At 40.3% G+C, this 288,358-nt stretch overlaps 3 protein-coding genes and 1 pseudogene across 3 annotated transcripts; 2 read left to right on the top strand and 2 right to left on the bottom strand.

The window, feature by feature from the left end:
* Window positions 1-91,813: 91,813 nt before the first annotated feature.
* Window positions 91,814-151,570, bottom strand: PANX1 (pannexin 1). Its single transcript, XM_001088479.5, has 5 exons — window positions 150,908-151,570; window positions 118,979-119,118; window positions 98,771-98,994; window positions 97,095-97,750; window positions 91,814-96,538 (listed from the first exon to the last, which is right to left on the bottom strand). Exons 1-5 carry the CDS (start codon window positions 151,086-151,088, stop codon window positions 96,459-96,461), a joined length of 1,281 nt encoding a protein of 426 aa, XP_001088479.1. The 5' UTR covers window positions 151,089-151,570; the 3' UTR covers window positions 91,814-96,458.
* On the top strand, window positions 98,914-173,384 carry LOC114672334 (uncharacterized). The gene is made up of 4 exons (XM_077964897.1): window positions 98,914-98,982; window positions 99,604-99,720; window positions 150,855-151,974; window positions 172,910-173,384. The coding sequence occupies exons 1-3, from the start codon at window positions 98,914-98,916 to the stop codon at window positions 151,602-151,604; spliced, it is 936 nt and encodes a 311-aa protein (XP_077821023.1). The 3' UTR covers window positions 151,605-151,974; window positions 172,910-173,384.
* Window positions 158,651-241,048, bottom strand: HEPHL1 (hephaestin like 1). The gene is made up of 20 exons (XM_001086917.5): window positions 239,246-241,048; window positions 221,835-222,079; window positions 202,443-202,655; window positions 201,654-201,833; window positions 198,442-198,696; window positions 195,542-195,710; window positions 193,190-193,329; window positions 192,916-193,047; window positions 190,967-191,178; window positions 183,559-183,709; window positions 179,936-180,148; window positions 177,151-177,364; window positions 174,800-174,939; window positions 172,102-172,242; window positions 170,437-170,543; window positions 168,388-168,610; window positions 167,010-167,149; window positions 161,769-161,931; window positions 161,229-161,297; window positions 158,651-161,142 (listed from the first exon to the last, which is right to left on the bottom strand). The coding sequence occupies exons 1-20, from the start codon at window positions 239,542-239,544 to the stop codon at window positions 160,940-160,942; spliced, it is 3,609 nt and encodes a 1,202-aa protein (XP_001086917.3). The 5' UTR covers window positions 239,545-241,048; the 3' UTR covers window positions 158,651-160,939.
* Window positions 210,426-211,490, top strand: LOC100423558 (prohibitin 1-like; annotated as a pseudogene).
* Window positions 241,049-288,358: the final 47,310 nt, after the last annotated feature.

Here is a 288,358-nt window from a genome sequence, read left to right as displayed (position 1 = left end):
AATAGCACCTGGCATATCATAAGCATTATATTAGCTCTTGTTGTTTTGTTTGTTTGTTTGTTTTTGTTTTGTTGTTTTGAGATGGGGCCTGGGTGACAGAGTGAGATCTTGTTATTTTTGTTGTTGTTACTTTGTAAATTGTTCATTTCTGTGACTTTAAAAAATTAGACTTTCATAGGTTTTATTTTACCTATTTATCTATCTGTATGTCTATCTATCATCCAGTGTTCTTCTATCTTTTGATTCTTTATTTTGTTTTAATGCATCTTGGTCACAAAGGTATCAATGTATCAAGTTCTGCCACTGAATAGAGAAAGCCAGCCAACTCTCAAGAGAGGAAAGATTTCTTTCTGGAGTAGAGTTTCTCTAGAGTTTATTTAAAGAACTCCTGCAGCAGAATCATCTGAGACATTTGTTAAAATAAAGATTTCTGGGCTCTATCCCTCAGATTCTGATTCAATAGACCTGGGGCAAGGCCCAGTAATATTCTTTCTTTCAGCACTTTAAATATGTCATCCCATTGCCTTCTGGCCTCCATGGTTTCTGATGAGAAATCAGTCCAAGAATCTTCATCTTTTAACATGCTCCCCCAGGTGATTCTTAGATTCATGAATGTTTAGAGGGTCACTTTTTTTTAAAGGAATTTCACTTCTTCTTGCCATTCAGATAACAGAAGTTGAATTCGTGAAGGCTTACTTTCGCTCCTATTCTCCCTTAATGAATTCTATTATTATTGGTTTGTGTTTGAATGAAATTCTTAATACTCTGGTATGATTCATTAATATATGTTCTCCCTCAGTGAAAATCCAGAAGTCCCCTTTCTTTTAATAATCTATCTTCATGGGTGTTGGTTTCTTAGTCTGTGAAGCAAGAGCATGGACTAGCAGTGGGTCTTCTTTTTTTTTTTCACTATCAGTCTCTATCCTCACCCTATGATTAATGCCTGTTGCTTTATCTGTCCACATGTTCCCCTGCTTTGGGAGCTGGTAATCCCCTTATTCAGGGGTCTGTTTCTCTCTCAACTTCCTTTATATGGAGGGGCTACTGTATCCTTTCAGGACCCTCCTACTGGCATAATTTTTTGGTTTATAGGGATAATGCCTGACCCAGGCTGTGCCAATAAGATATTTCCCTGGATTTTTCAACATGAGATTAAATATATCAGATTAGTCTCTGCTATGGAATGAACCTTCGTGTTCCCCCAAATTCATATGTTGAAGCCTAAATCCCCAGTGTGATGGTATTTGGATGTGGTATCTTTAGAAAGTATTTAGATCATGAGGGTGGAGCCCTCATAAATAGAAGCAGTGCCCTTATTAAAAAAAAAAAAAAAAAAAAAGACATGGCTGGGGCAGGAGAATCACTTGAACCTGGGAGGCAGAGGCTGCACTGAGCCAAGATTGTGCCACTGCACTCCAGCCTGGGTGATAGAGTGAGACTCCATCAAAAAAAAAAAAAAAAAAAAAAAAAAAAGAGACATGAGAGCTTGCTCTCTCTGTTCTGTTCTTTGAAATGTGATCACATGAGGAGATGGCCATCTGCAAATCAGGCCCTCATCAGGACCTGACCATGCTGGCACCCTGATCTTAGCCTTCCCAGCCTCTAGAACTGTGAGGAATAAATTTCTGTTGTTGGATCCCCCTCGTCTATGGTATTCTTTTACAGCAGCCCAAACTGACTGAGACAGTCTGTCTGCCATAGCTAAAACTATGCTCATATTTTCTGCCATGTAGAGAAATTCAATTTCTAATGAGGGAGAATGAAATGAGAAAGAGTAGAACTGATGTGCAGAAAAAAGGCACTGATATGAGATGGGAAGAAGAGGTTCTGACAGCATTTTGTTCCCTGGTTTTAGTCTTCCAAAACTAGAAGCACCCTTGATTTTCCCCACTCTTTCATGGGATACTCAATACAGTCAAATAGACTGTCTTTTTTACCCATTCTATTTCGAGTTGGATTTCTGCCATTTGCATGCAAAGAATTCTTAACATACAAACTTTCTTTGCTTTTAAAAAAATTTTCTAGTAGTATGATTGCCTCCTTTCATGAAATACGGAGTACAAGCTATCAATGGTAAGAATGAAATAAGAAATTGCTTTAAGTTGTATCATAAATGGCCCATCTTGAAGGTCACTTGGATATCTGAGTAGCAAGACTGCCGTTGGCCGAAACATTTTGTCTCTAGAACTAAGACATCAAGAAACTTCAAATGAAGAGAAAGAGATGGAGATCATCTGTGCTCAAAATATAATTTCTAGCTGGCATAAGATTGCATTTAGCAACAATTTATTAAGGATAGTATCATGAACTCTGTCCTGGAGAAAATCCCTGGCCATCCTTCTTACTCTGCAGCATTTTTTCATTTTTTGTTTTTGTATTTCAACTGCTTCCTTTTGACTTGGAGTCACACTTAAGGAAACAAGAATCTGTAATCCCAAAATGAATTAAAATAGTTTAAACTTTATGCAATATCTTGATGAAACAAATGTTTAGAAAAAAAGTTATAAACCTGCCTTTTCTCTCTAACCTGTATGGCATCTTCTCTTATACTTTCTCTCCTTCCTCATTCTGAAGTCTCCCAAACTCATAAACACAACCCGTGCAGGGTTGTTTTTTTCGGTTTTTGGTTTTTTTTGTTTTTGTTTTTGTTTTTTGGTTGTTGTTGTTTCTTTATGCCTTTCCCTATAATTCTCTACAAGTTCAGAGGTAAATACATTATGTCCATCCAGTTTCTCTGGTCATTCTCACTATTCACCATCCTAATCTGAATAATAATGTCCCTAATCTGAATAATAATAATAATGTCCCAGGGTCAACCAGCAGACAGAACTTTACCCAGTGGGTGGAGGTGTGGGAGAGGTGGCAAATACTCCATCACTGAAGCTCTTTCTGCATCACTTGCCACATAAGCTGGCCCAGGCAAGCTTATAAGCTGAATTCAGGTCTATTGGATAAGGGCATGGCTCTGTTTTTAAACAAATCTTGTTCATCAGCTTTATAAACTGGACTTCCTATACTGAATCAGGCAAAATTGCTTGACAGGGTAGCTTGTCAGAACCCCACAGACCTTGGGACCTCTTCTCCTGCCCAACCAGGTCTTTTTGGAATAAGAATGATGTAGGGTTGTTTCTCTCTGACCTAAAGAATTGCCTGCTAAATAACAAGCATGTTGTTTTCTTCTTATTACTGAAGAGCTATTACAGAAAAGTCAAGTGCTGCAGGGCCACTGTGCTGTGTCTTTCTTTGAGTGGCTGCCAAAGATTTTTGAGGCAAACATCCAGCATTTGCCAAGTTTCTTCTTCTCTCCCTCTGTCTAACTAGCCTCTCATGAGTTCTCACCTAACATTCCCTCTCTATCCAGAAGGGGGTAAAAGTTGAGGAAATGCTGATTTCAATTTTATTACGCATTTATTCATTCATTTTAAAATTTTAAAAATTTTATCCATGAGCCAAATATTATTGTAGGCACTGAAAGTAAAAGAGGGAATTAACAGGCAAAGTACCTGCTCCCATTGCATGTATATTCTAGTGGGAAGAGCCAGAAAATAAACAAGCAAATAAGTAAAAAGAAAAAAGATTATGATATGCTATGAGCATATAAAAGTATTGATGCCATAATTTTGGGGGTTGCAGCTACTTCCATTTGGGTGGCCAAGAAAGGCCTCTCTGGGGAGGTGATATTTGAGCTTAATGATGAGAGGAACCCTGTTCTGTGATAATCTGAGAGAAGACTGTTCTAGAATCTATTATGTACAAATCCCTGTGCTGGGAACATTAAGAGGCAGAGAGTTAGGTAAGAAGAAACCTGACACCCACAGATACCAACATAAGAATTGCTTGGGTTAGTAGAAGTTGTGAGATATCATTGTAAGCCAGTAGATTATGAGAAACCCTAAATTAAAAACCTAAACCCTAACTGAAAAAGAAAGGCATAAATACAGCACCTGGGTTAGGGGAGGGAAGGTGGCATGTACGCTGCTTATCTTCCTTAAGGAATGACATGTCCCATTCTCGGAAATGGCAAAGAACCACAAAAGCCTATGGAATCAGATATGTGAGTTTTGAAACAATCATTGTTCCATTTGCTTAAGATGGTCTAAAAATTGCAAATGTACTGTCTTTCTAGAAAGTAGCAGCAGAGAAAAGTGAACAGGACTTTGATAGGCTTCATTTGATGATGACATTGCTGTCATGCCATCTCTGCCTGGTGGTATTTATGGGGGAGAGCTTTCTCTCCCCTGGCTTCTCCTTGTGAGAAGCATCAGTCACACTTCCCCACCCTCGAATTCAAACTCCTTACGGGGAGGAGGAGTGATCTAAGTGGTGATTATGGGATAAGGGGCTGGCAAAGTGTGGTCAGTCCTGCCCTCTTCTTTTGCGCGGTCTGCTCATCATTCTGGTTTGCTCCTTCACACTGTAAGTTTTTCAGGGGCAGGCTGCAATCAGGAGGCCCGAAGTTGCTTAGCATTGCCTGTGGCTGGGCAGGTAAGCTCTGTTTGAGATTTAGGATTAGGAAGCCGTATTTTTCATTATTAACTTTATCAGTAATAAGGCTAGTATTTGAATGCCCATCTGCTTTTTCTTCTCTATTTCTCAGTGGTTCCAAACTCGGATGGGAAAAAAGTAACGCTATTTATTTGGCCTGTCTCAAAATCCCTACAGAATTTTCTTCATTTGCCAGCAGATATTGCTTGTCTATATTGGACTCAAGTCTTCCTGGTTTTCTATTAATTAATATTCCATTTATTAGCACCCTTATTTTAATATTTTAGCCACGGATGATGATGAATTATTTATTAAAAATGGTAATTATCTGAAAATGGTTTTAAAAGAGAAGTTTTACTCTCATTAGCAATACCTCACCGTCTAAGATTAGGATAAACAGTTACACCTTAGGGCAGAGTTTTCCAAACCATATGTCAAAACTCATTCAGCCATAATAACAGTTTAATGGGTCATGACAGCACTTTAAAACAAAAAAAATAGAATATAAACTATGAGACTATATCACACATAGAAAATTAATGACTTTTTGGCTCTAATTGTATTTGTGTTGAGTGTGTGTGTGTGTGTGTGTCTCAGAGGGGGGTATTTGGTAACAACACAAAAAATATTTTGTGGCAAAAACAAGCTAGTCATTTTCCAATGAGCACACAAATAAGCAACATCCCATTGCCTCTTTTGTTCTTAGGAATGGTTGTATGCCCGAGTTTTAATTAACAGCATACCAGTGACAGTTATGAATGTCCCTTCTAGATCTGGTTCATAAAAATCTGCCACACAGTTCTCTACTCTCCTTCTCTTTTGATATACCACCTGGAGTTTAAATACTGAGCCCAGAACAACTCTGGAAACTATATGTTGAAGATGGCAGTCTTCATCAATATGAATCTGAATGGTTGTGTGGAACAAACACCTTTACCACCTCCCCTCCTCACCCCCGGCACCAATGGAACCCTATGAGAATAAGAAAAGGCTTCTAATATGGTAAACTACTCAGATTTAGGGGTAGAGGGGATTACCTACTACAGCAGATAGTGTTACCTTAACAAATAAATCATTCTTAGTATTCTTGTAAAAGCCACTATGAGCGCTTTAATTATTCAGGACCCTGGACAGTGACACAATAGTACCCCCATCACCCACTCCCGTGAAATAGGACTATCAGGGTAAGCCTGCAAATTCTTGTAATGTATGGCAAGTCAGACTGATATCTCTCTTCACATGTCACCTTACTGACACCAAGGCCATCGTATTTGTTGAGTGGAAGGAATATAAGTACCTTTGGTTGGAGTTTTCACAGTCAGATGAAAAGTGAGAAGACCACATTAAGTTGGGAGCCAGCATAAACAAAAACGTGAGATCAAGGAAACTAAGTGCACTTGGTTACAGTCAGCCCATTCATATTACTGGAGCACAAAGTTTCCCTGCTGTATAAGGTAGCTATCACATTTCACAGATGAGGAAGCTAAAGCATGGAGAGGTCAAATCATTTACCTAAGATTTCACCAGGTTATGGCAGAGCCACAGTTGAACCTAGACAGCTTGAAGTTCTAGTCCTGGCTGCTAGCCATAATGCCCTAGATGGTCCATCTATTGTTAATGGCCTCAGCAGCATGCAGGATATTATAAACATTTGGCTGGGATTCAGACACTGGTATAAATTCCAACTTTATATTAATATATGTCTCTATTAAAGTTAACTAGTTCATAATGCATACTTAGGAGGGAGCATGGTATGGGGCAGGAGTAATAAACACTTTCTAGAAGAAAGCCCTCTTCTTCAAATGAAATCTCAGGCAAAAGCCTGATGTTCAACACAAACAGAAGCAGAGATGCCCTGGTTGGAGCAGGGATAGACAGCCTGGGACCCCACGCTGCCAGGCAGCCACTCATACTAACCCTCCTCATGTCACCCAATGCCTTTGTGGCACACAACTTAAAAACCACCAGTACAGAGGATAGAACATAAACATTTGGGTTAGACAAGCCTACCTGCTTGTTTGCTTGCTTGCTTCATCTTATTTAGTCATTCATGTATTCATTGCTCAATAAATATTTATTGAAGACCATGTGCTAGGTGCACTGATTTGAATCCTGGACCCACAGCTAATCAGCTGTATGATTTTAGCATCTTTCTTAGTCACATTGGGCTTTATTTGCTTTCTTTGAAAATATACCATACATCGTGATAACTGCCTCACAAACCTTCATGATCACAAGAGAGAGCAGTGGTATATGTGGTATTCAGGGAGCTCCTGGCCCTTAGTGAGTGGTCTCAGTGAATATTTGTTCCTTCTTCACTTCCTATGCTGATTTTCAAAGTATGATGTAATTCAGAGAAAAGTCATTTTAAATATATATCTAGTACACACACTCACACAAACACAGAAACATTTCTAAAACAGCTCTACATGTTCCCATTCCTTGTGATATACTTTGTTTCAAACCTGTATGAAACTTTGACAGTCTTCTTCTTTGTTCCGCTCTCACCCTCAGCTTAATACCATTTCTCAGTTCCTGTTCTCGGACACAGCAAGAAACCGCCCTTTCTACCAATCTTCTTTTCATTTTCTCAGTCTGAACTTCCCAAACTTATTTTCTCAGAATCTTCTCCAGATTAGGTGATCCCAGATTCCCTGTTAGCATCTGCTGAGCCACCCCTACTTAAAACAAACAAACAAAAAACAATTTCCAGAGATTGAAAAAAATTACTTTTCTTTCCAGAACAGCCAGAATCTTCCAGTTATCAGAGGATTTCACCCTCATTTCTTCTGGGTAAAATGTGTTTCTTCAATGCTGGTAGAAGACTAAACTTGGCCTGGCTTTGCAAATGGCCATTAATGATGGAGGTGAGTACTAAGCAGACTTTCAACAGTTTCCCAAAGAGCAGGAATTTTCAACTAGCAACCACTATCGAATTTTTAAACTTATATCATTCAAGTCAGCAAAGAAAACTACACATTTCAAATTTTCTCTAAGGCCAAACATTTCATTCATTAGACAGATCATGTAATGGCTATGAATGGAGGCTCTGGAGCTAGACTGCCTGCATCCAAATCCCAGCTCTCTCTCATATTAGCTGTGTGAAAAATGAGCATATTAACAGTGCCTGACTCGTCATACTCTTATAAAGTATAGTTACAATCATTTTAAATGGTTATTACATTGCTTCATGTACAAAAAACACTCAATATATGTTATCTATTATTGTCATTATCATTATTTTAAAATAGTGTTCTGAAGAGTGTTTTCAGAGCTCTGGTAGTGGATGAGTAAATCTCAGGCAAATTATAAGAAATAAAACATTTGCCAGGGTCTATGTAGGAGAGAGAAAAATGAAAAAGACAGACTCTTTACAGATTCCTTTAGCTCTCACCATGAAGCAGGAAGATTGTATTCACATCCTTGGATCTTTTTCTACCTTCTCTCTAGCGATATGGTAGGCATACAATCATGATTGTGGAATAAGTGAAAGAGAATGGATGGAGGAATGAATGAATAAATGAATGGGTGGGTAAGCAAATGAACAAACAAGCAGATCACTGGTAATGGAATAAACTAAGTCATGTTCTTTTCCATAGTCTTTGATGTTCAGCTTATCATACTTCACCCAAATACACAGGTCTGATGTGCTCCACTGTCTTTCAAATGAAGAATCCTGTTGTTCACTATATATTGTCCCTCATCTTCCACCCACACAAACCAAAAAGAGGGTTCTTGGCTTCCAGCTGTGCTCTCTGGGCTTCTTTGTGATTTTTCCTGGCATCCTCTTGGTCTGCTCCATCCTTGGCCTCGGTTTCCAGGAAGGCACAGCAGGAGCCCACATGTCTGATATAGAAAAAGACAGTCCTAGCACTGTCCTGGGAAGAAACAAAGACAGTACTGTGAGAAACACATATTCACCCATCTAAACCCAAAGAATGGACTCGGAGACACGAAGAATAGCCGAAGTGAGACTTTTAATGGCGGTCTTGCAAGATTGGGTGTCTGGTAGACAGATACACCCTGGGCAGTTACAGCAGGTAATTTACCTCCTGGCATGCAAGTCCCTCCCCCAGTTCCTCATTGGTCGAGTACTATGGGGTTACAATCTTCCCGGACATTGCCTAAGTTTCATCATCCCCCTTATAAGGTTATACCCTGGTCTCCTCCCCGCTTAAGCTTTGATTTCTCAGTAACGAAACTTTCTTCCCTTTTACGGGCTGACCCCTCCTCTACATTCTGTTTGCATATGGTGACCTTCTAGATGCATGAGCCGTGCTGTTTGTTACATCCGCAGGCTGGCTGACAGTACTTAGATTTATCATGCCTTGAAAATGAGCCATTTAAAATGTTTTCTCACAGTGCCTTGTGGTTCTGCTTTTCAGAAAGACTAGAGGACACTCATAGTCACAGGAAGACTAGGACATTCATGGGTAGCAGGCCTGAATTTTCTGGCAAGAAACCTTGGACTCAGGTTTCAAAAGGGAGAGAATTTCCATGTGAGGTTGCAGAGTGTTAGCATATCTGCTCGATACTTCTCTTGTGTATTGACTCAGCTAAGGTAAGCCCCATTTTTCTAACATGTCAGTGACATAATACACCACTTTCTAGTGGGATGAGACAGTGTACAGGATATATTTTCCGAAACCTATCAGAGTGACCTGATACAGGGACTTCCTTTAAGTTTTCCTAAAGCACTAGAGGTGGAAAGGGGCAATGCTTGCAATTTGGTCAGATAGAGGTAGATAGTAACAATGCAGTTGAGCATAGAACACAGTGAATTTAAATTGTAGCAATTGTAACACCCTATTGCTATACTTAAGCATCATTTCTTTCAGCTGCCAAAGAAGAAGTGATAACTTAGCACAAGGTGTGAAAAGGGGGAGGTGTCAATAACTATATATCAAAGTGGTATGTCAACTGTTGAGTGCTTCACTGTTGTGTTAGTTTAATGACTTTTATTTTTATTTATACAATTTTTAAATGATGAAAATCTAGTATGTAGAGTTACCTATATGACTGACAAGCCCAGTCAAAGTTACTTTGACACACTGACTCCCACAGCATAAGAGGGATCAATGTAAAGTTCTATCCTTAGATCCAAAGATCAGTTGCACAAATGAGGCTATAAATTACAGCTATTTGGAGAGCTGTCTTAGGCTTAGACAATCTGGATTTGAATCTCACTTCCACCACTTATAGTATTGAGCAAACTATTAGACCTCTATGAGCCTCAATTTCTTCATCTGTAACATTTGGTCAATTATACTATCCTTGAAGGATTATTTAAGGATTTTGTAAATTAACACTTATTAAGTGCCTGGAACTTTAGTACATGGTCAATTATTTATCATCTCTCTCTCTACCCTCCACTGGGCAGAGGATCCTCTAGGACATCCCAAGCAGAGGGCCTCCTGAGCTCCAAGAGAGGTCACACTCTTGTTTTTCAATCTCTATATCAAAGACAAGGTGAAGGGAAGCAGGAGCCTGTCTCATCTCCATTTCAGGATGTGTTTTGTTTCACTTCCCCCTAATAATTATCTGACTTAGGATTTTGATGCTTGGTCATTGTTCGGCCTATTCTCTATTTCCATTCTGATTCTTTACCTCTCCCTCCGCAATATTCTTCCTGATGTGTCCTTGGTATTTGCTGGGGACAATATTCTTCCCGATATGTCCTTGGTATTTGTCTCTCCTTGGGGAGAAAGTTGAGATAAGGTAATCAGCCCTTAGGACTGATGCTAATATTGCTTTAGTGATTCCTTGCAATAAGATTGTTAAGCTTGTTTTAATGTTACCTTTAATAACTTCCTCTCCTGTAGCAAAAAGAAGCACAAAATGATGATGGTGGCAGTGGTGAGGGGGTGACTTGTCAGGAAGAAAGAAAAAAAATAAAATAGAATCGTAGCATAGGTATAGTATATATGGAATTTTGTAATTTCTACGAGTGCAATTATAGAAAATACAGGTAATTTAAATCCACAAACAACTATAGCTTGAATTATATTTTTCTCTATGAAACTTTTACTCAGACCACATAAAAGGGTTCATGATAGCTATGTATTCCAAAGAATGCATGTAGTGAGGCAGTGTATGGCACAGGAGGAAGTATGGGGGATTGAAAATTGAAGACTTGGGTTCCAGCTGTGGCTTTGCCACTGACTATCTGTGTGACCTCAGATAATTTACTCTCTCTGGGCCTCAGACTTCTCGTCTGTAAACTGGCAATATTATTACCTGTCAGTGTGTGAGGATTAAACGAGAGAATGTGTACAAATTGTCTGGCACTGTGAACAGACCCTTTTATGGGTCCTAGCACCTTTATTAATAAATTCAGGATAACGCAACCTGCCTTGAGGACCTCAATGCTTCTGAAAATGAGGACATGCTTTGAAATAGCCCTACAAATGTAAAGTATTCTTGGATTTAACACAGGAAGGTCAGCTGACTCATAGCCCATACTCAGCAAATGTCTAATGAGAGTAATGATGAGATGGTAGAATCTGGGGAGCTTTTGAATTGGTATCCCTGAGAAGTGTGAGCTTTGTGAAGAGTTCCCTAGTACATTTGTTGATGTCTGCTTCATTTGAGTTTACATTCAGGTGATCTCAGAACCTCAAAATGAAGTCATGAGCTTGATAATAGTTTATTGTGCTATGCTTAACCAAGTTAAAAACCATCCTTTTGGTTTCTGATTTTGTGGAAAAAGAGGAAGCACCATGGATCTACAGGGGCTTGGGCCTGAGGCTCCAGCAGGGGAAACAAGGGCATAAATGGCATAGAAATTAAATTTTGAGGCCTGGGGATCCCATGATGTCAGGGAGAAGGCTAGACTTGTGCCTGTGCTTGCACCTGGCATAAAGTTGGTCCTGAATGAATATTTGTGCCATGAAAGAAAAAAAAGAAAGCAAAATCTGAGCTAATGAGGATGCAATACACTCTCTGATAAATCAGTAGAGCTGAGTTTCATGAATTTTATAATTTTATAAATACTGTATTTAAGAATAACTACACTAGAGAATGGCCAACCAGTTTGGCAATTTTATTTATAATAATGGCCACAGTTTATTAAACACTATGTAAAAGTCCAGCACTGTACTAAGGACTTTACACATATTATTAAATTTAATACTACAACCCTGTGTCAAACCAAACCCCTATTGGTTACCCACACTTTAGCCATAACCTACCTCTTACTTGGTAACAAAAGCCTGATTTTTTTTTCTGAGTTGCAATGTTCCCAACCCAGGATATGAATTCTGGTTGGTCTAAACCAATAATGATAACAATTCCCCAATTTCCCAGCTCCTTTCTATAAGAATTGTCATATGCCCTGTTTCTGGCTAACAGGAAATCTAGTACAGAGACCACAGAGAATCCTTCTATTTTCTTGATAAAAGGAAACATATGGTTTCTTTGAATATAAATGTGGTATCTGGAGCTAACATATGGTTTCTTTGAATATAAATGTGATATCTGGAGCTACATCAGCCATTTTGCAGTCATGAGGCAATAAGAATGAGGCAAAGGCCAAAAGAACTGGGAGACAGCATTGAGGTACTGATTCAACACAGTTAGCCACCTCTTGCAGAGCTCTTGTTAAGTGACAGAAACTATACTTCTTTCTGTTTAAGCCACTGAAGTCATATTGCTTTACCTGGAACCAAATGATGCAAACTCTGTGATATAGAATACTATCATTCTCATTTTTAGATAGAAAAATAGATTTAAGTAAGTAGCCCAACATTACACAAGTGCTAAATTGTGCTATTAAACTCAAGTCTAGCTTTATCCAAATTTAAAGCCTATCTTCTCAACCACTATGCTGTGTTTAAACTATCAGTATTGCTAATCTAATGTATGTTTTTGAACCCTGGGAATTCTAAAAGATAGAAAAACGTAGGGCAGAGGAAAAAGAGGAAAAAGCAAGTTCCCAACGACTTTGCTGTGGGGTTTGGACCTTTTCAAATCTGGGATGCTGATCTCCAGGAAGAGGCTGGAATGGTCCTGCAGACTTACTTGGTATCACATTTGGAAGTTTCTTCAGCAGCAGAAGGAGACAGGGGGTGCCCACATGGGGTGAGGTCAAAGAGTAGAGTCAGCAACTAGGATTGAAGTTTTGACGTGCAGGCTTTGCTGGCTTGGTGAGGAAATATGAAGCCATGCTGGAGAGCTAGCCACGGAGCTAAATAGAGACTCAGCCTTAATGCTGACTTAATGGGCATTGGCCATGTGCCTATGTCCCCTGCACAGGGTTAGGAAGCATGGCAACTCAGAAAAGATGCAACAGGAGCCAGGGAATGCGACTTGCTTGTAGCATGCTTATCATGTAAGCAGAAAGAAAGGAGGATCTGCCTGAAAAACGTACTCAAGGATGCATCTCTCTGGGAAAGACACTTTGGGTCTGCCTAATGGTATGGAAAACAACTGAATCTTGCACTTCCAGCATTTTCCAAAGAAGGGTAATGATACATTCATTCAACCCTATGTCTACCACACTGGAAGACAAAAATGAATAGGTTTCTGTACAATGTGCCAAATGTCGAATTGGACACTTTACGTATCTTATTTAATTTTTACTACAACCCAGGAAGGTAGTTGTGTTAATATTCTTGAGTTGTCAATTTATAAACAATTGAACTTCAGGGACATTAAGTAACTTTTCCAGGATGCACAGCTAGAAAATGATAGGGTTGGAATTCCAGCCTAAGTTTACCTGTTTATAAAGCCCAGGCTGCACTACACCAACTCCAAGGAAGCTCACGGTAGAAGGAAACAGACATGTTTCTTCTATACTACAGACAGAAGGCAATTAATATCTAATCTCAGCACTTTGGGAGGCTGAGGCAGGAGGATCACTTAAGGCCAGGAGTTTGAGACCAGCCTAAGCAACATAGCAAGATCCCATCTCTACAAAAAATTAAAAAAAATTAACTAGGCATAGTGATGTGAGCCTGTAGTCCCAGCTGAGATGAGATGATTGCTTGAGCCCAGGAGTTTGAGGCTGCAGTGAGCCATGATTGTGCCATTGACCTCCAGCTTGGGTGATAGAATGACACCCTTTTCAAATAAATAAATAAATAAGTCAGGAGCTCAGTTTGCAAATGTTGAGTTAGTGTTATCAGTAGGATATTCAGATAAAGGTATCCAAGAAACTCTTTGTTATAAGAATTGGGTATTGACCAGGAACCACTGGCTGAAATCCTAACATGGTTGTCATCAGTATAGAGACTTATTGATTCCAATGGGGTAACAGAGGTTTAAGGATGAGAATATCTATTGAGAGGAGAAGTGGGCTGTATTAATGAGTTCACTAACGTGAATGCTGTTATATTGGTCCCCAATGAATCACACTTCCCAGTATTCATACTCTTGTGAAGTTTTTCCCTTTGCACCTGGGCTGGCCCTGTGACCTGCTTTAAGCAATAAAATGCTGAGACTGTGATACTCTGAAAGTCTAGGGCTAACCCTTAAGAAGGGCCAGCAGCTCTACTTTGGTGCTCAGGCTCTGAGGGAAGCCAGCTGTTATTCAAGAAATCTGAACATCCTGTAAAAAGTCTAACCCAGTCATGTGAAAAGGCCACACAGAGAACCAAGGCTCTCCTTAGAAAGCCTAATATTAAGATAGACTAACATTCTATCTTTCAGTTCATATAATTCTTAGTTCTGCTGGCCAACAGCCGCAGCTGAGTTCCTAGTCAACAAACAGCAACAACTGCCTGCCATGTGAGTGAGAACGTCTTGGGATTTGATCTTCCAGGCCCATTGAGCCATGCCAGACAATGCAATCAATGTAGGGCAGAGATGGGTTCACTCCACTAAGCTCTGCTCAAATTTCAGAATCACGAGCAGATAACTAGAATGGTGATATTTTTTAAGCCATTAAGTTTCAGAGTTCATGATATAGCAATAAATACCCAAAACAAGTATGTACCTTGACTGATATGTATATGAGCCTGTTTATCTCCATAGATACATGCTTGCCTGGGGCTATTATTTTTTCCTTTTGAAGACTCTCTTAGAAACAGAACCAGAAGATAATTGGAGAGTCAGGAAGATGAAGCCTCTCAGAAGCTGTGATCAGTTTGTTTTATATTTTAAAATATAGCCTGTTATTTATAGGTCATGGTTTAGCATCCTGATGTTCTCTTTCAAAGTGCTAACATCTAAAAATATGTATTTTGTAGAAAAATGAAATTATATGTACCAGTTTCATTAATGTTAATATCCTTTAGTTTCCAGGGGAATTATGAATAATTTGTAAAAGAAGCAAAGAAATGAAAACAAAACAGGAATTTCAAAGGAGCAAGGGGCTTAACCTGCCTCCATTTACAAGATCTTTCACTGAACTTCTATGTGTGTGACTCACATTTTGTTATATTTGACTAACATTCTATCTTTCAGTTCCTATAATTCTTTCAGTTCACCTGGCAACTTGAAGTATTTATTATGTCTCATCGTATCAGTCATGTTTAATTATATAGCAGTATGGCCTCAGTGAAAAAAGATACACATGATAGAGCCTGACTTCCAATTCTGGTTTGACCTAATCTTCTTACCATGAAACTAAGAAAATGTTCTCTGAACCGCATTGCTGTTAGATGGGGAAAAACATTTTGTCAGGCTGCACGTGGTTGCCTGTGCCTGTAAGCTAAGATTGCACTACTGCACTTCAGCCTGAATGACACAGCAAGACCCAGTTTCTTAAAAGACAAGAAAGTATTGTCTAGAGATACATTTTCAAAACCATAGCCACTATCTATAGGCAGCACTGAGAATGTGAAATGTGACTGCTCTGAATTGAGATGCTCTGTAAGTACAAAATACACACTGATTTCAAAGATTTAGTATGAAAAAGATATAAAATATTTAACTAATAACTTATATTAATTATATGTTGATATAATTTGGATATATTAGATTAAGTGAAATATATTAGAATTAATTTCAGTGGGGCATGGTGGCTCCTGCCTGTAATCTCAGTGAGTTGGGAGGCTGAGACAGGAGGATCACTTGATCCCAGGAGTTTGAGGCTGCAGTGAGCTATGATCACACCACTGCACTCCAGCTTGGGCAGTAGAGCAAGACCCTATCTCTGAAACAAATACATAAATAAAATTAACTTTATCTTTTTCTTTTGCTTTTTTAATGTGGCTATTAGAAAATTAAAAATTACATATGTGGTTCACCTTTGTGGCTCACATTATATTCGTATTGGATAATACTAGTCTAGAGCACTAGGCTAAAGTTATAAATAGAGATGCAGAATTGTACATTCAGGCTGATACTACCACAAAAATATCAGGAGATTTCACATTAACTGACCCCCTTATCGTGGCCTGACAATCTTAGTGGCTTCAGTGGCTATACTACACAGTTCCATTCTGATTAAACTATTAACCCCACCAGTGGCTCCATCACCTTCCCCAAAGCACCTCTATTCCCACTATGAGGCAATTGAAAGCCAACAGAGAGGGACTTTATCAACTTCCACAAAAAACCTACAAATGTATTTTTAAAACATTGTTAAAAGATCATTAACTGTCTATGCAAAAATAATAATGCACTGAGGAGTTTGTAACATATGATGAAGTAAAATATGACAACAATAACACGGGGCTGGGAAGGGGAAAATGGAAGTATTCTCTTGGAAGATTCTTATACCATAATAATATTGCTTGAATACAGACATTGATGAGTTAAAGATGTATAGTACAACGGAGAAAGGGTAGTTTTATCACCAAATGGTGTTGAAACGACTGGATATACATATTGAAAAAAAAAAAAAAACTTTTGAACTTTATCTCACAACATACACAAAAATTACCTTGAAATGAATCAAACCAGACTATAAAAGCTCATGTTATAAAACTGTCAGGAAAATATAAGGAAAAATCTTTGCAACCTTGTGGTAGGCAAAAATTTCCTAGGTAGGCAAATCATAAAAGAAAAGGTTGATAAATTAACATTTATCAAAATAAAAATTTTGACTCTTTGAAAGATACCATTTAGAAAATATGTAAAGTAAGCCTACAGCCTAAGAAAAAATATTTGCAATACATATATCTCTGACAATTAACTTGTATACTAATTATGTAATTACTTTTTTATTTTTTTATTTCAATAGTTTTTTGGGGAACTGGTGGTGTTTGGTTGCATGGAAAAATTCTTTAGTGGTAATTTCTGAGATTTTGGTGCATTTGTCACCTAAGCAGTATACACAGTATCCAATGTGTAGTTTTTTTTTTTTATTTATTGTTATTATACTTTAAGTTCTAGGGTACATGTGCACAACGTGCAGGTTTGTTACATATATATACATGTGCCAAGCTGGTGTCCTGCATCCATTAACTCGTCATTTCCATTAGGTATATTTCCTAATGCTATCCCTTCCCCATACCCCCAACCCACGACAGGCCCTGGTGTGTGATGTTCCCCTTCCTGTGTCCAAGAGTTCTCATTGTTCAATTCCCACCTATGAGTGAGAACATGTGGTGTTTGGTTTTCTGTCCTTGTGATTGTTTGCTGAGAATGATGGTTTCCAGCTGCATCCATGTCCCTACAAAGGACATGAACTCATCCTTTTTCATGGCTGCATAGTATTCCATGGTGTATATGTGCTACATTTTCTTTATCCAGTCTATCATTGATAGAAATTTGGGTTGGTTCCAAGTCTTTGCTATTGTGAATAGTGCTGCAAAAAACATATGTGTGTATGTGTCTTTATAGCAGCATGATTTATAATCCTTTGGGTATATACCCAGTAATGGGATGGCTGGGTCAAATGGTATTTCTAGGTCTAGATCCTTGAGGAATTGCCACACTGTTTTCCATAATGGTTGAACTAGTTTACAGTCCCACCAACAGTGTAAAAGTGTTCCTATTTCTCCACATCCTCTCCAGCACCTGTTGTTTCCTGACTTTTTAACAATCGCCACTCTAACTGATGTGAGATGGTATCTCATTGTGGTTTTGATTTGCATTTCTCTGGTGGTCAGTGATGATGAGCATTTTTTCATGTGTCTGTTGGCTGCATAAATGTCTTCTTTTGAGAAGTGTCTGTTCATATCCTTCGTGTACTTTTTGATGGGGTTGTTTGTTTTTTTCTTGTAAATTTGTTTGAGTTCTTTGTAGATTCCGGATATTAACCCTTTGTCAGATGAGTAGATTGCAAAAATTTTCTCCCACTCTGTAGGTTTCCTGTTCACTCTGATGGTAGTTTCTTTTGCTGTGCAGAAGCTCTTTAGTTTAATTAGATCTCATTTGTCAATTTTGGCTTTTGTTGCCATTGCTTTTGGTGTTTTAGTCATGAAGCCTTTGCCCATGCGTATGTCCTGAATGGTATTAGCTAGGTTTTCTTCTAGGATTTTTATGGTTTTGGGTCTTATGTTTAAGTCTTTAATCCATCTTGAGTTAATTTTTGTATGAAGTGTAAGGAAGGGGTACAGTTTTCACAACATCATTTATTAAATGGGGAATTCTTTCCCTGTTGCTTGTTTTTGTCAGGTTTGTGAAAGATCAGATGGTTGTAGATGTGTGGCATTATTTCTGAGGCCTCTGCTCTGTTCCATTGGTCTATGTATCTGTTTTGGTCCCAGTACCATGCTATTTTGGTTACTGTGGCCTTGTAGTATAATTTGAAGTCAGGTAGCGTGATGCCTCCAGATTTGTTCTTTTTGCTTAGGATTGTCTTGCCTATGTGGGCTGTTTTTTGGTTCCATATGAAATTTAAAATAGTTTTTCTAATTCTGTGAAGAAAGTCAATGGTAGCTTGATGGGGATAGCATTGAATCTATAAATTACTTTAGGCAGCATGGCCATTTTCATAATACTGATTCTTCCTGTCTATCAACATGGAATGTTTTTCCATCTGTTTGTGTCCTCTCTTATTTCCTTGAGCAGTGGTTTGTTGTTCTCCTTGAAGTGGTCCTTCACATCCCTTGTAAGTTGGATTCCTAGGTATTTTATTATCTTTGTAGCAATTGTGAATGGGAGTTCACTCATGATTTGGCTCTCTGTTTGTCTATTATTCGTGTATAGGAATGCTTGTGATTTTGCACATTGATTTTGTATCCTGAGACTTTATTTTTTATTTTTAAATTATGGCCATTCTTTCAGGAGTAAGTTGGCATCTCATTGTGGTTTCGATTTGCATTTCCCTGATAATTAGTGATGTTGAGCAGTTTTTCATATGTTTGTTGGCCATTTGTATATCTCCTTTTGAGAATTGTCTATTTATGTCTTTTGCCCATTTTTTGATAGGATTATGTTTATGATTTTTTCTTTCTGATTTGTTTGCATTCTTTATTAGTCCTTTGTCAGATGCATAGTTTGTGAAATTTTTCTCCCACTCTGGATTGTCTGTTTACTCTGTTGATTATTTCCTTTACTGTGCAGTAAAGACTTTTAGTTTAATTAGGTCCCATCTATTTATTTATATATTATTATTATTATTTTATTTTTAGTTTTTTGCATTTGCTTTTGGGTTCTTGGTCATGAATTCTTTGCCTAAGCCAGTGTCTAGAAGAGTTTTTCCAATGTTATCTTCTAGAATTTTTTTGGTTTTTCATCTTAGATTTAAGTCTTTGATCCATCTTGAGTTGATTTTTGTATAGGGTGAGAGATAAATATCTTGCTTCATTCTCCAACATGTGTCTTGCTTCTGTTATGTGGGCTCTTTGTTGGTTCCATGTACATTTTAGGATCATTTTTTCTAGTTCTGTGAAGAATGATGATGGTACTTTGATGGGAATTGCATTAAATTTGTAGATTGCTTTTGGCAGTATGGGCATTTTCACAATATTGATTGTACCCCTCCATGAGCATGGGATGTGTTTCCATTTGTTTGTGTCATCTATGCTTTCTTTAAGCAGGGTTTGGTAGCTTTCCTTGTAGAGATCTTTCACCTCCTTGGTTAGGTATATTCCTAAGGTGGTTTTGTTTGTTTGTTGTTTGTTTTTTTTTCTTTTTTGGAGCTGTTGTAAAATGGGTTGAGATTTTGATTTGATTCTTAGCTTGGTCATTGTTGGTGTATAGCACTGCTACTGATTTGTGTACATTGGTTTTGTATCTTGAAACTTTACCAAATTCATTCATCAGACGGGAGCTTTTTGGATGAATCTTTAGTGTTTTCTAAGTATATGATCATTTCATTGGTGAACAGCAACAGTTTGACTTCCTCTTTACTGATTTGGATGTGCTTTATTTCTTTCTCTTGTCTGATTGTTACGGCTAGGATTTCCAGTATAATGTGGAATAGTAGCAGTGAAAGTGGACATCCTTGTCTTGTCCCAGTTCTCAGAGGGAATGCTTTCAACTTTTTTCCATTCAGTGTAATGTTGGCTGTGGGTTTGTCATAGATGGGTTTTATTACCTTGAGGCATGTCCATTCTATGCCAATTTTGCAGAAGGTTTTGATCATAAAACGATGCTGGATTTTGTCTAATGCTTTTTCTGCATCTATTGAGATTGTATGATTTTTGTTTTTAATTCTGTTTATGTGCTATATCACATTTATTCACTTGGGTATGTTAAACCATCCCTTCATCCCTGGTATGAAATTACTTGATTGTGGTGTATTCTCTTTTTGATATGCTGTTGGATTTCATTAGCTAGAATTTTGTTGAGGATTTTGTTCTAAAAAAATATTGAGCATCTGTGTTCATCACTGATATTGGTCTGTAATTTTCTATTTTTGTTATATCCTTTTCTGGTTTTCAAATTAGGATGATACTGGATTCATAGAATTATTTAAGGGGGATTTCCTCTTTTTCCGTCTTTTGAAATAGTTTCAGTAAGATTGGCACCAGTTCTTCTTTCAATGGCTGATAGAATTCAGCTATTAATCCATCTGGTCCTGGACATTTTTTATTGGCAATTATTTTATTACTGTTTCAATAGCTCTCCTTGCTATTGGTCTGTCCAGAGTTTCTATTTCTTCTTGATTTAATCTAGGAGGGTTTTATATTTCCAGGAATTTATCCATTTCCTCTAGATTTTCTAGTTTCTGTTTGAGTAATGGTGTTCGTAGTAGCCTTGAATGATCTTTTGTATTTCTGAGGTATCAGTTGTAATATTTCCCATTTCATTTCTAATTGAGCTTATTTAGATCTTCTCTCTTCTTTTCTTGGTTAATCTCACTAATAGTTTATCAATTTTGTTTATTTTTTCAAAGAACCAGCTTTTTGTTTCATTTGTCTTTTGTATTTTTTTCAATTTCAATTTCATATAATTCTGTTCTGATCTTTGTAATTTCTTTTCTTCTGGTGGGTTAGGGTTTGGTTTGTTCTTGTTTCTCTAGTTTCTTGATGTGTGACCTTAGATTGTCTATCTGTGTTCTTTCAGACTTTTTGATATAGGCATTTAATGCTATGAACTTTCTTCTTAGCACAGTTTTTGCTTTATTCCAGAGGTTTTGATAGGTTGTGTCACTATTATCATTTAGTTCAAATAATTTTTAAATTTCCATTTGATTTCATTGCTGACCCAAAGACTATCCAGGAGCAGATTATTTAATTTACATATATTTGTATAGTTTGGGGGGTTTCTTTTGGAGTTAATTTCGTTTCATTCCACTGTGGTCTGACAGGGTACTTGATATAATTTAGATTTTCTTCAATTTATTGAGACTTGTTTTGTGGCCTATCATATGATTTATCTTGGAGAATGTTCCGTGTGCTGATGAAAAGAACCTATATTTTGCAGTTGTTGGGTAGAATGTTCTGTAAGTATCTGTTAAGTCCATTTGCTATAGGGTATGATTTAAGTCAATTGTTTCTTTGTTTACTTTCTGTCTTGATGACCTCTCTAGTGCTGTCAGTGGAGTATTGAAGTCCCCATTATTATTATGTTGTCTATCTCATCTCTTAGGTCTAGCAGTAATTGTTTTATAAATTTGGGACCTCCAGTGTTGGGTGCATGTATATTTAGAATTATGGCATTTTCCTGTTGGACTGATTCTTTCATCATTATATAATGTCCCTCTTTGTCTTTTTAAATTGTTGTTGCTTTAAAGTCTGTTTTGTCTGATATAAGAATAGCTACTCCTGCTCACTTTTGGTTTTCATTTGCATGAAATATCTTTTCTCATCCATTCGCCTTAAATTTATGTGAGTTCTTATGTGTTAGGTGAGTTTCTTGATGATTTAATAAATAACACCATTTAGCTAAAGATAATATCAATCTATATCTCATACCCACAAAATAAACACTAGATAGATAAAAAACCTAAATATGGGGGACACGCCCAAGATGGCCCAATAGGAACAGCTCTATCCCCCAGCTCCCAGCATGAGTGACACAGAAGATGGGTGATTTCTGCATTTTCAACTGAAGTACCAGGTTCATCTCACTGGGGCATGTCGGACAGTTGGTGCTGATCCATGGGTGCAGCCCAACCAGCGAGAGCTGAAGCAGGGTGAGGCATCTTGGATATAACCAGGAGATTATATCCCACACCTGACTTGGAGGGTCCCACGCCCACAGAGCCTCCCTCATTGCTAGCACAGCAGTCTGAGATCCAACTGCAAGGTGGCAGGAAGACTGGGGGAGGGGCACCCGCCATTGCTGAGGCTTAAGTAGGTAAACAAAGCTGCCGGGAAGCTCAAATTGGGTGGAGACCACCACAGCTCAAGGAGGCCTGCCTGCCTCTGTAGACTCCACCTCTGGGGACAGGGCATAGCTAAACATAAAGCAGCAGAAACCTCGGCAGAGGTAAATGTCCCTGTCTGACAGCTGTGAAGAGGGCAGTGGATCTCCCAGCACAGAGCTTGAGATATGAGAATGGACAGTCTGCCTGCTCAAGTGGGGCCCTGACCCCTGACTAGCCTAACTGGGAGACATCCCCCACTACGTGCAGACTGACATCTCACACCTCACATGACAGGCTACACCCCTGAGACGAAGCTTCCAGAGCAAGAATCAGACAGCAACACTCACTGTTCAGCAATATTCTATCTTCTGCAGCCTCCACTGCTGATACCCAGGCAAACAGGGTCTGGAGTTGACCTCAAGCAAACTCCAACAGACCTGCAGCTGAGGGTCCTGACTATTAGAAGGCAAACTAACAAACAGAAAGGACACCCACACCAAAACCCCATCAGTATGTCACCATCATCAAAGACCAAAGGCAGATAAAACCACAAAGATGGGGAAAAAGCAATGCAGAAAAGCTGGAAATTCAAACAATCAGAGCGCATCTCCCCCTCCAAATGAACGCAGCTCATCACCAGCAACGTAACAAAGCTGGATGGAGAATGACTTTGACGAGTTGAGAGAAGAAGGCTTCAGTCGACCAAACTTCTCAGAGCTAAAGGAGGAACTACGTAACCAGTGCAAAGAAACTAAAAACCTTGAAAAAAGATTTGATGAATGGCTAACTAGAATAACGAATGTAGAGAAGTCCTTAAAAGAACTGATAGAGATGAAGACCATAACACGAGAACTACATGACAATTGCATGAGCTTCAGTAACCGACTCAATCAACTGGAAGAAAGAGTATCAGCGATTGAAGCTCAAATGAATGAAATGAAGCGAGAAGTGTAGAGAAAAAAGAGTGAAAAGAAATGAACAAAGCCTCCAAGAAATATGGGATTATGGGAAAAGACCAAATCTATGTCTGATTGGTGTGCCTGAAAGTGACAGGGAAAATGGAACCAAGTTGGAAAACACTCTGCAGAATAGCATCCAGGAGAACTTCCCCAACCTAGTAAGGCAGGCCAACATTCAAATTCAGGAAATACAGAAAACGCCACAAAGATACTCCTCGAGAAGAGCAACTCCAAGACACATAATTGTCAGATTCACCAAAATTGAAATGAAGGAAAAAAGGTTAAGGGCAGCCAGAGAGAAAGGTCGGGTTACCCACAAAGGGAAGCCCATCAGACTAACAGCAGATCTCTCGGCAGAAACTCTACAAGCCAGAAGAGAGTGGGGGCCAATATTCAACGTTCTTAAAGAAAAGAATTTTCAAGCCAGAATTTCATATCCAGCCAAACTAAGTTTCCTCAGTGAATGAGAAATAAAATCCTTTACAGACAAGCAAATGCTTAGAGATTTTGTCACCACCAGGCCTGCCCTACAAGAGATCCTGAAGGAAGCACTGAACATGGAAAGGAACAACAGGTACCAGCCATTGCAAAAACATGCCAAAATGTAAAGTCCATCAATGCTAGGAAGAAACTGCATCAACTATCGAGCAAAATGACCAACTAATATCATAATAACAGGATCAAGTTCACACATAACAATATTAACCTTAAATGAAAATAGACTAAATGGTTAATTAAAAGACACAGACTGGCAGATTGGATAAAGAGTCAAGACCCATCAGTTTGCTGTATTCGGGAGACCCATCTCACATGCAGAGACACACATAGGCTCAAAATAAAGGGATGGACGAAGATCTACCAAGCAAATGGAAAACAAAAAAAAGCAGGGGTTGCAATCCTAGTCTCTGATAAAACAGACATTAACCATCAAAGATCAAAAGAGACAAAGAAGGCCATTACATAATGGTAAAGGTATTAATTCATCAGGAAGAGCTAACTATCCTAAATATATGGGCACCCAATACAGAAGCACCCAGATTCACAAAGCATGTCCTTAGAGACTTACAAAGAGACTTAGACTCCCATACAATAATAATGGGAGATTTTAACACCCCACTGTCAACATTAGACAGATCAACGAGACAGAAAGTTAACAAGGATATCCAGGAATTGAACTCAACTCTGCACCAAGCAGACCTAATAGACATCTACAGAACTCTCCACCCCAAATCAACAGAATATACATTCTTCTCAGCACCACATCACACTTATTCCAAAATTGACCACATAGTTGGAAGTAAAGCACTCCTCAGCAAATGTACAAGAACAGAAATTATAACAAACTGTCTCTCAGACCACAGTGCAATCAAACTAGAACTCAGGACTAAGAAACTCAATCAAAACCACTCAACTACATGGAAACTGAACAACCGGCTCCTGAATGACTACTGGGTACATAACGAAATGAAGGCAAAAATAAAGATGTTCTTTGAAACCAATGAGAACAAAGATACAACATACCAGAATCTCTGGGATACATTTAAAGCAGTGTGTAGAGGGAAATTTATAGCACTAAATGCCCACAAGAGAAAGCAGGAGAGATCTAAAATTGACACCCTAACATCACAATTAAAAGAACTAGAGAAGCAAGAGAAAACACATTCAAAAGCTAGCAGAAGGCAGGAAATAACTAAGATCAGAGCAGAACTGAAGGAGACAGAGACACACAAAACTCTCTAAAAAAATCAATGAATCCAGGAGCTGGTTTTTTGAAAAGATCAACAAAATTGATAGACTGCTAGCAAGACTAATAAAGAAGAAAAGAGAGAATAATCAAATAGATGCAATAAAAAATGATAAAGGGGATATCACCACCAACCCCACAGAAATACAAACTACCATCAGAGAATACTATAAACACCTCTACACAAATAAACTAGAAAACCTAGAAGAAATGGATAATTTCCTGGACACTTACACTCTCCCAAGACTAAACCAGGAAGAAGTTGAATCCCTGAATAGACCAATAGCAGGCTCTGAAATTGAGGCCAATAGTTAATAGCCTACCAACCAAAAAAAGTCCGGGACTAGATGGATTCACAGCCAAATTCTACCAGAGGTACAAGGAGGAGTTAGTACCATTCCTTCTGAAACTATTCCAATCAACAGAAAAAGATGGAATCCTCCCTAACTCATTTTACGAGGCCAACATCATCCTGATACCAAAGCCTAGCAGAGATACAACAAAAAAAGAGAATTTTAGACCAATATCCCTGATGCACATCGATGCAAAAATCCTCAATAAAATACTGGGAAACTGAATCCAGCAGCACATCAAAAAGTTTATCCATCATGATCAAATGGGCTTCATCCCTGGGATGCAAGGCTGGTTCAACATACACAAATCAATAAACATAATCCAGCATATAAACAGAACCAAAGACAAAAACCACATGATTATCTCAATAGATGCAGAAAAGGCCTTTGACAAAATTCAACAGCCCTTCATGCTAAAAACTCTCAGTAAATTCGGTATTGATGGAACATATCTTAAAATAATAAGAGCTATTTATGACAAACCCACAGCCAACATCATACTGAATGGGCAAAAAGTGGAAGCATTCCCTTTGAAAACTGGTACAAGGCAGGGATGCCCTCTCTCACCACTCCTATTCAACATAGTGTTGGAAGTTCTGGCTAGGGCAATCAGGCAAGAGAAAAAAATAAAGGGTATTCAGTTAGGAAAAGAAGAAGTCAAATTGTCCCTGAAGGCAGATGACATGGTTGTATATTTAGAAAACCCCATTGTCTCAGCCCAAAATCTCCTTAAGCTGATAAGCAACTTCAGCAAAGTCTCAGGATACAAAATCAATGTGCAAAAATCACAAGCATTCTTATACACCAGTAACAGAGAAACAGAGAGCCAAATCATGAATGAACTCTCATTCACAATAGCTTCAAAGAGAATAAAATACCTAGGAATCCAACTTACAAGGGATTAAAGGACCTCTTCAAGGAGAACTACAAACCACTGCTCAGTGAAATAAAAGAGGACACAAACAAGTGGATGAACATTCCATGCTCATGGATGGGAAGAATCAATATTGTGAAAATGGCCATACTGCCCAAGGTAATTTATAGATTCAATGCCATCCCCATCAAGCTACCAATGACTTTCTTCACAGAATTGGAAAAAACTGCTTTAAAGTTCATATGGAACCAAAAAAGACCCTGCATTGCCAAGACAATCCTAAGCCAAAAGAACAAAGCTGGAGGCATCACGCTACCTGACTTCAAACTATACTACAAGGCTACAGTAACCAAAACAGCATGATACTGGTACCAAAACAGAGATTTAGACCAATGGAACAGAACAGAGCCCTCAGAAATAATACCACACATTTACAGCCATCTGATCTTTGACAAACCTGACAAAAACAAGAAATGGGGAAAGGATTCCCTATTTAATAAATGGTGCTGGGAGAATTGGCTAGCCATAAGTGGAAAGCTGAACTGGATCCTTTCCTTACTCCTTATATGAAAATTAATTCAAGATGGATTAGAGACTTAAATGTTAGACCTAAAACCATAAAAACCCTAGAAGAAAATCTAGGTAATACCATTCAGGACATAGGCATGGGCAAGGACTTCATGTCTAAAACACCAAAAGCAATGGCAACAAAAGCCAAAATTGACAAGTGAGATCTAATTAAACTAAAGAGCTTCTGCACAGCAAAAGAAACTACCATCAGAGTGAACAGGAAACCTATAGAATGGGAGAAAATTTTTGCAATCTACTCATCTGACAAAGGGCTAATATCCAGAACTTACAAAGAACTCAATCAAAGTTACAAGAAAAAAAACAAACGACCCCATCAAAAAGTATATGAAGGATATAAACAGACACTTCTCAAAAGAGGACATTCATACAGCCAACAGACATGTGAAAAAATGCTCATCACCACTGGCCATCAGAGAAAGCAAATCAAAACCACAATGAGATACCATCTCACACCAGTTAGAATGGCAATCATTAAAAAATCAGGAAATAACAGGTGCTGGAGAGGATGTGGAGAAATAGGAACACTTTTACACTGTTGGTGGGACTGTAAACTAGTTCAACCATTATGGAAAACAGTGTGGCAATTCCTCAAGGATCTAGAACTAGAAATGCCATTTGACCTAGCCATCCCATTACTGGGCATATACCCAAAGGAGTATAATCCATGCTGCTATAAAGACACATGCACACATATGTTTATTGCGTCACTATTCACAATAGCAAACATTTGGAATCAACCCAAATGTCCATCAGTGACAGACTGGATTAAGAAAATGTGGCACATATATACCATGGAATACTATGTAGCCATAAAAAAAGGATGAGTTTGTGTCCTTTGTGGGGACATGGATGCAGCTGGAAACCATCATTCTCAGCAAACTATTGCAAGAACAGAAAACCAAATACCGCATGTTCTCACTCATAGGTGGGAAATGAACAATGAGTTCACTTGAACACAGGAAGGGGAGCATCACACACCGGGTCCTATTGTGGGGAGGGAGTAGGGGGGCCGGATAGCATTAGTAGATACACCTAACGTAAATGATGAGTTAATGGGTGCAGCACACCAACATGGCACATGTATACATATGTAACAAACCAGCACGTTGTGCACAGGTACCCTTGAACTTAAAGTATAAGAATAATAATAATAATAATAATAAAAACTTAAATTTGAAAATCAAAGCTTTGAAGATTTTTAAAGAACACATAGTAGCCAAAACCAGACAAAGACACAGCAAGAAAAAAGAAAAACCCCACAGGCCAGTATTCCTGATGAATATTAAAGCAATAATACTAAACCTAACATTAGCAAACTGAATTCAACAGCTCATTGAAAGGATCATAAACCATGACTAAGTGGATTTATACCTGAAATGCAAGGATCGTTTAGTATACAAAAATCTATACATGTACTATACCTCATTAACAAAATAAAAGAAAAAAACTACGTGATCATCTCAATCAATACAGAAAAAGCATTTAACAAAACTCAACCCCCTTTCATGATAAACAACAACAACAGCAACAACAACACTCAACCAACAAGAAATAGAAAAAAAAATCTACCTCTGGACTAGTCATAGAGTCTCATGCATGTAATTCTGGCACTTTTGGAGGCTAAGGTGGGAGGAACACTTGAGGCCAGGAGTTCAAGACCAGTCTAAGCAAGACAGTGAGACACTGTCTCTCCAAAAAAATTTTTAGGTAGCCAGGCACAGGGTGCATGCCTGTAGTCTCAGTTACTAAGGAGGCTAAGGCAAGAGGACAACTTGAGCCCAGGAGTTGAAGGCTGCAGTGAGTTATTATTATGGTACTGCACTCCAGCCTGGATGACAAAGTGGGACCCTATTTCTTTAGGAAAAAAGAAGACCTTGACATAATAAAAGCCAGGTATAAAAATTCCACAGCTAACATGATACTCAATAGAGAAAGCTTTCCTCCTAGATAAGTAACAAGACAAAGATGTCCACTCTTGCCACTACTATTCAACATGGTACTGGATGTTCTAGTAGAACAACTCAACAAGAAAAAAAGGAATACAAATTGTGAAAGAAGACATAATGTTATATATAAAAAACCCTAAAGACTACACACACACACACTAGAACTAATAAATTTAGTAAAGTTGCAGAATACAAAATCAGCACTCAAAAATTAGTTGCATTTTTATGCACAAATAATGATCAATCTGAAAAGGAAATCAAGAAGACAATCCTATTTACTATAAATGAAAATTTTAAAAATAGGAATAAACTTAACTGAGGGGATGGAGAAAGACTTGTGCACTGAAAACTACAAAACGCTGCTGAAGGAAATTAAAGAAGACAAGTAAATGGGAAAGCATCCTATGTTCATGGACTAGAAGATTTAATATTGTTAAAATAGCCATACTACCCAAAACAATCTACAGAGTCAATGCAATCCCTTTCAAAATCCCAGTGGCATTTTCAGAAATAGAAAAAAGCCTACTCTTCATACCTAATTTCAAGGAACACTGAATAGCCAAAGCAAACTTGAAAAAGTAGGACAAAGTTGAATATTTCAAACTTCCTTATTTCAAAACATACTACAAAGCCAATAGTAATTAAGACAATGTGGTATTGGGATAAAGATAGATATATAAATAAATGAAGCAGAATAGGTAGCTCATAAATAAACCTCTGCTATAGGACCAAATGATTTTTGACCAGTGAGCCAAGACTACATAACAGATAAATAGCAGTCTCTTCAACAAATGTTGTTGGGAAAACTGAATATTCACACACAAAAGAATGTAGTCAAATCCTTATCTTACATCATATACAAAAAGTAACTATGAATGGATTAAGTATTTAAATTTAACACTTATTAAATTATTAAATTCCTACATGAAAAAAGATAAAAATTTTCAGGATGTTGGATTTGGCAATAATTTATTGGATGTAACATCAAAAGCATAGACAAGAAATTTTTAAAAAGAGATTATGCAAAACTTTAAACTTCTCAGTGTGAAAGGAAACAATCAACAGACTGAAACGCCAGTGGGAAAGTGAGAGAATGGAAGAACATAATTGCAAATCACATATCAGACAAGGTGTTAATATCCAAAATATTTAAGGAACATCTACAACTTAATACTGATAACAAAATGCCAAATAACCCAATTAAAATATGGCAAAGGACTTGGATAGACATTTCTCCAAAGAAGGTATACAAATGATCAATAAACACGTAAAAATTCTCAGCATCACTAATAATTAAGAAAATGCAAAGAAAAGCCACAGTGAGATATCACTTCAAACCCATCAAGATGGCTGCTATCAAAAGAAGAGAAATAACAACTTTTGATGAAGACGTGGAGAGATTGGAACCCATGTGAACTGTTAGTGGGAATGCAAAATGGTGCAGCTATTATGAAAAGCAGGATGGGGGTTCCTCAAAAATTGAAAACAGAATTATCACATGATCCAGCAATCCCATTTTTTAGTATATATCCGTAATAATTCAAAGCAGGATCTCAAAGAGATACTTGCACACCCATGTTCATTGTAGCATTATTTGCAAGAGCCAAGAGGTGCAAGGAATCCAAATATCCATTGTTGAATGCATAGATGAAGAAATTATGGTATATGTATCCAGTGGAATATTATGCAGCCTAAAAAATGAAGGAAATTCTATTACATACTACAACATGAGTGAACCTCTGGGGCATGCTAGGAGAAAGAAGCCAGTCACAAAATAACAAACACTGTATGGTTTCACTTATATGAAGTATATATAGTAGATAAAATCAGACGAGAGAGTGACATCAGCAAGATGACAAAGTAGAAGATCCTTCAGCATTGTTCTCCTACCAAAGTACAACTAAAAACTACTCAAAGGCAAGAATACTACCCTAAATTCGCCATGTATTGGGGAAGGGAGTGGAAAAACCACCTGGACACACAGAACCAAGAAATGCTTCAACTAGTAAGGGGAACAGTCATTTTAGACTGGACTAACCCCTACCCCAAGCTGGCACAATGTCACTCACAATTTTCCTAAACCCAAAGTTTCTGAGGTGGTAGGAGAAAATTGGAGGTGGGTGTTTAATATCCCTGCCAGTCTGGGAATCTTCTTGGGAAGCCCACTCCAGTCCCATCTCACAGAAAACACTGAGCGTACCAGGAAGGCTGAACCACCTGGGGTGAATTGGGGACAAAAAGTAGGGGCACTGATCACAGCAACTGGCATGCAAATCTTGGTGGCTTCTCTGAGCTTAAATCAATGAGGACGACATGTTGGGGAGACTGACTGCTGCCAGAGCATACTAGTATAAGGGAAACAATCCACAGGAAGATCCAAATCCCTGGCCAGATTCCCCACAAAGCCCAGGTGCTTTCATGAAGCCTTCTTCTGACCTGTAAACAATCAAGTTCTAGTGCTTATTTAAGTCTTCTTAAGACTAGAAAACTGGTAGGGCAGTGATGTAGTTCTGGTGCTTAAGTTCTGGTGCTTACTGGGAGTCTTCCCCAGACTAGACAAGCATGAGTTAGTTCCAATGCAGTGTTTTAGTTCCAGTGCTTATTATAAGTCCTTCCCAAAATGAGGAGCAGTAGCAGTCCAGCAATTAAGTTCCAATATTAAATTGTAAAGGTCTAACACCACCAGAGAACACCTGCAAAACTGGAAGTGGTGGCTGTCTCCTTAAGTGCATAGGCATCTCTGTAAAGATGCAAGAATCTGGAAAACTCAAGTAAATATGACACCACCAAAAGAAACCAACAAAGCTCTTATGATAGACGCAAAAGAACTGAAGAGCTATGAAGTGTCTAACAAAGATTTCAGAACATTGCTCTTAAAGAAGTTTAAGGACTCACAAGATAATATGAATAAAAAGCTAAACAAAATATGGAAAACAATCCAGGAAGAAAAATGACAAAAAAAATTTTGTTTTTTATAAACAGAAATCCTATAAATAAATAATTCAATAACTGAATTTTAAAACTAATTAAAAAGTTTTAACAGCAGACTGCTTCACACTGAGGAAAGAATCAGTGAGCCTGAAGACAGAACATGAAATTACCAATCAGAGAGGCAAAGAGAAAAAGAATAAAAAAGAGTGAAGAAGGCCCATGAGAATTATGGTACACCACCAAGTGAACCAACTTTTGCTTAACAGGAGTTCCGGAAAGAGACAATAGAGAAAAAGGCCTAGACAGCATATTTATAGAAATAATAGCTGAAAATTTCCCAAATTTGAAGAAAGACATTATTGAAGTACAGGAATCTCAGAGGTCATCAGTCAAATTCAATCCAAAAAGAAATTCTTTAAGGTACATCATAATCAAATTATCAAAAATCCGGGACAAAAAAAAAAAAAAAAAAAAGAAAGAAAACTGAAAGCAGCAAGAGAAAAGAAACATATCATTAAATGAAGCCCCAATATAGCTTTCAGCTGATTTCTCAGCAAAAACCCTGCAGGCTAGGAGAAAGTGGGATGATATATCTAAAGTGCTGCAGGGGGAAAAAAAAGCTGCCAGTCAAGAATACTGTATCCAGCAAAACTCTCTTTTAAACACAAATTAGAGATAAAGACTTTCCTGAACAACAACAAAAAAAAACTTGAGGGAATTCATCAACACCAAATCTGTCTTACAAGAAATGCTACAGAAAGTTCTTCAGTCTGAAAGAAAATAATGCTAATGTGCAAAAAGAAAACATTTGAAGGTATAAAAAACTCAGTGGTAAAAGTAAGAATATAGAAAAATTCAGAATACTCTGATACTGTAACTATGGTATGTAACCTACTTATATATTAAGTATGAAGACTATAAGACAAAACTATTAAAGAAAATAATAATAGCCATAACAATTTGTAAAGAGATAGGCAATACAAAAAGATGTAAATCAAAATATCAAAAAGTCAAAATTTGTATGTGGGGAAAATGGTGTTAAAGTATAGTTTATTTTTGTTAATTTTTTGTGATCTAAGTTAAGTTATCAGTTTAAAATAATCTGTTATAACTATAAGATGTTTTTAAATAAGCCTCATGGTACTCATAAAGCAAAACCCTGTAATAGATACAATAAAAAGAAATAGCATGAAATCAAAACATAATACTAAAGAAAAATCACTTAACCACAAAAGAAGATAATGAGAGAGGAAAAAAGAAAGAAAGGATCTACAAAACAACCAGAAAACAAGTAAGAAAATGCCAGTAGTAAACCTTTACCTTTCAGTAATAACCTTGAATGTCAATGGATTAAATTCTCCAAGTAAATATACATAACATACCAAAACCTATGGGACACAGCAAAAGCAATGCTAAGAGGGAGATTTATAGCAATAAACACCTACATCAAAAAAATAGAAATGTCTCAAATAATCTAATGTTACACTTCAAGGAATCAGAGAAACATGAATAAATGAAATCCACAATCAGTAGAAAGAAAGAAAGAACAAAGAGCAGAGCAGAAATAAGCAAAATAGAGATTTAAAGAACAATACAAAAGGTTAACAAGACAAAGAGTTGGTTTTTGAAAAGATTAAAAAATCAACAAACCTTTAGGAAGACTAAGAAAAAAAGAGAGAAGACTCAAATAAAATCAGAGATGAAATCAACAAACCTTTAGGAAGACTAAGAAAAAAAGAGAGAAGACTCAAATAAAATCAGAGATGAAAATGTAGATATTACAACAGAAACTACAGAAATGTGAAGGATCATAAGACTATGATGAACAACTATACACAAACAAATTGAAAAAATAGAGAAGATATGGATATATTCCTGGACACGTTTAACCTACTAAGTTTGAACCATGAAGAGATACAAAACATGAGTGCACCAGTAATGAGTAACAAGATTAGAGCAGTAATAAAGACTCCTTCATCAAAGAAAAGCCTAAGACCTGATGACTTCATGGCTGAATTCTACCAAACTTTTAAAAGAAGAATGAATACAAATTCTTCTCAAACTCTTTTTAAAAATGTAAGAGGAAGAAATACTTCCAAACTCATTATACAGGGCCAGCATTATCCTGAAACCAAAACCAGACAAAGACACCATGAAAAGGAAAACAACAGGCCAATATTCCTGATTAACATAAATGCAAATATGCTCAACAAAATTCTAGAAAACAAAATCCAACAACACATTAAAAAGATCATCATAATCAAGTGAGATTCATTCCAGGAATGCAAGGATGGTTCAACATATGCAAATCAATAAACATGGTACATCATATCAACAGAATGGACAAAAATTATATTGCCATTTCAACAGAGGCAGAAAAGAGTTCAACATCCCTTCATGATAAAAACTCTAACAAATTAGGTATAGAAATAACATATCTCAACACAATAAAGGTCATATATGACAAACCCACTGCTAGCATCATACTGAATGGTGAAAAATTGAAAGCTTTTCTCTAAGATCTGGAATAAGAATGCCCTGTTTTACCACTGTTATTCAACATAGTACCAGAAGTCCTAGCAAGAGCAATTAGAAAAGAGAAAGAAATAAAGGGCATCCAAATTGGGAAGGAGGAAATCAAATTGTTTCTTTTTGCAGATAAAATGATCACATATATAGAAAATCCCAAAGACTCCACCAAAAGACTATTATAACTACTAAATGAATTCAGTAAAGCTACAGGATACAAAATCAACATGTAATAATTAGCAGTCTTTCTACTGGCCAATAACAAACTTGAGGAAAAATAAATCAAGAAAGCAATCCCATTTACAAGAGCTACAAAAAACAAAATACCTAGAAATAAGTTTAACCAAAGAGGTGAAATACATCTTCAATGGAAACTACAAAATACTGATGAAAGAAATTGAAGGAGACACACAAAAATGGAAATATATCCCATGTTCATGAATTGGAATAATTAATATCATTAAAATGTCCATACTATACAAAACAATCTACAGACTCAATGCAATCCCTATCAAAATTCCAATGACATTCTTCACAGAAGTAGAAAAAATAATTCTAAAATTTATATGGAACCACAAAAGACCCAGAATGGCTAAAGCTATCCTGAGCAAAATAACAAAGTTGGCAGAAACAGATTATACTACAGAGCTATAGTAACTAAAATGGCAGGGTACTGGCATAAAACAGACAAATAGACCAATGGAATGTAAGAGAAAATCCAGAAATAAATCCACACATCTATAGGGAACTCATTTTTGACAAAGGTGCCAGGAACATACACTGGGGGAAAGGACAGTATCTTCAATAAATGGTGCTGAGGAAACTGGATAGCCCTATGCAGAAGAATGAAACTAGAACCCCATCTCTCACATATACGAAAATAAAAATGAATAAAAGACTTAAATATTAGACCCCAAATTATGAAACTACTATAAGAAAACATTTGGGAAACTCTCCAGGACATTGGTCTGAGCAAAGGTTTCTTGAATAATACCCTAAAAGCATAGGCAACCAAGGCAAAAATGGATGAATGGGATCACATAACTTCTGCACAGCAAAGGAAACAATCAACAGAGTGAAGAGACACATAGAAAATGGGAGAAAATATTTGCAAACTATGCACTGGACAATAAATTAATATCCACAATATATAAGGAACTCAACTCAATAGCAAAAAACAAAAACACATAATCTAATTTTTAAATGGGCAAAAGACCTGAATAAACATTTATCAAAAAAGACGTGCAGATATATAACAAGATGCTCAATATCACTAATCATCAAAGAAATGCAAATTAAAACCACAATGAGATCTGACCTCTCACCCCAGTTAGAATGGCTACAATCAAAAAGAAAAAAATTAACAAATGCTGGTAAGGATGCAAAGAAAGGGAACTCATACACTCTTGGTGGTAGTGTAGATTAGTTCAGCCATTATGAAAAACAGTATGTTCTTGTCTGATGGTACTATTTTATCTATTAAAAAAGAAAAGGAAAAAACAGTATGAAGATTCCTCAAAAAACTAGAAATAGAACTACCAAAAGACTCACCAATTCAACTACTGGGTATATAGCCAGAGGAATTAATTAAGTATATTAAAAAGATATCTGCATGCCTATGTTTATTTAAACACCATTCACAATAGCCAAGATATGAAGTCAACCTGTGTGTACATCAACAGATAAACAAATAAAGAAAATGTGGTATAAGTACACAATGGAATACTATTCAGCTATAAAAAGGAATGCAATCCTGTCATTTGTAGCAAAATCAATGAACCTGAAGGACACAATGTTAAGTAAAATAAGCCAGGTGCAGAAGGACAAATACTGCATGATCTCACTCATATGTGGAATCTAGAAAAGTTGAACTCATAGAAGTATAGAGCAGAATGGTAGTTATCAGAGACTGAGGAGGTGAGGGATAAGGGGAAGATAGGGAAACTCAGTCAATGAGTACAAAGTTATAGTCAGGTAGGAAGATAATTTTGGTGTTCCATTACATAGTAGGATGACTATAGTTAAGAACAATGTATTGTATATTTTAAGATAGCTAGGAAAAAGGATCTTGAAAGTTATCACCACGAAGAAATGATAAAGGTTTGAGGTGATGGGCATGCTAACTATCCTAATTTGACCATTATACAATGTATACATATATTGAAACATCACACTGTACCCCATAAACATATACAATTAGTGTATGTCAATTATAAACAAATTTTTTTAAAAAATAGAGTAGTCGAAATCACAGAACCAGAAAGTAGAAAGGTGGTTACCAAGGGATGGAGGGAGGAGGAATTAGAGTTTAGTGGGTATGCAATTTTAGTGTTGCAAGATGAAAAGCTTCCATAGATTTGTTGCCCAACAATAGAACTATGCTTAATACTAGTGAGCTGTGCATTTAAAAATGGTTAATAATAAGTTTAATGTTACATGTTTTTTTAACAATATTTTTACAAGTGATGTACAAGAAGGCAGTGTTAAATGTTTGACTAGAGAGAAGAAATGGTCTTTTAGAAGATGAGTGGATGGAGGAAGAGACTAAGGTATAATTGTCAGACAATATTATGGAACCGTGTAGTCAGTATTTAGGTTTACGAGGTTATCAGTTGTCATGATTTAGTTTTTCGTCAGCATTGGTCAGCTCTGCATGTGAAGATATCGTGGAAGCAAAACTTTTTATATAAGCAGATTTTGGTTTAGCTAAGGGAGTAAGAGACAGTGAGAAGTAAGAGGCTTAAGGATTTGTGCAAGGGACAGTGAATAGTAGTAGGATCGACAACATTTTCTGCCTTATAGCTATGCAAATAATGTTTTGCTATATTTAATAAAAATGGAATTTCAGAAACAGTAACAAAAACATATAGGAGAACATCTTTATCACACCAGAGTATGGATAGAGTTTTGATAAGACACAGAAGGTATACACCATAAAAGAAAGAATTGCTAAATCTGATGACATTAAAATTGAAATACCTGAGCTGGGCGCGGTGGCTCACCCCTGTAATCCCAGCACTTTGGGAGGCCGAGGCAGGTGGATCACGAGGTCAGGAGATCGAGTCTATCCTACGGTGAAACCCATCGCTACTGAAAATACAAAAAACTAGCCAGGCATGGTGGAGTGTGCCTGTGGTACCAGCTACTTGGGAGACTGAGGCAGGAGAATTGCTTGAACCCAGGAGGCGGAGGTAGCAGTGAGCTGAGATCACGCCACTGTACTCCAGCCTGGGCTACAGAGCAAGATTCTGTCTCAGAAAAAAAAAAAAAAAAAAAAAAAAAAAAGAAACACCTCTGTGGCAAAGAGTGCTACAAAGAAAAGGAAATTCAAAAACTGACCTAGTAATTGTTTTCAATACATTTACTGACAAACTCTTTCAAATAAATAATAATTTTTAAAAATTCAATAGAATAGAAAAGTGGGGAATTCACAAAGGAAAATCAAATGGCCATGTAAACATGAAAAGATGTTGATCCTCACTAGTTTATAATCAGAGAAATAAACTTTAAAACAACCATATGATATTTTCACCACTCCAATTGGTAAAAAATTTTCAGTTTGATGATTGCAGGGGACTGATCCTCATTCTTGAGGTTTCAATTCCGGGGACTTTAACCCTACAAACATTTCCCAAACTCCTTTGTCTCCATGTACTTCCCAGAGCAGAATTATTTCTTTGCTTTGTCCTTACTGTTAACACATATTGTTTTACTATGCTTTTGGTATATCTATCTCTTTAAGTCAGAGGCACATAGAAAGCACATGGCGCAAAGCACATGGAAGGTGTTTTGAATTAATTAAGAAAAGGTCCTATGTGGCAGAGGAAATTAAAATCATAACTTTGCTAATCTGTGTTTCTTCTGCCCCCACCCCTGGTACTGTTCATGGCATATAGTGGGCTCACAATGAAAGCTTGCTGCATTGAATGTAAGCCATCTTTTTTCTTCCAGAAAAGTACACAGGCCAGTCACCAACAAACTGTTCTGAGTTTATGTAGTTTGGGCTTATGACTTATAAAATATGGATGAGCCCAATCCAGAAATTTTTATGTCAAGGAACGCTGGGGAAGAAGCCGATGGTTAGGCATGGATGAGTGGAATGTTTCTGTCACTTATCTAGATTCTTTAACATTTATTCTCAAAAGTATTTTCTCCTGGTGAGAGAGGCTAACAAGAAAAGTGATATGAGAGGCTGCTTAGGCATCAGGGGACCTTTCCATTAGGCATTAATAATTTGAATCTTATTTGGAAATGCTTTTATCGTTTTAGCCAGTGGGTCCTGAGGCACTGATAGTCAATTTTTAAAAATATAAGATGCCAGTAAGGACTGGATTGTTTTGAATTAACTAAGAAAAGATTCTATGTGACAGAGGAAATTAAAATCATGGCTTTGCTAATCTGTCTTCCTTGTGAAATTGTTCTGTATATCTGATTTCATTTTTAATGCAGAAGTTTTGAGGAGAGAAGATGGAGAGACAGGACAATGGGGAGCTGGACATACTGTTTCTGATCAATTGTACCCTTCAGGGGAGAAGGCAGTAGGGGAGGGACTTCTGGACCTTGTGTGTGGGGTGTGGGGGTGGGGGGAATGTAGGTAGGGCAGTAGGGTAGTGCTAGGGTGAGTGATTTACTGTAACTAAATTACAGTAATTTAATTATATATTCAGCTCTGCCACTTATCAGCAATGTGGTCTTGGGCAAACATCTTGAATTCTCTCTGCCTCAGTTTCCTCCTCTATAAAATATGTATAATATTAACAGTGAGAATTTAGAAATGTAATAGATGGAAACATTTTATGTCCGTGACACACTGTAAGTACAGTCTGCATTCGTTTTTATTGTTATCTTAGGGTTTCACTATTCCTGTTGTAGTACAGTCATGACGTCATACTGAATGTTTCAGTCAATAATGGACTGCATATATGACAGTAGTCCCATAAGATTATAATGAAGCTGAAAAATTCCTGATGCCTAGTGACATCATAGCCATCTTGATGTCGTAGTGCAACCCATTACTTGCGTGTTTGTGGTGATGCTGGTGTAAACAAATCTGTGTGCTGTCAGTCATATAAAAGTACAGCACATAAAATTATGTACAGCACATAATACTTGATAATGATAAACAACTATATTACCGCTTTATGTATTTACTATATGTTACTGGTTTATGTATTAACTTTTAATTGTGATTTTAGAGTATACTCCTTCTACTTATATATATTTAAAAAGTTAACTGTAAATCTCAGGCAGGTCCTTCAGGGAATGTTCCCAGAAGAAGGCATTGTTATCATAGGAGATGACAACCCCATGCATGTTACTGCCTCTGAAGAACTTCCAGTGGGACAAGATGCGGAGGTGGAAGACAGTGATGTGTAGCCCTAGGCTAATGTGTGTGTTTGTGGGCTAGTTTTTTGTTTTTTTGTGTTTTTTTTTGAGACGGAGTCTCGCTCTGTCACCCAGGCTGGAGTGCAGTGGTGTGATCTCGGCTCACTGCAACCTCTGCCTCCCGGGTTCATGGCATTCTTCTGCCTCAGCCTCCTGAGTAGCTGGGATTATAGGCGCCTGCCACCATACCTGGCTAATTTTTTGTATTTTTAGTAGAGATGGGGTTTCACTGTGTTAGCCAGGATGGTCTCGATCTCCTGACCTCGTGATCCACCCGCCTCGGCCTCCCAAAGTGTTGGAATTACAGGCATGAGCCACTGCGCCTGGCCTGTGGGCTACTTTTTTTTAACAAAAAGGTTAAAAAAATAAAAACAAACAAGCGAAAGGCTTGAAATAGAAAACAGCGTATAGAATAAGGAAATAAAGAAAGAAAAAAATTTTTTTGAGACAGAGTCTTGCTCTGTTGCCCAGGCTGGAGTGCAGTGGCTCAATCTTGGCTCGCTGCGATCTCCACCTCCCAGGATCAAGTAATTCTTGAGCCTCAGCCTCTCAAGTAGCTGGGATTACAGGTGTGTGCCACCACACCTGGCTAGTTTTCTGTATTTTTAGTAGAGATGGGGTTTTACCATGTTAGCCAGGCTGGTCTTGAACTCCTGTCTCAAATTGATCCACCCACCTCAACCTCCCAAAGTGTTGGGATTACAGGCATGAGCCACCATGCTCAGCCAGAAAGAAAATATTTTTGTACAGCTATATTACATGTTTTGTTTTTAAGCTTAGTGTTATTATTAAAAAGTCAAAATGTTTAAAACAAATTTAAAATTTGTAATGAAGTTATAGTAAGTTAAGGTTAATCTGTTTTTAAAGAAAGAAAAATGTTTAAATAAATTTAGTGTAGCCTAAGTGTACCATGTTTATAAAGTCTACAGTAGTGTACAGTAATGTCTTGGCCTTCACATTCACTCTCTACTCACTCACTGACCCACTCAGAGCAACACCCAGTCACACAAGCTTCATTCATGGTAAGTGTTCTATAAACACAGCGGTGCCATTTTAAATCTTTTATACTGTATTTTTTACTTGACTTTTATACTGTATTTTTTATGATTACATGTGTTTAGATACACAAATATTTACCATTGTGTTACAATTGCCTACAGTATTCAGTACAGTGACATGCTGTACAGATTTGATAGCAATAGGCTATCCCAAATGCCTAGGAATACCTTACTTTTAATGGCAAAAACCGCAATTACTTTTGCACCAACCTAATAGTAGGCTCTACCATCTAGGTTTGGTAAGCACACTCTGTGATGTTCACATGATGACAAAGCCACCCAACAATGCATTTCTCAGAACATGTCCCCATCATTAAGCATGACTGTAGTTGTTATAGAGACTGAGCCCTGAGCTAGATTCTATTAATACAATAATAAATTCTGTACACCCTGTTCTTAATGAGGAATCTGGTGGTGGAGACAAGCAAGCAGGCTATTCCTTTAAAGTGGTCTGTGTTACCATGGAGACAAGTTCGGGGCACCCTTGGGACTGCAAAGGAGGAGTGCCATCCCAATTATGGGTGTCAGAAACTCCTTCCTGACACCCACAATTGGGTGCACATTCTTCCCTGCCATTTTTTCTTTTCTCCTACTGCGCTTTCACTGTATACTACTCATACAAGCCTCCCTGGGTTTCCTTAGCAGTCCTCAGGCCTAAAGAAGGTAGAACATCTGGGCTACTCACCCGTGCCCAGGCTGAGATGCCTTTGCCAGAGCTGGATAACGCAAGGCTTTGTCCAAGCTTTGAAAACTCCTAAGCCTTCCATCAGACCAACCTTGGAATTCAGTCTTACCCAGCCCTTCCTTGCCCTGGTTTCATTTTCTTTTGTCCAAACTGCCTTTGTGGTTTCCACAGAAATGAAAGCTTCTGGCTGGGACCATTCCCATGGAAACTTTAAGGTGATTAATAGGCACCATTGCCATATTCTATGTATTTCTCATTTGCTGGCTTGATTAAAAACTCACAATTCCAGCTCCTTACCTCCCTGGTGCAAGGGAGGGGGAATACATAACTTTGTTAGTAGGTTACATATGACATCCACGTTTGATTCGCAGGCCACTGCTCTGCAGTTGTGCGAACATCATATTTTCTGGCTTGGAGTAAAAAACATATGTATTTGCATAGATGCTGATGGCTGATGAAAATGACGGACTCTTAAGGTTCCCTTGTTAACTAATGGGATCTTGAAGAATAGGGCAGCACATTACCTTTGTTTCAATAGGTGTGGATGGTCGTGGTGGTTCTGAGCTGCCTGGATGCTATACTTGGTCATACCTAGCCCAGCCTCTGGGACTGAGTCTGTTTACCCGAAAGCAACAAGCCCCCCCAGGCAGGGAGGAGTTGGCAGACAGTCTTAGAGGCTGAGGAGGGAGGGTTATGGGAAAGACAAGCTTGGCTTATAAGACTCTCACTAACTCAGGGAGCTCAGAGTGTGACTAAGACCTTGACTACCTCAGCAAGCTCAGAGCTGTGACTAAGCTTGTACAGCCGTCTTGGTGAGCTAGACTGAGAGAATTATTGAGTCTGCACCTGTCACATCCATCCATTAATTTTAAAAGCAGGTTTATTGAGGTATAATTTACATACTGCAAAATTCGACCTTTTTAACGTATAGTTCTGTGATTTTTGTGCAAATACATACATTTCTGTAGCCATCACTGTAATCAAGATACAGAACAGTGCCATTGCCCTAAAAAATTATTTTGCGGCCTTTGTAGTCCACCCCTCTTCTCACCTCTCACTTCTGGCATCCACTGGTCTGTTTTCTGTTACTACAGTTTTGCCTTTTCCAGAATGTCATGTAATGTAGCCTTTTGCATCTGGCTTCTTTCCCTTAGTATAATGTATTTTAGACTCATCCATGTTGGTGCATGTCTCTAATTCTTACAATAACTCCTCAAGGTGAGAGTTCTCTTAATTTCATAGATGAGGTCCCCAAGAGCCTCAGAGAGGGTTCATGATCCACTAAAGGTCACCCAGCTCATAAAAGTGCACCTGAGATTTGAACCCAGGTCTGTGTGGTTCCAGAGTTCACATTCTCTGCGTTGTCCTTCCAGCAAAGGTGATGCTTGCCAAGGAGGCTGCATCTCTCTCTACCTTCACCAGCCGAGGGAGGTGGAGATGTGAGGGAGGGCTTGCAGGTAAAGATCAACCATCTGAGTGAGACCATCCATCCATCCAACAGAGCTTCCTCTCACCCCTCTCCATCCCAGGTGTCAGGATGTTTGAAATCCACTAGCAGCTCAGAACTAGGAGTGCTCCCATAAGAGAATGTGGAGAATCTCTCTTCCCATGCCTTGGAGAAGGTCTTCTATGAGTATGTCTGTATGCCCTAGTCATTGTGATATTGTAAAACTGCTATTCTGTAAGAAGGCTTTCCAGGGAAAGAATTGGGTGGGGTGACTGAGTTCCATTCAATGTTGTTGCAAATGGTCAGAGAAGATCTTCTGGGCAAGGAAAAGAACAGAAGCATATGCTACTAGGCAGTGTGCTTCACTTTCTTTTTAATGAGCATTACAAATTTTAAATACAGACCAGATTTCATTGGTGCATTAGTTATGTATTGCCTTAGAATAAATCACCCTAAAATGCAGTGACTTAGAGCAACAAATATTTATTATCTCTTAGTCTCTGTGGGTTGAGAATCCAGGCATAGCTTAACTGGTGACTCTGGCTCAGGGTCTCATTCAAGGCTACAATCAAAATACCAGGAGGGACTGTGGTTTCCTCTCAAGGCTCAGCTGGGGGAAGAGCTGTTTTCAAATTCACTCATGTAGCTGCTGCCAGGTCTCAAGTTCTTGCTGGCTGTTGGTCAGAGTAATCAATTCCTTGCCATGCAGGCCTCTTCATACAGCAGTTCACGATAGGGAGCAAGCGAGGTAAGAACAGCAAGAGATCACCTGAAAGCCACAGCCTTTTTGTAACCTCATCTCAGAAGTGACAATGCCTCACTTTTGCCGTATCTATTTGTTGAAAGGGAGTCGCTACGTCCAGTGCACAATCCAGGAGAGGGAATTCCACAAGAGTGTGAGTACCAGGAATCAGGGATCATCACAGAGGTTGCCTGCCACAAGGTGTAATTTATGTATCATAAAATGCATAGATCTGAAGTATTCAGATCAATGAGTTTTGACAACTGTATGTGTCATGTACCCATCACTCAATAAGATCTAGAACATTTCTGAACCTCTGGAAAGCTTCCTGATGATCTTTTCCAGTCAATTCAACCCATTCCTTTCTCACTCCCCACCATCTCTCCCCTCCATCACAGAGTCAATCACTTTCTTATTTCCACCAGCATAGACCTGTTGTGCCTGTTTGTGGACTTTATATAAATGGAATCCTTCAATCTGATTTTTTTTTGTGTGGGTACATATATTTTGTGTGGGTATATACATTTATAGGATACATGGAATATTTTGATACAGGCATACAATGTGTAATAATTACATCAGGGTAAGTGGGGTATCCATCACCTCAAGAATTTATCCTTTCTTTTATGTGACAAACCATCCAATTATACTCTTTTAGTTATTTTTAAATATACAATAAATTATTGTGGACTGTAACCACCCTGTTGTGCTATCAAATACTAGATCTTATTCATACTATCTAACTATATTTTTATACTCATTAACCATCCCCACTTCTCACCTCCCTGACTACCCTTCCCAGCCTCTGGTATCCATCATTCTACTCTCTATCTCCATGAGTTCAATCGTTTTAATTTTTTAGCTCTCACAAATAAATGAGAACATCCAAAGTTTGTCTTTCTGTGTCTGGCTTGTTTCACTTAATGTCTTCCAGTTCCATTCATGTTGTTGCAAATGACAGGATCTCATTCTTTTTATGGCTGAACAGCACTCCATTGTGTATATGTACTACATTTTCTTTAACCATTTGTCTGGTGATGGACACTTATCCACTTAAAAATGGCCATTGTCCATTTTTATATTCAGCTTTTTGGTTGCTTTTAAAGACATGAGGAAAAAGATCCTGGGTAACTCTGTCCTACTTAAAATTCAGTAGCATGCGAGGAACAGCAGGCAGGAATGGAGTCTGTATTCATTGGTAAAACCAACTTTAACAATCATCAAACATGCTGCAGGGAACCCAACAGGACAGAGGGAACATGGCCAATGCTGAAGGAAAAACTTCCAGGGCCTGGAATTAAAAGCCCTGGAATCAAAGCTGATGAGGCACCTAGAGACTAAAAGATGAATCTTTAGGACCAGCTTGAAATCTGCCTTCCTTATTTAATGGGGATACCCTAGGGTAGAGTGGGGTGGGGTGGGGCCAGGCCTTGGTCTGGAGAGATTAGGAGGGAGGCTCCACTGGGCCTGCAAATCCCACCAGCAGTAGCAGCCTTATTCCAGCTTGGATTTCCATGGTCCACAGCTTGCACAGCCATTCTGATCATTGAGGATAAATCCTCAAGGATGACTTGAGAAGGGAAAGTAGGAGCCTGGGCCTCCCATTTGTTTTCAGGAAAGTCAAAGAAATGAAGACCTGGAGAGAACACGCTGCCCTGAAGGGATCCTAAAGTGAAGGTGGCAGTCCAACAGAAGGAACGTCAGATGTGCCTTTTCAAGATTCTAAGCCCGGTGTGGTATGGTGGGGAGAAGGACCTCTGGGTTCTACTTCTCATTCTGCTAGGTGAGTGTAAATACCATAGAAGCTTGAAAAATTCTGACAAAGTACAAGAGAACATTCTGCCTCTGTGTTATCGTCCTCGGGCAGCACAGAAGGAATGAGCTTCCATCTTCCTAGGCTGATTCATCTAAATCTTTGTTTTCTCAGCCTGCCAGCACTTTGCTCAGGCCTGCCTTTGGGGTTGTTTTGTTTTGTTTTTCTTTTTCTCTCCCAAAATCTGCTTGGAATTTCAATTATATTTTCAATCCTTTTCATTGGCCCCCAAAAAAGAATTTGTCTCATAAACTCACCACTTAAAATATAGAGATGCTACTATTTTCTCCAGCAGTAGATTGCTTTAGAAGCCTAATTTTTTTTCCCTCTAAGCTGTTTCTTTTTTACTTTTTTCACAAGCAGATTTTGGGAGAGAAAAAGAAAAACAAAATGTTTTATCATGCCTCCTTCCTTACAGGGAAGCAGGATTTGATCTGGCAGACAGGATGTGGGGGCTCCAGCTCTTTGGCTCTATTGGTTTACAGCCCTCCTGTCCTGAGAGAAACTTTAGTCCTTCAAGGGCTCCCTGGAGTCCCACCTTTTCCAGAGAGCCTGCCCTTCTTAACTCCAGGGTTCTTTGATAGTTTCCTTCTCTGCAAAACACCTAAAAGAGTTACCAACAACTAGTGAGTGGAGAAGCACCTTTGAGACAATTCAGGAATGATAGATAAGGTGGTGTGGTGGTGTCTTTAAGGCAGTGGTATCTCAGTCTTGAATTCATTTTGGAATCTTCTGGGCAGCTCTGAAAAATCCCAATGCCAAGACCCAACCCCATTAAATCAGGCACACGAAATCAGAATCTTGAGGGATGAGGCTCAGGCATTCATATTTTTAAAAAATTTTCCTCAGCACCTTTTATGTCTTGCCAAGGTTAAGAATTACTGCTCTAAGGACAGTCCTGGTCCAGTTGCCAAACAGAATAAAAACAGGCTATCCTGAGCTTACTCCAAATATCCTGTCTCCCGTCTCCCAGACTAGTTTCAACTATGTCTTCCCATATACACCTCAAGGCTGGCTGTACTCCCACTTAGCTCCTGGTGTCTGTCCATCCTGAAGCCTGGTACCTGGCAATCCAGGCCTCTCAGGCTGGGTGTGACTCTCATTCCCACTCCCTCCAGCCGGGACACTCCATCTCCATCTAGCTTTGTATGCTATTGGGTGCAATTGCCAGATTACTTCAGGAAAGTCTCAGTCTCACTTCCTTAAGGAGATTTTAAACTCATCCAAGTCAGAGTCCTAATCTATTTCCGGGAGGGACTAGCATACTATTGAGCATATAGCAGACAGGGCCTCAATGTCTTTATCTGTAAAATGGAGATATCTGTAAAATTGCCTGTTAAATAGAAATATCTATAAAATGTATAGGCATGGAAATTTATATCTGATTCCAAAAGAGATGCTTGACGTGATGCATACAAAGGAAGATCTAAAACACAGCAAGGACCCCATAAGTGGTAGCTATTGTTGGATCCATTGAAACCCAGGCATTGTGATTTCTGGACCAGTGTTTCTTCTAGATCTCAAGTCAACATCACCTACCAGGAAATAACAGTATCTGAGTCATTCAGAGTACCAATGATGTGGCATGAGGAGCCCATCAGCCATATCAGCATGCCTGCGTACCTTATGCCAGGCCAATACTTAACTTACTCTATGAAAGATGCAACTGGCTGGCATTGGTCTTCCTTTTTCTCTTCATTCTGCCTGGATTTTCTGAGAAGACTGTGAGGACCTGCTGTTCTGGACAGTGTGTGGGATGGGCAGCTTGTTTTGCCACTCAGCAGGAGGAAAGACATATGCTTTCTGTTTTGTTGTCAAAGGAAACAACAACTCTCAGATGTTGCAGTGTTGCCAATACAGAGAGAACGAAGAACTGCCCAAATCCTGCCTCAGTTTATCTCTTCTTTTAAGAATCAATAGTTGTCAGATTGGAAAAAGCAGGGTCATACTAGCCAGACTCTATAGAGATCCAGGAGCAAAAAGACCATAAGAGAGTTCAGAATTTATCTAAGTGACCTTGAGGCTCCCCTGATAGAATAATTCTCACTGTGCTGGGAGAAGTTGCAGATGAAATTGCAGATCTCTTGTTAATACTTCGGGGAAGTAGTGGAAGAGAAGGTCAAGACAAGGGAGACCACTGTTACCCTGTTTTAGTTAAATGGCTCTAGCTGCTGTATGCTAAACCTTACAGTCTCTGTGACTTAGCACAATACAGGTACCTCTCCCTAGGACACAGTCTGGTGTGGTGGCATGGCCCAGCAGCCTTCAACATCAACATTCAGGGGCCCAGTCTCTTTCCAACTGTGGCTTGGCCTTCCTTATGGTGGTCAGAGTTTTTTCCATTCAACTGGTAAATGAAGAGAGAGACAAAGAAAAAGGTACACCCGCCTGCTTCTGCCCAGAAATGATACCTACAGCTTTTGGCCATGTTTCATTGGCCAGAGCTCAGTCATATGGCCACAATTAATTGCAAGAGACATGGAAAATGTGGTCTAGTTGTGTGCCCAGGAGGAAACAGAAATGGGCTGCATATGGCAAAGCAGCAAGCCAAAACATAAAGCTAACTGAAATACAAATGCATTAATATAAATTAAGTATTCAGAATTTTAATGATGTCCCAACTTATTTCAAGCTGGTAAAGACAATCCTTGAGTATATTGTTCCATTCAAGATGCTACACTTTAATAGAGACATTGAAATACTAGAGTGCATCAAAAAATGAGTGCCATGGTCCGAATATTTGTGTCCCCCCAAAATTCAAATATTGAAATCTAAATCCCAATGGCGTGACATTGGAGGTGAGGCCCTTAGGAGGTAATTAGATCATGAGAGTAGAGCTTTTATCAATGGGATTAGTGTCCTTATTAAAGAGACCCCAGAAAGCTAGCTAGTCCCTTCCACCATGTGAAGACACAGAAATAAGGCACCATCTATGAACCAGATAACAGTTCCTCACCAGTCTCTAAATCTGCCAGTGCCTTGATGTTGGACTTCCCAATATCCAGAATGGTAAAAAATAAATTTCGGTGGTTTATAAATTACCCAGCTCATTAGTCTGTTTTCAGACTGCCAATAAAGACATACCCAAGACTGGGCAATTTATAAAGGAAAGAGGTTTGACTCACAGTTCAGCATAGCTGGGGAGGTCTCAGGAAACTTACAATCATGGTGGAATGGGAAGCAAACACATCCTTCTTCACATGGCGGCAGCAAGAAGTGCAGAGTGAATTGGGGGGAAGTCCCTGATAAAACCATCAGATCTCTTGATAACTCACTCACTATCACACTAACAGCATGGAGGTAACCACTCCCATGATTCAATGACCTCCCACTGGGTCCCTCCCATGACATGTGGGGATTATTGGAACTACAGATGAAGATGAGATTTGGGTGGGGACACAGCCAAACTATATTACCCAGTTTATGATATTTTTGCAGCAGCCCACACAGCCTAAGATAATGAGAAACCAGGGTGGAGAGAAGACTTGACAATATAGCATATGAGGATCATCAGAGAGAACTGAGACTGTGTATGCTAAAAAGAAAAGACACTAAGGAACATAACCATTTTCAGAAGTGTGAAGAGTAGAGTGGAACAAAACTGTGCATCAGGTGAAGTTATTTTTTGTCTAGAAGATACCCCTTCCAAATTATCTGATTCTAGTCTGTCATCATCTTTGAGCTATTTTACAACTCTGTGAGTTGTAGGCAACTAAAAATGATGTGAAATGATTCTTATGGACATGTGAATTCTAGCCTGTACTGAAGAGGTTCAGTTAACTTCCCTCCTCCCTGTAGAAAAACCAGGTTTGCCTCCATTTGTATATTAATTTAACTACTTTGATCTATAAGTGTATCTGTTCTTCACATTATTATTTGAACCAGTTATAACATGAATAGAATAAAATATTTCACACATATTCTCATTTTTATATTTGTATGAGAGTCATGGTTTTTTTAAAATTATTTTTTAATAGTGATTGTATGTGGCAAAAATGGTTATAGATTATGATGATGAAACAAAAGGAAAAAAATGTAGTTTTGGCACAAAATAAGGAAAAGGGTATGAATTCAAAAGTTGGAAAAATCTAGGTTTAGTTCCTGGCTCTAGAAATCTATACAGTCTGATTTGGGCACATGTCTTTATCTCAGTTTCCTCAGCTATTGAATGGGAATAACAATGGTACCTACATCATAGGACTCTTGGAAAGAGCAGAGACAGTAATCTAAACAAAACGGTTCATGATATGTCTAGCATATAATGAATGTTAGCAGAGAGGAGTGATTGTTATTATTAACTTTATTGATTATTCTCCATGAAAATAAGAGGATCTGCTCAGAGGTAGCAAGTAGATGGTCTTGGAGGGTTCCAAGAAGAGACTGAGCAGCTGCAGTCGAGGTGCTGTACAAAGGATTTCTGCTTTAGGTGGGAGGAAGGATCCCTTGGTTATCCAAACACAAGGTTCCATGTGCCATGCCCTTTCATACTTCTGAGACTTGGTACATTTCCTCTATGTGAGAGTACAGGACTCTCCTCCACCTAAGCCTGTGGTAACCTCTTGCCTCAGAACGCAAATGTCCTCTCCTCTGTAAGCCTTCTCTGTGGCCCCCAAGTAGTCAGAAAATCCCATTCTCTGTATTGTTGTGTCCCTTGTTTGTATATATAAGAATCCAACTTCATTGCTCTTCTCTTGACTTGAGCCATGACGGCTCATGACCTGGGACCATATTATTTTCCCCTGAAATCTCCAGCAGCTAGAACAGAGTAGGCTCTTAATCACTGATTATTGAATAAAAGATTTCTGGCAGGGAATCATCTGAATGAATGACACAGCCATGGCTTCCCTGCCATGGAGATGTACCACAGTCTCTACATTCCAACCTGGTGAGAAGCTGATCAAATATGAATTTTGAGTGTAATTAATATAGAAAAAGAAAGAAAATGCCAAGTGTTGATGAACATGTGAAGGAACTGCAACTTTCATGGACTGCTGGTGTCCATATAAATTGGTACAACCTCTTTGGAAAACAGCTCAGCCATATCTCCTAAAGCTGAATGTATGTATGCCCTATGACCCAGCATTTTACTCCTAGGCATGTAGCCAATAAAAATGTATAAATCTACTCACCAAATAACATGTTCTGGAATGTTGAAAGCAATACTATTTATAATAGTCACAGACTGGGATGGGCACTGCCCAAAAGCCCATCAAGAGTAGAATGAACAAATAAATTATAGTATGATCTACAGCAATAAAAATGAACAAACCATGACTATACACAACCATGTGGATAGACCTCACAACTATAATGTTGAGTGAAACAAGTTAGACAGGAAAGTGTCTATATTGTTTTATCCTATTTATATAAACTACGAAACAGTCAAGTTGAAGTCAGAATAGTGACTCCCCTTGGTGAATAATGACCAAAATAGGATAAAAGAGCTTTCCTGAGTGCAGATAATGTTTCTTCATCTGACAGTTGGTTACAAGAATGTATTTGTTTGTGAAAATATAGTAAGTCAAAATTTTCACTTATGTTTCTTTTGCTGTGTGTACGTTACATTTTGATAAGAAATTGTTTTTAATATTAGTATCCTCAAACCACGAAAGTCTCAAAGACCTTGAGGCTTCACTGTGCCTAGATAGGCCTTGCATATGGTAAGTTCCAGGAAAAAATAATTTGGAAAATATTTTATTTAGCCATTATTATGTTTAAGACCCAAGCAATCCAAAGATGAATAGGACAAAATCCCTGACCTCAAGCAATTGATAATATTGTTAGGAATAAAGCAAGATCTCTAATTATAACATGGCTACACTACTGTCAGTGGGATATGGGAAAGGGTGATAACAGCTAGCACAAAGTACACAGGTACTATGTGCTTTATGCATATTAATATTTCATTTTCATAATGGACCTAAATATAGATACTACTATTATTTCCATTATATATATGAAGATATTGGGGCATGGAGAGATTGAGTGCTTTGCATCATCTTCTCTGTTCCTCCCTATCTTACTATCCTTTAATATTCAAGCTCCTCTTTGCTCTGTTTTCATCACAGTAGTCTCAGTTTCTCTAAGTTGGTCCCCTACCTCCTGCTCAGGACTTTGCAGACACTGTTTCCTCTGCTGGAACCATTCTCCTTCTCCTTCCTCTAAGCCCTGTTATCGCCCATTCATTTATTAGCTCTCTACAAAAACATCACTTCCCCAGGGACTTCCAGATAGGTACAATCTGACTGTTATAGATTCTCAAACACCATATACTTCCTACCTTCACAGAATTTGTCTCAGCTGAAAATTTACATATTTTTGATGAGATGATTTTATTAAGACTTTCTTTATTCCTAGACTATAAGCCTCATGAGGGCAGGAACCATGTCTGTTTACCACTGTTGTCTCAGTAGGTAGCGTAGTAGATACATAATAAATATGTGCTGAGTAAATGAGTTAAGTATCTACCATGCCCAATTACTATATTTTTAAGTGATACAAAATTTAGAGCAAGAATTAAATAGAAATGACATGATATCATCTAGTACAATTTTCATTAATTAAGTGTAATCACTGTTTATTTTTCAAAGCCAAGCTGAACATGTTCTTCTAACTTACTCTGGGCCTTTTTATTAGAAAAATAAATTTTTAGAAATGTTTAGAAACACATTCAGAGGTCTGTCTTCAGCCTGTTTTCAACTTTCCTGTGGTTTTCTTTCTTGCTCTAGTAGGAAAGAGAGTCTTTGAGTTGCCTGCTTAAATGTTCTCAAGGGAAAAGCCTTAGTTGTCCTGCCAACCCCTTTGCTCTTTCCTCAAGGCAGAAGCAGAGTGATAAGACTGTGGGGAAAAAGATTGAAAGCACAGCATATGCCTATATATCAGCAGTGTGCATCCCAATAATTGTGTTTTTCCAGATATTGGTTTTCCCAAAAGTAGACTGGGCTAACATTCTAGAAACTTTTTCTCCCACAAGATGGCTTAAAATTCCCAGAGAAATAGTATCTTCAGTAAACTTTTGGGTTTCCAGAGGTTATAACTAGGTCTCTGACTCTGCTTTCTTGATTTTAAATGTAAGGTTTTTTGCTGCAATTAAACAGAATATAATAACATTCTCAAAGAGAGACAAAAAAGCAGTTGTCCACTGTAGCTCTGCCATGTTAGGAATTTTATCTGATCTAAGAGTCAAAGGCTATTCCTGGTGTCAACCAAATTGCCTTCTGCCATATCATCAATGCTTTTTATGATGGGTTTCAAGTTTGTAGGGTACTGATGCTACAAGTTCATCACATTTTCCTCATGTGAATACACCTTTCTGTAATCACCCAATCTTCCGGGGAAGCAAAAAATAAAAATAAATAAATAAATAAAAAATTCCATTAGAACCTTCCTTTGCCCTGTGCAGTACCTAAAATGTGAATTTCCACCTAGAAGCAAAAAGTTAAGATCTATAGTTTTATCCCAGCGTCCTTCCAAAGGGCTCAGTATTTGGGAGACCAACACCAAAAACAGTGCAAAGGTGCCACCAATCCAAGTGAGCATAAATGCTTCCCTAAGGGATTCTTGGAAGACCCTTCCAGATATCAAGGCTGTGCAGATAAGAGGCCCACCTCAGCCCCAGTGATCACTCAACTGTCTGCCTGGTGGGGGCTTAATACAAAATCTGTCCTCCAATTCCAAATGCCTGCTTCATAGGCAGGGGCCTGGGAGATTCAGCAGCTTTTGTAGGGGAGAACTTGAGGACAGATAATAATCGATATCCAGTCACCTTATAGGGAGCCAATATATTTTTGAGAGAGAAAAATGTAATAGTATCTTACTAGGGAACCTCCTGGTCCCTTCTTCTTAGCAATCATACTAGAACAGTAAAACAAGAACAAACAAACAAACAAACAAAAATTCCTAAGATTAAAACAAATCTCCCCAACTACTCCCAGAGAACAAACACTGACATTCATCCCAAGTGGGCCTTTTTTTGCCCTACTCTCTGAGAACATGATGGGATCTTTGAGTGGTGATTTCTTTCTTTGAGGAGAGTCCTCACTCACATAAATTGCTGTTAAGTGCTCTGCCAGTCTCTGAATCTGTGGCTTAGTATTAGGACAGGTGAAGAGAATCTAACACTTTTAGAATACTTGCTATCTGTCCAGTGTTCACATCTGCAGTTTTACTTGTATCTCACAACTATCTGAATTAGAATGGAAGCCGTGAGGCACATATTTCTGTCTAGTTTTTCCACTGCCATATATATCCCTGGCACCTACAACAATACCTGACATGTAGAAGATGCTCAATAGAAACATGAATAAATGCAAGCATATTATTATGGATACTATTATTCCTGATTTTCAGTTAAAAAACTGAATCTCAAAGAAATTATGAAACACATTCAAAGTCACAGGTTTTGTGAGTAGCAGAGGCCTTTCTGATGCCAACTTTTATGTTCTTTCAACTCTGCCTTTCAAGGCTCATTCTTCAATTTCCCGATCCAAGAAAGCCTCTTTTCTCAATGTTTGTCTTCCTTATCTTTCTCCTCCTTTTCCCCCTCCTTCCTACAAGCTACCCCACACTTATAGCCAGTTTATTCATTTCTTTCCCCTGTGCTTCTTCATCTGCACAAAGAGGGGAATAACCTCCACTCTTACGGAGAAAGAAACCTCCTTATGATAACAAGGAAGAGAGAGGTCTGAGCCGTAAAGGTGCTGTACCTACTGCTGAAAACATGGACTGCTCCTAAATGTGTGATTTGTGTGTTTGTGTGGTCACCCATTGAGAGAAACTCTTGTTAGACCTCAATGCCAGACCAAGGTTTCTCCTCTTGAACTACTGGTTTTGTTTCCTTTTGAAGATGGTCTGATTCTTCTTGCCGATTCTTTTTCTGTCATCATTTGCTCCCTACAAACCTCAACAGTGGAACTTTACAATGTGTGCTTCTCCTCACCAAAACTGGTAGCCTTTCCTTCAAAAGTCACATCCACTTGGATTCTCAGAATGTGACCTTACTAAGAAATAGGGTCTTTGCAAAATGTAATTAAGTTAAGAAGAGGTCATACATGATTAGAGTGGGCTCAATTCAATGGTCCTTATAAGAAGAAAAACAGAAACAGACAGAAATACAGGAAAGAAGGCTGTATGATGATAGAGGCAGAGACTGGGATGATGCAGCTGCAAGCCAAGGAATGCCTGGGATTGCCAGTAACCACCAGAAGTTAGGAAGAGGCATAGCAGGATTCTTCCCTAGAGCCTTCAGAGGAAACATGGCCTGCCTGGTACCTTGATTTTGGACTTCTAGCCTGCAGAACTGTGATAGAATGAATTTAAGTCACTCCATTTGTAGTACTTTGATATGGCAGTCCTATAAAATTAATACAGGGAGTCTGAAACATCTTGTTATGCCAGAAAGCAAGGAATGTATCAAAAACCAGTAGGACCTTTTCAAAAAAACTCAGGAACTACGTTGAGGAGCCTCGACTGGCCAAAAACGAAACAGCTTGAACAATAATAAGGATAAAAACTAAAATGAATTTAAACATGTTAAGTATGCTTTAAATCCATGATTTATAATAATACAGAATTGGACATTGATCATCTTTGGAGGGTGCTCTAAACCCTACATATTATTTGAAAGCTGGCAAATAAAAGGAAATAAGCTTATTTCCTTTTTTCTTTTGGGTAACAAATAGTCAATGAAATGAAGCTTCTCTATATAAAAACAAAGAAGGAAGGATAGAATAGCATTAACATTTGTAACCCCTAAGGAATTAACAGATCGAAGTCATGATTGGCAACAGCTGCTGGCATCACAGAGAGATGGTCGGAACTTACAGGCTTCCTGACGGAAATACTCACCACCACTTATGAAATAGTCTACACACACACACACACACACACACACATATACACGTGCTGATTAAGTCTCTAGATTTACCTACCTATTTGCTAAAAACATAGGGAACAGTGAAACATGTTCATCATGACAAATGAAAAATGGCATCATGAGGATGAGTCAGCAACATCAAGACTGGGAAATCCTATGGGAATAACAACCTGTTTTCTTCAACAAATAATTGCAAAGAGAGGAAAACAGATGAAGGGTGTATTACTAGATCAAAAAGACGTATTATTCATAGAAATAAAAAACAATGAATGGCTCTTAATTGAACCTGATTCAAACAAGCTCCATCTATCTATATCTATCTGTCTATCTGTCTATCTATCATCTATCAATCATCTATCTATCATATCTATCATCTATCATCTATCTATCTATCTATCATCTATCTATCACCTATCTATCTAAAGAGAAAATTGATGGACAGAATATTTTAAATTTAAAAATTATGATTAACATTTAGGTAAAATAAATTCATTATAGCTATTTTTATATTTCTTTTAGAAAGACATACTGAAATACCTATGGATGAAATTATGTCTGAAATTTTCTTCACAATAATCCATGGGGTGGGAGGCAGTATAAATGAAACAAGACTGGCCATGAGATGAGAATTGTTGAATCTGAGGAGTGGTTACATAGGGGTTCATCATACCATTCTCTCTGCTTCTCTACATGTTTTAAATTTTTGTAATAAACATTTAAAACTTATATACCTACAGCAGTCAGGATTGGCTTAGGAAAATAGCGTACAACAGAGGCTGCAGGAGGGTAGGCATTGGTGAGGTCAACTATGAGAAGTCGTGAGCCTGGAGAAAGAGCCAGACTGACATGGGAGCTGGGACTCAAGTATAGAACTTGCATCCCGGGGTCACTTGCCTAATCTTTTCCTCCTATGCTCACACATTTTTTCCTGCACATCCACTTGCCAAACCACCCTTACTCCCAAGCTTTATCTTCCCAAGCTATGTACCCAATAACCTTCTAGTGCCACTCATCAATCCCCCATTCACTACTCTGTTTCCTTCTCTTTCTCAATGTTTGAGTACAAAGACATGAGGCAGTGGGTAGGCCTATATCTGCTCAAGAATGAACAAGTGGTCTTTGTTGTGTTTAAATGCTGTTGAGTTTCTAGAAGTCAGTATATGTCTTACTGGCAAGTAGAGACTTCTAAATTCCCTCACAATTCCTATCCCAGCTATAAACATTCAGTTACTATTTCATCTATAATATTTTCAAATCTGACTTTCATAGTATGAAATAAATCTCTGGTACATTTAGAGAATTGATGTTTTCCAACTTGACGGCAAAACATTTCTGGTTGCTTCACTTTTTCCATCAAGTAAGGAGTAGCCCTTTTTGTTCTCTGCTTCATATGGACTATTTCCATAAATCCTCATACAAAAGGTACTATGGAATTCCAAGGCAATTTAATGTTGGTTTAATGCAAACCTGGAGACAAGAGTGAGGGAACTGAACTAATTGTGTTGTAATCCCATAGCTTGGCTCCTTTAAGTCACATACAGAGTCTAAACCATTATTTACAATAAATTTGCCTTAAGATAGCTTATTCAGAAATATTATAGAGGCAGAGGAAAGGAAAAGTCAGAATTAGCTCTTACTAAGCACTTTCAATGTGCCAGGCATGATGGTGTTTATCATTACTCATATGCATAATGTCATTTAGTACTACAAGGGTTTAAAGAAGAGTAAATGAGATGTAAAGCAATAAGCACAGAAGCTGGTTCACAGAAAATATCAAAAAATTAGCGCTCTAAAACAAATAAAATAAGAACAGTTTTTATTATTAACTCTGGAATAGTTATTGTTACCCTAAATTTGTAGATACGAAAGCAGGAGCTCAGAGCCATTCACTAGCTGTCCTAAGATCACACAGCTAGTAAGCAGTAGAGCCAGGGCTTGAACCAAGCATAAAGTATATACTTGAACCAAAGTATAAAGCTTGTGTGGGTCAGAGCTCAACCAAAGGGAGATAGATAGAGAGATGTTAATGAAAGCAATTGGGTTATGCAATTATGGGGACTGGTCAGACAAGCTGGAAATCTGTAGGTCAGGAATGAACTCCTGGGCACAGGCTGATGCTGCTATCCACAGGCAGAATGTCCTCTTCTTCAAGGAATCCTCAGCTCTGCTCTTAAGAATATTTAACTGAATCAGGTGCACCCAGGTTATCTAGGATAATCAACTGATTATGGATCTTAATCACATCTATACAATACCTTCACAGCAACACCTAGATTAGTGTTTGATGGAATAACTGGGACTGTAGACTAGCCAAGTTAACATATCAGAAAACCATCACAAAGTTCTTCCCACTTTGCCTTCTAAATATACATTTAGAGCAGGAAGTTACCTTAGGCCTTATCAACTCTAACTTCCACAGTTTAGAGGAGAGAGAAATGAGGCTCAGAGCAGTGGAATGGCTTGGCCAAGCTCACACATTTATCAGTGAGAGAGCTGGCACCAATGCCCAGGCCTCCTGGCCCTCAGCACAGTGCTCTTTCCATAATAGCAAATGCATGAGCTTACTCAAAAAGGATTTGCTGTGTCCATGTTGCACCTTGTGGGGCACAAGAGATATGATGTAGAGTATGATCAGTGCTGTAATAGGTGTGTGTAGTGCACAGTAGAGGCACAAAGCAGGTCAATTCTACCTTGCAGAGGAGTAGGGTCAGAAAGGGCCTCAGGATAGAAGAAAAGCTGAGATTTGGAAAATGTGCTGATATTGGCCAAGCAGTCAGCGAGCAGAAAGCCATCACTGAAAGAGGAAACAATGGGAGCAGAGACCTTAAAAAAGATTTGTTTGAGGTAAGAAGAGAAAGGTCTGGCCACAAGGAAAGCACAGACATTTTCACATTACAGTGTAAGGAATGAACCAGCTGAGGCTCACCCAGGCATGCTCCTCTGGGCCCTGCTGGGCCCTGACTTTATCTTGAGAACCGCTGCTATGCACTAACATATAAAAAAAAGAGGTAAACAGGTATCTCAGTTGTTAAATACAGAGGAAGACTGGGAACTCTGGCAACTCAGCTAGACTCACCCAGCTCTGAAGCAAAATCTCACCATTCTCCAGTGTTCATGATTAGGAAGAGCTGAACCTTCACCATAACAGGATGCATCAGCACCGTGTCTCTGGGGATTTTTCTCTGTCTCAGGCATTGTCTGGGCCTCTGGCTGGAGTGGTCTAAGGATTGAAGGATCACTGTTCTGTTCGATGGAATCCTTTTATCTGGTGGATAAGACGTCCTCTGTGATGTGGTGGAGTGACATTTACCACCCTCTGACAAAGGAGGACAGTGAAGGCAGTCCTGCTGCAGCCAAAATGTGTAGGGAACAGTTCTTTGAAGCAACTAAACATCTTGAATAAATTTAAGCTGGCTCTAGTACTGCTTCTACATAGAAGACTGGAGGGCAACAGGACCTTCGAGAGTTTGGAGAGGTGTACTCCCAGGAGTAGGACAAAGGGCGTGTGGGGTTCCTGCATGGGAAAGAACTCCACATTTAAGTTCATCATATACTAGCAGTGGGACCTCTCTGAGCCTGCAAGGAAAATGAAACACTACAAAACCCTGACTCACAGGGTTGCTGCAAGGGCATTGGGAGGTAACACAAGGACAAATGTCCAAATGGTATGTGGAAAATGTTTGTGGAATTTCAAAATCATGGAAAATCTATACTACACGTCAAACCCTAACTGTTGCGGGAAGTCAGGGACCTTGAACAGAGAGACCAGCTGAAGCCACGGCAGAAGAACATAAATTGTGAAGATTTCATGGACATTTATCACTTCCCCAATCAATACTCTTATAATTTCCTATGCCTGTCTTTACTTTAATCTCTTAATCCCATCATCTTCATAAACTGAGGATGCATGTCACCTCAGGACCCTGTGATGATTGCATTATCTGTGCAAATTGTTTGTAAAGCATGTGTGTTTGAACAATATGAAATCTGGGCACCTTGAAAAGAACAGGATAACAGCAATTTTCAGGTAACAAGGGAGACAACCATAAGGTCTGACTGCCTGCAGGGCTGGGCAGAACAGAATCATATTTCTCTTCTTACAGAAAGCAAATAGGAGAAATATGGCTGAATTCTATTTCTCAGCAAGGAATAGTCCTGGGAAAAGAATGCATTCCCAGGGGGAGGTCTTTAAAATGGCCACTCTGGGAGTGTCTGTCTTACACAGTTGAAGATAAGGGATGAAATATGCCCTGGTCTCCTGCAGCACCCTCAGGCTTGCTAGGATTAGGAAATTCCAGCCTGGCGAATTCTAGTCATACCGGTTGTCTGCTCTCAAACCCTGTTTCCTGTTAAGATGTTTATCAATGAAATGTGTGCCCAGCAGGACATGGACCTTCATCAGTAATTCTAGTTTCACCCTGGCCTTGTGATCTCGCTCTGCCTCTCTGCCCTTGTGATCTTTTATTGCCCTCTGAAGCATATGATCTTTGTGACCCACTCCCTATTTGTACCCCCTCCTCTTTTAAAATCTCTAATAAAAACTTGCTGGTTTTGCGGTTGAGGGGGCATCACAGAACCTGCTGACATGTGATGTCATCCCCAGAGACCCAGCTGTAAAATTCTCTCTTTTGTACTCTTTCTCTTTATTTCTCAGACCAGCTGACACTTAGGGAAAATAGAAAAGAACCTATGTTGATTGGGGGCTGGTTCCCCCGATACCTAACTCCCCACAGTTAAACATAGTTAGACATATAATAACAGAATGTTCAAAAGGGGATTAAAGCTACCAAAAGTCTTCCCTGAACTCACCCCTCATTTCCCATACCAAATTAATTAGTTTCTCCAGCTAGGTAATCCTGTAGCATCCCAGTACATCATCAACATAACACTGACCAGACTTTTAAATACTTGCTGGCTAATTGTTGGGCTTCCTTGATGGACTGTCAGTCCTATGACAGCAGGGTCCATATTTGTCTTATTCTCTACTGCATTCCCAGAGGCCAGGATAGGCTTAGCCCGTGGTAAGTGCTCAATATTTATCAAAGGAAAGATGGTAGGAGGGAGTGGGCACCCCCAGGTGCTTTGCCTTTGTCTTCTGCACCCTTGGCCTGGCTTCAAGTATAAGATTTGGGAAGAGCATCCAAGGGAGCCAAAATCAAGTTATGGAAGACCCAGACCCAGCTTTGCCTCCAAGTCACCCAATAAGACCTATGGTCTGGAGGGGTGGTCTGGAGTCTTTACATAAAAGCAAATGCATGAGCTCACTCAAAAAGGATTTGCTGTGTTCATGCTGCACCTTGTGGGGCACAAGAGATATGATGTAGAGTATTATCAGTACTGTAATAGGTGTGTGTAGTGCACCTATTGGGAGAATGACATCTATATGATCTGGTCATTTATGGTCTGACTGGGGCAGAGGGTAAGGAAGAGATGACTGGAACAGAGCTTCTCATGAGCAAATTATAAATGTGCAGTATATTGATTACCTAAGCCCATCAGGCAGAGCCTAGGATAACTGAAGCTCACAGGTTTCACATCCAGCCAGAAGTGGCATCAAGTATTTATCCCAGGAGGCCAGGTAAATATTCTTATGCACAACATAATATAGAGAAAAATAAGTTGGGAAGCACTGTACTGGATGAATACAGATATGGTGCCTTGCCTATAGCACTACTAGTCCTCACTTAGGAGGAACTAGGTATTAGGAGGCCAAAAAGGACTCTTCAACAGCAAAGCTAAACTGAGAAAACTGAGCTGCTCAGAAAAAAAAAACATTAGAGGAGAGGGCCCATGGGATCTGTCTGTGGTGCTGAATCAGCTCCCAGCAAGTTGAGCCCATCTCCTTTCTTACTTGGCCCTGACTTCTGCTATTTTGATCTTTTCTATTTTCACTAGTCTTGGAACAATGATGTTGACTTCATCTCATTAGGCCACTACACGCAATCATGGCAAATTCATATGTGACCCAACCCAAATATCTACTGTGCCAGTAACATTCATCACATCTGAGGTTCTCTCTACCCTCAGCCACTCAGGAATCTGCCCCTCCCCGGCTCTCCTCCTCTGGACTGTATCTCCTGCAGATCAATAGTTTAAAACTTGCTTACTAAAGATTCAAGAGAAAAACAGCCAAAGAGATTGCTGAATTGTGTGAGGGAAGATCAGTTGTGCATGGCAAAATATGCCTCTCTGAACACTAGTCCGAGATCTAAGGGAGAGAGACCCAGTGATGTATGGAGTCTGCCAGTATTATTTAGGGTAGGCTAGGTTATGCGGTGGCAACAAACAATCCCAAAATCTTCTTGGCTGACCACAGTGAAAGTTAAGTTCTTGCTTAAGCAAAGTCTTCTGCAGGACCAGATAGCTTCCCAGAGAAAATTTTCTCTGTATGTTGACTCATCATTCTAGGCTATTTTTGTCTTATAGCACCTCCATATCAAAAAGTGCTTCTGGAAGTTCTAGCCAGAGCAATCTGGCAAAAGAAAGAAATAAAAGGCATTCAAATAGCAAAACAATAAGTGAAACTATCTCTCTTCACTGATGATATGACTATATGCCTAGAAAATCCTAAAGACTCTGCCAAAAGGCTTTGGAACTGATAAAGGACTTCAGTAAAGTTTCAGGATACAAAGCCAATGTTCAAAACTCAGGAACATTTCTGTACACCAATAACATTTAAGCTGAGAGCCAAATCAAGAACACAATCCCATTTACAATAGCCACACAAAAAAATGAAATACCCAGGAATACCTCTAACCAAGGAAGTGAAAGATCTCTACAAGAAAAAACTATGAAACAATGCTGAAAGAAATCATAGATGACACAAGCAAAAGGAAAAACATTCCATGCTCATGCATTGGAAGAATTAATATCATTAATGTGGCCATACCACTCAAAGCAATCTACAGATTTAATGTTATTCCTATCAAACTACAAATGTCATTTTTCACAGAACTAGAAAAAAACTATTCTAAAATTCATAAGGACCCAAAATAGTGCCCAAATAACCAAAGCAATCCTAAGCAAGAGAACAAAGCCCTAGGCATCACATTATCCAACTTCAAACTAACTATAAGGCTACTGGTACAAAAACAGACACATAGACAACTGGAACAGAATAGAGAACCCAGAAATAAAGCTGTGTACTTACAGCCATCTGATGTTTGACAAAGTTGACAAAAATAGGCAATGGGGAAATGACTCCCTATTCAATAAATGGTTCTGTGATAGCTGTCTAGCCATATGCAGAAGAGTGAAGTTGGATCCCTACCTTTCACTTGTACAAAAGTTAACTCAGGATGAATTAAAGATTTAAGTGTTAGACTACAAACTGTAAGAATCCTAAAAGAAAACCCAGGAAACACAGATCTAGACTTTAGCCTTGAGAAATAATTTATGACTAAGTACTCAAAAGCAATTGCAACAACAAAAAATTGACAGGTGAGACCCAATTAAACAAAAGTGCTTCTGCACAGCAAAAGAAACTATTAACAGAGTAAACTGCGACCTATGGAATGGGAGAAAGTATTTGCAAACTATGCATCCAACAAAGGTCTAATATCCAGAATGTATAAGGAATTTAAACAATTGAACAAGCAAAAAACAAATTACCCCATTAAAAAATGGGCAAAACACATGACCAGACACTTCTCAAACAAGATATACAAGTGGCCAACAAACCTATGAAAAAAAGTTCATCATCACTAATCGTCAGAGAAATGCAAATCAAGACCACAGTGAGATACCATCTCACACAAGTCAGAATGATTATTATTTTTAAAATAAAAATAGCAGATGCTGTCAAGGCTGCAGAGAAAAGGGAATGCCTACACATTGTTGGTGGGAATGTAAATTAGTTCAGCCACTGTGGAGAGCAGGTTGGAGATTTCTCAAAGAACTGAAAACAGAACTACTATTTGACCCTGCAATCCCATACTGGGCATATACTCAAAGGAAAACAAAACATTCTACCAAAAATATACATGCACATGTATACTCATTGCAGCACTATTCCCAATAGCAAAGACATGGAATCAATCCTGGTGCCCACCAATGGTGGATTGGATAAAGAAAATGTGCTACATATACACCAAGGAATACTACACAGCCATAAAAGAGAATGAAATAATGCATTTTGCAACATGGATGCAGTTAGAGGCCATTATCCTTAGTGAATTAACGCAGGAACAGAAAACCAAATACCACATGTTCTCACTTATAAGTGGGAGCTAAATATTAGGTACTTATAGACATAAAGATGAAAACAACAGACACTGGGGACAACTAGAGGGGGAAGGGAAAGGGGAGGGAAGCAGTGAAAGACTAACTATTGGGTACTATGCTCAGTACTTGAGTGATGGGATTAATTGTACCCCAAACCCCAGCATCACACAACACAAACCTGCACAGGTACCACCAAATCTAAAATAGAAGTTGGATTTTTACAAAGTGCTTCCATGTGTTAAAAGCCGTAGCAAGGGAAGAGGGAAAACAGGTGAGTTGACCACAAAGGCTTAAGCGCTTGGTCCAAAAGCGACACACACCCCTTTTGTTCTCATTTTATTGGCTATATCTGGTAACACAAACATAGTCAACTTTAAGGGGGCAAGGAAACACAGTCTTGTTTATCTGGACATAGAGAAGAACCACATATTGGTACACACTGGCAGGGTCTACCACATTGGCATTGGGCCTTGGCGTGATGTATTTAAGTCAGATACACCCTGTTCAAGTCCCAGGTCTGCCACTTGCAGGGACAAATCACTCAATCTCTCTGAGTTATTTTTTCTCTTTGTGTAAAATGGAGATGACAACTGTTCCTGTTGAGATTCAAATGAGCTAACGTAATTGCAAGTGTTTTGAGAACTGTAAGCACTAGCTATTAGTTGTTAAGACTATCAGAGGCCCTTGCAAAATTTAATAGAAGAGGGAGCTGAGGTTTCTAAATAGAGAAATGACAAAGTACAAAAATACCCTCAGGGGAAACATTTCTATAGGTTAGGACTAGAGAAGTGATTAATTTTTCATTTGGTTCTTAGTCCTCACTGTTTTATATAGCTATTTTTTGTTCTTTTATTTATGAATTGTTGATTGACTCATCCTGTACATGTTTAAGGTTTCGTGGACAAAGAATTGCATCTCTCTTTTCTATCTAAGTTTGGAATCAATTGAAAAATTGAAGTCAAGCAGAGGGAAAATAAAATGTAAATTTTGTTAGTAATAAAGCTGCTATTGGAAAACATGGCATTAGTGTATGCAACAGTGGATTTCTTAACACTAAGTACTAGAATTAAACAGATAGATCCTCTCAAATCACTTCAATATAATGCAAGTATGTTCAAAGAAATGTGTGCAGAGAGCTATGGAAACAGGGCAAATTACTCCTCAGCTCTGTGGTGCCAACCATAAAATAAGGATGGATTAGAATGTCAACCCACCATCCATGGCTGTGCAATTGTGTACTGCACAACTCTAGAGGATGTTATAGCCTATGTGCTATTCCCCCTTCCCTCCAACTACAAGTTGAGTAAAACACAGCTTGAATGACTGCACATAGAATAACTGCATAAGAAGGATAGACAACCTTTAGAGTGTGTAAACCACTTTGAAGATCTAATGAAATACAAGGGTAATGCTATCTGTAGTAAAGATTCACATACTCAGTGTAGAATTTCACAAATAATTTCAAGGGTGACACAAACTGTCAAAAGCTTGTCTTTGAAGAGCCAATTAAGAATTGCTTCAGAAAATTATCTCCAAAACCCTTTAAAGCTCTGATAGTCCATAATTCTGGACTGCATGGTTTGCCTGACAACAATCTGGGGAAAATGTATGAATGATAAGGTTAAGAAAAAAAATAAACTTCAAAACAAAAATGCATCAGCACAGAGCACAAATGACCCAAGCCTAAAAAGCTCAGGCAAAAATCTACAGTAGTTACTAGGATAGGCTTTTGAAATTATGGATAGCTTCATTTCTCTCTCTCTTGACATTTAAAAATTGCTGGGTTATTTTTATAATGTTTTTAAAGAAAAAAGAAAGAGATAAACAACCCCTATGGTTTCTGTGCCATTGGCATTTCTTTGAGAGTAGACTTTGTTACTGCAGGGGAGGTAAGATTTCCATGACTTCCTGGCTTACCATTTCAGTTGACTCTCCAGAGGTCACGGTCAGTGAGACTCACCTCAGGGTCCTGGCCCCTGGCCTGGTTTTACTTCTGAAATCACATTCAGAAGAAAGTTAGACAAGCAGGGCTATGTGAGGAGCTGACTTCAAATGAGCTTTGAAATTTCCTTCCAAGATGTGGTGGACCCTGTAAAGACACAGTTGGGTGTATATTAAGCTTTTCAATTAATTTACTCTGTGAACGAAGGTGCCTCTTTCCTCTCCATTCCCCTCAGTTAACGTACCATGGGATGATCACACAATACCTCAAATCAGCCTTTTAAAAGACTTCACTTTTACTTTGAAGAACATTCTCATCTTTTCATGGGAAGCAACTACTTTTTATTTCCCACGGATGTAGGAACAACGAGGAGGTAGCACAGAGGGCACACAATCAGAGGCACGGGGAAATGGGAGGGATGAGAACATGGACAAGGAGACCGATATTCTCTCCTCTGAAGGACTTCACTCTTCTGAGAGCTTCCAAAAAGTGAGAAGGCAGGATAAAAGCCACAGTAACCTGCTGGGAGACCTCCCAAGGAAATTAGAGTCTTCCAATCCTTGTTAGACTAGGCTAAACAGACATGTTATATGTGTTTAATTGGTGCCTTCCATCATGGGAAATGGTTTAAATCCATTGTTCTTAGCGCAGTGTGGTGGCTCATGCCTATAATCCCAGCACTTCGGGAAGCTAAGGCAGGAGGATTGCTTGAGCCCAGGAGTTTGAGACCAGCCTGGGCAAAATAGTGAGACTCTACCTTCACAAGAAAAGTTAGCAAGACATAGTGGTGCATGTCTGTAGTCCTAGCTACTTGGGAGGCTTAGGTGGGAGGATTGCTTAAGCCCAGGAGTTGAGGCTGCAGTGAGTTGTGATCGGACCATTGCATGCCAGCCTGGGAGACAGAGCAAGCTCCTGCCCCTGCCCCCATCACACATAAAACTTCATTGTTCTCAAGCTTCAGGATCATCTGGATGATTAAAATAGTTGGTTAAGATAGTGGCCTCACCCCCAGAGTTTCTAATTCAGTAGATGTGGGATAAAGACCAAGGGTTTGCACTTCTCACAAGCTCCCAGGGAATGTTGTGGCTACTGTTCCATAGACTACACTTTGAGAACCACTGGTTTGATTGTTCGCATTTCCTATTTTCTATTTTCAGAATGAGAAAAACAGAATATGAACAGTGTGTTCAGGGCAGTAGAGGATGCTGGAGAGATAAGGAGAATCCAGTTTTCCTGGAATGTCAAGCAAAAAGTCTTTATTTACCCTAAAGTAATAAGAAGTTACTGAATGATGTTAAAAGAGTGAGTCACTTGGCCTAAATTAAAATTTAAGAGATTATTCAGGAGGCATTCATCTCCCCTCTTTCCTCAGAAAGACACCAGAAAGATATTAAGAGTTAGGCTTACTCCAGGAACTCCAGGTGAAAAATGGTTTGAAGATAATATACAGTCAAGGAAGGTGATGCCCATTAAGACATGGGGTAGAGGGCTGAGGTGGAGGAGGTAGTCAAAGCAGCAGCATGTTTCCAATATCTGTTTAAAGGTTGTAATGAGGATCCATTGTCTGGGCTATTGGGAATAGGCTATTGATTATATTCTGCATGCAGCATCACCAAACCTTCAAATTTAAATCTCTAGCTTTTTCTCCATATAATACTTATTATATATACATCACATAGAAGAAAATATAGATGTGAAGGAAAATACATAGCACATCACACAGATCATGGACATTGTAAAAATTGTACCACAATGCTTACCGTAAGAAAATTTTCTGGGCAGAAAGGAGAAGGAATTACAAAGAATGAAAGAGGAAGCTGTCCCATATGGGATGGGAGCTGGGGTTACGACATTTCAAGATGGAAGGCATGTAGTGGCCATATATATTTGTCAAGAAGTGAATGGATGAATGAATGCATAATTTAACAGCGTCAAATTAAAATCTATTGAAAAGATTTAGAGTGGAGCAAACCCAGTGGCTTTAAATGCGATGCCCTCAATGGTTTTCAGATCATGAGAATTAACTCCACTGGATCTTTGCCCTTTCATACTACAAATGGAGACTGTGCTCAATACATAACAGGACACTTTGAGCGGGCAGTCACATGTTTTTGTGAGCTGAGAGAAAGATAACGGCTCTAGGAAAATGGCTCTATGTGAGAAGTTGCCTGTGTCATCTTGTGTGGATGCTTGATTCTGATTGCCCTTGGAGAGCTTGGGTCCTCCTGATTATCTTATACATGTCTCATGCAGATTCTCAGCTTTCCCTCAACTTTCAAATGATAGTCACTTCTGGGTTGAAGTTGGCACTAGAGTACACAGAGTTCCCCTCCACCATCAGTCTCCACCTGCCCTGCTCCTGCCATGATGAAGCCTTGGACCTGCCCTAGGGCGACACAGTGATTTTGAGAACCAGGAAATTTCAAATGTCTTTGCTTGTTCAAACAATGCCCAGTTATTTTCCTTTGCCAATAATTCCCAACTTCTGGCAAGAATGTTTCTGGATATTATGTTCATTTTATGGCTACATATATCTTCAAAGTTGAGACATAACTTCCGACACAGTCTTCTCTGGCTCTGGTTCAGGACAGACTGAATTTTCTCTTCATCACATCCTTTTGATGGATCACATTTGGGTCACAAAAAGTGATTCCTATGGTCAGTTTGGGCTTTAGAGTCCTATAAAATTCTGGATGAAGCACAGAGGACCTTTGCACTAGATTTTAATGTTTCACTATTTGAATGGGCTCTGTTAACTGTGCACACGGGGTGCCTGGCTGCAATCCATGTCTCTTTCTGAAGCCAAGCAGTTCATTCAAATTAAACTGCTGGAATCTGCAATGAGCTTCGAGGCAAACACTTTGTCTTCCTAGTCGTTTCAACTGTATAGATAGAAAAAATTGTACATAGAGCTAACCACACACACAAAAATCTGGTTTTGGCCACTGGTTTGGGCACACTCAAATCCAAAGTTGGTTTCTTGTTTTCCTTAGCTTTGAGGTGTAGCTAACAAAAAAGTATACATTTGTTATGTAACAACATGTTTTGAAATACGTACATTGTGAAATGGCCACATTGAGCTAATTAACATATGCATTACCTCACCTACTTATAATTTTTGTGGTGAGAAAGAACATTAAAAATCTACTCTTAGTGATTTTCTGGTTTTCTTCCTTCAACTTTTATTTTAAGGTCTGGGGTACTTGTGCAAGATGTGCAGTTTTGTTACACAGGTAAACATGTGCCAGGGTGGTTTACTGCACAGATCATCATATCACATAGGTATTAAGCCCAGCAGCCCTTAGCTATTCTTCCTGACGCTCTTCCTCCTACTCACCCCTACCTCCCACAGGCCCCAATGTGTGTTGTTCCCCTGCCATGTGTCCATGTGTTCTCATCATTCAGCTCCCACTTATAAGTAAGAACATGCGGTGTTTGGTTTTCTGTTCCTGCATTAGTTTGCTGAGGATAATGGCTTCCAGCTCCATCCATGTTCCTGCAAAGGACATGATCTCATTCCTTATTATGGCTGCATAGTATTCCATGGTGTATATGTACCACATTTTCTTTATCCAGTCTATCATTGATGGGCATTTGGGTTGATTCCATGTTTTTGCTATTGTGAATAGTGCTGCAATGAACGTACACATGCATGTATTTTTATAACTAATTTATACTCCCACCAACAGTGTAAAAGCATTCCTTTTTCTCCACAGCCTCGCCAGCATCTGTTGTTTCTGGACTTTCTAATTATCACCATTCCGACTGGCATGAGATGATATCTCATTGTGGTTTTGATTTGCATTTCTCTAATGATCAGTGATGTTGAGCTCTTTTTCATATGTTTGTTGGCTGCGTGAATGTCTTCTTTTGAGAACTGTCTGTTCATGTCTTTGCCCACTTTTTAATGGGGTTTTTTGTTTTTTTCTTATAAATTTGTTTTAAGTTCCTTATAGACCCTGTATAGATCTTCGTCAGATGGGTAGATTACAAAAATGTTCTCCCGTTCTATATGTTGTCTGTTCACTCTGATGATAGTTTCTTTTGTTGTGCAGAACCTCTTCAGTTTAATTAGATCCCATTTGTCAATTTTAGCTTTTGTTCTAGCTGCTTTTGGCATTTCATCACAAAATCTTTATGCATGCCTATGTCCTGAATGGTATTGCTTACGTTTTCTTCTAGGGTTTTTATTGTTTGGGGTTTTACATTTAAGTCTTTAATCCATCTTGAGTTAATTTTTGTATAAGGTATAAGGAAGGGGTCCAGTTTTGATTTTCTGCATATGGCTAGCCAGTTCTCCCAGCACCATTTATTAAATAGAGAATCTTTTCCCCATTGCTTGTTTTTGTCAGTTTTGTCGAAGATCAGATGATTTGTAGGTGTGCAGTCTTATTTCTGAGTTCTCCATTCTATTCCACTGGTCTATGTGTTTGTTTTTGTACCATTACATAATGTTTTGGTTACTGTAGCCTGTAGTATAGTTTGAAGTTGGGCACCATGATGCCTCCAGTTTTGCTCTTTTTATTTAGGATTGTCTTGGCTATATGGGCTCGCTCTTGGTTCTGTACGAATTTTAAAGTAGTTTCTTCTAGTTCTGTGAAGAATGTCAAAGGCAGTTTAATGGGAATAGCATTGAATCTATAAATTACTTTTGATAGTATGGCCATTTTCACAATATTGATTCTTCCTATCCATGAGCATGGAACACTTTTCCATTTGTGTGTGTCCTCTCTGATTTCCTTGAGTAATTTTCAAGAATATAATACATTGTTATTAATTGTAGTCACCATATTTTACAATAGATTTCTGGAACTTATTCCTCCTATCTAACTGAAATTTTTCATCCTTTGATCAACATCTCCCCAACTCTCACCTGCTCTTAGCCCCACCATTCTATTTTCTGCTTCTCTAAGTATGTCTTTTAAAAATTATACATATAAGTGGGATCATATGGTATTTTTATTTCTGTACCTAGCTTATTTCACTTAGCAAATGTCTTCCAGGTTCACCCATATTGTAACAAATGTTAGGATTTCCTTATTTTTGTAAGGTTCAGTAGTATTCCATTGTGTATATATATATATATATATATATATATATATATATATATATATATAAAATTTTCTTTATTGATCCATTAAGGGACAATGGATTCCATATTTGTTAATTCCATACCTTGGCTATTGTGAATAATATTGCACTTAACATGAGTACAAATATCTCATTGACAAACTGATTTTATTTTTTTCATATATACCCAGTAGTAGGATTGCTGAATCATAGAGCAGTTCTATTTTTAATTTTTTCAGAAACTATCAGACTGTTTTCCATAATGGCAGTATTAATTTACATTACCACCAACAGTGTGCAAGTGTTCACACTGTTTTCTTCACATCCTCACCAACACTTGTTATCTTTTGTCTTTTTGATAATAGCCATTCTAACCGGTGTGAGGTAATATCTCACTGTGGTTTTAATTTGCATTTCCCTGATGATTAGTGATGCCCATTTTTCATATACCTGTCAGTCATTTGCATGTCTTCTTTCATGAAATGTGCATTCAGGTTGTTGGCTCATTTTAAAAATCAGGTTATTGGTTTTCTTGCTCTTGAGTTGAGTTCCTTATATATTCTGGATATTAGCCCCTTGTCAGATATATGGTTTGCAAATACTTTTTCCCATTCTGTATGTTGTCTCTTCATTCTGTTGATTTTTTTCCTTTGCTGTTCAGAAGCTTTTTAGTTTAATACCATCCTGTCTATTTTCACTTTTGTGCCCATGCTTTTGGAGTTATATCTGAAAAATAAGACAAATGTCATGGAACTTTCCTTTATGTTTTTCTCTAGTAGTTTTATAGTTACAAGTCTTATGTTTAAGTCTTTAATCCATTCTTATTGACTTTATGTGGTGTGAGATGAGGGTCTAATTTTCTTCTTCAGCATATGGATATCCAGTTTTACCAACACCATTTATTGAAGAGACTGTCTTTTCCCCATTGTGTGTTCTTGCACTTTTAGCAAAAATTAGCTGACCATAAATGCATAGGTTTATTTCTGGGCTTTCTACTCTGTTCCATTGGTCTGTGTGTCTGTCTTCACACCAGTACCACGCTGTGCTGATCACCATATGCTGATCACCATAACTTTGTAATATATTTTGAAGTCAGATAGTGTAATGCCTCCAGCTTTGTTCTTTTTAACTTGGCTATTCAGGGTCTTTTGTATTTCCATATGAATTTTAGGTGTATGTTTCCTATTTCTGTGAAAAATGTCATTGGAATTTTTGATAAGGATTATATTGAATCTATAAATTACTTTGGGTAGTAAGGACACTTGACAATATTCTTCTCATTCATGAACATGGGGTATCTTTCCATTTATTTGAGTCATCTTCAATTTCTTTAATCAATGTTTTGTAGTTTATAGGTCTCGCACTTCCTTGGTTAAATATATTCCTAAGTATTTCATTCTTTTTGATACTTTTAAAAATAGGATTGTTTTCTTAATTTCTTTTTTGAATAGTTTGTTGTTAGTATATAGAAACATAATTAATTTTTGTATGTTAATCTTGTAACCTGCAAGTATACTGAATATGCTTATTAGTTCTAACTGTGATTTTATAGAATCTTTAGTGTTTCTATTTATGATCATGTCATCTGCAAACAGACAATTTTACTTCTTAATTTATGTTTCGGATGCCTTTTATTTCTTTGTCTTGCCTAATTGCTCTGGCTAGGACTTCCAGTGCTATGCTAAATAGAAATGGCAAAATTGGGCATGCTTGTTTTGTTACTGATCTTGGATGAAAAGCTTTCAGCTTTTCACCATTGAGTATGATGTATGTTAACTGTGGAATTGTCATCTATGGCCTTTATTGTGTTGAAGTGCATTTCTTCCACATCTAATTTGTTGAGTTTTTTTTTTTTTAATCATAAAAGGACATTAAGGGCCAGGTGCAGTGGCTCATGCCTATAATCCCAGCACTTTGGGAGGCTGAGGCGGGTGGATCACCTGACATCAGGAGTTTGAGACCAGCCTGGCCAAAATGGCGAAACCCCATCTCTACTAAAAATACAAAAATAAGCTGGGTATCGTGGCGGGTGCCTGTAATCCCAGCTACTCTGGAAGCTGAGGCAGGAGAATCACTTGAACCTGGGAGGCAGAGGTTGCAATAAACCAAGTTCATGCCATTGCACTCCAGCCTGGGTGACAAGAGTGAAACTCCATCTCAAAAAAATAAAAACAAAAGGGCATTAAAAAAGGACACTGAATTTTGCCAAAGACCTTCTCTGTATCTATTGAGATGATTATATGGTTTAAATTCCTTATTCTGTTAATGTGGTATATCACATTTATTATTTGCATATGTTAATCATCCTTGCACCCTTGGGATGAATTCCACTTAATCATGGTGTACAGTCTTTTTAATGTGTGGTTGAATTTGGTTTGCTAGTATTTTGTTGAGAACTTTTGAATCTATGTTCATCAGAGATATTGGCCTATAATTTTGTTTTCTTGTCTGGTTTTGGTATTAGGGTAATGTTTGCCTTTGCAAAATGAGTTGGAAAGTGTTCCCTCTTCTTGAATTTTTTCGAAGAGTTTGAGAGTGATTTGTATTAGTTATTTAAATATTTGGTAGAATTCTGTAGTGAAGTCATCAGGTGCTGAACTTTTCTTTGATGGGAGACTTTTTATTACTTGTTCAATATCCTTACTCATTATTGGTCTGTTCAGATTTTGTCTTTCTTCGTGATTCAGTCTGGTAGATTGTATGTTTCAGGAACTTACTCATTTCTTCTAGGTTATCTAATTTTTTGGTATACAATTGTTAATAGTAGTCTCTTATGCTCCTTTGTATTTCTGTGGTATCAGTCGTAATGTCTCCTCTTTTTTTCTGATTTTGAGTCCTCTCTCTTTTCTTTTTTTTTTTTTTTTTTTTTTTTTTTTGAGACGGAGTCTTGCTCTGTCGCCCAGGCTGGAGTGCAGTGGCGCAATCTCAGCTCACTGCAACCTCCGCCTCCTGAGTTCACGCCATTCTCCTGCCTCAGCCTCCCAAGTAGCTGGGACTACAGGCGCTCGCCACTACACCCGGCTAATTTTTTGTATTCTTTAGTAGAGCCTGGGTTTCACTGTGTTAGCCAGGATGGTCTTGATCTCCTGACCTCATAATCTGCCCACCTCGGCTTCCTAAAATGCTGGGATTACAGGCCTAAGCCACTGCGCCTAGCCCTCTCTTTTCTTCTTAGTCCAGCTAAAAGGTTATCAATTTTGTTTATCATTTCAAAAATCCAAGTCTTAGTTTTGTTCATCTTTTCTTTTGTTTATCTAATCTCTTTTTATTTATTTCTGCTCTGATTTTCATTATTTTCTTTCTTCTATTAACTCTATTTTTCTGGTTCCTTGATGCTTAAAGTTAGGTTGTTTATGTGAGACTTATTTTAACTTCCTGTTGACATTTTACCACTATAAACTTCTCCAATAGAACTGCTTTTGCTGTATCCTATACAAATTATTACAGCTATTGCTATTTTTAATATTTTCATCTTTTAACCTTTATACTATACTTATAAGTGATTTACAAAGAACTACTACACTATTAGAGTATTCTGAATTTGACTTAGCTTTACCAGTGAGTTTCAGACTTTCAAACGTTTCCATGTTACTATCATCTTTTCATTTCAGCTTAAATATCACCCTTTATCATTTCTTGTAAGATAGGTCTAGTGGGAATGGACTCCATCAGCCTTTGTTTGTCTAGGAAAGCTTTTGTTTCTTCTTCATTTCTGAAGGACAGCTTTGATGGGGGAAGTATTATTGGCTGACAATTTTTTTCTTTCAGCACTTTGAATGTATCATCCCACTCTCTCCTGGCCTGTAAGGTTTCTGCCAAAAGTCTGCTTATAATGTTATAGAGATTACTTTGTATGTAACAAGACTCTTTTCTGTTGCTGATATCAAAATTCTCTTTAATTTTTGATAGTTCAGTTATAATGTGTTGTGAAGTCTTCTTTGAGTTGAACCTATCTGAGATCCTTTGAGTCTTGTGTACTGGATATCCACATATCTCCCTAGGTTGAGAAAATTTTCAGCCACTATTTCTTCAAATAAATTTTCTGCAACCTTTTCTCTCTCTTTTCCTTCTGATACTTTCATAACATGAATGTTAGCTCTCTCTTGATGGTACCCCATAAATCTTCTAGGCTTTCTTCTTCCTTTTTTATTCTTTTTTCCCTTTTCCTCCTCTGACTCAACATTTTCAAGTAACCTGTCTTTGATTTCATAGTTTCTTTCTTTTGTTTGACTAAATATGCTGTTAATTCTCTTTACTGCATTTTAAAATTTTATTCCTTATGTTCTGTATCTCTGGAGTTTTGTTTGGTTCTTTTTAAGTGACTCCTATCTCTTTTTGAACTTTTAGTTTAGTTCATGTATTGTTTTCTTGATATCATTTAGTTGTTTATATGAGTTATCTTGTAGCTTTCTGAGCTACAATGGTTAAAACAATTACTTTGAATTCTTTGTCAGGCAATTTGTAGATTACCATTTTTGGGCATCAGTTACTGAAATATTATTGTGTTATTTTGGTAGTGTCATGTTTCCTTAATTTTTTATGTTCCTCGAGGTCTTGTATTGCTGTCTGCACAGTTGAAAAAATGATTACTTTCTTCAGTCTTTACTGACTGACTTCAGGAAAGAAATGCCTATACCAGTTACCCTGGCTATGGATTCTGAGGCTCTCTCAAAACTTTTTTATGAATGTGCCTGTTTCATACTTCTTGTTCCCTTTTGGCAGGGAATTCTTCAGATTGTATGCCTCTCTCAATCCCACAAAACCAGGTGTTGAAAGCCTCTCATTTGTTTTCCACAGAGTAGCGCCCTGAAACACTCAACTTTGTATGCCTTCTCCTAATCCTGCAGAGTCAAGTCAGCTATCTGCATGGGATGCACTTACCATCCACGGGGATAGGCTTGAGGAGGAGCTGGCCTGGGGAGGGAAGATGAGGTGCACAGAGCATTTGGGATGATGGTGGATTGGGTGTGGAGGGGGTCCATAGATGACGTGTCCCAAACAGCTCATGGACAATCTTCCTGATGGAATTTACGGAGCAGTTAGTAGGGTAGTAGGGTACACAACATCTCTTCCTTTCTCCCAGACTCTCCCAATCTGTCAGCTCTGCTGATCACCTCAGTAATATGGGTGAGGTAATAAAGAGGTGGGCCTCTTTGGCAGCACCTTGCATGACTGGGAGAGCTGGATGGTCACTCACTATGCTCTTACTTTCCCCTATGGGAGAAGTTGGTCTGGGTGGTGGTGTCTCTTGGCACCGAGCCATGCCACCTTAGAGGAGAGGTGATGAGTGTAATGTGAAACTCTTTTTGTATATTTTATGTTTTAGAGACAGGGTCTTGCTCTGTCTCCCAGGCCGGAGTACAGTGGTGTGATCATAGCTCACTGCAACCTAGGACTCCTGGGCTCAAGTGATCCTCCTGCTCTAGCCTTCTGAGTAGCTGGGACTGTAGGCACATGCCACCATTCCTGGCTAAGTTTTTTTGTTTGTTTGTTTTTGTTTTTTAACATTTTTTGTAGAGACAGAGTTTCACTGTGTTGCCCAGGCTGGTCTCAAGCTCCTGAGACCTCAAGTGCTCCTCCCACCTCGGCCTTCCAAAGTGCTGGGATTATAGTCATGAGCCACAGCACCTGGCCAAAACTGTTCTTCTTACTCTTTTCATGCATCTATTCTCAGATTTTTTTCTCCAACAATGTGCTGGAACTTCTCCACTGGACTCCCAGACTCCCACTATTCATGAGTACTTGTCCAAACTGATGCCTCTGCAGAAGAATAACAGTAGAAAGCTTCTATTCTGCCAACTTGCTGACATCCCAAAGCTGGTTTATTAAGAATGTCATGCTTTGTATACAATATTGATAATAAAAATAATAATTTGTTTTGAGCACCCTCTGGCCTGATTATATGTTATCTTATTTAACTATGATGTTGGGAATAATAAAATTTGCCATATAGTGTGGATTTTCATAGGCTAGCCTCTGTGCTTTACGTAAATTATTCAATGGAGCTTATCACAAATTTACGTTGTTATCCGCATTTAACAGATGGGGAAATTCAGCACGCTCATATTAAGTGACTGACTCAGCATTTGGACTCAAATCTGTCCAGGACAAGGGCCATACTCTATCCACTAGGTCACTCTGGCTTCCTCACAAGGAAGAAGGTCATGGCCTATGCAGCTTAACCAAGCCCTAACAACCTCTCCCACCGCAACACACATAGGTGCCGCTGGTACATCCACATGCTTTCTGGCCCTATGACAGTCAGGGCTCTGATTAGCTGATACACACACAGAGAGAACACAAATCCCCCAGGAGTGTTTCATTAGACATTCATGTGGTCTGTTAATAGATATTGCTCTAGGCACATTCTATGGTACCAGTTTTTGCCCCTGACTTTTAATTTCCACAAAAACCCTCAGTGATGTATCATGGAAGCGGATCTGGAAAGCCAGACTGACAAGGTTAGGCTGAGAGCTAGTCCTAACTGCTTGTCTTTCTTGGGTTAGGTCAGAGCCTCATGATTCTCAAGCACCCTAGGTCATCTAGCAGAGTTCTAAGTAAAAGGCTGCTTCCCTGGCCCAGCAAATCCTGAGTTTCTTTGTCTGAAAAACAAGATGATTAGACTAGGGAAGTATTTTTCAAACTTGAAAGGTTTTGTTCATAAAAACAACCTAGACTTGGCATTGACATAAACATTTTTTGTTATATAATGCATTTTTCACATCTGTTTGCTTGTCTTTTTTCCCCCTTAGTCTGTTCATGTTGCCATAACGAAAATACCAGAGACTGGGTGGTTTAAACAACAAACTTATTTTCTCACAGTTCTGAAAAAGGCTGGGAAGTCCAAAATCAAGGCACGAGGAGGTCCAGAGCTTGGTGTCTGTTGGGGGGCCACTTCTTGGCTTGTAGAAAGCACTCTACTTTTTACCTTACTCACATCATTTCATTCATTTCTCCTAGCAACCTAAAGGCACAGGTATTGTTCCAATTTTACAATTGAGGACATAGAAAGTAAAAGGCTTAACTAAAGTTAAGCCTAATAAGTGAAATAACTGAGATTTGAACGCAGCTAGATTGAGCCTAAAGTACCAATACCCATAATCACTGCGTAGGCTGCTTCTAATGGAATTTTCCACATCACAGGTGCCCTCATCTCCTGCCCCCATTGCTTTTTTTCATCCAGATTTACCACCATTTCCACCTTTCTTTTGGAGCTTCTTGCTGTGCCTTCACAAGGAAGGGAAGATGGAGAGGAGAAAGAGAGAGATAAATACATTTTATGCATATCCATATTCCCAGCCTATTACACAGTACCTGGCACAGCGGACATTCAGACAATATTTGATGAATAAATGAATATATGTATAAATGAATAAAGGAATGGATGGAAGACTGGATGGATGGATGGATGGATGGATGGATGGATGGATGGAGAGTTGCTGAAGATGTGGGAATAACCCATGATGTGGTGGTAGACGACCTCTTATACCAAAGGACAATGAGAAGTGATAAAGAAATGGAATATGAAGACCTTATTCCATAAAAGCATAGATGTGGCAATGGCATGAAGCCATCAATGAATGTAGCAACATCTCAAACAGACCGCACTTAAAGTTTATTTGTTCAGCCAACACATATTAATAAGCATCCATTATGCATATATGAGTGCATGTTGGCACTGTGCTGGGAGCTCCAGAATCAGAAATGAGTAAGACACAGCTTGTACCCTTAAAAAATTCTTGGTTATGAGGACAGACACGCATATAAACAGAATTTTCACAATATAGTCAGTCTAAAACAGAATGTATCAATCAGTATAGGTCAGTTGATACTACGGTAACAACCCACAACTTTCAGTGTTTTTAATCAACAAAGCTTGTGCTACATGTCCATGGCCTCCACTCATAATTCTCACAATAGGGCTCAGGCTGACGTAGCAGCTGTTGCTGGTTGCTGTGGCAGAGGGAAAGGAACCCTAGCACGCTATGCATTAGCTCGTAAGGAGCATATCACTTTCACTCACGTTTGCTTCATCAAAGTCTTGTGGCCATATTTAACTCCGAAAGGGCTGGGAGGAATTTAACTCCAAGGGGACAAAGGGAACACTGGAAGCATCTGGTGATCATTAAACAGATGTATAAACAAACTGCATTTGGAGTACACACAAGGGCATTACTATGAGTAAGCAACCGGGGTCCTGTTCAAAGAGGAGCTGCCATTTGAACTGAGTCATGAAATGCATGCACTAGTCACACTGATGCACAGGGTCTAGGAGGTCAATCCGCAGGGAGATCAGTCACCTTCATGCTGTCTGGAGGTGCCCCAGGGGTCCCCATCATTGTGCAGTGTGCAGTGACAAAACTTCATCTGCAGTACATGTGGTGGTTTCAGCTTCACTGGAGACATTATGATGATGTTTAAAATTACTGTTTTTTCTTTTTTCTTCTTCTTCTTTTTCTTTTTTTTTTTTAGATGGAGTTTCGCTCTTGTTGACCAGGCTGGAGTGCAATGGCTTGATCTTGGCTCACTGCAACCTCTGCCTCTCAGGTTCAAGTGATTCTCCTACCTCAGCCTCCCAAGTAGCTAGGATTACAGGTGCCTGCCACCACGCCCAGCTAATTTTTTTGTATTTTTAGTAGAGACGGGTTTCACCATGTTGGCCAGGCTGGTCTCGAACTCCTGATGTCAGGTGATGCACCCACCTTAGCCCCACAAAGTGCTGGGATTACAGGTGTGAGCCATCACTAAATGAACACTTACTCTGTGTCCAGGGAGGTTTATTAAGGCAGAACGCTGGGCAGCTCATTCACAAAGGACCACCAGTTTCGACTATGATGTCATGTTCAAACAGTTTCTAAATAAAATCACAAAGATTTCCTGAGAAGATATTCATCATTCACACTTTGTGTCTAATTTCTAGACACAGAATCATGAGGACCCCTGAATTAATATTTTCTAGAATTCCTATAATCTTGCACTATATTTTTGTACTAAAAAAACTGTTTCATGAGGACCCCTGAATTAATATTTTCTAGAATTCCTATAATCTTGCACTATATTTTTGTACTAAAAAAACTGTTAATTCACAAAAATGTATACATAAAGCTCTTCCCCAATTTATGTAATATGTTGCTATTCATTTTCTATCTAAGAACCTTAAAAAATGGGAGGCCTGCATCCCTCTTGGCCTGGGCAAGGCCCCTGTAGGTACCAGGCACTCTGCTTTCTAATTTCCTTGTATCATTTCATAATTTCTCCAGGCAACCTAAAGGACAGCATTATCTCAATTTTAACAAATGAGGAAATGGAGGCTGAAAGGCTTAATTAAGCTTAAGCATAATAATTGGAGGAAGGGAGATTTGAACCCAGGTATAGCTTGATCTTAAAGCTCTGACACTTACAATCACTGTCTAGGCTGCTTCTGATGGAATTTTCCACATTTCAGGGCCACTCACCCTCCTTGTTGCTTTTTTTCACCTGGGTTTATCAACATTCCCACCTTTCTCTTGGAGCTTCTGCTTCCAGTTGCTCCTCCTGACCCAGATGGAGGTGGCAAGCTGGGAGAAGCAAGCCCAGAGTCAGCACTTTGTCAAGCATAAAGTCAGGAAGGAATCCCACTGTTGCACTAGAATCTGATGGCTTCCATAGCAACAGAATCAATCAATCAGTTAATCAACAATAACTTGTTGAGCATCATCCGTAAACTCAGTTCAGTGTTGCAACTGAGGGGCAAGGAAGAGGGAAGAGGGTGGGAGCAGAATTACGAAGATGAAGGAGACACAGGGCAAGCTGTGGGTGTGAGCGTGGGTATGGCTGGTTTCCTGCACCAAATCTGTGCAGAGAGGCCAGAAGTTGGCTGTGATTCAGAAAGGCAGACAGATACCATTCTGAGCTGCTGCTCAAAGCTCTAAACCCCAGAGCCACTGTTGGTTGATCCACTGCGTTCAGGTACTTTTACAGAAACCCTGGCAGCTCCTGAATGTCAATAGAGGAGGAATTAGGGGCAGCCATATAGTTGCTTGAGCATGGGCTAAAGGTTTTGTTGTGAAACTGCATTTATTTAGAAAGCATACTGACTTTTACTTAAATTTAAAAGTAAACTCAGTTCAGTGTTGCAACTGAGGGGCAAGGAAGAGGGAAGAGGGTGGGAGCACCCATGGGGGAGGTGGGCGGGTCTGATTAGGAGGAATTAAACTACCCCCTTCCTGTTCTTGACCAAAGTATTTCTTAAAGACCTCTTAAGCACATGTTACTTTGCCTTTTCAATGGGGATTTCAAAAGCAGAACAAAGACTGAGGATAATTAAACATACTCTAAGGAATGGTGAAGTTAGCACATTCATAACAAATATAAATTGTAAATATTGAAATCTACCAGCATAACTACGATGCAACTCTGATGGCATCTCCAGTTCCTTCTCACTAGGCAATGGGTAAAGTTCTCAGCAGAGAAGGCTAGGACCTGGTCTTCTGTTGCTCTCACTGGCCCACAGCACTTCTTGGTGGCCCTGTCACTTCCTTTGTTTACAGATGTCATGCTAGTCATGGAGGTAACTCTCTCCCTGTTAGTTTTAAGGGACAGAGCCTTTGCCAACTGTATTTCCAGAGTGCTGGCTACTTCTGCTCCCTGCTGCTGTGCAGATCCCTGCTTAAAGACTGGAAATGAGGAGGCAGGAGAGCCAATTCTCAAGCCCCAACACACATAGGAATCACCTTCAGAGCTTGTGAAGAATTCGTATTTTGGGGCCTAACTGCCAAGATTTACTGAGTAAGAGGAGGGGTCAGGAATCACTCTCCAAACACCCGACAAGATTCTGAAGCCTGCGGGACCACCTCTGGGAAACACTAGTGTGCATGGTGATCGGGAGAATGAATTCTATTAAGGGAAGTCTGTATTTTCACCTCTCATATCTTGTCCTCTCAATTGTAAAATGGGGAGAAGAGCACCTTCCCTTGGGAGGCCAAGTGCCACACCAAGCCCTGCAGCTAGTAAGTGGCAGAATAAGGCTTGTACTTGCTGGCCCTAAAGTTGCATTTAACCTTGATGCCAGAGTGGGTCTAAAAGCTGTGATATGACTCCTCCCCATGTCTCCAGCCACCGTAGGCCAAGTGGGGTGTCGTGTCCATGAGGATGATAAAGAACATATGAGCAGTGCTCGCCACAGAGGATGTCCTCAGAAAATGGGCCATGAATAGATGATCAGACGATAATTACAGTGGCATCACTTGTGGAGTCCCTTCTCTGGACTGGACCCTCCACTAGTGCTTCTGAGTCCTGCCCTGGAAGTGAGCCCCACAACGTGTCCATGTAGTGACCACTCATGTGACAGCTACCAGCTCTCCCCCTCCCTACCTCAGGACAAATTAGGGGACATGACACCCTTCATCTAGCTTCTTTCCCCCTCTACTCTACCTCTCTACCCTGTCTCAGAACTCATCTTCCTCATCTGTAAAGTGGGGATAATTGACCCTCTTTTTCCTGCTATCGGAGTACGAAAACGAGACGATGTCAGTGCTATGGACCAAATGTATGTGTCTCACCAAAATTTATATTTTGAAGCTGTAATCCCCAATGAGATAGTGTTTAGAGGTGGGACCTTTGGGGGATAATTAGATCATGAGGGTAGAGCCCTCATGAATGGGATGAGTGTCTTTTAAGCAGCAGCCAGGGAGTAAGCTAGCTCTCCCTCAATCATGCGAGGATACTGTGAGAAGGCATCCCTCCGCAAACCAGGAAGTGAGCCCTCACCAAGAACCAAATCAGCCAGCACTTTGATCTTAGACTTCCCAGTCTTCATACTGTGAGGAATACACTTCTGTTATTTAAGTCACCCAGTCTACGGTGTTCATGTTCTAGCAGCCCAAACTGTCTTAGACAACCAATATAAAGTGCCCCCTCCACCATAAAGGATGTTTCTGACCCCTCTGGCTCCCTCCCAACTAAGGATGGTATATTAGTCCGTTTTCCTGCTACCGATAAAGACATACCCAAGACTGAGAAGAAAAGGAGGTTTAATTTTACTTACAGTCCAACATAGCTAGGGAAGTCTCACCATCATGGCAGAGGGCAAAAAGGCACTTCTTACATGGCAGTGGCAAGAGACTATAAGGAAGAAGCAAAAGCAAAAACCCCTGATAAACCCATCGGTTCTCATGAGACTTACTCACTATCACGAGAACAGCACGGGAAAGACTGCCCCCATGATTCAATTACCTCTGCTGGGTCCCTCTCACAACACGTGGGAATTCTGGAAGATACAATTCAAATTCAGATTTGGGTAGGGACATAGCCAAACCCTATCAGAGGGCCAACCACATTGGCAGCACTTAGCCCCAGTTCAGGGTAGGCTACACTCATGGGGCTGGAGTGCACAGGGCCATCAGGGATGCCCAGCCCTTGAGTTAGGGTGGGCAGCCAAGATAGTCCAGTGGGCCACAGCTGGTGGTATCTCATTCCTTTTGTGGATGTATGTGCCCTCTCAGAACATTGTCTTTTCTTGGAACTGGTGAAAGGAGCTAGAAATGTGCGCAGGGCACCAGGCTTCTAGCATGTCCTATAGTGGGGGTGTCCTCAGGGACCCTCATCGTTCCTTTGGTTCCCAAAAGCTCCACTAGATCTTCCTAATAAACAGGTGTTGGCAGATTCTGATTCTCCTGGAACAACTTCCCATTCTCCTAGCTGTCTTCTGCTGGGTCCCCCAGTTCAGTGCACAGGCAGGCAGTATAGCACAGGGCAGGGATTCTCAGATGTTGGTATGTTTCAGAGTCACCAGGAAGGTGTGATAAATGCACATCCCCAGGCCCTGCCCCAGAGGTCCTGACTCAGTGGGTCTGTGGAGAGGCCCAGGAATCTGCCTTTTTAACAAGCATGTCCACATGTTCTGATGCAAGTAGTCCTCCAGCCACAGTTAGCACTGACATGACTTGGGTTTTGGAGTCAGGCTGGCCCAGGATTAGATCCTGGCAGTGTGGTTTGGGCAGGTCACAGAGGCTCCCAGGCTTCTGTTTACTCCTCTAGGGAGGGTGCCAACCTACTAATTATTACGTAGTAAGGGTAAACTAGTTCATTTAGACTGTGTGCTTTAGCAAAACACCTACCGCAGCAGGTGCTTAGTGAAGGAAACTCTTTTCCTAGGGCCAGGAGACTTCCCGCCTGCCCCCTAAGCCTGTGCACTGTCACCTGGGTGCATGTCTCTTCTGATGACATCATGGGGAGTTATCTGAGGGCAGGTTGGTTGCCGGCTTGTTCTGGGGGCTGCAGGAAGAAAGAGGGGACCCCAGGATGGAGGTGAGCTAAGAAGACATAAAGCTGGCCTAGCCTAGCCTTGGCCCTTGCTGCTCTTCACCAAGAGGCCTCTAACTCTTCCCTGACCCACAGGCCACATGCACTCATCTTGCACACCTGCCTAGAATGCCACCATTGTTTTGGCTTCTTAATCTGGTAAATTAGAAGCCATGTTTCTAGGCTAAACCCAAAGGTAACCACTTCTGTGAAGTTTCCCCTCTGTGCCCCTAAGTAGTATTCCAGTGATGTTTTGTATACCTCTTGAGAGCACTTAACAAGTTGTATTGCATTTCCCTTTTTATCCCCTTACTCCCAGGCCGGAGTTCAGAGTGCCTGTGGCCCTCAAGGGCAGGAACTGGGTCTGATTCATCCCCAGTGTTTGTTACAGTGCTGGCCACAGAGGCAAAGTACAACATGTCTGTTCAATAATTAAGTGAATGGATGCTACCAAGCTGATTCTGCTGCAAGAACCTCAGAGTCCTCACATTCCAAAGAAGAGAATCAGCCTGGCACGGCGGTTAAGAGCACAGGCTTTGGAATCCAAATTCTACTCTTCCCTTAAAAGCTGCTTGCTTTGGTCTGAATTAATCTCTATAAATTTCATTTTCCACATTTGTACAACTGGGGTTGACAGTATCTGTCTCACACAGTGGTTATGGATATCAATTAAGTCCATGTCCAAAAGTATTTGGCACAGTGCCTTACAATTAACAAAATTCCAACACCGTAACTCCTGTCAAATGGCCTGGTCAAGCCATACAGATGTCAGGCGATTTTTATTATTTGTGTGTACTCTCCAAATTCTCCCCTATGAGTGCATACTACTAGTCTAACCAGGAAAATGCACGTACCCGTTGCTAAGTCCTGCGCAATGGAACTGACTCTTATAGACTTGGATTCTGGATTATCACAACCCTAAGTTCAACAGGCTCATTTCAGAGACTGTCATCTGGATGGGCTCCTATTGTAAGGTGACCACTAAAAACATGAAAATAGGCCAGGCACGGTGGCTCACGCCTGTAGTCCCAGCACTTTGGGAGGCTGAGGCTGGTGGATCACCTGATGTCAGGAGTTTGAGACCAGCCTGGCCAACATGGTAAAACCCCGTCTCTACTAAAAATACAAAAATTAGCCTGGTGTGGTGGCGCACGCCTGTAATCTCGGGAGGCTGAGGCAGAAGAATCACTTGAACTTGTGAGGTGGGGGCTGCAGTGAGCCAAGATCACGCCACGGCACTTCAGCCTGGACGACAAGAGTGAAACTCCATCTCATAAATAAATAAATAAATAAATAAATAAATAAATAAATACAAACATGAAAATACGGTAAAAAAATTACTGAGAGTTCTACTGTAAGGCCAACAACAGACTCTAATAAAATAACCAGAACTAACATTAGGCTTCACCTGTGCCAGGCATTGTAGTTGTTGACATCTGTTCCCTCTTTTAACCCTCACAAGAGTCTTCTGAAGTAAGTGATATTATCACTATTTCTTGGTTGAATATTGTGTTGTTAGAAGATCGAGGAAGTTCTTTAAGTTGTGCTGCAAAATCGCATCTGCTGGCCTTCGGAGCCTCTTTAAATCCACTGAAAAAGAATTCCTCAAATCAGTGGCACTTGACCAAAATGTTACATGTTGATAGAAAAATATGCTTAAATATGTGTTAGAAAATTATGATGCTCTTTCCCTTCTGAAACAATTCAGTCCTAAAATCATTAAGCAGGTGAGCAAGGCAGCTTGGTGCAGATTATCAGACCTCAAGACAAGCGAGGAGGTGGACACTCTGGTGGTAACTGTGACTCTGCTGGGCAGCCCAGACTGGACTTGTGAAAGGCAGCAATGCATGGAGGACCCTCACTCCATAGACAGTCATGTATTGCATAGCGATGACATTTCGGTTGAGGACAGACTGCACATACAACATACCTTATTTTTACTGCACCTTTTCTATGTTTAGAGTTGATAGATACACACATACTTAACGCTGTGTTACAACTGCCTACAGAATTCAGTACAGTAACATGCTGTACAGGTGTGTAGCCCAGGAGCAATAGGCTGCATCATACGGTTATACTATCTAGGTTATAGGAGCTAGGTTTGGGTAAGTTCTCCATGATATTCACATGACAAAATTGCCTAAAGCAGCATTTCTTAGACTGTATCTATATTGTTAAGTGATGCATGACTATATTTCTATATTATCTGATTTTCTTTTGCAACAAATATATACTCATCAATAGCTTGCATCATCTTTAAAAATTAAAACTAAAACTAATAAATGACAAAAGAGAGAGGAGGAGTAGAAAATGAAAGGAGCCAGTGGTCTGTTTTGGGATTCACTTTCCGCCACCCCAGCCAGGCAGGGCAGGATGAGCTGGCAGCCCTGGCCCGGGGACAGGAGCGCTGAAGCAGGCAGAGCGTGTGTCTCTGGCAATGCCCACGTGGGTTTGCGCAATGGGCCTGGGGGCTGGGGTTCCCCGGGTAGCTTCTCCAGCCTCCGCTCCAAATGCTCAGGAGGTTCACACCCACAGGGTCCATCTGGCTGCTGCCCGTGCTGAGTCAAAGATGTTCTTGAGTCATTCCGAAAATGCCCAAGGTACCTTCACAACTCTGCCATCTTTGCTGCCACTCATGCGGGGCCCAGCAACAAAACCTGGGGGTTGCAGATAGGGTGTCTCGCTGCTCTTGGATGAGGTCGGGATTTTTTTTCTTAGCAATGGCCTTTCCAGTATCCTTTCCCAGCTGAATTTGCCTCCATTGGGTTCTGAGCAGCAGCTCAAAATGACGTCCTTTTCACTTAACTATTGTAAATGTTTCTATTCGAGGTAAGATAAATAGCTACTATTTGTTGAGCTCCTGTAGAGTGCCAGGTACATTATTCTCATTGAATCCTCACAACAACCCTGAGAGTAGACACTGGTACAGAGAAAACATTTTAAGTGACTCACTGAGTTACCTCTTGGAAGTATTAGAGCTAAGACTCTAAACCAGATTTTCTGATATCAAAACCCAAATTGAGCTTTCTCAATATGCTAAACCGCCTTTCTGTAGTGCTCCAATAGTTTGGGATTTTCTCATTTTTCAAACATGGCTTACAATGTGAATAAAGAAAATGCTGCTAGACTTAAAAAAGATTGAGAGATTGAGTGTTTATTATGTGCCAGCATTATGTTTACTGCCTTTGTTTAATCAACTTCAGCCCTCATCAAAACACATGACTTTCTGTCATAGAGGATGGAACCAAGGCCCAGAGAAGTCAAGAACTCAGGTCTCACACAGGTCACTGGGCAGTCTTAGGCCAGAACTCAGGCAGCTTGTCTTGAGAACCCATTCCCATAATGTCCCTCACCCCAAAACTAAAGGAATATCCTCACTGGATGGTGACGATTTAATGAGCTAATATGCATTGTTTAATGCCTGGCATGTAGGCACTCAACAAATACTAATTTCCTTCCTTCTTGCCATCTGGATTCCCAGGGATCTAGTGTGGGACACGATGAAAGAAGACAATCCCAGAGACACAGACCAATAGATTTTAGAGGTTGTTTAGTTCGAGCCCCTCACTGGGCAAATGGCTCAGAAAGGTGGAATTATAGATGGAAACAAAGCTTTAGGCTTTCTTGGTCTTCCTCTCTTTTGCCACCATCATTCCCAGAAAACTCCATGAGCCCAGAGGCTTGCTGGATTTTTCACCTTAATATGCCCAACACCAGATAGTAGGTGTTTGAAAACCCCTTTATTGAATGAATGAATGAATGAATGAATGAATGAATGAATGAAAATGAATACCAACTTCACTCTGCAACTGAGTTTGAAGTCATGAAGGCTATTTCCTCATGGGAGCTTCCTATCTAGGGAAAAGCCAACAACTCTTGGCTCCCTGCCCTAACCTGATCAATACTCAGGGATGACTCACTGGCTTGAATAGGAGCCCAGCTTCTCAGCTGAGGTACTGCACAAAGACCATCGTTGGGCCAAGTGGGAGATGGATCACCTGGCACAGACTGCAGGCTTGGAGGAAGGCATAGTATAGTGAAGGGGGCACTAGGTTGGGAGCAAATAGGGTATGAATTTTTCTCCACTTAGGCAGTGGGAGTCAATGACTTAGAAAGATCATCTGATGGGAAAACTTTTGGAGGGATTCTACCATGTGCGCTTATTACGTTGCTTTCTCCATGTTTAAAGAATGAGCACCTGCAGTTTGTTCCCAGAAGGGTGAAACACTGCATCACCCACACACTGACTTTCAGCTTCCATCCATCTCCCCTTAGCTTGCTGTGTGTGCTCAGCATGTGGCTAGACTGAGGTTCGGGTGGGGAGGTTGACAGATTATTTGCTCCTACTGTTAGGTGGAATTGGCCAGAATCTCCTTAACTTCTGATGGTTCCTCTTAGTAATTTTCCATCCACTGACCCCTACCCTGCTTCTTGGTTATAAATTTCCATGTTCCCATGCTGTATTCAAAGCTGAGCCCAACCTCTCCCACTGTGAAATCCCATTTCCCACAGTGAAAGTCCTGATACCTATTGTGATGCTCCTTAATAAAGTTTGCTGTCCTGTGCTTTAACAAGTGCATCAAATAATTTTTCTTTAACAAAGACTACTAAGAAGGCATGAAGATGCTTGAATGTAACAGACTTGTAGCCTTTATGAGAACAAGGACAAGCAGCAAAACAAAACAAAAAAAATAAACATCAATAATGACAATTAAGGCAAGATAGTGTGACTGTTGGGGAAGCAGCCCAGTTCTTACTAGTTTATTTCAGATTAAAAAGCTTCAAAGGGAGGAGGTAGTTTTGCATCACTATGAGCAGGTGAGAATATGCATCCAGTTAACCAATTCTGCTTAGAGGGCAACTTAATCTTGCAGAAAGGAGACAGACCTCAAGGGAAGAGAATCCCAGGTCAAAAGAAAGACATTGACAAGGACACAGGGACAGTGAAGAACACTTCATTAGGTGGGAACAGACTTGCATAAAACAGTCTGGTCAGCCTATTCTGTCCAATATGGTAGTCACTAGCTACATGCGACTATTGAGCTGTTTAAATAAGGCCAGTGTGAAATAAGATGTGCTCTAAGTAAAATACACACACTGAAATTTAAAAATGTAGAATAAAAAAAGTAAAATTTTATATTGATTACAAGTTGGAGTCTTTTGGATATATTAGGTTAAAATAACCATTAATTTCACTCACTTATGTGGCTATTAGAAAATTTAAAGTTACTTATACATGTCTCTCATATTCAACTGGACAGACTGTCTAGACCATCCTTTATTCTTATTTTTATTATTTTGAGACAGAGTCTTGCTCTGTCTCCCAGGCTGGAGTGCAGTGGCATGATCTCTGCTCACTGCAACCTCTGCCTCCTGGGTTCAAGCGATTCTCCTGCCTCAGCCTCCCGGGTAGCTGGGATTACAGGTGCGTGCCACTACACTTGGTTAATTTTTTTGTATTTTTAGTAGAGACGGGGTTTCACCATGTTAGCCAGGATGGTCTCAATCTCCTAACCTCGTGATCCACCCACCTCAGCCTCCCAAAGTGCTGGGATTACAGGCATGAGCCACCACACCTGACCCCTTATTCTTTTTTTAATGTTTACTCTTTTTTTTCTTTCTGCTTTCTTTGCCACAGCCATAGTTTTGGGTAATTTATTTCAAATGAAGCTTCCCTTATCTCCTGGGTTACTTAGAAATATCATAAGGAACTCCAAAGGCCTCTGTACTTAATGCTTCCTTTCTAACAGTTCCGATATTCAAAATGAACAAATGAGTCAAATCTCTTTGAGTCTCTTTACCTCTGAAATTACCATGAGAACATTTCCTTTTACATTCCTGAATCTTCCATGAAAGCTTGGGTTTTATTATTGGATTCTTTGCTTCCTGAGGTAATGTGAATTTCATTTCTGGGAATTTGGAAATGATTTTTTGGTAACACTTTAGTTGTTTCCATTTCCTTGTGTCTGAGAAAAGGCACATTGCAATAGTGGAACAGGGGTCTTGGGAAGATCTGTTTTGACTTTTCTTCATTCATGGGCTTGGCATGCTTCTCCTCCCCCTGTGGGGTCTCCACAGCCTCTGGTGTACCACAGAGGAGCATTTGGGCCTTTTCTTTCCACTCCCCTTTCAAAGAGGGGAATTCAGAACACTGGCATTATATGAGGGGAGAAGAGGTAGGATTTGATCAGCAAATTACCTCGTCTGCAGTTTAGTTACTGTAATTTGGTTTTTATCAAGGGGGACACAGGTCGGTAGCCTCCAGCCCGGCTTCTCTCCTTCCTCCTCTGCTCTTAGCACTGGGTGGTGGTAGGAGGGGGATGAAGGTTGGGGAAAACTTCATAAACATCTTCCTTGGGTGGACACAAATTATAAACAGAAAAGGCATCACTATTCTTACTACAATGGCATTAAGTATCTCAGATCAATAGCACACCCCAACTGCGGAGTTCAAATAAGGTGGTGAATGTTAGAACTCTTAGAAAAGTGAGGCTACTCAGATGTAAATTAGCATGGGTGCAGATGTGAGAAACCATCATCAAGAGAAGTTTCTTAGAAGTGCTTCAGAAAGCCTTCAAGTTAAGCCCTCAATCACCAAAATAGGAGAAGGAAATACAGGACGAGCTGTACTTGGCCACTTCAAATTGGGCAAAGTAGGAGGAGTCGTGATAGAGATGGATAAGGCTTGGGGGAAGAATTCACTTCTAACTTGATGCTGTCAACCACTCTGGACATGTTCAGAAGGCATTCATGGGGGCAGACAGGGGTCTAAATAATCCCTCAGCACATGGGCATCAGGCTGTGTGCCAGGTGCTGGGAGCACAGGGATGTGGAAGGCACCACCCTGCCTCAAGGGCCTCCAAGGTAGGGGGAGACAAACAAAGTCATCGAGGTAGTGCAGAATGCTAAGCACTGAGGCAAAGAGTAATGGCAAGCACAGAGGGCATCTAAGTCAGGACAATGGGAGGGACAGGTCAAGAGTACTTCCTGCTGGGGAGGCTGGAGCTGACTTCTGAATAGAAGGTATGAGGCGGGTGAGATCTGAGAAAGCAGAGAGACTTTTAAGAAACAGTGCAGGAGGCTGTGCCAGAGATGAGAGGGAGAGTAGTGGGTATGTGATGATCTTGAAGAGGTGGGGCCTTGTATGGTCTAAGAAACAAGGTTGTTCTTTGTCCTGAAATCCATACAGAGTCCTGAGGAATTTAAAACTGGTGATGGTGAAATGGTAGGGAACGTTTGCATAATCACAACTGCATTCTAGAAAGACCATAGACATGAAATGTGTTAGCTGGGTTAGATACAGTAAGACTATCAATCCACCACTGGGAACAGAGGCTGGCCTCAGAAGACTGTCAAGGGGGTAAAGCTACAAGTCTCTGAGACAGACAAGGTAGGATTTAGGTTATCTGTGCTGACAGAGTGTAAGGTGGCCCCATGACTCCGACTTAGAGTGTGGGCAGGACCTGTGACTTGATTCTAGCCAAGATAATATAGCCAAGGTGGAGGGTTTTAGCAAATGTGATTAAAGTCCCAAATCAGTTGATTCCAAGTTAGGCAAAATGAATCCTGCGAACAACCTGGGGCAGCTTTGAAGCAGCTCCTTCCCCAGTTGAGCTTCAGATGAGAACACAACCTTCCACAACTGGGTTGCAGCACTGTGAATCCCTGACCACAGGACTTAGCTGAGCTGTGTCCAGATTCCTGACCCAGGAAACTGCAAGATGATAAATGTGTACTGCTTTAAGCTGCTAAGTTTGCAGTAATTTGTTATGCAGCAAGAGAAAACGAATACAACATCCAAGGGTCCCGGGTTGCCACCCTGGGAACAGCCGGTGAGCAAGATAGTCAAAGCTAGCATTTAGAGAGAATTTACTATATTTGTGATATGCCAGGAATGGCACTAAAATTTCACATGGCTCTGATTACCCACAATAGCAAGCTGCACTAATTGACCATTGTACAAAGGAGTCCTCCTCTTGAGAGAGGTGAGCAGGAGAACCCATGTTTAGCAGCACATGGTTGCTGATCTTTTTTTCCCAAGCCCAGGCAAACAATCCTCAATCAGAAAGCAAGTGATTTGTGCTTTAGAAATTCCAGAATCTGTGGGCCCATAATCAAGGATTTTCTTCCTTTAGTTACCACCAGCTGGATTTTAGCAAGTAGCATGAAGCCTACTGAATTTTATGTTTCCAGCAGAGAGGAATGAGCCTCAAGACATTTTGGAATGCATCTCCCATTACATCTTCCATGAAATGACTCGCCCGAAAGGGAAGGCAAGAAATATTAAGACATTTTTCATTACTTACTCAGTTTTATTTAGGTGGACACAACAGTGAAGAACTCAAACATGGTTTGACCTTTATGTACAGACACAGCAGCCTGGATTTTCAGCCTTTCATTCTTCTTTAAATGAAAGTCAGCAGGCTCAAAATGCAGAGCTTGGCTAAGTGACTTCTGTGGAAATATGAAATATAATAGTGAAAACCACCAAGGGCTTTCAAGATTCTTGTGTTCTTCTAAGGATCCTTTCTTAACACCATGATTTGTTCTCATCTTTGTGGAAATGAAACCAAGATGGCCTTAATTTGTAAAGTCCTTCTTCATCTGTTGGCAGTCTTCTTACAAAGGATGCAGCAAAAAGAACACACACTTTTCTTTCAAAGTTTTGAAGAAATATAGTCATTAAAAAGAATTTAAATTATGCCTAGAGCACCATTTTACAGAATACCATTAAATTGTAATTACGTGCTTTTAAAAAGCCAGCTTGTTAAAGAGTAGCTGATGGTTTCAGTTTTTATAGGGAACACTTGTAACACTGCAGAATTCTACAAGGGCTTTCTCCTCTGGTGGGCAGGGAAAAAAAACCACTCAAGTCATAAGAAACTTTTATAGCTTTCAGGAACTTGAAGAACAATTGCTGATTAAATTTCATGCTTTAGTGACGAAGTATTTTTACAGCTAAAAGAGGAAACCCGAAACATAATACATTTCATTTAAAGCAGGCAGAAAAACCAACCACAAATTAATATCTATTGTATTCCACATGACACAATATCATTGTTGTCAATCGTTTTAAATGGTTTCACTTTATTTGTGAAAAATAAAGCCAAAATGCCAACAACTTCTCAGAAGGAACCATTTCATCATCTCCATCCCCTCAGATAAAACCTCAATTACTGGTAATTGTATATTTCCATCAACATCCCCTTTTAAGAGGTTTATTCTTTTAAAGCTTCAATTTCCCTAATCACTGAAAGGCAATCTTGAACTTGTATTGAATTTGGAAAGTGGTCAAGACTCACTCCATAATAAGAAGTTAAGGACCATCACTACTTAAGGTGGAAACCTATTCATTTGCAGAAATATTCCTCTCTCTACCAAGAGGCTAATGAGCCTCCCCTTCCCTTCTCCTTTCTAAAAATAAAATCACGTTTGCCTTCTAAAATCAAATCACAGTTGCCAACAAATTAGGATTTATCCTAAGAGTTTGTCCATTCATTTCAACAAACATTTACAGAATGCCTCATCTGGGCCAGTCTCTGTTTTAAGCACTTGTGATACAGCAGTGCATAAAAATTCTCACCCTTACAAACCTTTGATTGACCCAGGAGTGACAATAAGGAAAACAAACCAAACACGAGCACATTTTAGAAAGGTGTCTAAAAATCTGCCTCTGATAGCTGAGCTAATTCTCACAGGCACAAACTGCCCTGACCTGAGCTCTCTCTTGGACAAGCAGTTCCCACAAACGAAACATAAACATGCAAACCAGACCCACTGAACAGGTGGAAGTTTCCAGCTTTCTCACAGTACAACTGTAAGGTAGGACATAGCATGTTATAGTGTTATGTCCTTCCTCCCCACATTCCTGTGAGGCAGAACAGGAACAATTACTTGACCCTGGAGGAAGACAACGCCTTGTGGTCAGGGAGAGAACAGCAGTTCATGCCGGCTGCCTGGTCTTTCTAGGCCCGCTGCTGCCCAGGCTTCCACTGACCTTGTTAGGTCTGACTCTAGAAAATGAAGGCAGGTACTCAAAAGGTACAGTTCACCCAGAAGAATGTAAATGTGACTGAGCTAAGCAAACGTACAGCTGAGTCTTAGTGTTGGGGGAAGTAGCTTTCATGAAGGCAAAGGGAGCCCCATTGTCTGCTGTGTGGCTTGCTCCTCAGCCGTTGGAGCACAGCTTTTTCAGAGGCATGGACTACAATGACCTCCTAAAGTGCACTGAAAATGTTGGCTGTAGATCTGAGGAGAGGGTCCATAGCTATAAAAATATTTGCAAGGGTGTTGTAACCCCTCGAAGTTTAAGAATCGCTATGATGGAAGTATCTGCCTATCCCTTCGTAAAAGTGAAGATGTGTTGGAACGCTGCTTTCAGATTACTCTGTGTCCCTCCCAGCTGCAACACTTGTTTCCAGCCTGGTTCAGCAGCTTGCTGGTGGTTTACTAGGCAGACGTGAGCCAGAAACAAAATCAGCAACCCTGGAGTGGTCATTTAGGATCTGTTTGTCTCCTTTTACAAAGCAATGAGTGCTTTTATAAAAGCATTTCTCCTCAGGAAACTGACTCCTCAAAAGTCATTCTCCAAGCCAGTAGCTCACAGTAGATGGATGAGTTTACCTGTCCTAATAATACTTTTTTTTTCCAAGCTGAAAGGTATCCCCAGGCCTCCACACCAGCCTTCTGGGGCCCTGACAGTTGTTCAACAGTGGCTCCACATCCTCCACAGGCTTGTTCTCTCATCCCTGCGAGGGAAGGTTCAAAAGGCAACTGGATCCCTTACTATTCAAAATCACTGCGACTATTTTGCACAAATTTCAACCTAGAGGATTTGCAGCTAAAGAACCTTAAGGTGGTCATCTGCCTCTGGGAAAAATGATAACTATATTCTCAAAACCAGCAGGTACAGAAACTACAGGAGAGAAAACAAAAATAATGTGGCCTCTCCCAAGAACACAGAACATTTGCTAGGAGTTTTCTGGCACAGCCTTTACTGTGGCTACACTTTCTTCTCTTAGGCACCACCCCATGTCTCTGCTGCCTTTTACTGGACTCTGAAGTCCTCAAGGATGGGACCTGCCTATGCGTATCTGCACATCCAACCTGGTACTGGTGACTGGGACATCACAGACCCTACTAGAGCTCAGAGAGTGGGAATGGCTTGGAGACTTCCTGGTCTCCTAAAATATCAATTTTTACCATTTCAAAATACAAATTACGGATAGCCTACAGAAGATGAAGCTTTTTGTAAAAAAAAAAAATCATATCCTAGAAAATATCTCATAAATCTTTTTAAATTTTCAAAAGAAACCAGTGTAGAAATTTGTGATGGAACATCTCAGATATGGCAATATAATAATTTTGCAAATTCAATTATTTAGGTTACTGCCATTTCTAAGTCACAGCATAATTCAACAGTAATAAATATCATGTAACAGAATAACTTAAAGCACTGATTGCTGCTTTGATATTTATCATCAGCTTTCCATTTCAGAAAACATCATAGAACTACAAATAAAATCTGCTTTTCTGAATATTCTGAAAGGCAGACAGCAGCTTATATAACTTCCGTTCTTCAGAAAACAGTAATTAGATTATGTAAACAACTGTCTGTAAGAGCCAAAAGTAAACTTGGAGGTTCCTGAGGATTACTCAACTTATGCAACGTGCTAACTTTCTAAGACTAAAACTGGGAAGTTCCACAGATGTTAAAGATTTTTTTGTGTGTATGTGTAAAATGTGAACATAGGATTTACATAGTTGGAATTGGGAACAGTTTTGAACATTTTCTGAATCAGCTTTAAATGTTTATGAAATAAGCTTACATTTGTCTTATCCAACCATTTGTAATCTTTATTCTATAATTCTCCACCAGTGCTAGAATTTTCTTCCCAAATGGCCTCAATTCGGACACTGAATAAACGAAAATGAATTTTTTAAAGCTGTGCTTAAATACAAACAAAATAAACTGCTAAGTTTTTCTGGCTTCAAGCACGCCATATGAAGCACGCCAATGTCACTAACATGCCCTGATCACATTCAGGCCAAGTGTTCCTCACTTTAAATACTCCTGTGTTCCATTATTATTTAAGTAAAATCCTGTTTCAAATGCCTTTGATAACAGAGAAACATCCTGTAGACAAACTCTCCGAAAGTGACTGAATTAATGTCTTCTGTGATGTCAGATTTCCCCCCTGGGCTCTTTTGGAAGCATTCTTCCTGAATTGAAGTCACTGTGAATATCCTTTAGATTTCATCTTGTTAACTCAGTTTTCGGTCAGAGCAGCGCTTGGGCCTGCTGCACTTCAAGGCATAGTGCAACAAGTAGTGGTGACGGGACTTCCATCAACCTTACAAGGTTGACAACTAACAGTGTAAAGAGAGTTCGAATGTGGGCCAAGGCATCGGACCTTACACCTAACTTAGGACACAGGTCGATCTATGGATCATTAGCCAGTGAATGCTTTTCTTATCTAATGGTCTTTAAGGGCACATAAGAAACTCATGTTAAATTATATCCCGACATGTTATTATTCCATGAAAGCAAAACAAATCTCCCAACGTGCTTGTTTTCCAGTAGCTCTGGGTCTTGTCTCACCATGGGTACAGAAACGTATTGCTCCGAGGCTCTGACAGGGCTACTGCTCTTGACTAATCGTTTTTGTCTTTCTGCTTTTCATTTGATGAGGACTTACATATAGTTACTTGCTGCAGTTTACTTATCTCTCAGGTGCTTCCTATGGGAAGATCATAAACCATTCTTCCATAACCTTTTGTTGATCATCATTTCCATTAGGGACTCAGTAAGACATGCTCAATATCTTCACCAAGAACCATTTATTGCAAATCAGCTGTGAAACAATAGGGGTGCTTTAGCCAAATTAAATCCTATGTCACAGATGTCACAGATTTTCAGCTCAAGGAAAAAAATCATCAGCAAGAAGAATCCAGAAGTCTCTGTCGGGCATTCTTCTTTCCATTATTTGCTTTAATTTCACTGTCTATGTTCATATCTGTCAAAATTGAAAACAAATATTTATGACGGAAATATAGCAGGAATTATCAATACTAATCAATTTCTCTTCTGCCAAAAATTCCTCTCACAGTCTATACCATGTTTTGCTTCTTAGCCTAACTTCAGAGCACAGTGAAGTTAGGACAAGAAAATGAATCAATAAACTTTCAGTCTCCTTTGAAAGAGAAAGTCAGAGAGTAACAGAGGAGATCAGAGGTACAGAGAGGAAAACCAGTAAGATAAGACAAAAAGAAGCAAGAAAGATAAGGAAGGGTGCTGAGCAAGACAGAGTGTGAGACAGAGAGAGAAGAGGGAAACACCAGAAAAAGCACAGAAGTTATCCTTCTTTGGAAATGCAGAGGAGCACCAATTATTTTCCTCTCTCTCTCAATACTGAGGGGTTCCCACCGCCTCCCCCCAACCTTGGTATTAAGGTTTTTAATGCTTGGAAATGGTTTAAATGATTGGCAGGGTAAAGACTGTCAATATTCCCACAAGGCTGCTGCAAAAGCTCTCGGTGGGCTCCTGTAGCCTCTGCCAAAAGCAAACCCTACCTTTGAGCTCTGCCGTCTGGTTCCCCTGATCCTCTCTCGTCTCTGCAGACACGGGAGTTTTGCCATCAACAATATCCATCTTGATCATGCCAAGGTTTGTCAGGAGTAGCATTGGGTCGATCCCCTGACCACTGCTCTTAATATTCTCCAGTACCTTAAGACACTTGTATGACTTGACCTCACTTATATTTTCCTCCAAGAAGAGATTGTAGAGGCTCAAATCGTTGTACCCTTCAGATTTGAAATGCAGAACATCAAAAGTAGGGAGGATTTCGTACACTTTGAGAACATCTGTCTTCTGTCGGAATGGAACAAACAGCGTGTAGACAACCACGGGAGCCAGTAGGACATAAACCACAAGGTTAATGACACTGAGCAACTGGAAGACGCCCACGGCGATGAGTTTGCACTGAAACTGATCGGGCACGGTGCTGTCGTTTCTCAGGATCCCTGATTTGATGCTGCACACAAACTCGTCTGAGAGTGAGGAGAGACTGAAGTAATAGCCCAGGTAGATACACGCTAAAAGTATAATGATGAGTGTCAGCAGGCGGCAGCTAATGTACTTAATGATTAAATTATTAGAATTTTTCTTTGTCTTCAAGTACTGCTCCACAATTGGGTACTTGAAGTGGCTTTCAGATATCTCCCACAAACTAAAACATAAAGGAAACAAAAATATCGTAGGCACTCATCAAGACCATCAAATATTAAAGGCGGATACACATTCAACAATGTCACACTAAAAATTTCAAACACCCATACTTCTTTACCTACAACTTCAGTAGAGTGGTCAAAAATAAAATCCGTTTAAAAGAGGAGGAAGAAAAGGAATAATAAAATACTTTTCCCCTTAATATTTAATAGAAGGCCTAGTTAATTAAATGAGTTAATATTTGGAAATTTTTAGAATGATGCCTGGCATCTGGTAAATCCTAAATACGTGTAAACATACGCCTCTTACAGGCGAGGGGTGGGACAGCTCAGGGGGTGTGGGTACAAACTATGGGGTCTAAAGGGCATGGTTCAGTTACCAGCACTCTTACTTATAGCTACAGAAGAGTATTTTTATCCAGAATAAAAGTGGAGGGGGAGGTTAACGAATGCACTTAGTAATGGTGCTCTGAGGGTTAAAGGAGATAATGTACTTAAATAACTCAATACGGTGTGTGGGACATATTAAATATTCAAAAAATGATGGTTCTTAATATTATTATTCCAATTATTCAATAACAAGAACCAAAGGAAGAATGTGAAAAGGCAGGGCACAACCTACTCCTTCCCCATTTCTCTCTCATCGCTTGCTCAGCTGCCTTGAAATCCTCTGTGCATCTCCATTAAGGAGTTAAATAGATCAAAGCAAGCAAGCCTCATATAGTACCTAAATCTGTTACCCCTACAAGAACTGCATTTTTAAAATGAGATGGTAACGTTTCACTCATCAAGGGAAGGAGTCTTGACAGAAGGACAAACAAATGGGTGGGATGGGTCGGGGCGAGATTTGGGGAGAGTGGACATCCCTGGATCCTACAGGCTGTCACTAGGTGCATGACATCCCCCTGCCTCTGCTCCTGCCCCACCTCCTAGCAGTGAGAACTCTGGGCCCAGACTGGCAGTAGAAGGGCAGAGAATTTGTCCTACAAAACCCGATGAGCTGCCTGCTGGGGCTAAGTTACCTTTGCCCCAAGTTCTCGGCAGCACCTGGAACTGAGCAGGCTCCATCTCTCATGTCAAGGTCACACGCACTCTTTGCAGCCTTAATTGCACGGTTGTAAACTTTGTCAAGTTCTTCCATGATAAACTTCAAGTCTGAGCAAATATGAGGAGCAGCTGCGAAACGCCAGAACAGTGGGGGCAGGTACAGGAGGATCGCGAAGAGCAACAGGATGTAGGGGAAAAACTGAAAAACAAGAGAACAAATCATGGGCTTGACAGACCCCCCATGCAGTAACCTAATGGCACCAAGTGATGCTCTCATTTTCTCACATCTTGAGACCAATGTGCATTGTGGAAATTGGGCTCATTACCTAATAACTACTTCTTATGGCTAAATTCCCCTGTCCAGGTAATACCTGACACTGGTAACTACCTATTTTTTTTTTCTTCTATTGGTATTAATTTGAAGTAATCAGCAACTGCATGGTGACACATGGTGTGCACGTTCTAATCACAGAAGGAAAACAAAAAAATAAAATTACTCCCATTCCCTGAACAAAATCCCAGTTAAAAAACCTATAACTATCACAAAGGCTTCTGCTGGGTTTTTGTTGTTTAATTTTTGTGGTTTTAAGAAGCAACTAAGGCATACGGCTCCATTTTTGCCCTCCTCTGGAATCTGGGAAAATGCCAAAGAAACATATAACTTCCCCCAAAACAAATTAGAAAAGCTTTGACTTCAGTGATTCAGTAATCATCCCAATAAGACAGCTGAAATAAGCAGTTGAATTAACAGAATGCAGAATGAACGTGGAACAGACTTTGAAGGCAGTCCAACACCCTCATTGTATAGTTGGATAAACTGAGGCTCAGAAAGGCCAGCCACAACGGGCAAGGGAATCAAGAGGAGAGCGTCCAGATCAGGGTGCAGACACACACCAAACAAGATGGGATTCGCACGTCAGACAGGGTGAGGAGCACCCTAGTAACCAAGACCACCAGTTGGTCAGAGATGGCTTAGCCTCAGCAGAAGACTTAGGAAGACTGTAAATGGCAGTCAGCACAGATCTGAACTGAAGCTCAGCAATGTGACCTTGGGGAGTGAGGTTACCGAGTCTCTGACCCTCAGTTTCCTTATCTATGAAAAGGTCATGGAATAGAGGTGTCATGAAGATTAAAGGAGATAATTGATGGAAAATGCTTAGCAAAGGGCCTGGCATGGAATAGGCACTCAAACACTCCAGGTAACCACAAAAAGGTTAGCTAGGTGGACATGTTACACTCAATCTTCACAGCAACCCTGACAGGGACTCTATATATGGCTCCATTCTGCAAATGGGAAGAGAAAGCCGGGAGCAGTTTCTGGCCCCAGATCACAAAGCTGGTGAGAATCAGACTATGTTGCCAACCTCTCTGAACCCAGAGACATCTTCTTCCAATCGAACACACTCTCAAGTACTTTACTCCTCTGGAAAACTTCTCCTTACTTTTGGATGGGTCTATCTCCACCATTTCTCAGAGCGGTAACGGAAGAGGTCATGATGGCCTTAAGTTGACATGAAACCCTCCCCCGCAAACATTTCTGGAAGTGGACGGCAGACCCCACAACATGACCCTCACTGTAATTTCAGATGTACAGGGCATTCCCATCAGCCCCTCACTCAGTTTCCCCCATTGCTAATGACTCATATTTCTGTGATACATTTATCAAGACTAAGAAGCCAACATTGGCACGTGCCATTATCAGAAACTAAACTTCAGACTTCTATTTGTAAATACACTGGTTGTTTTTCCACTATTGTCCTCTTCCTGTCCCAAGATCGAATCCAGGGTACCCACTGCATTTAACTGCCATGTCTCCCTAGACTCCTTGGTTTTGTGACAGTTCTTCAATCTTTCCTTGTTTTTAAGTGCATAAAATAATATACATAGGTTCACAAAGGAAATAGAATATTGATATACAGTTATCAAAATATTAATATTTTGAATCCACTTCTTTATTCATACTTAAAATAGGATCTAGCAGATGATCTAACAGCTACTGACACTTTGAAGTTGTGAAGAGCAAACGATATTCCAGGATATCTGTGATTTTCTGTGGGTGACAAACTCACAGGTACTGCTAATATCACTATGGATTGTTGCCTACATAAAAACTTTTTTAAGCTAAATTTTATTGGAAGTGAATAAAAAATAAAGCTGTCATATATTTTCCTATCCTAGTTTGCAGGCCTCCTGTCACTATCACAGACCCACATAAGGAATCTCTGCCCCAGACGCAAGAGAGAAATAAGCACAAATGGCCCCAAAACTTTGCAAAGCCCTCTTACCAAGACAGCTGCTTTACTTTGGCATTCTGGCATGGGATGAGGTGTCTCAAAAGTATTAACCCAACTTGCAAAGGGCTGCTACACAATGACACACACAGCAGGTTGTGATTAGCTGAATTTTGGCTGCATAATTCATAGCTGGCTGTGGGGAGAAGGAATGTTCGTTTAATTCATGCCCAATCGGAAGGGTGCCCATTAGTTTAAAAACATAACTGTATGACACAGAATTTCTGCTGCTTCTATAACCATGAAAGCCAGGCATTCTATCTGGAAACCACAGGGAGAAAACTGTATCTAAAATGGGCTTGTGAAACATCTTATAAGTCACTTTTGTTTCAAAGCTATTTGAATAATGGCATTTCACCTCAAACTGTTCCCTTGAATTAATAAGTGACTATTTACAGTCTGTGGCATTTTTAAACATGCCCAGTGACACAATAATTTGGTACAATAAGTGGTATAATGAATAGCTCAGCACAGCTCATTGTAATTAGAAAAACAAATTACATATTAGGTATAAATTTCCCTAAAATATCCTTGTACCTTGATCACCACTATAGTAACGTCATTTAATGCCCCATATCTTGGTTGTCTCCACACTTAAATCTCTTTTTATTTATTTTTTCCCACCAAAAATAAAAAGGCAACTTCCAGTGAGTCTATAAAAATGTAGTAAAACAGGAAATAAGAATCCAAAAAAACCCATAAAATTAGTCTTTGAAATCCTTTTGACCAAGTAAGAAATATGGAAAAGCTGCAGGGCTTTGAGGGTGCATCTGCAGATGGAAACAGCTTTGTTCCTAAGCTGTGTCAACTCCACATTAGGCCTGGGATGCTCAGCATCTCTTGAAGCCATGATGGCACTATTTTGCGCGATGCTCGAGTGAGTATTGAGCTCTTCCAAGAATAGGGAAACTTCTCAAATCCTTGTGGAACCAAGCAGCTGTCCAACTACAATTTTCAATCTATCTGCCTTAAAAATGTGTGCTGTTTCTGGAAGGGGCGACAGTTAGAACAACAGAAACCTCCAGATGGAAGGAACCTAGAGGGTGAGCCAGTACAACTTCCCTCCACATTCAAATCCTCTCTACCTCATCGACGGCAAAGAACCATCCAGTTCGGACTGAACAACTCCTCCCCTAAAATGCATGTAACCTCATCTTACGAGATTCAGTGCTGATGGGTAAATTCACTCGAAAACATCTTCTGGGGACCTGCTATGTGCCAGGCAGTGGGCTGGATGCACGGCCCCCGCAGACTAGGCGCAGAGTCTACCCCAAGATCACACAGGACAGGTGGGAACACAAGCTGGTCATTAAATCATCAAAACATGTAGGTACTAAGTACTGAGGCAACAGAAAAGTCTCCGGGGAGGTGGTCAGGGAAGCTTCATAAAAGAGGTAACACCTGAAATATGTCTTAAAGTACAGTGCGGCAACAAAATAAAACAAAGCCTTCTGTTAAGACTCAGCGCAAATGTCACCTCTGTGACCCTTTGGAATCCTCTTTCCTCTGCTTGGAATCCTTTCCTCCTTGCTTGTCTGTTGAATTCTCACTCATCCAGAGCACCAGGGTAAATGAGCAAGCCTGTGAGTGAGGAAGTGGCCAGAGCAGAGGCCAGAAGGGCGTGCTGGGTTGAATACTGCCCCCCACCCCTAATTCATGACCACCGGGAACCTCAGAGTGTGATACTGTTTGGAAATAGGTCTTTGCAAATATAATTAGTTAAATTAAGATAAGGTCATGATAAATTAGGGTGGGCCCCGGTCCAGTGACTTGTATCCTTATCAGAAGGCCAAATGAAGACACAGAGACAAACAGGAAGAAGCCCTGTGGTAACAGAGGTAGAGACTGGAGTGATGCATCTACCATCCCAGGAACACAAGACTGCCAGCAGCCACCAGGAACTAGAAGAAAGCACGTCACAGATTCTCCCTGGATGCACCAAAAGGAGTCGAGTCAACTCTGGCAACAACTTGATTGTTCTGGTCTCCAAAACTAGGAGGAAATACATTTCTGTTGTGGTAATTTGTTACAGCAGATGTAGGAAACTCACAAAAAGAATAAGCAGAGACTGAATTAAGAAGGCCACAAATTCCCACACCATACACAATGGGGTACCACTGGTGGAGGGCATAATCAAATATATTCCAGAAAACCACTATAGAGGCAAAGAAGAAACACATGGGAAGGAGAGAAACCAGGCAGGAGGTCACTGTGGCAGAGAGGCAGAAAGAGAAGACAGATCTGAGAGCAACAGATGGGGAAGACACTTCAGTGTCCACACAGAAGAGGGAGGTGGAAAAGGAGAAGAACTGAGGATCACACTGGGTGTGCAGCTCATGCAAGGCCATGGGGGTTGGAACCATCAGGTGAAATAAATGAAGAGTCCCAGATTCAGAGCAGACGGGAGTGAGGTGGGAGGCAGACCTGAGAAGACGAGAAATTTTGAACATGAGATACCTGCAGTCAAAATGCCCTGGTGTGTAGTAGATAACTGAAAGTAAAGAAAAATAATCTAGCTGTACAATTCAGGATTTGGTAGCACATATGTGGTCAAAGCCAACTGTATGGTTAAGATAATCCAAGAAGAATGGGCAGAAGGAGAAGACCATGGACAGGCCTGAGACCCTATAACATTTAAGGGTCGGGCAAAAAGAGAATCTTGGAAGAAATGGACAAAAGTGGTCAGAAAGTAGGAAGTAGGTGAACCAAGAACGTCCTGCACTGGGGAAGTGGAGTAAAAAGATGCATGAAGGATGTCTGTTCTGGCTATATGCTGTTCAGGTAATATCGCACTTACAGACAATCCTAGAGAGCGGGAGTCATGAGTGAATGGCTACCCCTAAAAGCTAATGTGCACACCCTGAGAAGCTTACAGAAGGTAGAAAATACAGATGGCATGGCTTCTATTCTGCACCCCAGGTGCTGAGGTTTGCACTGGGTGACATTCTGAAGTGCAGTTGGAGGGAACCCATCATGGAGAGAGCCCTGGAGAAGACAGTGAGCAAAGTATCTGTTCACAGAAGGAGGAAAAGATGCCTACCAAGATAAGTAGAACCAAGTGACAAGGAACAGCCTTCCCACGGATCTATGAAATGCAATGAATTGTCCTATGAGGCAAGGAGCTCCCTTTCAAGGCAGTTTGTGATTATCTGGGAGAGCATGAGTATTCTAGATTAAGGATCCATAGAGTCTTCTTGTAAAGGACCAGAGAATAAATATGACAGGTTTGAGAGCCACATGGTCTCTGTTGCAGCTGCTCAGCTCTGCCATTATGGTGCAAAAGCAGCCACAGATAATGTGTGGACAAATGGGGCACAGTTGTGTTCCAATAAAATTTTATTTACAAAAACAGGTATGGACTGATTTGGCTCAAGCATGTGTGCCGTAGTTTGCCAACCCTGGCTCTGCGTTCTTGCTTCTCAAAGAGTGGTGTGGTCTGTAGACCACGAACCTCAGTTATCACCTGGGAGTCTGTTATAAGTGCAGAATTGCAGGTCCCCATCAGACCTGATGAATCAGAGCCTGAAGTTTAACAAAATCCGCAGGTGATCTGCATGCACAGAGGATTTGAGAAATGGTCTACATGGGTGGTGCCCACATTGTAAGGCAGGACGGGCCCACATCGGAATCTCCTAGGAAGCCGATAAAAACCACATTCCTGACCTTAACCATAGAAGCTCCAACCTAATGGCCTGGATGGCCTCGGGATCCTGAATTTTCACAAGGCCACTCTGGCAATGCTAAGGTTTGGAAGCCTCTGGTCCGGAAGCCTCAGAGGATTCCTCCAACCAAGTTTCTATGAGTCTACTTAAGAGAAATAAAGAGTTGCCCACTCTCTTAATTTTGTTCTTGTTTTTCTTATTGTGTTTTTTTTTTTTTTCAGTCAAAAACTGACTTTCCTGTTTCAGAGAGAAATCTTACTAATAGTTGCCTCCTACATTCTAAACTTGAACAAAGGGAACAGAACACTCAAAAGAAAAAAAAAAAAAGCCAGTTCTCAAGCAGTCTTAGAGCACCACCTACCGGCCCCCCTGACTGTACCTGCATCTCCAGCAAAGGCCTCACAGTCTGTCCTTAGAGGCCATCAGTAGTGCACGGAGTGGGAGAGGAAGGGAGGAGGAAGACAGGGAGAAATCAAAGTCAGTTAGGGAGAAATGACACCATTGATCATACCAGTGTCATACCAGTGCTGACTTAAACATTACACTAAATAACTTCTTTGGAGGAACTGAACTCTCCTAACTTCAGCATCAGAATTAAATTGAGAAGTGCTGAATCAACCCTGTGCCTCTAATCCCCCATCCTTTGTCAGGATGCTCCTGGAGAACCAAGTCTGGTTCTGAACAGGACACACAGCTACCTCACTGCCCTCCTCCCTTCCACATATACTCTTCAAGCACCCACTATGGACTACGCATTGTCTCAGGGGTACAGGGATAAACAAGACATGGTCATGGTCTCTGCCTGCATAAAGCTTACAGTCTGAAGAGATAAAGAATTAATTAAGCAGAATTATGGCAAGATATTTTCATGTGAAGTTTTCATTTTATTTGAAAGTGGTTGGGGAAGGCCTTGGAGGGTAGAAGGTAGAGATAGGGAGTGGGATGTCTGAAGTTAGTTTCAAGTGACAGCAAGTTCAGAATGAGGTGGCCACAGGAACTCATGATGGAAATGGAAAGGAGGTAAAAGTTCTTGCAGATGAGACAGAGACTGAGGCTAGATGTGCCATCTAGGAGGACACAGAAGTCACCCTGGAGTGGTGAAGGAGGATGAGCATGACTGAGTCCTGAATGAATGAGGGGTAACTGGGAGAAGGTGACAGCAATGAGGAGGGCATGAGGAAGGCATAGCCAGTATCCAAAACAGCTAAGGAACTGAGTTTTCTATGAAGAAACAGTAGCAAGGTAAGGAATACAGGCATGGGAAGAAATTACGCAAGTCCATGAGCATGGTGAACTGAGGACCTCCTGGGTCAACAGTGGGCTCCCCTGCTGGACAGCTCTTCTGCCAGAAAGACTCTCCTTGTGTTGACTGCAGCTTATCAGCAGGTAACCATCACCTACAGGCTACAGTCCACAGTTCTGAAGCCACAGAAGTTAGAACTGGACCTTTCCACATGGGAAACATGCCTGAAATTTGAAGGAGGCTGTGGGCTCACCTGCCATCTGGCTGTGGGACCTCGGAAAAGGCACTGACCACTCTGGCCCTCAGAGTCTGAATGAGAGGACCCTAACAGTTTAACAGTCCCAAGTCTGCTCAGTGTGGAGAAGCCACAAGAAAGCCTTTTTATCCTTGAAAGATAATCCAGCAATTCCACTTTGGGGTATGTATCCAAAAGAAACAAAGTGAGGACTCGAACAGATGTTCTCAGCAGCAATAGTCACAATAGGCAAGAAGTGCAAGCAACCAAGTGTCCGCTGACAAATGGATAAACAAAATCCCGTACAAACTTACAATGGAATGTTATTCAGTCTTAAAAAGGAAGGGGATTTTAATGTATGCTACCACATGAATGAACTCTGAAAACATTTTCTTAAGTGAGATAAGCCAGACACAAAAGGTCAAATATTGTATGGTTTCACTTATATAAGGTATCTAGAATAGGCAAATGCAGAGAGACAGAAAACAGAATGGAGGTTGCCAGGGGCTGCGGGGACGGGGAAATGGAAAATTACTGCTTAATAGGTGCAGGTCTCAGTTTAGGAAGATGAAAAATTCAGGAGATGGATAACGGCAATGGTTTCGCAACAATGTAAATGTACTTAATGCCACTGGGCTATATACCTACAAAGAGAAAGGTAAATTTTATGTTATATATATTTTATCAAAAAAGAAAAAGAAAAACTTGAAACAGAGATCAACGTAGAAATAAAGCAGGTGCGATTACTGAATGTGGCCTAAGAAAGCCACACACTAATATTCCTATCTAGTATAGGTTTTATTTCTCCAATTAGGCTGAATCTTCATTTCTCTCTAACTCCCAGAATTACCAACCAAATCCCACAAACTGTATGGCTTAAAACCACAGAAATTTGTTCTTTCATGGTTTTAGAGGTGAGGAGTTCAAAACCAAGGCACTAGCGGGACCATGCTCCCTCCCGAGTCTCCAGGGAAGGATCCTCCCAGCCTCTTCCAGCTTCCAGGCGCCCCAGCATTCCTTGGCTTCGCAGCGTAACTCCAATCCAGTCCCCTGTGGGCATGCGGCTGTTTTCTCCCTGAGTGTCTTCATGTTGTCTTCCCTCTGAGCACGTCTGTGTCCAACTTCCCCTCTTCGTATGAGGACAGCAGTCATACTGGGTTAAGGGCTTACCCTACTGCAGCAGGACCCCATCTTAACTAATTACATCTGCAATAATTGTATTTTCCAAATAAGGTGTCACAGTTTAGGGCACACTGGGTTAAAACTTCAACATATCTTTCAGGGGACACAATTCAACCCATGACACCACCCAAATGTAGAGTTAACTGAAGTCTCAGTCCTCACCTTACTCACCCTCTTGGCAGCATTTGACACAGGTTATTACATTGACACCATCTTTCTTTACAAGATACCCTGCGTTTCAAGCATACACACACTGTTAACACTTTCCTCATCACCCCACCTCTCTGTGTCTCCTCTGTTGACTGGTCCTACCCCACCCTCTCTCCATGTTGGAGCAGCCCTCAGACCTTGCCCCTGTCTACATATAATCACCCCCTAAGAAACCCCATCCACTCCTATAGCTTTAAACACTATTTTCTGACAATCTGCCATATCTATAGCTCTACTCTAGCCTGCAATCTCCAGATACCATATCTCACTGCCCACCTGACACATCCTCTGGACCATGGAGCATCTGATTCAATATGTTCAAGCAGAACTCTTTGATTTTCCTCCAAAATCTGCTTCTTCAAGTGTCATGAAGGTGTCATTCCATCCAGTGCCTGAAACCTTGGTCATGTCCTTCATCCTGATCTTTCTCTCATCTTCCCACGTCCAATCGGCACATCTTGTTACTTCCATATCTTAGAAAAGATGCCCCAAGCCTTAGAAAAGATGCGCTTCCCACCTCCTCTGCTGTCATCCTAGACCTCAACTGCTGTCACTCTAGACCAAGGATCAGCAAACTGCTGCCCCTGAGCCAAATCTGGCCACAAGCGATCATGTCTACTCTGCAGAACTGAGTAGCTGTGACAGTGACCGTGTGATCTGCAATGACAAAAAACTTTATGATCTGGCCCTCTGCAGAAAAGTTTGCTGACCCCTGGTCTAGGCCCTTGACATCACTTTTGACTATCCTTTTGCGTGATCTTCTAATCAGCAATAAGACACAGAGTATTGCTTTTTGTTTGTTCTTTGCCCTCTTAGACATAACTACTTCTTTTCCTTTCTGTTCCCTAATGAGAACCCTCACTCTGTGCTTACCAAGTGGCTCTCCCTGCCTCTATTCCCTCCTGCACACCGTCACTGAGGCTTAACTCTTGGAATTGCCAAGTTCACCCTGCTCAGGTACCTGCAATGGCTCCCGCTGTCCCCAGAATTTAGCCCATCTATCTGGTTAGTTTTCAAAGTCCCCTGTAACCTAACCTACCCTGCATAGTTAATCAACGGCCCACTGCTCCCCAGCAGGCCATGCCTTTCCCAGAAAGTGCTTCCCACCCTCCCAGGCAGTGCTTTTTTTGTGCTTGTTGGGCCTGTATTTTCCTTCCAGTTGTCAACCAGCTTGTTCCTCTCTCTTCTGGTTATCAGGAAGACAGAGTTTATGAAAAGGAAAAACAAATTGTGAAGAAATTGTCTAATCATCTTCATTTCCTTACCTCCCATTCACTCTTCACTACAGCCATCTGCCTCCCACTTCTCCACTAAAATCATTCCTGCTGGATCTCCAATGTTTTCATTAAATCCAGTAAGTTTTATTTCTCCCAGACTGCATTGGCTTCTCTGCAGCAGCATTTAACAGTTCACTGCTGTCTGAAACACTCTCCTTTTACCATTTAGCTGATTATTCCCTTTTGCTGCCTTCTTCCATGTTTATTTTTCCACTAAACAACGAGCTCCTTGATGAAGGGACCATGTCATCTGTGGCTCTCTGCCACTGCACATACATTCTAGCATATCAATCAACGTTAGCTGAAATCAACTGTGACTAAATGTTTTCAGCTAAAGAATTTCCATTTGATTCTTTTGGTGCAATTTGCAGTCAGTTCCCTGTAAAAATCTCCATATAATCATAATTCTTTGAATATATTATTAATGATTAGTTAAAATGCATGGTTGATCAATCTACTATCTGAATCTCCAACAGGTTTGTTTCCATTTCTGATTTTTCTCTTGGTTTTCTTGTACACCTAGTTATTTCCTAGTGAGTGCTGAATATCATATATGAAAAACCTGAGCAAGAATTTGAGAGCACATAAGAGGAGGCAGAGCAAGATGGCTGAATTGAACCCTCCAATGATTGACCCCCCTGTTAGGAGATAGACAATATAAAAAGATATAAAGTATCTAGGCAAGAAAGTACCTTCTTAAGAACCAAAAAATCAGATGAGCAATCACTGTACCTGGTTTTAACATAACATGGTAAGTGGCATTGAAGAGAGTAGGAAGGACGGTCTTGCATTGCTTACACTACCCCTTCCCTAAAACCAGGCAGTACAGTCTGGAGAAAGAATCTGTGTGCTTGAAGGAGGGAGAGCAAAGTGAGTATGGGACTTTGCATTGGAACTCAGTGCTATCTTGTCATAGCCACATACAACACCAGGCAGACTTCTGCCAGGTCCCACAAAGGAAGCATTTAGACCAGCCTGGGCCAGAGGGGAATCTTCTGCCCCAGTGGGAGAAACGTGACTCCTGCTGGCTTCACCACCAATTGACTAAAGTGACCTAGGGCCCCAAATAAATCTGAGTGCCAATCAGAACATCGTAACTGTAGGCCTTGGACAAGTCCTGGTGCTGCACTGGTCTTAGAAACAGTGGGCTTGGGATGTGACCCAATATGACACTAACTGTACCAGCCAGGGGAACACCTGCATCACTCCTCTCCCAACTCCAAGCAGTGCAGCTTGGGGAGAGATCTTTCAACTTGGTGAAAGGACAGGAAAGAGTACAGAGGATACTGTCTTGCAACTTAGATATCAGGCTCAGTCATAGTAAAATAAAGCACCAGGCAGAGATGTCTGATATAATATGCAGGTACAAGAAGGTTAAAGGACACAAAGAAGACTCAACCCAAATAAGACTACCTCAAGGAATATAATAATCCAACTCTCAAAGGTGAAGGACAAAGAAAGGATCCCAAAAACACCAGGTGAAAAGATACAAATTACATATAAAAGAGTTCCAAGACATCTGGCAGCAGACTTTTCAGTGGAAACCTTACAGACCAGGAGGAAGTGTGATGACATATTCAAAGCACCAAAGGAAAAAAGCTTCCGACCTAGAATATCATGACCAGCAAAGTTATCCTTCAAACATAAAGGTGAAATAAAGACTTTCCCAGACAAACAAAAGCTGAGGTATTTCATCAACACTAGACCTGTCTTACAAGACATGGTAAAGGGAGTTCTTCAGTCTGAAAGAAAAGGATGCTAATGAGCAACAAGAAATCATCTAAAATTACAGACTCACTGGTAAAAGTAAGTACGCAGACAAATACAGAATACTCTAACACTGTAATTGTGTAAACCACCCATACCTTAAAATGAAGACCCTAAAGTAAACCTATCAAAAATAATCGTAATTACAACAATTTGTTAGGAGATAGACAATATAAAAAGATATAAAGAGACAAGAACTTGAAAGGGAGGGGGGGAATGAAGTTAAAGTCCAGAATTTTTTAGTTTTCTCTTTGCTTGTTTTTTAATTTTCATTGTAATTGGATTAAGTTATCTTCAGTTTAAAATAAATGGTTAATAACATAACCAACAACAACAATAATAATAGTTATTATTATATTATTTGAAATGGAGTTTCACTCTTGTTGCCCAGGCTGGAGGGCAATGGTGCGATCTCAGCTCACTGCAACCTCTGCCTCCTGGTAAGTTTAAGCGATTCTTCTGCCTCAGCCTCCCGAATAGCTGGGATTACAGGCATGCACCACCATGCCCAGCTAATTTTGTATTTTTAGTAGGGGCAAGGTTTCTCCATGTTGGTCAGGCTAGTCTTGAATTCCTGGCCTCAGGTGATCTGCCCGTCTCGGCCTCGCAAAATGCTGGGATCACAGGCTTGAGCCACCACGCCCAACCGCATAACCAATTATTTTAAAATGAAGATAACTTAATTCCAATCACAGCCTCGTGTGTAGCCTCATGGCAAACAAAGTAAAAGCCTATGATAGATACACAAAAAATAAAAAGCAAGAAACTAAAACATACTACCAAAAAATCGCTTATACACAAGGGAAGACAGAGAAAAAGGAAAAAAAGAGAAATTTACAAAACAACCAGAAAACAAATAACAAAATTGCAGTAGTAAGCCCTTATTTATCAATAATAACACTGAATGTAAATGAACTAAATTCTTCAATCAAGAGAAAGAATGGCTCACTGGATTAAAAACCCAACCATATGCTGCTGACAAGAAACTCACTTCACCTATAAAGACACATATAGGCTGAAAATGAAGGGCTGAAAAATATATTCCATGCAAACAGAAACCAAAAAAGAACAGGAATAGCTATACATATATCAGATAAAATAAATCTCAAGGCAGAAACTGTAAAAAGATAAAAAGTAAGTCATTATATAATGATAATGGGATCAATTCAGTAAGAGGGTATAACAATTGTAAATATATAAGCACCCAATGCTGAGCACTCAGATATATAAAGAAAATATTATTAGAGCTAAAGAGGGATAAACCCCAATACAATAATAGTTGGGAACTTCACACCCGACTTTCAGTATTGAGCAGATCATCTAGACAGAAAATAAAGAAATATCAGGCTTAAGCTACACTGTAGGCCAAATAGACCCAACAGACATTTACAGAACATTTCATCCAATAGCTGCAGAACATTCTGCTCTTTAGCAAATGAAACATTCTCACAGATAAGCCATATGTTAGGCCACAAAACAAGTCTCAAATAATTCAAAATAATTGAAATCATAAAAGTATCTTTTCTGACCACAAGGTCAGAAATCAATGACAAGAGAAACTCTGGAAACTACACAAACACATGGAAATTAATATGCTCCTGAATGACCACTGGGTCAATGAAGAGATTAAGAATAACTTTAAAAATTTCTTGAAACAAATGAAAATGAGAACACAACATACCAAAACCTACTGGATATAGCAAAAGCAGTACTAACAGGGATGTTTAAAGCAATAAACACCTACATCAAAAAAGTAGAAAGACTTCAAATAAACAGCTTAATGATAGATCTTAAAGAACTAGAAAAGCAAGAGCAAACCAAACCCAAATTCAGTAGACTATTAAAGAGCAGAAATAAATAAAATTGAAACTTAAAAAAAATACAAAAATCAATAAAATTTAAAAGTTGGTTTTTTGAAAAGATAAACAAAATCAACAAAACTTTAGACAGACTAAAAAAAGAGAAAGACCAAATAAATAAAATTAGAGACAAAAAAGGAGACATCACTCATACCACAGAAATTCAAAGGATCACTAAAGACTATTACGAGCAACTATACGCCAATAAATTGCAAAACCTAAAAAAAAAAAAAAGATAAATTTCTAGACACATACAACCTAACAAGATTGGACCATGAAGAAATACAAAACCGGAATAGACCAATAGCAAGTAACAAGGGAGAGGCAGTAATCATAAGTCTCCCATCAAAGAAAAGCCCAGGACCTGATGGCTTCACTGCTAAATTCTACCAAACTTTTTAAAAAAGAACTAATACCAATCCTACTTAAAGTATTCAAAGACACTGAGGAGGGAATAATTCCAAACTGTCCTTTGAGGAGGGAATAATTTTATAAAGCCAGTCTTACCATGATACCAAAATCAGACAAAGACACAAGAAAATTATAAGCCAATACCTCTGATGAACATAGATATAAAAATCCTCAATTAAATGATTCAGCAAACTGATTCAGTAGCACATTAAAAAGATCATTCATCACAACCAAGTGGGATTTATCTTAGGGATGCAAGGATAGTTCAACATACGCAAATCAATACATTTGATATATCACATCAACAGAAGGAAGGTCAAAAACCATATGATCATTTCCATTGATGCCAAAAAAGCATTCAGTAACAGTCAACATTCCCTGATGATAAAAACCCTCAACAAACTGAGTACAGAAGGAACACACCTCAATATAATAAAGACCATTTATAACACAGCTAGTGTCACAAAGAATGGGGAAAAACTGAAATCGTTTCCTCTAAGATATGGAAGAAGACAAGGATGCCCACTTCTAACACTTTTATTCAACATAGTAGTGGAAGTCCTAGTCACAGTAATTCAACAAGAGAAAGAAAGGGCATCCAAATTGGAAAGGAAGAAATCAAATTATCCTTGCTTGCTGACAATATGATCTTATAGAGAGAGAAATCTAGACTTCACCAAGAAATTATTAGAACTGATAAATGAATCACTGAAGTTTCAGGATACAAAACCAACATACAAAAATCACAAGCATTTCTATATGCCAATAGCAAACAATCTGAAAAAGAAACCAAGAAAGTAAGTTCATTAACAATAGCTATAAATAAAATACCTAGGAATAAACCTCAACAGAGAAGTGAAAGATCTCTACAATAAAAACTATAAAACACTAATCAAAGAAATTGAAGAGGACATAAATGAATTAAAAGATATTCCATGTTCATGAATTGGAAGGATTAACATTGTTAAAATGTTCACACTACCCAAAGCAAGTTACTGATTCAATGCAAAATGTATCAAGATATCAATGACATTCTTCATAGAAAAAACAATCCTAAAATGTATATGGAAATACAAAAGACCCACAGTAGTCTGAGCAATTCTGAGCAAAAAGAACAAGGCTGGGGCATCACAATATCAAGTTATACCACAAAGCCATAGCAACCAAAATAGCATAGCAGTGGCATAAAAACAGACACACAGACCAAGGAAATAGAATAGAGAACCCAGATATAAATCTACTCATTTATAGTCAATTCATTTTAACAAAGGTGCCAAAAAGATACAATACAGAAATGACCGTCTCTTCAATAAATGGTGCTAGGAAAACTGAGTATCCATATGCAGAAGACTGAACTCAGATCCCTATTTCTCATCATATACAAAAATCTAACCAAAATAGATTAAAGACTTAAATATAAGACTTAAAACCATGAAACTACTAGAAGAAAACACTGGAGAAACACTCCAGGACGTGAGTCTGGATAAGCAATTTCTTGTGTAAGACCTCAGGAACACAAGCAACCACAGCAAAAATGGACAAGAAGGATCACTTCAAGCTAAAAAGCTTCTGTGCAGCACAGGAAACAATTAACATGATGAGACAATCCACAGAATGGGAGAAAATATTTGCCAACTATCCATCTGACAAGGGATTAATAACCAGAATATATAAGAAACTCAAACAACTCAGTATCAAAAAAAGAAAAACCTTAAAAATGGGCAAAAAATCTGAATAGACATTTTTCAGAAGATGAAATTCAAATGGCAAACAGGTATATGAAAAAAATGGTCAACATCATTGATCAGGGAAATGCAAATCAAAATCACAATGAGATATCACCTCACTCCAGGTAAAATGGCTTTTATCGAAAAGACAAAAAACAATGAATGCTGGTGAGGATGTGTAGAAAGGGGGACATTCTATACTCATGGTAGGAATGTAAACTAGTATAGCCACTATGGAAAAAGTATGGAGGTCCTCAAAAAACTAAAAACAGAGCTACTATACAATACAGTAATCCCACTGCTGGGTATACATCCAAAAGAAAGGAAATAGAATATCAAAGTTATTTGCACCCCCATGTTTATTGCAGAGCTATTCACAATAGCAAAGACATGGAAATTGACCTAAGTGTCCATCATCCAATGAATGAAGAAAATGTGGTACATATACACAATGGAATATTATTTAGCTATTAAAAAAACATGATATCCTGTTAAATTCAGCAACATGAATGGATCTGGACAATGTCATGTTAAGCAAAATAAGCCAGGCACAGATAAGTACTCCACGTTCACACTTACGTGAGAGCTTAAAAAAACTGATCTCATAAAGAATAGAGTGAAGGTTAACAGAAGCTGGGAAGCGTAGTGGAAAGGGAGAATGGTTAATGGGTGTAAGTATACAGCTAGTAAAAGGAATAAGATCTAGGTTTAGATAGCAAGCTGACTATAGTTCATAATTTACTGTATATTTCAAAAGAACTATATGAATGGAATCAGAATGTTACTAACATAAAGAAATGATAAATGTTTAAGGTGATGGGTATCCCAATTACCCCGATTTGCTCATTATACATTGTATGCTTATATCAAAATATCACATGCATTCCACAAATATATACAACTATTATGTAACCATAAAAATTAAAAATAACAATAAGCCAGGTGTGGTGGCTCACGCCTGTAATCCCAACACTCTGGAAGGCCAAGATGAGTGGATCTCTTGAGCTCAGGAGTTTGAGACCATTTCTACAAAAAATACAAAAATTAGCCAGGTGTGGTGGTGCATGCTTGTAGTCCCAGCTACTTGGGGGGCTGCGGCAGAAGAATCGCCTTACAACCAGGAGGTTGAGGCTGCAGTGAGCCATGTTTGTGCCACTGCACTCCGGCCTGGGTGACAAAGTGAGACCCTGTCTCAAAAAAAAAGAAGAGAAAAACAATTTAAAAAAAGAAAAAAAAAAGATGGATGATAATTACACCCAGAAAATCCTCCAGAAACGATTTATTTTTACTTCTGGCAGGCAAGTAGACCACACACTGGCAATCCCTAATCTCTGTCACTCAACTGCTATTGCAATGATTTAAATCAGGACTCTAGTCCCTATGGGAGCTAGATTAATTCTGGATTGCCCCTTGTTCTCAAAGAACAGCCTTTTAGAGTCCCAAGCAAATGCCAAGGAGTGCTAATAAGGGTCCTTCCAACGTGGCAGGTCCTGACTTCAATTTTGGTCCCCAGCCTTGTGAATCTGGCAAGAGCTCTGCTGAGAAACTCAGATGAACCTCCATTCAAACAAGCAGTCTTCCACTGCCAGAAAGAGGGCTTCTTAATCTCTCATCAGTACCAGGTAACTTAAGATTTGGCTACCCATACTGTTTCCACATTTCCCCTTCCTTGACTAGAAGAGCAACAGGCTAGCTGTCTGAAGATCTGAGCTCTGGTGTGTTAGTTAGCAACAAGTCCTATGACCTTTAGGCTAGATCCCTCAAAGTTCCCTTACCCTTAAATGTAAAAGGCATCTGGATAAAATATCTGTTAGTTTATTCTTGCTCTAAAATAATTACTAACACGCCTGCCAACTCTTACATTAGACAATTCTCCTGTGGATCCATCAAAGCCAGCCCAGTGACTCATTAAAACTCTTCATTTTCATGAGAACACTATAACAAATGAACTGAAACTACAGTAAAAATTTGGATTTACAAAGCAAGCTGTTAAACTTTAGAACTGTGGCGATTCACACTACAAGTCCTATTATATATTGCCTTGGCTACTAAACCATGCAAAGCTGACAAGAACCCACCTATGGCTGAAAATAAAGAGAAAAGCCCGGCCTAAATGAAGAAAAGAGTCACTACAGGGTACCACTATGCAAAATGGCAAGCAATACAGTTGACGCTTGAACAACATAAATTTGAACTACATGGGCCCACTTTTATGGGGCTTTTCTTCTGCCTCTACCACTCCTGATACAGCATGAACAACCTCTCCTCCTCCTCCTCCTCCTCTTCCTCCTCCTCCTCCTCCTCAGCTACTCAACATAAAGACAATGAGGATGAAGACCTTTATGATGTTCTACTTCCACTTAATAAATATTAGGTTGGAGCAAAAGTAATTGTGGGTTGCTATTCCTTTTATATATTTATTTAATTACTATTATTTTTTGGAGTCTCACTCTGTCTCCCATGCTGGAGTGATAGTGGTGTGATCTCTTCTCTCTTCAACCTCCACCTCCCGCATTCAAGTGATTCTCCTGCCTCGGCCTCCTGAGTAACTGGGACTATAGGCATGCACCACCATGCCTGGCTAATTTTTTTTTTTTTTTTTTTTCTGAGATAAGAGTTTCACTCTTGTTGCCCAAGCTGGAGTGCAACAGCATGATGCAGGCTCACTGCAACTTCCACTTCCCGGGCTCAAGTGATTCTCCTGCCTCAGCCTCCTGAGTAGCTGGGATTACAGGTGCCTGCTACCATGCCCAGCTAATTTTTGTATTTTTAGTAGAGACGGGGTTTCACCATGTTGGCCAGGCTGGTCTCGAATTCCTGACCTCCAGTGATCTGCTCGCCTCAGTCTCCCAAAGTGCTGGGATTACAGGCATGAGCCACCGTGCCCAGCCATGCCTATCTAAATTTTGCATTTTTAGTAGAGACGGGGTTTTACCATGTTGGCCAGGCTGGTCTCAAACTCCTGACTTCAGGTGATCCGCCCACCTCGCCCACCTTGCAATTACTTTTAATAGCAAAACCCATGATTACTTTTGCACCAACTGTAAATATATACAACTGTAAATATATACAATATTCTTAATAACATTTTCTTTTCTCTAGCTTACTTTATTGTAAGAATATAGTATATAATACACATAACATATTAAATATGTATTAATTGACTGTTTCTGTTATTAGTAAGGCTTCCAGTCAACAGTAGGCTATCAGTAGTTAAGTTGTGGGGGAGTCAAATGTTACACACAAATTTGTGACTTTGCAGAGAGCCAGTGCCCCTGACCCCTACGTTGTTCAAGGGTCAACTGTAAACAAACGAGAGGGAGAACAAGCCTGAGTCATAGCTCCCTTCAATCATTCCTTTTATGAAGAAGGATGCTGATGGTGTGTCTAGCAGCAGGTCAAAGCAGAAGAGAGTCAAACTTTGGCTTTTGGGTTTTCGAAAGCTAAAATTCTGTATTTTCTTCAGCAGAAAAGAACACCAGAAGATACACATTCTACTTGTTTTCACAATGGACAAAAGAAACAGTGGTTGAAATGAATGACAGGCTGAAACAAAGTCCTACTTTCATAAGCACTGAGAAGACCTAATGCAGTCACTTCATAACTCAGAACATTCTTCTGCACAAATTTGTCAACTGCTGCCTAAGGTCCTCGCCGCATCCCCTGCCACCTGCAAGCACAAACCACCACTTCCCTGACGACAGAGCGCCTGACTGACTGCCCTTCTCTATGGGAAGTGGAACCCAGACATTGGTGTCTCTTGTGTAGTAATCTCCCCTTCCCTGCAGTATCTGGATCTATCAAAAGCAAACAGATCCATTCCAAAAGCAGTGATACAGCCAATACCCCCATAGGGCCTCATCACTAGGTTTTTTGATGCTCCAGTAACATATCACCTAGAAGCAACTGAACTCTAGGTCAGTCCTTACTGTCTGCAAGAGACCCTGTGTGTGGTATAAAAGGCGCTAGCTGAGAAGCTATGCATGAATCCTAGCTCTGCCACTCAAAATGTACTAAGAACCTACTATGGGCCAGACATCCTGCTGGGCATTATGATATAAAGGAGACAAGACACAGAAGGTGCCTGCTGTTACAGAGCTAAAACCCAAAGAACACTTCCATTGCCCCATTGCGCTAAATGACGGTGCCTACACCAAGTCATCTCAGAGGTTCTTTTTGACTATAAGGTGCTACAGTTTTACATCGAGATACAGCCCTGGTTGGCTACAATATCTGTGTGGTCTTTGGCAGTCTCCCTGGGACTTAAGTTTCCTTATCTATAAAGCAAACGGTTTCTATGTGGAAATGTCTCCCTTTACCTTATGCAGCCACAGTGGGAGGTTTCCAGAATCGCTCTGCAGTGAGTTCTTCTGCTGAACAGCAGCCCAGCAATATGAATCCACAAAGGCAGCCTGACGCCAGGAGAAAGAACTTGGAGAGAAACAGCTTATCTGTGTACCTGAGAAGCAAAACAGATAGTTTCCAATGAATGAAGACACAGTTACCTGGACCCTTGTCCCCATCTCACGTGTTTTTAGTTTTTTACTTTTGTCTAAGTTAGGGAGCACCAGGACAGGAGGTGGAGACATTAGGACAGAACTAAAAATAAACACCCAAGTTCTTATTAAAACAAAAGATCGCAGACTGGTTTTGGCCAACACTGGTCATGACGGCAGCTTGGCCTCAGTTGGGGAAAAATTCTTAAAAGAAGTAGAACTACCATACAAAGAAAAAGGAAGCAGGAAAAGAACCAGACCTAAAATGCATGAGGCAAGCGTGCAGAGAGGCGGTTTAGTTTGGAGTAAGGATTGAGAAAAAGGAAAGGTTATGTGGGAGGGCCAGTGAGGCACCTGAATGCAGAAAATTGGACTAAAAAAAAAGTTCTTTTAGAACAAAGAAGCAAAGAACTATTAGCCTGAGGAAGAGAAAGCTGAAGGGAACATTTGGTAATAGAACACTGGATGGGAAATCAGTGGTTTTCTACCTCCTCTAACACTAAAGAAGAAACAGGCCTAAACTGCGGCCCAAGTGGTTTACATCAGGAAGGGAAATGCTCAAGACCGCAAACCTCCCAACAGCAGATGGGCGCTAGATGGGGAATGGGAAGACCTGGGTCCTGTCAGGGCTCTGCCGTTTACTCGCTCTTCTGAGAAGGGACTCTGAGACTTGGTTTTCTCCTCTGCAAACTGAAGACTATAGCTCTCTGTAGACGCTACTGTCACATCTGTAAAACCTACCATTTGGAAGACTCTTTGTGCTCCTGACACACACAGGCCGTGGAGGGAAACTGACCAATAGGATCGTAAGGCTCAGGCAGAGCCGTGTCCTCCCGTTCCCACCAGTAGTAGCACAGGGGCTGGCGCTAAGCCTTGCCTGGCCCAGCCCTGATCCCCTGTCCCCACCTGGCACATTCAAAGGTGTGTGTGTCGCAGGCATAGGGGTCAGAGCTAAGGCTCCACGACAGGCACACTCTCTTCCACATCCAACACAGCCTGGGAGTGTGCTCAGTGACTGGGCTCTGACGTGAGTCATATTTAAATTTGACTCTGCCACTCTCAGCAGGGTGAGTCACAGCTGGTAAGTCATTAACTTTCCAAAGCCTGGGATCTCTAAAATAGGAATGACATTAATAGTGTATCCACATTACAGATTTGTTGTGGTGACTACAAAAAAAAAAAAACTTGCTGCAGCACTTGCTAGGGTGTCTGGTTCCCAGAAGTTGCTGAATTAGTGTTACATTTTTCTAGATGAAGTAACAAGCGGATTCTCATATTGCCTTAAAGACTGGGATGTGCCTACCATTCTCCCTTCCCACCCTATGGAGCAGGGATAGGAACAGTGGAAAGATACCGAACTGGACTTCCCTAATCCCTGGCACATAAAAGGCCTCAACACTCATCTTTGCCTGGGAAGGGGGTGGCCTTTATGCTTATGGTACAAGACATAAGTGGTGGGGATGTTGTCAGGAGAGTGTATTCTTGTGGTAGGAGTGGTATGTGGCAAGGCCCTGAGCACTTCTTCCCCATCAGGGGCTTGTGCACCCACAGACATCAAGAAAGGACTTCTCAGCAAAAGCCTTTGTAGGAAATCATCATGAAAAGTCACAAACATCAGCAAGTGTTCTATAAAGGGGTAGTTCTTGCCATTCAAGAATGGCTTAAATATGAGTGGGGGACAGGTAAGATATCTCAAGGTCCCCTCTGACTCTCTTATCCCATTAAACTTAAGTTCTTAGATTTTATTTAAAAAAAAAAAAAAAAAGGAGTAGTCCGGACAGCACAGGACTTGGGGCTAAGCTCACACAGCTCCTGCATCAGTGTGAAACGCTTCCTAAGCCAACCACCTACCAAGGCTTATGAGGGCAACAGCAAATACCCGAGGGGACAGGCGGTCCTCAGGTTATAATCGGATGGTTTCTGGTAAGGTTGTTGATAAGCTGCTTGCTTGGGAACATCTGTCCGAGTACTTACTCATGAAAATGAATAATGCTGTTATGATTTCACAAAAGCCTGCCTGGCCCAGAATGTTCCTTAGGCAAAGTCCTCACAATGCAAGTATCCAACATTTATTAACATTCTTTCTATAGGAAAGAGTGCTTCAAGTTCTATATTGGGATCTCGAGGACCTCCCCCTCAAGGCAGCGGTAGAAACTCCTGGAGCAGAAATAACTACCCTTTTTTTTTTTTTTTTTTTTTTTTGAGATGGAGTCCCACTCTGTTGCCCAGGCTAGAGTGCAGTGGCACGATCCCGGCTCACTGCAAGATCCACCTCCCGGGTTCACAACATTCTCCTGCCTCAGCCTCCCGAGTAGCTGGGACTACAGGCGCCTGCCACCAGGCCCAGCTACTTTTTTGTATTTTTAGTAGAGACAGGGTTTCACCGTATTAGCCAGGATGGTCTTGATCTCCTGACCTCGTGATCCGCCCGCCTTGGCCTCCCAAAGTGCTGGGATGACAGGCGTGAGCCACCGTGCCCGGCCATAACTATACTTTTTATACCAAAGCTTTTGCAAAAGAGGAAGAAGGAGAAAATATAAGAGAGAGAGGAGGGCAGAAACATGTGAAGCTCTTAATAAAAGGTCTTCATCTGGAATGGAAAGTCAGAAGAAAAGGCAGTGGGCAACTCATATTCACTAGACACCAACTAGCCCTTTAAATCATTACCTCATTTAAGCCTCACAACCAAATGGAGACACAGATCATTACCTTCCTTTTCCCCTGGGGTAAACCAAAGCTCCAAGTAGTTCAGTAATCCCCTTCCCAAGCTAGTGAATGGTAGCAGCATTCATTTAAATCTGTATCCAACTCCCAGTTTCTCTCAGCACTCCTCTCTAAGCCAGTCACCACTGCAAGGCCACCCTGGAGGAGCTCCTGGGGACCAGGGCTTTGTTGGAATGGAGGTGATCTAAGTAGGTGGTTCCTCCAAGTGGCCGGGAAGGGGAGAGCTTCCTGGGAAGGGTCAAGGGCAGACCTAGAAAAAGAAACACACCAATCCCCAGGTATCGGGTATTCCCAGGCCAGAAATGGGAAACAAAGTCAAGGACATCAGGAGCCAGGCAGGGAGGGGCAGGCAACAAATGGGGAGAAAAGAGCAGGAGTGAAGAGGGGGGCAAAGCAGGAGGGTACAGGGGACCAGCACAGCCGGGCTCTGGGCCCACACCTTCACCCAGGCTGCCTAAAGGCACCTAAAGGCAGCAGGTTAGGGTGATCAGCTGCTGCCAAGGGGCCAGGAAGCTTGGGACAGGGACCATCGGGATGCATTTTTTCAAATGTACTTCCATATCCTCTATCTCATTTACTCTTCAAGATAATATTGGGAGGTAAACACATTAGATCTTCGTGTGTTTTCCACGTAGTCTCTGGGTCAGAAGGGCTTCCAGTCTCTCCCTTCTCCACCTGTTTAAATTGTTGCCAGGTTATTCACCCTAGAGCTCAGTTCTATCTTGCCACTCCTGGGGCTCAACATTTTTCAGTGGTTCCCCACTGTCTGGGTTACAAATCCAAATCAATGCTCCAATCCAACTCAATGAAGGCTGTGGCTTGTACAGGCCTGATATGCACTCAGATCTATGCCTGACGTGATCCCCTCTGCCCAGAGGTCCTGTCGCCAGTACCTGCTTGTTAAGTCAATGCCCCATACACACCACCTTCCTCAATGACTCATCTTTCAAAGCGCTGTTCAGGCATCACCCACTTCACAACCTTCCTCCCCACTGACTTTCCACAGTGCCTTTCTGCATATCTTTAAATCAGAGATGTGCAGATAATCACTTTGAACCATGTTGCATAGACATCCACATATGTCCCATCTCCTCTAGTACTAGCTCAAGGTTTTACAGGCAAGACATACTCTGTCTCTGAACGTCATGCACCATCGTGTACCAAGTAACATCTGTCTGATGCTTTGAAAGTTTCAAAGTACTATCATAAACACCATCTCAATTAATGTTAAAGTATCCCCCAAAGATATCACTGTTCAACTTGATAGCTGAGAAAAGAGAATCCCATGAGATTCCCAGCCACAGCCCCATGCTGTCTACCACGGTGTGTCAGCTTAACAAGTGTGTGCTACAATTTCTAGGGAACAGACTTTGCAAGATATGCACTGCCTTTTATTACTGTACAGGAAAGAAAGGAGTGTCAGGTTTATGCCAAGAACAACAAAGAATACTACTTCCACTTGGCTGAGAGTGCAGAGGCAGCTGTGGGCTTTACATTTATGTGCGTCTGGCCAAATATAATAAAAGATCACCAGGAGAAAACATGTGCTCACAAGGCCCAGAGGAAGTAGCCACAACATCCACTAAATAAGCAATCCATGCCACAGACATCTCCCCATCCACCCTCCTCCAGGTGCCTTGACCTGGAGCCTAGGGTGCTGGTCACACCTTCTGCCTGAGCAGCAGTGCAGGTGGCTCTTGGTGTAGCATAGACCTGTACCTATAGCTGATTAGAGAGTAACATAGCCTAAAGAGAAATAGGACTGGGGCTGGGGTAAGCAAGCCAGAGGTTTCTCAAAGACACCACAGCAGGATGCTTCCCCATTCTTGTTCCACTTCAGCAGAGGCCTCTGGCTTACTTTTGCTATGATCTATGCCCCCCTTTTTTTTTGGTTCCTCTCTTTTAATATGCTTTCTTTCATTCTCATGCATTACTAACATGGGGTTAGGTCCTGCACCTAGGCAGGAGAAGAGAACTAACCCTTGCTGTGTACTTTTACCCCCATTTTATTTTATTTTGTTTTGTTTTATTTTTTATTATACTTTAAGTTCTAGGGTACCTGTGCACAACATGCAGGTTTGTTACATATGTATACATGTACCATGTTGGTGTGCTGTACCCATTAACGCATCATTTACATTAGGTATATCTCCTAATGCTATCCCTCCCCCCAACCCCCACCCCACGACAGTCTCCAGTATGTGGTGTTCCCCACCCTGTGTCCAAATGTTCTCATTGTTCAGTTCCCACCTATGAGTGAGAACATGTGGTGTTTGGTTTTCTATCCTTGCAATAGTTTGCTCAGAATGATGGTTTCCAGCTTCATCCATGTCCCTACAAAGGACATGAACTCACCCTTTTTTATGGCTGCATAGTAAGTATTCCATGGTGTATATGTGCCACATTTTCTTAATCCAGTCTATAATCGATGGACATTTGGGTTGGTTTCAAGTCTTTGTTATTGTGAATAGTGCCGCAATAAACATAGGTGTGCATGTGTCTTTATAGTAGCATGATTTATAATCCTTTGGGTATATACCCAGTAATGAGATGGCTGGGTCAAATGGTATTTCTAGTTCTAGATCCTTGAGGAATCACCACACTGTCTTCCACAGTGGTTGAACTAGTTTATAGTCCCACCAACAGTGTAAAAGTGTTCCTATTTCTCCACATCCTCTCCAGCACCTGTTGTTTTTTGACTCTTTAATGCTCGCCATTCTAACTGGTGTGAGATGGTATCTCATTGTGGTTTTGATTTGCATTTCTCTGATGGCCAGTGATGTCGAGCATTTTTTCATGTGTCTGTTGGCTATATGAATGTCTTCTTTTGAGAAGTGTCTGTTCATATTCTTCACCCACATTTTGATGGGGTAGTTTGATTTTTTCTTGTCAATTTGTTTAAGTTCTTTGTAGATTCTGGATACTAGCCCTTTGTCAGACGAGTAGATTGCAAAAATTTTCTCCCATTCTGTAGGTTGCCTGTTCACTCTGATGGTAGTTTCTTTTGCTGTGCAGAAGCTCTTTAATTAGATCTCATTTCTCAAATTTGGCTTTTGTTGCCATTGCTTTTGGTGTTTTAGACATGAAGTCCTTGCCCATGCCTATGTCCTGAACGGTATTGGCTAGGTTTTCTTCTAGGGTTTTTATGGTTTTAGGTCTAACATTTAAGTCTTTAATCCATCTTGAATTAATTTTTGTATAAGGCGTAAGGAAGGGATCTAGCTTCAGCTTTCTACATATGACTAGCCAGTTTTCCCAGCACCATTTATTAAATAGGGAATCCTTTCCCCATTTCTTGTTTTTGTCAGGTTTGTCAAATATCAGATGGTTTTAGATGTGTGGTATTATTTCTGAGGGCTCTGTTCTGTTCCATTGGTCTAAATCTCTGTTTTGATACCAGTACCATGCTGTTTTGCTTACTGTACCCTTGTAGTATAGTTTGAGTCAGGTAGCATGATGCCTCCAGCTTTGTTCTTTTGGCTTAGGATTGTCTTGGCAATGCGGGCTCTTTTTTGGTTCCACATGAATTTTAAAGTAGTTTTTTCCAATTCTGTGAAGAAAGTCACTGGTAGCTTGATGGGGATGGCATTGAATCTATAAATTACCTAGGGCAGTATGGCCATTTTCATGATATTGATTCTTCCTATCCATGAGCATGGAATGTTCTTTCATTTGTTTGTGTACTCTTTTATTTCATTGAACAGTGGTTTGTAGTTCTCCTTGAAAAGGTCCTTTACATCCCTTGTAAGTTGGAATCCCAGGTATTTTATTCTCTTTGAAGCAACTGTGAATGGGAGTTCACTCATGATTTGGCTGTTTCTCTGTTATCGGTGTATAAGAACGCTTGTGATTTTTGCACATTGATTTTGTATCCTGAGACTTTGCTGAAGTTGCTTATCAGCTTAAGGAGATTTTGGGCTGAGACAATGGGGTTTTCTAAATATACAATCTTGTCATCTGCAAACAGGGACAATATGACTTCCTCTTTTCCTAATTGAATACCCTTTATTTATTTCTCCTGCCTGATTGCCCTGGCCAGAACTTCCAACACTATGTTGGATAGGAGTGGTGAGAGAGGGCATCCCTGTCTTGCATCAGTTTTCGAAGGGAATGCTTCCAGTTTTTGCCCGTTCAGTATGATATTGGCCGTGGGTTTGTCAAAAATAGCTCTTATTATTTTGAGATACATCCCATCAATATGTAGTTTATTGAGAGTTTTTAGCATGAAGGGCTGTTGAATTTTGTCAAAGGCCTTTTCTGCATCTATTGAAATAATCATGTGATTTTTGTCTGTGGTTCTGTTTATATGATGGATTATGTTTACTTATTTGCATATGTTGAACCAGCCTTGCATCCCAGGGATGAAGCCAACTTGATCTTGGTGGATAAGCTTTTTGATGTGCTGCTGGATTCGGTTTGCCAATATTTTACTGAGGATTTTTGCATCGATATTCATCAGGGATACTGGTCTAAAATTCTCTTTTTTTGTTGTGTCTCTGCCAGGCTTTGGTATCAGGATGATGTTGGCCTCATAAAATGAGTTAAGGAGGATTCCCTCTTTTTCTACTGATTGGAATAGTTTCTGAAGGAATGGTACTAGTTCCTCTTTGTAACTCTGGTAGAATTTGGCTGTGAATCTATCTGGTCCCGGACTTTTTTTGGTTGGTAGGCTCTTAATTATTGCCTCAATTTCAGAGACTGTTATTGGTCTATTCAAGGATTCAACTTCTTCATGGTTTAGTCTTGGGAGGGTGTATGTGTCCAGGAATATATCCATTTCTTCTAGATTTTCTAGTTTATTTGCATAGAGGTGTTTATAGTATTCTCTGATGGTAGTTTGTATCTCTGTGGGATCAGTGGTAATATCCCCTTTATCATTTTTTACTGCATCTATTTGATTTTTCTCTCTTTTCTTCTTTATTAGTCTTGCTAGTGTTCTATCAATTTTGTTGATCTTTTCAAAAAACCAGCTCCTGGATTCATTGCTTTATGAATCTGAGTGGTCTTGTATTGGGTGCATATATATTTAGGATAGTTAGCTCTTCTTGTTGAATTGATCCCTTTACCATTATGTAATGGCCTTCTTTGTCTCTTCTAATCTCTGTTGGTTTAAAGTCTGTTTTACAGAGACTAAGATTGCAACCCTGCTTTTGTTTTTTCCATTTGCTTGGTAGATCTTCGTCCATCCCTTTATTTTGAGCCTATGTGCGTCTCTGCACATGAGATGGGTCTCCTGAATACAGCACACTGATGGGTCTTGACTTTTTATCCAATTTGCCAGTCTGTGTCTTTTAATTGGAGCATTTAGCCCATTTACATTTAAAGTTAATATTGTTATGTGTGAATTTGATCCTGTCATTATGATGTTAGCTGGTTATTTTGCTCGTTAGTTGATGCAGTTTCTTCCCAGCATCAATGGTCTTTACATTTTGGCATGTTTTTGCAGTGGCTGGTACCAGTTGTTCCTTTCCATGTTTAGTGCTTCCTTCAGGAGCTCTTGTAAGGCACGCCTGGTGGTGACAAAATCTCTCATTTGCTTGTCTGTAAAGGATTTTATTTCTCCTTCACTTACGAAGCTCAGTTTGGCTGGATATGAAATTCTAGGTTGAAAATTCTTTCCTTTAAGAATGTTGAATATTGGCTCCCACTCTCTTCCGGCTTGTAGAGTTTCTGCCGAGAGATCTGCTGTTAGTCTGATGGGCTTCCCTTTGTGGGTAACCCGACCTTTCTCTCTGGCTGCCCTTAACCTTTTTTCCTTCATTTCAACTTTGGTGAATCTGACAATTATGTGTCTTGGAGTTGCTCTTCTCGAGGAACACCTTTTTGGCATTCTCTGTATTTCCCGAATTTGAATGCTGGCCTGCCTTGCTAGGTTGGGGAAGTTCTCCTGGATAATATCCTGAAGAGTGTTTTCCAACTTGGTTCCATTCTCCCTGTCCCTTTCAGGTACACCAATCGGACGTAGATTTGGTCTTTTCACATAGTCCCATATTTCTTGGAGGCTTTGTTCATTTCCTTTTACTCTTTCTTCTCTAAACTTCTCTTCTCACTTCATTTCATTCATTTGATCTTTAATCACTGATACCCTTTCTTCCAGTTGATCAAATCAGCTACTGAAGCTTTTGCATGTATCACGTAGTTCTCGTGCCATGGTTTTCAGCTCTATCAGGTCATCTAAGGTCTTCTCTATGCTGTTTATTCTAGTTAGCCATTTGTCCAATCTTTTTTCAAGGTTTTTAGCTTCTTTGCGATGGGTTTGAACATCCTCCTTTAGCTCAGAGAAGTTTGTTATTACCGATCTTCTGAAGCCTTCTTCTCTCAACTTGTCAAAGTCATTCTCTGTTCAGCTTTGTTCCGTTGCTGGCAAGGAGCTGTGTTCCTTTGGAGGAGAAGAGGCGCTCTGATTTTTAGAATTTTCAGCTTTTCTGCTCTGGTTTCTCCCCATCTTTGTGGTTTTATCTACCTTTGGTCTTTGATGATGGTGACATACAGATGCGGTTTTGGTGTGGATGTCCTTTCTGTTCGTTAGTTTTCCTTCTAACAGCCAGGACCCTCAGCTGTAAGTCTGTTGGAGTTTGCTGGAGGTCCACTCCAGACCCTTTTTGCCTGGGTATCACCAGCCGAAGCTGCAGAACAGCAAATATTGCAGAAAGGCAGATGTTGCTGCCTGATCGTTCCTCTGGAAGCTTTGTGTCAGAGGGGCATCCAGCCGTATGAGGTGTCAGTCGGCCGCTACTGGGAGGTGCCTCCCAGTTAGGCTACTCGGGGGTCAGGGACCCACGTGAGGAGGCAGTCTGTCCGTTCTCAGATCTCAAACTCCGTGCTGGGAGAACAACTACTCTCTTCAAAACTGTCAGGCAGGGACATTTACATCTGTAGAAGTTTCTGCTGCCTTTTGTTCAGCTATGCCCTGCCCCTAGAGGTGGAGTCTACAGAGGCAGGCAGGCCTCCTTGAGCTGCTGTGGGCTCCACTCAGTTCGAGCTTCCCAGCCACTTTATTTACCTGCTCAAGCCTCAGCAATGGTGAGTGCCCCTCCGCCAGCCTTGCTGCCACCTTGCAGTTCAATCTCAGACTGCTGTGCTAGCAGTGAGCGAGGCTCTGCGGGCGTGGGACCCTCCGAGCCAGGAGTGGGATATAATCTCCTGGTGTGCTGTTTGCTAAGACCGTTGGAAATGTATTAAGGTGGGAGTGACCTGATTTTCCAGGTGCCGTCTGTCATGGCTTCCCTTGGCTAGGAAAGGGATTTCCCCGACCCCTCGCGCTTCCCAGGTGAGGCAATGCCCTGCCCTGCTTCAGCTCACACTCCCTGGGCTGCACCCACTGTCCAACAAGCACCAGTGAGATGAACCCAGTACTTCAGTTGGAAATGCAGAAGTCACCCGTCTTCTGCATAGCTCACACTGGGAGATGTAGACTGGAGCTGTTCCTATTTGGCCATCTTGGAACCTCCCCTCACCCCCATATTACAGGTGAGGAAAGTGAGGTGTGAGGCACTGTGATCTCATGGCTAGTGGGTTGTGAAGCTGGGATGTCAACTCAGCTCTCTCTACCTTCTAAACACAAGGAAGAGGAGGTGAAAAGCATAAATTATTAAAGAAATTCAGGTCAGAGATGGAAGGATGAGAAGGAAGGAGCCAGGAGAGAAAATCCTGGGGTTGCTGTTCTGGAGGCACAAAGGGAAAACAGAGAATATGATAATGATTATATCAAGTACAATCATTAGCATATACACACTACTTTAAAAGTCTGCAAAATGTTGTTACTTTATAAAACAAAAAATTGGTTTAATTCACCTTAATGTAAATTGTAGACCCACATACCCCATACATATGGGATCCAAGTAGATTATATTACAACCCATAAAGCACCAAACTTGAAAGGTCTGGCTATATTTTAACGTTGCCAAAAGATCTGAAAACTACTCTATTACAAATTCTCAGTGAGAAAAATCATACAAAGAGGATCCTGAATGTGGGGGGAGAGAAGAGATAGACAGTGGTCAGCTCTGAAAACAAACACAGAAAAGCAACAAGCACTCAGAAGGATGAAACAGGTCTGAATTTGTTTAAAGTACCTCTAACCCCAACATAATAAGACCAAATGACGTTTGCCCTGAAGGATATTCTGGCCCAATACTTATAGTTCCCAACTATCATAAAATACAGTAATGTTACAAGAATCTCAGAATAACTTCTCTTACTAAAAACAAGCCAAATTCCTCTCCTTTTACCTTTCCAGCAGACTTCAATCCAAACCCATCTTTAGCTTCAAACACATGAAATTAAATACATTCTGGAAGTCCCAAATTGTCCATTACTGCCTTCACTTTTCCTCTACGGGAACTGACTCTGAAGCACATGCATGTTTTAAACCAGTGAGAAAATATAAGTACCCTCTTTCCCCCAAACTAAAAAATGGAATTGAAATACTTCTTTTTTTTTTTTTCCTTTAAACCACGTTGGTTCACCAGGTCTGTCTTTCCCACAGCTAAGCCTGGCTTTTAAAGAAAACACATCAGGGCTAACACTGCTCCTTAGCTAAAGCTGGGCATCATCAAATGTTTCCTTTTAAATGAGTTACAAGAAGCCCCAGATGCTTCCCTCCCCATTCCTGTTGAATAGAGCAACAAATAACTCCGGGGCATTTTAGAATGAATGGTTTGCCCCTGTGAGTCCAATAATCAGATATGGCACTGTCAAGACAGCACTGCCCTCACCAGACGGAGGGAAGAATTAATAGTCTGTACCTGCCAAACGCATGGTCCAGGGTGTGACCACTCAACCCCACAGTCAAAGAGAACAAACGACCACGTTGCTGGGCCTCAGAAGGCAACCTACGAGGCTTATCTAATTTAATTGGGAATGATGGTGTGAGCAACGCAGCCTGCTACATGCAGGAACAGAAATGAGGAGGCTGGGCTGCAGATGACAGCCACAAGCAACCACAAAGACAGGATGACACCCACAAGAACCGACAGACAAGACAAGTAGCAGTTTAAGGGGTTTCCTCCCTGTGTTAGCAAGTCCAGTCCCTCGCACACCCACAAGGTCTAAACCACACAAAAAACCCATATAATTCCAATGTAAATGTCACCACTGTCTAGTGGGAAAAAAAGTTCATGACCTGGGTACCAAGGAAAAAAGGCATCAGAAGAACTCAATGGTATATTAAGATGAAAGTACCGGATGTATTTAAATATATACTTTTTACTTTTGTCATCAGATTACAGATGATAAATACAGATTTTCAAACATACAGAAAATAATGTAACAGACACTTAAGAGTTTAAATCAATACTGACATTTTGCTCTATTTACCTCATCTTTTTAAAATTGAATATTTTATTTTGAAAATTTTTTCAGACCTACCAAAAGATTACAAGACTATTACAATGAAATCTGATATACCCAGCACTTAAATTCAACCAGTGTTAACACTCTGCCACACACACTCTCTCTCTATGCATATATAATATATCCTTTACTTTTCTGAACCACTTGAGAGTTAGTTGCAGAGATCATGACCCTTTACTCTCAAAAGTGTGTATCTTCTAAAACAAGGATATTCTCTTTAAATAATCTAGTGCAATTACCAAAGTTCTTAAAATACCAGATACAAGCGATTATCTATAGTTAGACCTCCCAAACAAGCCTTATAGCAACTGTTTTTTATCCAACCAGGATCCAGTCCTGCCCTACACACTGCATTAGTTGTCCTATCTCCGTAGTCACCTTATCCTGGAATGGTTCCACAGTCTTTCTCTGTCATTTATGACCCTAACATGTGTGGTGAGCATCACCTGTTTAATGCAATGCTCCTCAATTTGGGTTTGTCTGATTGTTTCTCCACACTCCAATCCAGGTTCTGCATTGCTGGCAGGAATCCCGAGGAAGGGCTGTGGGTCCTCAGGACAGCACCCCAGAAGCATCAGCTTACCTTTCCCCCGTAACTAGGTGATGTCCGCTATGGTGGGCACTTAGTCAATGTGCTGTCTGCTAGGAAGTGCCTTTCCCCCTGTGCAATCATAAGTGGTCTGTGGAGGGACCCTCGGAGACAGGGTCAACATTGTATCCCAGAACACACTTTCACCCAGTGGTGAATCAAATACTTTAAATGTGGTTGCAAAATAAAGATTCTTTTTCCAACTTGATTCGTTCCTTCTACATGTATTAGTTGCAATGGATTAAGAGGAGCTTTCTCTTAATTTTTTACTATCAATATGGACTCATGTAATCCTCTGTTATTCAGTATTTTATAATCCATTACTGTTATTCAATATGATGTTCAAATGGTTCCTATCAAACTAGCTCCTGTGTCCTTTGACATGTTCCCCTCAGTTCCTGAGCAGTCCCATGCATCCTGGTACAAAATGTTCTGGGCTTGTCATGTACTTTCTGTTTCCACTCCACAATTGACCACTTCCGCAAAAAGCTCTGGGTTCCTTTTGGTAGGTAAAGAAATTTTAAAACCATTATTTGGGTGCTCGACGTGCTCCTTGTTACTAAGATGTCATTGTTCCTAGGCCCTTCAGCAGAAACTAGAAAAGAAATCTCTTATAAAAAATTGTAAATTGAAACAGAAACTTTTACTTCTAATCCACTACCACTGGGTTCTTCTTCATCTTCCCCCATCCCATGTTTGTTCTTTCTTCTTTCACAGTGAGAATCCTGGCTCCCAACAGTATCTATAGTTATTCATTTACTCAATCCCAAACTGTACACAAAATAATTTCAGAATTCTTAAAGCAAAGGTAGTTTCTGATTTTTCATTTTAAAAGGTTTAGTCTGGACACTATGTCAGTAACTATCTGGGGTCAAGAACAGAAGCAGAGACCAGACAGGAATCTATTGCAATAACTCAGGAGATGGTATGAAGACACAGTCACAGCACATGTCTGCAAGGAATCTCTTCTATCACCTCTAGGTCCGAGCCTGGCACAGGCTGAAGATTTTGGTTCCATGAAATGAAGATGAATGCAAAAAGCTAGATGGAAGGCATAAAAGAAAACCAAATATCTTTGCTACACAACTATTGATATGTTCACAAACATGTTCTGCAAAGTCATGAAAATAACAGTGCTTATGGAGCATACAGGTTTGGGGCAGATCACTGGAAAATCTACGCAATTTTTTTTTTAAACCAAGAGCACTAGAATCCTGATAAAAAACACGCTTGCACAATCAAGGGGTATATAAAGAAAGGTTGAGGCTGCCAAGTTACACACGTAAGGACTAAATGCACAAAGAGCAGAGAGCACTGTATAACAGCATTTCTAAGATGGAGCACATGGTCAAACAAAGCCAAGGGGAAAGCGGGGGGAGAAGGTGCAGACAGGCCATGGGGGCTGGGTGGAGTGGAGAAGGATGGGCACTGTGGAATGCAAGGCCAGCCCGTAACACAAGCAGCAGCAAGAAAGGGCCAGCACCAATCTCCCCAGAAACCTGGTCCTGAGCTCTGGGCCCAAGTTCATTAAAAACCACAGAGCTGACAAGACTAGCCACCTACAGTCAATGGCTGGAGTGTGAGAACCCTACCCAGAGCGCCTAAGGCTGCTCTGTGTGAATTTGGAAAGACTGCTGGCAAGGTGGAGGGGACTGGCAGTGTGGTGTTCACCTCGTGGGGACAGAAGCTGGACCCATGGAAGGAATCAAACAATGACATCATCAAAAATGTCACAACAGGAATGTGACATGTGAGAGCTGGGAAGTGAATCCTTGCAGCAATCCCAGACTGGTCACATGTTCCCTAGAGGAAATGTGCTTGGTCTTGGTTTTTGCATTATAAGAAATGAATGATGGAAAAAAATGGGGGAGGGGGAGGAAGAGGGATTGACTTCAGAAAAATGTTAAAGGAACAGACTATTTAAGGTCAAGGGGCAGCTTTAATAGACTTCTTCAAGCAGAAGAAAGGTTAGAACAAAATTACTCTTCAGCTGGTCTTCACTGACACAAAGGCCTAATGTGCATGAAACAAGTGGAAATCCAGTTAGATATGGGTGAGGGGGACTGGGCACCATGGGCCACCCCTATAATCCCAGCACTTAGGGAGGATTGCTTGAGGCCAGGAGTTTGAGACCAGTCTGGGCAATAAAGTGAGACCCCGTCTCTACAAAAAATTTAAAAATTAGCTAGGCATGGTGGTGTGTGCCTGTGGTCCCAGCTACATGGGAGTCTGAGGCAGGAGGATCACTTGAGCCCCAGAGGTCAAGGCTGCGGCGAGCCGTGTTCACACCACTACACTCCAGTCTGGGCAATATACAGAGACACTAGACATGGTCTCAAAAAAAAAAAAAAAAAAAGATATGGAGAAGGGACTTTGGCTTAAAGGGGAAAAGTTAGGTAAGTCTTCTATAAACAGAGGTTCTCTGGAGTGTTTATTCCTGAATGTTGCTTTAAAAAAGATTCTACTATATTGAACAGACATTCGGTTTTCTCTTTTACTTCCCAGCAACTTAACCTCTCTGAGGTTTTCTCATTAGTAAAACCTCATAGAATTCCTATGAGGGTTAAATAAAATGTCTGCTATAGTACCAGCACACAGTAAGAATTCAGTAAATGGGAACTAGTATTTTTATTTCTTTGTCAGGCACCATAGTAAGCACTGGAGATAGAAGAATGGAGGGCTCCTTTGCCGCATCCTCTATTATTTTCTTCCGTGCACTTATCATGAATTTCATATTTATTTGTTTACCCATCTGTCTTTTCGTCTAAAATACTAGAGCAAACACATCATGAAAGCAGGCCTCCTTGGATAACTGGGATCTTAGATTTAAAGGGGACACAGCCTGAAACTAGATCCAACTTCATTAAGTCCTTCTGCATCATCTCTCCTTCAAAGATGCCTTTTAAAAGCTGGGTTTTGTAGTTCTTGCAACAAAGAAATCCTTTTGTGTAGGACAAGGCCTTGAGTGTTTAAATTCAGTACTGAATCAAAGATTAGTGACTCTGGCAACATGAAAAGGACTTACAATGACTGTTACTATTATGTAGACAACTGGTCATGAGACCTCTTTGCAAACAAGGGCATTCTAAATGACAAAAACCCATGACAGATGCAGATGCTAGAATGGCAAATGCTTTTTCAAGGAACCTCAAAAAAGAAAAGGGACACCCACACTTTTTCATCAGAGCTGGGTATTTAATGCCACACGGCCTTCGTGCCAGCAGCACGCCTTCCCCAGGGCTCCATTCTTCCCATTTCTACATGGGGCAACAGAGCACAGGTATTCTCCCTAAGGCACTCAGCTCAACAGTGTGGAGCTTAACCCAAAAAGCATTCACTGGGGACCTACTATGAACATGATACCACATGCAACGCAAGGGATTCAAAGATAAAGAAGACATGGTCCCAGCCCTCCAAGGACTTACAGTCTGGTGGAGGCAGTCAAGGATATAAACCACCAATTATTGTAGATGAAAACAACTCACATAAGGGTAATGGTTGAACCATGACAAATGCTCATATTCAAAGGAGGAGAGGAGGGAACCCAGGCTAGGAAAACAGCACAAGCAAATAGTCTTTAAAGCTGACAGCCCATTTAGGACAGGAAGCAGACCGCTGTGCCCAGAGCACACAGTCAAGCTGGGGTCAGATAAAGGACATCCTGGGGTGGCAGGCTGGGAAGTCCAGACTTAAATTTATGAGTAAAGGCAAGGAGGGTTTGGCAGGTGAGGGTGGGGAGCCGTGTTTTACGTTTTCAAGTCCCCAGTGGTGCTATAATCCATACGCCCACGTTCCAAATGACCAGCTGAGGCTGCGATGCTGAACCGAGGGTGAGGTTGGTGGTGGCACTTAACAGACTAGGCACCCTCCCCAGCAGGAATCCAAGGGATGGGGAAGATAATCCCAGGGCGGCAGAGCCGGAGACCCAGGACAAACCAGCAGCTTCTGAGCTGGGCTGTGAGCTTGCCCCATGCAGTCCTGTTTCCCTCAGATATACGACAGGAAGGGGCAGAGAGCACACAGCAGTGCCTGAGAACCCAGGCTCTGGAAAGAACAATGCACTCCAGCCCCACTCTGTGTGCCCCAGACACATTCCCCAACCCCAGCAGCCCCAGGTCCTCACCTGCCAAAGGGTCAAAACAGGACTAGGGGATGTTTAGCAGCTAACCTGAGCTGAGTGCTTCCTACATACCAGACACCGTTCCAGTGCTTCACGTGCTAATTTATTTAATTCTCACCCTGTGACATAGGTGAGAATTCTATCACTGCCCCATTTACTGACAAGGAGGCTAGGCACTGAGAAATTCCAGAATTTGTCCAAGGTCTCACAGTGAATGTGTGCTGTGCCAGAACTGGAACCCAGGAAGTCTGGCTTTATAACTCATGCCTTAATCACTATTCCACACAGTCTCTCAAAAATGAAAATCGATTTTGAAGGATTGGTGCTGGGAAAAATATCATGCTTAAAGGACCTAGCCACAAGGTCATTCATTGACTGGGGCTAATATACAGTGGCTGTTAGTTAATGCTGGTCCTAAGGACAGCAGGGGAAGACACCAAGAGTGAATGCCTGAGTGCGGTGGGGCCTCAGTAGTGTTCCCCCTTGGGACACCTACTGCTTTGGCTGTCTACCTCCAGAGCTCTGGCCAGGCCCCTAGGGACTTCTCACAGGCCCTCAGCAGACAGGACTTCCTGTTCTGCCAGGTACTGAAAGCCAACTGCTAGGACCCATCCAGGACTAGGCACCCACACCAGACCTGACCCACGGCTGCCAGGCACAGCCCTCCTCCTTACCGTACACTGGGCTGGCCTGGCTTGGAAAGCTGTCATGAAGCCTCAGAGCAGACTCACTGATGTGACCAGCTCAGGTCCCTCCCAAATCAGCTCCAGCATCCCTGGGACAGGAGGGAGGAACCGGGCATGCCTATGGAGCTCCTAGTAAAGGCTCCTGATAAATTTTTAGGAAACAAAGTACCACGATGGATTCCAAGATACCAAGTCATGCACCATACAACAGTGTTTCAGTCAATGAGGGACTGTGTATAAAATGGTGGTCCTGTAAGATTGTAATGCCATATTTTTACTAGAGTAAAAATATTTTCTATGTTTAGGTATGTTCAGATACACAAATACTTACCATCGTGTTACAACTGCCTACAGTATTCACAAGTCTGCAGTCTAAAAACAAAACTATGCCATCTAGGTTTGTGTGTTTGCTCTGGTGTTTGCACAACAATGAAATTGCAAGATGACTCATTTCTCAGAATGTATCCCATTGTTAAAGAATGCTCTATTAGTCAAGGTTCTCTAAAGGGACGGAACTAATGGAATAGATATACATGTATAAAGGGAAGTTTATTAACTCACAGGATCACAAGGTCCCACAACAGGCTGCCTGCAGGCTGAGGAGGAAAGAGTCAATCTGAGTTCCAAAACTGAAGAACTTGGAGTCTGATGTTTGAGGGCAGGAAGCAGCCAGCACAGGAGAAAGATGTAGGCGGGGAGGGTTGGCCAGTCTCTCTTCACATTTTTCTGCCTGCCTATATTCTAGCCTTGCTGGTAGTTGATTAGATTGTACCCACCCAGATTAAGGGTGGGTCTGCCTTTCCCAGCCCACTGATTCAAATGTTAATCTTTTTTCAGTATTAACCATCACAGATGCATGACTGTGTAACACAGTGCCGATCCTCCAAGCTCACACAAGTCAGTAAGCCCAAACTTACTGAAATAGCTCCTCATTCATCTTCCACATCCGCTTCTGGTTCTATCTAATCCATCTTCCATGAAGTATCTGGGGTGACATTTTTAAAATGTGTATTTGATCATGTCACTCACAGTTAGAAGCCCTACAGCTGCTCACTGGATAACTCTAAAATCCAAATCCCACAAAGCCCTCCTTGATCAGACCCCTGACCGTCTCTCTAATCGCTTTATACCACTCACTCTTCCCCCTACTCAGGAGGTTCCAGAAACACTGATTCTCTTTCAGATTCTCCAAGAAGGCATTTTCATTTTTCCCCAAGAGGCTTCACAATGCTAGGGATGACACAGCTGGAGTGCTGCTTCCTCAGCAAGCCACCCCCAAGGCCCCATCTGGGTGAGGCTTCCTCGCCATGGCACTTGTTCCAAAGCTCTGATCACAGCCAGAGTTCTGAAATGACTGAGGAGCTGTCTCCCCCACGAGGCCACGAGCTCCCAGGACCAAGTCTGCCTTCTTCACGATGGGACCCTAGCGTACAGCAGAATGCTCAATGCACGCATTTCTGATGAAGGAGAACATGAATGAACGTAGACAACAAACGAAAAAGAATCATTACCATCAGGCAGGCATGAGCTCTAGTGCCCACATCGGAAGTGCACTGGAGTGCATCTGATAACGATGCCCTCCAATGCTACAGGGAACACTGATCCCAAGGCGAGTTGCCTTCTGGCCACACATGCTCCTTGCAGCTCTTCCTTGCTGTTAAGCAGTAAGTATCCTAAGAATGTGCCTTCAGTTCTTAAAAGGGCATCATTTTTCTGTTCCATTATTCATGTCAATGTGTGCAACAAAGAAAATCCGCTGAGAACATAAAGGCTTAGAATGTTTATTGAAAAGGAATGAGGCCTTATTAAGAAGAATGTCAAGATCATCGGCCTCTGGACTCTCCCTTATCTAAGGACACTGGGGACAGCAAGTCCTAGTTAGCATCAGCCAATGTCATCCCAGCGGAGCCTCCAGAGCCCGCTAAATGGCACCTGAATCTGAGTGGCAGCTGGAGAGAAGCATGAGGCCTCTGTCTCAGCTTTGTTGGAGGCTCACAATTTTGCAAAGTACCTTCATGTTGTAGAAGGTTAATTTACACTAGTTCAGCATCAACCAACATTTATTGAATACCAAGTACGTGTCAGGCTTCTTTCTACATATTATCTTATTAAAAGGGTTTCTGCAAATGAACTATCTGGTGTTGTCAGGGAGGAAATGTAAATCTCACCAACCAAGGGTACAGCCAAATAAGAATGTCTCTCTCCGAAAAATAACTTTCCCACAGGGCAACGGCTATGCTTTTTGAAAACTTAAGAACCCTTACATTAAATCATGAAATGTAGAGCAGATGTTAACATTTAAAAGAAAGATTTTTCTGGCAGACAATTTCACATTTCCTAATAAATAATATTTGCTAGTTGACTAAACAAGAAACAGAGAGCTCAGAAGTGAAACAACTAAGGTTTTTTTGTTTTTTTTTTTTTAAAAAAAACCCTTTAGCTTAAAAAAATTGATTAAAAAATAGTTAAGATGGATTTCAGAAGGAAGGGGTATTTCATAAGCCAAAGAAAACAAGTTGAGACCTGTCAGTCTCTCTAGGATCAAACGTCCCAGGCCAAAGAGTGGGCACTGGGGAGGGAGGCGGCAGTCACTAGACATCGCCAAGTGTCACAGCGAGCCCAGAAATGTGTGTCTCATGAAATTCTGGTGTGAATACGGAACTACAAGCTAAAACAATGAGATGCCATTTTAACCATTAAGAACGGCAAATTAAAACTCTGAAACTATTAAGCATTGGTAAAGAAGCGGGGCAGAGGGTCTGGCCCGTGTTGGTGATGGGAGTGTAAACTGGTATTCTGGAAGGCAGTTGAAAGTGCCTTTTCAATTTAAAATGTGCACAACTTTTGTCCCTCTGACTTCAAACTCCACTAGAGCAATGGTTCTCAAAATGTGGTCTGGAAACCCTGGAACCTGAGACCTTTCCAGGAGGTTCATGACATTAAACCTACGTTCACGATACTGCGTTGTTACTTGCCTTTCTACTCTCGTTCTCTCATGACTGTACGCAGGGCAGTTTTAGAGGCTATTGAGGTGGGTTATCACAACATAATGAACGAGAACCCAGAATCCAGTCATCTACTATGAAATGAAACATTAAGTAGATTTCCAAAGACAGAAAACAATGCTACTCTTACTGCTAAGTTTTTGTTTTATAATTATTTTTCATAAAAATGTTACACCTGAACATGTAATGGGTTTACTTCAAATCAATCAATAAATATTTTAAAATCTATCAGTTTTAATTTCTAATATGATAAATACCAATAGACAACAAAAGCTCTTTGGAATCCTCAAGAAATTTTAACGGTGTAAAGGGGTCCTAACACCAAAATGTTTGAGAACCACGGCTCTAGAGAAACACATTCTGCACGAAGAAGTACATGCAAGGATGTTCACTGAACCACTGTTTGTAGTAGGAAAAAGTGGAAGGAACATACTAGCCCATAAACAGATGGTTAAATGAACTGAGGTATAGTCACAAGATGGAAAATTGTGGCACATTTAAAAAGATGAGGCAGATCTGCATGCACTAACATGAAGATATCTCTGGGACATACTAAAGATAAATGAGCAAATTGCAAAAAAATGAGCACTGTAAAAGAATATGCACTAAACGGGAACAGTAGTTACCTCTGGGGAAGAAACTGAGATTGAGGTGTGTCCACAAAAAAGGGTAGGGCTTTAATTTTTCCTCTTAATGTCTGAACTTTGACATATATAGACATTTGGCAAATTAAAATTAATCTGGAAAATTCCCTCCACTGCCATAGCAGCAGTAAGGTGGGGGGACCTGCTGGGACCGATGCAGTGAGCACCCCAGGACAGCCATGGGGTGCCCATGAATGGGTCTGTCTCATTAGCTGAAGCGCCGAGTCCATGTATAGCCTATTTATCCTTCATACTAAAATATCCACCACCTTCTGAACCGATCTCAAAGTTGTAATCTTTTTCAAAGCATTTCTACTCTATTTAGCCCATCCATTATCTATTACAGCTTCCCAAAATTACAAGAACAGCAGTAATAGAACTTCTGACCAACCAGCTATAAATTGAGGAGTCCCACAACTGCTTCCTAGGGTTCATTCTGCTAGAGTGACTCACAAACTAAGGCAAACCCTTTACTTACTACTGTCAATTTACGAAAAAGGATCTTTTAAAGGATACAAATGAACAGACAGGTGAAGAGATACACAGAGCGAGGTTCAGAAGGGTCCTGAGTGAAGGAGCTTCTGTCCCCATGGAGGTGGGATGCACAACCCTCCCAGCGTGGATGTAACCTGGATGCCCTCTGAACCCTCTCCCTGGGTTTCTATGGAGGCATGGTTGTAGATCATGAGCCACCAGTGATCAACTCAAGCTTCAGCCCCTCTCCCCTCCCGTGAGGTCAGGGGTTGGGGCTGAGGGTCTCAACCCTCTAATCACATGGTTGGTTCCCTTGGCAACAAGCCTGGTTCACAAGGCTACCCAGAAGATCACTGCCATCAGTGACCTCATCAGCAGAGTGCTGGGAAACCAAAGACCAAATAAATATTTATTATATATCAAAATAGTGTTCCTCATAACTATAATATTTTAAAAAGTCCAATAGTTAGATAGCCTGACAAGTTACCAGTAAGGATCCTGCTGATAATGATGCTCTTCCATTAATTCAAGAGCCTTTTAAATATTTAATATATTATGACAAATTAATCTAAGGAGATGTGACAATTGGTGTCAAGCAAGTCACTCACTTAGATTGCTGAGCTTCAGTTTCCCTGCTCATGGTTCTAATATTTTATAACTGTAATTTACCTAGGTATCTGGTAAATTACAGATACCTAGGTAAAAATATCTGATACCTAGGTATCACATATAAAAACAAGCCAGTATGAAAGCAGTGACAAAATGGATGGTCTGGTATTTTCATGAAAATTAACAGACCAGTGGAACAACATAAAAAGCCCAAAAATAGGCTCACTTACTTGAGTTGACTATATGATTGGGAAATCATCACAGATCAATGAATAAAGAACAGGTTCCTCAATAAATGACAATGAGGGGATGATCAGCTAGAGTCTTGACTTATAGCACCAAAAGAACAAAACAGAGTGTAGAGGTAATGTTCATATAAAATCATTAAAGATCATTTTAAAAAGTTGATAGATCTAAGGATGGGCTATGACAGTCTAATCATAATGGAACTGAAGAAATGATTAAAAGATGGGTAGTTTTAATGACTTAAAATAATTTCTGCTTATCAAAACTTATACTGTAAAGGTTACTGAGGGATGGCATCGGGGAAATGGGGATGGTTAATGGGCATAAAAATAGAAAGAATGAATAAGATCCAGTATTTGATAGTACAACAGGGTGACTGTAGTCAATAATAACTTAATTTTACATTTTAAGATAACTAAAAGAGTATAACTGGATTGTTTGTAACAAAGGATAAATACTTGAGGTGATGATATCCAATTTCTCCTGATGTGATGACTACACATTGTATGCCTGTGTCAAAATATCTCCATACCCCATGAATATATACCTTTACATACCCATGAAAATTAAAAATTAAAAAACGAAAATGCTTAACATAAACAGAATTCAAAGGAGATTGATAACTGGAAAAGAAAATACAATAAAGGCTAGCTAGAAAATATTTGAAACATAGAAACAGTTAATAAAACCCATTGAGAAACCAACATCCCCTTGGAAAAATAAGCAAAAGATAAGAACAGACAACTCACAGAATCATATAAATGGAAAAAATACATATGAAAAAACATTCAGTGCTGTAACTGAATAAATGTGACTTAAAACAACGGCACACCTTTGTTCACCTATTAAACTGTGGACGATAATCCACTAACTTTTGCCAGCTGTGACGAAAGCCACTCCCTCAGCTGCGGGGAGAAGTGTCCATTGGGGGTCTATCCAGAGGGCAACTCAACCACACCGGCCAAGTCTTAAAAATGTCTGCGTATACTTTGACCTTGTAATTAGAATTATACAATCTATTGAAATACTGAGATCTTTAGAGAGGTGGTTTATTATATACAGGAGTGTTCTTCGCAATGCTATTTATATTACAAAAATTGTGAAACAGTTAAATTTTGACACATTTGCACAACATTCTACGTGACTGCCAACAAAAAAATCAAGTGTACGACAATTTAAGAACATGGTAACATGGCCTTGACTTAGGTGTCTGTTTTTTTTTAAACTTTTTAAAAGTTACTGGAGATATATATATATATATCTCCTGTACATATATTCCTGGGGGAAAATAGACCAAGATAGAATAGTGGTTATCCCAGGTGGTATTATAGATTTACCGCTATTTTCTCTTCTGTATTTTCTAGAGTAAGTTTTATCTTTATAATCATATAATATACATATATAAATATTTATATTTTAAAAAGGAGTGTGAGCTATATAGAGAATTTATTAAAAAAAAAAAAAAACGGGGTCCCCTCCCCACCACCCTTTTCATCCCCTACAGGTGCACCTGGTACCAAGCAGATTCTCTTTAGGCCCCCTTCTCCCCAAGCAACTAATGTCTCCCTGCTGCTCTCAGAAACCCCATGGCATGAAGCTGGGCCTGCCTCACCCAGAGATCCTAGCTCAGCCAGGGCAAATGCCCCCAAACTGCCTCCCCTTCTCTACTTCGGATCAAGCCCTCACTGTCTCAGTTAGGGGTTTGACAAGGATGCAATCCAAGGAAGCAACCACTGCAAAAAAAAAAAAAGGTGTTTGCATGGTTTTTTAAAGGGATGTTGCTAATCCAAACCTAGAGTCCATGAAGGTCCTAAGACCTATTTTCAGGTTTTATCTATTTGTCTATTATTATTATTATTATTATTTCTTGAGACGGAGCCTCACTCTGTCGCCAGGCTGGAGTGCAGTGGCACGATCTCAGCTCACTGCAACCTCCACTTCCCGGGTTCAAGTGATTCTCCTGCCTCAGCCTCCCGAGTAGCTGGGACTACAGGTACGCGCCACCACGCCCGGCTAATTTTTTTGTATTTTTCGTAGAGACGCAGTTTCACCATGTTGGCCAGGATGGTCTTGATCTCTTGACCTCATGATCCACCCACCTCAGCCTCCCAAAGTACTGGGATTATAGGTGTGAGCCACTAGAAATGTGTAACACCTCCCCCCACTCTTTCTTGCTTCTGCTTTTGGCATATAAGACGTGCCTGCTCCCTGTTTGCCTTCCACCATGACTGTTTTCTGAGGCCTCCCCAGAAGCCAAGCAGAAGCCACTAGGTTTCCTGTACAGCCTGCAAAACCATGAGCCACATAAACCTTTCTTTATAAATAACCCAGTCTCTGGTATTTCTTCATAGCAACGTGGGAGCCACCTAATACTTCTCTGTATCAAGTTTTAAGGACACATGGTCCCTGCCCTAAATGAACTTACAGTATTCAACAAATAAGTATGCAAGTAATTACCTAAATTCAAGTTGTGGTAAATGTTAGAAAGGAAACTTAGAGTGTTATGAGAACATGCATCATGAAGTTCAACTTAAAGTTGCAATTCTACCCCCTGAAGGAGGCCCTTTCTTTCTTAAAACCAAGGGCACATCAAAATGCTTCTTCCAAACTTCTAATGCAGTCACATTTTGCGGGAGTATAGTGTACAGGGTAGTGTTGTGTTTTGTTTTTCCACTTATTTCAAATAGGAATGCAGGAATGCAAAACTATTCTGGAAAATGATTTCGTCCTTCTGGAAACTGATACTGCTGCAGTCTCCTTTCCTTCTAATGTTGGCAGGAGATAAATATTTACAAAGATTTTCATACAAACAAGCTTTATGTGTGAGTAGAACTTTTGAGAGAATGTAAATGTCCATCATTAGTGGACTGCTTATATGAATTATAAGTATGTTCTAAGCTATGGAATGCTCTTCTATTATAAAACAGTGAGGTGACACCTACGTACTGGCTCGGAAAGCTCTGCAAACATACTAAGTGAGAAAAACAAAATAAGCTGTACACTTTATGTTAATACAGACAAAGTACAGCAATAAGGCTGCACAAAGTGTCCACCTACCTTCAGCACATGGTGAAAGAGATTTACGAATCCTTTACCATGATAATGTATTTAGGTACTATTTGTACAAGAAAAGCATTAACAAAGTAAAACATGTATCCAACAGTAGACTCTCTGGACAGCACGCATCCTTCTGGAGGGGTTAGGAGTCTCTCTTGGCTCTTTGGTTAAGTGTGAGTTGAAGATGTTCTATTATAGGACCTATGCCATGAGACCCTAAATATTGGCCCACTCTGATAGACAACCCTGAAAAGAATCGATCTGCTTTGCCAGCTGGTACATGCTAAAAAGCAGCCTGAAGATATTCCCAAAGACAGGTCTAAATTCAGCCACAACAGAGTAGATAACTTAAGCCACCCAGTCGCTGACTCAGTTGCAGGAAGTGAAAGGGGAACTCCAAGTAAACCATATTGGAAGCAGCTGCAGTTATATCTGTCCTTTGGCTCACTGGGGCTGGTCCAACACCTGCCCTGTAATGATAGCAAAAGAGCAGCGCTGACTCAGAAAGACCAAGTCCTTCTCTGCCCAGAACGGTGGTTGCCCACTGGGAGGTCAGTCGGGGAGGGAGGCAGGGTCCCCGGCTGACCAGACACCCTTTCCCTAGTAGACTACTGGCTGCCCCAGCTCCCCACCTGGTCCAGCCAGCCAGACTCAGGGCAAGAAACATCCTGGCAGGAGACAGGGGCTCTCCTTCCCAGGGGATATGTGCCACGTGAGGCACCAGGGAATCAAAGCAGCCCCTGAGGCCTCGGGCCTTGTACAGCTCTAAGCACAGGGCACAGGAGGCCCTGTCAAAAGACCCCTTGAACATGAATCCCATTTAGAGTCTGGTCGTTGACAGTTTTGTCTTAATCTAGGCTGCTGTAAGAAAACCCCACAGACTGGGTGGCTTAAACAACAGTTATTTTCTCACAGTCTGGGAAGTTCAAGATCAAGGTGCCAGCAGATTCGGTGTCTGATGAGAGCTCTTTTCCTGGTTTGCAGATGGCCCCCTTCTCCCCGTGTGCTCATACACCTTTCCTTGTGGCCACACTTGTGGAGAGAGGAAGAGGGAAGAAGAGAGGAAGGGGAATAGTGGGAGAGAGAGAGAGAGAGGGAGAGAGAGAGGAAGGGGGAGGAGAGAGAGAAAGAGGGATTTCCTCTTTCTCTAAGGGCATCCCATCATGAAGGTCCCACTCCCATGACCTTATCCAAACCTAATTACCTCCCAAAGGGATCTCCAATTAGCATCACACTGGGGATCGGGGCTTTGACATATGAATTTTGGGGTTGGGAGACACAAACATTCAGTCCATAACTGCAGCACACTAACGGAATTCATAACTTGAGAGAAATACTTCTAGAATTTCAGGGCTTGAAGGTCACGTCATGCAATCATGCTTATATTCTACACAAGGTGTTGCCCAGCCATTTCCTAAACCTCTCCCCCTCAATGAAATGTGCTGCACCTCTAGAGGCACCTGACAGCAGATGTGTTACAAATGAAGGGCCTCGAGGCACAGCCTCAGGGTACCCAAGCCACATAGATCACGCTCATCCTTCTTCCACAGTACAGCCATTCTGCACTCTGAACACAGATTCTTCCTCATCACAAAAATAACACAAAAAGGAATCTGAGGCACATGCAATATAATCTGAGCTTATAAATCAAGTGGGACAACTTACCTATCAGGGTGACGTGCATCCTTGACTGCTATCATCAGAGGCAGGTGTCTGGGAGGTGGCCAGGACAGGCCTGACCCAGGATAGCACTTGTATCATTAAATGGCACTCAGAGGGCGCACTTCCAGGCAACTGGGACCCTTATCCAGAACAACCCGTCCATTCCCTCAGCACAGCCACTCTGGGGGAGTTCCCTAGTGTGCTCTGGCACTTTCTTCACTAAATTTCTATGGAGCACTTGTTGAGGGCAAGACGTGATGGAAGGCAAGAGGAAGGAAAAACGAGGGCTGGTGACACCCCTGATTCTCCCTTCTCTGGCTCCCACCACACAGCTTTTCTAGCCCAAAGTCACAATTAAATTTAAACTGTCTTTCGCTGTGCGTCACTTATTTTCCCCCTACCCAACTGAATCTCAGGGGAAGCAGGCCTGCGGTATTTTAGAAAGGCTGAGTAGAAGTATCAGGCCTAACCAGACAGGTGCACATTTTAGTTCCTACATTCAGTCCTTAGTATCTCACTGTCTAAAAGCCTTCAAAATGCTCCCAGGCACAACTCAGAAGAGTCTCCTTGCCACTCCCTCAGGAGTGTTTCTGCTTGTAATTCTCACTATCACAGGGCAGATCTGGACCAATGAGTGGCTGCGGACCACAGGCTGCCGCAAAGACTACCGAAGTTGCCCTCCACCTTGACCATGGCATCAACCTTGCTATGCCCCCGCCAGACCACATTACTTCTGCAGTGACCCTCAACCTGTGATTGTGGGCAGACAGACCAAGATCTGGTGAATGAGCAAGGCAGAGTCCCTTCTGCTCTCTGTCCCCAACACAGTCCCCACCAGCCCAGGCAGCCCCACACCAGTGCCTATCACGTGGGACCTGTGTGAACTGCTGTGGGAGGGGAGGGGCCAAAACCTCCGAGGAGTGGATGCTTCACCTGCAGCTACCATGCTGCCACCCGGCAGGGCTTGATAAAGGTCAGCTCGCTGCCATGCCCATGGGTCTCTGTCCCTCTTTTCTGAGAGGAGCCCAGTGGGCTGAACTACTAAGAGAACAGGCCAAAGACTAAAGGGAAGCCTTTAATATGAAGCCAAGTATTTTATCACATGAGGACATTCCCTCTCTCTAACCTGCAACACTCCCACCCCCGCAGAGGACCTGCTCTTAAATCTAAAACACAATCCATGCACAGTTTTGATTTAATGGATTACCTTTAAAGTAAAAAATCATTTATTTAAAGGAAAAATCACCACAAAGTTTCAACTTGAATCCTATTTCACCAAACACCAGTTGACAGAGAATTTAATTTTGGGGAAGTCACTGGAAAATATAATTTATTTTACGCTTGAGGGGATTTTATATCACAAGAGATGAATTCTTATATATACCAGTTTATCATACAGGTGGAAAAAGGAAAAACATGTAATTACAGTTGATTTTCTCGTTTCTAATTTTATATATATACACACACAGCCCAACACAAACAGGAAAACAATGGGATTTGCTGTGCCCTCTTTCACGTGGAGCCCCTGGACCCTTACTTTGGCTTCCACCTCTCCATGTGACTATGCCGCTAAAGCTCCAGTGGCCACAGGTTGTCTCGCACATCTCAGCTTCAGCCAACACTGCTCCACACACTTGGAGTCCTGACTCAGGGGCCAACTCTGCCCTGAAACTCTTACCGTTCCTGAGTCAGAAAAAAACCCTTCCTTCTGCCTTCCCACAGCATTAGGCTTTAGTATACACTTCGGACACTGCCCAGGTTTCATGAATCCTGTATTAGGAGGGTTATGCGTTCAACTTCTCCACTAGACTGTGCTTCCAGAGAAAAGATTCTTAAGTCCTACGTGTGTCTGACACCCCATTGCCAAGGTACAGCATCATGCACACCAGAATCAATCAACAACGTCTGATGACGCCAAAAGCTATCACCTTTCATTCACTCAACAAATGTTTATAGAGTAGTTTCAATCTTCATGCAAAACATGCATAGACAGGTTATAAAGCTCTGTATTAAGTTCAACAAAACAGTATTCCAAGCAACAAAGAGGGAAGGAGTAATTATCAGCAGAGGGAGGATGAAGCCATGTTTTAAGTCTGCCGGCCTTATCTCAGCGTCTTCCTGGGGCTTGTGTTCATTGACCAATATGGTGGGCAAAGTGCCAGCTCCATTTCAATTACTTCACTCTCCCTTTATTGTTGTTCTCATCTCTTTCGGCTGAGTGCATACTACTAACTACACAAAATTAAATGCTGCATAACATGATCCCTCTCACTGTACCAACTCCATGTATTAGTCTATGTACCTCTCCCCTCTTCTCAAAAGCCCTTCTTCTGGTTTTATCTAAATGTATACCTGATCTAATAGGTCTTCCCTGGTCCTGTTAGCTTCATCCTACATGTCTGTCCTCCCCTGGAACTCCTGAAAACACTTCAGAAAACATGGGCGTCTGCTCAATAGCTCCTCACCCAAGTGCCTGCCAACCTTCACCAGCCTGGAGCTCATAGCTCAACACCTGTCTGGGTGCTGACTTACATACAGCTGAATGGTGTTACCTGCTAATAGATATGTTCTAGTGCCCAACTGCATAGTAAATTGTCACAGGGCAGGGAGAAGGCAGGGCAAGAACAAGGTCTCAAAATCCTTTCCCACCTCCCTCAGCACACAGTGCTATGCACACAGCACGACCTCAGACTCTTGCTAGGTAAAACCACTCCCAATACCCCCAAAATACCTCTCAGCCCACCAATTTAGATGTATCTAAGGCATTACAGGTGCAGGTGCCTTAGAGTCCCTCTAGTACACGCGCTAGAGGTGGAGATTAGTCATAGAGGGTGACTAACTCCTCCCTCCTGCCTTTCTGTCCCAACCAGGTACCCAAGACGTGCACCTCCAAGACAGGGACCATGCCTCTTTTACTCCCCGGTGCTTGGAGGTCAGCGCGGAGTTCAGCACACAGCCAGTACTGAAGGAGGAATTGACTGAAGGGAGAGATTATCTCCATGACTCATGCTACTTGGTGGTTTCCTTTCAGCTGGAAGCCTCAATTCACTGTCAAATGGAAAGTTAAAGAAAATCCCGATGACTATGTCTATGCAAATGCAGGAAAACGAAAAACTTATTTTCCACCATGAATTTGGCAACTTCCTGCGAAACTGAACAACTTAATGCTGCAGACTGCAAAATCACACTCACCATCACTCTTTCCTAATCAACTCTTCCCTCAACTTCACAATTCCCACCAACACCACACTCCAATCAGCCAGACATACAACCTCCACAGCGCGTTCAACCAGTACTGCCCTTCATGGCCTATGAAAAACTAGGTACTCAAGTGCTGCTTATATACTCCTTGATCTCACAGCAATCACCCACCCGTTTTCTTCCACTCTTCACACCTGCTGTGCACAAGACTTCAACTGATGCCTTGCTCTCTGGCACTCAGCCCTCCAGGCCCCATCCTCTCACCTTCTTCCCAGACCCTAAATGCCACCATCAGGCTAGTATTTACTTAGTGCTGTTTTCAACCAGTCTGTCCTCTGCTCAAACAATAACTTCACAGTTCTGAAACCATCAGCCTACACTCTTCTGTTCCAGGCTGACCCAGGCCCATATTCACTCTCGGACTCCAGGAACTCTGACTTATCCTCCTGCTTTGGCTAGGACGGTCACTGTGTCTCTCTTTCCAGGAACATATAACATTCTCTGCCATCTCAAAACCTTAACAAAGGTCTTACTCCTGCTTATCCAAATCCCACCCACCCTCTGACAAAGTTTTCCCAAAGTCCAGTCGCAATGGGTCCTCTCTCTTCCCCCTGCCACAGAACTGTATTTAACCTTCCTGCACTACCTTCCTGTTGGTTCATAAACACTCTCTCCTGTGTGGAAAGTCAGAACAGCTGATGAGGAAGATAAGCCACATAGCCACATGATCCTGCCCAAACCACCAGACTTTCCAATCTCACACAACAGTTATGAAGCTCAAATGAGAATTTACAGGAAGGGGACTTGTTCATCTCACATTCGTAAGACCGTCCAAGTGGAGGATCCCTCTAATGCCTGCCAAGTGCAGATATTTCCCATCATGCACAACCCTAGAGAGCTAAGATCTCAGCAAACACCAATTATATGTAAGATAGTGAAAGAACACACTTCTCATGGAGCACCGGTCTTCACATTCTCCATGTAGCCACTCAGGAACTTCTCTGGCGCAAAATTTTAAGCGGTTGCACAAGTACGTAGGAGACAGGGGTGAAAAACGGGGACACTGCTATTTTTGGCAAATCTGGTGGCAAGGTGCCCATTCTAAGGGTGGAACATAAACTGTAAGCCACAATCCGATCAGTGGGGCATAAGGAACAAAAGAACTGAGGAGTAGGGATGCGAGCAGAGTAGACCAGGGTACCAATGAAACAAACACCTGGGCAAAGAACGCTTTGGACCATAAAACCGGGACCACTGTCCTTCCTGACGCTCACTACCATCACAGCTGGGCGTGCCCAGGCTCGGGCCTGTGAGCCGTAAAATCGCAGCTCACCGGGCCAGACCGGGGCGGCCACTCCCCTCCGTCCTGGGCGAGGCTTACCAATCGAGATCTCCTGCGCGAAGGCCAGCGAGATGAGCAGCAGCGGCAGCCCCACGGCAATGCACGTAACCATCTTGTCCACGGCCAGCTCCAGTCGCAGCCCCTTGAACTTAGGCTCGGTGGGCTCCTTCAGCAAGAAATCCGAGAACACGTACTCCGTGGCCAGGTGGGCGATGGCCATGGCTGCGGCGCGCCAGGCTCGGCCAGGCAGGACTTGGTACTGCCGGCGTCGGGAGAGCTGCGCGGCTCCTTCACCCTGTCACTGGCCGGGCGTGCGGCTTTCGCTTTCCCTTTACCTGCTCCCCAGATGCTCTCGCATCCCGCCTGCCTTTGTGTCTCGGTGCCTCCGGCTCCCAGCGACCCCGCTGGGCTCTCGCGCTCGCTGCCTCCGCCGCCGGCGGGGCGGGGCGGGGACCCGGGCGCTCCGGTTCCTGCGGTCCCACCTCGCGCGCTCAGCCGGTGTAAGTCCCCGGGGCGCGCGCGGCACTCGGATTCGCGCCTCTCCCGCGCGCCCGCAGGCGCGGGAACCACGCGCGAGACAAAGCGCTTCCCTCTGGCCCTGCGCCTACGCGTCGCCCCGGCTGCAGAAGAGGCCTCCGGGCCTGCCCTGCGCTCTCTGCCAGCCGCGCCGCGCTCTTCCGGAACCATCCGGGGAAACCGAGTACCCAGGGGCGTGGAGCTTCCGGAGACGCGGTGACGCGAGGCGGGGTGGGCGCGGCTGCATCCAGCGCCCCTCGGGCCCGCTCTCCGACAAAGGGATTTTCCCGCTGAGCGGCACCTTTGAAAATTCTCCCGTCCCTCCCGGCCGCATTCTCCTCACGTCCTGGCACCCGGGAATTTTAAAATCATTTCTGCAAGCAACTCTTTCTGTGGACGGGATGGCCCCCTTTACGCCCCACCCCTAACATTTCCAACACAGTGAAATGGGTTAGAAGGAGCTGTAAAAACTTCAAAGAAGAGTCAGTGCCGTAAAAGGCCAATCGAGCGGTGTAGACAGACGGTCCCTTGCAGAGGGAGCGCTGGACCCTTCCAGGAGCTCCGCGTGAGATGGTGGCGTGGAAACGCTGGTGAGTGTGGAGTATGACCCGTCTGAGGCCTGAGTAGCGCTGCTGGTCCCGTTTCTCTTTCCTCTGCCATCCCAATCAGAGCCTTGTTCTGGGAGCCAGCAGAGGGGCGGCCTGCAGGTAGCTGGGTGTTGAGGCTGCAGAGAGCTGCTTCTGAACAGCTCACAGGAAGTGGATGATAGAAAGACAGGAGGAAATACTCTGACAAGTGTCCACGGAAATTAAGGCTGTTGAGGTAGAAATAATTCGATTTATCGGAAGCTAAATGTGAGGATCCAGCCAAGAAGACTTACCAGCAAAGTTGGGCATGTTTCAAAATGTGTTACACGTTGGAAGGGTTTTAGAAGAAAGTTTAGGAAAAGGGAGGAGGACCCCTCATGTCGGAGTTGGGTTTTTTTTCATCGGAGGGTGCGGTACACAGGTTACAGTCACGGGCTTCGGGTGACAACATACAGTCTAAAATGTTTTGTGCACAAGAAAATCAAAGTTTCTATGATTCAGAAACAAGTCAAGTGTTCTTTTCAATGTCAGTTTTTACATATTAATCAGTACATCAACAGTTCGAGGAACTGACAAAAAGATTTCAAAGACTCACAGATTTTTTTACTCAGGGACAGACAGGATCTAAGCCATGAATCATAAGACCTTTCTCAGATGGCTTAGTTTGGAAGCCCCGTCAAATGTGACATGTAGGTTATCACCAGCAACATCTGAAGCAGGCAGGACCTGCAAGCACGAGGGCACCTTGGGGCAGGGCTTGGCTCTCTTCTCTGTGGGTCCACAGATATAAGCCTCAACTCCCACATGTACTTCTCCATCCCAGCCTGGCCGCTGAACACGCATCCAAGAGGTGGCTCATAGGGCTTCAAACTCAATGACCAGGACTTCAGTCTTCATCTTCCCCTTAAATCTGAACTCCGTCTTCCCCATCTTACTAAATGTACCACCAGCCACCCGTCCACCCAAGTTGGAATCCTGGAGTCCATCTTCAACACTCCATCTCTCACAGCTGCCATAACCAAGTGTCAAATTCTCTTACTTCTCTCTCCTAAATATAGCAAATCTGACACCCCACCACCTGCACTTCCAATACCCAATTCAACTCACCATCCTGTCTCCTAACCACATATAGGAAATATGTGCGACAGGGTCCCCATCCATTCTCCTCTACAGCTGCCAGGATGAGCTTTTCAAAGCTCCAGTCAGATCATCTTTTCTACTTAAAGTGTACATTGTTTTTAGCATAAAATACAAATTTCTTAGCATGGCCTCTGCCTACCTCACCACCAGCTTCACTGCTTTCCTTTCAGTTCTTCAAGTTAGCTAAGCCCCTGGCCTCCTCCAGGCCTTCCCACCCAAAACACTCCCCACAGTGGCCTCTTTGCCTGGCCCACCTTTATTCACCCTCCTGGCCTCAGCTCAATGTCACTTACCTTCCCTAAGTAGACAGACTAGATTAGGTCGCTTTGTGAAATTCTCCCATAATACTAGCAACACTAATTACTAGCTGTGAGTCTTGGGGAGTTCTTTGACTCTCCTGTGTCTCAGTTTTCTCATCTTTAAAAAGGTCATACCTCTTAGGACTGTGGTAAGGACCAAATGAGTTAACACATGGGTAGTGCCCAGTGCCAGTGCCTGGCAACTTGTGAATCTAGGTACGTATCATCTGTCATTGTTGCTCTCTATTTTTCCTTCTTAAAAAATAGTCACAATTACAACTCAACAAATATTTATTCATTTATTTAGTGTTTGCCACGCCTTTATATGATCGACTCCTTGAGGGTAGGTCCATGCCCATGTGTAGCACTTTTATCCTCAACACTTAGCACAAATGCCTCGCACAGAGTTGATGTTTTAATTCATAGTATTAAATAAATGTCTGAAGGCATCTGAACACTTTTTAAAGCTGGCCCAATTCACACTCACTTATCCATACATTCCAGGCATATATTAGAGGCTGGTGATGGGCCAGTTCTATGCTGAGTGGATGGGGAAGCAGAAATGAAATGAATACATTCCATTTCCTCAAAGACTTATGGCTTAGAGAAATAAGGCATGTACACAATTAACTATAATACAAGGTAGAAAGAGTGATTATTGTGAAAAGTGGGGTATACCAAGGGAGGTGCAGAGAATAAGTAGGGCCTGGGAGAATGTGTCAGTTGGGACATTCAGAGCTGGGACAGGGGCTTTCTGGGAGTGAGGAAATCATGAGTGCCATTTCCTTTCTCTCCTTGCCAAAATCTACTCATCCCATAGGCTCAAATGACCCCTTTTTAGGAAGCCTTCCAGGATCCTCCAGTTGTAATGAATCCTTCCCTCCCTTGTTGTTCTCTTCCTCTGGCTTAGCAGTTAGTTCATTCTGCCTTCTGTGATGGGATGGTGGATTGCGTATCTCTTTTTTCATTACATATCAATTTCCTCTGAGGATCTGGGCTGAATCTCAGCAGTTGCATAAATTGCCCTCAGTTTTGGCAATTTTTTACTTTCAGTATGATGCCATTCTACTTTCAATGAATTTAAAATAGAAGCCAGATGGAGAACTTGTTGGGAAATAGGATGTGGAGCCACCGGACACTGGTGTAGGGCCAAGTCAAATATGAAAACTTGGGTCAGAGGAAGTAGTTCGGATTTTTTTCAGTAGGCATTAGGGGGTTTCTGGAGGGGAGGAATATAAAGGATGTTGTGCTTTAAGATGATTAATCTGCCAGCCATGTGTACAATGGACTGTAATGCAGAGAGTGGAGATGGAGAGGCTGGGTAAGAGGCTGTCAAAGTTTTGCAAAGGAGAAGTAACAAGGGCCCAAACTGGTGCTGTGGTCTGGAGGATAGAAATGAGTAGCACAGAAGGGTGTGGTAGCTAAGGGACCCATTTTTCCTGCTGTAAAAATCAAATCAGACAATCTGACATGTGCCACCATTCTTTGGGGGTAATGAGAAGGTAAGACCCTGAGTTCAACTCCTGGGTTTGTCACTTACTTGATATGTGACTATGGCTGTGTCCCTGGAAATCTGTAAGCCTCAATTTCCCTATTCTCCAAATAGGGATAATGCTTCCTACCTCTTGAGTTGTTCTAAGGATTAAATGTGATAATATATGTAACAGTACCTGCCACATTGGTGGCATTTAGCATTTGATAGCTGTTATTACCAACCACAGGACTTTAACATGTCAAATGAGAGTGTAGATAACATTGTTTTTTTAAAACATAGACTTATCACTTGAGGCCAGAAGTTCAAGACAAGCGTGGGCAACATAGAAAGACTCCATCTCTACAAAAAGTTTTATTTAAAAAATAGCCAGGTGTGGTGGTGTGTGCCTGTAGTCCTAGCTAATCTGGAGGATAAGGCAGGAAGATTGCTTGAGCCTAGGAGTTTGAGGCCACAGTGAGCTATGATTGTACCACTGTACTCCAGCTTGAGTGACAGAGCCAGACTCTCTCTCTGCACACGCGTGCGTATGTGCGCGCACATACACACACACACTCCCCCCAGAGAGTTCCCATATACACCATTCCTGCATCCATTCTACACATGACTGGCAGATTAATCATCTTAAAGCACAAGACCTCTATTATTGTTGTCTTACATTAGCATGGTATATTTCTTACAAGAAATGAGATATCAATACATTAATTAAAGTCCATAGTTTATTCAGATTTCCTTAGTTCCCCCTAATATCCTTTGTTCCAGGAGCCCATCTAGAATACCATAGTATGGTTCTTTCATCAGCATGTCTTCTTAGCTCCTCCTGGCTGTTTCTCATGCTTTGTTTTTGATGAAATCACTTTTTTATAATTAGAACATACACTTAGGGATTAAATCACGCATCCTCCTCCCACGTACACCCTGCCTCTCCCCTTGTCCCAGTATCATTTGTTAGAAGGAAGCCAAGGTGGAGGCCAGGTGCGGTAACTCACGCCTATAATTCCAAAACTTTGAGAGGCCGAGGCCAGTGGATGACTTGAGGCCTCGAGTTCGAGACCAGCCTGGCCAACACGACCAGCCTGGCTGACCATGTCTCTACTAAAAATACAAAAGCTAGCCGGGTGTTAGCCAGGCGTGGTGGCACATGCCTGTAATCCCAGCTACTCAGGAGGCTGAGGCAAGAGAATCACTTGAAACCAGGAGGTGGAGATGGCAGTGAGCCAAGATTGCACCATTATACTCCAGCCTGGGCAACAGAGCAAGACTCTGTCTTAACCAAACAAACAAAAAAGAAGCCAAGGTAGGTTGTGAACCTCATAGCCAGTCTCTTAGAACTCTGTTTTACTTGTTGGAGACCCTTGACATTTGAATATGAGAGCTTTTGCAACCAAAACAGTCTAAGTCAAAATAGTGAAGTTCAGTAGACTGCCTAATCTCTTTATATATTCATTCATTCATTCAATAAATATTTGCTAATAAACTATTGTGTATTTGTACTATGATCTCTGCTGGGGATGCAACAGTGAGCTAAACAGGTCAGGGGTCCTTGCTTCCACAGAGCTACATTCCAGCCAAAGAGACAGACAAAACTTAAGCCAACAGACATAAAATGATTATGTCCTGTAATAAGTGCTGCAAAGGAAAACAGTGAAGATAGTAAATAACAGGGGGAAGGACCCACTTTAGAGAGGGAAGTTAGGGGAACCCACATGTGAACTAGAAAAGCTAGGAGAGTATGATATTGAATACTGAGTGTCAACTTGATTGGATTGAGGGATACAAAGTATTAATCTTGGGTGTGTCTGTGTGGGTGTTGCCGAAAGAGATTAACATTTGAGTCAGTGGACCGAGGAAGGCAGATCCACCCGAAATCCATTGGCCACAGTTTAATCAGCTGCCAGCAAATATAAAGCAGGCAGAAAAATGTGAAAGGGAGAGATGGGCCTAGCCTCTCAGCCTACATCTTTCTCCCGTGCTGGATACTCCCTGCCCTCGAAAGTCAAATTCTAAGTTCTTCAGATTTGGGACTTGGACTGGCTCTCCTTTTTCCTCAGCTTGCAGACAGTCTATTGTGGGACCCTGTGATCATGTAAGTTAATACTTAATGAACTTATATATATACATACACACACATATATGAGTTTATATATCATTATATATATTATATTTTATATGTTTTATATATATTTATATAATATATATTATATATCATTATATATATAATGATATATATCCAGCTTGGGTGACAGAGCCAGACTCTATTTCTACAGGCACACACACACACACACACACACCCCCCCCAGAGAGTTCCCATGTACCCCATTCCTGCATCCATTCTACACATGACTGGCAGATTAAGCATCTAAAAGCACAAGACCCGTATTATTATCCTCTTACACATATATATATTCTGTCCCTCTAGTAGAACCCTGACTAATACAGAGAGGGAATGAGGAAGCTAGAGAGAGAGAGCATTCCAGGCATAGAAAGCAGCATGTGCAAAGGCCCTGAGGCAAGAAAGAACTAGCAGGGTATAGGAGCAGATGAAAGCTTGAGCAGAGTTGAAGAAGTTGGAGGAGTGGGCATGGGCCAAGTCAAGCTGGGACTTAAAGACAAGGTAAAGAGTCTGGATGTTATTAAAAGTGCAATGGGAAGACAGTAAAGGGTAGCGACCAGAAAAGGGATGAAATTTGGAAAAACACGAGGCAATGTGTGGACAGTGGTTGAAAGAAGCAGTAGTGATGATGGAGAGGCTGACCCTACTCAAGCAAGATTTGTGTGAATCTGCAGCCCAAGGTCAGGGTTAGAGAAACACATTTTGAATTTATTCACAGAAAAATGGTTTTCCAATCATAAGGATGGATAAAATAAACTATGGAGTAGCAGGTGACACATTACCACAAACTTGGTGGCACACATTTCTTCTCTTACAGTTCTGGACCTCTGAAGTCCAAAATCAGTTTAAGATATCTGCAAGGCCAACCTCCCTCTGGAGGCTCTACAGGAAAATCCATTCCCTTACCTTTCCCAGCTTCTGGAGCTGCATTCCTTGCATTCCCTGGCCCATGACCCCTTCCTCCATCTCTAAGCAGCATAGCATCTTGCCTCAGTTGTCACATTGCCTTCTTCTTCTGTAGTCAAATCTCCCACTGCCTCTCTTTATAAGGACACTTGTAATTACATATAGGGTCAATATGGATAATCCAGTATAAATTTCCTATCTTCAAGGTCCTTAAAGCAATCATACCTGCAAAGTCCCTTTTACCACATAAGGTGACATTCACAGATTCAGGGATTAGGACATGACATCTTCGGGGCATTATTCAGTCTACCACAGAGGGAAAAAAGAGAAAAGAGAACCCAGTGTCAAGTTCTGAGGCATGCTAACATTTAGGTCAGACAGAGAAGAAGGACTAGCAAAAGAGATTGAGAAGGAATAGTCATTGAGGAAGAAGGAAGCCTGGCAGAGAGTCATGTTGCAGAGCCAAGGGACTAGAGACTCTGAGTGTTCAGAAGGAAGGAGCTGTTTCTTGTTGCTGAGAGGTTGAGTAAGATAAACATGGAGAAGAAGCCACTGGAAATGGCATCATGTTTGGTGATCTCTACCACAGCAGATTGGGGCGTGGGGGCTGGGCACGCTGGATTGAAAGTCATCAGAATGCGCTGAGGAATTCATGGGGTGAGGTGATACAGGGACCAAGTGTGAATACCTCCATGTTCTGCTATCAAAGAAAGAGAGAAACTGGGTCGGAGGGGGTTATAGAGTTAAAGAAGACAGCTCATTGTTTTCTGTTTTTAGTGGCGGACATTGCTGATGTCCATAGAAAGATGCAGGAGGAAAAATGGACACCCAAGGTAATGAAGTCCTTGAGAAAGCAAGAAGCAGTGAGGCCCAAAGTCAAATGAAGAGACTGCCCCGCTAGAAGCAGGGACACTTGTATTTTAACAGGAGGGAAAGGTGTGTGTAAGTGAAGGCGTGAAGGCCAAGTTGATTTTCTCAAGAGTGAGGCTGAGAACAAGGAGTGTAGTTATGTTTGAGGAAACAATGTTTGAGAAGTCATATTATTTGTGGAGATACATTATTTTGTTTCTTTTCCTCTAACAAGTATCATTGGCATAGTCATAGCTCCTAAATATCTAAAAATTAATTCCCCTTTAGCCACCTCCCCTAGTTCAGTGATAGAAAATTTTAAGTGAAAATAACCATGCAAATAGCCACGTTATAGGAAACTTTATTAAAACGAGAAATGATGCAATCAAACTACTTTGTGGTTTTGTTTTCATTAAAAAAATAAACTGAAAAGAAAAAAAACACAACAACTTTTCTTACTAAGGTGGGTAATAAATAAGGCATTTACCATAATTATTATGAAATTGCAGCCTACACATGTATGAAAACTGTAGAACATGTACTATGAAATCACATTGTCCACGGTTAGCAGACTGAAATTCAAAAGCTTTTGTGTATGGTGTTTAATATGACATTCAAGCAAACTATGAACAGAACTATTAGCATTTGTATCCTTTTATGTTAAGACTATAGCGTCTATCCAATTACCCATTTCCCCTCATCAAGATGAAGATGAGACAGTATGAAAGGCCCCTCCACCAGAATATTTCTTAGCTCCTTGTCATTCACTTTGACATTCAAATGACCCACTGCTAAGGCAGGCATACCAGTATCACTCATCTAGCATTGGCATTGGCATCTCAGGGCATCTCACCCAGAGCTAAAAGCAATTTCTCAGTCTTGTAATAAACAATGTTGCTTTTATCAATCTTACACCTAATGTCTAAGTATAGGACCATGTAGATTGCTCATAATGGGTTGAGTTTTGTTGTTCAATAATTTTTTTTGCATTCAAACCTTGGAAATTATTTATTAATTTTCAAAGCTGGTTTAATGGTTTAAGAGAATCTGCCACCAAGATTATCTTTTTCTCACCTTTTCTTTTCCTTTTTTTCTCCTTCCATAAAGGGGTATATCTTTAAAAAGCACAGAATGTAGGATCTTCAGAGGTCCCTTCTCCTATCCAGTCACCTACATTGATAAATTCCTCCTGGTGTTTCTCATACAATGAGAATGTTATTATTTCATAGAAGATGGAGACTTGTAAAGATTTCCTCTAACTGATTGAAAAAATCAAACTCCAAATTCGAGCCCGGACTTGCCTCCTGCAAAGCTTCCCTCCCTTATAGAGAACTTGCTCTAAACTCTCAGGGAGTCCCTGCTTCATAAAGGGAGAGCCTAACATGTTGTTTTACAACTTTCAGCCCTCCCACAGTCTGAAGTAGAAATACAATTTCTCTACTTGATTTTTGAAAGTACAAACATTGCCATAAAAACATATCGTAAAAACATGTAGATATTCAAGTATTTCTACAGGTTTGAATAAAAACAGCAGCAATTTTAAAAAAAAAGCTTATAACTTTGCTTTTTATAACAAGCAGTGCACAGGCTATTTATATCAAAGAGGAAAAGGCCAGGAGAGCTGGTTAAAGCCTCCAAAAAATTTATTTGGTCTAATTCTCAGCAGACACTGACTTAGACATTTCCAAGAACTCCTAAGAAAGATATTTTCCATAGAACAACAAAGGGATGCATGTTATGCAACAATGTTGAAAAAGTTAAATGTCTGAGGCACTCTAACTTTTTCTAGAAGCTGTTCATCTAGAAACTGGTGGTTAGCTAAGAAAGCACTGTTTAATCTAGGAATTATAAAAGATGGAATATAAAGATATCTTTCTGAGGGTCTCCCATTCAGTGAATCCATCCAGAGAACAGACTAAGAGTTGACATTCTCAGCCATGCCCATTCTCCTTTTTCTGTGTTTTATATCTGAGGATTATTCACAGCCCGTTTAAAAATAAATAAATAAAAGCAAATTGCTTTGGATGATGTTTCAGAGGATCAGAAGGCTGATCCAGGATACAGTGTCAACCTTCCTTGGTGAGTGATGCCTTGGTCCAGTTTCCCTGTTGGCTGCCATCTGGCCAGCTGTGGGACATCACCCTTTCCTGTTGAGGGAGACCAGATGGTTCATAGAGCATCCGTGGGGAGAGCACAGGACTGGACTTGCTGGTAATCTGTCTGCTTAATTGCAGAGCGGAGTCTAAGGGAGAGAATCACCGTGGCGATTAGAAGGAGGAGTCCAATGATGAAAAGGATGACCAAGGCTGCCTTAGCTCCCGTTGGACCCAGATTCTTGCCAAAGAAATAGAGCTGCTCCTTGCCAGGTCGTTCTGTGAAAAAGATAAAGTTGTCAGGCCCCTGCCATTCTTGAGGAGTGAAATGTTGACTCATTTACATGGGGAGAGGGTATCATTACCGTTAGATGGCACCGTGGCTGGGTGGGATGCGCCTCCAGGAGATGTGGTGGAGTAAGGAATCCTGTTGTCTGCACACAGAGAACAAGTTGATTGTTTTATTAACAACAGAAGGGGGTTCTTTTCATGACATGAGTCATTTCATTTCACCGGCGAGGACTTATTCCGTCAGCATCTGCCAATCATTTATGGATTCTTACTGTGCTACTTCATTCCCATGTACATGCTTTCCTGCCCTGTCTGTCTTTCCCACTTCTGCTCACCCACTGAGTCTATCTGGAGCATCATGGCCTCTGTGAAACTTTGGCTCATAATCTCCAACTGTTACCCATTCCCTCCTACTGCTGCCAGTAAGCCCTGTACTCTGCATTCTGCTACGGCACATAGCATACTTGATTATAGTTACATATTTACATATATGTCTCTCTTACTTGACTCTGAGCTTGTTGAGGGCTATATCTGGGTTTTTATCATGCCTCCTGTTTTCAGGGTCTACAGGAAGCTTGGTGCCATCATCTGGCATCATTGACAGATAACAGTACCTATGTTACGAAGGACCGTGTAGGTTGTCTCCATGCCAGCATGGATGTGGTCAGACACATGACAGTGTAGCAGCCATGTCCCTGGGTGATCTGCAAACAGTTCAATGGTTTGGAATGTCCCAGGAAAGAGATCATACACATCTTCTCGGTAAGATTTATCTATCTGCAAAAACGTTTTAAAAAACAACAGCTAGTAGCCTTCTTTGCTCAGAACAGCAAGAAGAGAAAGAAGAGCAAAAACAAATAAAACCCACAGTAAGCAAAAGGAAGGACTAAGAAAGAGCAGGAATCAAGAATAGAAGTACAATAAAGTCAAAGAAATCTAAAACTGATTCTTTGAACAGATCGATAAAATCAATAAACTCTGTACTAGCCAGCTTCCATGATGGCCCACAATGATCCCCACCTCCTGGTGTTCATAACCTTTGTAGTTCCTACCTACATTGTATAAGGGTTGGTATGTGCAATCAATAGCATGTGGAAGAAGTGCTGGCATTCCAATTCCAAGATTAGGTTATCATTACTTCTGTCTTACATATTCTCTCGCCCTCTTCTCTTGGATAACTCACTGGAGGAAGCCAGTTTTCATGTCTTATCCACATGATCAGGAGTTGAAGCCTCTAGTCAACAACCATATCAGTAAGTTTGGAAGTAGATCCTCCAGCTCCAGTCAAACCTTTGAAAACTGCAGCTCCAGTCAACATCTTGATTGCCTCCTCATGAAAGATTCTGAATCAACCAACTAGCTAAACTGCTCCCAGATTCCTGATGCAAGAATTACTCTAAGTTTAGAGTAATTTGTTATGCAGCAATAGATAACTAATACAAATCTCTGGACAGACTAACCAAGGGAAAAGGGGAAAAGACACATTAGAAATACCAAGAATGGCGGCCGGGCGTGGTGGCTCAAACCTGTAATCCCAGCACTTTGGGAGGCCGAGATGGGCGGATCACGAGGTCAGGAGATCGAGACCATCCTGGCTAACACGGTGAGACCCCGTCTCTACTAAAAATACAAAAAACTAGCCGGGCGAGGTGGCGGCGCCTGTGGTCCCAGCTACTCAGGAGGCTGAGGCAGGAGAATGGCGTGAACCCGGGAGGCAGAGCTTTCAGTGAGCTGAGATCCGGCCACTGCACTCCAGCCTGGGCTACAGAGTGAGACTCCGTCTCAAAAAAAAAAAAAAAGAAAAAAGAAATACCAAGAATGAAAGTGAGGACATCATTAATATCTTACACACATTAAAAAGGAAATACTGGACAAACACCTCTTATCCATAAATTCTACAACTTAGAGGGTATGAACAAATTCCTTAAAAGACACAAACTCCTGAAGATTACTCAAGAATAAATTGATAACCTGAATAGCACTATATTTATTAAAGAAACAATTGCTTCAAAATATTCCAACAAATTAAACTCCAGATGGCTTTATTGGCAAATTCTACCAAACATTTAAAGGATAAATAATACCAATTGTAAAAAAACTGTTCTAGAAAATAGAAGAGGAAAGAACATTTCCAACTCATTTTATGAGGCCAGCATTACTGTGATACCAAAACTAAACAAATGCTTTGCAAGGGAAAAAAGCTACAATCAATACTCCTCATGAACATAGATACCATCATTCATAACAAAATACTAGCAAATCAATTCCACAAAAAAGAATAATACATCATGACCAAGGTTTATCCTGGGAATGAAAAAGTGTTTTAAAACTCCAAAATCAATAAATCTAATTCAGCAATGGATTAAAGAAAAAGCATCTGATCATCTCAATAGATGCAGAAAAACCATTTGATAGAATTTAACTTTTGTTGATGATCAAAACTCTGAGCAAATTTAGAAGGAAACTTCCTCAACCTGATAATGGGATCCACAAAAAAGCTGCAGCTAACTTTGTATTCAAAGGTGAATGACTAAATGCTCCCCTTGTAAGATTAAGAACAAAGTGAGGATGTCCACTTTCATCACTCATATTCAAAATTGCACTACAGGCCCTAGCCAGTGCAATAAGACAAAAGAAATGAGAGACATACAGATTGAAAATAAATGAAGCCATGTCTATTCACAGACAACATGATTGTCAGCTTGGAAAATCCCCCTAAAATCTACCAGAAAACTATTGGAACTAAAGTGAGTTTAGCAAAGATGCAGGATACAAGGTCAATATGCAAAAATCAATTATATTTCTAAATATTGGCAATAAACAACTATAAATTGAAATAAAAACACTATCATTTACACTATTACCAAAGCCTTTTATATACTTAGTTATAAATAAATATAAGAAAATATATGCAAGATCTCTATACTTAAAACTACAAAATGCTGATGAAACAAATTAAAGAAGAGGTAAATGATAGATATACCATGTTCATGGATTGGAAGCCTCAATCTTGTTATGTCAGTTCTGTCCAACCCATTGTATAGATTTAGTGCAATACCAATCAAAATCCCAACAGGATTTTAAAAATCAAAATCAACAAGTTATTTCTTAAATTTATCTGGGAAGGCAAACATCTAGAATAGCTAAAACAATCACCATCTGATTTTGAGACTTACTGTAACACTAAAGTAGTCAAAACATTGTGACATTCAAGAAAGGGCAGACTATAAACCAGTGTAATGGAAGAGACAGCCCAGACATAGACCCACATATATGTGTTCAATATGATTTTGACAAAAGTGAAGAGTCAATTCTGTGGGAAAAAAAGAAAATCTTTTCAATGAGTGGTGATGGAACATTTGGACATACATATGAAAAAAAATGAACCCTATTTCATATCTTGAACCACATAAGAAAAATAAAATGTATCAGAGCCCTAAATATAAAATCTAAAACTATAACACTTCTAAAAGAAAACAAAAGACCTTTTTTGTGACCTTCATTCAGTAAGGCCAAAATTTTTTATACATGACACCAAAAGTATGATCTATAAAGAAAAAAAAGAAAAATTGTACTTCATTGTACTTCATCAAAAATTAAGAACTTCTATTTGAAAACTGTGAAGAGAACGAAAAGATAAACCACAAACTGGAAGCAAATATTTGTGAGTCACATCGCTGAAAAAGGATTTGTATCCAGAATATGTAAAGCCCTCAAACTCTACAATAAGGAAACAAATAACCCAATTTTTTTAAATGGCCTTGCAATTTGGACACTTCACCAAAGATTTACAGATGACAGATGGTAAGCAAACACATGAAAAAAATGCTCAATATCATTAGCCACTGGGAAAATGCAAATGAAAAGCAATGAGATACCACTATATCCCCTCCCCAACGAAGGAATGCCTAAGGGAAAAAAAGGAAACAAAAACTAAAAATACCAACTGCATATGTGGATATGCAACATATGGAGCTCTCATATATTTCTTTGGAAATGCAAAATGATACTGTCTCTTTGGAAAACAGTTTGGCAGTTTCTTATTGAAATCAAACATACACATCACATGGCTTAGCAATCCTACTTCTAGGTATTTTCTCAAGGAAAATGAAAACATATGTTCACACAGAAACATGTGCACAAATGTTTGTAATGACTTGATTTGTAATAAACAACCTTGGAAATAACTCAAATGTTCCGCAACAGGAGAATGGATGAACAGACTGCATTATATCCATACAATGGAATACTACTCAACAATCACAAGAAATAAACCACTGATACACATAACAAGATGGATGCAATTTGAATGCCTATGCTAAATCAAACAAGCCAGATTCAAGATGCTGCAAACTATGATTTCCACATAACCTTTCAAAAAAGGCAAATCTATAGAGACGGTGGTTGCCAGGTGTTAAGTATGGGGAAGTAGTCGACACTAGAGGTTACAATGGGGAAATCTGCCAGAGAAATAAAAGTATTCTGTATTTTGCTTGCTGTTGGCTGCACTACTGTATGTGCTTATCAAAAGAGAACTACACACTAAATTGGGTGAATTGTATTCAATGTAAATTATATCTCATTTTTAAAGTATATATGTAAACTTTTATCATTTTATATATGTTATTGAATTTTATAAATTTTTAATATAATTTTTTAAATGTAACTTTAAAAAAGCCAAATTCTGAAATGCAGCATAGCCATTTAATATGTGAAACTCTAATGATAGCAGGCTAATACTTGGTGTCCTAAACAATGTTGAAATATACAGAGGAGAAAGGATATTAAATGTTTTATTAAAGTTACCATTATTCCTATCTAACTAGGAAAGACCAATTCCAGTTTTCTCCACACATTGGATGTGATTGTTCTTGTCTATTCCACCTCCTTGTAGACAGCACTGAGAACTTCAGATGACAGACTATTTTGGACCTTATCCATGGAGATTCTGATTCAGCAGGTCTGGGGCAAGGCCTGGCAATAGGGTTTTTACATGGTTCCCCAGATGGTTCTGCTATACAGGAAGTGCCACCCAAATGGTATAGCTTGATGCTAGAGGGTAGAAGGTCACACATCGTCCAGCCCAGCTCACTAGGGCAAAAGTCAAGATAAAGTTTGAGAGCTCAGGCCAGAGCTCAAAACAGCTCCTTTACTAGATAGAGCTATTCTGTTAGCTAATCACACAGAAAAAGAAAAGGGTAGGGAGAAGGAAAGGGAAAGAAAAAAAGAAGGGTGAGGAAAAGAGACAAATGCTGTCAGTGTCAGTACTTTCATATACAATATTAACAGTATATTCCAGGGTGGTCAGAGTTATCCCCAGATCACTAATGAAAAAACTCTCACCTGAGGCTTGGAGAGATTTTTATAAGCACAATAATATACATACACATATTAAGAAATATCCAGGCCAGGCGGGGTGGCTCACACCTGTAATCCCAGCACTTTGGGAGGCCAAGGCGGGCAGATCACGAGGTCAGGAGATCGAGACCATCCTGGGCTAACACAGTGAAACCCCGTCTCTACTAAAAAAATACCAAAAAAATTAGCTGGCGTGGTGGCAGGCACCTGTAGGCCCAGCTACTCGGGAGGCTGAGGCAGGAGAATGGCGTGAACCCAGGAGGCGGTGCAGTGAGCGGAGATCACGCCACTGCATTCCAGCCTGGGCGACAGAGCGAGACTCCATCTCAAAAAAAAAAGGAAATATACACCAGGGAAAGGGTATAATCACATTATTCTGTTCCATTTTCACCTCCTCTCACAAGCATTATTGCCAAGTAACTCTTATTTTCCACTGGAAATACATTGAATTTGTTAGTTCAAAAAAGTCTTTCCCAAAGCACTTTCCTTATACTTACTTTGAAGAGAAAGCTCTCAGCATGATAATGGATGGTATGTATGTCCACTTCACTTCCTAACCCTAACAAATACCAGTTTGTCATTGTATCTTCGTTCATTATGAGGCCATGGAGATTCCCAAAAATCTTTCCATTAATAGCTTTAAAAGGGTGATAAGAAAATAACCTTTGGTTAATTAAAATATAAGCTGATTTTTTAAATGTTTCCAGAAGATCTTTAGGTCACTGATATTTTCATCTGTCTAGTAAACATGTAACAATCTCACTCACCCCTAGCAGTGTCCCACCATTCTAGACCCAAAATTCAGATTACTGAGAAATCCTTCTACAAAGAGAGCGAGAACAAAGAAATAGCAGTTTTAAAGCCATATCTTGGTGGCAGTGTTTTGTTTTTTCAGCATAATCTCTTTATGAAGGAAATTACAGGCTCATTGGAGAGGTAGCCAGATTTATACCACTCTACAGAGAATAAACTGAGGCATAAACAAGTTTATATAAATCAAAATTGAGTGACTTAGAAGCTATTTTCTTAATACTTCACTTGTTGAGAATCGTTTAAGCCTGGTTGAACCTCCGAAAATAAAAGAGAACTCCACACAGGCTGAGCTCGTGACCAAACAATGACCAAAGCAAACTGAGTTTACATGATGGTGACGTCCACTCCTCCGCTGTCTACTGACTTTTGATTCTGTGCATTGTGGCACAACCAAATGACCTGCATTCATTAAAAATGGAGACCATACTAAAAAATCTTCAGGAGAAGAAAGCAAAACTGGTAGGGGAAAAAGTAGCTGAATGGGAATCAGGCTACTATATTCTAATCTATATTAATACTAGCTTTGTGACCTTGGGCAAGGCCTATCTTTTTGTGCACTTTGGTCAAAAATAGCTGTTGGTGAGAAACTGGATGTGTCAATTCAAACACATTATTCCCACCAACAAACTACCTTACATAATACAGAATTAAGTAACACAGATACATTAAAACAGAAATTTGATGATAGTGTTTCGTATCCCAGAGACAAACCTGGCCCTTAAATTTAATCAAATGGAAGTTATGGTATATTCTTATAAAAATATGACAATAAGCCATTATTTGTTTTTAAAGGATTACTTCACAGTCTTAGAGCTTAGAGATTCCAGCATTCAAAAATACATGTCCCTACAAGTTGGTTCAAAGCCTCAATGACTTCATTGCCAGCCAATCAGTGGCTAGGCTGGTTCAGTCTGAACGAAAGCATTAGAGGACTTTCTTCAGTCCAGGTGCCCCTGGGAAGGGGGAAAGGCTCAGAGAAGGATGCTGGGAGCCTCCTACATTTACAGAAATCCTATAAGCTTATCTCAACATAGGCTTCTTCTCTTTAAACTTTGGATATACCATGCATTCTGTTGCTTTCCTCAAAATCATCAGTGCGCTTAAAATCTCGTGGATCTTTGTTGAGATACTTCTTAATATTGTCATCCAGATACCAGGATTCATTCTCATTAAATACCAAAAACAAGAGAGCAAATTCATAATCAATGTCACTTCTTCTTCCTTTTTCATTCAGTACTCCTTTTCGGCATGTAATCAGAGGACCCATCAAACCACTATACGTATCCTGGAAGAAAAATAAACCGAGTTAAAAGAGCCATTAAGTAATTTAATAATATTTCATTCCACCTGCCACCATTCTAGTATAGGGTCATAATACCTCACCCTGGACTAGAAATTGATTCCTCTCTCGGCTGTGATTCACCCCACCTCCAGACCATCCTGTTGAACACCATCACAGTAATCTTTATACTCTCGTATCTAGAAGTCTTCAGTGATTTTCCATGGCCTGCAGAATTAAATATAAATCCTTGCAGGTCCGTGAGCCCTCCATGTGCTCCCCTAATGAACTTGTCTGGCTTAGGCTACCTCTTGATTTACTACTGGACCCCTTATGATAGCCAAATGGGACTCTCAACATGTCCCAAACACTCCCTCTACTTCCCTATTTTCAGCTGTGCTCATAATGCTCTTTCTTCCTAGACTCTCCTTCCAAAACCTTCTATAGTACTTTAGTCTGCCACTCCTACAGAATTCACCAGATTCAGAGCTCTATTACAGTTACAAGTGTGGACATGTATTATTTCCCCCACAAAGTTGTAAGTTTCTTCAAGACAGGAGTATCAGCCGGGCGCGGTGGTTCAAGCCTGTAATCCCAGCACTTTGGGAGGCCGAGACAGGCGGATCACGAGGTCAGGAGATCCAGACCACCTTGGCTAACACGGTGAAACCCCGTCTCTACTAAAAAATACAAAAAACTAGTCGGGCGAGGTGGCGGACGCTTGTAGTCCCAGCTACTCGGGAGGCTGAGGCAGGAGAATGACGTGAACCCGGGAGGCGGAGCTTGCAGTGAGCTGAGATCCGACCACTGCACTCCAGCCTGGGCTACAGAGCGAGACTCTGTCTCAAAAAAAAAAAAAGAGAGAGGAGTATCTGCATCTCTCATAGTATTGGGTGGGGTCATTTGCACATCACAAGTGCTCAATAAATATTTGTTGTGATGCATAAAATAATAAATAAATATGGATTTTCCCATAATTCTCATATGTAAGTTTATTTATTCAAGTGCCTTGTATATCTGTCTCTGAACTCTAGAACCGTCCAGTACAACTCAAGGACATTAACACAAGCCATCTAATACCTAAGAGGGAGGTTAAGATAATCCCTCCTTTTTCTTCTTTAATAGGCAAAGCTTACATTTTACATCAGGTAACAGCTTTAGATTGGACTTTGGTTTATGGCATGTAATTAAAGACTGTGGTTGTTTTACACATACATATCTGGCTCAAATTCAATATTGAATCTTTGCCTTTTATTTCAAAGTTAGATCATTAATCATTCAAATAGTTTTGTAGTTTCAGTTACTATGTTTAAAGTGAACTTTCTTTTCCTAAGCCCTAGTAGCCCTGGTAATGCATTTAAAATGAACAGATTTCACACATCCAAAACCATACATAAATTGTATTCTAAGTTATATTTATTTTATTGTTATGTATTTACATATCCTCTTTTGCTTCAAACCTTTTATCTTTTGAAGTTCTAAATTTGGTAACTGAAACATCGGGATTTTGTTTTTATCCCCCATACTTTAAGTCAAGGGTCAGCAAACTTTTTTTTTGTTTGTTTGGAAAAAAAAATCACCAGATAGTAAATATTTTTGACTTTGTGGGCCATACAGTCTGTTGCAGCTACTCAGGTCAACCACTGACAATGTAAACGTAAATCCAGCATGGCTAGATTTGGTAAATGGGCCATAGTGTGAGACCCTTTGCTCTTAATCATTACACGCTTTCACATATACCAACCCAAGCCGTGATGAACTTTCATCCAGATTATTTTAGTCAACTTTCATCCAGATTATTTTAAACCTTTTGGTTGCTCTCTCCACCTTACCTTCACAAAGTTTACTGTTGAATAGTAAACCCATGGAATACAATTGGGATCGGAAGGCCCTGGACCAGATCTTTTAGGGATATTCCATCTATAAGTTTTTACTTCTCCTGTAATAAATGAAATGGAAAAAAATTATTAGAATTACCTGTGTTTCAGATGATTTATCTGAAGAAATACAAGCAGGTCTTTATATATTTCATTAAAGTTTATTGCTGGAGAGAATTACTCATTCATTACAAATGTTCTTATTAAACTCCCATCTCGATTTCTACTATTTCAAAATGAAATGGCAGATTTGTCATGTCAGGCTCCAGCCTTCCCTCTAGTTTCCCTTTTTTATTGTCAACTGGTGTGTATTCAGGAAATAAGAACATTTTATACCTTACTGTTTTTCCTCCTTAAATGTTGTATCTTCTTCCCAAGAACCGTCTTTGAGCACATCTTAGTCATCAAGGACCTCTGCCTTGACCTCTTATGGGAGTCACCAGGGATATTTGTAAGCTCTTGCTGCTCAGGTCTCACCCCAGACCAGTGAAATTGGAGAGTCTGGGGTCTAGGACTCTGGTGCTAGTGTTTTTTAAAGCTTCTCAAGTGGGCAGATGAGATTTGGTGAGAACCAGAATCAGAGAGACGTAGTTCCAAATCTCAACCCTATGACTTCCTTTTTCCTACATTTGACAAGCTACTTAACTTCACTAACCTTTAGTATCCTCATCTGTAAAGTGGGTTGGTCATCATAGTTTTCTAATTGTTGTGAGGATTAAATGAAATAATGTAATTAAATACACAGGATAATGCTTCATTTTGAAGGCAGTTAATGTGTTAATTTTTATGTTTACTACAGTAGTCCCCCTTTATCTAGGAGGAATACATTCCAAGACCTCCAGGGGTTGCTTGAAACCACAGAGAGTGCCATACCTATATATACTATGTGTTTTCCTATACATGCATACCTATAATTAATTTATAAATTAGGCACAGTAAGAGATTGACAATAATAAAATATGACAATTATAACAGTACACTATAATAAAAGCTATGTGAATGTAGTCTCTCACTCTCAAAATATCTTTTTATAGTCTCTAATTGAAGTTATCTCAAAATTTCTTAATATTTTCAGACCAAGTTTGATTCAGGTAACTGAAACCAAGGAAAGCAAAACCGTGATAAGGGGGAGCTACTATAAGAACAACTATGGAGACAGTAAAAAGATCAGTGGTTGTCAGGGGTTAAGGAAGAGGAAAAAACAAACACCAGAGAACAGAGAATGTTTAGGGCAGTGAAACTATTCTTTATAGGACTACAATGGTAGATACATGTTGTTGTGCATTTGTCAAAACCCTTAGAGTGTATACACCAAGACTGAACCCTAATGTAAATTATAGGCTTCAGGGGATGTGTCAATGTAGGTTAATCAGTTACAACAAATGTACCACTCTGGTGGGGGATGTTGATAATGGGGTTCCTAATGGAGGTTCCTAACGGAGCCCTAGAAATTCCTAAACATTTGGTCATTGGATGAATGATGATCTCATACCAGAGTGACTAGATGATGTCTGAAACACATTGACATTAAGATGAGCTCTTTAAGACCCCTCTGAGGTCAGAAGAGAGTTGACTCCAGTGCTCTTCTTCAAGATGGAGCAGACCTCTGACGCAACTTACCTGGTTTTGTCATGGGCACTTGGAATTGCTTTCCACTATCCATCTCCTCCACACCCTGGGCTGAGATGGAGTAGGGCCTACTGGCTTTGTTCTTAAATATGATCAGGATGGTGTCGCCCACCTCGGCATGAATCATTGGGCCTAAAGGCAAAACACAGGACTGTGTGCATTATTATTGCTCTTTCAACATTAGTGTAATTTAAATATAGGCAGTAGTGAGCCAAATAAAATAGTTTGGCTTTAGTTGTTTTTCTGAGAAAGGCATATATAAATCTACTTTGTTTTAGAGAGCAACATTATGTGGTATTAAATATCATGTAGTCTTTAGCAATAGTTAAATTCTGCCTCCTTCATTTATTAGAGGGGCCTTGGGTAAGTGATGTAATCTGTCTGAGTTTCAGTTTCCTCATCTCTAACATTGGTTTAGTAATAACTTTCATGTGGGATTATAGTAAGAATTGAATAAGATAATGTATGTGAAAGTGTTTACTTCAGTGCACTGATACACCATAAGTACTCAGTAAATGCTTAACTTTTTACTACTGAGAAATCATCTCCAGGAAAAGCCATATCCACATGATATGGTGACTTTCAGTTGTAATCTCCCTGTGTATAACCTTTGATAAGTCTGAAATTATTCATTATCTGGTAAATGGATGATAATAATAATGAAGATCCAATGAAATGTGTATAAAAGGAATTTGAAGGATTAGAGTGAAATAAAATCATTTATGTATTAATTTATGATTAATACAGTGACTTCATGAATGCACGTCTAACTCTGTTTCTCAATATTTGTTTACCCAAGGAGACAAGCACTCTTCAGCTCCTCTGGTGTGTGCATTTCTGTTGGAAGCAACCAGGCTGTGTGCCAATGGAGATGAGCCTACACCTGGCTGAGAGGGTCTGTAGCAGCATGACTTGTGCACTGCTTCATGGTGAGTAGACTCCCATTTCAGGAGTGCTTGATCCCTATGGCTCTCTCTTGGGTATTTGGTGCATTCTACATTCACAGGGAGATACACTCACAGTTGGTGGTCTGGCCACACATATCAATTCCTTGCTGATTCAAGCCATGGTTTTAATTGCTTTTCTGAGAAAGGTATATGTAAATCTAAAATTTGTTGGACTGTTATTATTTTCAATTTTCTCTCAATTTCTTAAAACATAAATACATTTAATTAAAATAAATAAATAAAATTTTCTTAAAATATTTAACATGAATCAGGAAGTTCTAAAAAGCACTCATTTTTTCCCCTTAATGGCAAAATTAGAAAAGAAAACCCGAAGGCAAGTGGACTGGGCTGAAAAAAAGAAGAAAACGCTTTGCATGTTCTTAAACAGTACATTTGGTTATAGTTAGAAACAAGTGCCTATGTATGCATATGTTAAAATCATTATTTGTGTACTCATTACCACCTGAATTGCACATGCCTTGCTATACTGGTTGGTAAGAGCAAATGACTACTGATGAGTAAGAGCGAATGGGTACTGATTCAGAGCCTGAGAGGTCACTATCAGGGAATAGTAATGAACTGAAGTGTGCCTGCCATGCGCCCAGTTTGAGGAACCCAAGCCTCTCCCTGAGCCGCAGAAAATGAGTAAATGGGCCTCACATTCCTCTGGCTGAAGTGCTGATGGGCTTGCCTCTCATAAAGTCAACTCATTTGTGTCATTTTGCTGAGAAGAACCAAACCAAAGAGCCTTAGAGGCACACCTCAAACCCCTCAGCAGGACCAGCACCTCAGCGTCTTTAAAGCTCTGTCAACATCACAGCTCAAATGAATGAATGTTTCGATCAGGGCTGACTCACTCATTTGATGAGACAAACAAGCTTATCTGTGAACGTTAGTAGACTGTGGAAGTGTGGGGTCTACTACACCTCCACATGTATTACATGGATGGAGCATTTAATTTAATAATTTATCAAGCTAGGAGTTGTGGGGCCTTATTCTAATGTTGGAAAGCCCTGTGTAAGACCATACTGTTTATATAAGTTACCTTGTGTATTAAAAAGTGGGCAGGATTTCCAAAAGTCCCTTAGATTTACCCTCTGCTTTAAGGTCTTATCCCCAAGATGGGGTCAGAGGTGACTTCCCATGAAGAAAAGTGGAGAAGGAAAGCAGGAATAGCTTATCTCATTGCCAGGTCCGGCAGCTCAGGTTCTGAGAAGGCCATGAATAAGGGCCTCCTAAACTGAGAGGGATCTCTCAGGAAGGAGAAAGCCAGACCTTTCTCCCTTGGCCCCATCTCACATAGGAGCTCTTCTTTTGTCATAAATATGTTCATGGTATGTTGCAATAGCACTGTGCATGGATAACCCAGGACCTTAAGAAGTTATGGAAACATTCTGCCTGCTGTTCTGACACATCAAACTATTTCAAATTAAAACTTCCTAGCTCAGTATAGGGGTTGGAAAGAAGCTTTAGGGTATCATACACTAGTTAGACTGCCCCAACGTCATGGATTCCTATTTGTGTGTTATCTGGTAGCTTATTATGACTATTTTTTGTATGAGTTGAGCACTCAGCACACTCCCCGATAATGGTAGAGCAGGAAAATATTGCACTTGGAGGAATGCAGTCAAGCTACTCTGTTTCTTCTATCCTTTCTCAGCCACAAGTCTAACAGAACACATGAGTGTGTGTGCATGCACATGCTTGGGGCTGATAGTGCACGCCTGAAATCTGTGCCATACCCAGGAGTTCTAAGTGCTCCTCTCGTGGTGGTCGGGCTTTGATCTCCACAAATTCTCCATCCGTGTATTCCCTGTAAACCACCTTCTTGTACTGAGAGCCAATCCAATTTTCAGTGCGGTTCATAAATATATCTCCATGTCTGAAAATCAGAAGCATCAGAAATTAAAGTTGTCAGAAAGCAGAAAAGCTTTGAGCGCTTCTAAGTGATTCAGGGGTACTCTGGAGAAGTGCTCCCCAAACCTGGCTGTGATCAAATGCTCCCTGGGGAGCTGGCCTTTTGCACCAGACTTTCTGGGAGTGAGGCCAGGAATCTGCACTTTAAAGCTCCTTGAGTTCTGATATGGGCAGCCCAGCACCAGTTCATGGCCCACCCTTGGAAATCACTATTGTAATCTTCTGCTAAGCACTGAGTAGGGCCAACCTCAGAGACTCCTAAGGATCCTTTGAGGTTGCACCTCTCTTCTGGGACCATCTAACCTTACATACATGCATCTGCTTGTGTGTGTCATCACACACACTCTCTCTCACACACACACACACACATCCACCCTCTACCACCCTGAGTTTCTCCAGATTTCATTTGCATCTTTCTGTACATGGTAATGCTTTTCCACTTTGAAAGATCTCAAGAAGGACTATAGTCATATGTTGTGCATACACCCATATACAAATATAGATAGATACAGTTGATACTTGTTCTTCACCCTAGTTATGTTCTAGAAAGTCATTTTGATAACTGGACTAATAAAGACTGAACCATTGTTCCTAGGGGAAATATAGGGTTAAGTTCCTGCAAACCTCTGGTCATAATATTTTCATCAATTGATCAACATATGACCTTGTTTTATGTCTGTTTCTTTTTGAAGACACATTATTTAATATATATTGCTGAGCTCAACAGCATTAACACTGTTGAGCTCATTAACACTGAGCTCAACAGCCAACAGTGCTATAACTCATGCAAGAACAAAGTACCTCTCACATGTATAAGGCACATCAGAGGCTTCTTGCACTCAGGACACGGCTTCATCACTCTGCTAAGGGGGGCATTCTAAACAGTGAAAGCACCAACATAAAGCACACAAGTGCAAAAAACATGGCACTAAATAGTCTGAAAACAAGGACATTTGTTTACAGTATAAGAGCCGAAACAAGAAGGCAGAGAGACTCCTTGTTTGACCTCAGCTGAAAATGTGTACGTCAGGCAACATAAAATTTTGCCACTCTACATGTACCTTCAAATGACCACAAAAATGTCACAGGAATTGATTTTGGGGTTAAAAATAAATTTTAGCAAGTAGGCAAATTTGCAAAAGCAGAATCTACAAATAATGAGGATAGACTGTATGTGTACCGTACATGTATAGTACATTTCATCTATTGCCAAGACAGATCATCACAAAAGACAGATTTTCAAAATCTATTAATTTTATCTCTAAAATACAGTGAGACCTACCCCTTCCATCTCCTTCCACTGAGGGAGCTTGCATTCTCATCTCAGCCACATGTATCACTTACCTATCTTGGGTGGAATTATTCCTAACCATTCTGCCTGCGACCTGTACTCCTCCTTGCCCTCTATTCTCCTCACTGCAGTCAGAGGGATCCTAAGCTATACATTTAATCACGTTGATTTTAAGCATTTTTATGATTTCCCACTGCCAAACTCCTCAATTTGACTCTCAAGCCTCACTATCTGCCTTTGCCACCTCCTGAGCCTCATTTCCCATCACTGGCCCCCTCCGCTCTGTGCTCTGGTCATTCTAAACATTCACTCTCTTGAACATGATGTGCTCTCCCTCACCTCCAGGCCTTTACACAGGTTGTTCCCTCTGCCACGAACATGCTTCCTTCCTCCTCAAGTGAACTACTCTTCATGTCCCAACTCAAAGACTACTTCCTCCCAGAAGCACCCCCTGACTACTGACCTTCTCCCTACCTTTCCTCAAGACAGGGCTGTGTACTTCTGCCATATCTCCTGCCGCACTCTACCCTTCCCCTCTCATAGTGACTGCCTCACTCCATATACTTGTTCTAAAGTCTTACCGTGGACCAGGAATTCTGCGTAGGAAAGGACCTTGTCTATCCTCTACACTGTTTTACCAGCACATTGCACAATGCCTAGCATATAGTAGGTATTTAATAAATGCATGTATACTTCCACCCTAGACTGTATGATTTCCAAGGGAAGAGAACTTTTCTTCTACTTTCATTTTTCAGGAGTCCCAGTTACATGTGGTAGTGACCAGCGCAGACACAACCTGGGAATTTGTAGGGAGCCACACTTGCTAAAGTCCTACGGAGCATGCGCGATCCCACTGAAGAGCCCTGGCAGCGGCGCCTGTGGTACCTTTCCCCTCTTGCGTCCAAGTGCTGCTTTTCGAACTCCCAGTTTTTGTTAGGGGCATAATCCCATTCTACCTCTTCAGCGGCGATGTAAAAAGTTCTTATCATCCCATGTGGCTGCTCAGAAGGGTCCCTGTTGTCACAGCTGTTGACCTCATAGATCTGACCCATGCCTCTCGGGAGGTGGTGCATGGTGGCACAAAACACCTTAAAAATACCTGCAAGAGAAATGGCTCGGCATTGAGTGTGGTGCTCGGTATTTTTGTTGGTGATGTTCTGTTTTTAGCAAACCTGCATATTTTATTCCAAAATAACCAGTTAGGTGGATTTTTAAAATACCAGTCACCTAGTAGTTTAAAATCAGACCCCAAGGGGAATAAATTACTTTGAATATATTTACTTCTGTGGGGAGAAAGATCCTGTCCAAAATTCATTTGTAATAAAAAAAGAAACTTACAATATTGCTACCAAGAAATGACTTCTCTGGGTCTCCCCTATAATAGACACCTATTAGAAGACAGTCTCTCCTGGAAAACCACCAATGACTATCTTAACCCAGCCCAGTTTAAAAACAACTAATTACCGGTAAGATGATTATCCTAGACAAGGTTCAGATTAAGCCACATTTCTGATGAGTGTTTTGCCCTAAAGGATTTCATAAATTCTAAAGTGCAATAAATATGTAAGGTATTATTATCATTAAAGCCAAGTGTATCACTTCATTAAGCCCTTGAGCAAAGAAGTTTCTCATTTCCAGTGGTAGGTCTATATAATGCTAAATGAAAAGGAAACAGAAAACAGAAAATCAATCAACTGAATTTTTCTATATAACACCAACGATCATGTCTGCCAACAATTATGTAATTTTTAGATTGAATTTTCTAGATGCATTGGCATCAGATAGATATCTCTTAACTGAACTCACCATAAAATCACATAAGACAAATAAAATTATTGAAGATATTAACTCTCAATGAAAATATCGGATTAATAACTCTTCCTTCCCTTTCTCTAGTAGCCTCTGTTTTTAGAGGTGAGGGAGGAGTGTGCCTTTCTTTAACCTTCAACAATGTACAGAGGTATCTTCTATCTGGCTATACATGTAAGTCTGTTGTCTAACCATCGCCAAGTTACTCCTTTTAGATGAGCGAAAACTCAATGGGTTGATTAAGTGGGTACCCACACACACCCAGGCACTGATGAGGACACAGGAGGAAGGGTCTTTATACAAAACCACAGAAAAGACACCTTTGAAGACAGACTTGGAAAGACTGTCTCTGCATTTATTTTTTTCCAGGCAGCCTATTGTTTATGTGTTGATCATGGCACTTCAATAGTTGAGGAATTGTCTCCTCTAAGAACAAAGAAGATCTTAGACAAGGTAGCATGAAGAAGAAAAGAAAATTAATAATAATGATAATAAAAATAGAAGAACATGGAAATGTTTGAGTTGCAGCCTATAGTCTACTCTACCCAGTTTTGAGCACCCTCTTTCTTGACTTACAGGTAAGGGACAGGAATTTGGTGAAATGGCTAAGCTTTTAAGCAGTCACAGATTTATGCTTATCACCAAACATAAACTGGAAAACGTTGTGAAGCTCTTTAGAAACCTATAGGACATATGGAGTAATAATCAAAGCACTAGAATAAGTAGCTCCATCTCTAAAATTATTCTGGGCGGCTCTAACTTTGAGTGCCTATTTCTATGGATTAAAATAATTTGGCTATTTCACAATCCCCTCCTCTCTTTGGTTTTGAAGAGTGTATTAAAAAAAAAAAGTTGTGTCCAAGGCATCCCTTGATTTGAGTAATTCATAACTGATCAACTATACTAATGTACGGAGATTGGACACTAGGAAAAATTCACATAGAAAAGACTATGGAGCTCCTAGTCTCAGGCAGTCCTTAGGCAAAGATTTTGAAGCCCAAGCCTTAAGTTCTTAACTGATGACATGGAGACATCTAAACTGCAGTTCCAGTGGAAAGCAAAGAAGTAGAACATCCATTAGTAAACAGCAAGTACTCATCTTAGGTAGCATATTGGTTTCTTGCCAAGACTGATGAAAAAATGGGATTGGAAAAACATGTTCAATGTCCGTAGGGCTTGTTCTCCTCACTTTTCATGCAGTGATTAGCATATGCTACCATGTGTTGCTCTAGATCTTTTATGAAAATGCCCCAATTATCTTATCAACTTGGAATCCCTAAGAGAAGAAGTTCCAGGTACTGGCATTATACAGGGGTCTCCATAAATTCCAGATCCAATGCAGATTGCCCTGTGGGGAAACCAAGGGTGCCCAACGGAATGAAAACAGAGAAGCCCCCCAATCAAAAGGCAGTTATCAGTACCTATGGAAGAGAGACCAGGCTGCAATTATGCCTACATCTATAATCTGGAAGCATCCACTGGGATGTCCATAACTGGTAGATGCTTCAGAGAAGCAACTGAAATTATGTTCATGCTCAATGAGAGCAAAACATGTCCACTTTATCAGGGCTGAATTTTTATGGACTGTGAATCAAAAACATTCTCCTAGGATTTATGCACCAAAGACTTTAGAGGGCTTCTACTTCTGTTTTGTGGATGCTATTTTAGATATTTCCCCTCTGTCCCTTGTACTATGTGTTTGGACTAATAATTCAGGATTCTCTGATTCTAATCGAGACTATATCTATTTCTATACCACTTGAAGTGCACAAAGTCTGTCAATTTCTTCTGCAGGAGGACTGTAAGTGGATGAGCCTGAAGGTAGAAATCTGGTCACCTGAGATGGACCCAGCAAGTTTACCTGCATGGTCTGGCTGCATGAATGCTGTTGTGGCCATGTGGGGAAACAGGGCCAGGGAGTCTCGGTGAGTCCCTCGTAGGTGGATGGTGTTCCCTTGAAAAACAATTCCATGCATGTCGGTGTCAGTGCCCAATCCAATCAGATGCCAGGAAACTCTATCCTTTTTACACATGTTTAGGCCTGGCTGGTTGCCGTACATGTAGCCATTAACAGCTAAATGGAAGAAGAAAGATAGTGAAAAATTATCAGTGTGTATCGGGCAGGGGAGCTTCAAATATGTCAACTGTTTACAAAAGATCCTTGTTTTCAGAGAATAAACAGTACCAGGGAAAAGCCACATGGTGAATCCATTTAAAATGGAGACCAAAATTAACAATGAATAATGAAAATATACGGAAATTATTAAAATGTTGTCTTTAACAACACATATGCAAGAACACTAGTTCAAAGAATGACTAAGGGATAAATCAGATTGTTTACAAAATAATTTCCCCATACTCTTCTCTAAGGCTCTTGATATGAAAACCTTTTTCTTTTGAGGTTATTTTCCTATGATCTCCCTTGTTAAATGTCTCTTCCTCAGTCATTAATTCATTGAATTCTACAAGACCCTCATTTGCCAGTGGGCTTTGCATTTGGTTCTAGAAGTTATCAGACATGCTTTTACTGATTACATGGATTCAGCATTATTTGAAAGATTTTTTAATCAATTGACAGTATGTGTGCATGTGTGTTCAGTGGAGAGGGCTTTTTTTAGGGGGTACTTAAGCTTATATGAGGTTAGCCTTTGAGTAAATAAATTTGCTTTATGATAACTTGTACTTTTTTACCCCAACACAATTACTGGAGGGACTTTATTAATAAATAATGATTAGTTAGATATGAAGACCCTCTGTGCTTCCAGAGTGGAAAATTGTTTTTATCTTTGACATCAACCCCAATCCATTGATAGTGGCTATCTGAAGTAGTGCCTTGAGAAGAATTTAGAAACCACATTCTCACGCTATAGGGATGAATGCCATGATATAACAGCAATGTCTGACTGGTGAATGAACATAATTGCGTCTCATGCTTGATGTCTCTTGGAGAAATAAATATTTCTACCCGCCTCCTACTAAGGTCCTACTAAGCCTATAGTAGGACAGAACTATTATCATGCACATGAATGACCTTCTGTTATAATCCCATTATCAAATAAAATTAGTTTTTATTAGGTTAGTGCAAAAGTGATTGCAGTTTTTGCCATTGAAAGTAATTGCAAAAACCGCAATTACTTTTGTACTATCCTAATATTTCTGTGCCTGCAGAACCAGTGGTGCTTGGTAATTGTACTCAGATCTGGGATTACTAGTAGAAATTCCAAGAAATTCTGGCACTTCTGAGAAGAACACCACATTTTCTGAAAAAAAAAAATACTTTGATAATGTCTTTGCAAATAAATGATCTAAATCTTGTCCATCAAATGTTAATGAGATCTGAGTATAAATCAAGGTGCTAATAAATTCAGTCCTTGACTGGTTGGTAGAGAATCTTCTCTTGCCTTGGAATGCTTGTTTAAAGCCTCTTTTTCTACAACATTCACTCATCCATTCTTTCTTTCAACAAACATGTTTTGAATACAGACTATATAATAAACACAACACAAAGTATTGTGTACCATGTCAGGCCCTTTCTTTTTGGCTTTGTTGCTCTCTTCCTTCCACTCCCTGCAAGCAGGACTGAAGCTAGAACTTAATTTATAATCAATGTGACATTTGAATTAAGATGCATTATTTTCCTTGAACTTTGTTTTAACAATGATATATCCTGTATTTATTTATTTATTTTACTTATTTTTTGAAAGAGAGAGAGAGTCTTACCCTGTTGCCCAAGCTGGAGTGCAGTGGAGCCATTATACTTACTTCAGCCTCAACCTCCCAGGCTCAAGAGATCCTCCTACCTCCTACCTCAGCCTCCTGAGTAGCAGCTGGGACTACAGGTGCACACCACCATACCTGGTTAATTTTGTATTTTCTGTAGAGATAGGGTCTCACTATGTTGCCCAGGCTGGTCTTGAACTCCTGGATGCAAGTGATCCTCCCACCTTGACCTCCCAACGTGCTGGGATTACAGGCATGAGCCACTGTGCCTGGACTACATACTGTATTTCTAAATATGAAAGTAGTTTCACATTGCCAAAATAGGGTGGGGCTGGATTTGACGTAGTTCATTCAGTTGTTTACTTTTTTTTTAGATGAAGACCTCTCTTATGATAAATTTCTTTTACAATTTAGCCTCTCCAACAAGAAACTGCTATACTTCCTTATTTCTACCTTAATTTCCCCTTTTTATTGTCTACTAAGAAGTTTGGAAACAATATTCCTGTTCAGTTACAGCAAAACTTTTTGTAGAAGATGACACTGAAAATGCACTACTCCGTGCTTTCCATTGGCACAAGAGGGAACTCTGTTGGAAATGAGCATCTGGGACCCTAGGGTCTGTGACCTGGTTGCCGTGGGGCAGTTGTAACCTTGGACTATTTTTTACTTCCATGCAAGGAAAGGAGGTTAAGGGCTATTTTGTTATTCTTCCATAATGCTTTAAAAGGCAATACATGGATTTTATGCTGAGTCCTAAAACAAGCAGGTTAGCACCTGTTGTCTTAGGTTACTTGCTTCAGGCACTTTTATTGACTGCACACTCTTGCAAGGCATTGAGTTTGGACTCTCATTACTCTGCTACCTTAGGTAATATGCCTAAGAGTAATGAGCATCCTGTGTTACTCACGAGCAATTAGCAGGTGGTTTGCTATTGTAACACTTGATAAAAAGAGACAGAGGGAGAATTAAGTAATTCCTCTCAAATGAAGATCTGGGATAGCTACAGATAGTATTTCACAAATTAACACTCACCAGTCACTCATACTACTTAATGAAGTCATTCATACTACTTAATTATAGACACTTTGCTATGTAATGATTATCTCCTATTATCACTTTGGTGTTCCAACTTGATGTTATTGTGAACCCAAGGGGGAGTAGTTTGTCAGTAAATTTTCTACATTTATGATGTACTGTGAACTTGGCTAGTTTAAATTTCATTTTATTTATTTATTTATTTATTTTTGAGACGGAGTCTCACTCTGTCACCCAGACTGGGTGCAGTGGCACGATCTTGGCTCACTACAACCTCTGCCTCCAGGTTCAAGCGATTCTCCTTCCTCAGTCTCTTGAGTAGCTGGGACTACAGGTGCGTGCCACCACGCCCAGCTAATTTTTGTATTTTTAGTACAGATGAGATTTCACCATATTGGCCAGGCTAAGTCCCCGGACCTCATGATCTGCCCACCCTGGCCTCCCAAAGTGCTGGGATTACAGGCGTTAGCCACCCGCAGGGCCGCTAGTTTAAATTTTGTGTTCCTTCATCTAAGGCTGATAAAGTGTTCTAGAAGTATTAAATTTCACATCTCTGAGAGATAGGGAGGTTTCACTATACCATCTGAAGCTGAAGGCATGAAATAACTTACTCGTGACCAAGAACAATACCCAAGAAACCAAAATTAAGATAATTAAAACACACCAATCATTTTCACTTCGAATGCAAGTCAGCCTTTCATTTACAGGAGGGAAAGTCATTTGTCATACCATGCATTCGGTTGGATTTCACAAATTCTTTATCTTCTTTGTCAATGCTGAAGGGATGCCAGATAAACTTCTGAATGTTTTCATCAAAATATCTGCTCAGATTCTCATCAAAGACTGTGAACAGTAGGTAAAACTCCTTGTCTATTCCTTTCTACAGAGAAGAAAGAAATGAATACATAAAAAGTGCAGCTTGGAGGAATTCACAGAATTGCTTTCCTTTCAAAGTTCACACAAAGTATTAATAAGTTAGGGTAGATCAACATCAGCTATAGAGTTCCCAGGTCATTTTAAAATCAGGATACTGAATGTTGCGCTGATGAATTTATTCCCCATCCAGAAAATGTGTCTTTCTGGTTACATCCATCCTCCAAGGAAATCAGCCCCTGCTCAGAAGACTTTCTACTCTTTTAGCCTTTGTTGCCAGGCTAGTCCTCACTGACTTCTTCTCCTTACCCTGACCTCCAAGCCCTGGCCCAGCCTCTCTCTCTGACTGCATCTCCCTGTACTCACCTCCTAGCTTGCTCCAGGCACCCTGGCCTTTTGCCCTTCCATGAACACACCAACCTCATTCCTGCCTCAGGGTCTTTCCATGTGCTGTCCTTTCCTCAATTCACTTTTCTTTTTTTTTTTTTTTTTTTTTTTTTTTTGAGACGGAGTCTCGCTCTGTCGCCCAGGCTGGAGTGCAGTGGCCTGATCTCAGCTCACTGCAAGCTCCGCCTCCCGGGTTCATGCCATTCTCCTGCCTCAGCCTCCCAAGTAGCTGGGACCACAGGCGCCCGCCAGCTCGCCCGGCTAGTTTTTTGTATTTCTTAGTAGAGACGGGGTTTCACTGTGTTAGCCAGGATGGCTCAATTCACTTTTCTGCATGTCACTTTCTCAGAGTGGTCTTCCCTAACCACCCTTCTAAACTAATCACCATCTTTTGCCCAGAAACTCACTCACTTTACCCTATTTTATTCTTCATAGCACTTATCTTCACCTGAAACTGTATTTTATTTACGAAGTCTTTTTTTTTTTAACTTTTTCCTACTGCAATGTGAGTTTCCTGAGGGTAGGAACACCTCAGATTCCTCTCTGTTCCTGCATCACCAAGAAAAATGCCTGGAAAAGCAGGCACTCAGTATACATTTCTGAGTGAAATAATGAATTCATGTAACTGATGAGGCTTAGCTAAATTATGTTAACTTGAGTGGGCAGTGAGGGGACAGTGGATATGACTTCCCACTGTGTGTATTCCTAATCAGTCTATTTGAGCCTATCTGACCACACAGCATCACAGATTGCTGCACTATGCTTTCCTTTAGAGCTCACCAAGAGAGATGACTAGGTTTTCTTTTCTTTTTAATTTAATTTAAAATTTTGCGATACAGGTGCAGTACGTGCAGATTTGTTACATAGGTAAACATGTGCCATGGTGGTTTGCTGCACCCATCAACCTATCGCCTAGGTATTAAGCACAGCATGCATTAGCTATTTATCTTGATGCTCTCCCTCCCTCCAACCCTACCCCCACAAGCCCCAGTGTGTGTTGTTCCCCGCCCTAGGTCCATGTGTTCTCATTGTTCAGCTCCCGCTTATAAGTGAGAACATGCATTGTTTGGTTTTCCGTTCCTGCATAAGTTTGCCAAGGATAATGGCTTCAAGCACTATCCATGTCCCTGCAAGGGACATGATCTCATTCCTTTTTATTGCTGCATAGTATTCCATGGTGTACATGTACCACAATTTTTTATCCAGTCTGTCAAAAGACATGGGCTTTTCAGTTGATTCCATGTCATTGCTATTGTGAATAGTGCTGCAATGAACATATGCGTGCATGTATCTTTGTAACAGAATGATTTATATTCCTTTGGGTATATCCCCAGTAATGGGACTGCTGGGTCAAATGGTGTTTCTGATTGTAGGTCTTTGAGGAATCACCACACTGTCTTCCACAATGGTTGAACTAATTTACATTCCCACCAACAGTGTAAAAGTGTTCCTGTTTCTCCACAGCCTTGCCAGCATCTGCCATTTCTCGACTTTTTAATAACTGCCATTCTGAATGGTGTGAGATGGTATCTCATTGTGGTTTTGATTTGCATTTCTCTAATGATCAGTTACATTGAGCTTCTTTTCATAGTTTTATTGGCTGCATAGATGTCTTCTTTTGAAAAGTATCTGGTCATGTCTTTTGCCCACTTTTTAATGGTTTTTTTTTTCTTTTAAATTTGTTTAAGTTCCTTGTAGATTCTGGATGTTAGACCTTCATCAGATGGATAGATTGCAAAAATGTTCTCTCATTCTGTAGGTTGTCTGTTCACTCTGATGATCGTTTCTTTTGCTGTGCAGAAGCTCTTTAGTTTAATTAGAACCCATTTGTCATGCTTTGCTTTTCTTGCAATTGCTTTTGACATTTTCATCATGAAATCTTTGCCTGTGCCTATGCCCTGAATGGTATTGCCTAGATTTTCTTCTAGGGTTTTTATAGTTTTGGGTTTTACATTTAAGTCTTTAATCCATCTTGAGTTAATTTTTGTAAAAGGTGTAAGGAAGGGGTCCAGTTTCAATATTCTGCATATGGCTAGCCAGTTCTCCCAGCACCACTTATTCAATAGGGAATCCTTTCCCCATTTTTTGTTTTTGTCAGGTTTGTCAAAGATCAGATGGTTGTAGATGTGCTGTATTATTTCTGAGTTCTCTATTTTGTCCAATTGCTCTATGTGTCTGACTTTGTATCAGTACAATGCTGTTTTGGTTACTGTAGCCTTGTTGTATAGTTTGAAATCGGGTACTGTGATGCTTCCAGCTTTGTTCCTTTTGCTTAGGATTGCCTTGGTTATATGGGCTCTTTTTTGGTTCCATATGAATTTTAAAGTTGTTGTTTCTAATTCTGTGAAGAATAGAGGTGACCATCCTTTCCATCCCTCAATGCCTTCTTGTCTCTAACACACTCCCCACCCAAGCCACCTTCATCCTGCTGCATGCTGTGGAGGGACCCTCAACAATGTCATCTGACCACATCTCTCTCCTTATGTTGGACAATGCAGTCTCACCTCATGGTGTTCTGGTTCCTGCCTACCTGTTCAGCCTCATCTCTTGACTCTTTCCTCCTGGCACTTTGAAGCAAGGCCAAGCTCCTTGTTGCCCTCTGCACTTGCTGTGTTCTGCATCCCTCTGCCCTTCGTGCACATATTCCCTCAGCTTTGATAGTCTGCCACTCTTTTCTCTTGCAAACCACTAAGCAACCTCATGGTTCTGCTTAGCTGCCCACTTCTGTGATGCTTTCCTAACTCCTCATCAACGATGTGAGTACTCCTTGCTCCTACTATCCCTTATATATAGTTATTTCCTTAATTATGTGATGCTTTAGAAGGCAGTGGTATAAGAGCATAAGCTACAGAAGAAAACAATGAAGACTTGAAAGTTTTTGGAATAAAATGTTAAAAATTTGAAGAACATAAAAGATCAAAATGTTTTTTAAAAGATCATGGGCTATGTGAACAGAAAAACCTAGGTTCTAATGCTATTCTTCTGTTCACCCACTGTGAAGCCTGGAGCAAGTGATTTATCCTCTCTAAGCCCTAATTCCCTCACTTGCAACATGAGGGCAATAGTAGTCCCCACATCACGTTTTCTGTGAAGATTAAATGAGATGACTTAGCTAAAGCACTCAACACAACAACTGACAAATATTAAGTACTCAGTGCCGTTATTATTAGGTGTGACTGCAATTGTCCACAGTACAAGTATGAACGATTGAAAGGAGTTGCATTGAAGAACCTCATTGCTTGACAGGTATTTGGAGAGTAACTGGGTTTAATGAGGGTGGGAAATTAGCCCAAGAAAACATTAGAAGGAAAGTGGCAGAACCCCTGCATGATGGTGAATATATGTATAACTTAACTGGGCTACAGTGTGCCCAGATTTTTGCTCACACATTATCCTGGGTGTTTCTGGAAGGATGTTTTTGGATGAGATTAACACTTGAATCAGTAGACTGAATAAAACTGATTGTACTTCCTGACGTGAGTGTACCTCATCCAATTGGTTGAAGGCTTGGATAGAAAGAACCAAAAGGCTCACCTTCCTCTAAGTAAGAGAGAATTTCTCCTGTCCAACTGCCCTTGAACTAGGACATTGTCTTCTTTTTGCCTTCATGCTTAAACTAAAATGTTGGCTCTTCCTGGTTCTCGAGCCTGTCAGCTTTCTAACTGGAGCCACCCCATTGGCTCTTCTGGGTCTCCTGCTTGTTGACTCAGCCTGCAGGTGCTGAGATTTATAAGTCTCCATAATCATATGAGCCAATTTCTCATAATAAATATCTCTCTCTGTGTCTCTTTCTCCATATATATGGAACATCTGAGTAGTGACTGGTGTCTGCAGCACACAGCTATTTTGTGAAAAGCATATAAGTTAGTATATAGTAGGCTCCCACAGCAGCAGGAAAGAAAGGTGAGAAGTCTAAACCATAACCCATCACACAACTCTGAGTATTGAAATGTGGATAAGGAAAATGAGTTTTGCAAATGAGGTCGTACCGGAATTTTCAGTGTTTGTTTGCAGGCCACACAATGTTTAAGATGTGTGTAATATGGCATTTTCTGCTAACTAAACTTCTTAACCTTGGGGATAAGAGTACTTACCCTGTATTTCATTTATTCAAGCAGAAATAGTTGTTGAATGTCAACAATGTGCCGTGCATTGTTCTAGGAAAGGAAGATAAGATAGGCAAGGTCCTTGCTCCATTGCACTTATCTTCTTGTAGAAGGAAGCATACTATACACATAAGCAAATAAATAAAGAAGGAAACTGTCTTATGGTGGTAAGTGATAGCAAAATCAGGTGATATAAAAGAGATTGACTTAACCTGGTGATCAGAGAAGGCTTCCCTGAGGAGTGACAAGAAGTGTTAGCCATGCAAAGGTCAGGGGAAGACATTCCAGGCATAAGGAGCCTAGTATAGAGGCCCAAAGTCAAAGGCAAGCTTGACCTGTAAGAGGAACAGAATGTGAATGGAGCATAAGTGGGCATGAGGAAGCGTGGTGCCCACTTGTGGGACCAAGAGGCTGGGGCATGTCTACATAGTGTTGGTTTTTATTCTGGGTGTGATAGGAAACCACTAGAGGTGTAGAACAGGAAAGTGACTTGATCTCATTTGCACTTTAGAAAAATCATGCCTGGTGCCCTGTAATAAAATTAATCATGGGGAGGGTGACTATAGTCACCTTAATTGTACATTTGAAAATAACTAAAAGAATATAAATGGATTGTTTGTGACACAAAGGATAAATGCTTGAGGGGATGAATACCCCATTCTCCATGATGTGGTTGTTATGCATTGCATGCCTATAGCAAAACATCTCATGTACTCCATAAATACATACACATTCTATGTACCCACAAAAATTAAAAATAAAAAAAGAAATTAATCATGGGGGAAAGAGGAAACAGCTCAGTGCAATACCTGATCCTAGATCAGACCCAGGACCAGGAAAAACATGTTTTTCTTTTGCTATAAAGAACATCAATGAGACAATCAGCAACATTTTAAAATGTATGTAGATTTGACAATGTCAAGGTCAATTTTCTGACTCAGATAATTTTACTTTGTTTATGTCAGAGAGAGTCCTTGCTTTTAGGAAACACACACTGAAAGACATTATGACATTATAAAGACATTATGACATTATAAGAGACATTATATTGTCTCTCAAAGACCGTTTGAGAGACAACCTACTCTCAAACGGTTCAGAAAAAAATCCCATAAAAACAGAGATAATAAAGCAAATGAGATCAAATGTTAATGAATCTGGGTGAAGGGTATATGAGGATTCTTTGCAAATTTTTTCTACTTTTTCATAAGTCAGATTTTTTTTTTAAAGTGTAAGATATATAGAGAGGTGAATTCAAAGAAAGAAACAGCGTGGGAGTAGGGAGTTTGACTGAATGGTTATTGTGGAGGACCAGGGGTCTTAGTAAATGACATTCTGTCACCTGACCTTTCACCACTGTGAGAATTTATGACAATTTACTGCAAAGAGATGCAAACACTTCTTTCCATTTTCATCTCTCCACATGCCTAGAAGAGGACTGACCATTTTGCTTATAGAGGGACTGGCACATAGTAGGTATTTCATAAGTAATAACTCTTGAATTGAACAAACCTTTCCATCTGGCCAAATGGTTTTCTCTCTCAGCCAAGTTATGGGTATAGGATGTTTCAGGTTACTTTTTTTTTTTTTTCATGAATTTTGTGTAAGTGGACTAACCATGAATAGTATTTGGCTTAGGCAACAACTCCCATAGACTATGAGGTGCTTCCAGCAAACCTCAAAGGTACTATTAAATGGATACAGCAGGGGCAAAATCAGAACTACCTTTCAAACATTTTCTGGCACTTAATCTCCTTGGCTTAGGTATTTAGCTGTGAGGAAGCAAGAGGATGCATTGGAAAAAGGACAAAGTTGGATGTTCAAGGTCCTGTGTTTTACTGCCAACTTTCACTACTTACTAGGTGTATTTCCTGGAATTCCACTCAATGTCTCTGAGCCTCTTCAGCTCTAAAATATGGATAATCACTCTGCTTTGCCTTGTGTGCTTGTTGAGGCACAGCATAAACATTCAGTCTTATAACACATGCAATAGACATTTCTGGGGTTGTTCCTTCATGTAGAAAAAGGAAAATCCAAATAGGATCGAGATATTTTGTGTGTTTTAAATCTGGAAATTCTTTTGAGTCCAGAAGTGGAGTCACACAATGCCAAAACTTATAAAATATACTATTTAAATAAATGTCCTTGCTATTTCTGATGGATAAAATAGATGGTTAAATGACTGTATTTTTCTCTTTTCATCAATGTTTAATATCATGTAGACATAGCTTGAAAGGCTCTGCTTCACTACACTAATCAGTTGATCCATTCAAATCTCTAAGTTGGGACTTGCAAGAAGTTATCTAAATGCTTTCTTGTTCCTTCTCAACCTTGGCTGCACATTGGAATCATCTGGAGATTCTGATTTAGTTAGTCTGTAGTATCTGAATAATAGATGTTTAAATGGTCCCCAAGTATTTCTGATGGTGGCTAAGTTTGAGAAACCTTGTTCAAGAAGATAATTCCCATTAGTGTTCCATGTGGATCTCTAAAGATTCTGTAATAAAAGCAGCACACAGAAAAAGAGGTCTGCCAAATCCTAACCACAACAAGCAGAGATTCCAGGTTCCCGAGTGAGCATTTGTAACTACAAATTTAGATGTTAAATTTTCACCACATAATAAAATAAAATCTCCATTATGTCGAAGTCTACTTCAAGAGGAAGAAAGATAAATCGCTTTTTGTAACTGACTATTCCTGTCTCATCTCTAGCTCTGTTGCGGATCTCTCCCACATACAGCCCTGAGAAGAACTGGTGACACTCAATGGCCTACCTGTGTCCCATCAGCATTGAGGACGCCCTTTTTACAGACTAGCAAAGGCCCTACCAGGCCAGAGCTGGTGTCCTTAATTGGATCAACTGCTGAGAAGTAAAGATAGGTCAGACAGGGAGGATCACCAGCAGTTGGGCTTACGCTCTCAGGCACTGTCCACTTGTATGTGAAGGTTTCACCTGGTTTAACATGTGCCCCGGGTTTCACAAATCCTGAGGATATAAACAAAACAATTATTCAAAGCAACAGGCAAGAACATTATATTGGTCAGACTGGGTCTTCCAGCCCCGGGTATCTCCCTCTGATGATGAAGAATTTTGTACCAGGAGAGTGGTTTTCTCTTGTGTATCCTACCAGAGGAGGCCACTGCCACAATCTACTGGCTTATGAGATGAACGTTTAAATCAAAGGATTATCTTCTTAATAAATCCCATACAGTTTCTTACTCAAATGCCAGCCTTAACAAATATTAAAAGACTGATAATGGCCCATTCAACAATTAAGTGAAAATTCATAAAATATCACTGGAATGCTTTCTATGTAGAATATATTATACTTGGTCTTGCAGAAGATACCCAAAAGAATTAAGCAAGAAACCTGTCTTTAAAGAGTTTGAACTATAGGAGACTGAACTCGGAAATCATCCAAATAACTACAAGATAGAGGAGTTTAGTGAATGCCCAAGGTTACAAAGCTGATAAATAGCAAATCTGGGATTCAAATTCAGTTTTTGTCTGATTCCAAAGACTGTGAACTTAACCCTTACACCATACTGCCAAAAAACACATTGAATCTTTCCTACTAGACAAGGCCAGAGGCTCACTCTGCATTTTATCCAGTGCTCTGCAAAAAGGTGCCCAATATGTTTGCTGAGTTCACAAGTATTTTGTCTGTTCTAGTGTTCTTTCTGCACACACAAACACACAGTCATTCTGAGCATTTTTTTTCTTTTATTTTTTTAAGAGACAGGGTCTTGCTCTGTCATCCAGGCTGGAGTACACTGGCATGATTATAACTGTAATCTTGAATTCCCAGGCTCAAGAGATCCTCTTGCCTCAGCCTTCCAAATTGCTGGGCTTACAAGCGTGACCCACTGCACCCAGCCATTTTGAGTATTTTGACCAAGGAGGAGAGGACAGGTATAGGAATTGTTACCACAGCAAGAGAGGGTGAGGATGGGTCCAGGGAGAGGGAATTCTCTTCCATTCCTTTCTCCTCTGTCCCCTCACCATCACCACAAAACCTATTCTCAACTGGCATCACACTCGAGTGTTAAGACTATCCCAGGAAGCCAAGGTGTCTGCTGCAGTGACAGGGATGAGTACCAAGGAACTAGAAGTTTCCCAAGAGCAGTATCATGAATGGATTAGAGTTCTCACAGCCAATGGGCAACAGCTACCTTTCTTACATTTAGAGAACCTGTGCCACGTACTCTGTGATGGGGAGAGGCCATATCAGATGATAAGCACATATTACTGTTTTTTATAAACATATTTGTTGATTTGATACAGAGCAAAGACCATGTGTAAGATGTTGATGTCAACAAACCATTAGAAATCAGGTTTTCCCTTCAGCCTTTACCTGCAAAATCCTATGCAACCTGCAACTGAAAAGCTCTCCATCTTAGAGAAAAAGAAGTGATTGTGAAAGTAGCTCACTTTTGCAATTTACTATATTATTGAGAAAAAAAAGAAAGAAATGAGTATTTCCTAAGAACCGGCCATGGGCCAGACCTTGTCCTAAATTCTCTCCCTCCTTTTCCAAAGCCCTGTGAGGTGAGTATTGTTATCTGCATTTGACAGGAGACAATCAGGTTCAGAAAATTTAAGTGATTGCCCAAGCCCTCAGGACAGGTAAGGGAAGGCACCAGGATTTGAAGCAGGTCTGTTTATTTCTAAGTGCTTTGCTCACCCTTCCTGTTTACTCCCTAAGGTTAGAGTGAGACTTACCATCTAGGTTTGGGGCTGCATCAGATGCCTTGTCATAGATCACGCCATGGGGCAAAATGCTATAGACCTTGTCAGCTTTGTTGGCAAAGGTCACTAACAGGGTATCACCCACCTCTGCCTTGATGACTGGGCCTGAAAAATATCAAGAAGAAGAGAGAGAAGAGAATGAAAAGAGACAGAAAGAAGTAGAGCAGAAGAGTCACTCTGTGCAGATGTATATGCCCCACTAAAACATCTCCCTGGGTTCAATGCATGGGGGATGGTTTTACTGTACCAAGAATTCCAAGATGGGCTTCTGCAGCAGACAGTCTCTTCCTTTTAGTAAAAGTTGCATCAACATATTCAGTATACCGAACCTTCCAGTATTTTCCTCCTATTCTGTTGTCCCCTTGTGTGAAGTAGAGATCAGAGTCACTGAAAAGACATAGGAACCCGATTGAGGACACTTCTCAACATATCCACCAAATGCTTTAATTATGGAGCTTTATTCTATCACTTTTAGTCCACTCACCCACCCTTCTCCCCAGAAAAGACAGCAAAGGCTTCAACAGTGTTCCCAGGAATAGTCAACCAGCCCTAAAAGTCTTCAGAGTCTGGATGATACTCAAGCTCATTTCTCTCTTAGCCATTGTACTTTCTTCCCCCAGAGGTCCAGCAACTGAAGCAGGCACAAGTAAACTCCTTGTTTACCAATATTAGAGTCCGAGAATGGTGTTCTACAGAGTTACAAAGAGCTAACCGGTTTCTCTGCAGAATAAGCATCCCTCTCTCTCTTGCTGATGTTAATATCAATAGTCTCTGCATCTAGTAAGCTCTTTGACATATGGCATTATTAAGAAATGGAGTGTCTAGTCAATCAAATAGTGTAATTAATGGAGAGCTACCATATAAACCATATACATGAAATGCCAAATTTCCAAGTCATGAATATGATAATATAAATTCTGACTAATACTGTCTTTATACTACCTTATTTCTGTTAATGGTACCATCACTCCTGCAGCCATGTAGATTTTCTTTTTCTCCTTCATTCCCTTAACTCATTCATCCTTACTTTGTAAAATTTTCTGGCACTCTTCCTTTTCTACTCTCCTTGTGCATCTTTTCTTTTCCTTTCTTCCCACTACCATGACCCCAGCTCATGCCCTAATCACACTGGATGTAGCCCGTTATATGAATCTCTGAACTGTATTCTCTATCTGATACTGGCTCATTTACTTTTCTTCTTAGCATATACACACACAACTATTAGATTAGTGCAAAAGTAAGCCAAATGGTCATAATGGCCAAGACCGTGATTACAAATTACTTTTAATGGCCAAGACTGCACTTACTTTTTCACTTAATACAATATTAATCTCCAAAATGGTAATTTTGTCATTTACCTGCTCCAAAATCTTCAATTGCTTCCAATTGCCAATCAAATAATGTTCAAAAAGATTAAAGGCCCTCTGCAATTGATATTCTGTTTACCCCAATTCTCTATTTCTCTATGCAAATGCCCATTCTTCTATGCAAATTGTTACTGCAGTCTCATCTGTTCATTCCCCCCATGCCATAGGTGTTTTGCATCAACCCCTGCATCTAAAATTCCCTTCTTCCCTATTCAGTTAGATAAATTCTATCACTCCTCAAGATCTTGCTTAAGTCTCACTTCCTCTATGACTAGCTTAGCTCTCTCTGAACACCCAGATAACTCACTACCAGGACAACTCACCTCATTCTTATTTGTAACTTGCAGTTACTTCTCTACTCCTGTGAACCCAACTTCTCCTTCTGCTTTTTATTGCTTTAGATATCCTTGTATCCCTCATGTCATCTTGCACGTTGTGCTTTCATATATCACATTAAATATTGATTGAATATAGTTTAATCTTTCGTATTTCAGAAGGCACTTCAGAATTCTACAAGGCCCCTAAGACAATTTTGAATGCTAATTCTCAATATTCTGTTTATGGAGAAATACTAGTCAATAGAGAATGTTGATATCAGAATCTTTCACATATGGTTCACACAAATTCTTTAGGCAGGGTTCAAGTGCATCAGTTTGGTGGAATAATTAGTGAATGTATGGATGAATAAATGAATGAATGAATAAAATGTACAATTAAGGAAGCAAATGATGTTTTACTGATCACAAAGAGAATTTTTAAAACATTCCCTTAAATATAAAAAAGGATTCTTAATATCATACTGTACATTTTCTAATATCTTCACAGACATCTTTGCATATGGTTATATAGTAACAAGTCACAGGAGTCCAGATCCATCTAATAAATTGCTAGATTCAATTTTTTTAAATAGTATATTCTATGGGAGCACAGAGAGAACATGATTCATTCAAATCAGGAGTCAAAGGATTTCTAACAGCACTTTGCACTGGAGTTTGCACATAGTACCTACTCAGGAAATTCTGATCAATGAATGAACTAGTGTTTTGATTTAGCCAGTAAGTCACAAAACAAGAAATATTCTACCAGTTCTCAGCCGTGCTTTTGCAGCACTATGCCATCCATGCAGTATGAGCTCATCAGAGCAGCGATTGGAATACAAATGAGATCACAAAGAAAGCCCAACACATGCTTCTCTGACCAGAGGCTTAGAAACACCAGCAAAGAGTGCTTACCTGCCAGAGGCATTTAGAGGAAGACCACTGAATTTGTTATAGCCTTGAGGAGCATAATCCCAAAGAACTTTTTCAGCTGCTATAAAGTAGCGCCTCTGTTGACCCTTCATCTCCGGGTAGAAAATATCACTTTTGCAGTTAGCAACATTGTATTGCCCCAGCATACCAGCTGCAGAACAGAGGAAAACCACGAGCTGAGGCATAAATGCTCACAAAAGGAATCATAGAGGAAAACACTGATAGATTTGACTATTGAACATTTAGACTTTTGTACAGAAAATTAGACCATAAAGTTTTTTTAAAAAGGATAAATGGCAACAGGAGGAATATTTGTGATACATATGACAAAATATTAATATGTAAATCACTTTTACAAATAAAGATGAAAACAAGTAAATCTCCAGTAGAAAATGAGCAAGGAACAGAAATGTTTATTCACAAAAGGAGTAACATTGGCCAATAAACAAAGGGAAAAAAAAAGTTCAACCTTAATAGTACTCAAATAGTACTCACACCTTGACAGTATTCAAATGATACTATGTTCATTGATTAGATTAGTAAAGATTAGAAAGACTAAAAATTCTCAGGTTGGTAGATGACTGGGAAAGAGCCATACTCGTACACTTCAGGTAGAAGAATAACAATTTCCAAAAGAGAATGGGGCAATGTATGTCCATAGCTTTTTTAAAAAAAAATCAAACTCTTTGACCCAGGAATTCTAAATCTAGGAGTTTTTCTAAGGAAATGTTCAGACGAAAGTGCAAACATCTATAAATAATAGTCATCAGTACTGTTTATAATAGAAAAAAATTGGTGGGAAACATAAGCGTTAAGCAATGGAGTGTTGATTAAGTAAGTTGTAATCTCCTTATAATGGACACTGAAAGTATTAACAATGATGACCCAAGCTCTATATTCATCGACATGAAAATGTGTTTCTGATATATTTGTAAACGAGAAAAGTTAGCTACAGTGAGGCATCAATAGACTGATTTCATTTTATAAAATACATACATATTTGCATATTAAGAAATAGAAAATAGGGAAGATATTCACCAAAATGTGAATGTAAAATATATCTATTATGGGACTACTGATTTTAAAATCAATGTATAGGGGCCAGATCCAGTGGCTCATGCCTATAATCCCAGCACTTTGAAAGGCTAAGGTAGGAGGAGTGCTTGGGCCCAGGAGTTTGAGACCAGCCTGGGCAACATAGCAAGACTCTGTCTCTATTTGTTAAAAAACCTCCAATTATATATATTTTCTAATTTTTTAGAATAACTTTTTTCTGAATGCACGGACAATTTAGAAATATTGTATTTCAGTGAAAGTATAAATACCAGCTTATATCCACAACTATTGGGCTAATTTAGCAATCTTACTAGTCTCAAATGGCTGCTGATACCTTGATTTTAAATCTACAGTTTCTCCCCAGATTTAACAGCATGAGACTCTTTGAGAATACAAACCTTGTCTTGTTAATCTTTGTTTTTCCAGAAGAGCATCTAGTACATATTAACTGATTAATTTTTCAGTTGAATGTAATTGGGATACTGCAGTTGACTAATGCTATGATTCACTGCGGAAGGTGGACAGGAACAAGAATGTGTTATCACATTCTTGTTCAGCTGGATCTTTGCACCTATTAGTGACTAGGTGAAGTTAGTATCCAAATTTAATCAGACATTGTTTCTTCTATGTCTATTCCATTAACATATTTTTTTTGTCTTGATTTCACCATCTGAGGGCAGACCCTTTTGATGTTAGAACTCTAATGCTATCAAATGCTTCTTAACTAGCATCCAGTGACCAGAATTCCTCTATCAAGTCCTTCTTGCATGCATACATTTATCTTCCTAAATAACTGCACTGATTATGTCACTGGTGTGCCTAAAGAGCTAAGGATCACACAGCCCCACCTCTTTAGCTTTGCTAAGGGGCCTGATGAGCCTCCCCAGGCTCTTCTGTCATCACTTCTCTGTAAGGAACATTATGGTCCAGCTCAGAAAGGACATAGTGTATGGTGTGCCAAGAAACCAGGACCAGGTCATTCAACAGGCACTTAAGCCAACAAATGTTTATCATGCACCTGTGATAGGCCATGAAGGAAGCTACAGGTCAATGGATTTTGTCTCAATTTGAGGAAGAACATTCCATGGTCATTCAACAGGCACTTAAGCCAACAAATGTTTATCATGCACCTGTGATAGGCCATGAAGGAAGCTACAGGTCAATGGATTTTGTCTCAATTTGAGGAAGAACATTCCAATAGAGCAGTCCAGAGATGAGGTGAGCTGCTATAACTACTCACAAGAGATGTTCAAAAGGAAATTAAATAATTGAAGGGGCGATTGGTCCTTATTATCCAGAAAGTCCTTTCCAGTGCTAAAACTTTATTATTCTACTTACAGTTGCTCAAAGAGAACATGTGTTTTTCCCAGTTCATTTTGCTTCCTCTATCTGGAAAGTCTTTCCTTCTTTATCTATTCAGTTCCTACTCATATTTCAAGGCTCATATTAGGAGCCAGCTCCTCAGGAAGCCCCTGTGATTGCTCCAGAGTAGTGACTACAACCCCCAAAGAGCATTTGTCTCATTCTGCCTTAAATTTTATTCATTTTGTGAATGTCTAACTATGTCTAACTACTAGATTATAGGTTCCTTGAAGGTCTCATCAATTTTTAATCACTTCTCCACCTTTTTCATACAGAAGTGGTCAATAAATATCTGTTGATAGAATATCAAAGAGATGAGCATTATATTTTCCTGTATATTTATTACCTAATTAAATATAATACATACAAGACTCTATCTAACAGTAGGCATTGGATGAGCACTGGTGACTGTGTGGTTTTATTGTACCATTCTAAACATATCGACTGGTCTTTGTCCTTTTTACCTTGTAGGTGGTCGCTGACCTGGCAGGTTATCATCCACTTCCCAGGATTCTCGGCTATCATTTCTGTTGTAAGGAAGGTGGCTGGGAACAGGTTGACGACATCAGTCCGATGCCCTCTGCTGATGAAGGTGTTACCATAGAAATAGATGGAATGGATGTCTATCTCATTCCCCATTCCAAATAGGTGCCAGGACACAGATTCACCAACACACATATCAGGCTCAGGGAAGTTTCCGAAGAGGTATCCATTGAGGGCTGGAAATAGAAACACACTAGTGGAAGAGACTCCCCTGCAGAGGCGACCAGAACCAGAAATGTTGGTAATACATACTTGAGTATGGCTGGAAAACCAGTGCAGACCATTGGTTGTAAGGTTTTGGTGCAGAAAAACCTGGCTCTTAGAAATATATATTGTACAAAAGAAAAAAGAAATGTTTGTATTGGCCTTTTTCCAGAAAAAACACTCAATGAAAGTGAAGATCAGCACACACTGAAAACAGCCTCGGAGCTGCTATGAGAACGCAATAATGAGGTCAGGAGAAAACAGAGTGCTGCTCATATTTACAGGAGGCTCAGTCACCTTCTGTCCTAATCCTTCACTGGCATATCTGCTGTCTCCACCAGATTTTGTGCTCCTTGGAACTAGAAACCCTGTTTTGTTCATCTTAACAGTTATCAGGACCTAGCAGAAAAACTGGCACATAGTATCTACTTACTGAAGTGTCAAAAGCATGTAGTGAGATGGAAAGAAAAGGAACTGATTAAAAGGGATTTATGAGAACTGTTTTGTTTGTTTACTTTAAAAAGCCAAGAGAAAAACAGTTTTTACTACATGTTGCTGGGGCAGAATCTTATTAAGTTTCTGGCGTAAGTCCAGGACCAAAAACTTTAAAACCATCTAAATGGCAGCTGGGACTTGACCAAGTTCAGAAAAGAACTGGATTCAGGGCTTCAAAAAGTCACAACATCCCTTCTTAAGTTCAAACTGAGTTAAAAGGCAATTGTTGCTGAAATTAATTCTAAATTATTTTAGTAAATTTAAATAAATTGATCAATAAATCTTGTACATATTAATTATCTTCCATAGGCTAGATTTTTTTTAATAAAATTTTTTTCTTTACTTGATTAGGTCTCCTTTTCCAGTCTCTCTCTCTCTTTTTTTTTCTTTTGAGATGGAGTCTCGCTGTGTCACACCCAGGCTGAGGTACAGTGGCACAACCTCGGCTCACTACAACCTCTGCCTCCTGCGTTCAAAAGATTCTCCTGCCTCTGCCTCCCCAGTAGCTGAGATTACAGTTGCCCACCACCACCCCCAGCTAATTTTTGTATTTTTAGTAGAGAGAGGTTTTGCCATGTTGGCCAGGCTGGTCTCAAACTCCTGGCCTCAAGTGATCCACCCACCTCGGCCTCCCAAAGTGCTGGGATTACAGGCATGAGCCACCATACCTGGCCCTTTTCCAGTCTTGAAGGATTGTCTGCAAACACACATCTACTTCAGCATACAGACTAGGGTTTTTTGTTTTTGTTTTTTGAGACAGGATCTTGCTCTGTCACCCAGGCTGGGGTGCAGTGGCACTTAGTTCACTGCAGCCTCAAACTCCCGGGCTAATGCAATCCTCTGACCTCAGCATCACAAGTAGCTGGGACCACAGGCATGTGCCACTATGCCCAGCTCACTTTTTTGTTGTTGTTTGAATTTTTTGTAGAGAACGGATCTCCCTATGTTGTCCAGGCTGGTTTTGAACTTCTGGCCTCAAGCAATCCTCCTATACCTGCTTCTCAAAGTGCTGGGATTATAGGCATGAGCCATTGTGCCTGGACAGGCTTCTTTTTATGATACATATAATCTGTGTTTGCTTATGTAATTCATTTCATTTTGTTGGACATTTTCACTTCAAAAGAATAAATACAGAGTAACAGGAATTATTTGGGCAGGTGAGTCTTAAATAATCACAATTAGTAGTTTTCTGTAATATTTGAGATCATCACTCCCATTTTGTAAAGGTTATGAATTACAACTGGTCACAGCAATGATTTGAATTTACATCTTCATTGACTCCATCCTTCATTGTTTTCTCTGCCTCCCTGCCTTCCCCTTTCTTTCTCTCCCTTACTTCCTTTCCTCCTAAAATATTTTCCAAGAATCACTACACACAAGGTTTCCAAAATACCACTAGAAGGAAAAGAGAAGGCGTGCAATACAATGGAAATAGTCAACATACTGACAATCATGCCTTGATGTGCTTTGGAATAAAACATGGCCAAATTTATATTTATTTGCTATGGGACTTCTCTCAGGAAACTGTCAGGCACTAATTATCACTTTGACCTTAAACAAGTCATTGATAGTCTCTTGACCTCAGTTTCTCTTCTGTAAAATGGAGATGTCAGATGATCATCAGCTCCTTCTATTTCTCTTATGATTTTATGACTATATTGAGGATAACTTGGTTAGAACAATTCTGAGAGAGAGACAAGCAATAGAAGGAGAAGATATGTCAGTAAATAAGGTGGGATATGTAGGTTGACTATTTCCTTTATGTTTACTAGAACTCTCTAAGAAAATCTTAAAATGCTACATTAAGCTACTGCTTTGCAAAACAGGCACGAGTAAGTGCCCTGTGTCAACTAATGAAGTAACTATAGAAGTTCACTATTTTGAACAAATACAGAGTCTGATGTATAGTATATGCTCAATAAATTTTGTTGATGTAAAGAATGCCTGGGAAATGTAATGAATTCATAAGTGCTTATTTAAACCCCATGTATAACTCAGTTCTTAAAATTTAGCAGCGGCTCAGAAAATGGTTACTGGATAAAGCAAAATGTTGCAAAACAGAGGATTATTATAGGATGATGATTTCATTCTCCTTTCTCCTTCCAGTCAGTCAAAGCCCACCCATGCTCTGGGCTCATCTCAGGCACCGATTCTTTTCCAGTTACAATATAACATTGATCCTTCCATTTTTCCAAAGCTCTATGGCTTTGTCCACACTGCATGCCCAATTTAGCATGTATCCACTGCTTTGTCCCCCTCAGATTGTTTCAGGTTCAAACATGTGTCATGTATTGTATCACTTTCTAACCATGGTCATCACTGAGTTATAAATCTTGCCAAACTCAGATCAACATTTCTGTGTATTTTGTATCCCTTGTGGTACCTTATAGTATAAAAGGCCTGGTATATGTTTGGGAACATGGGAAGTACTCACCATGCATTTTGTTACTCCTCTGGAAAACAGCATCTTTCTTGTTAACTGAATCAGGGTCCGTGCAGAAATGTTTGATATTTTCATCGAGGTACCAGCTTTGATTCTCATCCACAAGAGTAAACATTATAACAAACTCTCGATCCACATCATTCCGTGTCCCTGAATATCTATTCAGGATACCTATCAGGCACATTCAAAAGAGTAGAGAGAAAGAACTAAATCAAGATGAGCTTTGCTTCCTTCCAATAGTGTCAGGTAAGTGTGAAGTTTGGTGAAGACCTATACCTACAAGGATAACCCACAATATAAAATCAGCAAAAGACTTTAATGGAAATGACAGAGCCATAGAAAAGTCATAAAACAGAAATCTTCATAATTGCATACTTGGAAGCCTGGCTATCTCTAAAGGGAGTTCATTTTATTGACAAAGTATGGACATGCTAAGTCAAATAATAAGGTATAAAATAGCTAATGATTATTTAGGTGAAATAATGAAGCAAAAGGCATCCCTGGTCATTTGACTAAATTTCTCACTTTTCTATACATTGTGTTATGAAATATCATTTAAAAAAATAACTATAAAGTCTAAGAATGCTGTGATGATGCTTAGACAAAAAATCTGAATTACTGCCCCCTGCTATGGTGTCGGATTAATCTTCCATGTTAGAATTTCTAAAGAAATTTGGAAGAAGAGGCACATTCTGTGTGGAGCAAAGGAGGTAGGCAAAATAAGACCTGAATCTTATTCACACTTCAACTCTCTAGTTACCTGGAAACAAAGTTCTTTACCTTCCTTGCAGACCAATAGGGGACCAATTAGCCCAGAGCAGATGTCCTTAGGGGCGTCGATGTGCGAATGGTACACCCAGGTCAGGCAGTTGGCATCGGCTGGAGCAGGTGCATATTCTTCTCTCACCGGCCAGACGTAGGTGTAGTTTTTTCCAGGAGGAACCATGTCATCATTTTTGTTCCTTCCAGATGTTCCATCTGGGTATAGGGCTCCTTCCAAAAAAAAAAAAAAAAAGATAAAACATAGTTAAAACACAGAGATCACATGCTATAGTAGAGAGGGCCAGAGCTTTGGAATCAAACATAACTGAATTAAAATTCATTTGCTATGGGACTTGAGGCAAGTTACTTAAATTCTCAATGTCTCTGTTCTCTATCAGTAAAACTGAAATGTTGATATCTATCCTACAGGGATGTAATAACTAAATGAGGCAATGTATACAGAGTGTTTTGAACAGAACTAGGAACTTAATAAATGTTCATAATAAGGACTCTTTCTGATGAGCCACTTTACAAATTAAACCCATATGCTACATAATTAGTTAGAGCCCTTTCATATCAACTGAAGCTTTGAATTTCCTGATTATATTTAGGTTATATTGTTAAATATAGAGTTAATATATATTAGGTGAATATAATTAGCTTATACTGTTTCATTGTCCAGTAAAGGGAAAGTTACTAGTTACTTAAGAGAAAGGAACTTTTTACTAGTACTAGATTCTGAGAGAGTATTTTCAAGAAAGTTATTATATATAAATTATTCAGTAATGTAATGAATTATGTCTTCAATGTTTTCAAGAATGGTTTCCAAAAGATGCAAAAACATTCTTTTTAAAATAGTTTCTTACATTTTTTCTCAATACGGGGTGAGAATATAATACTGAATAGTATTTTGACAAAACTATTTGTACTCAAAGTTAAATTAATGTAGTTTGCTGCTTTCTAACTTGATACTTATCTAATGTGATAGAGGAACAGGACATAGGAAAAAAACTCCAGAGAGCTGCCCCTCATCCATTAAATCCAAATGACATTTTAAAAAATTGTGTTATCTCAGCAGCATTTGATACTATTGTCAGCTCCCTCCCTCCTTGACTCATGTGGCATCACATCATATGCTTTGACCACTCTTTTTCAGTCCACTTTTCCAGTTCACTCTCTTGTATCTGCCATTTTTTTGTCAGAAATCCTCAAAGTATAATGCTGGCTTCTTCCTTCCATGCCTTGTGCTTTCTCCCCAGCCGATAGTGCTCATCCCTACAGTGCCACCAATCAGCCACGCACCAGTGACCCCCATGTTTATCTCCAGCCAGGACCTCACCTCTGTACTTTACACTGATATTCAACTGTCTGTTTGACATCCCTACTTGTAAACTTCAAGAAGATTGCAAATGCAACCTTTCCCAGGGAGTATTAGCTCTCCTCTCCCAAGCTTGATCCTCAGCCACTGCCACTACTCCCAGTAAAAGGCACTACCAATATTCAGCCACAAGCCAGAAACAAAGGAAGCATTTTTCTTCCTCCTCCTCTCTTTCCATTTCCAAAATACCACAGGGTCCTATCTCTGCTTCTTCTCAAATTCATCCATTTATTTATGTTGGTCTCCATCATCACATCCATAGCCTGAACTACCATCGTCTCTCACCTGGACTTTGTAGTAACCTCCTAGTTGGCTTCCCTTCCTCTTGCCTTTCTAATCCATTTTCCAAGCTACCACAAGAGTGATCTTTTCAAATCTTAAATATAATTCTATTGTTCCCTGTTTAAAATCATTTCATGGCTTCCCATCAGTGTTGGGATGAAGGTCAAATGTGTTTAATGTAGATTAGAAGGTCCAGCATGGTCTGGCTCAGGCAATTCTGAACTCCCTGGACTGGGTCATTTTTCTAAAATGCATTCACACTGAGAGAAGGGCAGTAGAGCCAGTGGTTAAGCTCACAGGCACTGAAATTAGACTGCCTGGAAAGGAATCCTACCTCCATCACTTGTTAGATACGCAGCTTGGGCAATTTCGTTCTCTTCTGTGACTCTTAGCTTCTTATCTGTTAGGTGGTGATAATCATAAATTCCTACCTTTTCTTTTTTTATTATTATACTTTAAGTTCTAGGGTACATGTGCACAACATGCAGGTTTGTTACATATGTATACTTGTGCCATGTTGGTGTGCTGCACCCATCAACTTGTCAGCACCCATCAACTCGTCATTTACATTAGGTATAACTCCCAATGCCATCCGTCGCCCCCCTCCAATAACAGGCCTCGGTGTGTGATGTTCCCCTTCCAGAGTCCAAGTGATCTCATTGATCAATTCCCACCTATGAGTGAGAACATGTGGTGTTTGGTTTTCTGTTCTTGCAATAGTTTGCTGAGAATGATGGTTTCCACCTTCATCCATGTCCCTACAAAGGACACGAACTCATCCTATTTTATGGCTGCACAGTATTCCATGGTGTATATGTGCCACATTTTCTTAATCCAATCTGTCACTGATGGACATTTGGGTTGATTCCAAGTCTTTGCTATTGTGAATAGTGCTGCAATAAACATACGTGTGCATGTGTCTTTATAGCAGCATGATTTATAATCCTTTGGGTATACACCCAGTAATGGGATGGCTGGGTCATATGGTATTTCTAGTTCTAGATCCTTGAGGAATCGCCATACTGTTTTCCACAATGGTTGAACCAGTTTACAATTCCACCAACAGTGTAAAAGTGTTCCTATTTCTCCACATCCTCTTCAGCACCTGTTGTTTCCTGACTTTTTAATGATTGCCATTCTAACTGGTGTGAGATGGTATCTCATTGTGGTTTTGATTTGCATTTCTCTGATGGCCAGTGATGACGAGCATTTTTTCATGTGTCTGTTGGCTGTATGCATGTCTTCTTTTGAGAAATGTGTGTTCATATCCTTTACCCAATTTTTGGTGGGGTTGTTTTTTTCTCATAAATTTGTTTGAGTTCTTTGTAGGTTCTGGATATTAGCCCTTTGTCAGATGAGTAGATTGCAAAAATGTTCTCCCATTCTGTAGGTTGCCTGTTCACTCTGATGGTAGTTTCTTTTACTGTGCAGAAGCTCTTTAGTTTAATTAGATCCCATTTGTCAATTCTGGCTTTTGTTGCCGTTGCTTTTGGTGTTTTAGACATGAAGTCCTTGCCCATGACTATGTCCTGAATGGTACTACCTAGGTTTTCTTCTAGGGTTTTCATGGTTTTACGTCTAACATTTAAGTCTCTAATCCATCTTGAATTAATTTTCGTATAAGGAGTAAGGAAAGGATCAGATTGTTGAGACTTGTAGGATATAATATCTATAAAGCGCTTATCACAGTGCCTGATATATAGTAGCCTTTTAGTAAGCCATTTTATTTATTTATAGCATTTATGTAGGTTTTTAATTATACATGTGTATATGTATGTATGTGTATATATTCACACACTATATAGATATAAAACACATATATAGCATGTATATGTGTATACATATACACACGCATGTATAAATATCATGTGTGTGTGTATGATTGCTTGATTAATGTCTCTATCTCATGTTAGACTGTAAGCTGCATTAAAGCAAATACCAGGCTTCTTTTTGCTCATGGTTGGATCTTTAAGACCTACCCCAGTGCAAATATATATATATATATACACACACACACATATATATAAAAATAAAATAAAATATGACTGAGTGGCATTACCTTACACTGCCTTTGTCCAAAGCTCTATGAATAAAATGCATGTCTTGGAAGATTCTTTTCTATATGGAGAGATTTATATACGGAGGGTCAGGAGTTGAGTGAGAGTGGACTTGTCTTGAAGTTTCTATTGAGATCACTTATTTTGAATTGATTACATGATACAAATCAATATAAATAACAATTGTTCTAGAAATTCTTATGTTCACAATTTACTTAGTGGGTCTTGTTTTTATTATTATTAGGAGTTATTGAAGGCTATTATTGAAATGAGGAGAGAGAATCCCCAAACAGAGCCTTTGTGCCACTACTGAAGTTGAAGAATATCATTGGAAATCAAAAATAAAGTATAAATATAAAGGAAGAAGTGATTTGGAGATAGGTAGCTTATTAAGTTGTTCTTAAAGTCATTTTCAAAAGAATTTATTAAGGATTTTGACCAATGGTAACATTAACAATATGAAAGTATAAAACACTATTTATTTACTTATATATGTTCTAGGCTGTGTGAGCTTTTAAAATTCACACAATTTTTTTACCCGTCAGGTTTGAGAATTTGGAGGATGGATGGGGTCATGGGAGAATTAAGCTCATTCATAAACAAACGGCAGAAGAGTAAAATATGCAATTTTTCAGAAGAGAGCTTGCCAATTCCTATTCAAAGAAAGTATGTACAACCAGCAATTTTATTTGTAATAATGTATTGAGAAACATACTTGAAAATGTTTTTCAAATTACATGAACTGGAAGCAACCTAAATTATCAATACTGAACTGATACGTTCATATGATGGGATACTGCACAATTGTTAAATGGAAGTCTCACTATATGTACTAATATGAGAAAATCTCCAAGACAAAGTAAAAAGTGAAAAACAGAAAGTGTTCTAGCATAACCCCTTTTATATAAATGAGCAAGAATATACACATACATACATGCTAATATATGTATAGAAAAAAAGTCTGTGAAAAATTTATAGAAATTGTTTAAGATTATTGCCTTTTGAGTGAAAGACAAGCGAGCAGGGTTTTAACTTTTCTTCTTATACCTCGTTACTCTTAAGAACTTCTAACCATGTTCATAGGGTACTTTCTCTTTAATTTTCTATTTTGAACTAATTTTAGTGAGTATGTAAAGAATCAGATTGTGTGCAATTTTCCCCTGCTTTATACTTTTTTATATTAAAGCAAAAACCAGTCCAGGTGCAGTGACTCACACTTGTAATATGAGCACTTTGAGATGCCAAGGTGTGAGGATTGCCTGAGGCCAGGAGTTTGAGACTAGTCTAGGCAACATAGCGAGACCCCATCTCTATAAAAATAAAACAAATAAAATAAAAAATAAAATTTAAAAACCAATAAAATTTATTTTTAAATAATTCCTAATACTTAAGCATATTTCAGATGTAGGTCAAGAAAGCACTAGTTCATTTTATCATTAAATGAAGGAATGTATATAAGACCTCTGGCACAGGCATTAGCATAAAATAGCTTCTCAATTAATGTTAGCCCCACCCGCTCAACCCACTTCTAAGTTCCATTCTCTACCCCTCCCTTGGATGATATCTTGGAAGCAACAGCTGTATATTTACTCTTCTTCACAACCCAGCATTGTGTCTGGCTCACAGCAAACACTAAGCTGAATTAAGCAGAGACTTTAAGACTTTCAAGCTTGGCCGGGCGCGGTGGCTCACGCCTGTAATCCCAGCACTTTGGGAGGCCGAGGCGGGCGGATCACAAGGTCAGGAGATCGAGACCACGGTGAAACCCCGTCTCTACTAAAAATACAAAAAATTAGCCGGGCGCGGTTGTGGGCGCCTGTAGTCCCAGCTACTCGGGAGGCTGAGGCAGGAGAATGGCGTGAACCCAGTAGGCGGAGCTTGCAGTGAGCCGAGATCGGGCCACTGCACTCCAGCCTGGGCGACAGAGCGAGACTCCGTCTCAAAAAAAAAAAAAAAAAAAAAAAAAAGACTTTCAAGCTTATAGCTGTAGCAAAGACAAAACCTCATTAAAGGAGAGCAAAGAAGTCAGCAAATTCTCTTCCCAAAAAAGCAACTATAAAGTTAGACAAAATTGATTAAAAAAATAACAAACCATTCTGGTATCTAGAAATTGAATAAAAACATTTAGCAATGTTTATGCTTGAAACTGCTGAACAGCAGCTAAGAAGAGTAGGATTCTACAGCATTGTTTTTCTAACCACTCACAGATCCACTAGCAGAGAACATAAGATTTATTGGCTCAAGATGCTTAGGCACAACTGCTTCCAATCATTTGCTGACCAGTGAGCTAAGTAGACATAGGAATGACCTCTCAGAAGCCAGACTTAAAAATAAAAATAAATAATAAAAAAAGCAGAAATCTCAGTGGCCACACACCATAGGAAAGATAATCCACAGATTTAGCCCACAGGTTACTAAACAAAGAAGCAAGCAAACAACAACAAATAACCTAGAGTTGAAGGAATGAGAATCCAGAGTTGCTACATTACATTCTTTTAAAAAATCCAGTTTTCAAGAACAAAAATATGAGAAACACAAAGAAACAGGCAAGTGTGATTAATAGAGAAAAAAAGGCAGCCAGTGGAAACTATCTCTCTTTATGTCCTTAGAAGTTGAATTTAGCAGAGAAAGACTTCAAAGCAGCTATAATAATACATTCAAACAACTAAAAGGAATTATGTGTAAAGGTTTAAAGAAAAGTGGGACAAATGACTCAACAAATAGAGAATCTTAATAAGCAAATAGAAATAATAAAAAGAATCAAATTGGAATTTTGGCATTGAAAAGCACAATACATTAAATAAAATACTCACTAGAGGAGCTCAACAATAGATTCAAGAAGGCAAAAGAAAGTATCAGTGACCTTGAAGATAGATCAATAGAAATTATCCTATCTGAAAAAGAGAGGGGGGGAAATAGAAGAAAATGGATAGAACCTCAGAGACCAGTGGGACAATGTATTTACTAGCATGTGTATAACAGTTGTCTTCAGAAAGAGGGGAAAACAACAACAAAAAAAGTATGGGATAAATATTCGAAGAAATAATGGCCAAAAATTTCCCAAATGTGATGAAAAACATTAACCTACACATCAAAGAAGCCTAATGAGCCAAAATTTGATAAATACAAAGAGGTCCACAAATAGATACATCATTGTTAAACTGTGGAAAGTGTAAAGGAAGCCAAAAATGTAATATTGAAACCAGATAGAGAAAAATGACCCATCACGTACAAGGGAGCATCAGCATGATTAATGGTTGACTTCTCAACTGAATATTCGAAACCAGAAGACAATGAGATGATATACCCAAAGTGCTAGAGAGGAAATGTTAGCCAAGAATGCTATATCCAGCAAAACTTTCCCTCAAAACTAAAGGCAAGACATTCTAGATAAATGAAGACTGAATGAGTTTGTTACTAACAGAACTGCCTTACAAGGAATACTAAAGGACGACCAACCTTCATAATAAATGTCACCAAAGAGTAACTTGAAATCACAGGAAGAAATGAAAAGCACCAGAAATGGGAAATATATGACTTTATATGAGGTTCTATAAATATATTTTCCTTTATTTTCTTTATTTTTTAAAAGTCATAAAGTAATATAAAGCACCAAGTATATAACAATGTATTGCTGGGTTTATTTAGAGAAGGGCATTATAGATAGATAGATAGATAGATAGATAGATAGATAGATAGATAGATAGATAGATAGATATCAATAATAGCACAAAGGAGGGGGAGAGAATGGAACTTTATGGAGCAAAGCTTCTACATTTTGCCAGAATTTAGTTGGTAAAAGTGATAAACTAGGGTGCATATTACAATCCCGAGGCAAACCAATAAGAAAATGACTCAATGATATATAGGCTAAAAAATAAACAGAAATTAAAATACTATTCTAAGAAATATTTGCTCAACACAAAAGAAGGCAGTAAAAGAGGACCAGAGGAACAAAAAAGACATAAGACATATAGAAAATAATTAGCAAAATGACAAATATAAATCAAACTAATAAATAATTACATTAAGTGTGAAAGGTCTAACACCATAATCAAAATGCAGAGATTGTCACACTGGGGGAAAAAAAGCAAGATTCAACTATATGCTGTTTGTATTGTGTCTTACATTCAAAGACACAAATAGGTTGAAGTAAAATAATTGAAATAGCAAAAGTAAGAGGCTATATCAATAACAGACAAAATAGATTTTAAGACAAGAAATATTATTAGAGATAAAGATATTTTGTTGTGATAAAAGGGTCAATATATCAGGAAAATGTAACTGTTATAAATGTATTCATATCTAACAAAAATGCATCAAAATACATGAAGGAAAAACTGACTTAATTTAAAGAACAGGGAATAGAAGCTGGCTGTAAAAGAGTCCAGCAGAAGGAAACATGGCTGCCAAAGTATTAGAGTCCTTTGGCAAGTTTAGCCTGGCCTTAGCTGTTACAGGAGGCATGGTGAGCTCTGCCTTATATTATGTGGATACTGAGCACAGAGCTATATCTTTGGCAGATTCCATGGAGTACAGGACATTGCAGTAGGGAAAGGAACTCACTTTCTCATCCTATTGGTACAGAAACCAATTATCGTTGACTGCTACTCTTGCTCACATAACACACCAGTCATCACTGGTAGTGAAGATTTACAGAATGTCAAGTTTACAGTGCACATTGTCTTCCAGCCTGTCACTAGCCAGCTTCCTCACATCTTCACCAGCATTGGAGAGGACTATGATGAGCGTGTGCTGCTGTACAACACTAAGAGATCCTCATGTTACTGATTACTTACTTTGATACTGGAGATCACCCAGAGAGAGCTGGTCTCCAGGCAGGTTAACAACGACCTTATGGAGCAAGCAGCCACCTTTAAGCTCATCCTGGATGATGTGAAAAGATCCTCATGTTATTGATGGCTTACTTTGATGCTGGAGAACTGATCACCCAGAGAGAGCTGGTCTCCAAGGCGGGTCAGCAACGACCTTACAGACTAAGCAACCACCTTTGAGTTCATCTTGGATGATGTATCCTTAACACATCTGACCTTTGGGAAGGAGTTCACAGAAGTGGTAGGAGTGAAACTGGTGGCTCAGCAGGAATCAGAGAGGGCCAAATTCATGGTGGAAAAGTCTGAGCAGCAAACAAAGGTGGTCATCATCTCTGCCAAGGGAGTCTCCAAGGCAGCTGAGCTGAGTGCCAACTCACTGGCCACCACAGGTGATGGCCAGATTGAGCTGCACAAGCTGGAAGCTGCAGATGACACTGCATACCAGTTCTTACGCTCTCATAACATCATCTACCTTCTAGCAGGGCGGTCTGTGCCCCCCCAGCTGCCCCAGTGAGGACCCACCCTGCCTGTACCTCCTCAGGCCAACTGGGCCACAGCCCCATTGATTCTTGACACTGTCTTCCTTCTGCTCCTACCTGAGAAATCACTGTGAAATTTCATGATTGACTTAAAGTGAATAAAATAAAAGTAAAATCACTTCAGATGTCTAATTATCAAATGAAGCTCTTTCACTCTTCTCACATTATCACATTCATTTACTTTTTTATCCACACATGCTACGAAAAATTCCCGAGTGCCTAGGCAGACTGGCTTTAGGTCCCAATTTGAGGTCTACTGTAGCTCCAGCCTAGGTACTGCAATTGGCAGAACTAAGGTAGGGCAATGTGTGTGATGGACTGGGGAGAACAGTTGTCAGCCTGAGTTCACAGGTAGCCTCCATCCTGTCATTGATTGAATATTTGAGGGTAAAGGCACATGCTGAATTGAAAAGGCAGGCCTCAATTTTCCCAGCAGTTCCTGCACAGATGCAGCTGAAGAGAGGTGCTGGAGAGGGTCAGAGAGAAAGTGGTCTGTCTCTTACTATAAGGCCAATTCTCTTTAACTGTGGGACCAGTGGAAACAAGTGTGAACTAACTGAGTGCAGATTGAAGAATCTGCTTCTGTTGAAATGGATTGGCCTGATTCTTGCCCCCCAGGGTCCTTGGATGGACTTAGACAGTGCAAGAGGAGCCCTAGACTGAGATCTGAGTCCTGTTGAAGACTTCTTTCTACCCTCAACTTTGGTCCCTCTCAAATATCCAGTGGAATTCCAATTTGAAGTATTGAATCCTTCTGCGGCTAAACATGCCTGCCGAAGATGTGTACATCCTGTGTTCCTGGCGTCCTTATTCAGAGACTGCTCTTCTCCAGGGCTCTGTGCCTGAACTTTGAAAACAGATCTGTATAAACTGCTGTTAATAAGAGACACTCAGACTTTCCCCCCAAAAAAAGGAGAAATAGACAACTCAACAATAATTGTTGAAGATTTCAATATTCAACTCTCAATAACTAATAGAACACCTAACCAGAAAATCAGCAAGGATATAGGAGACTTGAACAATACTATGAACCAATTATACCTAAATGATGTCTCTGGAACATTGTACCCAATGACTGTAGAATATACCTTCATTACAGAGCACATGGATGGTTCTCCAGAGTAGAGCATATACTAGGCATAAAATAAGTTTCAATACATTGAAAAGGATTACTATCACACAAAGCGTATTTTTCAATCACAAGGGAATTAAATTAAATATTGAGAGAAAGAAATCTTTGAAATCATCTAAATATTTGGAAATAAAATGATACACTTCTAAGTAACCCATAAGTCAAAGAACAAATCACAAGGGAAATTGTAAAATATTTTGAACTGAATTAAAATGAAGACAAAAATATCAAAATGTATGAGATACAGGTAAAGCCATGCTTAAAAAGTAAATTTAGATTTTAAATCATCTATCTCAGAAATTTAAAAACCTCTCAAATCAATAACCTAAGCTTTCATCTTAAGAAACTAGAAAAGGAAGAGAAAAACAAATCCAAAGCAAGCAGAAAGAAGAAATAAAGACTGGAACAGAAATCAATGAAAAATAAAACAGAAAAAAAAAATAGATGAAACCAAAAGTTGGTACTTAGAAAAGATCAACAAAATTGAGACAACTTTATTTAGACCGGCCAAGAGAGAAAGAGAACAATAATTGCCAAAGTCAGGAATGAAAGAGGCGATATCACTGACCATACAGAATTTAAAAGTATCATAAGGAAATATAGGCAACTTTCTGCCAAAATATTAGACAACTGAGATGAAACACACAAATTTCTAGAAAGACACAAGTTACCAAAACTGACTAAAATATAAAAATAAAAAATTGGAATATACGTATAACAAGAAATTGAATTAGTAACTAAAAATCCTCCCTGAAAGTAAATTCAGGTTTAGATGGTTTTATATAAAAATTCTATCAAATACTAAGAAAAATCCATGCCAATACTTTACAAAATCTTTCAGAAAATAGAAGAGTGGAGACTTTCCAATCCATTCTATGAGGCAAGTATTGCCTTGACAACAAAATCAGATACAGACATCGCAAGAAAACTGCAGACCAATATCCCTCATGACTTAGACACAAAAATTCTTAACAAAATATTAGCAAATCACATTCATCAGCATATAAAAAGCATTGTATGCCATGGCCAAATGGGATTGATCTCACGATTGCCAGGTTGGCTTAACATCCAAAAATTAGTTAATGTAATAATATATCAATATATCTCAATAGATATAGAAAAGCCACATGACCATCTCAACAGATATAGAAAAGTATTAAACAAAATCCAGTACTTACTTAGTGAAAAACTCTCAACAAACTAGGAATAGAAAAGAATTTCCTCCAGTCATAGTTAGAGCAATCAGATAAGAGGAAGAAATAAGGACATCCAGATTGGCCAGGAAAAAGTCAAATTATCCTTATTTGAAGATGATATAATCTTATATTTGGAAAAACCTAAAGACTTCACCAAAAACTACTATAACTTACAAATTTAGTTAAGTTACAGGATACAAAATCAACATACAAAATCAGTAGCATTTCAATATGACAACAGTGAATAATCTGAAAAAGAAATCAAGAAAGTAATTCCATTTACAGTAGCTACAAATAAAGTTAAATACCTAGAAATTAACTTAACTAAGGCAGTGAAGGAGCTCTATAATGAAAACTATAAAACACTGATGAAAGAAATTGAAGAGGACAAAAAAATGGAAAAACATTTCATGTTCATGGATTGGAAGAATCGATATTGTTAAAATGTTCATACTGTCCAAATCAATCCCTATCAAAATACCAAGGACAGTCAACACAGAAATTGAAAAAACATTCCTAAAATTTATATGGAACCACAAAAAAACTAGAATAGCCAAAGCCATCCTAAGCAAAAAGGACAAAACTGGAGGAATCACATTACCTGACTTCAAATTATACTACAGAGCTATAGTAACCCAAATGGCATGGTACTGGCATAAAAACAGACACATAGACAAATGGAACATAATAGAGAACCTGGAAATAAATCCATACATCTACAGTGAACTCATTTTTAACAAAGGTGCCAAGAACATACATTGGGGAAAAGACAATCTCTTTAATAAATGGTACTGGGAAAACTGGATATCCATATGCAGAAGAATAAAACTAGACTCCTATCTCTCATCACAAACAAAAATCGAATAAAATCAAAATGGATTAAAACTTTAAGGCCTTAAACTATAAAACTACAACAAGAAAATATTGGGGAAACTCTCCAGGACATTAGTCTTGGCAAAGATTTCTTGAGTAATACCCCATAAGCACAGGCAACCAAGGCAAAAGTGGACAAATGGAATCACATTACGTTAAAACGCTTCTACACAGCAAAGGAAACAATCAACAAAGAGACAATCCATAAAATGGGAGAAAATATTTGCAAACTACCTATCTGGGATTAATAACCAGAATATATAAGGAGCTCTATAGGAAAAAAATCTAATTACCAGGTTTAAAAATGGGCAAAAGATCTGAATAGCTATTTCTCAAAAGAAGACATACAAATGGTAAACAGGTGTATGAAAAAGTGCCCAACATTATTGGTCATCAGAGAAATGTAAATCAAAACTACAATGAGATATTCTCCTAACCCAGTTAAAATGACTTTTATTCGAAAGACAGGCAATAAAAAATTCTAGTGAGGATGTGGAGAAAAGGGAATCCTTGTACATTGTTGGTGGGAATGTAAATTAGTACAACCACTATGGAGACCAGTTTGAAATTTCCTCAGACAACTAAAAATAGAGCTATCATACAATCCAGCAATCCCACTGGTATGGGTACATACCCCATTTTAATGTAGCCCCCAAAAAGGAAATCAGATATCTGCACTTCCATGTTTATTGCAGCACTATTCACAGCAGCCAAGATTTGGAAGCCAACTGTGTCTATCAGCAGACGAATGGATAAAGAAGATGTGGTACATATACACAATGGAGTACTATTCAGTCACAAGAAAAAATGAGATCCTGTCATTTGCAACAATGTGGATGGAACTGGAGGTCATTATGTTAAGTGAAATAAGCTAGGCACGGAAAGACAAACTTCACATGTTCTCACTTATTTGTGGGAACTAAAAATTAGAACAATTGAACTAATAGAGAATAGAAGGATGGATACCAGAGGCCAGGAAGGGTAGTGGAAAGGTAGGAGGAAGTGGGGATGGTTAATGGATATAAAAAAACAGAAAGAATTAATAAGACCTATTATTTGCTAGCACAACAGGGTGACAATAGTCAAAAATAATTTAATTGTACATTTTAGAATAACGAGAGTATAATTGGATTGTCTGAAACACAAAGGATAAATGCTTGAGGTGATGGATACTCCATGTACTGTGATGTTATTATTATGCATTGCATGCTTGTATCAAAATATCTCATGCAACCCATAAATATATACATCTACTATGTTCCCACAAAAATTCAAAATTTAAAAAAAAGAAAGAAACTTTCTTTCTGATAAAAAGCTATCTGGAAAAAATGCACAGCTAGCCTCATGCTTATGGAGGAAGACAAAATGCTTTCTTCCTAAGATTGGGAAAAAGGTAAGAATATCTGGTCTCACTACTAATATTAAATATTTTCCTAAAGGTTATAGCCATGTAATAAGTCAAAAGAAAAAAATTAAAGGTATACAGATTGGTAAGGAAGAATTAAAACTCTCTTCATTCACAGTGGTGTAAGTCCATATGTAGAAAATTCCAGCAAATCTACTAAACATCTACTAAGAAACAAGTTTAGCAAGGAAGTAGAATATAACTTCAACATACAAAAATTGATTCTATTTCTACACACTAACACCAAACAATCCAAAAATGAAATTAAGAAAACTATTCCATTCATAATATCAACAGAAAAAATAAAATACTTTGGAATAAATTTAACAAAATAAATGCAAATCTTGTAAACTAAAAACTAAAACATTATTGAGAGAAATTAAAGACCTAAATTCCATGTTCATGGATTGAAAGACTCAATATTGGCAAGATGACCATTTGTTTTTTAAATGCGGATGGAATTTTCCTACAATTTATCAACCAAATTAATGCAAAGCAACTGCTACCAAAATCCTAGCTGATTTTTTTTTGGTAAAAATTAATAAGCTGATCAAATATATATATGGAGGCAAAGAACCTAAATAGCCAAAAAGCCTTGAAAAGAATAACAAAGTTGAAGGATTTATGCGACTCCATTTCAAAACTAACTAGAAGTTCACAGTAATCAAGACATTGTGGCAATGGTCCAAGGATAAGTATATAGATCAATGGAGCAGAATTAAGAGCACTGAAATTAACTCCTTATACTTATGGTCATTGATTTTTTTTTTTTTAACTACAGCCTATGATTCATTCATCTTTTATCCTCAGGACCCAGAATCAGTGTCTGGCACCTGGTGGGTGCTCAATGAAAGGTTTATCAATGAATACAGACCTTTTGAAAAACTATATATGGTGGTGAGGAGAAGCAAATCAAGGGTCCCTCATGCCCATAACTAAAGACGTGGCCATTGCTCTAAACTTTCACAAGAATCCCTCTGGTAGACCCAGGAAGGTTGAAAATCAAGACTTCCCAGTGGCCTGCTGAGATTTGCACACAGGATGGGCAGTGCTGCTTAACTACCTGCACAGGCAAAGGCACAGTGTGGAACAGTGGAGAGAGCCCTAGAATGGGAGATAGAATAGTAATGAATAGCCTGTGTCCATCCCAATTCAGCTCCTAATCAACTGTAAGATTTTGGTCCAAGCACATTTCCTCTGAGTATTGATGATCTTGGGCTAGATCTGGGAAGCACACAAAAAGTGTTTAGAGAGCACTTACCACATGCCAAGCACTAGGCCAGGTACTGGGAAGCAATGCCCAGCAAGATCCGAGATGGTCCCTGCTCCTGGGAACCCTACAATCTAATTTAGAGACAGACACACACGAGGAAGCAAACAGAAAAGGTCCCCTTTACCGTACCAGTTCTTAAAAACTGATATATGATATGTGTATACATGTATGGGGTACATGTGATATTCTGTTACATGCATAGAAGGTGAAATGACCAAGTCAGAGTATTTAGGGTATCCATCACCTTGAGTATTTGTCATTTCTTTGTGTTCGGAACATCTCAAGTCCTCGCTTCTAGCTATTTTGAAATATACAATACATTGTTGTTAACTATAGTCACCCTATGGTGCTATTAAACATTAGAACTTACTCCTTCTATCTAACAATATGTTTGTACCCATTAGCCAACCTCTCTTCATCCCCCTACCACACACACCCTTCCCAACCTGCTGTTATCTATCACTCTACTCTCTATCTTCATGAAATCCACTTTTTTTTAGCTTTCATATATGAGTGAGAACATGCTATATTTGTCTTTCTGTGCCTAGCTTATTTCACTTAACATGATGACCTCCAGTTCCATACATGTTGCTGCAAATGACATGATTTCATGCTTTTTATGGCCAAATAGTGTTCTGTTGTGTGTATATACCACATTTTCTTTATCTATTCATCCACTGATGGACACTTAGTTTGATTCCATATCTTTGCCATTGCGAATAGTGCTGCAATAAACATGGGGGTGCAGATACCCTTTTGATAAACTGATTTCTTTTCCTTTGCATAAATACCCAGTAGTGGGACTGCTGGGTCATATGGTAGTTCTATTTTTCATTTTTTGAAGAATCTCCGTACTGTTTTCCATAGTGGCTGTACTAATTTACATTCCCACCAACAGTGTATAAGTGTTCTCTTTTCTTGGTGTCTTTGCCAGTATCTGGTTGTTTGTGTTTTGTGTTTTGGGGGAGGGCATTTTATTGTCTTTTTGATCATAGCCATTTTGGCTGGGGTAAGATGAGATCTCATTATAGTTCTGATTTGCATTTCCCCAATGATTAGTGGTGTTGAGCATTTTTTAAATATACCTGTTGGCCATTTGTATGTCTACTATACCAGTATTAATGGGGTTTGCTTTTATTTTGGTTTTGTTTTGTTTTTTGTTTTTTGGTTTTTTTTGAGATGGAGTCTTGTTCTGTTGCCCAGGTTGGAGTGCAATGGCATGATCTCAGCTCACTGCAACCTCCATCTCCCAGGTTCAAGTGACTCTCCTGCCTCAGCCTCCCAAATAGCTGGGGTTACAGGCATGTGCCACGACTCCTGGCTAATTTTTTGTATTTTTAGTAGAGACTGGGTTTCGCCTGTTGGCCAGGCTGGTCTCAAATGCCTGACCTCAGGTGATCCACCCACCTTGGCCTCCCAAAGTGCTGGGATTACAGGCATGAGCCACCATGCCTGGCCAGTATTAAGTGTTATGAGATAAACCAACATACTTCTGAAATGAGAGAGTCCTGCAGACAGGATAGAAAGAAGGTTTCCTGGGTAAGCAACATTTGAAATGTTCTTAATTTAAGGACCTATGAATGTTTTCAGGGACCCTGAGAATCTCTTTAAAGCGGGTTCAAAATTTTATCCACAGGCTGGGCACAGTGGCCCATGACTGTTATCTCTGCACTTTGAGAGACCAAGGCAGGAGGTTTGCTTGAGGCCAGGAATTTGAGACCAGCCTGGACAACATAGCAAGATCTCATCTCTACGAAAAAAATTTGAAAAATTAGCTGGGTGTAGTGGCAGGTGCCTGTGGTCCCAGCTACTTGGGAGGCCGAGGCAGGAGGATCACTTGAGCCCAGGAGTTCAAGGCTGCAATGAAACATGATTGCACTACTGCACCCCAGTCTGAGTGACAGCAAGACCCCATCTCAAAAAGAAAATTGTGCACATACATACTTTTCTGGTGCAAGGGCTCATGGCTCTCACAGATGGTCAGAAAGATCTGTGGTGCACCAATGTTTATAGCAGTATTATTCACAATAGCCATGATGTGGAAACAACCAAAGCATCCATCAATAGATGAATGGATAAACAAAGTGTGGTATATACGTGCAATTGAATATTATTCAGCCTTAAAAGGAATTACATTGTGATGCATACTACAGTATAACTAAGCCTTGAAAATATTATGCTAAGTGAAATAAGCCAGACACAAAAGAACAAATATTGTATGATTCCACCTATATGAGGTACCTAGAATAAGCAAATTCATAGACATAGAAATTAGAATAGAAGTTGCCAGTGGGGCAACAAAAGGAAGGAATGGAGAGGTACTGATTAATGGCTATATAGTTTCAATTTGGGATGATGAAAATGTTGTGGAAATAGATCATGGTGATGATTGTACAACCTTGTGGATGTAATTAATGCCACTGAATTGAACACTTGAAAATGGTTAAAATGGTAAATTTTATGTTCATATGTTTTACCACAATTTTTTTGAAAAAGGAATTTGTGGCCCTATAAAGCTTTAGAATCACTGGCCTAAATGATTTTTCAGGACACCATTAACTCTATTAAGGTATGCTTTCCAGAAACATATGGAAGAAAGAAGACAAAAATTAGACTTAAAGATGCCCCTATTTTCTCCATATTTGAAAAGTCAGGAACAACTATCTTGGTACAGCTTTACTTTCTACCTGCAGTATAAATAAGACACATGGAGTCAACCTGAACGCCCATCAGTGATAAACTGGATAAAGAAAATGTCATGCATATACACCTTGGAATACTATGCAGCCATAAAAAAGAATGAGATGATGTCCTTTGCAGGAACTTGGATAAAGCTGGAGGCCATTATCCTTAGCAAACTAACACAGGAAGAGAAAATCAAACATCGCATGTTCTCACTTATAAGCGGGAGCTAAATTATGAGAACACATGGACACATAAAGGGGAACAACACACAATGGGGCCTAGCAGAGGGTGGAGGGTTGGAGGAGGGAGAGGATCAGGAAAAATAACTGATGGGTACTAGGCTTAATGCCTGGGTGATGACATAATCTTTACAACAAATCCCCATGACACAAGTTTACCTATGTAACAAACCTGCACATATACCCCTGAACATAAAATAAAAGCATTTAAAAACTGTATTAAAGAAAATGCATTCACAGTTACACCTTAAAGTTCACCTGGCACAATTTTTGTGCTCATCCTCAATAATTAAGAACTACAAAATCTTGGCTGCACTCCAGGTGGAGGAAAAGAGTGCAGAACAAAGGGCAATCCCAGTTGTGTGTTCACCATCAGAGTTCTCCCCTCTGGCTGCTTACAGAGACATGGCTGGGGCAGCTGCCACACAAGTTAGGCTGCCTTGGGATATTTGTTAATGCCCAGAAACTCCCCTTTGATGATAATGTGATTGGCCTCAGAGTTAATGGCACTGTGCTGGCACATTTCCCAGAAGCAATCACCTAGCAGGTACAGCACCTTTTGACTCATTCCACCAGGTCATGAGCAAGAATGAAATACAGGATGCAAAAATTATTTTTGATGTTAGAGAAATACTTGTGTCTCAAAAGTCTAAGAAAGTTGTTTAATATTTTTCAATTAGGGAGGAATCCAGAAACTGCCCTAATGAAACTCCTAAAGTACACACAAGAAGGAAGACAGGACTGCTTCACAAAGGCAGCACCAAAAATAGCAGCCTGAAGCAAGGAGTGGGGATCAGCTTCTGTTGATAAAACCGTACCCACAGCCAATGCTGCTACTGGGTGAAAGGAGCATGTTGCCCTTTATCCAATGTGCAAATCAGGCATGACTAAGTGACAAGGAAGAAAGCTAGTGTGCTTCTGGGGCATGGTGGAGCAGGTACTGAGGAGTTTTGTGTCAACATAAAGAAGAGCAAGGAAGAAGAGAGGGAGGAAATAAGGGAAAGAAAAAACATGAAGGGGAGCCAGGCATGGTGGCTCATGCCAGTAATTCCAGCACTTTGAGAGGCTGAGGCGGGCGGATCATTTGAGGTCAGGAAGTCGAGACCAGCCTGGCCAACATGGTGAAACCATATTTTCTCTACTAAAAATACAAAAAAAATTAGCTGGGCGTGGTGGTACACATCTGTAATCCCAGCTACTACAGAGGCTGAGGCAGGAGGATATCTAGAACCAGGGAGACAGAGGTTGCAGTAAGTTGATATCATGCCACTGCACTCCAGCCTGGGCAACAGAGTAAGACTACCTCTGAAAAACAGAAAACAGAACAAAAAAAAAAAAAAAACAAAGCAAGAAAGGAGTGAGACAGAATAGGTAGACAGAGATGGATGCCGAAGGAGACAGAGAGGAGACAAACATATCCATGTAATCATTGTGCTCCTAAAATCTTTTTAACTCTGACAGTTACCTTACTTATGAAATAGAGACAAGACCCCAATAATAGAGGATTGATATTTACCTTCCGAATCTTTGTTGTAGAAAACGCCATGGGGATGCAGAGAGTAAGGTCGAGAAGCAAAGTTCTTTAAATGAATGACAATCACATCACCCACTTCAGCCCTCAAGATGGGGCCCAGGAATCCAAGCCAGGGAGGTTTGGGGATCTCTATGGAGTAGGTTCCATCCGTGAAGTGTCTGTAAACAGCCTTTTTGTAAATACCACCTATCCTGTTGGGCCCTCTTTCGAGAAATAAGGTTGCAAGTCTAAAAGTAAGAAGAAAAATATTTTGTAATCGAAATGAAAAGAGAAGCCCTAATAGCTTACCATTAGGAGTTTATAAAGTATTGCATGTATGACCTCTCATTTGGTGTTCCCCATAACCTGTAATCTCTGTAGGGCTGGGAAGATTATCCTCAATTTACTAATGTGGAAATGAGATTCAGCAATTAAGTGGCACGCCAAAGGGCACAAGTAGTATTCACAACCAAACTAAAACAAATCCAAAGAACTCTAAAGCCACACTACACATTTGCCCCTTTCCACTCAACGTGTTCCCCTTTGCTTTTTCATTTAACTAACACTCATTGCACATTTACTGCATTCCCAGCATGTGGCTAGATGGTGTAAAAAGTTTGTAATCAAATAATGGGCTTAGATGATTAAGCATCAAGTGAATGATTGATACAACAGATACAGGCTCAACATTTCTAGGAACATAATAGTTCAGGGAGGCCAGGCATAGTGATCCACACCTGTAATCCCCACACTAGGAGGCCAAGGCAGGCAGATCTCTTGAGCCTAGGAGTTTGAGACCAGCCTGGGCAACATAGTGAGACCCTGTTTCTGCAAAAACAAACAAACAAAAAGAAAAAACAAAAAAAAACAGCCGGGCATGGTGGTGGGCCGACTGTAGTCCCAGCTACCTGAGATGTTGAGGCAGGAGGATCACTCAAGCCTGAGAAGTCAAGGCTGCAGTGAGCCATGATCATGCCAGCCTGGGTGACAGAGCAAGACTCCATTTAAAAAAAAAAAAGCAGAAAGTCAGGCATAGTGGCTCAGGCTTGTAATCCCACTTTGGGAGGCCAAGGTGGGAGGATCACTTGAGCCTGGTGGAAGGATCACTTGAGCCTGGGAAGTTAAGGCTGCGGTGAGCCAAGATCACACCACTGCACTCCAGCCTGGATGACAGAGCAAGATCCTGTCTCAAAAAAAAAAAAAAATGGTTTGGAGAAGGAAAAGATTGCTGTGGGTACAAGAGGTCAGACAATTGCAAGAATTAAGGAGAAGTAGGATTGAGTAACAAAAGGGAAAACTGAGGACACTAAGCGGGACAATGGATGTACAGTGAGGAGGAAGCAGTACAGATGGAATGAGAAGAGCAGGTTATAGGCTGATGCACAGGTCTAGGAGGTGAGGAATGAGAGATAAGGATGCATGTAAGCTCCGGAGATAGACTGACAAGTTTAATTCCGGGTTGGAGAATTTAAAATTTATCTTGGAAGCACTGAGACTCACTGAGGTTTTTCACAAAATGGGTGACATGATAATCATGTGTTTAAGGACTATTCTATGGCAGTGTTGTGCAAGTTTTAGAGGAGTTGAGCAAAAGGCAGAGCAAAGTTGAGGGGCAGAGAGACTGTTATGAGACCAGAAGGGGGTGGTGCAATAGAAGAAAAGGGGTGGACATGAGAAAAATAGAATTCTAAGACTTGAGATGACCAGATGCCCTCCTGAGGACCTAGATGTTGGGGAGACTCAGTCCCTGGTGTCTGGGAGCGTGAAACCATAGCACCGCTTGAGAGTTGCCAGACAATCTTCTCCTGGAGAGGTGAAGCCCTCTTCCCCACTCTCAGTCTATGTGATTAGCATGGAGCTCCCATCCTAGCTCCAGCTCTGTAAATACTGGCTTCTACTTGAGCAAAAGCTCCAGCACTCCTGGGTGCAGCCATCCCAATGTAGCTGTATCCCTTTTGGGGGCAAGAGGCCACATCTTACTCTGAGACACACTCCTGCAAGTGTCTGTGCGTTTAGTCTCTCTCAGTTATCCAACAAACATTAATTATATCAAGCCCTGACCTCAGTACTAGGGATATGGGGGAAAAAAGACAAAGCCCCTGCCTTGAAGGAGCCCCTATTCTGGAAGGGAGAGTTATGAGAACACAGATTACATTCTGGGGCATCTAATCTGGAGTCAAAGATAGGTCAGGGGAGGTTTCCTTAAGGAAGTAATGCTTCAGTATAGTCTCAAAGAAGAGTTACTCAAGCAAAAGAAAGAAAGAAAGAGAGAGAGAGAGAAGAAAGAAAGAAAGAAAGAAAGAAAGAAAGAAAGAAAGAAAGAAAGAAAGAAAGAGAGAGAGAGAGAGAGAGAGAAAGAAAGAAAGAAAGAAAGAAAGAAAGAAAGAAAGAAAGAAAGAAAGAAAGAAAGAAAGAAAGAAGGAAGGAAGGAAGGAAGGAAGGAAGGAAGGAAGGAAGGAAGGAAGGAAAGGAAAGAAGAAAGAGAAAGAAAGAAAGAAAGAAAGAAAGAAAGAAAGAAAGAAAGAAAGAAAGAAAAAGAAAGAAAGAAGAAAGAAAGAAAGAAAGAAAGAAAGAAAGAAAGAAAGAAAGAAAGAAAGAAAGAAAGAAAGAAAGAAAGAAAGAGAAAGAAAGAAAGAAAGTTGATGTAGAAGACATTTTAAAGTTTTGGCAACTCGGCACCCACACTCCACTCTTTGAGGAGTGAGGAGTGTGCCGAGAGCGGGAGAGCACACCTTTCTCGCTCTCGTTCTCTCTGCTTTGGGTGGTGCTCTATCCCCCAGTCCCACTGATGGAGCAAGGGCCTCAGGCTAGCCCATGAGCATGTCAAGTTTCTCTAATAAGCTGTTGTTAGGGCAGGAGTTGTGATCCAGGCCAATTGATATCATTCATCCCCCAGCCAGCCTACTCTGGGCCATCATGATTAGTTCAGGGACAGCCAAAGAGTGTCTGGTTGGTTAAATCCGAGAAAATTTAGGGACTTGTGAAGCATCTCTTTCTTGTGTACTTGGAACTGAGACATGAGTCTGGAGCTTCAGGTAACCATAGAAGGAAGTTTGTCTGAGAGTTGTTTGTTCCTCTAATCTCTTAAATTTGGCTATTGACTTTTTCCCCTCTAATCAACTCCTACTTGTTTTCATCATCGTATGACTATTTATTTTCATTTTTTTTCTGTTTTTATTTTATTGTACTTTCTATTCTTTCACTCAGATCCAAGAATTCAATCATTCATATAATTTATTCAAAAACTGTGTTAAGCACCTATTGGGGATCATGAAGCTCTTCTCTTTTCTACTTTTCTGTGCCCCTAATATTTTTTCTGTTTTTCTTTTCTCTTTCCCAATTGTTTTCAAAGGAAACTTATCCCAGCCTTTCCCAAAGGAATTAATGTCTAACGGAGGCCGGGCGCGGTGGCTCAAGCCTGTAATCCCAGCACTTTGGGAGACCGAGATGGGTGGATCACGAGGTCAGGAGATCGAGACCATCCTGGCTAACACGGTGGAACCCTGTCTCTACTAAAAATACAAAAAAAAAAAAAAAAAAAAATGTCTAACGGAGTGTTCAAGCCACCCACTCTGGGCCAGAATGAGCAATTCATGCAGTTCTGTTCATTCCAGGTCCACCGTGAGTGTCAGGGTAAGTCTAAGGTGGGTAGACCAGTTGGATCTAGAAGACTGTAGAAGCTCTCTTCTATGGCATTGGAGCCTGAAAAGTTGTGAGATGACTCAGGCCTCACAAATTCCTCTAGAGTGTCCTGCACCAACTCTTCCCATCCCTCACCTCCCTCAGCATAGGGCACAATGATCCTCTCTGATTCTTCTCTCCCTTCTCCAAGTCAGAATCCTAGGCAGATGCCTTGGTCAGGCACCCTTGTCTAGTCCCAAGCCCCAGCCTCAGACATCAGCAGGTGGAGCTATAAACTCATAGACCCTTGGAGTTTAGCCTTTAACTGTACCTCAGTTGCATTCCTATTCTGTCCAGAGACAGACGCAGGGACAGTGCTCCTTCTGAGGTGGACATATTTCCTGGACCAAAATATATAAAGTTTATACTCACGTATGACTGTGTCACCCTAATGAAACAAACCCTTAAGGGCTTCCATGAACTTCAGGCATTTCAGTGGTGGTATAAAAGAAAAGTAATAAATAAAATTAAATTTAAAAGAGACTTTCATGACCACTCTGGAGAGGGACCAACGGGAAGGCTCTGCCTACCTTTGTCATAGGCTCTGGCTGCCCCCATCACCCTGCATGACTCCTTTAAGAACTCTCCCAGAAGATCCCATGGGCATCACCTCTGTTTCAGTCTTGGTTAAGCTTGAAAACCATTCTGCTGACTTTCAACAAGTACAGGTTGAGGATTTATAGCATGCAAAGTACTGGGCCAGATGTTTTGAGTGCAATAATGAAAAAGGTACAATCTCTAAATAAGTATGTTTGTAGTCAAGAGGAACAAAGCCTTCGTTACCTGCACAAAGGAAACTGCTAAGAATTGTAGGAACAGAACATGTTATGGGAATTTAGGACAGAGGGAGAGACACCTCAATACCTTGCTCAAGTAGAAGGAATAGCTTGAGAAAGGTGTTGAGGTGAGAGAATTAGAGGTCAGCTCAGGAAATCACAGGCAGCTTTATAGGACCAGAAAATTTGCTAAGAGTGAAACTGTGGAGAAATTTGAGTGCTGGGCTAAGGCATTTAGATATAATTATATCTTCAACTAAGAGCTACTGAAGATTCTTGAACTGATGTATTTGACCAGATCTGTATCTTGGGAAGACAATTTTGTAAGGATCCCATATCTGATTCCTCTTCATCATACCTGCCCACATGATCTTTCTCATCTGCTTCTGCTCACTGGATCAAGCCCCTTCCTTACCCTCCACCTCTGAATACTGAGTCATTACATCTGTATGCTCAGAAGGGCTCTGTTTAACTTGATGCCTGATTTTGGGGAGAGGGTGTTATTCCTTGGTATCTGATTCAGCTGGGCCTCCTACTCCCAGTGACCCAGGGTGGCATCTGCTTGCCTGTCTAGTCTGGGACTTTCTTTGGTGAAGTTTTATTATCTTTCTTTACCTAAATGTCATCTTTTCTGCATTGCTCTCCCTTCTTTCTGACAAGGTGCAGACCTGCTGACAAATAGCGTTTACAGCCACATTCCTTTGTTGATGGAGTTACACCAGGTCTGATAGCCTTTGTATTAAATAATGAATCTTTGTTAGCTTCATTAAGGTTGGGAAAAACACTATAGATCCAAAAGATAAAGAGGTCTTTTCAGGGCTTCATCTTCATTTCCTCAAAGAGATGATCACGTTAGTATACCGTGACTCAGGCACAAACTCCAAAGCAGCTTCTACTCCAAAGCTCCTAAGCAGTCTTAGTAATAAATGGTGGCTTTTCCCACCCTGCAGGCTTTTCAGGATGATGGAGCTAAAGGTCAACATGTGAGGTAGCCTGGAATCCATCCCTGCATGGAGCAGAAGATGGGAACAACCCTAGAAGGTGGAAGAATCACTTAGACAGACGGAGGAAAGGGCACCTGAGTCAAGCTGGGGAGAAGGATCCACAGTTTCAAATCAAACAGAAAAAGTCCTCTTTGAAGCAACAGCTTTTCTCTTCAGCCTCATTTCCTCCCTGTTTGCCCCAACTCCCAGGTCCCTGTGCTTCTGCCAGATCAGACACTTTCTTCTTGGTACACGCCATGTCCTTTCAGCATTTTAAGACTTCTGCGCATTCTTTTTCCTGGGCCTCCACGGTCTTCCTCATTCTCTACTTGCCAAGCACCCTTTGAGGTAGGTTCACACTCTTCCTCTTTTCCTCCTCTCTACATACACAGTGCTCTGTTCATGTGCTAATAATGGTACTCACCAAAGTGTGTTACAGTGAGATATGCACATCTCCAGTTTGCGAGCTCATTGAAGACAAAACCTCTTTAAACATCCTTTTTATTCGTAAGCCCCAGCAACTTCCCTGACAGAGTTGGTGTTTAATGGCTTTGGCACTCAAAAACAAACAAACAAGTGTGAGTTTGTCCCCGTATTGGCAAGCTAAAGCTGGGATAGTGTTGCAAACTCTATTTGCTGAAAAGCATAGATTGCCGTATTTGAATACCCTCTAGGTCCAGGATAGCCAATAAATTTTACCTTGTGCACCAAATCTGATTGGTGGCAATTGCTTAGAAAAGAAGTCAAGGTTGAGTTCAATGAGAGAAGAATGCCATGATCCACACTAGATGTCTCCTGTGGATATGAGGCTGGGGGCACTCCAGGCACATAGTTGCTCTTCTTGCCCTACACAAATGGCCAGGCCACACAGTACTCCAGAGTCTTCAGGTCCTCTCTACACCTGGATGACACCGTATCTTACTACTGGGAGGACACACACTGAGTTGTTTTCTCATAGTGGCAACGGTTAGGGAATAAGCCACCTATATTCATTTACTAGGCCCTCCTTAAAACCAAAATACATAAGGTATTTATCTAATGATTCCTGGGTCCAGGGTACAGTTTGTGCCCATCAGAAAATATCCAGTGAACATCTCTCAGAAATTCAACATATGAACCTTGTTATCAGCAGCAAATTCATACGGGCCTGCAGCAACCTAAATCCTTGCCTCCTCAGAAGAAAGAATTCAACTAAGGGGCATAAGGTAGAAGGAGAGACCGGGGCAAGTTTTAGAGCAGGAATGAAAGTTTATTAGCAAGCTTTAGAGTAGGAACAAAAGGAAGGAAAGTACACTTGGAAGAGGGCCAAGCGGGCAACTTGAAAGACAAGTGTGCAGTTTGACCTTTTGACTTGGGGTTTTATACATTGGCATACTTCCGGGCTCTTGTGTCCCTTCTCCCCTGATTCTTCCCTTGGCATGGGTTGTCCATATGTGCAGTGGCCTGCCAGCACTTGGGAGATGACTATGTGCAGTGTGTTTACCGGAGCTGCACGCATGCTCACGTGAGGCATTCTTCCCTTACCGGTGGAATGTCCCTGGAAGGTCATATGTCAGTTAAACTCTGCCATTTTGCCCCTCAATGCACTTGCTTGAGCCCATTTGCCTAACTCCTGAGATCTTATCAGGAAGCTGCTGATCACCAGTTTCAGGTTTTTTCTATCTATAGGGAGACTGCCTTTCCCTGGCACTGACTGTGACCTATTATTATTTTAGAGAGACAGTTAACTGCCTGCCTGCCCATCACCTGATGGTTACCTGACATTCCTGGTCAGACCCCTCTCCTGCCCTGCTCATGCCTGACTAGCTACCTACTATAACAACATTATAGGCTTCAGTTTGCTGGGTATGCCTCCCAAAAACTGTTGGGACCTGCTAACAAATGGGGTTTACAGCCACCTTGACATTTTCTAATTTGTAAACTGAAGCGTACAGCATAGCAAAATTAAAAAGAAAAGACTTTAAAGAGAGCACAGCCAGGTTTAAAAGTCAAGCTAAAAAGTGATTATCACTCCCGCTCTCTAACCAGTTGAGGTATCCAGCCTGCCCCAGACCACCTAATAAAACCATAAGCCAGGTCAAACCCACCAGCAACAAAGCCTCTTTTAACGAAGCAGGCCTTGGCCTCGGAGGCTGGAGAATCCCCCGGGGTCTTCAGCTGAGCCAGATTAAGGGGTAGAGCAGTTGGGTCTCAGATCTAAAGGGCACTGGAACATCACTGGGGAGCTGGAAGCATTGCAGGGTGAATAAAATTCACTGGAAATGACATTGAAGGTGGAGAAAATTGCAACCTCTGGAACTTCTGTGAGGTAAGCATTGCATGTCATTGGAAAGGAGGCTTTGATTAGCTGTTTGAGATGGGGTTTGGGAGGTGGGTAGAGACTCCAAAGGTTATGCTCGAATACTAACAGGTGGCCACAAAAATCTATTCCACGGAGAATTGGTCCAGTGAACTGTAGAGCGGACTGCTTTTTGCTTGCAGCCAAAGGGAGGTAAGAACGGCCGCCACCAGGCCACTTTCTCCTCTCCTCAGTACTCAGCCTCTCCTATAGATGAAGGAGATCCATGCTATTTATCTTCCCAGAGCACCCGATTATTAACCTTCCCAGGGTTAACCCTATCCCACCCTTGATGTGGAGTCCGTGGTAGGGAGGAGGTCCTGGGACAAGAAGGAACCCATGGGTGTAGAACCCCCATGGAGAAGCCAGAGATGGGCCTGACTAGAGAAGAACCCCAGGAATCACGGGGCAAGACCTCCCAGAGGCAGCAGCAATGCTTTCTCTCCCCCAACTACTAGGTTCAGCTTCCAATCCAAACAATGTGATCCAGACAGGAATCCTGTTTTAAAAATTAGAGAATGGTTTTGATAGCAAAAGCCTGGAAAGACCAAAATGTTCTTCAACTGCAGCTGGGTAAATAAATGATGGCATTCATGCCACATACCCATAAGAAAAGAATAAGGTGGTCTACAGGTGCTGATATGGCATGATCACCAAGACACTAATAAATAAAAGCAAATTGCAGAGCCGTATGTAAAGTATTATCCCATTTGTGTGTGTGTATGTGTGTGTGTGTGTGTGTGTGTGTGTGTGTGTGTGTGTGTGTGTGTGTAACGATGCACATTTACCTATATGCAAACAATACATCTGGAAAGTGACCAGGGAAACAAAGTGTTGCCTCCAGATTATGAGACTGAAGCCACAGGTAGGAGGGAGGACAGATGAGAATTTTACTTTCATTCATTCTCTTTTATACTGTTGTGATGGGAGAGGCAGTTATTCTGTACCTACAAATTCAATACTAAAAACAAGCTCATATTTTATTGAAAAAAGAAGTCCCAGGCTGTTCGGCCACCAAGGGGCCAAAATTCTCTTGCATGCCTTCTATTTCTAAAAACAAAACTGCCACAACAAAGGGTGTTGTTGGATTGAGCTGTGCTCTGCAAAGGGATTGGCCTCTGGAGCAGAGAGCATGGCATCTGCTCAATGAGTTGGAGGGAAGAGAATCCCTGCTCAGTCTCTGGCTTGCCAACTCTCCTCTCAGGTATTGAGGCTGAAGCCTTGGGCCTGTCTATGAACACTTTGGGTCTGTTGTATCCAAGCATCCACTAAGCCTGCATGTGTCTACCTAGGAGCAAGAGTTAGCCCTCTCCCATTCTACAAGGCAAAGATTTACACTTCCCTGTGCAAGAGAATGGGATATAAAAGTTGGGATGCCTGACCCTGGACCTTTATAATAGAGGCTGTTACATTTCTCAGTCCTTGCTTGCAACTTGGAATAGTCATGTGACATAACTGTAGGCAATCAGATGTAAGCAGAAGTCATTCAATGATACTTCTCCAGGTGTAGCTGGAAGACACCCTTTTTATCCTCTTCTCTTCCCTTTATTCATGCCTGAAATGTAGATAAGATGGCTGGAGCTCCAGCAGCCATCTTGAGATAATGAGGAAGAGGATCACACCCTAGGGATGGTCAAGTGAAAGCCAAAAGGAACCTGGGACCCAGATGATTGCCAACCTCTGGCTCTCTTTTATGTAAGCAATAATAATAAATCTTTAATCGATTTAAACCACTTCTGTTTTTTAGGATTCTGTTAACAAGTAGCTGAATACAACTCCTGATTGAACAGGCTGTTCAAAAGGAGAAGAAAGAGGAAGAGGAAGAGGCAGAGGAAGAATTGAGTCATCCCCAAGCTTGCTAATAAGCCTCAGATTGCCCAGTTTTATAGCTGACAATGGGTCACCCAGTAAGGTGGCACAGCAAGGATTAATTCAGAATCTCTGGTATGCTCTCTGGGTTCAGCCTGATGTGTAAAAAGCTATAATACAACACTACTATTCATAGGATCTTATCATTCCAACAGGTCCTGCAGGGAAGGATGGACATTGGACTCTACTTCTCTACCCTGTTCTCCCACCACGCACATGAAGACACAAAAGTATACACACATGCAAATGCATGTGGAGCACACATGCTCACATCTTCACATATGTACTGCTGCTTTTAATCTGCTAAAAGGTCCTGACCCCACCTCTGCCCAAGACCTTTCTCCATCACCTCCACAAGACCAGGTCTTACCATGAGTTGTTTGGCAAAGGCACCCAAATAAGAGACAACATAAGTATCAGGAGGGGCAGTGAAGTGTTTGCTGAGTCCCTGTAGGGACTGCAGCCTTTATTATATATGCTTCATATTTTGGCACTGAGTTATACATTGACTGTTTTTCATATTCCTGGACACATATCAGTCTTATCACCTATACAGCCAATAGTCACCCCAAGGGGGGATTGGGTTTTCTAAAGCAGTGGTTCCCAAATGTCCACCCATGTACCACTTGCATCAGACTCATTTGGAACATTTGCCAAATTTTTATTCTCAGGCGATGGAATCAGACTTTCTACTGGCAAGACCATGGCATCTGTATTTTTCCTAAGATCACCAAATGATTCGTGTAGTAGAACTTTTCAGGGCTTGCCTATACTAATTCTTCTTTCCCCCTAACCAAAGAAGACCACAATGATTCTGCTTTTGCAAGTTAGATGGGCCATAGTGTTCTGGCAAATGGGCTGTGAGTGGAAATGCCATGTGTCACTTCTGGGTCGGGGATTTAATTATTATTGCAAGACCCTCTCCTCCTCTGCTGCGGGAGGAGCCTCCTGCTTAGACAGTGAAGAGAACCCATAGCTTCCTCCTTGTCCCAGGACTTCTTCCCCTTCACTGACTCCACATCAAGAGTAGGACAGGGTTGACCCATGAAGGTACCCTAGGAAGATACTTAACACAAAACAAAAACTATAATAACTGTTTGATAAAAATTTGTTGAGGCTGGGTGTGGTGGCTCATGCCTAATCCCAGCATTTTGGGAGTCCAATACAGGAGGATCACTTAAGGCTAGGAGTTTAAGACCAGCCTGGGCAATATAGTGAGATCCTGTCTCTATTCTTTTTTAACTAATAGAAAAAAAACCTTGAAAGTAAAAAAAAAAAGAAGTGGGAAGGGACAGAAGTAAGAGAAGAGAAAGCAGTTTGTTTTAGTGTCTACACAACAAACCAGCCATTGAGAACATATTATGCATTTGTAATAGTAGAACAGAAACTCCAGCTCCTTTGAGTTCTATAAAATGCAAATTTGCCCAAGAAACAAAGTAAGGAAGTAACTTCAAGGGAGTCATCCCCATGAAGCAGCCTCCAATTTAAATGGAGTATATTCATTAGAATGTCACATTGGTGAGCCATCTGTTGTTCATTGCGTAGCCATGGCGAGGGGCTGAGCAATCACTATCCCTCAAGAACATTTTCAGTCTGCATTCTAACATCTTGACTCAAGCTAAGGAGGTGTCTACTTCCTGCTGCAAAGGAATCCAGTGAGTCCAGGAAGGTTACCATTAGCAACTGCCTTAAAGACAAGATGGGGACTTGGAACATTACATTGCCAGGTGCCCGGGGTCAATCCTATGGAGGGAGATATCTTCCAAAAGCAGGGGACATTAATCATTATCAGAATCATTATCAGAACAAACCTGCCCTTGGGAATCCCCTACACAGTGCAGAGTTGGACTTCCAGGTTAGATTCTCAGGAGTTCGTAGCTTGCAGGGGTGTAAACTACACCTGCAATCCCATGACCCCTGCATCTTTTAGCGGAATGTTTTCCAATCGCTTCCTTGGAGCAATTGCTGATCATCTACTATGTCTGGAACATAAAACTAGAAGCTGGGGCCGAGATGTATTAATCTCAGTCCCTGCATGCAAGAGTTCTACCATCTAGTTGGGAAACAAAACATATGCATTTGACAATAAACACACAGTTCTACAATGTTAACTGCCAACTCTACTGTCCAGAGCCCACATGTCTGGAGAGGGCAGGGAAATACAGGATGAAGATAAACTGCAAAATAACCTTAGCAGAGAGTGTGATCAGAGCCAACACGTGAGATCATAAGGGTCACAATAAGGACAAGAAATATTGTCTGAGCTTGAGAAGAAACATTCTTCACCAAGGAGAAAAAAGGATGAGATTGAGACAAGTGCCACTTGGCAAAAGGAAGGGTGGAGACAGAGATTACACATTCAGTTTGGTGAAGCTGCACTCTCCCTATGAGATTAATAATTTTTAATAGCATCTGGATGATATGCTTCTAGATACATTCTTTCACTCTGGGTCCCCTGGCACCACCTATGTCTTGGGTCCTCGCTTTTCACTCTTCATTTCCACAGAAGCCCTCCAGCGCATATACAAGGCATTTTCAAAACAAATGGCATGATGAGGGGGAAGGAGAATGAGCTTGAATACCAACTCTCTCACTTGCTGGTTGTGAAATGGGGAAAAGACTTAACCTCGCTGAACCCAGTTTCCTCTGCTGTAAACTGGTGACTGTGGTAGAGCTATCATAAGGATTCAGTGAGAATAGGTGTGGAACCCCCCAAACAGCAACGGGGAGAGTGGTGCTGAATCAATGACAGTTATGATTATTTCTGGTCAGGTGTACAGCTTTGTTAGAAAAGAGGAAAATGTGACTAGCCAACGTCTTTCCCCCAGGGCTCCTGCTCTCCAGAGAACCCCATGAGACAGCAGAGCTACCATGAGAGCTGATCAAGTGCTCTCAAGTGGCAGGCACTGTGTCTGAGTATCTGCAGATCCTAAGTCCCAAAGACAACTCCACAGTCCTCATCCACAGAAACTTATTGGAAAAATGGGTCTTTGCAGATGTGATTAAGTTAAGGATCTCGAGATGGGGAGATCATCCTGGGTTAGCTGGGTGGGCCCTAAACACCATCAAAAGTGTCCTTATAAGTAAGAGGCAAAGATAGGCTAGACACACACAGAGAACAAGACAATATGAAAGTGGAAGCAGATATCAGAGTGATGCAGCCACAGCCAAGGAATGCTGGCAGATACCAGAACCTGGAAAAGTCAAGGAATGGCCCCTCCCTTAGAACCTCCAGAGGCAGTGTGGCCCTGCCAACACGTTCAGTTCAGACTTCTGGCCTCCATAACTGGGGGAGAATGAATTGCTGTTGTTTGAAGTCACCTAGTTTGTGGTAATATGTTATAGCAGCCACAGGGAACTAATACACCCTCAAAGCAAGTACTATCACTATCCCCATTTTACTGATGAGAAAACTGAGGCAAAGAGAGATTGAATTACTCACCCATAAAGTGGGACAAGAATTTTAAATGTAACAGTTGATGCCAGAGCCCAATACTTTACCAGCAAACTGGTCTGCCACGGCATCTCCCTCAGACCAAGGCTGGGCTACACTTGGCTGGGGAAATCCTCCTGATGCCCCCTGATCTCCCTCTCAGGTACAGAAGATTGGTCACCCCACTTCATGGTGTGCTAACCGTTTAAAGCAATGCCTGGAGCATAGTAAATACTCAGTGACACTTAGATAACTTATACTGTCAATGAGTTATCTTTCAGATCCTGCTAACCAGGCCTTGGGGGCCCATCATATGGAGGTGGGGGCCCATCATATGGAGGTGGGAAAAGGAAGACGAGGACTAAGAGGATGCCTGTGAATCCTGAAAAACAGGGGAGAACTGAGGTAGAGGAGGGTAGCAGGGACTGCCAGCTGCCTTGCAATAGTCATGCTCCCCTTCTTTCTTAGTGTCAGAGACAAATTCTATCTTTATTCAGGCAGAAAAGCACACAGCTGAAAGATTATATTTTTTCAAGTTCTCTTTGTGGCTATGCATATCCAATGAGATGTAAGTAAATCAGTTGGGTAGGGTTTCAGTGAGAACCCTTTAAAAGGCAGATGCAGCAAAAATTGTTCTGCTTCTACCTTTTCCCTTCCTCTCTTTCTTCCTGGAATATAGACATGACGGCTGGAGATCCAGCAGCAATCTTGTGACCATGAATGTGCTTGAGGAGGGAAACCACATAGGGTTTAAAGCACATAAATTAAGTATGGTGGATCAGAAATATAGAAAGCCCCTGAGATCCTATTATACCATCTATCCCACCAGCCTTGGACTGCCCGCTTCCGGATTCTTCTACAAATGAATACAAAATCCTAATTTGTTAAAGACATTATACTCCAGTCTCTAGTGGCAGCTAGAAACAATCACTCACTGATATAGGATATAACAGCAGCTCCAAGAGATTCATATGGTATCAGTCTAAACAAAATATTTTTGGTGCTGATAAGACAGAAGTTGAGGTCTGAAAGTTACCGTTTGTTTAGACTATGCACTAACCAGATGATATTCTTTTCTTTATTTCAAAGCTCACAAAAACCTCTGTCTCCTCCCTGCTTCCCCTCAGTTGGTCCTTCTTTCAGATAGATGTGTGAGTTCTCTCTCCTACCCGTCCTAGGGCCTGCTTCTTAGAATAGTCCAAGCCCCTTGCCACCCACTGGGCTGATGCAGTGATGTGGCTGGGTCAACTAACAGACCCTACAAACCTGGGGTTTGAACAGTGGCTAGCCTCATTTGTGTTTAAGCGCAGTTCCACCCATGAGTTAGCATCCATGAAAACCCTGCATTTCACTGGGAAGAAAATGCCAGAATGTGTGTTGATTGTCTAATGGGGTCTATGGTGAGAACTGTGGCTTTAAATAAGATGACCCCACTCTAGTTCCATTAAAGACCAGGCTTTACCACCAAACACACACCTTAATTAAGCACTTTATGAGCCTGAGCAGGACTGGTATAAATAGATCAAAATACTGACACCATCCCCAGGCAACTCAAAGGAGCCTGGTGCCCCCATTTACTCCAGGGAGTAGGAGAAGAAGTATATTTATCTGGAGAAAATATTCCTAAATAGAATCTAACTCCTAAATCCTATACTTTCTAGGAAATATTAGTGATTACAGACTCAATTATATTTTTGAACCCTATAATCAAGCAAAGGTACCAAGTAGGAAAATTAAATTGCACCATCTAAGGGCTACAGAGTCTCAGTGAAATGATTTCAATTCATTTCTGATCTCATCCTTGTGCATCAGGATGTGCCTAAGTTTGGTTTCCAAATGTTTTTACATTACCGAAACTTTGGCACCCACCATGTTTTCCCCCAGATTTTTGCCCATTCCCCTTATTCAAAGATGAAGCAACTAGAACAACTCATTCGATCAGGTGATTCGTTTTTACTTCAATGATTTTGAATGCCTGCCCTATGCTAGATCCTCCATGGGGTACTGTCAATGACAAAGCTCGTGTAGGGAAGGGGGACTATTAAATTTATGGCCAAACTTCTTATCTATCATCATGGTGTTTTACTGCAGCTGCAGACATGACTGATGTACATCAAGCAATTAGAGGGCAATGCAGAGGGAAGAAAATGCAGTGTCTAAGTTCATGATAAAGACCCCAAGCTCCATGAGTGGTTAGGAAGGAAACAGATCAGAACAAGCCAGGGTCATGGGGGAAAGCTTCATGTATGAAGTGAGGAATTGGAGATAATTCTTAAAGGACAGGGGAAAAAATGGAGAAAGAAAAATACAGACTACTTCAAAAGTTGTCACATAGGTCCACAATCAGTCCCATGTCTTCTCTAACTCTAATTTCTAGGACTGAACATTTGCAAATCATCTGTCTCCTTTCATTCACCATTGCAAAAATCTTTCTAGAACTGGCAAGTCAGGTAAGATATTTTTCATTCGGTTTCAAAATTATTTCTAATGCTTTGGCATTACACTTCTCAAGTGACTCTATGGATTACATTTCAACTCCCTTCTTACACAGATTAAAGGAAGTGATATTCAGAGAGATTATGTGACATGTTCAAGATTACACACCAAGTTGGGCAAAGCAAGTGCTAGAAGTCAGGTCTCCAGATTTCTATTTCAGGTTCTTTCCACTCATGGTGGAATTCTGAGCACCTGGCTCTCCTGGTCCTTTAAATATCAGACATTTACTCTATAAACTCTGGCAGGTATTTAACCTCAGAGACTTGGTTCCTGGTTCATAAAATGAGAATAATATCTGCAAGCAATAATGAATTGAAAAATCCCTCATAGAATTTTTGGGTCAGAACAAAGGTCCATACACAGTTATAGTGACATGGGCATTTTAGGAAGAAGACAGAATTTCTGTGCGTGTTAATCTTATGGAAAAGCAATCCAGTATCACATTTAAACGCTATATTCATTACACTCAGTGTACACATTTTCAATATTCTTATCCCCAGTAGCTGCTCACATTGACCGTTTCCTACTGAGCCCTCTCTGAGAATAGCAGAGCTCTATTTGTAGAGAAGGCTCCTGGCATTTTGGGTACCCTTTCAATCCCATAGCTATTCATCACAGTAAAGATACCACCACCAATGGTCAGCAGATGTGGGATTGAAAGCAATCAAGAGTTTCCTTTGGAAATAGCCCTGCAGACATTATATTTCCTGGTACAAAGCTTAAGGAAAAGTCTTCCTTGGCAGCTTGTCTGGCATAGGCTTTATCTTTGGTAAACAAAACATGACTATACCACCTTGGTGTTGTTAGAAAACTTGGAAGCTGTATTTCCAAGTCAACTGTATCTTTGGTCTTTCCTCAAAGACAAGGGGCCCCAGCTCTTAAAGACTTTTTGCTAGGCCCTGTGCTGTTCCTGAGTTTTATCAACTAAACTCATCTTTAGGAAATGGAACATGGATGCTGAATGCAATGGGTTCTGCCTATCAGAAAAGAAGCAAGCATTCAAATATCCAACAGAGTTTGCCAAAACATCTCAAAAGATGTTCTACTAACCACAAAGTTGAAAATAGCATGGCAGCTTCTGGAGTCAGGAGGTGACTTCAGAGGGAGATCCATGAAACAAACTAGATAGTTAAGATATTAGGCCCTGGAGGGGGCAGGGAGCAAGGGTTATTTTGTGCCCCAAATTAAAAATCAGGAACATAGAACACCGTGGCACCATCTCACCTAGCTATGCTATGGGTTCTGGGATAAGATATTGCCCTCAGCATGAATGACTTGGAGCTGGAATAGACTTTTTAACCAGTGATAGAGCTATCTCTAAGTAGACTCAAGGAAACTCTGAAAATAGCAGGCAAATCTCCTGTGACTTCCCTCTCTTTTAAACATTGAAAAACATGACTTAGCTTACTCATCTTCAATTATGATGCTTCATTCCAAAAATACAAACTAAGAAAACACTGTGTTTTAACAGTAAGGAATTCCTGAAATTTCTCAAATCTTCATCCCAAGTATTGTCATTTAAAAACAAACAAACAAACAGAATCCCCCAGAAGTTACTAGTAGTGCCTGGTGAAAATTGTCAAACACCTGGTTGTGTATATGCCTCTTCACAGGCAAGGCTGTTAATAGGTGGCTCAACAAATATATGGAGCTATGAATATCTCTTCCAAATTACACACCCATCCATACTAGGGATCTTCAAGCAAAAAAACAAAACATCTTCTCTTGGTCTAGATCAACTCACCCCAATTACAAGTACCCAAGAAATACAACCTTCCCCATGCAGAGTCAAAAAGAGGCCAAACCTGGGAGTCAAAGAGGACCCTAAGTTCACTCACTTGTCTTCCGTGAAACTTTTCCCAGTAATAACATTCTTCCCTTGGGGTACATAGTTCCAGTATTCTTCCACAATCCCAATGTAGTATGTTCTGGTAACTGCGCCAACCAGCCCAGACAGACCCAGGAATGTGAGGAGAAAGATGCAGCCAGCCGGCTGCTTCCGAGGCATTTGTGGATGTAACTCAAGCAGGCAGGCAGCCTGCACAGGGGACAAATCTGTTGGTCCCTCCCCCTCACTCAGCTCCTCCTCCTCAGGTAGCTTGGAGTTGGGGCAGAGGCAGAGGTTGAGGACTTGCATAAGCAAAGCAAGCTCAATGCGGGCGTTACTTTGACAACACTTTTGCCAGCCATCCAGGAAATGTGTAACTGGCTTATTTATTTACTGCCCAAGCCAATAGGCCTGTTTCTGTAAGTTTCGGTACCATGCTCTGACATCAGTCATTTGTCAGCCAGGATGACAGTATGACAACTTGGGCTGATGGCTTTCCCCCACCCCTTCTGCTTCTTTTCTTTTCCACACCTCTTACAGGAACACATTAAAATCTGAAAAGTGAGCTGGCCTGAGTGGAGCATCAGGAAATACTCCAGGCACTAAAGAAGGCCTCATCTCTGCCAGGACGGTAGAGGAAGTGACATAATCACCATCCAGCTTGTTTTATGAGGCTACATGAAACCACAAACTAACATCATAAAGTTCATTACAACAACATAAAACCCCACTAATCCTTCATTGGCTCATGTGCCATCTCCCCCATATTCTCTCAAATCCTACCAGCAAAAATGAGAAGGTTGACTACTCAGGTCAGCCAAAGTGTTAGTGGCCACCACCTCCACACAGGGAGCTGCCTTTCTTGGGATAAATGAAAATGATGATGGGGGAGTACCCTTCAGACACATGGAGACAAAATTCAGTAACAGGTGAAAAAGGCTGGGCCATTCTTCTGTGTCTATCTAATCTGTGTCCCAGAATCTCAGTATTGATAGAGACCTTGATCAACCTTGGAAGAGAGGTTGATCCCCATGCAGAGTTACTCTTGAGGGAACAGCCATGGAACGAAGGAAACAGCCTCCTGGCCTTTGAAGTTGGTCAGACCTGGGTTTGAATGTGAGTTCCTACCACTTTCTAATTTAGTGGCATGGAGGAATCACTTAACATCATTGAGCTGGAGACTATAGAAGAAGGATTGAGGGATTCTTAAGGAACTTTTTAAATGATGATGTCTACAAAGTGCCTATCCCAGTCCCTAGCATAGGGTAGGTACTAAATAAGTGTTAAAGTCCTTCTTCCTCATTCATGCCCTCTAAGAGAGACTGTCAACCTGTGTACCCACAGACTTGCATTTCCCCACAGTCTTCAGCTTTCTTGCCACTATTCTTTGCCAAAGTCCTATGTGCCATGCCTTCTACCTGTCTCAAGTAAGAGAATTATTTTTCTTTAAACTGTAGCTACCCTATAAATGTCCCATAGCACAGTTTGTATTAACATTCATCTTAATTAATAATAGGCCAGGGACAGTGGCTCAGGCCTATAATCCCAGCACTTTGGGAAACCAAGGCAGGCGGATCACCTGTGGTCATGAGTTCGAGACCAGCCTGGCCAACATGGTGAAACCCTGTCTCTACTAAAAATACAAAAATTAGCCGGGCGTGGTGGCATGCACCTGTTACCCCAGTTACTTGGGAGGCTGAGGCAGAAGAATCGCTTGAACCTGGGAGGTGGAAGTTGCAGTGAGCCAAGATCACACCACTGCACTCTAGCCTGGATGGCAGAGCAAGACTGTCTCACATTAAAAAAAAAAAAAAAAAAAGGTTTGGGGAATTTGGAAATGTCCCAAATCAAATATCTTGTTGCTTATATCCCAAAGAAGCTGGTTATTTTGGGCCTATCAAAAGCATTATTAGGACATATTCCCTCCTTTTTGCACAGAAGAAAAAAAAAGGTATAAGTGATACAGCTCAAAGAGACAAAAGAGTTAACTTTCCTGCCCAAGATACTGAACACGTGTAATTAAAACCCAGGAGAAGGCATTATCTAACTTCTGATTCAAAAACTAGATCTGCAGAATAGATCAGGTCAAGAAATCTGAGTCACTGTAGCAGATGAAGTCAATGCATTTACTCTGTTTGTAGCAGAGAACTTCCTGAGAGCCAAAAGAGGGAAAGAGTTTATTAAAAACAATGAAATAGGGTTCTGGAAAGCTCTCTCAAATTCTTCCTTATCCTAGGACAGTAAAGGTGTTACTCAAAGAGCATTTGAATGCCATAGGAGCTAAAGAAAAGAAACTGGTATGAGACAATGCAGTGTTCCTATAATACTCATTTCGGAAAGTCCACAGTTCCATGCCCAATGTGTTTGATAGTGTCTAAATTTTATCAGGAAACCTGTGAATTATAATGTCAACACTCATTTTTGAAAACACGCAGTTACATACAAGATGTGTTTGACAACTTAAAATTTGATTAAGTAACCTGTGTAAGTAATAATGTTAACAAATACTTCCAACTCCGTTGAACACTATTCTGACATGTTTTTTAAAGTTGAGAAACCCATTTATCAAGCATTTATTATGTGAGATGGCCAGTTCTAGATATTCACTCCATTCCTCAAAACATTCACCAGTTTTCAGATATGGTAAATTTGACACCATGCATCAATAGCAGAGAAAGATAATCCTGGGTTAAATCATATTTATTTGAAATTATGGTACAGACATACCTCGAAGATATTGCAGGTGTGGTTCCAGACCACCACAATAAAGCGAGTATCAAAATAAAGTTGAATCATATGGATTTTTTGGTTTTCCAGTGCATATAAAACTTATGCTTAGGCCACGTACAGTGGCTCACAGCTGTAATCCCAGTACTTTGGGAGGCCAAGGTGGGAGGATCACTTGAGGCCAGAAGTTTGAGACCAGCCTGGGCAACACGGCAAAACCTTGTCACCATAAAAAATACAAAAAAATTAGCCAAGCATGGTGGGGTGCACCTATAGTCCCAGCTACTCAGGGGGCTAAGGTGGGGGGATCATTTGAGCCCAGGAGGTCGAGGCTGTAGTATACCAAGATCACACCACTGCACTCCAGCCTGGGTGACAGAGTGAGACCCTATCTAAAAAAAAAAAAAAAAAAGTTGTGTTTACACAATATTATAGTCTAGTAAGTATGTGTGCAATTGCATTATGTCTAAAAAATGTACATACCTTAATTTAAAAACACCTTATTGTTTAAAAATGCTAACAACCATCTGAGTCTTCAATGAGTCAATCTTTTTGCTGTGGAGGGTCTTGCCTCAATGTGGATGGCTGCTGACTGATCAGGACGGTGGTCACTGAAGGTTGAGGTGGCTGTGGCAATTTCTTAAAATAAGAACAATAAAGGTTGACACATCAATTGATTTCCTTTCATGAAAGATTACTCTGTAACGCATGATGCTGTTCAACGGTATTTTACCAACAAAAGAACTTCTTTCAAAATCGGAATAAATTTTCCCAGCCCTCCTCCTGCTTTATCAGCTAAGTTTATGTAATATGCTGAATCCTTTGTCGTCATTTCTACAATATTCACAGCATCTTCACCAGTAGATTCCATTTCAAGAAACCACTAGCTTTGTTCATCTATAAGAAGCAACACCTTATTCATGTAAATTTTATTATGAGATTGCAGCAAGTCAGTCACATATTCAGGCTCCACTTCTAATTGTAGTTCACTTGCTATTTCTACCACATCTGCATGTACTTCCTCCACTGAAGTCTTGAACCTCTCAAAGTCATCCATGAGGGTTTGAATCAACTTCTTCCAAACTCCTGTTAATGTTGATATTTTGACCTTCTCTCATGAATCACAAATATTTTTAATAGCATTTAGAATGGTGAATTCTTTCCGGAAGGTTTTCAATTTACTTTGCCCAGATTCATCAGAGGAATTATTATCTGTGGCACCTATAGCCTTAAGAAAGGTATTTCTTAAATAATAAGACTTGAAATTCAAAATTACTCCTTGATCTATGAGAAACCGAATGGACGTTGTGTTAGCAGACATGAAAACAACATTCATTTCATTATACATTTCCATCAGAGCTCTTGGGTCATTGTTAATGAGCAGCAATATTTTGCAAGAATTTTTTTTTTCTTAGCAGTAAGTCTCAGCCCTGGGCTTAAAATATTCAGTAAACTATGCTGCAAACAGATGTACTGCTGTCCAGGCATTATTATTCCATCTAGGGAGCATAGACAGAGTAGACTGTACATAATTCTTAAGGGTCCTGGGATATTTGGAATGGTAAATGAGCACTGGCTTCAACTTAAAGTCACCAGCTGCATTAGCACCTACTAGGAGAGTTAGCCTATCCTTGGGCCAGGCACAGTGGCTCATGCCTGTAATCCCAGCACCTTGGGAGGCTGAGGTGGGAGAATCACTTGAGTGCAGGAGTTTGAGACCAGCCTGGGCAAGATGGTGAGACCCCATCTTGTAAAAACAAATAAAAACAAGAGTGAGCCTATCCTTTGAAGCTTTAAAACCAGGCATCGACTTGTCCTCTTCTTCTACTATAAGAATGTTTGGTCTACATTGAAAATTTATTGGCCTAGTGTGGTGGCTCATGCCTGTAATCCCAGCACTCTGGGAAGCCAAGGTGGGCAGATCACTTGAAGTCAGGAGTTCGATACCAGCCTAGCCAACATGGTGAAACCCATCTCTACCAAAAAATACAAAAATTCGCGAAACGTGGTGGCACACGCCTGTAATCTCAGCTACTCCAGAGGCTGAGCTGGGAGAATCACTTGAACCCAGGAGGCTGAGATTGCAGTAAGCCAAGATCCTGCCACTGCACCCAGCCTGGGAGGCAGAATGAGATCCTGTCTCAAAAAAAAAAAAAAAAAAAAAAAAAGAAAAGAAAAAGAAGAAAAAACAAAGAAAAAAAATGTATTGTATAGTTTAGCCACCTTCATCAGTTATCTTAGCTAGACCCTCCAGAAAACTTGCTGCAGATTCTCCATCAGCACTCGCTGCCTCATCTTCACTTCTGTGTTATGGAGATGGCTTCTTTCCTTAACCCCCATGAATCAACCTCTCATAGCTTCAGACTTTTCTTCTGCTACTTCTTCATCTCTCTCAGCCTTCAAAGAATTGAAAAGAGTTAGGGCCTCACTCTGAATTGGGCTTTGGTTTAAAGGAATATTGTGACTTATTTGGTCTTCTATCCAGATCGCTAAAACTTTCTCCATATCATCAATAAGGCTTTCTTAGCATGCATGTGTTCACTGAAGTAACATTTTAAATTTCTTTCAAGAATGTTTCTTGCATTTGCAACTTTGCTAACTGTTGGGCACAAGAGGCCTAGCTTTCAGCCTGTCTCAACTTTTACCATGACTTTCTCACTGTGCTTAATCATTTCTAGCTTTTGATTTAAAGTAAGAGATGTGCGACTCTTTCACTTGAACACATAGAGGCCTTTGTAGAGTTATTAAATTGGCCTAATTTTGACATTGTTGTGTCTCAGGGAATAGAGAGGACTGAGGAGAGAGAGTGACAGGAGAATGGCAGCCAATGGAGTGCCAAGACCAGCTCTGTCATGGAGAACCTAACTCAGTGGTGTTAGAGAAATTAAAGACACACTCTCAGAAATATAGAGTATGGAGTGGGAAATCAGGGTCTCACCGCCTTCAGAGCTGAGACCCTTGAACAGAGATTTACCCACATATTTATGGACAGCAAGCTAGTGATAAACATTGTTTCTATAGATTATGGATTAACTAAAAGTGTTCCTTATGGGAAATAAAGGAATGGGCCAAAGTAAAGGGATGGGTCTGGCTAGTTATCTGCAGCAGGAGCATGTCCTTAAGGCACAGATCGCTCATGCTATTATTTATGGTTTAAGAACGCCTTTAAGCGGTTTTTCGCCCTGGGTAGGCCAAGTGTTCCTTGCCCTCATTCCAGTAAACCCACAACCTTCCAGCGTGGGCGTTATGGCCATCATGAATATGTCACAGTGCTGCAGAGATTTTGCTTATGGCCAGTTTTGGGGCCAGTTTATGGCCAAATTTGGGGGCCTGTTCCCAACAGTGGAGCAGTCATCTCACACACATTTTATCAATTAAGTTTGCTGTTGTATATGAGCATGGCTTGTGGTGCCCCCAAACAATTACAATGGTAACATCAAAGATCACTGATCACAGATCAACATAACAGATATAATGGTAATGAAAAGTTTAAAATATTATGAGAGTTAACAAAATGTGACACAGAGATATGAAGTAAGCACATGCTGTTGGAAATACGGCACAAATAGACTGAGAAATACATTTTGAGAGATCCCAAACTCTGACTGCAAACTTCTGTCAGCTCACGCTCAACTCAGGGTTACCACAAACCTTCAATTTGCAAAAGGCGCAATATCTGTGAAGTGCAATGACATGAAGGGCAATAGGACAAGGTGGGCCTGTGTAGGCTATTTTAAATTAACTTCTATTTTTATTTCAATAGGTTTGGGGGTACAGGTGTTTTTTGGTTACATGGGTAAGTTTTTAGTGGTAATTTCTGATATTTTACTGCAGCCATCATCCAAGCAGTGCACACTGCACTGAATATGTAGTCTTTTATTCCTCACCTCCCTCCCAACATTCTGGCCCCAATTCCCTAAGTCCGTTATATCATTCTTATGTTTTTGCATCCTCATAGCCTAGCTCCCACTTATAAGTGAGAACACACTGTATTTGGTTTTCCATTCCTGAGTTACTTCACTTAGAATAATGGCCTCCAGCTCCATCCAAGTTGCTGCAAAAGACATTATTTCATTCCTTTATATGGCTGAGTAGTATTCCATGGTGTATCTACAGCACACTTTCTTTATCCACTCAGTTGATGCACACTTAGATTGGTTCCATATCTTTGCAATTGTGAATTGTGCTGCTATAAATATGCATATGCCTGTGTCTTTTTCATGTAATGATTTGTTTTCCTCTGGGTAGATACCCAGTAGTGGGATTGTGGATCAAATAGTAGCTCTACTTTTAGTTCCTTAAGGAATTTCCTTTCTGTTTTCCATAGAGGCTGTACTAATTTACATTCTCATCATCAGTGTATAAATGTTCTTTTACCACATTCACACCAGCATCTTTTTTTTTTTTTTTAACTTTTTAATTATGGCCATTCTTGCAGGAATAAGGTGGTATCTCATTGTGCTTTCAATTTGCATTTCTCCGGTAATTAGTGAGGTAGAGCACTTTTTCATATGTTTGTGGGCTGTCTGTATATCCTCTTTTGAGAATTATCTATTCATGTCCTTTGCCCACTTTTTGATAGGATTATTTGGTTTTACCTTGCTGATTTGTTTGAGTTCCTTGTAGATTCTAGATATCAGTCCTTTGTCAGATGCATAAATTGAAAATATTTTCTCCCATTCTGTGGGTTGTCTGTTTATTCTGCTGATTATTTTTGTGTGTGTGCAGAAGTTTTTTAGTTTCATTAGGTCCATTTATTTATTTTTGTTTTTGTTGTTTTTGGGGTCTTATTCATAAATTACTTGTCTAAGCCAATGTCTAGAAGAGTTTTTCCAGTGTTATCTTCTAGAATTTTTATGGTTTCAGGTCTTAGATTTAAGTCTTTGATCCATCTTGAGTTGATTTTTATATAAGGTGAGACATGAAGATCCAGTTTCATTATTCTACATGTGGCTTACCAGTTTTCCCAGCACCATTTATTGGATAGGGTGTCATTTCCCCCAATTTATTTATATACAGGCTATTTAAGTAAAAATTTATCTTAGCTAGACCTGGGAGAAGCCAATTCAAATGAATAATATTCTACTTAGCCTTAGCTGAAGTGTCATTTTCTAAAATAAGTAAAATGGAAGAGACAAAATTGATTCTCCCATTCTTCAGACTTTTTGCTTTTTTGAGAGATATGTTGAATTCTCCTTAAAAGACTTCTGATATCCCAAACTGTGACTGCAAGCTTCCATCAGCCCTGCACTCTCCCTGCCCTGCTACAGTAAATCATGGCTCTCAAACCTCGTTGGGGCCCCTAGTCCCTTGATGGTACCTCATTATTCCCCACCTGGAGCCCTGTGGCTTCTCTACTGCACTGACTGGTGCTAGAGTGACCTTACCGATTGCAGACAGGACCAGGTCTCTCCACTGCTTGAGAGTTTTCAATGGTTTTCTCTGGCCTTTAGGGTAAGGACTAATGGTCTTGACTTAACTTTTAGAGCTGGTCCTGATTTGACTTCTGGGAACTGGGGTCACTCCTCAACATTTAGTCATCATCATGGTTGTGCCCTTCCTCTGAGCTCCCACCAGTGCTGTGCATGCCTCTGCCATAGCCCGTCACACAGTACAGTGACCACCTCTTCATCTGCTCTCCCCTACACACTCAACACAGGCTTCTCATGGACGGGGGCTGGGTCTTGTTCACCCCTGTGTCCCCAAGATCTAACACATCATAGGCACTGGAGAAATGGCGAACTAAGTCATGTGCAAATGAATGACTGAATGAACAAATGAATATAAGATGCTTGCAAATGTACACTGGCTCTATGTTATGTAGCAGTCTCTGCACTAGATCTTTATTTCATTTTCTTATTACAACAGCCCTTTCAGGGTGTGCACAAGTTTTACCCCTATTTTACAAATGAGGAAGCTGAGATTTAGAAAATTCGGATTATTTTCTCAATGCCCCACAACTGGCAAATAGTGGAGGTCTGTAAGACTCTAAAACCAGCATCCCCACAGAACCCGTCCAGACGAGGAAAATGGGGATTGGTGGGGGGCCTAGAGACCATGGTCACCTGCTTCATGCTGCAGAGTGGGACCCATGCTCTGCAAAGAAATATGGGCCAGGGATGTTGAAGAACTGGTTTACTGGAGGAGGATTCCAAAATGCCCCTCCAGCTTAGCCCATCCACCCAGACAGTCCACTTAAAACACCCAAACATACCATTTTGTTTCATTCCTCCATTTTGTGTCCCGACCCTCCACCCCTGCCTCACGTGCTCCCCAGTCTCCACCCCCACTAAATTCCTTCTCATCTTCCCAAATCATCCTGGGCTTTTCCTCTCTGAAGCCTTCCTTGGTTCCTGCCACACCTACCACACCCTCCTCCCAGCCCCTGGCAATTAATCACTCCCTTCTCTGTGCTTCCTCTGTACTCTGCCCACACGCCTATCCCTGTTTATGTTATTGTTTGCTTACATGTTAGTCTGCTTTAAAAGATCCTGAACCCCTTGAGAATAGCATCTGACCAGGTCTCCATACCACCCTCCCGCTACATCTGTCTCAAGAATTTATTAAAAGAATCTGCAGCTCAGGGGCTGTTCCAGCCTCCGCTGCCTGTACCCTGGATCCCCAGTTTTTAAACTCTTGCTCTTACCAAGAACCTCTGCTCCAAGATTTGAGGTCTGAGGGCCAGGCTGCCTCACCATCACACCCAGGTCTGGTGCTTAAGCCATTTCTTATCTGGATCAGGGGATTATCTTGTTCTTCTTTGTGTAGTGGTTATTATAGAACCAGGTGCTTAGCAGGCCCTGAGGAAATAATATTAACAACTGTAGCATTTACAGTATGTCAGCCGGCATGCTGTTTTACACATAGTATCACTTTCATTCTGCAACCAGAATACCCTATGAGGTAGATGTTATTGTCCTTGTTTTACAGATGAGGAAACTAAGGTTTGGGAAGGTTAATAACTTGCCTGAAGTCACACAGCTAGAAAATGGCCGGGCCAGGATTCAAACCCAGGTCTTTCTGACTCCAAAGCCTACACACCAGAGCTCCACACTCGGTGGGCATTAGTGGAACTGGGCTAACCGGAAAGCCAATGCCAGCTCAGGAGGCCCTTTCAAGGAGGGAAACATGAGCATCATACAAGAGGTTTCCTCCAACATAACCAGGACCTAAGAATTGTAAAGGCACAGCATAGATACTGCATATGGGCAAACACCCCAACAAATAAAAGTACTGTGATAAAATAATGTATTTAATTGTTTGAGAATATTTACCAAGCATCTGCCTTGTGCCAAACACCGTTCTAGTCAACTGGGAATGAGACAGACAGTCCCTGTCCTTGAAGAGTTCACAATCTAGTGAACAACATAAATTGTAAACCACAAATAAGTTTTCTAGATTAATTACATATTGTGATGAGTGTAGCAAAGTTCAAGTTAAACCCAAGGTGAATGGTGCGGGGAGAACCTCAAGACCGCACCCAGGAGGTGTCTGGGGAGGTGGCCCAGCAGCCTGAAGCATGCTTGTATTTTACAAGGTGAAATAGAGCGTATAGAAGTCCCATCCCTAGAAACCTCACCCGTCATCATCAACAGCAACGACAAAAAACAGGACAACTCTGGCCAGGTGCGGTGGCTCAAGCCTGTAATCCCATCACTTTGGGAGGCTGAGACGGGCAGATCACGGGGTCAGGAGATCGAGACCATCCTGGCTAACATGGTGAAACCCCGTCTCTACTAAAAAATACAAAAAACTAGCCTGGCGAGGTGTCGGGCGCCTGTAGTCCCAGCTACCTGGGAGGCTGAGGCAGGAGAATGGCGTAAACCCGGGAGGCAGAGCTTGCAGTGAGCTGAGATCCAGCCACTGCACTCCAGCCTGGGCGACAGAGAGAGACTCCGTCTCAAAAAAAAAAAAAAAAAAACAGGACAACTCAGGGTGGTCCTGAAAGACACTTGGTTGAGTTCTCTGAGAAAAGTTAAGAAGCCACACGTCCCTGCGCAGTGGGAACATCCACTCTCAGGCATTCATTTTTTTCCTCCACTTGGAAAGTACCTGATGATGCCTCACCTCCCACAAGCCTGAGGCAAACTCTGGTGTCAGAGACTCAGAAAAGCCAGCCTTCAATCATGGATACAGTGAAAAGAAGAACAAAGGACATTGGCTTCCCTCCACTCTCTCCTCAGGCTCCTCTGTCTTCCCCTCCCTTCCCAGCCCAGCAGGTGATTCAAGCCCCCAGTGCTCTTTGTTCTGTGGATCTTGATCTGGGATGACATGCCTGTCATCCCAGCACTATAGGATCCTTGATCTTGGAAGAGCCACCTCTAGGAGTGGGAGGTGAATATAAGCAACTTGAGCACAGTTCTGGTAGCCCAGTCTTACAAAAGAAATATCATGTCTGCCAGTTGTAATAGTCCGCCAACAAGGCCACCCTCCTGGAACTGGAGCTGCCTAGAGGGCCCTTGAACAACCCAATAACACAAGTCCTAGAGCTCCTAGGGCGTCTGGATGACCACCTCCCCATGCACAAGCTAGAGGGTTAGAGAGCACCCCAAAGGGGGAAAATGCTACTGGAGATCTTCAAAGGCATTAGAAGGTTGCTGTCTGGTCTCAGGGTAACCTGCCCAGAGGAGCCCAGACAGTCCCAGAGCTCAGAAGGAAACCATCTTTCAGGGCAGCACTTTAAACAAAAGACCCTCTGAGGGCTGTGGCTTGGCACAGGGCCCTATTGCCCAGGTCTAAGGACAATACTGGGTTCAGGCATCTAGCTCTTCTCTTGGCTCCAGTGTCTGGGGGTTTTGTTGGGGGAGAAACAGGAGATGTGGGCACAATCTGGCCACTGTGATCGAGACATAGGGTTTTCCCATAGCATTTCATGGGTGACACTTCTGGACCCTTTAGGGTGGCGCTCTGTGTTTCTCATTCAAAGAGAGAAACCAGAGCAACGGGCAGGAAAGATCCTAGAGACTCACAACTGCCTCTTTCTATGACTAAAGGGTCAGGCATTCATTCACTCCTCCATAGAACAGGGATCCCCTTCATGATCCCCCTCATACCCTAAATATGCCCTGCCACCCTCCATGCTCAAACCTCACAACCAGCTGTGTTGTTACTTGGGTACATGATATATGGTCATAACTTCTCCTAAATCCAGTCACCAAAAGTTTTCGAGATGACCAGGAGTGGTGGCTCATGCCTGTCATCCCAGCACTATAGGATGCTGAGAAAGGAGGATCACTTGAGGCCAAGAGTTGGAGACCCCTATTTCAAAACAAAACAAAACAAAACAAACAAAAAACTGCTCCTGAGACCTCCTATCAGAAACAAAGAAGGCACATGTGGGTGATCAGTACAGGTCAAATTCCATTGCGTTAGAACTCTCAGAATTCTTTTGTTGAACCTAGAATTTTGTGTGTGTATCCAATACTCTTAAAATAGGTGGGTCCTCCCTGATCCTTGAAGCTTGTTTTGTATTGACCTTGGTTGTACTCACATTCATTTGTACTAGTGGAGACATCTCCATTTCTGCTCATCTTTAGTGACAAGAGAAAAAGTCTTAAAGACAAAGTGAGTTCTCTTGTTTGAGACCTGTAGGTTTCAGTGTGATGTCTGTGTGGAGGCGTTTGGCAAATCAGGGCACTCTCTAGGACTGGTTGGTTGAAGGTCAATCCAAACTCTAGATCATCCCTTCTTTGAAGATGAAAGAGCCCCTCTTCTTTCTCCCACCCTTCTATGGTTCTTTTACTAATGGCTCGATAGGGCTGTGCTTAGTATACCTCAGTGACCGAGGCTGGCAGAATGCAGATGAGCTGGACAGGGCACCCAGGAAGGAGTTTACAGACTCCCAACCTGTTTTCTGGGAAGGTACCAGGCTGTTCACCAGCACTTTTTTAAAAATCCCACCCTGTGGAGCAGAGCTCTTTGGGAAATCTTGTTATATGGCATCAATGATGCTGATTAACTGTAGCAAATTTCTGGGTGTGGGTAGCTGCAGGAGGTGAATTCCTGTTAGAAATGAGGTCTCTGGCTCCAGGTGGGAGCTGCTTAGGTGAGACTTCCCTGGGGCATAGAATCCCAGAAGCAATGCTTCTGATGATCAAAGTACACAGCCATGCTACAGAGAAGAGCTTCATAGGTAGGGCTTCAGATCCCAGGTTTAGGCATGTACACATGTAGTATGGATTTTGGAGCATGGCCAAGGCTCCTTGCTCTGGCCTGATCCCTGATGCCTGAATTCCACTGTCATAGCGTCCTAATTTTGGCTTAAGACTAACCCTGTAAAAATGCAAGTATCTCATGGCATTGGTCTCATTGGTTGCAGCTGCCTTCAATGGATGAGTTTATTAGGTGCTTTCCCATGAATAGGTGAAGACTGGAAGGAGGATCAGAGGGAGCATGAGGCACCTGGTCTTTCAGGAAGAGATACCAGTAAGACTCTGCTACAAGTCAGAGGGAACCTAAGCAACCACCTAGTTCAGAAGTTCCAATTTACAGCCCACAGGCCAACTCTAGCCTGTTTTGTTGGTATAGAGCAGCATTTAATAAAAAAAAAAAATCTAAATTTGATTTCCTTAATAAGGCTATGATCCCTCCAGTTCATCGCAGACCCCACCAGTCCACAGTCTCACAACAGTCTGCTGCGTTTGTTCGGGGCACCCAGCCTGCAGGTATGTGAGTTGTTGACCTCTGCATTCTAGTCCATTTTCCATTAAATGCAAAAGCCTTTTCAACAACATTATGTATTCTTTATTTATTCATACATTCATTCAAAAAATATGTGCTGGGCATGTACCACAAGTAGGCTCATAAATGCATAGAATTTTAGAGCAGGAAGAGAACTTGGAGATGTTCTAGTCTGACCACTTCATTTCCCAGGTGATGTCACTGAGGTCCAGAGAGCTGCCTGACTTGCTCACCACAAAGCTGCTCCAAGGCAGAACTACATTTCGTGAGGAACCAGGTGGCCAGACTTGGCTGTCTCACTTGAGGCTGCCCTGCATCCCATGGAAATCCAATTACTGAAGTCTGACCACAGCACTCCCCTAATGAAACAGTTTAATGATTCTCAAAGTACAGTCCAGGAGTCCTGAGGTCTCCAAGATCCTTTCAGGGGACATGTAAGGTCAGAACTGTTTCATGACCCAACACAGAGGCTCACACCTATAATCTCAACACTTTGCAAGGCTGAAACAGGAGGATCTCTTGAGCTCAAGAGCTCAAGACCAGCCTGGGAAACATAGCGAGACACCGTCTCCACAAAAAAAATACAAAAGAAAAAAGAAAAAGAAAAAAAAAACACTAGCCAAGCATGGTGGCCTGTAGTCCCAGCTACTCTGTAGGCTGAGATGGGAGGATTGCTTGAGCCCAGGAAGTTGAGGCTGCAGTGAGTCGAAGTCACACCACATTCCAGCCTGGCCAAAAAAGCAAGACCCTGTCCCCCACAGAAAAAGTTTCATAATGATACAAAGCTATGATTTGCTTATTTTGTTACTCTCATTCTCTCACAAATGTACATTGAAGTTTTCCAGAGGCACATGACACGTGACATCACAAGAAGCTGAAGACAGAGGCAAACTTTGGACAGGTTTGCACCATTGTTTAACTGTGCCACTCTTCTCACTAAATGTTTTTTGGAAAATTTTAATTTAAAAAATGTTAGTTGGAGATTGCTGGCAAGATGGCCGAATAGGAATAGCTCCAGTCTGCAGCTCCCAGCAAGATCGATGCAGAAGGCAGGTGATTTCTGCATTTCCAACTTACGTACCTGGTTCATCTCACTGGGACTGGTTGGACAGTGGGTGCAGCCTATAGAGGGCGAGCCTAAGCAGGGTGGGGTGTCACCTCACCTGGGAAGCACAGGGGTTGGGGAATTTTCTCCCCTACCCAAGGGAATCCATGAGGGACTGAGCCTGAGGAACTCCGGCACAAATACTGCACTTGTCCCACGGTCTTCACAACCCACAAACCAGGAGATTCCCTATGGTGCCTGCTCCACCAGGGCCCTGGGTTTCAAGCACAAAACTGGGCAGCCATTTGGGCAGACACTGAGCTAGCTGCAGGAGTTCTTTTTTTCCATACCCCAGTGGTGCCTGGAACGCCAGTGAGAGAGAACTGTTCACTGCCCTGGAAAGGGGTGCTGAAGCCAGGGAGCCAAGTGGTCTGGCTTAGCAGGTCCCACCCCCACAGAGGCCAGCAAACTAAGATCCACAAGCTTGAAATTCTCACTGCCAGCACAGTAGCAGTCTGAGATCAACCAGGGACACTTGAGCTTGGTGAGGGGAGGGGTGTCCGCCATTGCTGAGGCTTGAGTAGAAGGTTTTACGCTCACAATGTAAACAAAGTCACTGGGAAGTTTGACCTGGGCGGAGGGCACTGCAGCTCAGCAAGGCTCCTGTGGCCAGACTGCCAGATTTCTCTTCTCTGGGCAGGGCATCTCTGAAAAAAAGGCAGCAGCCCTGTCAGGGACTTATAAATAAAACCCCCATCTCCCTGGGACAGAGCACCTGGTGAAAGGGGTGGCTATAGCTATGCAGCTTCAGCAGAATTAAACGTCCTTGCCTGACGGCTCTGAAGAAAACAGCAGACCTCCCAGCACAGCGTTTGAACTCTGTTAAGGGTCAGACTGCCTCCTCAAGTGGGACCCTGAACCCCGTGTATCCTGACTGGGAGACACCTCCCAGTAGGGGCAGACAGACACCTCATACAGAAGAGCTCTGGCTGGCGTCTGACAGGTGCGTCTCTGGGACGAAGCTTCCAGAAGAAGGAACAGGCAGTAATCTTTGCTGTTCTGCAGCCCAGGCAAACGGGGTCAGGAGTGGACCTCCAGCAAACTCCAGCAGACCAGCAGCAGAGGGGCCTGACTTTCAGAAGGAAAACTGACAAACAGAAAGGAATAGCATGTCCACTCAAAGACCCCATCCAAAGGTCACCAACATCAAAGACCAAAGGTAGATAAATCCACAAAGTTGGGGAGAAACCAGCACAAAAAAAAGCTGAAAATTCCAAATATCAGAACACCTCTTCTCTTCCAAAGGATCACAATTCCTCACCATCAAGGGAACAAAACTGGGTGGAGAATGAGTTTGACGAATTGACAGAAGTAGGCTTCAACAGGTGGGTAATAACAAACTCCTCCAAGCTAAAGGAGCATGTTCTAACCCAATGCAAGGAAGCTAAGAACCTTGAAAAAAGGTTGGATGAATTGCTAACTAGAATAAGCAGTGTAGAGAAGAACATAAATGACCTGATGGAGCTGAAAAACACAGCATGAGAACTTCATGAAGCATACACAAGTATCAATAGCCAAACTGATCAAGCAGAAGAAGGATATCAGTGATTGAAGATCAACTTAATGAAATAAAGCGAGAAGACAAGATTAGAGAAAAAAGAATAAAAAGGAACGAACAAAGCCTCCAAGAAATATGGGACTATGTGAAAACACCAAACCTACATTTGATTGGTGTACCTGAAAGTGATGAGGAGAATGGAACCAAGTTGGAAAACACTATTGAGGATATTATTCAGGAGAACTTCCCCAACCTAGCAAGACAAGTCAACATTCAAATTCAGGAAACACAGAACACCACAAAAATACTCCTCGAGAAGAGCAACCCCAAGACACATAATCATCAGATTCACCAAGATTGAAATGAAGGAAAATTGCTAAGGGTAGCCGGAGAGAAAGGTCGTGTTACCCACAAAAGGAAGCCCATCAGACTAACAGCAGATCTCTCTGCAGAAACCCTACAAGCCAGAAGAGAGTGGGGGCCAATATCCAACATTCTTAAAGAAAAGAATTTTCAACCCAGAATTTCATATCCAGCCAAACTAAGCTTCATAAACAAAGGAGAAATAAAATCCTTTACAGACAAGCAAATGCTGAGAGATTTTGTCACCACCAGGCCTGCCTTACAAGAGCTCCTGGAGGAAGCACTAAACATGGAAAGGAACAACTGGTACCAGCCATTGCAAAAACATATCAAATTGTAAAGAACATCAACACTATGAAGAAATTGCATTAACTAATGGGCAAAACAACCAGCTAGCATCATAATGACAGGATCAAATTCACACATACATAATAATATTAACCTTAAATGTAAACGGGCTAAATGCCCAATTAAAAGATATAGACTGACAAATTGGATAAAGAGTCAAGACCCGTCAGTGTGCTATATTCAGGAGACCCATCTCACATGCAAAGACACATCTAGGCTCAAAATAAAGGGATGGAGGAAGATCTACCAAGCAAATTGAAAGCAAAAAAAAAAGCAGGAGTTGCAATTGTAATCTCTGATAAAACAGACTTTAAACCAACAAAGATCAAAAGAGACAAAGAAGGACATTACATAATGGTAAAGGAATCAATGCAGTAGGAAGAGCTAACTATCCTAAATATATACACCCAATACAAGAGCACCTAGATTCATAAAGCAAGTTCTTAGAGACCTACAAAGAGACTTAGATTCCCACACAATAATAGAGGGAGACTTTAACACCCCACTGTCAATATTAGACAGGTCAACAAGACAGAAAATTAACAAGGATATTCAGGACTTGAATTCAGCTCTGGACCAAGCTGACCTAAAAGACATCTACAGAAGTCTCCACTCCAAATCAACAGAATATACATTCTTCTCAGTACCTCATTGCACTTATTCTAAAATTGCCCACATAATTGGAAGTAAAACACTCCTCAGTTAATGCAAAAGAACAGAAGTCATAACAAACGGTCTCTCAGACCACAATGCAATAAAATTAGAACTCAGGATTAAGAAACTCACTCAAAACCACACGACTACATGGAAACTGAGCAACCTGCTCCTGAATGACTACTGGGTAAATAACAAAATGAAGGCAGAAATAAAGATGTTCTTTGAAACCAATGAGAAGGAAGGCACAACATACTAGAATCTCTGGGACACATTTAAAGCAGCGTGTAGAGGGAAATTTATAGCACTAAATGCCCACAAGAGCAAGAAGGAAAGATCTAAAATTGGCACCCTAACATTAAAAGAACTAGAGAAGGAACAGCAAATAAATTCAAAATCTAGTAGAAGACAAGAAATTACTAAGATCAGAGAGGAACTGAAGGAGATAGAGACACAAGAAGCCCTTCAAAAACTAAATGAATCCAGGAGCTGGTTTTTTGAAAAGATCAACAAAATAGATAGACTGCTAGCCAGACTACTAAAGAAGAAAAGAAAGAAGAATCAAATAGACACAATAAAAAATCATATAGGGGATATCACCACTGATCCCTCAGAAATACAAACTACCATCAGAGAATACAATAAACACCTCTACACAAATAAACTAGAAAATCTGGAAGAAATGGATAAATTCCTGGACACATACACCCTCCCAAGTTTTAATCAGGAAGGAGTTGAATCCCTGAATAAACAAATAAAAAGTTCTGAAATTGAGGCAGTAATTAATAGCCTACCAACCAAAAAAGTCCAGGACCAGACGGATTCACAGCCGAATTCTACTAGAGGTCCAAAGAGGAGCTGGTACCATTCCTTCTGAAACTATTCCAAACAACAGGAAAAGAGGGACTCCTCCCTAACTCATTTATGAGGCCAGCATCATCCTGATACCAAAGCCTGTCAGAGACACAACAAAAAAAGAAAATTTCAGACCAATATCCGTGATGAACATTGGTGTGAAAATCCTCAATAAAATATTGGCAAACCGAATCCAGCAGCACATCAAAAAGCTTATCCACCACGATCAAGTCAGCTTTATACCTGGGATGCAAGGCTGGTTCAATATATGCAAATCAATAAACATAATCCATCACATAAACAGAACCAACAAAAACCACATGATTATCTCAATAGATGCAGAAAAGGCCTTTGACAAAATTCAACACCCCTTCATGCTAAAAACTCTCAATAAACTAGGTATCAATGGAATGTATCTCAAAATAATAAGAGCTATTTATGACAAACCCATAGCCAATATCATACTGAATGGGCAAAAACTGGAAGCACTCCCTTTGAAAATCACCACAAGACAAGAATGGCCTCTCTCACCACTCCTATTCAACATAGTATTGGAAGTTCTGGCCAGGGCAATCAAGCAAGAGAAAGAAATAAAGAGTATTCAAATAGGAAGAGAGGAAGTCAAATTGTCTGTTTGAAGAAGACATGATTTTATATTCAGAAAATCCTAGTCGTCTCAGCCAAAATCTCCTTAAGCTGATAAGCAACTCCAGCAAAATCTCAGAATACAAAATCAATGTGCAAAAATCACAAGCATACCTATATACCAGTAACAGACAAACAGAGAGCCAAATCATGAGTGAACTCCCATTCACAATTGCTACTAAGAGAATAAAACACCTAGGAATACAGCTTACAAGGGATGTGAAGGACCTCTTCAAGGAGAACTACAAACCACTGCTCAAGGAAATAAGAGAGGACACAAACAAATGGAAGAACATTCTATGCTCATGGATAGGAAGAATCAATATCGTGAAAATGGCCATACTGCCCAAAGTAATTTAAAAATTCAATGTTATCCCTATCAAGCTACCACTGACTTTTTTCACAGAATTGGGAAAAACTACTTTAAACTTCATGTGGAACCAAAAAAGATCCCGCATATCCAAGACAATCCTGGGCAAGAAGAACAAAGCTGGAGGCACCACGCTACCTGACTTCAATCTATACTACAAGGCTACAGTAACGAAACCAGCATGGTACTGGTACCAAAACAGAGATATAGACCAATGAAACAGAACAGAGGCCTCAGAAATAACACCACACATCTACAACCATCTGATCTTTGACAGACCTGACAAAAACAAGCAAAGGGGAAATGATTCCCTATTTAATAAATGGTGTTGGGAAAACTGGCTAGCCATATGCAGAAAACTGAAACTGGACCCCTTCCTAACACCTTATACAAAATTAACTCAAGATGGATCAAAGATTTAAACCTAAGACCTAGGACCATAAAATCCTAGAAGAAAACCTGGGCAATACCATTCAGGACACAGGCATGGGCAAAGACTTCATGTCTAAAACACCAAAAGCAATGACAACAAAAGCCAAAATTGACAAATGGGATCTAATTAAACTAAAGAGCTTCTGGACAACAAAAGAAACTACCATCAGAGTGAACAGGCAACCTACAGAATGGGAGAAAATTTTTGCAATCTATCCATCTGACAAAGGGCTAATATCCAGAATCTGCAAAGAACTTAAACAAATTTACAAGGATATGAACTGACACTTCGCAAAAGAAGACATTTATGTGGCCAACAAACACATGGGAAAAGCTCATCATCCTTGGTCATTAGAGAAATTCAAATCAAAACTACAATGAGATACCATCTCACACCAGTTAGAATGGCGATCATTAAAAAGTCAGGAAAGAGATGCTGGAGAGGATGTGGAGAAATAGGAATGATTTTACACTGTTGGTGGGAGTGTAAATTAGTTCAACCATTGTGGAATACAGTGTGGTGATTTCTCAAGGATCTAGAACCAGAAATACCATTTGATCCAGCAATCCCATTACTGGGTATATACTCAAAGGATTATAAGTCATTCTACTGTAAAGACACATGTACACGTATGTTTATTGCAGCACTGTTCAGAATAGCAAAGACTTGGAACCAACTCAAATGCCCATCGATGACAGACTGGATAAAGAAAATGTGGCACATATACACCATGGAATACTATGCAGCCAAAAAAAAGGATGAGTTCATGTCCTTTGCAGGAACATGGATGAAGTTGGAAACCATCATTCTCAGCAAACTATCACAGGAACAGAAAACCCAACACCGTATGTTCTCACTCACAAGTGGGAGCTGAACAATGAGAACACATGGACATAGGGAGGGGAACATCACACACTGGGGCCTGTCAGGGGGTGGCGGGCTAGGGGAGGGATAACATTAGGAGAAATACCTAACGTAGGTGATCGGTTGATGGGTGCAGCAAACCACCATGGCACATGTATACCTACGTAACACAACAGCACGTTCTGCACATGTATCCCAGAACTTAAAGTATAATAAAAAAAAGGAAAAAATAAAAATAAAATAAAAATGTTATGCTAACATTTAATGGGTTTTATGTTAACATTATTCTTCTTTTAAAATGAATTAATAAGTATTTTTTAAACTTCTCAATTTTAACTTCTAAAGTGATAAATATCAAAAGCTGTATATAAACTGAAGTTATTTGGGGTCTCCAGTAATTTTTAAGAGTATAAGGAGGTCCTGAGTTCAAAAGTTTGAGAATTGCTAATTTAATAAACCAAGCAAGGGTAAATTATATTACTTGAATTTTTCCAACAAGCATATAGTCATGTATAAGTTGTGTAATTTAAAAAGAAAAAAGTGAATGGGCACCATTTTTACTTGTTAGAAAAAATTGGAAAGTGGGGCCTTGAGATGTGACTCCTTCATATTGCATCAAGGATTGGTCTGACTTGAATTGTTCCACCACCAAAGACTGGCATAAGTAACACTAGCAGTGGGGTTATCAAAGAGTGACATTGGGGTTCATGTTACCTAAATTAGTATCTCAGTTCCCAAACCTGCTCCTCCTGTGTCCATCTTAGTAATGGGTACCACCACCAGGAGCCTAGGCTGGAAACCTGGCTTCCTCTTACATGCCCTCCCCTTAATTTCTACCACATTCATCATTGCTAGCTCCTTTGACAGCTCTGGCTCCATTCTTCTTCACTGCAACAGCTGCTGATCAAGACAGGCATTATCTCATGTGTGGAGATGGCCCCCATGTCTTCACTGGTCTCATGGCTCCTCCAGTCCCCTCCATCATGGCTCCATGCTGCTCTTGAGTAATCTTTCTCTTACACAAATCTTTTGATGATCCACCTCCTGCAGCCTTCTTTGTGCCATAAATGACCCTTCCTAATCCAGCCCCTGAGGACCTAACCAGCCTCACACCTCTTCAACTTTATCCTCCACCACAAAGCACTCTTTGTATGTTTCCAAATCCACCATGTACAGTGGGGTTTAGGAGCTTTTCAACATGGGGGTTGAAGATCCCCCAGCCTGGAATGCATTTCCTTCCACTTGTCTGTCTGATAAACTCCATACTTTGTCTCAAAACAGACTTTCTTCTTCTGAAGGAAACCTCAACTCCTAGAAAGGTCAGGTACACAGTTAAGCACACAATAAATATTTTTAAGTAAATAAATGAATCCCTTATTTGAACAAAGAAAATCATTCTGTGGTATCTGTTAAATGTCCTCACATAATGAACTTAACCAATAATCACCATCCTAAAGGATGAATGGTTTCACTCTAGGACCAGGCCTTATGGTATGCTCTGTAGGGTAGAAATGAGGACTAGGATGAATGTTCATTGAGCTCAGTTCTTGACCTAAAAGTTATTTCTCTACTACTATATCTCTGATACCAACTGTTTTCTTGTCTTTTTCCTAAAAATGGAATTATAGGACAAGATTGAGATAATTTGTGGTTCTAATAAATTGGTATCTGGTTCATTGGTTCTGTCATTTTTAAATCAACAATACAATACTTAAAAAGCTTTTATCTGGTACAAATAATGCATGAATATTATTCTCATCACTTTCTCATTAAAAACAGTACTTCTTTATAACATTAATTCTGGCAGCATCTTTTTTGTAGTGTCAATATAAAATAGGATAGGTTGTCCATAGAGTCTTTGCCTGATTAAAATAGATTGTGATCCTTATTTTTTATTAATAGAGGAAACTTTACAGAAAGAAGAAAATATATTGAAATAAGCCATGTCAAGCACCTAAATCAGGATGTCTCATGGTAGTAAACAATAAATGCTGTCCTTCTTCCTTCTACCATTAAAGCTAAATTCAGCAAGATTAAGCCTAGAGCTTTCACCATGGCAAGTAAGTCCCTACAGATTTGATCCCTGCCTACTTCTGAAATCTGCAACTCTCTCTGTGAAACTTTACATTGCAGCAATATAATCTGCAGTAGTTCTTGGATACATGGTTTTATGCTATTTCTCATTTCTTTGTCTTTACTTATCTGATTCCTTAGCTGGGAATGTTCTTGGTTCAACAGTTCCTTCCCATCCTGCCTGACTCAGAGGAGGTGTCACCTTCTCTGGAAACACCTCCAATCCTTCTCAGCTTGGATCAGCTGCTCCACCTTGGAGCTCCCACAGGACCTTTGGCTTATCTCTATCATAGCCACTTGACTCTGCACAGAACCTGACCTTGCATATCTTAGTTTCCTCATCTGTAAAATGGAATAATAATAGCCTCAACTACACAAGGTTATCAGGATAATTACTCAAGATATATGTAAAGTGCTTAGGATAGTGCTTGTTATATATTAATCACATCCTACATTTCTAGCTCTTATATTTATTTTGGTAGCACTTACCACATTGAAAATGCCTGTGCTCTTATCACAGTATATGACCGTATATTTCTGTTTCTAAGAAACTACCAGACCTCCTGGTTACTAGCAAGAGCTCTGTAAACTGAACTAATGCTTTTTATCATTAAGAATTCTATTGTCTCTTAATGTTCATACATAGATTTATATCATAGTAGTCAGCAGAGAACACTATTCCACATTTTGATTTTACTTTATGTCAACAACACTTGCTATTTTTAGCAGCTATATACATGTTTATTTATTTTTTCTTTATATTTTTACAATTGGTTGTATTATAAACATATTTGGTGTTAATAAATGTTTCCTTTGGGAGGCTGAGGCTGGTGGATCACTTGAGGTCAGGACTTCAAGATGAGCTTGGCCAACATGGTAAAACCCCATCTCTACTAAAAATACAAAAAATTAGCCGGGCATGGTGTCATGTGCCTGTAGTCCTAGCTACTCAGGAGGCTGAGGCAGGAGAATTGCTTGAACCTGGGAGATGGAGGTTGCAGTGAGCCAAGATTGCGCCACTGCACTCCAGCCTGGGCTACAGAACAAGACTCCATCTCAAATACATACATACATACATACATACATACATACATACATACGTTCATAGAATGTTTCCTTACTGCAGCAGGAATGATTTGGTCAAAATATATAAACACTTTGAAAGAGATCGTTACATTGACCTCCAAAGAGACTGGGCTGATACACAATTTCTCATGAACCCATTTCTTCACAGACTTGTCATCATTGGATGTTATCACTATTTGGTTGATAATGGTACTTCTGAGTTATTTGCCTTTTTAAATTAGTAGCAAGGGTGGACATTTTATCATGTGATGAGGTACTTTGTTTTTTCCCATCAGCAACAAGATGCCTATTCATCTTTTACTACATTGAAAGTGGAAACCAAATAGTAACATTATATATTTCCATCAAGCCTTTACACGTCTTTCGATATAAAATTTCCCCAATCTTTACCTTTTCTCTTTACTATGTATCTTACAGCATTTTCTACTCCCATTGATTTCTGTTCATGAATAGTACCCTTGGAGTCATGCAACACAGAGACCCAGACATTCAAGCTGCCATATGACGGTCATCAGTAGTATTTGATTATGCTAATTTGTGTATTTCAAGCTTATTTTTGACAGACTGTTTTTAAATAGTTCATACCTTGACTCATCATGAATCTATTCTAGCGTACATCTCCAAGTTCATTCTTTTCCCTAGTGATATCCAATTTCTTCAAACTGCTGACTGAATAGTCATTCTTTTCCCTATTGTGATGCTGATGCTGTTCCTAGAATGTTATAAAGTTCTTACACAATTTGGAATTTCCATCATTTCTGTTCTAGTGCACTGATGAATCTTTTAAATTTCAAGCCATATGATTTTTGACCACAGTTACTTTTTATCACGCTTTGCGGTCTGTTTACAGTGAGAGGGGCATTACTACTAATCTAAAATGGTTTTAGTTTCAATGTTAATTTCCCCCATTTCATCCTTCGAGGGTGAAGTAGTGAGAACTGAGAGCTGGAGGAGTTAGGGAACCTTAGTGTTCCTTCCCATCCTAAGAATTAGGAAGGCTGTGATGGTATGGAGCAGACATCAGAAGCTGGCTGCCTGATCTGGCTTATAGTCTTGTTCTGTTTGTCCTACACAACTGCTATTATTTTGGTTTGCTTTGACTTTGAATGTCTTTGGGTAAAATATGCCTGCTGCAGCTTTCTACAATCCCCACCAGTTTCTGTGATCTTACACTTGGCCTGCTTATCTCAATTTGGTTATCTGCCTGATACCTGGATTTATTTGAGCTTGCAACCCCTGGCATAGTATGTCTTAATGCCTCCTTAGTTGTAAAATTGGAATAATATTGTATCTCATCAGGTTGTTGAAAGGATTACATGAGCTAACCTATAACCATTGCCCACTGGAAGAAATGTTTTACTCCAAAAAATTTCTTGTCTTTCTCTACTCACCCCTACAGAACAATGATAACTTTGGGTTCTCTGAGGGCAGTGGATGGCTCTTGGTGATATTTGCACTCTCACGCCATTGCACAGTGCCTGGTATGTAGCAGGGGCTCACTAAATAGTGGCTAAAATCTGTTGGAATAACTATTACCAGTAGCATCATCTCTGCTTTCAAAGTGATTTTTTGTTAAAAAAAAAAAAAAAAAAAAAAAAAGAATGTTAAGAATATGGATATATGCATGTCAAGTGCCCGGGGTCAAACTGTACATATAAGGACCTCAAGTTCCACTTTAAAAGGGCCCACATTCAAGGTCGCCATACCTCAAATACCTGCCCAGATTCCTGTGGCCAGTCCCTTGTCATTGGTCAAGGGTCTGTAACAGAGTCTGTTGAATTGCTAGCCATGACAGTGCTCATGATAAACTGGTTTCTGCTCTAACTTGGCCTTGATTAACAAAAGACACTAATTAAATAATGCCTGCTCACCCTATACTCACCTGTATTTAGTCCTCCTGGCTCCAGTAGCCATGTCTCCTGTTCAGATAGAAGAACTCATTGTCAGATGAGGATCTAAGTTGTAAAAATGTTTTGCTTTCTAAATTATAAGTAGAGCCAGGTCACTAGAATTATCAAGAGATATTAAGCTGTATCCATCTATACCTATTTTAAATGATGCCCAAGAAGCCAAGATTTACCCCATAACCCGAGGCAATGCTGCTAAAATGTTTTAGGTCAAATAAATAATACATATATAGAGAAGTCTTAATGAAGAAGGAATTTTAAGATTTATAATATACTAAATTGAACTAACCCATTATTAGCAGTCCCATTACATGAAGCATTATAAAAACGGTCAATAGATATTAGACAAAAATAAGAAATAAAGTCCATTATTGTGACCCACAACCCCAGTATCATGATTAGTGATGATGAACCAGGTTACGACCTGGATTTATATTGTATACCTCATCATTACACTGAGGATTTGCAAAAGGTTTTATTCCTCATGGACTGATTGTGAACAGGACCAAACAACTTGCTTGAGATGTGATGAAGGAGATAGAGCCTCTCACATTGTAGCCTTCTGTTTGCTCAAGGGGGGGCTGTAAATTTTTTGCTGACCTACTAGATAACATCAAAATACGTGAATGGAAATAGTCATAGAGCCATTCCTATGATAGAGCCAATAAACACCAAAAAGCTACTGTAATGACCATCAACAGGGGACACAAAGGTAATTGGTGGCAATGATCTCTCAACTTTAACTAGAAAGAATGTCTTGATTTTTGAAGATGTAATTGACACTGGCAAAACAATGCAAACCTTGCCTTCTGGGTCAAGTAGCATAATCTAAAAATGGTAAAGGTTTTCAAGCTTGCTAGTGAGAAAGCACCCCTCAGAGTGTTAGAAATAGGCCAGACTTTGTTGGATTTGAAATTCCAGACAAACTTGTTACAGGATATGCCCTTTACTATTGTCAACCAAAATTAAGGCTGTCAAGGCAGAAATAATTTGATTAAGATTTATTGGAAGCCAGATGTGAGCAGCAACCCGGGAAGATACACCAAAAAAGTTGGGCATATTGCAAAGTTTGTTTACAAGTTAGAATGCTTCTGTAAGAAAGTTTAGGAGAAGGGAAGGGGACTCCTCACATTATAATTGGAGGATACAATACAGAGGTTTCAATCATTGGCTACACGTTATAACATAAAGGGAAAAATGTTCTATGTGTAAGTCAATCAATATAATTTCATGATTTTGAAACAAATCAGTGTCCTCTTATTATCAGTAGTCCTGTACATATTAATCATTACATCAACAGTTTCAGGACTCATGATAAGATTTGAGTGACTCACAATAAGACTTTTTTACTTAGGGACAGGATATAAGCAATGAAGCATTAGACCTTCCCCAGGTAGTTAATTTGTGATCTGTAGGTTATCATTTCCCGCTTTTGATCCATGAAAACATGGAAGATTAGTATTTGTTTAGATTAGAGTGATAGACATTCTTTATCCCCCAGTGCTGAAAAGGCTCATTTCCAGAAAGTCGTGTCTCTCAGTGAAGGAAGAGAACTTGTTATTATAGGCGGACCAAATTGTTAGCAGCATTTGGTAGGTCATAATATGAGAAAAATATGTTGCTTTTCTGAATAATGAATCATCTCCAGTCACTGAGTGACATGATTAGGTTTCTGTCCCCACCCAAATCTCATCTTGAATTGTAATCCTTAGGTGTCAAGGGAGAGGCCTGATGGAAGGTGATTGAATCATGGAGGTTGTTTCCCCCATGCTGCTCTTGTGATAGTGAGTGAGCTCCCACAAGATCTGTTGGTTTTATAAGGGGCTCTTCCCCCTTTGCTTCGGTCACATGCTCACTCTCACCTGCTGCCATGTAAGATGTACCTGCCTTCTGCCATGATTGTAAGTTTCCTGAGGCCTCCCCAGTCAAGCAGAACTGTGAGTCAATTAAACCTCCTTTATTTATAAATTACCCAGTCTTGGGTGGCATCTTTATAGCAGTGGGAGAATGGACTCATACACTGGGTGACCATTATTTTGGCCTTAGCCATTGAAGAAAAGTTTTAAAATTCTGGAACAGTTAGTTAAGAGAAAGGTAAATGTTAATTTTGTTTACAAATGTATACTTCACCCAACTGTTCTAAGATATAAATAGTTTAAGGGAGAAGAATTTTTTTTTACTTTGGAAAACAGAATATAAAAATAATTAGCAATGTTTTCAACAAAAGTAATAAAACTCATTTTAGTTCTCCATTAATTCAGTCCCATGTAATTTTTGCTCTGTTTAATGCTGTGGTGGTAATTTTTTTTTTTTTTTTGGCAGAGTCTCACTCTTTTGCCCAGGCTGGAGTACAGTGGCGGGATCTCAGCTCTCTGCAACCTCTGCCTCCTGGGTTCAAGTGATTCGCATGCTTTAACCTCCTGAGTAGCTGGGATTACAGGCACCTGCCACCACACCCAGCTAATTTTTGTATTTTTAGTAGAAACAGGTTTTCTCCATGGTGGCCAGGATGGTCTCAAACTCCTGACCTTAAGTGATCTCCCACCTTAGTCTCCCAAAGGGCTGGGATTACAAGTGTGAGCCACTGTGCCTGGCCTGTGTTGGTAATTATTATGTATCAGTTTTTATTAGAGTTATAGAAGTTTATATTTAGTCCATTTATCTTAAAATTATTAGAAATCTGTGTTTAAGAGTATTTATTAGAGTTTTTCTATGGAAAGCAGTTTTAGATTATAATTAATTGTAAATTTTTAGAGAAGAATTTATAACAATAACTGTAAATGATAAAAACTTAGAAGAGTTACGATAAAATGTAATAAAAGTTTCCAACTGACAAGAAAAGTTAGTTATTTTTATTACATGTAGCATTTTAAGGTAATAACCAGAATTATTACTGACAGTGTCACATCAGAATCACCAGACTTTTACAATTTTATATTATCTTTAGAATACTCACATTAATAACATATCCATATAAATGTAACTTTAGAAAAGAGTTAACAATTGAAATTATGACTAATGACACATTATATTTTTAAGAACTTATATAATTTTTGGAATATTTACATCAATAACATACTCATAAATGTAACTGAAAGAATATCTTGTATCATTTAGCATTTGACAATGTCTCCCATAAAATTTAACCAAATCGAACCATTTAATATTTTTACAAGATGAGAAATTTTTTGAGCTTTCCAGGGGCCTACCTAGAAAATCTCAAAGTTAATTTTAGGCCAGGAAGACTTATTTAGGATTTGGATCTTGGGGAAAACTGTCAAAGATGTTCAAATGTTTAAACTATTTGTTTAAAACAGAATCACAGGTCATTGTAAAATAATATTTATTTATTTGATGAGAGTAACAGTCAAAGGGACCTTAAAAGCAATATAGAAAGTTACATGTATGCAAAAACTTTCACTCTTCTAAAACTCAGTTTTCTTAAGGACCCCAAAATCTTTAAAAAAACAACACAGGAATTATTTTGAGAAAACACCAAATCTTTGTTTCTTAGTCCAGTTACCAAAAGGTAAAGAAAAACTTCCTGTACTGTGATTGCTTTTCCTTCTGGGAAGTCCATTTAGATAATCTGGAAGTCAAATATGATCAAAGGGGTACTTGGATTTAATCAAATGCAGAAAAATTATGTCCAGGGTTATGAGTGAACACTGTATTATAGAGGAATAAAAATAACAAACCTGGTACGTTAAGCAGGAAAGTGCATGGCTCTTAGTAACAACATAGGAGATTTCCTTATTACATCGAACTATTTAGACATATCAAGAAAAGCCAAAGGTACAGAATTAAGTTATGCTAGAGAAAAACATTTTTTTAGAGCTTTAAGATAAAACATTTAGTGTCTAGCCATGATAGTAAACTTAGAACCAGAGAAAACATTATAGGAGTTTACAAAAAGTTGGAAGAAGAGAGTTACCATTTCATCCAAGGAAAAGATAAACTTTTTAACAGAAAAAAGGAACAGAAGGCAATGATATATGTAGAATTAAAAAGTGAATGGCCAGGCATGGTGGCTCACACCTGTAATCCCAGCCATTTGGGAGGCTGAGGCAGGCAGATCACTTGAACCAGGAGTTTGAGACCAGCCTTGGTGACATGGTAAAACCCCATCTCTACAAAAAATTTAAAAATTAGCCAGGTGTGGTGGGTCAGACCTGTGGTCTCAGCTACTCAGGAGTTGGGAGGCTAACTTGAGCCCAGGAGGTGGAGGTTGAAGTGGGCTGAGATTGCATTACTGTACTCCAGGCTGGGTAACAGAGTGAGACTGTGTCTTAAAAAAAAAAAAAAATCAAAAACTCTTGCAATTTTATTAAGAGTAAATCAAAACTTTAAGAAAATCTTGTTGTTCTAACATAGGAGACTAAGATTTTCAGTTTTGTGTTAGTGTATTTTTAATATCAAAGTTAATTTGACATTTAGAAAGACTGTTAGGTAATTTCTTTTATATAGTCAACTTAATCATGTACAAAATTTCTTTCACAAATTCCTTTTTTATGAACCATATCGTGGCTTACACTGACTATTTACCACATTTTTGGACTTTTTGTTTTGTCCTATACTTTTTAAAATAAACAGTGGTTCATGTCTACAACCATCTGATCTTTGACAAACCTGACAAAAACAAGAAATGGGGAAAGGATTCCCTATTTAATAAATGGTGCTGGGAAAACTGGCTAGCCATATATAGAAAGCTGAAACGGGACCCCTTCCTAACACCTTATACAAAAATTAATTCAAGATGGATTAAAGACTTAAATGTTAGACCAGAAGCCATAAAAACTCTAGAAGAAAACCTAGGCAATACCATTCAGGACATAGGCATGGGCAAGGACTTCATGTCTAAAACACCAAAAGCAATGACAACAAAAGCCAAAATTGACAAATGATATTTAATTAAACTAAAGAGCTTCTGCACAGCAAAAGAAACTACCATCAGAGTGAACAGGCAACCTACAGAATGGGAGAACATTTTTGCAATCTACTCATCTGACAAAGGGCTACTATCCAGAATCTACAAAGAACTCAAACAAATTTATAAGAAAAAAACAAGCAACCCCATCAAAAAGTGGGTGAAAGATATGAACAGACACTTCTCAGAAGAAGACATTTATGCAGCCAAGAGACACATGACAAAATGCTCATCATCACTGGCCATCAGAGAAATGCAAATCAAAACCACAATGAGATACCATCTCACACCAATTAGAATGGCCATCATTAAAGAGTCAGGAAACAACAGGTGCTGGAGAGGATATGGAGAAATAGGAAAGCTTTTACACTGTTGGTGGGACTGTAAACTAGTTCAACTATTGTGGAAGACAGGATGGTGATTCCTCAAGGATCTAGAACTAGAAATACCATTTGACCCAGCCATCCCATTACTGGGTATATACCCAAAGGATTATAAATCATGCTGCTATAAAGACACATGCACACATGTTTATTGTGGCACTATTCACAATAGCAAAGACTTAGAACCAACCCAAATGTTCATCAATGATAGGCTGGATTAAGAAAATGTGGCACATATACACCATGGAACACTATGCAGCCATAAAAAAGGATGAGTTCACATCCTTTGTAGGGACATGGATGAAGCTGGAAACCATCATTCTCAGCAAACTATCACAAGGACAAAAAACCAAACACCGCATGTTCTCACTCATAGGTGGGAATTAAACAATGAGAACACTTGGACATAGGAAGGGGAACATCACACACCAGGGCCTGTCATGGGGTTGGTGGGGGAAGGGATAGCATCAGGAGATATACCTAATGTAAATGACGAGTTAATGGGTGCAGCACACTAATATGGCACATGTATACATATGTAACAAACCTGCACGTTGTGCACATGTACCCTAGAACTTAAAGTATAATAAAAAATTAAATTAAATTAAATTAAATTAAAATTTAAAAAACAGTGGTTTTATTTTAGAACAAAAATTTAGCATATAATATTTTTCATGCAATATTATTCTCTTTCTTAAACTATTTTTATCAAAAAATACATCTTTATATCCATAACTTTTCTACATCTCTCTCTCTCTTACTGGTTTATTTCTATCTTGTTTTATAAATAACCTTTATATAACCCCTGAAGTAGATAAAATTATTTTTAATAAAAAACACATTTCTATGTGTTTTGTATACTTTTTATTTAAAACACATTCTATTTTTGGTACACTTTATTTTATTTATTTTTTTTTTTTTTTGAGGCGGAGTCTCGCTCTGTCGCCCAGGCTGGAGTGCAGTGGCCGGATCTCAGCTCACTGCAAGCTCTGCCTCCCGGGTTTACACCATTCTCCTGCCTCAGCCTCCCGAGTAGCTGGGTCTACAGGCGCTCGCCACCGTGCCCGGCTAGTTTTTTTTGTTGTTGTTGTATTTTTTAGTAGAGAAGGGGTTTCACCGGGTTAGCCAGGATGGTCTCGATCTCCTGACCTCGTGATCCACCCGTCTCAGCCTCCCAAAGTGCTGGGATTACAGGCTTGAGCCACCGCGCCCGGCCTTTGGTACACTTTATTTTAAAAAAAAAATATATATATATATATATATATATATATATCAATTAGAATTTAAATTTTTAGTGAAAACCTGGAAAGCAAGAAATCTTGACTTGTCTATCACCACATATTGGCATTTATAGATGAGAGCCATTTAAAAATTTTTAGAAACATATTTCCTTATAACATAATTTTTAACTGGAAATGACCCAGGCATTTAATGAGTATCTTATTTAATTTAACATAACTCTAAGATTTAAAATTACATTAAAAGTTTATAAACATTTGCTCCATTTATATTTACTTAATTTAATAGTTTAACTAGATTACTTATAAGAACTGAGGTATTAGACAAAGTTAGTCATTATTTTATTTTTCTGTTAGCCAATTTTATGGCCTGTAAATATCAGGTGTTTACTTAAGTAAGAACTTTAAATATGCAGGCATGTTGTCAATGACTTAGAAAATACAGCTGTTTTTATTAAACCAACAATTCTAAATAAGTCTTACCTACCAAAAAATTACACAAAGATTATTTTGGGTTTTTTTTTTTTTTCTGGGCTTATGGTTTTGTAACTTCTATGTCAAACCCTGACACCTTAAAATACCTAGTAAAGACAAATATAAAACTGTCTGACTAATAAATCCAGGCAAAAATATAGGTTAACAATTTTAAAGACATTTTTATTTTACCAAAAGTTTTAGAATTAGTTTAGTAAAGGTTTAAGTCATGTGAACCTGGAAAATATTTGGGCTTACTAGTTTATGAGCATTTATTTATTTATTTATTCATTCATTTAATTAGTATTATTGTTTTTAGAGGCAGGGTCTTGCTTTGTCACCCAGGCTGGAATGCAATGGTGTAATCATAGCTCAATGCAGCCTTGAATTTCTGGGTTCAAGAGATCTACCTACCTTAGCCTCCTAAGTAGCTGGGACTACAGTTGCACACTACCACCCCCAGCTAATTTTTAAATATTTTGTAGAGACAGGGTCTCACCATCTTGCCTAGGCTAGGGTCAAACTCTTGGGCTCCAGTGATTCTCCCATCTTGGCCTCCCAAAGTGCTAGGATTATAGCATGAACCTAGTCAATTTGGCACCATATAGACATGACATATAACATAATGCATGTTGTATTAGTCCATTCTTGCATTGCTATAAAGAACTACTTGAGATTGGGTAATTTATAAAGAAAAGAGGTGTAATTGACTCACAGTTTCACAAGCTTTACAGAAAGATTGGCTGGGAAGGTCTCAGGAAACTTATAATCATGGCGAACAGGGAAAAGGAAGGAGGCACGTCTTACATAGCTGGAGCAAGAGGAAGAAAAAGAAGGAAGAGGTACTACACACTTTTAAACAACCAGATATTGTGAGAACTCTCTCACTATCATGACAACAGCAAGGAGAAAGTCTACGCCCACGATCCAATCATCTCCCACCAGGCCATTTTTCCAACACTGGCGGTTACAATTTGACAAGAGATTTTTGTTCTCTTTATTCATTTTGTTTTAAATTTAAATGTGCTTTGCGATTTTCAGAGAAGAAAATGTGTGCATTGTGAAATTTCAAAGTTTCTGCATAAGAGATGTATAGGAGCCAAGGGAATAAACTGAAAGGAATGAGTTTAGATAATACGTAGAAGGAGGGGGAACAGTTGGAAGTTTAGAGGCTTTTAGGTGCTATTAGAAATAAGTCTCACATTTAATTTGTGTTGTTCTAAAACCACGTTTTTCCTTTTTAATTTTGTATGTAAAGAAGTTGTTTTAGGCATGTCTAAAAGATCCCTACTCTGGCTATTATTGCTTATAAACATCCCAGGTTAGGTTAATCCACTTATTTAAGTAGAAGGACCATATATATTTTATGTAAACCCAGCTGGTGCATCCTCAGTCTTATGACCCATTTTCCATTTTGGTTGTTTCGAGTGAGACAAGCTATGTAGTGGAGCAAAAGTGTCCTCATGTGACCATTAAGGAAAAGGTGTCTTGCCCCAAACCTCCTGGAAAACAATTTACAGACCATTTTAGCCTGTCTTAGAATTCAACAAAAACCCTTAGGTTGAATTTGCAGCAGTAACTCTCGTTCCTGGAGAGTCATTGTACTTCCTAGCCAAACAGGAAACTAGCTTCAATAAACCAGAGCTTTGGCTAAGACACGACGTTCATTAATATTGGGAAGAACTCATCTGTAGCATCCAACAAGGGAATCCAAGTTTGGAAATGCAATGAGTTCATTTCTGTTACCTGCACAAAGATTGGAAATTGGCTGGGTGGTCCAGGGAGGTCATTCCAAAATCCTTCCCAGGATACCATTTTGTTGACCAAAATTAAGGCTATTAAGGCAGAAATAACTTGGTTAAGGTTTATTGGAAGTTAAATGTGAAGATCAACCCAGGAAGACACACCAGAAAAGTTAGGCACACTCTAAAGTCTGTTACAACTTTTTTTTTTTTTTTTAAATAGGGTCTTGCTCTGTTACCCAAGCTGGAGTACAGTGGTGTGATCTTGGCTCACTGCAACCTCAACCTCCCAGGTTCAAGCAAGTCTCGTGCCTCAGCCTCCTGAATAGCTGGCATTACAGGTGCATACCACCACACCTGGCTAATGCCCAGCTAACTTTTGTATTTAGTAGCAACGGGATTTCACCATGTTGGTCAGGCTTGTCTTGAACTCCTGATCTCAAGCTATCTGCCCGCCTCAGCCTTCCAAAATGCTGGGATTACAGGCATGAGCCACCGCACCCAGACCAACAACTTGAAATGTTTTAATAAGAAAGTTTAGGAGAAGGGGGCTCCTCATATCACAGTTGTCCTTTTTCATTGGAAGGTATAATTCAGAGGTTATGTTCATTGGTTACAGATGACAACATACAAGCCAAAATGTTCCATGTGCAATGGAGGACATTCACATAGAATAATGAAGTTTACACTCAGTAAAACTTCATGATTTAGAAACAAATAAGTGTCCTTTTCCATGTCAGTAGGTTATGTATTAATCAGTACATCAACAGTTTGAGAAAATTATAAGATTTTTTTTTTATCTGGGAACAGGATGTAAGCCATGAATCGTAAGACCTTCCCCAGCAGTAAATTTGGAAGTGTTTTAAGTGTGACCTGTAGGTTATCATTATAATGAATATTTCAGGGATTTGAAGCATGTTTGTGTCATTAATGAAATGGAAAAAAGCCTAAAATGAGAGTTCAAGTTCAGTTTGAAAACATATAGAGTCCCATTGGTGTCACCAGTAAAATATCAAACATTCTAGTTCTGTGTCTATCTGCTTACTAAAACTTTTGTTACACCTCCTAAGAATTTTATCTGTTTTATATTTTAGAAATGTCCATTGCTGCATTCCTGAATTCTTTACTTGCACCATGAGTCTATCACCTATCATTTCCTTTGGGTGGATTGTCATTTAACTTGTGAATGGAAAAAATCTCTTAAACTACACTACTATTGAATGAAAATATTAAAGTTGTATCTGTAAGAAGCATTTAAGGAGAAGATATATTAGTTTTTAATGGTGTCATATATATATATATATACACACACACATATATATATTCAGGAAAGAACAGAAGTGATTAAATATTGTTAATTATACCACTATGTGTTTAGAAAAGTAAGAAGCAGTTAAGTGTTCACATCAATGACAGCATCTAACAGGTTTTGTTTTGTGGAGTAAATGTACGTCCTGGAATTATTTTGGTAGTATTTCAGTAGTGTCAACTGTATTTTCCTAGCTGTTCAGATTATTACTGTGAACCTTTTCCAGCAGTTCATTTTATTTATTTATTTTTCTGAAAGTTGCCTATAAAATATAATAAAACTTATTCTGACTCCCCCGGCAGTTCTTTTTAAACACAAATTAATAAATTCCAAAACAATTACCACCTAAAAAAAGAAAGAAAATACACACAACATGAGAGACACAGTTACTTTCTACAAAAACAAGTATTGCTGCCATTACCTTAATAAAGACTAACTGCAGTTTTAAACCCTAAGAGAAAAGACAGAAGAGCAGACAATGGCAAGCCTCCATTTCTTGTAACAGGAAAGCAGTCAGGATCTACCTATGTTCTCCAAAAGTCATATGTAAGAATGTTCATGGCAGTACCAGAAAAAACCCAAATGCTCTTTATACAATGGGTAAAAACATGGAGGTAGAGTCATACAATGAAATGCGACACAGCAATAGAACATACACAACAACAAGCGTATTGCTGAGCACAAAAAAGCCAGAAATAAAACAATGTTCAGTTTCCATTACACACGAATTTAAAAGGCAGTCTAAACAAATATATAGTGTTAGATGTCAGAGTGGTGCTTATCCTGGTGGAAGTGGGTGAGAAGTGACCTGAGAAGTGACCAGTAGTGAACATAAGGGACGCTTCTGGACTGTGGGTAATTTTCTTTTTCTTCATCTTAGAGCTGATTACACAGGTGTGTTTGTGAAAATTCTAGTTGCACACTCATGGTTTGTGCTCTTCTCGGCATGCATGTTATACATCAATAAAAAGTTTATTAAAACAAACCAATAGAATCACTAGGAAATGTCTGAGGTCTGAGCTCCAACTTCTTAGAATCCTGTTCATAGCTTCTCTGTGGAATCTAGAGAAGGCAGGATCTAGAGCTTCTCTGTCCAGTATGGTAGCCACTGGCCACATGTGGCTTTAGAGCCCTGGAAATGTGGCTAGTCTGAACTGAGATGTGCCGTAAGTATAAAATGTAAAGGCTCAGTATGAAAAAAGAATATAAAATATCTACTTTGCAACCCTGGTGTGCTGAAATTTTTTTAAAATAATAAAAATGATTTTTTTTAATCTTAATAATTTTATATTGGTTACATATTGAAATGGTAATATTTTAGCTATATTATGTTAAAGAATACATACTAGTAAAATTAACTTTGTTTCTTTTTACTTTTTTAATGTGACTACTAAACTTTTACATATGTGGCTGACATGTGTGGTTCTAGAGCCTCCATTCCTTCTGAGACTTGAAATTGTGACTTTATCACATGCTTACAGACAGGAATGAGGTTAACCCACAAAACAACCCTAAACCTATGGTTATAAGTTTTGTCACACTCTAATATGGTTCACGAAATATTCCTGGCCCCATTTTAAGCTTGAAAGCTAAGGATAAATTATTTGCCTTGGAATGTGTAGTCCTTAAAACTTAAGAGTTAGGCTCCTAGAAGCTGAGGCTGTTATTGTCTGCTTGCCCATACCAAATTCATTCTCTACTCTTCATACTCAGTCCCAGCTCTTCCTGGGCTCCAGTAATTATTTTTTTCTACCATCTCTTTGGCTCTGACAGAGGTAATTGCTTCTCACATTGCTAGTCTCTGGTGCCTCAGCTTCTCTAGTTTGTTCCTTATCTTGCCATGCCGCTGTAAGCAGTCCTTTCATTAAAGTCTGTGCATGCAAATCCTCTGCCAGGATCCATCCAGGCTGATAGGATCTTTTCATCATTTCACCCTGTGCAGTAAACCTACTCCAGTATCTCTGATAGATGACCCTTTGGCCTCTGCTTAAACATTTGACCAACCCAGCACAACAGGAGTCCCTTTTCCTTATTCTCCCATCCACAATATGGGGAGGGAGTGGTGGGAGGACCTCTCTTTTGTCTTTTTTCCCACTCTATACAACTTTTGTGTTACTGTCTACAGTTCTACCTACATGCCTCTCATCTAGCCATAGTGTACTTAGAGGAGGAATATATTCCTTTTAAAATCCTCTTGGTCGTTTTTTTAAATTGTGATAATAACACGTGAGATCTACCCTTGTAAGTTTGTAAGCACAAAATGCAGTACTATTAACCATAGGCACAATGTTGTAGAGCAGATCTCCAGAACTTATTCAATAATCTTGTCTGTTTGAAACCTTATGCCTGCTGAACAGCAACTTCCCATTTTCCCTTGCCCCCAGCCCCTGGCAGCCACCATTCTGCGCTGTGTCTATGAGTCTGACTATCTTGATACCTCATGTAAGTGGACTCATGTAGTATTTGTCCTTCTGTGGCTGGCTTATTTGATTTCATATAATGTCATTTTACATATAAATCATTTTACAGTTTTCTTATAGTGCCCATGCATAGATTTTTATATTCCCAGGCCAATATTCTCATATAATAAAAGTTATTTCCTGTGATGAAAGTTATTTGCTGGCAAATTTCTATAATTTGGTGTTTGTGAAAATAAAATCCATGGAAAATAAAATTAAAATAGTATTAAAGTTCCCTTGAGAAGAGATTTCTTTTTTGCCAAATTAAGTGACATCAAAGATTCCTATTAAGAATAGCTTATTGGTATCAGAATAGACATATTCAGAGAGACAGAAAATATAACAGCTGTTACTAGAAGATACAGATAGGGGAGAGTGAGGAATTATTTTTAAAGAGCACAGGGTTTCTATTTGGGATGATAAAAAAGTTCTGGAAATGGATAGTGGTGATTGTTGTACAACATTGTGAATAGATTTAATGCCACTGAATTCTGAATTGTACACTTAAAGATGGTTAAAATGGTCAGTTTTTATTTTATGAATATTTTATCACAATAAAAAAATTTAATACAAAAATTTAATACATTTGAAATTCAAATAAGCAACAAATAATTTTTAGCATAAGAATGTCCCATACAATATTTGGGACATATACTAAAATATTATTTGTTTTCCTGAAATTAACATGTAACTAGGCATCTTGTATTTTATTTGACAACCCTGACAAGAGATGCCCAGAGTCTCAACATAGGAAGGGACAAAAAAACAATGAGGATTCCACACACATTTTAGGATTAGAATAGATAGGACTTGGTGACTAGAATGAGCACATGCAGAAGAGGGAAGAAGTAAGAACAGCATTGAGACTTCTGTTTCACAAGGGATGCCACTGAGGGAGATAAAGAGCAACCACAACCATTCAGTCCATTCATTCATTCGACTAACCTGTGTACTTTGCCTGGTCTTGTTGTAGGAACTGACAAGAACTCAGTGAGTAAGTAAGGAACTTACAGTGCAGTGGGGACAATGAACAAGTGAGGAGACAATTGCAATCAGTACAACAAGCTCCATGATGGGGGGAGTACCTACTGCCAGGGGCATGTAGGGGAGGCATGGAGAAGGGATCAGATGGTGGCTCACTGGAATCTGGAATGGGGGCGGAACATCATCAGACGAACTCTTGGATGAGAACCAAGGACAGTCTTGGCTTCCTAGACAGTCACCAGGGGTGGCCCTGCAGACCATGGGGAATCTTGCTTTAAGGGCTCCTCCACTCCTAACCACAGAAGTACCTGTTGTCAGCAAATTCAGATACAATTTTGCAAGCTGGAATGATTACTATGACCTTCCTGGAACAATGATTTTAAAGATTTTTTTAAAAGGAAATAAAATGTATCATTAGGGCTCTTCCCAACCAACCACAGGTTTCCCAGTGCCCAGCGTGCAGCAGTTAGCTGAGCCAGGCCTGGGAAATGTGCAGCTTCTAAATCAGGTTAATGTCTGGCTTGGCTTCGGTGCTTGCCAAACTGGCCCCTGCTGTTGCCTCATATACCTTGTACATCCACAAATTACCACTTCATTAGACACATTGTAGCACCACTAAAATTATGTACACAAAACGCTCCATTAAAGAACTTAGGTTTGTTCAGGAGGAATGAGTCATGAAGATTAAAGAAAGGCCATTTCTAAAATCCTGAATTCCCTGGGGCAGCTCAGCAGGAAATTAAATTGTCCTGTTAGTGAATTGAATTCTTTGTAACTTTCCGAACCTAGAGACACAGCTTCTCATCTCCTTCTGGGTCTTTCTACTGGAGAGGCAGGGTAGAGTTCCTCTCCAGTTTGGTGAAGATTTAGTGGTGTCTGGGTGATAAGTCAGCCTAGATCCTGGGGTGGGGCAAGGTAACCTAAATATATGCTAGACTTTGATTTCAATCCAAGTGAGTGTAACCTTCCTTTATTAGTGCGTGGGCAGGGGAGGCATGGAGACAGAGCAAGACAGCAAAGGGGCTGCAGACCGATTTTTAGGGCAGCGAGAAGTTCTATATGCTATTATAATGGTGGATACATTATATATTTGTCAAAATCCTCAGAATGTACAAGACAAAGCATGGAAATGTAAACTATGGACTTTATATAATAATAATGCATCAATATTGACTCATCACTTGCAACAAATGTACCACACTCATGCAAGATGTTAATAATAGAAGCTGAGTAAAGAATGAAGGAGAATATGGGAACTCTCTATTCTTTCTGCTCAATTTTTCTGTGAACCTAAAACTTCTCCAAAAAATAAAAAATAAAGTATATTAATTTAAGGGAAAAAGGGGGCTTCAGAGTCCTCACAGGGTAGGAGTGGCATGGAGGCAGGACAGGCAAAATTGGACAATTTCATAAATGAGTCAGGCTGAAGCAAGCAGGACTGTGAGGTCTATAAGCAGGATAGGAACTGTTTTATTAATCTCTATGTGTGCAGGACATAATACATTTGCTGTGTAAATGAATGTTTTAATGAATGAATGAAAGAAAGTGGTTTTACTATATTTTAAGGCAGTTATCAGTAGGCAAATGAATTAGAAACACAAAGAAATCTTTCTTGAAATATGTAAGCCCATTAGACCTCCTGCTCTAGCCCATAAGATTTGGAATGCGCTTGTGGGTGTGTGCGCATGTGTGTGTGCACGAGTGCACACACACACACACATACACACAGCTGCCTTACCCCCAACCCCATCCCCTGAATTGACAGCTACAATTTTTAGAGCTCTTCCTTATCTTTCATGTACACAGCCATGGCATAAATGTATTATTGCTCCAAGCTACCTGCGGGAGACACAGGCTAGGAAAGAATCCTGTCTTTGCCAAATTAATCTTGCATGTAACAAAGTACTGCACACAGGCAGAGAATGTGGCTGCCTAGTAGCACAAGAATGGAATTATTTGCTTCGTTGCCCGCTGCTTCTCTCTACTTGTACAGAAGCCTTCCTTGAAGTACTTACCGAACTTCATTAAGGGTTCCAAAAAGCCTCTAATAAAGCACCTGTGTTCTTCTTCAGACCCTCTTTTATGCTGTCTACACAGCACCTAAGAGTGATGCATTCATCTGGTGAATTCTGGTTGGCACCTTTCTCTCTGCAAAGAGGGGAGAGAATGAGTGGCCAGCCTGGATTATAAGAAGGAGCAGAGGAGACAAGCAGTAGAAGACTGATCAGAGGTTCATGCCCTGCCAAGTCAACTTAGAAGGGTACTGAAGGCCTGGGGTAAGCTTTAGATTCAGGGAATCACAAAAGAGTTGGCTTTTAGGTTGAGTTAAAAAATAAGTAGGACTGCATGCAGGCAGAGAAGGCAGGAAGAAATTAAAATCAGAATTTTTGACAGTTTCAGAGATGGGCAAGAATTGGCCCATGGCGCACAGCCCAAATCTGGCAGCAAGAGATAGGCAGTTTGAAGTTACTTAAGCATAGAGCCCAGAGCTGCGCTAGCTTTGTGCAAAGGGTTGGCCTCAGAGGAGGGAAGCTGCCCAGTGAGTTCCATCTCTGGACAGTTTGGGAATTTCTGGCCCAGGTCCCACTCTGGCTAGATGAACTTGGCCAGCCTGCCTGCCTCCTTCTCTTCTTTCTTTCTTTCTTTTTCTTTTGTCCCTCTCTCCTTTTCTTTCTCTTTCTTGCATCTTTCTGTTATTACAAATACTAAAAGCATGTTCCAGTTGTCCAATTTCTTAGCTTGTTAAAGAGATAAAGCAGGCAGGCACAGTGGTTCATGCCTGTAATCCCAGCACTCTGGGGAGGCTGAGGCGTGAAAATTGCTTGAGCCCAGGAGTTTGAGAACAGCCTGAGAAAATGGTGAGACTATTCTCTACAAAAAAAAAAAAATTAAAAATTATTCATCCCAGCTGCTACTTGGGAGGCTGAGGTGGGAGGATCACTTGAGCCTGGGAGGTCATGGCTGCAGTGAGCCATGATTGTGCCACTGTACTCCAGCCTGAGTGACAGAGCAAGGTCCTGTCTCAGAGAGAGAGAAAGAGAGAGAGAGAGAGAGAGAGAGAGAGCAGGATGAGCTTATACCATGGGAACTCGGACAAAATTTCCCTAAACCAGGAAATAGCACAGTGTGTCTCATGTAAAGCTTGTGACACTAGCTGAACAAAGCCTTAACTTTATGAATTGCACTAATGCTTTTCAAACTTTAATATGCATGCAAATCACATTGGGGTCTTGTTAAACTGCAGGTTCTGATTCACGGAAGCTGGACTGGAGCCTGAAATTCTGCCTTTCTAGCAAGCTCCCAGATGTTGCTGATGGTTGGAATTCACTCTGAGTAGCAAAACATACACCACCCCAATGCGTGGAGAAGTATTTCTTATACTCGTTGGTGGAGTATATGAAAGGATATTCTAGATATTATTAATCAAGTACCAATTTCTTAGACCTTGGGAGGCATGTTTTGGTCTGACTTATTGGTTCAGGACATACCCATATACACTTATCCCCACCCCCAGAGAGTAGGCATCACTCTGTACTAGATTTCAATAAGTATATTTCAATTGTGCTACGTATGAACAAAGCAAGATGAGAAAGGCAAACAGGGCAGATAAGGAGTAGAGAGCAATCTACACATCCACAGGCCAACTCGACCAGATACTCAGACAGTCTTCTCAGCATCCCAATGCAGTAAATACAAACTCACTGTCCCTGACACCTAACCTGTCTCCTTCTCTTCCTGGACCCACAGCAAGATTACATGTATCAGCCTCCCTCAAAGTTCTGGCCAACAGAATCTGAACAGAAGCATTATCACCACTTCCAGGATTGGCCTGTTAGTGAGATTGTTACACTCTCCCCTCTGTTATCAGAGTGAAAGAGAGAGTTCTAAAGCCCTAAAGAAAGGCAGAGTCATGATGACAAGGATCATGGGCCCTGAACCATGTAGAAGGCTGCCCAATGAACACAAAAAAACAAACCTGTATTGTACTAAGCCCTTGAAACTTGGGTACTTAATTTATATTAGTCAGGTCAATCTAACCAGGGAAAAGAAGCAACTCTAAGCTAAGTCTTTCAACAGAGGGATTTAATACAAGGAATTGGTTATACAAAAGATGACAGAGCTTGGAAACCAACCATGAGATGGCTGAGGCAGCCCTGTGATTAGCAACAGAATACTGTTCCCTCTCTACGCCCTGATAGACAACAGGAGAAGGTGGTGTTGTCAGAACTCAAACACTGGCATGGTCTGGCTGGAGCTACAAGCACAGTGGGAGCTGCCAGTGAGAGTTGGGATCACAAAGTGAGAGGCAATCTTGCAGAAGCTGGGGCCCAGAGGAGACATCCACTGCCAGAAGTGCCACCCAAAGCTAATCAGGAGAGGCAGAAATATCTTGGTCAATGCATCCTACTGGGCTGGCCACCCAGAAGCCAGTTGACAAGATATTTGGGGAAATGTAGTTATCTACGATACATAAAAGGGCAAAGGTAAGGTAAAGTATGGTAAAGTGAACAAAGAATTCATCTCCATAGTCTGACACCACAGCAGTGTTACTAACATATGCGGCATGCTTACAATTGGCCCCCTGGATTGACCCCCGGCTCAATAGTGCCACAGATTGTTCAACTTTTGCTTGACTATTTCCTCAGTGAACCTTTATCTGTGCTTGTCCAGTTACCCTCCTGTCCCGGTGGAAGCAAACCTGTGGAATGCCCACACACCCTAAAATCTCCAGCCTACAGGCAAGAGTAACAACTGGCCATGAAAAGATGCAAAGAATGCTTTAGCCTAAGCTTTAATACTTGATAAATCTGTTAGCCTCGGCAAGTTATTTAAATAGCAGTCGACCCACCAGTAGAATGGGAATTAACAAATACTTTCATATTATTGTGAGAAGAAAATGAGATAAATTATGAGATAAAGAACCTAATGCATACTCTATGCACAATATATGATTATTATTATTCACTCATTCACACACACATGCATGTACTTCATTATTTATTAATAGAAATGATAAACTACTATGTCTGGCTCTCTGCTGATTAGAAGTGCCTAGATTTTTTTTAAAAGCCTTCAACCAGGTGCAGTAGCTCACACCTGTAATCCCAGCATTTTGGGAGGCTGGGGAGGGAAGATTTCTTTAGCTCCGGAGTTAGAGGCAGCCTAGGCAACACAGTGAGACCCTGTCTCTACAAAAAAAGAAAGCTTCCTATGTTCATTTCAGAGACTAATCCTAATATATGTGCCTAACTCTAGTCTAGGGTAGTATTGTGAGTAAAGTCATGAACAAAAGACAAAATCTCATCCTCCTGAAGCTTATATTTTAGTGAATGTTAATGCATCTTTTGGTCACATGAAAAAAAAATGAGTTGAAGTTTTCTAGCAGGCACTTTTCAGCCCTGAAATACATAATCTTTACTTCAGTTTCACTCAGAATAAAGCAGAATAACCAACATTTACAAATGTTCAACATTAGATATAAATTAATCCATGAGTTTCATACCACTGGTGATAGGCCGCATTAATTCAAATGGCACTTGCCAAGGGAATTGTAGCAAGAATTTTTTCGTCAGATAAGAAAATTGTATCAGACAGCCTCAAAAATTCCTCCTAAATAATTTATGAGAAATATCAGCCAGGATTGAGAGCTCTTTAAGATCTGCCTTGCCCCACCATCATATTCCCAACACCCAGCATAGTGCCTGGCATTCAAGAGGCACCTACTAAATATTTATTAATACTTGTTAAATAAATGACTGGTGGCTCTATGATTTTGGACTTATGATTCTATTACCTGGTGCATGAGCCTTATTATAGCGCCTACCACATTGTGTTATAGCTGTTATTTATTCTGTTATCCACACTCATATCTGACCTCCCTAAAGACTAGGGCTGCTTTTTGCCTCTCTGCTTCCCAGCTCTGCACACAGCAAAAAGCCAATACTAAAAAATTGTCAGAGGGAAGGAGGGACAATATATGAACAAATGAATGAATTTTTTGATCCACAATATTATGATTTATGAACATATAAACTACACACCTCTTGTTAGAGACTCATTTAAAAAAATCAAGACATAAGTGATAAAGACCCATCGGCAAAGTGGTAGAAGAGATTCTAGGACCTCAGGAGAAAATTGGTTATGGAAATAATTGCTAACATTTCCGAGGGGACACTGTATCTTAAATCAATCAGAATAGAGTATAAACCTACTATGTTCAAATCCCCTTGGTAAGTCCTGAGAGGTGACAACTAGAACTTTCTAGAACTTATGGTCTAGATCAGGGGTCAACAAATTTTTTTCTGCAAAGGGCTAGATAGTAGGTATTTTCAGCTTTGCAGGCTAGATGGTCTCTTGTGCAACTACTTAATTGTGTTGTAGAGTGAAAGCAGCCATAAATAATGTGTAAACAAATGGGTGTGACTGCATCCCAATATACGTTATTTATAGACATTGTCATTTGAATTTCATGTACTTTTCACATGTCATGAAATATTAGTGTCCTTTTGACTTTTTGAATAAGTGAGGCACTGATGATTTCAATGAGGTGAAGCTCTTCTGTATGAGACCGTAATGATGAATATATGTTACTATGCATTTGTCAAAATCCATAGAACCATAAAACACAAAGAGTGAACCCTAAGGTAAACTATGGACTTTAGCTGATAATTACTAACTTATTAATATTGATTAGTTTTAACAAACATATCACAATACTACAAGGTATGGATAGGGGAAACTGTGTGCTGGAGGTAAGGGAAAAAGGGAGGTTGGTTTATGAAACTCTGTGTGCTGCTTATTCAATTTTTCTATAAATTCAAATGTATGCTTTAAAAAAGTCTTGAAAAAAGAGTACAAAAATATATATCACCCATGAGGCTTGCTTTGGAAACGAGTTAGTGAATGCCAATAGCAGGCACCAGGTAGTAGTTACTTAATTGGGCCCAACAGTGGATGTAATGGCCTGGCAGGAGTGTCTGGGCCACCCATCCACTCTTTTTAGTCACTGAGTGTGATGGTTAATCCTGAGTGTCAACTTGATTGGATTGAAGGATACAAAGTATTGATCCTGGGCATATCTGCGAGGGTGTTGGCAAAGGAGATTAACATTTGAGTCAGTGGGCTGGGAAAGGCAGATCCACCCTTAATCTGGGTGGGCACAGTCTAATCCGTTGCCAGTGTGGCTAGAATATAAGCAGGAAGAAAAATGTGAAAAGAGAGACTGTCCTAGCCTCCCAGCCTACATCTTTCTCCCATGCCGAATGCTTCCTGTCCTTGAACATCAGACTTCAAGTTCTTCAGTTTTGGAACTTGGACTGACTCTCCTTGCTCCTCAGCCTGCAGATGGCCTATTGTGGGACTTAGTGATCATGTTAGTTAATACCTAATAAACTCATATATATATATATACACACACACACACACACACACACACACACCATTAGCTCTGTCCCTCAAGAGAACCCTGACAAATACATTGAGAAAGGAGTTAGAGGGACCTTCTGCAGGGTCAGGATCTTACCGTTGTCCTCTCACAGAGCAGTGGTCAAGGCTCTCTGCAGAAATAATAGGATAAGATCAGAAGTTCTTAGATTTCTATAAAGCTGTGAGACAATGTTATGCATTTATTGCAGAAATTAATCATAATACAAAGGAGGAAGAAACAGGGTAGAATGGAAGAAGGACTAGAAGAGGCAAAAAGGAGAGAACATACAACTCAAGCTCCGTTTGGCCTGCTTTTCTGAAACTCTGCTCAACGTTCTCTAATTTAGGGCCCTTCAGAGTCAGGCAGAAACTGTGAAATCAAATATACTTTCATACCTTCTCTGCAATCAGATGCTGACAATGACTAGAAGATAAACATGGATTTGTAAATTCAGACACATATGAACAAACTACTGTGTTCTGAGAAGGCTGAAAAGAATTCAAGAGTTAAGTTGAAATGGTTTCCTTAGGTTAGTTAGTATCTTACAAGCATTTCAAGTGCTGTGCTGGGTAAAGATTAAAACACTGTGAACAGAACTCTGTGTCTGTGTCTTCAGGAAACTTATGATATAACCTTTTAAGACACAAATAGACTGTCTTTATTCTCTGTCTGACTGAATTTATTCCCTCTGTTCTTGAGTGCATCAAGATAGGCACAATTCTGATTGGACACTTCCTCCACTGAAGCACTTATTCCTGGCTAACACCCCAAGACAAGCTTCTAAATCTGAGTGTTCAGTATGGTGACCACTGGCCACATGAGGCTAGATGAGCTCTTAAAATATGGCTAGTATAATGGATAAACTGAATTTTTGTCTCTAATTAATTTAAATTTAATAACTGATACTCAATTCAGTTATTGGGAAATGTTTCAGTATGTTTGATACAACCTAAGTAAGTGAATCTGCTTTTTCAACTGTAAATTTCATAAATTTTATCTAAACACAGATCAAGCATTTCCACCGAAAATTTAAAATCCAAGTTGAAATGTGTTGTAAGTATAAATACACACTGGAAGTCAAAGACTTCATATGAAATCATGTTGAATATTGTATTAATAATTTGTATATTGATTAAATGTTTACCTTTTATTTTTAAACATTGGGATAAAACTGGGATATGATAATAAATATGTTATTTAAATTAATTTTATGTTTTCTCTTTGACTATTTCACCTTTTCTATAAGAACATCTACAATTATACATGTGGCCTGTGTTATATTTCTATTGGACAGCACTGCTCTAAAAATGATCACAACTTCCAAATTGGTCTCCAAACTCCAGTATTCCCAAGCTTTGCTCTTTTTTTTTTTTTTTTTCTGTTCCAGGAAGATCCTTCTTAATCTCTATTTTTCACATGGCAGTTTTCCACTTAGTGCCTCCCAGTTACATGTTGTATCCAATCTAAGCTTCTCAGTTTGTAGTCAAGACTCTCCAACTATGCAGGCCACACCTCTGCACAGCCCACACCTCTGTAATCTCATATTTATTTCCTACCATGCTGCCTATGTTCTAGCCAAACAGATGTTTTGTCAATTCCACATTAGTGTTCTATACTCCTGTTCCTTTCCGCAACAGAGTTTCTTCAAATTCCATCATTTTTCTTCTCTCTGCAGCTTCCACTTTTTCAAGGAATGTATCTAAATCCAGCTCTTCTACAAATATTTCCCATAATAATATCAGCTCTGCCTCCCTTTTTCCAGATCCCAAATTACTTGGCCCTCAGTTTTTTCCATGGAATGTTACTCTTGTCAGTGTGTCCAACTCCCATGCAATTGTTTGTGTGTGAGCTGCCCTATGCCCAGGACTTGTGTCCCCAACCCTCCAGCAAGCTCCTGCAGAACAGGTGTCATGCCTGCTCAATGTTTTATATCCCCCAACAACACCTCTGCAGTGCTTAATAAATGCCTGTGAATAAACTGTCAATACCACAATAAACCCTAATGAAAGAGGCATATAGACAGAGAACAGAGTTTTCACATGTGGATACTTCTTCCTACACATGTTTTTCATGTGGTCTGAGATCTCATCTGGCATGTCATCTTTCACATCATTTGTGGAAGGGACACACCTTCATCAAAGTGTTCATTTGCCCAAAGCATTTTACAATAAAATCCTCTTGGTTTTAAAGAAGCCATTTGTACAGGCAGAGCTGTTAGCATTCTGTCTGAAAGACTACTTAGCATTTCTCCATGTCAAAAGCAACCCCTTACTACATAGCATTGGCAATTTCTCAAAATTATTAGTTTTTACTGTTGGAATTATTCTTTGTAATTTGCTTTTTAATGCAAGTACTGAGTTAATATGGTGTTAGAACAAAACATCCTTATAAATTGTAGTTCAAAGGCATTCTTCCTTATTCATTTATTCAAGGAAGAGGTATCGAGTCTCATCAATGTGTCAGGTTCTGTTCTAGGGACAGAGGATACAGAAAGGAGGAAAACTGATGTGACCTCTATTCCCGCAGAGCTCCCAGTCTAGTGGAGAATAAAGAAATTGAGCAGGAACCAGCTC

The sequence above is a fragment of the Macaca mulatta genome, chromosome 14 (assembly GCF_049350105.2).
Source record: "Macaca mulatta isolate MMU2019108-1 chromosome 14, T2T-MMU8v2.0, whole genome shotgun sequence".
Classification (NCBI taxonomy): Eukaryota; Metazoa; Chordata; class Mammalia; order Primates; family Cercopithecidae; genus Macaca; species Macaca mulatta.
This window is presented reverse-complemented; position numbering and strand designations above follow the sequence as displayed.

Coding starts and splice junctions, on each gene's coding strand:
- LOC114672334 (XM_077964897.1), top strand. CDS start 98,914: ATGAGGAGCAGCTGCGAAACGCCAGAACAGTGGGGGCAGGTACAGGAG. Junction 98,983..99,603: donor ATCGCGAAGAGCAACAGGAT/GTAGGGGAAAAA, acceptor CTCATTGTATAG/TTGGATAAACTGAGGCTCAG. Junction 99,721..150,854: donor GGATTCGCACGTCAGACAGG/GTGAGGAGCACC, acceptor GTAAAATCGCAG/CTCACCGGGCCAGACCGGGG.
- PANX1 (XM_001088479.5), bottom strand. CDS start 151,088: ATGGCCATCGCCCACCTGGCCACGGAGTACGTGTTCTCGGATTTCTTG. Junction 97,751..98,770: donor GCCGAGAACTTGGGGCAAAG/GTAACTTAGCCC, acceptor TTTATGTTTTAG/TTTGTGGGAGATATCTGAAA. Junction 96,539..97,094: donor CCAGACGGCAGAGCTCAAAG/GTAGGGTTTGCT, acceptor CAATTTTGACAG/ATATGAACATAGACAGTGAA.
- HEPHL1 (XM_001086917.5), bottom strand. CDS start 239,544: ATGCAAGTCCTCAACCTCTGCCTCTGCCCCAACTCCAAGCTACCTGAG. Junction 177,365..179,935: donor CATGCAGCCAGACCATGCAG/GTAAACTTGCTG, acceptor TTTCTCTTGCAG/GTATTTTTAAGGTGTTTTGT. Junction 170,544..172,101: donor AGTGCCCATGACAAAACCAG/GTAAGTTGCGTC, acceptor CATTTATTACAG/GAGAAGTAAAAACTTATAGA.